This window comes from Bos indicus x Bos taurus, chromosome 5, assembly GCF_003369695.1.
Source record: "Bos indicus x Bos taurus breed Angus x Brahman F1 hybrid chromosome 5, Bos_hybrid_MaternalHap_v2.0, whole genome shotgun sequence".
In the NCBI taxonomy this organism is placed as follows: domain Eukaryota; kingdom Metazoa; phylum Chordata; class Mammalia; order Artiodactyla; family Bovidae; genus Bos; species Bos indicus x Bos taurus.
Window position 1 is genome coordinate 26139161 of NC_040080.1, and position 288358 is coordinate 26427518.

Below are 288358 nucleotides of genomic sequence, written 5' to 3' on the forward strand. Positions count from 1 at the left end.
TCCACCAGGCTCTTCCAGCAGGGGGCACGAGAGGAACACCATGACTCTGGAGAAAAGGGATTTACTCCTCCCTGTTTGCCCTCTGGTGGCTTCCGGATCGGCAGGGGTGCCACGGAATATCACAGTAGGCCAGACCTTTTCACCCCTGTAGCCAGCGAGGCTTTTTGTAGCAGCCACTGAATCCAATTCGCAATTTTTTCAACACACAGAGAAAGAGCCTCATCCCCCTGCTCGGTTCCCACCCCAGACATCAGCGACCAGCTGTCTGATGTCCCCTCTTCAGAGGCCTGGATTTCAACATCCCAGGGCCCCTTCTCTACGTTTGTACGATTTTCTCTGTTCCCTTTGCTCTTTCAGGCCTAGGGATGGTATCTGCTTCCTGGAAGTTGCGATTTCCGTGATTCTTTGGGTTCTCTTTTTAATTATTTAGTGATTAATATCTTTATATCTAATGGTAAAGAATCCGCCTGCTAATCTAGGAGACACGAGTTCAATCCCCGGTTGGAGAAGATCCCCTAGAGAAGGACATGGCAACCCACTCCAGTATTCTTGCCTGGAGAATTCCATGAACAGAGGAGCCTAGCAGGCTGTGGTCCACCGGGTTGCAAAAATCAGACACAACTGAAGCAACTTAGCACATCTTTGTATCTATATGTCTACTCCTTATATTATGTTTTTTCCACTCAAATAATGTGTGGTTTCTGTCTCCTGACTTGACCCTACAGGGCCAGTTGGGATGAAAAAGTGCACCCTCAGCCCTCATTTGCCTGATCCTCTTTCCACATTTCCAGATAAAATAAATATTGAGCAGTTTCAGTGGCTCTTTTTATAGAAGAGTTATATAAGCATTTAACTTACAAAGTACATGGTATGAAAACCTAGAAGTTATAACTTTATCTAATTCTTTCTCTTGTACCCGTGAAATGAAAAGTGTGTGTGTGTGTGTGTGTGTGTGTGTTAGTTGTTCACTTGTATCTGACTCTTCGCAACCCCATGGACTGCAGCCCGCCGGGCTTCTCTGTTCATGGAATTCTCTAGGCAAGAATACTAGAGTGGGTTGCCACTCCCTTCTCCAAGCGATCTTCCCCACTCAGGGATTGAACCCAGGCCTCCTGCATTACAGGCAGATTCTTTACTGTCTGAGCCAGCAGGGAAGCTCTGGCTTCCATGAAATGATAGTATCTCCTGCCATATCAATAAACAAGAAATGTCACAACTGTCAGCGATTTCTGGCCTCCAAATGTGAATGAATGCTCCCTAAACTGTGAGCCAACAGATGCTGCCACCCCGTCCCCCCACCCCACCCCACCGTCCAAGGTGATTGCTGAGGATCTGAGGTGAGTGGAAACGCAACAAGCAGCCATCTATCACTCCTTAAGGTGAACAAGGAAACAGGATTTGGCCCCAGACAGCTGAGATGCATATGAAAGGAATGAATTCAGTGAGCCCAGAGGCTTGTATCTTCCCATACATAAAATGCTAAATTCTTTAACTTGATATCTGATCTTTAATGTTCAGATTGCCTGATCTGTTGTTGCAAACTTGTAGACAGCCTGACTCTCCTTCCCGCCTCCTTGGAGCAGTTTTCTCAGAGCTACTGAGATGCTTGCTGTCCATTCCCTGGGCTCAGGGGAGTCCTAAACATTCCCACCAAATAAAATGACTTTCAGGTTGTGACTGTATTTTTCAGTTGACATACCTCACAAGCGAGAGGAAGACAGAGAACCCTCAGCATTTAGGCCTTCAGGTGGTTGTCCTTCATTTCTGGATTCTGTCTCGCCAAACTCTAACCCTCTTCCTGCAGACCTTTCTCTAGCTTGCACCGCTGAGGGTTTCCATCTATTTTCTCAGGGAAATTTAACTTCTCCCTAGTTGAGAAAAGTGAAGTTGCTCAGTTGTGTCTGACTCTTTGCGACCCCATAAACTGTAGCCCCCCAGGCTCCTCCGTCCATGGAATTTTACAGGAAAGAATACCTTCTCCAGGGGACCTTTCTGACCCAGGGATCAAACTCAGTTCTCCCACAATGCAGGCAGACTCTTTACTGTCTGAGCCACCAGGGAATCCCCTAGTTGAGAAAGGGGCCACAGTACTGTGTGTGGTTAAACTACACAGGTTTTGTTCACAAGGTGATGAGGTTTTCCTTGGTCTGATGTTTCCCAAAGGAACAGAAGAGTTTGCCAGGGGCCCTGCGGACTCTGGTTCTAGGGGATAAAGACGGTGAGTGCTCTAATTCCAGACTGGTCTCTTCATCTATGGGTGTGGCTGCCATTTTCCATCCGATTTACAAAAGAACAAAGGCAGCTCACTTCCATGAGTTTTCTTCCCAAGAAATCACAATCTAGCATCCTGATGTGACTTTAGAGTTTACTCTCTTGTGAAAAAATAAACTTTGATTTTCTGGATATGGATCTTCTGCTTTTTTCCTGGATATATCCTATTATTAGAACCATCACTCTAGTTTGGAATTGCTTTGTCTGAATAGTTTAGGAAAAATGGTGCCAGCTTTGAAACTGTTTACCACAGATTGGGACTTGAACCCAGGTGGCTGGGACTCAAACCCAGCCAAAACCCACCGTACCTGGTTTCAGGGCCTAATGAAGTTCAGGTTCTTGATGTCTCATCGCAGAAAGAATTCACTGAGAGACAAACTGATAGGTAAGAAGTGGATTTATTCAGATTCAGAGAGAAGCACACTCCACAGACAGAGCACAGGCCATTGCAAAGGGCAAGGATGGCCACGAAATGTGGCATGGTTAGTTTTTATAGGCTGGGTAATTTGTATGCTAATGGGTGGGAGGACTATTCCAACTATTTTGGGGAAGGGTCAGAGATTTCCAGGATTTGGGCACTCACTCACTCCTTGGTCTTTTAAGAGTGCCTTGGAACTGTCCTGGCACCTCTGGGTGTGTCATTTCACTTGCTGATTGAGGATCAAGGTCTAGTCTTGTCTGCCATCTTGGTCCCATTTGATTCTAATTGGTCTATGTCATGTCCTTGGGTTATGTCATTCTTTCAAAAGTTGTGCCCTGCTCCTTTCCCTCCTGTCACAGTTCCAAATGGATTCTTCCAAACAATGTAATATCTCCTCTCAGGAAAGTGTAAGTGATGGTGGGGGGAGGGGATCTCTTTTATATCATCAAACTCTCTCTATCTCTATATGTATCTCTATTCCTTGGGGTACGGCCATGTCTATGTTTATGTCTATATCTATGTCTATTTATGTCTATATCTCTATTTCTGTCTCTACCTACAAAACCATAATAGCTGATCTTTCTGTCCTAAATACTAAGATAGATGCAATATCAAAAGTATCCATATTTTCTCCCTTCTCTTCACTTGGAATATAATTTGAGATTTCTCACCCCACAAGCAGCGAATCTCTTTACAAAACCATAAAAAGCAAAATGAATAAGAGAAAATATTTATAAATCATTTATCTTTTGCTTAGTTGTTAAGTCATGTCTGACTCTTTGCAACCCCATGGGCTGTAGCCCACCAGGTTCCATAGGATTTTCCAGGCAAGAACACTGGAGAGGGTTGCCGTTTCCTTCTCCAGAAACTTTATATCTGATAAGGGGTTAATACAAAAATATATGAAGAACTTATACACCTCAATAGCAAACACTCAAGCGATCTAATTTGAAGATGTTGCAGAGGAACTGAATAGACATTTTTCCAATGAACACATGCAATGACTCACAGGTACATGAAAAGGTGCTCAACATCACTAATCATCGGGAAAACGCAATTTAAAACCACAATGGGATATCATTTCACATCTGTTAGAATGGCTATTATAAAAAAGAAGAGATAACAGATTTGGTAAGGGTGTGGAGAAAGGGGAACCCATGTGCACTGTTAGTGAGAATGTAAATTGGTACAGCCACTATGGAAAACAGTATGGAAGTGCCTCAAAAAATTAAAAATGAAACTACCATATGATCCAGCAACCCCACGTCTGAGCATACAACCAAAGGAAATTAGCATCTCAAAGAGCTATCTGTCCTCCCGTGTTTATGTCAGCATTATTTACAATTAGCCAAGATACAGAAACAACTTAAGTGTCCATTGACAGATGCATAAATAAAGAAAATGTGACATACATGTATATATACACACACACAAAATATGGGAAGTTGTTCAGCCATTAAAAAAAATGAAGTCCTACTATCAGCAACAACGTAAGTGGACCATGAGGGTGTTATGCTAAGTGAAACAAATGTGGAATATAAACTTTTTTTAAAAAGCTCATAGATGTTGAGAACAGATTGAAAGTTGACAGAGGCAGGGGTGGCAGAGGTGGGGGGAATGAAGTGCATTAGGAGCTCAAAAGATACAAAATTTCACTTAAAAACTAAATAAGTGGATGGAATGTACAGCAAGGCAACTAGAGTTCATAATACTGTATTGCATATTTTAAAGTTGCTAAGCTGAAAACTTCTCATCACAAGAAAAAAAAAATTGTAACTATGTATGATAAGTGATGTTCACTAGACTTATTATTGTGACTGTTTTACAATATATACAAATAGCAAGTCATTATGTTGTACACCTGGAACTAATTTAACGTTATATGTCAAGCATACCTTCATTTAAAAAAATTAACAGCCTAAAATGCCACAAGTTTGTTATCTCGCAGTTTCTGTACTGCAATCTAGCATGGTTTAACTGGGACTTTTGTTTAGTATAAGACCCAAGTAAAGGTGATGGTCAGCTGTGTCATCTGGAAGCTCAATTAGGGAGATATTCACCTTCAAACTTTACTGAAATTATTATTTTCTGGCTGATCTGCAGTGCAGCTTTGCATTGATTAGATTTCTATCTACATGGACTATTTTGTTCCTTATTTGTATTCTAAGCACTGTGCTATTGACACAACGTTTATTATGACATCAAAATATCTGTGATAGCTAGGGCTTCCCTGGTGGTCCAGTGGCCAAGAATTCACCTTGCAATGCAGGGGATCCCACTGGTTCAATTCCTGGTCTAGGAAGATCCACATGCCCCGGGGAAACTAAGCCCCTGAACTCCAGCTACTGAGCCTGTGCTCTGGAGCCTTCAAGCTGCAACTACCAAAGCCTGCATGCCAGAGAGTCTGTACAAGAGAAGCCACTACAGTAAGAAGCCCAGGCATGCCAAGTCACTTTAGTTGTGTCTGACTCCTTGTGACCGTATGGACTGTAGCCCGCCAGGCTTCTCTGACTGTGGGATTCTCCAGGTAAGGATACTGGAGTGGGTTGCCATTTCCTCCTTTAGAGGATCTTCCCAACTCAGGGATCGAACCTGCGTCTCTTTTGTCTCCTGCATTGGCAGGAGGATTCTTTACCACTAGCACCACCTGGGAAGCCGAATAAGAAGCCCAGTGCACCACAACGAGAGCAAGTCCAAGTGCAGCAACAAAGACCCAGTACAGCCCAAAAGAAACACATAAATATTAAAAAAATAATCTGTGATATCTAGTTAGAGAAGTCTTTTTTCCTTGTTTTTTCTTCTTCTGGGGTGTATCAGGGAGTTTTGGTCTTTTGCCATCCTATATAACCATTAACATAAGCACTTTAAGCTTTAATTTGAACAACCGAGGCTTTGGTTTGAAATTGCACTGAATCTGTGTATCAGTTTGGTGATGTATTCATTTGCTAGAGCTTCTATAACAGAATACCACAGACTGGTGGCTTAAACAACAGGAATTTATTTTTCACTGTTCTGAAAGCTGCTGCTGCTAAGTCGCTTCAGTCGTGTCCAACTCCGTGCGACCCCATAGATGGCAGCCCACCAGGCTCCCTCGTCCCTGGGATTCTCCAGACAAGAACACTGGAGTGGGTTGCCATTTCCTTCTCCAGTTCTGGAAGCTAGAAGTGTACAATCAAGGTGTTGCTGTTTGGCAATTCCCTGGTGCAGTCCAGGGATTAGGACTCAGCTTCCACTACAGGGGGCACGGGTTCCAGGAACACTGATCTTGCAAGCTGTGTGCGCTCCCCGCACCTCCCCACCCCCCCCCCACCCCCACCCCCACCCCCCCACCCCGCGCCAAAAAAGGTGTTGCAGGTTTGGTTTCCTCTGTGGCCGCTCTCCTCTGCTTGCAGATGGCCGCTTTCTCACTGTGTCCTCCTGTGGTCACCCCATGGTCTGTGTTGTTGTGTCCTCTTCTAGTAAGTCACCAGTTATATTGGACTAGGTCCTGCCCCTATGATCTCATTTTGCCTTTACTATCTCTTCAAAGGTCCTGTCTCCAAATACATTCATATTCTGAGCTACTGGTGGCTAGTGATCGAACATATGATTTTGGGGGCAGTACATTCAGCCCCCAACAGGGGAGCACTGATGTTTTCCCAATATTGAATCTTCCCATCCATGAACAATACAGCCATCTATTTTAGTATTTTTAATGTCTTTTTACAAAATTTATCATGCCCTGAAAAGTAATTGAATATTCTCACTTTACTTCACCAGATCTCTCTTTTTTCCTTCTGTGCTTTGGTTTGTGTCTTAGAAGGTTGACATTTTTGGAGTTTATCAGAGGGCTCCCTTGCCTTCTGGCCTCTGTAAAGTTTTTGCCAATGGGAAGTATGGGTAGGAGATCTGAGTGCATACACATCCCTGCCTTCTTGCCCACTTCACTGCTGATGGTTGGCCGCAAGCTGTATTCCTCTCCAGAGGCTTGCAGCTCTTTTTTAAAATATTTATTTATTTGGCTGTGCCCGTTTTAGTTGCAGCACACAGGATCTATTAGTTACAGCATTTCAACTCCTAGCTGTGGCATGTGGGACCTAGTTACTCACCAGGAAGCAAACCCGGGCCCTTGGACTGGGAGCTTGGAGTCTTAGCCTCTGGGCCACCAGGGAAGTCCAGCCTTGCAGTCTGGACTGTCACCTTGTCCTGTAGCCAGAGTGCTATGAAATTAGGTTCAGGTAACTGCTCCTTTTCAGTTGCCCATTCAGACCTATAATCAGTAACCCATTTTTCTCTCTTGAGTTTCTCCACCACTCCATTGCTTGCTTTTGATCCTGACCACTTAATAAATGATCTATTCATTAAACTCTCTTCTGGGACTTAAATTTTCCTGCTGGGAAAAATACTTTGTCAGATTTATTCTCAAGTACTTTTTATCTTTTGATGCTATTTTATTATTTTATAGCATAATTTAAAATTACATTTCCTGTTGTATAGAAATACTAATGCAATTGCTTTTGCTGTATTTTTTTTTAACCTGGCAAACTTGCTAAACTCTAATTCAAATGATTTATACTAGGTCTTTAAAAATACCTAAATATAAAAAAGTATAGATTTTTCTTTATATATAATCTCCAAAATAATCTTTAAATAAGCCCAGATTTGTAATTGTCTTTGCAGCATTTATGCCTTTTAGGCTTATATAAACATCTAGTTCGATGCTGTTTTGGAGTGATCGTCGTACTCACTCGTATCTCATACCTAACCTAACAGGAAACTCTCTAAGTTTTTCATTATGTGTGATATTTCTTTCAGATATTCTATCAGGTTTAGAATGTCTGAAAGAAATATCACACATGGTTCCCTAATTGTTCTGGTATATAACAGCTTTTATCATGAATGAATGCACATTAAATTTTATCTAAAGTTTTCTGCACTATATAATGAAATATTGATATCATTTTTTTCTGTCTTTTAATGTGGTTTGTTGTTGTTGTTTAGTCACTCAGTTGTGTCACCCTTTGCAACCCCATGGACTGCAGCATGCCAGGCTTCCCTGTCCTTCACCATCTCCCGGAGTTTGCTCAAATTCATGTTCATTGAGTCAGTGATGACATCCAACCATCTCATCCTCTGTCATTCCCTATCCTCCTGCCTTTGATCTCCCCCAGCATCAGAGTGTTTTCCAATGTGTCAGTTCTTTGCATCAGGTGGCCAAAGTATTGGAGCTTCAGCTTCAGCATCGGTCCTTCCAGTGAATATTCAGGGTTGATTTCCTTGGAAGGCATCAATTCTTCAGCACTCATCCAATTCTCACATCCATACATGACTACTGGAAAAACCGTAGCTTCGACCATACAGACCTTTGTTGGCGGAGAAATGTCTCTGCTTTTTATATGCTATGTTTGTCATTGTTTTTCTTCCAGTGAGCAAGCATCTTTCAATTTCATGGCTGCAGTCACTGTCTACGGTGATTTTGGAGCCCAGGAAAATAAAATTTGTCACTATTTCCATTGTTTCCCCATTTATTTGCCATGAAGTGACAGGACCAGATGCCACGATCTTCATTTTCTGAATGTTGAGTTTTAAGCCAGGATTTTTCTCTTGTTCAGGGGATCTTCCTGACCCAGGGATAGAACCCGGGTCTCCTGCATTGCAGGCAGATTCTTTACCATCTGAACCATCAGGGAAGTCTTTAATGTGATTCAGTTCAGTTCAGTCACTCAGTCGTGTCCAACTCTTTGCGACCCCATGCGACCCCATGAACTGCAGCACTCCAGGCCTCCCTGTCCATCACCAACTCCTGGAGTCCACCCAAACCCATGTCCATTGAGTTGGTGATACCATCTAACCATCTCATCCTCTGTTGTCCCCTTCTCCTTCTGCCCTCAATCTTTCCCAGCATCAGGGTCTTTTCGAATGAGTCAGCTCCTCGCATCAAGTGGCCAAAGTATTGGAGTTTCAGCTTCAACATCAGTCCTTACAATGAACACTCAGGACCGATCTCCTTTAGGATGGACTGGTTAGCTCTCCTTGTAGTCCAAGGGACTCTCAAGTGTCTTCTCCAACACCACACTTCAAAAGCATCAATTCTTTGGTGCTCAGCCTTCTTCACAGTCCAACTCTCACATCCATACATGACCCTAGGAAAAACCATAGCCTTGACTAGGTGGACCTTTGTTGGCAAAGTAATGTCTCTGCTTTTTAGTATGCTGTCTAGGCTGGTCATAACTTTCCTTCCAAGGAGTAAGTGTCTTTTAATTTCATGGCTGCAATCACCATCTGCAGTGATTTTGGAGCCCCTCAAAATAAAATCTGCCACTGTTTCCACTGTTTCCCCATCTACTTGCCATGAAGTGATGGGACTGGCTGCCAGGATCTTAGTTTTCTGAATGTTGAGCTTTAAGCTAACTTTTCACTCTCCTCTTTCACTTTCATCAAGAGGCTCTTTAGTTCTTCACTTTCTGCCATAAGGGTGGTGTCATCTGCATATCTGAGATTATTGATATTTCTCCCGGCAATCTTGATTCCAGCTTGTGCTTCTTCCAGCCCAGCGTTTCTCATGATGTACTCTGCATAGAAGTTAAAGAAGCAGGGTGACAATATACAGCCTTGACGTACTCCTTTTCCTATTTGGAACCAGTCTGTTGTTCCATGTCCAGTTCTAACTGTTGCTTCCTGACCTGCATACAAATTTCTCAAGAGGCAGGTCAGGTGGTCTGGTATTCCCATTTCTTTAAGAATTTTCTAGTTTACTGTGATCCACACAGTCAAAGGCTTTGGCATAGTCAATAAAGCAGAAATAGATATTTTTCTGGAACTCTCTTGCATTTTCGATGATGCAGCAGATGTGGTTAATTATAATAATTGCAGTAGTCTGTCTTCTAATATTAAACTGACTTTGAAGTCCATGGAACTTACCACAATACATTATACTCTTAGAACTCAGAATACAAATGAGGAGGAATTATACCTTTTGTTTTAGATACAAGGCAGTTTTCAGTTGTAGGCTTCCCTACACACAATGAGCTACAGATGGACATATATTAATATTTTACAGACTAGTTTTTCTAACCGGAATTGTGTTTTATATTTATCTCCATCAGTAATGCAGAAATTTAATAAATAATCATTTATCCAACATTCACTAAATGCCATTGACTCTAATTGAAAGGAAATCTGAAAAAGAGGTGATATATGTACTTGTTGTTGCTGTTTAGTGGCTAAGCTGGGTCTGACTCTTTGTGACCCCCATAGACTGTAACCTGCCAGCCTCCTCTGTCCATAGGATTGCCCAGGCAAGAATACTGGAGTGAGTTGCCATTTCCTTCTCTAGGGGATCTTCCCAACCCAGAGACTGAACCCTAGTCTCCTGCCTGGCAGGTGGGTTCTTTACCACTGAGCCACCCGGGATGCCCCCAATATGTGTATAAGTATAGCTGACTTGGGGCTTCCTAGATGCTTCAAGTGGTAAAAAATCTGCATGCCAATGCAGAAGATGCAAGAGATACAGGTTTGATCCCTGGGGCAGGAAGATTCCGTGGAGTAGGAAGTAGCAAGCACTCCAGTATTCTAGGCAAGAAGTTGCAGTATTCTTGCCTGGACAATTCCATGGACAAGGAACCTGGTGGGCTACAGTCCCTGGCATGGCAAAGAGTCAGACAAGACTGAGGATAGCTGATTCACTTTGCTGTACAGCAAAAACTAACACAACATTGTAAAGCAAGTATACAGCAAAGACAATTTTAAACATAAAATAAATTCTATTCCTTTTCTGGTACTACAGTACAAAGATGACAAAGCCATACGGAGCTCATAATTTAAACGTGAAAGGAGTGTGTGTACCTGTGTGTTTGACCACAGGGTGAGTTGGCACAGAGAGAAGGAAAGATAACTGAAAACATACACAGTAAGTGCTGTCATATTGAGGAATGAACAAAAGGCTGAAGAAATAGAAAAGGGAAGCATTTCAAGTCTCCATTCAAGTTATCAGCGTGACTCCTGAATGAAGATACATATTTACCACAAAAAGATGATGCAGAAGGAATCTTTCACAGACATTTGGGCTGATTAAATATGTGTTGATATGTGCCAAGACATCATGGCCTTAAGGATAAATCAGTGAAGTGGCCACAAAAATCTCTGCTGTTTTGGTTGACTTTCTAACCAATTTCAAAGGAAAGAAACAACTTGCACAGGGAAAGGACCTTTCCTGCTCATAACAGATTTTGTATGAGCAATCCTTCAAGTTACCCTTGTCACACCATGCAGGGATAAAAGTGCGCAGCCTGCAGAAGAAAATACCAGTGTTTCTATTATACTTAGTTTATAGATTCTAGTATTTCTAGTTTTGCCTATGAACTAACATGTATGTAACTTTGATGGGAATACCAGACCACCTGACCTGCCTCTTGAGAAATCTATATGCAGGTCAGGAAGCAACAGTTAGAACTGGACATGGAACAACAGACTGGTTCCAAATAGGAAAAGGAGTACGTCAAGGCTGTGTATTGTCACCCTGCTTATTCAACTTATATGTAGAGTATATCATGAGAAACGCTGGGCTGGATGAAACACAAGTTGGAATCAAGATTGCCGGGAGAAATATCAATAATCTCAGATATGCAGATGACACCACCCTTATGGCAGAAAGTGAAGAACTAAAGAGCCTCTTGATGAAAGTGAAAGAGGACAGTGAAAAAGTTGGCTTAAAGCTCAATTCAGAAAACTAAGATCCTGGCAGCCAGTCCCATCACTTCATGGCAAGTAGATGGGGAAACAGTGGAAACAGTGGCAGATTTTATTTTGAGGGGCTCCAAAATCACTGCAGATGGTGATTGCAGCCATGAAATTAAAAGACACTTACTCCTTGGAAGGAAAGTTATGACCAACCTAGACAGCATACTAAAAAGCAGAGACATTACTTTGCCAACAAAGGTCCACCTAGTCAAGGCTATGGTTTTTCCTAGGGTCATGTATGGATGTGAGCTCTGAAGAATTGATGCTTTTGAACTGTGGTGTTGGAGAAGACTCTTGGAGTCCCTTGCACTGTAAGGAGATCCAACCAGTCCATCCTAAAGGAGATGCGTCCTGAGTGTCATTGGAAGGACTGATGTTGAAGCTGAAACTCCAATACTTTGGCCACCTGATGTGAAGGACTGACTCATTTAAAAAACTTTGATCCTGGGAAAGACTGAAGGCAGGAGGAAAGGGGGACGACAGAGGATGAGATGGTTGGATGGCATCACCGAGTCAATGGACATGAGTTTGGGTAAACTCTGGGAGTTGGTGACGGACAGGGAGGCCTGGTGTGCTGCAGTCCATGGGGTTGGAAAGAGTCGGACACAACTGAGCAACTGAACTGAACTTACAAATTATTATCCGTATAATGGGAATGGGAACTCAAGCTTTACTGATGTATTTCATCAAAGAATTTGAGTACCACTGTTTTAGAGTCCTTCGAAGGCCTCAAAATAAAAAGTAATTTGAAATTAACTGTATTTAAAGTCACAGAGCCGGTCTAAAATACTAGCAATGGAGAAATGTTACGTGGCTGGGGAATGTACTTAAGGGCCCTGGAGAGAATTCCGGAGGAGCTGCCTTATACAACTGCTAGGAGAAGACAATGACACCCCACTCCAGTACTCTCGCCTAGAAAACCCCAGGGGCGGAGGAGCCTGGTGGGGCTGCAGTCCATGCGGTCGCTAAGAGTCGGACACAACTGAGCGACTTCATTTTCACTTTTCACTTTCCTGCATCGGAGAAGGCAATGGCAACCCAGTGTTCTTGCCTGGAGAATCCCAGGGACGGGGGAGCCTGATAAACTGCCGTCTGTTGGGTCGCACACAGCCGGACACGACTGAGCGACTCAGCAGCAGCAGGAATGAAAAAAAAAACCCTACTGTTTGCAGGTTTGGATCATCGCTGGGAACAACTAGAGGTAGATGTTCACACACCCAGCACAGTCCTGCCGTCTGAACTGCTTGGTGCACAACCCAGATAGGTTGCCAGGTTCAGGTGAGCAGTACCTGCTTTCGCATTTGGCAACTCTGCCCAGAAACTTCATGGCCACTGCCGTTCTAGAGTGAGAGCTCAGAGCTCCGCGCGCCGACTTTGAACCAGAGCCAAAAGCTCCGCCAGGAGCCGTGCGTACAGGCGTGGGGGCCAGCGTCAAGCGTTCACCATACGTGCTCTCGGGCCTGCGCGCTGCCGTCTTCGAGCCTCTATGCAGCTTCTGCCGGGCGAATCCGCCTTCCCGCCGCTTCGTCACTTCCGGCGGACGCTTAGCGTCATTGGTGTCGTCACTTCCTGCCGGTACCGGTGTGGACGGTACGGGTCGTGGCCGCCCGTTCTCCGCTTCTCCCCTTCCCCTACTCTCCTCCCTCCTTCCCTTTCCCTCCCTCGGCGGCGGTCGGTCGCCCGTCGCGGACTCCCTGACCTGTCCCTAACCCCTTCCTGACCTTGGGGCCGCCGGATTGGCCTTTTCCTGTGCCCTGGCCCAGCGTCAGTGTCGGGGCGGGGGCCTTGAAGAGCCGGAGGCGCTGCCACAGAGGAGAGAAAAGACTAGACGACCCCTCGGCTCTGCAGCGGGATCGCTCTGCTAGCAGCCGCCATGGCGATGAGGCAGACACCGCTCACCTGCTCCGGCCACACGCGGCCTGTGGTAGATCTGGCCTTCAGTGGCATCACGCCTTATGGCTATTTTCTAATCAGCGCTTGCAAAGGTGAGCGGGGCCGCTAGTCGGGCCCCTGATGGCCGAGGTCGGGCGGAAAGCGAACGAGGTTGGCATCCCCATTGCGGAATGAACTGCGGCTCTCGCAGCGTTTGAGGTTAGGGCCCCACGGCGGGCTGATGGGGAGAGGAGTAGTTGTTAGGGCTTCCGCAGCTGACGCCGAGAGGCTTTCCTAAGTAATGCCCCTAACGAAGGCTTCTCGTTTTACCTTTATTGCTATTTTTGGAAAAGCTGAACTGTGCGCTTGCCTAGACGTCCCGGCCAACAAACAGTGTAAATATCTCTCAAGGATTTAGCAGAATGCAGCAACTAGGCCAGGCCTTATTTTACGAAGACTTAGCATTCCTGTTATCTCATTGAATAGTCTTTTCTCGTGTGGAATTTTTCATTTCCGTTTTCCATCTTTCAAGTGGAAGCTATGTTTGATGGAAGCTGAGATTTATATTAAAAAGTTTGTCCAAAATAAGACACAAATCTAGATTGTTTTGACGCAGGTCAATCTTTTCAACTAGTTACAGATGCTTCCCAGAGAGAATGTGCAGCTGGGTTCCTCATTGAATTTATTTCTGAACGATCCTTAGTGACCCCAGTGAGTGAGAATAGTTCAGGCAACAAAAACTGTTTCCACTTTGTTTTTCAATATGATCGTTTTATGTTTGAGTCTTAGATTTTAAGTCCTCCGAACTTCTAAGTCACATGTCGTCTTCAATATTTTTTAGATGGTAAGCCTATGCTTCGCCAGGGAGATACAGGAGACTGGATTGGAACATTTTTGGGTCATAAGGGTGCCGTTTGGGGCGCAACATTGAATAAAGATGCCACCAAGGCAGCGACAGCCGCTGCAGATTTCACAGCGTAAGTGCAGCCAGAAATGGCCACCTTCGGAGTTCTCTGTGGATTGTGCTCTGAAATGATCAAAACGTCGTTAAAGGTTACTCGTGAAATTCTTACTACCATATGGAACACCCCGTGTTTGATCTCACCAGAATTCCGGCCTGATCCTTCTTGCTTCTTTCTCTTAAATGGTTCTCAAACTGTTCACAGAGACTCAAATGACTTCATTCTGTGTAAGGGTGAAATCTAAATTGTTGATTGTCCCCTTGCATCTAGATTATCATCATCTTTGTTGATTCCACCAGCAGAATGTCTGCTGATGCCATTATTTCTTACGCCACTGCCATCTTAGTTCAGGTCCCTACCACTAGTCGTTTCCCATCTGTTCATTCTCCCTGGTGCTGTCAGTTGTCTTCCTGAACACAAATATCAGGTCACTTCTCTAGCTAATGCTTTTCCTGTCTTACCTGTGCTTTGTCAGTGATCCATGACCTTGGGTGTACATTATTAGAAGCTTTTAAAATACTCATATACATATTGGTCCGGGGGTGGAGGGGGGAGGTGGGCGGTAAAGTCCCCAACAACAGTTTATTTCCCTGCCAGAAGTTCTTCTAGGTGATTCTGATGTGCAGCCTTTAATCATCGGCCTAAAGGTTAAATTTCAGTTGTTGCCTCTTTAACACTTTGGCCCATCCTAATTCACCATCATCATCTGCACTGCACACCCCATGCCCCCCAGTCTGGTTACACTCATTGTTGCCAGAATGGACCTTACTTACTCTGATTTTTGCCTTTTGAATATATTATTAAGCTGACTTGCCAATGACCCACTTTCCCATCTGCTCATGTGTATCATATCTTATATAACCTTGGTACCTCTACTTCCTAATGTTTGTGACTTAGCAGACACCTAAATGTTTTAAGGAAGACGGTGTCAAGGATTATTGTACATGCAGTAAACTGTTAGAGTTGAGAGTCTTGAGAGTGAAAGTGGTTTTTAAAAATTGTTTTTTTAAACAGAATTTTACACTAAGGAGCAATTGTAAATGTGTTTGTTGTGCCTTTGTATTAAGCAAATTAAACATACTAGGCTTATTATGAAAAAAATAAAGGCAGATTGATTGAGGTGGTGAATACATGACTGTGTATTTGTTGAAACTTGTAGAGCTCTATGGCGTGGAGTGAGTTTTACAATACATACTTTTTTTTTTGTTAAATAGAATTTTTAAATAAACAGGGAGATACAATCCCATGCTGATGTGGGATTAAATTTGAGATGATGAGAGATCAGTAAGAAAAGTTACAATGTCAATTTGAACTTTTTTCTTTGCCTTCAAAGAATAGATGTTGTTAGGTTTATGCATAACCATTGTAAGGGTTTGTGCTCTGCCCTGTTGTGAGTCTATGCAATTCTGATAAAATAAGGAACTGCTTGGTTTTATGTAAATCCTTTAATGTCAAATGTTGCTTTAGAGGTTGGCATGCATGCTTATAATGTGACAGACTCCTTTGTTAATTATGGGATGTGAAAAATAGGAAGTAAAAGTGATTCTCATACAAGGAAGATTTGTGGAGGACTGGAAGGTGAGGGTGTCCATTCCCTCTTTTTGCTCACACTGTTGGCTGTGTTAAAATTCTGACTCTTAGAGTACTTATTGACTTATGTGTTGTTGCTTCTTGAGGCCATGGGCCATGCCTTATATTTTTTTGTATACCTTGCTTGTTCAGCACTTTGTCAAACAAATAACTTAAGGAAGTTTCTGAAGCAGAAGGACTAAGAACGGATGAATTACAGATCTTGGTTTTGTTTCTGAGACATTTATGTCTCCTGTGGGTTCAACCTATTTTTTTTTCCTTCAGTTTCTCCTAAGTTTATTTTTTGCTGAGTCCATTAGGAACATTGTCACTGGGAGAGAATGTCATTGGTTTCATAACAGAGATAGAAAATTGGAATTAACAACTCTGCGACCCTAGGGACCGTAGCCTGCCAGGTTCTCCTGTCCGTGGAATTCTCCAAACAAGAATACTGGAGTGGGCTGCCATTTCCTTCTCCAGGAGATTTCAGATATTTGTTAGGTGGATTTTTAAAATATCATTATTGAAACTAGGTCCTCAGGTTGTTAAGTTAATAGTTAATAAAGTGATATTTTAAATTTGATTAGGTAAAATGTAACAAGATCTTAGACACTACAGACATTAGCGTTAAAATAGACGATCTTTTAAATTGCTTTTCTGGAGAGATTCATTTCTGTTCATCTCAGTTCTGTGTTATCTGGCTCAAACATGAGTGCTAATAATATGAGCAAAATGCTCTGTCTTCTCTTGCCTGATGGACAGTCTTGCTCTGATCTGAGACTTGAACAGAAGCTTGTTAGTAATGATACCCATCTCTGTAAAATCTGTGAAGACCTGATGTACATTTGACAAATTTTAATGCCAGGGAAAAAAAAACGAAATGCATTAGACAGAAATTACTGCTCATGTGATAATTACTCTGAAATGGAGAGAGAAAAAGGTGTGAAAAATACGGCACTTTAAATATTTAACAGAGTTCTGGAAAGAGTAGTCAGGATTTTATCTTGCTGCTAGAGGCACAGTTATCTTTGTTTTTAGGTCACTAACAGCATTAATAACCCAAGTCATAGTTTTGAGGACGTTTCTCTGTATAGGTATTCAGTGTTGTTTTGGGGCTTTCTTAACATTTCAGGTCTTAGTGTCTGTGTTTACACGGGGTTATTAAAATCATGAATGCTGGGGCCAGATTGTGTTTGAACCCTGGCTCTATCCTTTAATAGCTCTGTGATCTTGCGAACTTTATTTAACCTCTCTTTTTCACAGTTTCATCATCTATAAAAGTGAGAATAGCAATAGTGCCTACCTCTTGTCGTGAATGGCTTCCCTTGTGGCTCAGCTGGTAAAGAATCTGCCCGCAATGTGGGAGACCTGGGTTCAGTCCCTGCATTGGGAAGATCCCCTGGAGAAGGGAAAGACTACTCACTCAAGTATTCTGGCCTGGAGAATTTCATGGAATGTGTAGTCCATGGGGTCGCAAAGAGTCGGACACAACTGATCAACTTTCATTCGTTGTGAATATTAAATGAGTTGATATGTTTATATTTAGAATATTACCTGAAATCTAGTACACATGTAAATGGTAACGTGTAAGGTAACACTGATAGCTACCACCCCAATAGACCAAAATCATGTGTTCTTTTGGAACATCTGTGGCTAAAGCCAAGAAATCTTTGGGTTTCATGCAAGGAAGTTCTAGTAGATCTAAGTAGCAGGAGGGAATACTTTTGGGTTTTTTCCCTCTCAGTTCAGGCTTTCAGATGCCATGATGTGGTGGGAAAGATGTAAGCATTTGCATTAAGCAGGCCTGAGTTCAGGCTTCCCTGGTGACTTAGTGGAACCTGCCTGCCAATGCAGGAGACGTAGGTTCCATCCCAGAGTCAGGAAGATCCCCTGGAGAAGGAGATGGCTACCCACTCCAGTATTCTTGCCTGGGAAATCCCATGGACAGAGGATCCTGGTGGGTTATAGTCCATGGGGTTGCAAAAGAGTCAGATACAGCTTAGCAACTAAATAACAACAAGGCCTCAGTTCATGTGCTAGCCATACTTGGTATTTTCAGTTTGATCATGAGATGTTCCTTAAACCTCTTGTTTCATATTTGTCAAATGAATGTAAGCCAAGCGTGGTTTGGGGGCAAATCAGCGATTTTTTTCCACTTACATGCCTGAATATAGCCTTGTGTCTGTTGCATAGCAGATGCTTGGTTAGTGGGAACTGAGACTTGACCCTCGTTTGCTGTGTGTCTGTCTGTGAAGTGTGGGGATGTGTGCATCCTTTCTTTGTATTCTCATTTAATGACCTATGTGGGCTCTGCTATTATGGAACTTGACCCAATAAAGAAGAGCTCCTTAGTGTAATTTTAGGTGTCATGATTATCTAAAGGAGAATTTTGTCCATTTTTCTTATAGACAAAGTATATTCAGCAGGGCTGGTCCGTGAGTCGGTTTGGAATGTTATCTTGAGGTAATTTGGGCAGGCAAGTCAGCTGAAACTATCCCTGAAACGCCATTCTCTTTATATCTTTTAATTCGTCTTTTAATTCATAGAGCTAATGTTACCACCACATCTCCTTATCCTCTTTTTTTTTTTCCCTCTTGTAAAAAGCCAATAGGAAGAGCTAATTTTTCTCTGAATAAGGTTCTCAATAAATCGAAGGTGCTCGTGTCTCCTTTTTGATGGCTTGGCTGTCCTGTTACGACAGGCAGTCATTTTCCCGAAATAGCTTAATTTTTTGTTAAGGCCTTAAAGAAGTATGTTAAGCAGCCCCTTTTTTGAGACTGCTAAGTCCTTTCTCAGAATATGAAAAGTATTGAACAGACAGCATTGATCATATGCAAAAAACTGGGGACATAAGAGGTATCACTAGTTTAGGGAGATGGCAGGTACATCTTGAGTTGTACAGAAATGAATGCTACAGGATTAGCTGTTGAGAGGGTATTGTTAATGATGTTTCATTAACCATCTTCCTTTATGGACCCTTCCTGCCATTTCTCTCAGGGGAGCTCTATGGAGGATGTCCTTTCCCTTGCTTTGATTTGATCCCTGTAGCCAGCTAGTTAATAACCAGTTTCTTGCCCGGAGTTTAGGTTATTCCAGATTTCTTTTAGAATTCTAAGCTGTTTTTAGGACTATTATTGGGAATAATGGAAATGTGCCAAAGTTAGTACAAGTGACTAGAACATGCTCTATTGGAGAGGGTGGCACTCGATTTTACTTGTGTATCTAGGTGGGAGGAACGCGAGTGTAGATATATTGGCCCTCTGGATGGTACTAGTGCAGTCGCTCCAGTTCTTGCTTCTGGTACAATGAATGGACATGATCTAAGCAGAATAATTAGATTTTGGGGAGTTTGGTGAAGATGATTGAATATCCTTGAAATTAATATCTCTAAGGACAACGCCCAGTTTCTTTGAGACTCGAGAGTATGTGAATAGGATAGAGATTTCAAATACATTTGATATTTTCTTCACTTTTGATGTGCTTATTCGTTCAGTCGTGTCCAACTCTTTGCAACCCCATGGACTATAGCCTGCCAGATTCCTCTGTCCATGGAGATTCTCCAGGCAAGAATACTGGAGTGGTTTACCAGACCCTTCTCCAGGAGATCTTCCCGACCCAGGGATCGAACCTAGGTCTCCTGCATTGCAGGTGGATTCTGTACCATCTGAGCCACCTCGGAAGCTCTTTGATGCCTTCTGTTATTATAGCAGTCTAATCTATGTGAACTCTTATCACTGATTTCCCTGTGATTAAGAGTAAACATGTGGACAAAACTAAAAGTAAAGTAAAATTAAACAGTATAAGCTGAGTTCTGTGGAAGAACAGAAAGGAATGGTTGATGGAAGTGAGAAAAACAGAAGGTTTAGTGAAAAAATAGCATTAGTGATGAACCCTGAGGATGAGTAGAACTATGATAGCTGAGAATGTAAAGTTTGTTGTTGCTTAGTTGCTAAGTTGTGTCCAATTCTTGTTACAATCCCTTTGTCCATGGGATTTCCCAGGCAAGAATACTGGAGTGGTTGCTATTTCCTTCTCCAAGGAGGGCCTTTCTGACCCAGGGATTGAACCCTTGTCTCCTGCATTGGCAAGTGGCTTCATTACCACTGAACCACCAGGGAACCCTAAGATTATAAAAATACAGACTAAGTAGAACACTATGAGCAAAGACAGAGGAGCCATGGCTTGTTTGAGGGATTGTTTATAATCTGATGTGACTAGACTCAGAGAAATAATGCAAAATGAGGTTGGGAAAGTAGGGTTTGACCAGAGAGTTGAATTGGAAATGGGAAAGGGTGGAATAGGTTTCCTTTGCAAAGAGAAATTAGTATTTGAGAGTTTAGTAACAATACCACTCACAGTTGACATTGTTTCTCTGAGCATACTGTTACACTTCTCTACAATGTTTCCATTTTTTCCCAGGGTGTATTTCTCAGTTCAGTTCAGTGCTTTAGTAGCTCAGTCCTGTCGGACTCTTTGCGACCCCATGAATTGCAGCACGCCAGGCCTCCCTGTCCATCACCAACTCCCGGAGTTCACTCAGACTCACGTCCATCGAGTCAGTGATGCCATCCAGCCATCTCATCCTCTGTTGTCCCCTTCTCCTTCTGCCCCCAATCCCTCCCAGCATCAGAGTCTTTTCCAATGAGTCAACTCTTCGCATGAGGTGGCCAAAGTACTGGAGTTTCAGCTTTAGCATGCTCTTTAAGGCTACTGGTTTTGATGCTTAGATTTTCTGGACTTTCTGACATAAATTGTGTGGTTTTTGTTTGTGTCTCTATAGCCATGTGTGTTTGTATTTTATTTCTTTTCTTTTTTTTTTTTTAATTTATTTATTTGACTGCATGGGGCTGGGTCCTAGTTGAGGCCCTCCGGACCTTCATTATGTTGTGCAGTATCTTTCATTGTGGCTCACTGACTTAGTTGCTCCCCGCCTTTTGGGATCTTAATTCCCTGCCCAGGGATGGAGTCCATGTCCCCTGCATTGCCAGGCAGATTCTTAACCATTGGGCCACCAGGGAAGTCCCTTAATTGTATTTCTTAAACATAATATTGTTTGTGTGTGTGTATATATATATATATTTTCTTTTTTCCCCCCCCCCTCAGCTAAAGCTAACACTACTGAGGCAAGAACTTTGGGATCATTTTTTTTTCCTCCCTTTTGTGCCTCCCTTTTGTCTCCCTTTTCTCCCTTTTGAGTCTTGAGTGACATACTTGATATGTTTATTCTATGTTTAATGAGTGAAGAAAAAATACTCCTTGCTTTCTCTGTTTTTCTCTTGTTTTCTCTGTTGCATTGTTCACTTTATTCCTAAAAATAAATGTCAATTACATTAGAATGGAATTTTTAGAATAATTATTATGAAGCATAGCTTGTTCCTCATAACAGTTTCTTTTTGCCATGTGGAAGGTTTTCTTGTTTATTTTTCAATCACCTCTTCGGATCTAAAATGAATTTTTTCTTCTGCTTTATTGTTCAAGCTTTTTTATTTGGGGGAACTTCTTAACAGTATTTCTGTGAACTATTATTTAATCATTATCCCCCAGCATACATATACATACGTATGTGTGTATAGACACACAATCACACGTATACTTTGGGTTGGGATGGGTTTGTTGGAAAACCTACAATTGAGAGATTTGAAAACCTATAATTAAAATCTTCAACATTAGCATTATGTAATCAAAGGCTGATACTTTGTGTGGAGGTTAATTGGACTAGGATTTGAAAATATAAGTCAACTCTGAGGGAGAAATGGGAGAGTATTTTTTTCTCTACTGTTTTGATTTAAAATTTTATGTAATCTCTTTCTCCTAAGTATTTATTGTTTTTCATCTCGTTTCTCGTGTATATGAGAGTATAGACGAAAAAATTGGAAAGGAGAAACTGAATTGGTTAAAATACTTGCGGTGGTGTTATAAGAATATTATGGCTACAGGCTAAAAGGAAAGTAAGGATTTATGGTTCATGGATCTTATTTACTTAAATTTGATCTTTTTCATTGTCAAAATTATATTGCTGTATCATTTTTAGTTATAATACGTTTATATAACATCTCAAATAACTCATTTGGTAACTAATTATCAAAATTACCATGTTTGTCTTCTACTTTTTTATGTTTTACTTTTAGCAAAGTATGGGATGCTGTCTCAGGAGATGAATTGATGACCCTGGCTCATAAACACATTGTCAAGACGGTGGATTTTACGCAGGTATTAGAAAGTGGAATTTGTTTTAGGGAGTTATATTGCTGTTATTATAGGATATGTCTGTGGTTTTATATTTGATTGGTTTGTATTTAGTTCATGTTTGGTTTTGTGGGGGTGTATTTTGTGTATGCTGGTTACATTTGATTTGACTTTAGATTAAACTATACACCTTTACAGTTAACTCTTGAATGACAGTTTGAACTGTACGGGTCCACTTAACATGAATCTTCTTCAGTGGTAAATTCTGCAGTATTTCACAGGCGGTAGTTGGTTGAATCTTTGGACATGGGGGAACTGAGTGGGGGGCGGACCACATATATAGAGGACTGACTGTAACTGATAATGGGGATCTTCCACTGTGTGGAGGGTGGTGCCTTAATCCCTGAGTTGTTTAAGTCAACTGTATTTTTTCTTGGTTGATCCTATGAGATTTTTAAGAACCCGGGAACTCTTATATCAACAATAGTAACAAACATCTGAAAAACCCAAGTAATGTTTCCCAGTGACTTAGAAGGGAGAGAATAAATTTGAGATCATCACAGTCATGCTACTCAGTAGGCAGCAGGATCAGAGCCAGCTGAGAGAAGCCATGTGGTTGGTGGTGTGACATTTGAACTGGGAAGCTTACAGGATTTGGCAATTATGAGAAAGATAAATGCTCTATAGTATTTTCTCAGGAATAATTGATCTGTGTGCATCTCTTTGTGATCTCTGTGAGCTTTATTTGCATTTTATGTAGTGTTGAAGAAGCTGCAAAGAGATATAACTATTAAAGTAGTTAATCTAATACCATTTTACTTGTATGTGTTTTCAGGATAGTAATTACTTGTTAACTGGGGGACAGGATAAACTGTTACGCATATATGACTTGAACAAACCTGAAGCAGGTAATTTTAATTCATATGTATTTGTGGTTTTGTTTTCTTTTAATTTAAATAACTTTTCCTGATTAAAGGAATTCATGTTCAATACTCAAATTAGGAAAATGTAGTCACAAAGAAAAAATTAAATTTTAATCTACCATCCAGTCCGTTCCCCACCTCTGTCATGTGGGGTCTTTTATTCCCCTGACCAGGGATCAAACTCACACCCCCTGTATTGGAAGCTTGACCACTGGACCACCAGGAAAGTCTTATCATCCAGTATTATTAATTAATGTCTTTCGTTTTTGGTTCATGTTTTTCCAGTCTTTTTTCTTTTTTTTAATGCAGTTTTTTTTTAATGGATTTTTTTTTTTTACACTATTTAAAGAAAAAAATATATCCTGATAAACTTTTATTATGACACTAAGTCTTAAAAGGCACATAACAGTGTTAACTGCTTTTTGGTTAGAAGGAGTGGTTATTATCTGTAGAAGGTGAGAAGGGTAAGAATTCTCAATGTATATACATACTTAGATTTTTGAACCACATGGGTATATAAGCTATTCAGAAGAATGCTGAAAATCTGTAGTAATTTTTTCATGTCTTTGAATACTCTATATTCATTCTTTCTAATGACTATATGACTTTCCATTCTATGGATAAGTGAACTAACCAATCTCCTATTATGGCCTACTTGGGCTATTTACAAATTTTCAAGATTATAAGCAGTGTTAGGCTAAACATCCTTATAGTTGCAAATATTCCACAATTGTTTCTGTAGCATATCTACATAGAAATAGAATTGTTGGGACAAAAAGGAGATATACTTGGAAGCCATAAATAGATATTACCAAAGAGGCCACCAGTGAAGTATAAAAATGTACCTATAGCCAACCTATTCTAGCAAACACTAACTAGCTTTATCTCTGCCGGTTTAATAGAAAAATTCTTATTAATGGGAACTTGAAAAATAATTCATGAGGTTAAAATTCTGTCGAATACCATTTTAATTTACTTTTGTGGACTAATAAAGCACCTGTTCATTCTATTACTGGTTTTAAAATTTATTCTAATTTGTCATTTGCTTTTCCATTTTGTTAGTAAGGTTTGTGGTATACACATTTTTAATAATTGGATGGTGAAATCTGACATTTCCTCTATAAATTCTCTCAGTGCACAGAAGTTGTAAGAGATACATTTTTTTCCCTAGTCCATATCATCATCTCCATTTTACAGTATTTCAGTGCTTTCCTAATCACATGCTGCATATTTTAAAAGCAACTAAAATATGAGAAAAAGTTTTATTTATTATATATTAATTGGGTTCTTAAATTTTGTGTTGTGGGCATAGTTTATTCATAAGTCAGTAAGCTTTAGAAGTTTATAACAAAGTCAAAGTTATGTTGGAAGTTAAGCAGTTATCCTCGAGATACCTTTTCTAAAGGTATTTCTAAGGTGAGGAAACAAACTGCATTTATCTTTATTCTCCTTTGGTACCTGGGAATTAATAACTTTATGCAGAAACAGCAGACTACTCTGACCTCACCAAATCAGTGTACCTTCTGACTCAGCAAGATAGTTCAAAGCTCAGGCAGTTAGCTTTTGTCTTCTTTTCCCTTTCTCAAAGCTGCCTTTGAAAGTGACTCTTCCACTGTCTCGCATTAGAAAGAAGAGCTTTTACCCATCAGACACCAGATGAGAAACTGCAGGGGATGGCTGCTATAACGTGTGCACGGTGTTCATCTGTGTCTGGTAGCATGTCTGTCTGCGTTTTGCATTCAGTTCTTGCTATTCACACAAACATCATGCAGCCGAAGAGTGAGTTGGGATCATAGTACTGGTCTAGTGTTGTCTCTTTGGACCTGTCCACCACTGGCCAGCCTCCAAATTCCCACACACAAAACTTTGGGAATAGAGATTGTCCCTTCGGGGAATTTAATGTACGATACCTGTAGTAACTTTTTCTTTTAAGTGATGGTGCAGGGCGGGGGGAGCAACTTTAAATGTTTCGATTGTTAAACTCTGAGGTGTAATAACTATTGTTAATCCCAGTTTACCAGTGAAGAAATGTAGCCTTCAAAAGGTTAAGTGGTTTGCCCAAAGTTAAAGTTGTGTTGAATGGTATTGCCTGCAACATCTGCTTTTGCCCAGACGTAGCAAGTGTATTAACAATTGTATTTTAAATTGTTTTATCTGAAGAACCTAAGGAAATCAGTGGTCACACCTCTGGTATTAAAAAGGCTTTGTGGTGCAGTGAGGATAAACAGATCCTTTCAGCGGATGATAAAACTGTTCGGTGAGTAATTTTTCTTTAATAATTTAAAGTTGAAAACATGTTTGACCTTGGAGCTTATAGTTAAGTTTCCTATAACTGTCATGTAGGAAGAATTGTGTCTGAACATTACAACTGTGGCTGCATCTGGGTCACATTTTTTTGGAGCTGTCATAAACATAGAGTGGGATTCACAAGACTTAATTAAAACTGTTGACATCTTTATAAGCAGGTGCTCTTAACCTGGGTGAGTGGACTGGCTGGCCATAGGGTGTTAGAGTGTAAGAACCATTATTTAAAGCAGTGTTGAAATTGATTAGATTAGGAGATGTATCTTAATAGCATAAGCATTTGGGAGGTATATTTAAAGTATTAGTTTTGACTTTACCAACAAGATACCAAATAATTTGATGTTTTATGCCAAAGCCACATTTCTCAGTATCATCTGTAATTTGTGAGTTGGAATGGAGGTTGTTTTACTACAGTTGTGGTTATTTTTTCATTGGTTAATCTGCAGTTGTAATTTAAGCTGTAAGTATTTTTCTTAAGTGAGTAAATACCACCTTCTTTTCTTTTTTATGCAGCCTTTGGGATCATGCTACTATGACGGAAGTGAAATCTCTAAATTTTAATATGTCCGTTAGCAGTATGGAATACATTCCTGAGGGAGAGATTTTGGTAATAACTTATGGACGATCTATTGCTTTTCATAGTGCAGTAAGGTATGTCTGAGGAGTATCTTCATTTTCTTTTCTGGTAACAAAGGGGCAGTTTAGTGTACTTAACATTTGCAAGGCGTGTACTAAGGTATTTAATGCTTTTAAAGGCAAATCTTGGCCTATGTGACATAATATGGAGGAAGATTGTTTCCATACCTAATAATAGTGAGTTTTTTGAAAATTTGGTAGACTTTAATCAGAAGAATTAATCAAATTAATTTCCAGGTGTTTGGGACATTTATTGGTAAAATTTAACAATTTTTAATGTATATTTTTCTTTAAAGATCCCTAGATTGATGCTATAATTTATATTATTCATTACTCTAAAACCTCTGTAATCTTGATTCTGCCATTTCACTTTAAAATTACAGAAAAATTAGTGATTTTTCTTTTTGTTTCCAAATAGGGCATAGATTTAATGAATTCTTTAAAAGTAGACTTAATTTTTATGATTATAAATATATTAAATGCTTACGTTGGAAATTTAGAAAATAAAATTTTAAAAAACTTGGGTATAATCCTATAGCCATAGAACCAGAAAGTTACTGGTAGCTGTGTTTTTTGCTAGTCTTTTTTTCTTTGGGGGGAGTATGTGTTTGTATGTGTTTTTTTCTTTAGTTACTAGGATCCTAATAAGTATAATTTTCATTTTTTTATTCTAAGATCCTCTTAGCCATTAAAATTCTTTGGAAACATTTTTACTAGGTGTATTATTATAGAGTCTGAGTGAGTGAGTGAAAGTCACTCAGTCGTGTCAGACTCTTTGCAACCCTGTGGACTATACAGTCCTTGGAATTCTCTAAGCCAGAATACTGGAGTGGGTAGCTGTTCCATTCTCCAGGGGATCTTCCCAGCCCAGGAATCGAACGTAGGTCTCCTGCATTGCAGTCAGATTCTTTACCATCTGAACCACCAGGGAGGCATTATAGAGTCTACCATGTCACACATTAGTTCCCCTGTTTTAACTGTGCAGTGAGATTTATGATCACATCTCTTGCATGTTTCTTCACAAGAGAATCCTGTCAGTAGAGTTACCAGTTCAGAGGTCAGGAGTGTCCCGGCTGGCGCAGTCTGCAGCCTGTGTGCAGCTTTGTCACCTTCCCCTGCCTGCCCATCCTGGCCCTGGACAAGTGCTTCCCACATACTGCACCTCTCTCGGGTGGGTAAAATCACAGAGGAACATGAGGAGATAACAACAGAAGATGGTGTTGGAATAGTTGGGATCAACAATTTTTCACAGGAATCTTTGGGAGATGTTTAGTCTGCCTGAAGTTGGAACAAGGTTGAACAGACAAGATGAGCAGGTGCTTTGGAAAGTGTGAAAACTACTAGTGAGCTCTGTTCTCCTCTCTCAGGAGAAGTAAGTGAAATTAGTGAAGCTCTTGCAGAAAAGCCAGGACTTGTCAACAGATCTTGTTATGAAGATGATGGCCACACTGAGTAACTCTTCAGAATTAAATGAACTGATGGGTGAAGAAGCATGTGAGAAATACAGAAAATCTATTGAGGAGTAAAAACGGAACCCCTGAAAAAACTAGTTTAAATAAACAAAACAGAGGGTAGGCATGTGTTTAAAGTTCTTAGTGTACATAACACATATTTGATTTCCATAAAGAATGTACCACATTATATTCTGACCAGCAGTCCTGACCTTTTCTCTGTAAAGGGCCACTTGCAGAGCTGAGCTTCACTGAACAGCTGAAGAAATGAGAAGGCAATCAAGATGGAGATGAGCAATTAAGAATGCTAGAGAGTTCACACACACACACACACACACACACACACACACACACACAGTGAATTGATAATGGAATGTTATTGCCCAAAACCATTAAATTGTGCAGCTGAGTTCATTGGTTGCTTCTGGACTTGGGCAGCGTGCAGCCCTGCTGTAGAACCTTGCCTGAAGTGGTGGTGGTGGAGGTTTGCTAGCCTATTAAATATTCTGCCATTTAAGCCAGAAAGTTGTTATTCAGTGATCTGTGTAAGTCATGACTTTGATTTTCATGCTTTGTAGTGTGTGATGATGGGAGTAGGATGGCAGCATTTCCGAGTTGAAATGCTCTAATGTTTTGTGTTGGAAGCCTTTCAGGGTTTTTAGGGTTAGACTGGAAAAGAGCTGATGCCCAAACTCATTGATGTTCAGGGGAAGTTGCTGTTAACGCATTGATTTTTATTACGTAGCTATAGTCTCAGATTTAGTTATTATCTTATAGCCTGATAATTAAAAACTGAGTCATTTTGAGCAGTTTTATATTTCACAGCATTAAAGCTTTTTCCTTTGCAGAAAGTTAAAAATTCTCAGCAGCTGAAAATAGTATACAAATAATCCTTTATATTAGTTAATTACTTGCTGTAAAAACTTCTTCTATTTACCAAGTATGTTTGTCCTGGAAAAATTAAATAATGCAGAGTTAAATTTTTTTTTTTTTTCAAAGTAAAAATCCTAGTACATTAGCCATACTGTTTTCATTAACCAACCTAATCATTTCCAGGAAGGCATTCACTGCACAAAATGGATATCCCTCTATGGAAGGGGCTGTGTATTTTGGGTGTGAATTTCGCTTGGGCATAGTAGGCTTCTGTTTTGTTTTTTTTTCCCCCTAATATTATTTAGATGTGTTTTTGTTTGTTGTTTTTCCTCTTTTAAAAATTATAGTTGACTTATAAGACTTAATTTCTACTTTACAGCAAAGTGATTCAGTCATACATATACATTCTTTTTTATATTCTTTTCCATTAAAGATTTATCACAGGATATTGAGTATATTTCTCTCTGCTGTACAGTAGGGCCTAGTTCACCCATTCTCTGTATAATGATTTGCATCTGCTGACTCCAGACTCCCACTCTACCCCTACCCCATCCCTTGGCAACCATGAGTCCATTCTGCCTGTGGGTCTGTTCTGTAGATAAGTTCGTTTGTGTCATATTTTAAGTTCCACATTTGTGACGTCTTATGACATTTGTCTTTTTCTGACTTACTTCACTTAGTATAAGTTCCACCTGTGTTGCTGCAAGTGACATTATTCATTTTTGTGGTTGAGTAGTAGTTTGTATGTATGTACCACATCTTCATTATCCGTCCATCGGTGACCATTTAGTTTCCAAGTCTTGGCTGTTGTAAACAGTGATGCTATGAACATAGGGATGCCTGTATCTTTTTGAATTATAGTTTTGTGTGGATACATGCCCAGGAGTGGGATTGCTGGATCATAATGGCAACTGTATTTTTAGCTTTTTGAGGAACCTCCATACTATTTTTCATAATGGCTTTACCAACTTACATTCCCACCAACAGTGTATAAGCGTTCCCTTATTTCCACACCTAGAGGGGTTTGTTTTTTTAGCAGCACTTTGTTGTTCAGTCACTGCGTCGTGTCTGACTCTTTTCAACCCTGTGGACTGTAGCCTGCCACGCTCCTCTGTCCCCCTCACATATGTCAGTACGTTTGAATAACTGGATATTGTATTATTCCTTAAGTTTTAGAATTTAGGAACATTTTAAATGTAACATTTCCTTATATTATTTATGAAATATTCAACACTTATAAATGTTGTTTAATTTTTTTTCTAGTTTGGACCCAATTAAATCCTTTGAAGCTCCTGCAACCATCAATTCTGCATCTCTTCATCCTGAGAAAGAATTTGTTGTTGCAGGTGGTGAAGATTTTAAACTTTATAAGTATGATTATAATAGTGGAGAAGAATTAGGTAAGTTGTCTTTTTTTTTTTTCTTAAGATTATATAGGTACCTTGATCAAAGGTTAGGTTTCAGTGATTAACACCTTAGTTAGCCAATGTTTTTTAGCTCCTACTTGGTTTCTAGGACTTCCCTTGTGGCTCAGTTGGTAAAGCGTCTGCGTATAATGCAGGAGAGTTGGGTTCTATCCCTGGGTTGGGAAGATCCTCTGGAGAAGGAAATGGCAACCCACTCCAGTACTCTTGCCTGGAAAATCCCACGGATGGAGGAGCGTGGTAAAGAGGGGTCGAAAAGAGTCGGACACGACTCACTGCACTGCACTGCACTTCACTCACTTGGTTTCTAGCTATCCTGCTTTATAATGAACTTAAGCTTGTTAGAATTGTACACAGAGAATAAAACACAATTTTGTTTTGTTTCTTTGGGAAAACTGATGGATTGTGTTGGGTAAATATAACCTCAGTGAATACACTAAATAGAATCTATTTTAATTGTTCAGTGTTCATAATTTACTGGTTGAATATTAAGTGACTTAAATAGAGATTCTTTCCCATTGTTTTTATTTAATGTCACTTTTCAAGTTTTAGATGTTTGGCCACATGTTTTATTTTCTGAAGAAGAGAAAGTAAATTATTTGCTGGTATCTGAGGTTGCAATTCGTGAATGTAGAACCTTGGACGCAGACATTCTTATTTCAAAATCTAAAATTCTTTCTACTCTTATGATAATTTTTTATATTCATGGTAACACAGTTATGGTATTCCCTGAGAGAAGCTAGTGCATGAATGTCTTTGAATTGAGAGGACATGGAGACAGAATAAGAACTGCTGCCACTGCTGCTAAGTGACTTCAGTCGTGTCCGACTCTGTGCGACCCCATAGATGGCAGCCTACCAGGCTGCCCCGTCCCTGGGATTCTCCAGGCAAAAACACTGGAGTGGGTTGCCATTTCCTTCTCCAATGCATGAAAGTGAAAAGTGAAAATGAAGTAGTTCAGTCGTGTCCGACTTTTAGTGACCCCACAGACTGCAGCCCACCAGGCTCCTCTGTCCATGGGATTTTCCAGGCAAGAGTACTGGATTGGGGTGCCATTGCCTTCTCCGGAATAAGAACATTGGTCTAATAAACAGTTTCGAAAACTGGTAAGGTGATGAGGCATTAGAAAGTAAGTGAAAAAAGTTCGGAAATAAGGATATGCCTTAAACAGAATAACACCACTACTAATGTGTACATTTTCTCATTAAACTCTATATAGGATAGGTATTGATCCTTTATCTTCATAGTCTGTGATAGGAGAGTATGAGAGGCAGAGTGTGTAAAAGAGCTCCATCTGGTGGTTCTCTGTAGTCATAGTAAGAATTGCTTCCCTGGTAAATAGTTTAGGATTTGAAAATGGGGATTGAATTGATAAACTTTAGACTTGCTTTCCGTAGACTTGAAGGTGGGGTGTCATTTACCTCCCTTTCTTTATCTTTTTTTTTTTGGTTTATTTGAAAAGAGATTTCTAGATGTCTGTTTAAAATGTATTGTTTTTGGCTGTGCTGTGTGCAGCCTTTTCATCTAGTTGTGACAAGCAGGGGCTCTTCTCTGGTTGCGGTGCTTGGGCTTCTCATACTGATCTCTCTCCTTACAGGATACAATCTCAGTAGTTGTGGCTTGTGGGCCCTAGGGCTTTGGCTCAGTAATTGAGACACACAGCTTAGGTGCCCTGCTGCATGTGGAATCTTCCCAGACCAGGCATCAAACTCACATCCTCTGCTTTTCGCAGGCAGGATTCTTAAGCACTGGACCATCATGGAAGTCTCCTTTATCTTTATTGGAACATGAAGTCTTGTTTTTTTGTTTTGTTTATGATGAGAATCACTTTAGTTTTAATTCGGTATAGTTCTTTGACTTTGCCCTCAGGAATTTCACATCTTCTCTAGTGTATCAATACTTAATGTCCTGTTTAAGTATTAAATTATCTAATACCCCTTCTCTTTCTCAGAATCCTACAAAGGACACTTTGGTCCTATTCACTGTGTGAGGTTTAGTCCTGATGGAGAACTCTATGCCAGTGGTTCTGAAGATGGAACATTGAGACTGTGGCAAACTGTGGTTGGAAAAACATATGGCCTTTGGAAATGTGTGCTTCCTGGTAAGAATTTTTATTCATAATTTTGTATCATTTTTCATTATTGATTCTGTCTCTGTTTCTGTCTTCTTTAGAATAAGGTTTAAGCAAAGAGTAGCCTGATGAATAAATCATCCATTAATCTCTGAATAATACTACTTATTGATCCTTACTAGTACATTTAGACATGTTTTTAATAAAAATATTGTTATTGATCCCAAGTAGTTATAGTTTGGGTCTAAAAGTCTGAATCTGAAAGATATACTATTTTAGAATTACAGTTATTAAAAAAGGTGTTTTGTAGTTTATTGCTTGCCATAGTCTTGGTGTACTCTTCTTAGTTGTTAAAATACTAGAACTTGCTCATGACATTGTAATTCATGTACTCATCATTGCTTTTCTTTTCATAGAAGAAGATAGTGGTGAGCTGGCAAAGCCCAAGATCAATTTTCCAGAGACAGCGGAAGAGGAGCTAGGTAAATACTAACATTTAACTTCTATAGGGTCCTGGAGGATGGAAAATTGAGGTATTAGTTAACTCATTGACAAAATGTATTTAATGTAAGCGTATACTTATAGGAAGTTTAAATATATGTATATTTATATATACATATAAATACATAAAAGATAAATCATTTTAAATACTTACTGCATGGTACTAGCCACGGAGATGTGTCATGGAGATGACTGATATGGTTACTCTTAAAGATCTTAGAGTTTGACTTAGGAGGCAGATGCTAAAATAGACTGTTGTAGTTGTAATTTTTACTTAACACTTGTTAAGCACCAAGTGCTCTTTCCCAAATATAGAATTATAAATTATAATGTGCTCTGATCAAATATAATATTGATTGAAATTCAAATCAATAAAAGGGAGCCAGATCTTCAAAAATCTGACTTTAATTCAGTGTCTACTAGACAGTTGAAGTCACTGAAAATGTAGCCCAAACGAGAGCCCCCCTGGAGTAGAAGAGCTTGCTGGGAAATGGTCAAGTCTTTCCTCACTGCTTCTTAGTGGCCTGGGTTCATCGTTCGTGGCTTGTGCACTGTTCTCTTTTGCTTCCCCTCACCAGCACACTTGAAAAACTTTTTCATTTATTCCTTAACTCACAGAAATATAGAGTGGCTTCTTCCCTTCCTTAAGTCGACTAATGTGACTTCCTGTTTTTGAATTGTAGAAGAAATTGCTTCAGAGAATTCAGATTCCATCTATAGTTCAACTCCTGAAGTTAAGGCCTGAGCATCAGGCAAATGCCACAGACAGTACACAACTTAATGGACTAAAACAAGCGGAGAAAAGCGTCAGCCTTCAGAGTTACTCTCTGCTTACAGCAACATGAGCAGTAAATAATGAGGAATATGAATTAGCTCCAGTGCTGGAACTAACCTACTTGGTGATACCTATGAATGAGAACACAAGAGTATCCGCTAAAAGCAGGTGGAGTTATGCTCTTATAATGTGATGATCTGTTGTCTTTTTAATGAATATGTGTAAGCCAACATCCAATTTCTCTTATTACAATTAGATTTCTTGTAGCTGTTTATGTTATTATGAAGAGGGAAAATATATTGGCCTATTTTTCTGACTTTTCCCTTAAAAGCAGAAAGCTGGTTTTTTTTTTTTTTTTTGCTTTAGTTATAAAGAAGAGGGAATACATGATAAAGTAACAGTTTGATTTCTCTTTTATTGTACACTGCTTCTGAACATCTAATTGTTTTTAGTTGTCTCAATAAAATGGCTCTAAAACAATGCTGTGTGTGTTTCTTGGGGAAGTTGATAAATTTGAGTAGTTGGGATGTTTTGGCTGTGCCAGGTCTTGGCTGTGGCACTTGGGATCATTTTTTCAGTTGCAAATGCAGGCTCCTAGTTGTAGCACGTGGGATCTAGTTTCCTGACCGGGGATTGAACCCGGGCCCCCTGCATTGGGAGTGTGGAGTCTTAGCCACTGGACCCCTGGGGAAGTCCCCATAGATTGTAGTTTTATAAATGGAAATGGCCAGAAAGTTTTTCTGTATCATATCAAGAGACCACCCAGGTAAAGAATCTGTAGTGAACAGAAATTGTTTCCTGATTTTGAAATTCAGTTACTTGCACTGAATTTTTGAAGTCTTCATGTGCTTTGGTAGAGTTTTATATACCTTTCTCCCTGCTAGATTGGACAGAAATGCTTGAACTGCCTTTTAAGAAAACTTTCAGAAAAATAAAAATGACTTATTTAAATGATAGGTACTTATTATAAGAAAAAAAAAGTTAAGAATTAGCAGAAAGATAGAAAAAGCACGCAAAATCCCAGTAACCCCTAAAATCTGTTAAAATTGATCACTGCACGTTAGTATACCTTTGCGTGTATATATACAGGTAGAAGAGATTTTATAAAAATGGGGGAGAATTGTAGTCCTGCATTGTTTGTTTCACTACCATTTTAAGTTCAGGTGACAGTCCAGAAGCCCTTTTACCAACCTTCTAATAAAATGGATCAACTGAGTTTAGATTTGTGATACATTTATTTTTTAATAATATGGGAGGACTACTGAACTTGTTTGGAAATACTTCTGACAAATGAATAATATCTGCCTAATTGCTTTTTCTCTCTTTGTTTATCTTGTGACTGATCCTTGGTAACTTTCCTTAAAAGAATAACCAACCCCAAAATAAGTCTTTGAGGATTTCTGGTAACTGGAAGAAAGCACAGTAGGCTGTGACTGCCTTAGAGGTTCGAGAGAGGTGTGTTGCGGAAAGTCAACTGATGGTCCACACAGGGTCGCCTGGGTGGGGGAGGTTGGAGGAGGGTGTATTTTCTCATCAGCTTGCCACATGCCTGATCCTTTGCAGCAGCAGTATTCTCAGTGTACCACAGATTCTAATCATACTCTGACTTACTGTAAATAAAGCTGAGCTTTATATGCACCAGACTGGAATTTTGAAATTGACTGGTAATTTGTGAAGTTCATGACCAAAGAGAATTTCTTCTGGAAATGGCAACCCACTCCAGCGTTCTTACCTGGAGAATCCCAGGGATGGGAGAGCCTGGTGGGCTGCCGTCTCTGGGGTCGCACAGTCGGACACGACTGAAGCGACTTAGCAGCAGCAGGTTTCCTAAAGGTCTAAAGGCCCTTTATTACCATCCCTGGGTGGCAGATAGCTTGAAATCTCTAAAAGTTTAAGCATGGAAGCAGCCTAGGTGTCCATCAACAGATGAATAGATCAAGAAAAAGCTGTACATACATTCAATGGAATATTACTCAGCCATAAGAAGGAATGAATTTGAGTCAGTGCTAGTGAAGTGGATGACTCTAGAGCCTGTTATATTCAAAGTGAAGTAAGAAAAACATCGTATATTAATGCATATATATGGAATCTGGAAAAATGGTACTGATGAACCTTTGTAGGGCAAGAATAGAGACCAGACAGAACAAATTTGCGGATGCTTTAGGGGAATGAGAGGGTGGGATGAACTGACAGAGTAGCATGGAAATGTGCATTACCATATGTAAAGTAGATAGCTAGCAGGAAGTTACTGTATAGTTCTGGGAACTCAGCTCTCATGTCGGTGTTCTGATGACCTAGAGGGGTGGAATGGGAAGGTGGGAGGGAGGGGATATATGTATACTTGTGACTGATTAATGTTGTACGGCAGAAACCAACACAACATTGTAAAGCCAATATCCTCCAGTTAAAAAAAGTTTTAAGTTGAATTTCAGGCCTTGGAACTCTCATACCATAGCTTATACTTCTGTAATTACAGTGTTCATGTTGGTCAGATCTCTGGTTGATTGTATTGTATAAACTGTCAAGTTCTTAGGTTATTAGATTCTGATCATCCAGTTGAGTCATTGTAGGTTTTAGCTTTTGCCAGATTAATAGAGTTGATCATTAGCTACTTTTGTTTTAACAACAGAGGATATGTTTTTAGGGACTTGACTAGCTCTGAGGGGTACCCTTGTTTTTCTTGGTGGCCTTGGACATGCTAAGTATACAAGCCACCTGGCAGGCTAGGGGAACAGCCAGTGTTTGGTATCCTTTGTGTCTTGGTTTTCTATTGCTGCAGTAACAAACATCACAGGTTTGTGGCTTGAAACAGCACAAACTATTCTTCTGCAATCCCATGGACTGTAGCCCTCCAGGCTCCTCTGTTCATGGGATTTCCCAGGCAAGAATACTGGAATGGGTTGCCATTTCCTTCTCCAGGGGATCCTCCCGATCCAGGGATCGATCCCGCATCTCCTGCATTGGCAGGCAGATTCTTTACCACAGCCACCTGGGAAGCCCCCATAACTAAACCTTTAGCAACATTCAGTTGTCTTACTTGTTTTTTACTTTGTGAAACTTCTATCACACTTGTGATTTTCCTTACATCTTTTTGACTGCTTCTGTATCTGCCAGCTCCTCCTTTTATGCTTGACCTCAGGTCTGGTCTGTACTTTCTAGCTCTGGTCTCCAAAGAGAAAATGTAGGATTCAGTATCTTCTGAAATCTTTCAAATTCCTATATCCCGCCTGCGGCCCTGAGTGCCAGTACTTAATGTCACAGTTGCTGCTCCACGTTAGTAAGTATCTCAGGTTTACCTGTGGAAAACAAATCTTAATTTCTCAACCAAACCTATTTCCCCTCAACCTGTTACCCATTCCACTCATGGGCACTGCCTAATACTTTTTCAAGCTGAAAGACATATAGTCCTTGAGTCTGTTAGTCTCTGTGTAAGTCCTGTGGGTTCTTGTGAGTCTACTTGCCTCATCTCCACTATTACCACCCTAGGCCAGGCTATTCCCATGTGGACTGTTCTAGTGCCTGACTGTTCCCCTTTTATCCCTACTCCCTCACCTCACCCTCATCCTGCCCGTCCTCTACACAGGAAAGCTAATTACTTGAGAATTTGAAGAGGCTGAGTGACTGTCTTGTTTAAATCCATAGTATCTTCCTATTATACCATATTTTTACTATTTTCTGACTGCTGCCATCTGTGACTTCATTTTTTCCCTTGTTTGTACTTGCTTTAGCCATAGTGGCTTCATTTCTCACCCCCCCCCCCCTTTTTTTTCCAAGATTTTTGTTTTTGATGTTGGATCATTTTTAAAGTCTTTATCGGATATGTTACAATATTGCTTCTGCTTTATGTTTTGATTTTTTGACCACAAGGCGTGTGGAATTCTCGCTTCCCAATCACGAATTGAACCTGCACCCCCTCCCTGCATTGGAAGGTGAAGTCTTAACTACTGGACCACCAGGAAAGTCCCTCACAAGGCCTTTGACTTGGCTTGCTTGCTATTTCTGCTACTTGGGCCACTCTTATTTAAATATTTGCATGGCTGGCCCATTCTTGTGATTCAGGTGTCAAGTCCTCGTCACTTGCTATTTTGTCCTATTTAATCTTCCTGCTACCTGAAATAATCTTGTCTATGTTTTTATCTTCACCAATGCTGCTTTGCTTAGAAAGGTGGCTGGTATGTTGGAAGTGCTCTCGTAGATGTTGAAATAAGTCCCTAAACAAGCATCAAATCACACCAGACCAGGGAGATGATTTTTCACCTGCCCTCCATGGAGCAGACCTTTCTATCCACTGATAGATAGGATATGACAGTCACCTATCCAAAGCACATGCCTCTCTCCAGTGAGTTCATGTATAGCTTCAGCTGACCTGAGATTCAATCACCTACAAGGATTTCAGCTTGTTTGATAAGAGTCTCCCCATCTCCACTCTGCTTCCCATTCCATTCTTCCTCTGCAGCTTCCTCTCCACATCCTAATTGCATTATAGCTCAAATCCTGCGTAATTTTTAATAATTTACCCTATACATCATTGCTTCTCAGTTTTAGTGTCATTTAGAAGATTTTTTCTAAGAAACCAGGATTGAGTACAGTCAATTCTCAAGAATATTTCATGTCAGTCAATAAAGTTAAACACATTTTTTTTTTTTTTTGGCCACACAATATGTGTTATCTTAGTTCTCTGACCAGGGCTGGAACCTGAGCCCGTTGCACTGGAAACTCAGAGTCTTACCCACTGGACTGCCAGGGTAGTCGCAACACATTCATTTTAATGGCTACAAAATAATTTACAGATTACGTTTTTTAATAGTTCAAATTCAGTGGAATTATTAACTTAGCTGCCTGTTCCTCTTTGAGACCCAGGTGGAGGCAAATGTATGTAACTTTTCAGGACAGAGCAACAATAAAATGGTGAATTGAAAATGCAGACCAAGGGAAAATATTTCTTTATTAGGACCCTTATGTTCCACACCTGAATATTTTCAGACAGTGATTCTGTTGGATTACTATGTGTTACTGAACCCTAGGGGAGATTCCTGAAGGAAAAGAATTGCTGGAACACAAACATTCTCAGATAGGCCTAGCTTTGCTGAGCTATAAGAGTGCACAATTGCCAGTGTGACATAGTATCACCTAGACAAGTGTGAGTTTAAAATCAATAGAGTTCCTGAAGAAACAAATGAGACATCTAACCAATCTACTTGAGTAAACAAGGCCAAAGTATGCATCTAAATGACAGCTAATGGACAGTAACAGTACTTTATAGGCTGAACCACTTCATGTAATTAATGAGAGAATGGAACTTGGTCAAGTGGAAACAACTGGTTTAAGTTCACAGATGTGTGTGGAAATAGTATTTATTTAAAGTGCCTTATGTTAGATTTTCCGCTTAAGTTTTAAAATATTGTTACTGTTTAATTTCTCCAATAAACCCATGAGATAGGTAATATCTCCATTATGCATATGGGAAACTTCATTTCAGAGGTTAAATGACTTGTCTAATGAGTTTGGCTTCAGAGAAATAGTAGGAACAGTAAGTATGTTTCTGTGAGTTATACTGCCTGGGTTTGAATCATCTTCTATCAATTATAGACTAATCTCTTTGAGCCTCAGTTTCTTTATCTATAAAAGGAGATGACAGTTTTCACACATAGATTTACCTAGGGGGGAAGAGATCAAATAATTGATGGAGAGGGCTTAACTCGTAGGAAGCACTTAATATAACCTAGTGGGTACATGCTCAGTTTCTCAGTGGTGTCTGACTCTTTGTGACCCCGTGGACTAGCCCTGGACAGGCTACAGAGGACAGGCTCCTCTGTCCATGGGATTTCCCAGCCAAGAATACTGGAATGAGTTGCCATTTCCTCCTCCAGGGGATTTTCCTGACCCAAGGATCAAACCTGTGTCTCCTGCATTGGTAGCAGGATTCTTTACCGCTGTGCCACCTGGGAAGCCCCAGTATTATGTATTTATTCTATCAGTGATCCCTCCTAACTTTGGGATTTGTTGGAAAAACAGATGAAAAAGATGGGGAGTGGATGTCAGTGACAAGATAAAATGGTCTGCTGCTAATTTTGCCAAGTGAGTATTAAAACATCACCTACCACCATAATCTTCATGAAAGAAAAGACATTTTGAAATCCTAGTTGGTAGTGAAGGGCAGAGTCTCAGAATAAAGGGCTATTCCTTAAACTGAATAAATTTAGCTTCATAAAAAAGACAATATAATTTTTTTATTTTAGGCCATGCCACACTGCTTGTGGGATCTTAGTTTTCTGACCAAGGATTGAACCTTGGCCCTCAGCAGTGATAGTACATAGTCCTAACCAGTGGACCACCTGGGAATTTCTTCTTATTTCACCATGAAGTAGGAATTAGAAGCTCTAGAAGTCACTCTACAGTTCTGAAATATATCAATTCTAATATTCATACTCTTTCCCAACCCTCCCTGTTTCTAGTTTCCCCCATCTGATTTAGAAACACTATTGACAATCCACAGTCTAAGTGAATTTTTACCTTAGGAATGAGTGAATGACTGCTCTAAGAAGTCATGGAGACTGCAGTTGAATATTGGACTTGTTAAAACAGTGGGCACTATAAGAAAGTAGCACAAACCGTAATAAATAATCATTCATCTAACAAATATTCTACTAGGCTTACGTGTGTGACTAAGCAAACACAACTAGTTCATGCCCTTTGACCCTTAACATTTGGATTACTCCTATCTCCCAGGTCAGGTAGGTTCTAAAGGTTTCAAGGTAAACGGAACATATTCTTAGAGCTTTAATTTTAATTGAAGGAATCAGAGGTGGGAGGGCTGGGAGAAAAGTAATTTATCTGACAACTCGAAATTTTTATTAAAAAACATAACATGGATTTCCCTGGTGGTCCAATAATTGGAGTTTGCCTACCAGTGCAAGGGACATGGGTTTGATTCTTGGTCCTGGAAGACCCCACGCACCTCGGGGCAACTAAACCCATGCACCACAACCACTGAGCCTGTACTCTAGAGCCCATGCTCTGGAGTGAAAGAAGCCACTGCGATAAGAAGCCCACACACTGCAACTAGAGAGGAGCCCCACCCACTTGCTGCAGTTAGAGAAAGTTTGCACTCAGCAACAGAGACCCGGGGCAGCAAAAAAAAAAAAAAAAAAATTCCCATAGCCACAAAAAGGAATGGCATGCAAAATTTGCATGGGTAAAAATACAATAAAGACAGTTTTACCCTTGTAAAAGACAGTTTGGGCCAGAGCTCCAGATTAGCATGCATGGTTTACTCTCTGCCTCTAGGCCAGTGATTCTTTGCACTTAGCTTGCGTAAACATCATCTGAGGGACTTTTTAAAAAAAATACAGATTTCACGGTCCTAGAGATTATGATTCAGTAAGGCTGTGGTGAAGCCTAGAATCTGCTTTAGGAAAAATCTTTTGGGAGAGTCCAACATAGCAGTGGTGGCCCACGGATCTGAGAGGCCTTACCATAAGGATGGATACTTTATTAGTTTCAGAAGGCAAAAAATGTAGAACTGAAATCCACAGAGTGAAATTTAGCAACATTTCCTCATTAGAGAAAACAAACAAACCCTGCAGTTCCCTGCTGGCCCAGTGGTAAAGAATCCACCTGCCAATGCAGAAGACATGGGTTCGATCCCTGATCTGGGAAGATCCCATATGCCTCAGCAACTAAATGTGAGAGCTGAAACTACTGAGCCCACTTGCCGCATCAGCTCAAGCCTGTGCGTCCTAGAGCCCGTGCTCCACAACAAGAGGAGTTACTGCAATGAGAAACCCATGCACGGCAGCTAGAGAGTAGCCCCCACTCTTTGTAACTAGAGAAAAGCCCATGCAGCCATGAAAACCCAAAATAGCCAAAAATAAATAAATACACAATTTAAAAAAATCTCACTTTTTGCATTGTATCCCCACTGTCTCTGAATGCTGCCAATTTAAGATACAGTCAAACTGTATAGATTAATTCCAGGTTCAGTTCAGTTCAGTTCAGTTGCTCAGTCATGTCCGACTCTTTGCGACCCCATGGACTGCAGCACCCTAGGTTTCCCTGCCCTTATTTAACTTATTTAACGTATATGCAGAGTACATCATGCAAAATGCCAGGCTGCATGAAGCACAAACTGGAATCAAGATTGCTGGGAGAAATATCAATAACTCAGATACCAGATGACACCAACCTTATGGCAGAAAACGAAGAACTAAAGAGCCTCTTGATGAAAGTGAAAGAGGAGAGTCAAAAAGTTGGCTTAAAATGCTACATTCAGAAAACTAAAATCATGGCATCCGGTCCCATCACTTCATGGCAAATAGATGGGGAAACAATGGAAACAGTGACAGACTATTTTTGGGGGTTCCAAAATCACTGCATGAAATTAAAAGACGCTTGCTCCTTGAAAGAAAAGCTATGACCAACCTAGACAGCATATTAAAAAGCAGAGACATTACTTCACTGACAAAGGTCTGTCTAGTCAAAGTTATGGTTTTACCAGTAGTCATGTGTGGATGTGACAGTTGGACTATAAAGAAAGCTGTGTGCCGAAGAATTGATGCTTTTGAACTGTGGTGTTGGAGAAGACCTTGAAAGTCCCTTGGACTGCAAGGAGGTTGTACCAGTCCATTCTAAAGGAAATCAGTCCTGAATATTCATTGGCAGGACAGAAGCTGAAGCTGAAACTCCAATACTTTGGCCATCTGATGTGAAGAACCGACTCATTTGAAAAGACCCTGATGCTGGGAAAGATTGAAGGCAGGAGAAGAAGGGGACGACAGAGGATGAGATGGTTGGATGGCACCAATGACTCAATGGACATAAGTTTGAGTAAACTCCGGGAGTTGATGATGGACAGGGAAGCCTAGCGTGCTGCAGTCTATGGGGTCCCAAAGAGTAGGACACAACTGTGCGACCGCACTGAACTGATGATTACAAGTGATCTTGTTTTTGTTAATTTATCATGGGTCCAGTGGCCTTGGCTGATGTTGGTGTTCTGTAAAACTGTATTATATTCTACTGGGGAACGCAGTGGTCTAGCTTTGAGTGCTAGGCCAGCTCCGGGCTTTCAGGGCAAAGATAAAAATAGGTAAAATACTATTATACAGGACTTACCTGGTGGTCTAGTGGTTAAGAATCTGCCTGCCAGTGTAGGAGACATGGGTTTGATCCCTGGTCAGGGAAGATCCCATAGGCCATGGAACAGCTAAGCCCATGCACCAGAAATACTGAAGGCTGTGTGCTGCAGCTACTGAAGCCTGCGTGCCTCGTGCCTGTGCTCTGCAACAAGAGAAGCCAGTGCAATGAGAAGTGTGCATATCAGAAAGAAGAGTAGCTCCTGCTTGCTACAACTAGAGAAAGTCCATGCATAGCAACGAAAACCTCAGTTCAGTTCAATTCAGTCGCTCAGTTGTGTCCGACTCCTTGTGACCCCATGGACTGCAGCATGCCTGGCCTTCCTGTCCATCACCAACTCCTGGAGTTTACCCAAACCCATGTCCATTGAGTCGGTGATGCCATCCAACCATCTCATCCTCTGTCGTCCCCTTCTCCTCCCGCCTTCAGTCTTTCCCAGCATCAGTGTCTTTTCAAATGAGTCAACTTTTTACATCAGGTGGCCAAAGTATTGGATTTCAGCTTCAACATCAGTCCTTCCAATGAACACTAAGAACTGATCTCCCTTAGGATAGACTGGTTGGATCTCCTTGCAGTCCAAGGGACTCTCAAGAGTCTTCTCCGACACCATACTTCAAAACCATCAATTCTTCGGCGCTTAGCTTTCTTCGCAGTCCAACTCACATCCATACATGACTACTGGAAAAACCATAGCCTTGACTAGATGGACCTTTGTTGGCAAAGTAATATCTCTGCTTTTTAACAAGCTGTCTAGGTTGGTCATAACTTTCCTTCCAAGGAGTAAGCATCTTTTAATTTCATGGCTGCAATCACCATCTGCAGTGATTTTGGAGCCCCCCACAAGAAAGTCTTCCATTGTTTCCCCATTTATTTGCCATGAAGTGATGGGACTGGCTGCCGTGATCTTAGTTTTTTGAATTTTGAGCTTTAAGCCAACTTCTTGACTCTCCTCTTTCACTTTCATCAAGAGGCTGTTTAGTTCTTCTTCACTTTCTGCCATAAGGGTGGTGTCATCTGCGTATCTGAGGTTACTGATATTTGTCCTGGCAATCTTGATTCCAGCTTGTGCTTCATCCAGCCCAGCGTTTCTCATGATGTACTCTGCATATAAGTTAAATAAGCAGGGTGACAATAATACAGATCTACGGCAACCAAAAAATGAAATAAATAGAAAATTTTAAAAATGTTCTTTTATGTCTGAATGGGATGTAGACACATCCAAAATGTTCAGCAATGGCTTTGGGCTGACAAGGATGAGAGGCAGTTCCATGTAGAGGGAAAAGATTGGAATTACTTTTCCTATGAAACCTATAGTTACTGCGTGAAGCTGACAATAACATTAACAGCTTCCACTTGTTGAGCCCCTACTATATGCCATAATGTGTATTGTATTACTGCTTTACACACATACAACTTTGCAAGTCAAATGTTTTGATCATCTGTATTTAAAACTCAGCAGTGGCCACAGGACTGGAAAAGGTCAGTTTTCATTCCAATCCCAAAGAAAGGCAATGCCAAAGAATGCTCAAACTACCGCACAATTGCACTCATCTCACACGCTAGTAAAGTAATGCTCAAAATTCTCCAAGCGAGGCTTCAGCAATATGTGAACCGTGAACTTCCTGATGTTCAAGCTGGTTATAGAAAAGGCAGAGGAACCAGAGATCAAATTGCCAACATCTGCTGGATCATGGAAAAAGCAAGAGAGTTCCAGAAAAACATCTATTTCTGCTTTATTGACTATGCCAAAGCCTTTGACTGTGTGGATCACAATAAACTGTGGAAAATTCTTCAAGAGATGGGAATACCAGACCACCTGATCTGCCTCTTGAGAAATTTGTATGCAGGTTAGGAAGCAACAGTTAGAACTGGACATGGAACAACAGACTGGTTCCAAATAGGAAAAGGAGTTTGTCAAGGCTATATATTGTCACCCTGTTTATTTAACTTATATGCAGAGTACATCATGAGAAGTGCTGGACTGGAAGAAACACAAGCTGGAATCAAGATTGCCGGGAGAAATATCAATCACCTCAGATATGCAGATGACACCACCCTTATGGCAGAAAGTGAAGAGGAACTCAAAAGCCTCTTGAAAGTGAAAGAGGAGAGTGAAAAAGTTGGCTTAAAGCTCAACATTCAGAAAACTAAGATCATGGCATCCTGTCCTATCACTTCATGGCAAATAGATGGGAAAACAATGGAAACAGTGTCAGACTTTGTTTTTCTGGGCTCCAAAATCACTGCAGATGGTGACTGCAGCCATGAAATTAAAAGACGCTTACTCCTTGGAAGGAAAGTTATGACCAACCTAGATAGCATTACTTTGCCAACAAAGGTTCGTCTAGTCAAGGCTATGGTTTTTCCAGTGGTCATGTATGGATGTGAGAGTTGGACTGTGAAGAAGGCTGAGCGCCAAAGAACTGATGCTTTTGAACTGTGGTGTTGGAGAAGACTCTTGAGAGTCCCTTGGACTGCAAGGAGATCCAACCAGTCCATTCTGAAGGAGATCAGCCCTGGGATTTCTTTGGAAGGAATGATGCTAAAGCTGAAACTCCAGTACTTTGGCCACCTCATGTGAAGAGTTGACTCATTGGAAAAGACTGTGATGCTGGGAGGGATTGGGGGCAAGAGGAGAAGGGGACGACAGAGGATGAGATGGCTGGATGGCATCACTGACTCGATGGACGTGAGTCAGGGTGAACTCTGGGAGTTGGTGATGAACAGGGAGGCCTGGCGTGCTGCGATTCCTGGGGTCGCAAAGAGTCGGACACGACTGAGCGACTGATCTGATCTGATCTGAACATTCTTAGAATCAGCTAGTCATTAGATGGAATTACTGGTGTATTAGGGAATTGGACCCATTTGAAATATGCTCGCTTTCCACTGGTCTTGCCGGGTGGCTCAGCTGGTAAAGAATCTGCCTGCCAATGCAGGCAACGCAAGAGAAGTGGGTGGGGAAGATTCCCTGGAAAAGGAAATGGCAACCCACTCCAATATTATTGCCTGGAAAATTCCATGGACAGAGGAGCTTGGCTGGCTACAATACATGAGGTTGGAAAGAGTCGGACAGGACAGCACACATGCAGTTTCCACTACGACAGGATCTCTCTGTTCATAACTTTTATGTCTCTATGCACAACAATGGAGAATATAGTACATGCTTGGCAGGGTTGTTCTGAGACTCCATTGCTATCATTTCTCTGAAAGTACCTAGCCTAGTAACTGGCTCATGGTAAACAAACTGTAACTAAGTTTTCCCTTTTTCATCAGAGTGAAGCTATCTCTGATGGTGAGTACGGAGTTCATCAATAGTCTGTGCTGAGTTACTCCAGTTAACGTAAACCTCCAGGTCAAAAAAAGTTAGGCTAAAAAAATTCACAGAATTAGAGTTTTAGAGCTCCAAGATGTTGTCAAGGTGCTTTCTTACAGATGAGGAAAACGAAGCTTAAAAAGGCAGTTATGGCCAGTGTCACACTTAATCGCTTTCAGAGCAAAGTTGAGACCCATTCCTAAGCCCCCTGTTTCTCAGGCCACAGAGCTGCTTCTCTTCAGGAAGCCTAGGTTAGAAGTCACAGGACTTGGGGGACTCTGGCGTGCAGTTTGGTGGCCTTTTAAAAGTTCGGGGACCACCAATGCCCTTTCAGGTGTGCGGCCGCAGAGCTCTGCTAACGGTAACTGGGAAGAGCTTCTCCTGTCTTGTTTTGTAATCAGGGAAAAGTTTCAAAATGCTTTTTGTTCAGTGCAGTCGGTAACTGAAGTATTTGACGACGAGTTCTCGCAGCCTGATTTGTAGGAGTTTCGCGCCTGGCTGAGAGGACCGAGGAGGCTAGGCGGTGCGATTTTCTCTTTAGTCAAGGGAGTCACGTTCCAGGCATCCGGGGCTGTTCAGTAGTTCCGCCCCCAGATGGGCGTGGCCTGGCGGAAGAGGGGCGTGGCGTGGCGAAGCAGGGGTGGAGCGAAGCAGGAGCTGGAGGAAGAAGGAAGGGCCGTACAGAGGCCGGTTCCCGGAGCCAGCTGAGTTGCGGCCTCTACGACATGTCGGCGCACCAGCAGGGCACGGAGCTCGGTAAGGGCCCGCAATCGCTCCCTCTCCTCTCCATTGCTCTCGATCCCTTGCTTCCTCCAGCCTTGCGGCGCCTGGTACCCTGGCCAGGGGTTCCGGAGGCGAGTGCTAGACCGGTCGGGTGGCGCAGGCGTGGGGGCAGCAACCCAGGAGATTCAACCCTTGGGCACGTGGACCCTGCAAGTCTTGACTCACGAGCCTTATATTTATAATCGGAGGAAGTAATCGGAAGGGATTCGACTTTGATCTTTCAACTCATTCGTTCACCTGGTTGCAAAGAACAACAGCAGTAACCAAAAAAACCCAAAGACCCGCAAACAAACCAGATGAAAACCTCCGTTGCGTATTAACAGAATTACCTTGCGCTATTTAATGCTGGCTTTCCATGGGTTGTTGTTGGCACAGCTCTGTGTCCAGAGCGGTCGTACTGTTGAAAAAGTTGTGAGGTCTCTGGACTATGTGCTGTATGCTAAGTCACTTCCGTCGTGTCCGACTCTGTGACACTGCTGATTGTAGGCTCCTGTATCCATGGGATTCTCCAGACAAGAGTACTGGAGTGGGTTGCTATTTCCTCCTCCGGGGGATCTTCCCGACCCAGGGATCGAACCTGCATCTCTTAAATTTTCTTGCATTGTGAGGCGGATTCTTTACCGCTAGCGCCACCTGGCACTATATAGTCTGTCCTTGGATTATATAATTTAATGGAAATTGTATGATTTTATAGGTACAATGATTTCTAAAAATGCTTGTATTATTTTGCCATTTATTTCATTTCATTGATATTATCAAATATTTCTGGCAAGAAAACCTAGTTTTGATTTTCCTGAATGTGAAAAATTTGTAATTCAGACATAGCAAAACCATGACGGAGCCAAAGGTTAGGGATCTTAGTTTAAGTATGATAGCTTGCTTATCTGTATTCTGAATCTTCACTTTAGCTGTGTGACTTTGGGCAAATAACTTACTCTGCTTAAATTTCTTAATCTGTTAAATGGTTATAATAGTAGCACTTGTCTCATAAGGTGGTTTGGAGATTAAATGAGAGGGTGTTAACTGATACATTGTGAGCACCTAGTAAACTATTATATACCATATACTTACTATTATATACTATTTGTGTGGAGAAGAAAATGGTGACCCACTCCAGTATTCTTGCCTGGAGAATTCCTTGGACAGAGGAACCTGGTGGGCTACAGTTCATGGGGTTGCAAAGAGTCGGAAACGACTAAGTGACTAACACACGCACACATACTATTTGTGAGTACCTAGTAAACGATTATACACCACATATATAGTAAGTATAAGGTATATAATAGTTTACTAGGTACTCACAAATAGTATATAATAGTACTCACAATATGCCAAGTAAGTATACAATAATATAAGGAGAATTCTATTTTTAGGGGCCAATTTTGTGAAAATTAGCTATGAATTTACATAATACATATGGGTACTTTTTTTTTTCTCTTTAAGTGGTTGTTCTCATTAAACAGCTTGGATTTCATGAGATGGTCCAGAACCATCTGGATTTCATGAGATGGTCGAATGAAAGCTTGTCTTTATGAAGGCAGGTGATTTCCTCACCACATTGAGTCACCTTTACTCACTGCCCTTTAGTAGGTTATATTTTAAACTCAAGTTGTATCTTTGAAATGTGGACTTTAGTAAAAAAAGAAGTTTCCTAGATTGGAAGATCCAGAAAGATGATGGATGGAGGATAAGAATGGGCATAGGCCTTAGTCACCTTGGTATCTTCAGGGTATGGCTGTGACTCTGTTTACCATTTGATACACTACTGTTTCACCAAAACATAGAACTTTTTCTTTCAAGAAGCACAAGTAAACCATTGTTTGCTTTTTTTTTTGAGTTATAATTGACATAGAAAATTTTATTTCCAAGAATTAGAATCATATCCATTTCTTTGTTGAAAAATAACAGTATAGACAAGAGAAAAACAATTGCTGTGTATAAACTTTAGAAAAATTGGTTTTTGTAAACAAAAACCAATTGCTGTGTAGAATAATAGTACATGTAATTTTTATGCAGCTATTTAAATGCTCATAGTTTTGTTTTACTCTCTTTGTTTAAATAACATCAGATATATTTCTTGGATGTTTTTCCTTCACTGGTATTAATCATTAATCCAGGCAGAGATTTAGCCTAAAATGCTAAAATAAGTTATTTGAAATATTTATGTAGTGGGAAAAAATCATTCAGTATTAATTTATGCAGTATATTACTTAGTGTCTTAGTCTTTTGAAATAAACACTAACTTTTTTTTAAAGAAATGAACTTTTAATCCTTTATTGGGTTGGGAAGATCCCCTGGAGAAGGGATAGGCTGCTTACTCCAGTATTCTTAGGCTTCCTTTGTGGCTCAGCTGGTAAAGAATCCGCCTGCAAAGTGGGAGACCTGGGTTTGATCTCTGGATTGGGAAGATCCCCTGGAGAAGGGAAAGGCTATGCACTCCAGTATTCTGGCCTGGAGAATTCCATGGACTGTACAGTCCAGGAGGTTGAAAAGAGTTGGACACAACTGTGTGACTTTCACTTCACACCTTGATTATAATTAGATTATAGATTGACCTATGGTTCTCAAACCTGAGTGCATTTCAGGACCACTGGAAAGGTTGGGCCCCATGTCCAGAGCTTCTGATTCATTGAGATCTCAATTTGTATTTCTAATGAGCTGTCACCTAATGTTAATGCTGTAGGTCCAGGAGCCACACTCAAGAAAGCAAGCACCTAGGCCAAAGCCACAGGCTGCTCAAAAGCTAGACCAGCTCTAGGGTTCTTTTTCCTTCTGATTAGGAAGCCTTCTTCATAGGAAGACACAGATGTCACCTACCCACTTACAGCCAACACTGCTCAAAGAAAAAGATATAATCTATTTAACTATAATCTTTATAGTTCTGTGGTGCACCTTTGGCCCTTTGTTGTTGTTACTCTTTAGTTGCTAAGTCATCTCCAACTCTGTGACTCCATGAACTGTAGCCCACCAGGCTCCTCTGTCTGTGGGATTCTCCAGGCAAGAGTACTGGAGTGGGTTGCCATTCCCTTCTCCAGGGGATCTTCCCAACCCAGGGATCGAACCTGCATCTCCTGCATTGCAGGAAGACTTTACCTGCTGACCTATTGGAAGCCAAGCTCTTGTGTACAGAAAGGAAATTTTCAAAGATTTCTGAAAAACAGAAAAGAAAAAGAAAAAAAACTCCTTGAAAACTGATTTTTAGCTGAGACAGGATGGGGACAATTCTATGAATTTCCTGTTTTGCAGTGAAAAGAAATTGTTTTAGGCATATATTTAAATTGAAATGAACAGGAGCCATGATTACTGAGAAAACTGTTTTGCTCTGTAGAAACGTTTTTTGTAATTCAAGTCAGAACAGACAAGGCAATTTATTTGCTTAAAATACAGATAAAGGAGATCAGCTTTGGATTAGTTGCTAAACCAAGAAGCAAGATGAAATTTTTTTTACGAAATACATTTATTCATCCAAAAGTTGTTATTGAGTAACAGTTGTGAACTGGTTGATATTACCTGGGCTCTAGGGATACAACATGGACAAGGGGAGTCCCTGCCTTCACAGAACTAGGTCCGATGGCTAGCTGCATTGAGCCAAGCTGCAGTTATAATAAGTGCAAATGTGATATGCTGTTACTTTCCATTTATTTTTGTCTTTTAAAGAAATTAGATAGTTATGCCTGCTGCTGCTGCTGCTGCTAAGTCGCTTCAGTCGTGTCCGACTCTGTGCGACCCCATAGACGGCAGCCCACCAGGCTCCCCCGTCCCTGGGATTCTCCAGGCAAGAATATTGGAGTGGGTTGCCATTTCCTTCTCCAATGCATGAAAGAGAAAAGTGAAAGTGAAGTCGCTCAGTTGTGTCCGACTCTTATCGACCCCATGGACTGCAGCCTACCAGGCTCCTCCATCCATGGATTTTCCAGGCAAGAGTACTGGAGTGGGGTGCCATTGCCTTCTCTGAGTTATGCCTAAACTGTACCTTAAATGAGTTACCATAACAGAGAAGACTCTTGAGAGCCCCTTGAACTTCAAGGAGATCAAACTAGTCAATCCTAAAGAAAATCAACCTTGAATATTCATTGGAAGGACTGATGCTAAAACTGATGTTCTATTACTTTGGCCACCTGATATGAAGAGCTAACTGATTGGAAAAGACCCTGGTGCTGGGAAAGATTGAGGACTGAGGAGAAGGGGATGACAGAGGATGAGATATGGCGTCATTAACTCAATGGAGATGAGTTTGAGCAAACTCTGGGAGACAGTGAAGGACAGGAAAGCGTGGAGTGCTGCGGTTTATGGGATCGCAAAGATTTGGACACCCTTATGGCAGAAAGTGAAGAGGAACTAAAAAGCCTCTTGATGAAAGTGAAAGAGGAGAGTAAAAAAGTTGGCTTAAAGCTCAACATTCAGAAAATGAAGATCATGGCATCCGGTCCCATCACTTCATGGCAAATAGATGGGGAAACAGTGGAAACAATGTCAGACTTTGTTTTTTTTGGGCTCCAAAATCACTGCAGATGGTGACTGGAGCCCTGAAATTAAAAGACGCTTACTCCTTGGAAGGAAAGTTATGACCAACCTAGATAGCATATTCAAAAGCAGAGACATTACTTTGCCAACAAAGGTCCGTCTAGTCAAGGCTTTGGTTTTTCCAGTAGTCATGTATGGATGTGAGAGTTGGACTATGAAGAAAGCTGAGCGAGGAAGAATTGATGCCTTTGAACTGTGGTGTTGGAGAAGACTCTTGAGAGTCCCTTGGACTGCAAGGAGATCCAACCAGTCCATTCTAAAGGAGATCTGTCCTGGGTGTTCTTTGGAAGGAATGATGCTAAAACTGAAACTCCAGTACTTTGGCCACCTCGTGTGAAGAGTTGACTCATTGGAAAAGACTCTGATGCTGGGAGGGATTGGGGGCAGGAGGAGAAGGGGCCGACAGAGGATGAGATGGCTGGATGGCATCACCGACTCGATGGATGTGAATTTGAGTGAACTCCAGGAGTTGGTGATGGACAGGGAGGCCTGGAGTGCTGCGATTCATGGGGTCGCAGAGTCCGACACGACTGAGCGACTGAACTGAACTGAACTGAGTGACTGAACAACAGTAACAACAACAAGGGCAATTTCCTCAAAGACTGCAACAACACCTCAAATTGAAAGTCCTCAAATTGAAAACTTTAACATGAATTTATTATTATCATCCAGCCCACAAACTTCAAGTTTAGCCAGTTGTCCAAATAATGTTTGTTTAGTTCAAAAAAATTCACTTTAGTATCGTGTGTTGCCTTGAATCGTCATGTCTCTTTAGTTGTCTTCAGGCTGAAATGATTGCTTTGTGTTTTGTTGACTTCTGCAGCACAGAGGCCAGTTGTTTTAAAGACTGTTCCTCTGTTTCTGTTTGCCATGTTTGTTTTGTGGTTAGATTTAGATTATGTATCCTTGGCAGGAATTTCACAGGAATGATGCTACATACTTCTCATTGCATCCTATTAAGTAGCCCATGATATTGATTTGTCTCATTATTGATGTTCATTTTGATCATTCAATTAAGGTGTTGTCTCCTAGGCTTCACCACTGTAAAGTTACTTTTTAACCTTTGTAATTCATGTGTCTTTTGTGTTGTGGTACTTTGAAACTAAGTACCCTGTTTCTCTGCAAATTTTCCATTTATTTATGTTTGTTTATATTAGTATACATTTGAGGTTTCCTATTTTTTTTTCAAATGGGTTGTAGTTTTTACTATTATTATTTAATATTGAAATTGTTGAGGTTTTGCTGATGGGATTCTCTTTATCCTAGCTCCTCTCTGTTTTTAACATGTCTCATTATTTTTGAAGTACTTCATTCTTTCTTGGCTTAACAAGGTGTTCTAGACTTCTCTTATATTGGATTGGCTAAAAAGTTTGTTCTGATTTTTCCATAACATCTTACGGGAAAGCCCAAATGAACTTTTTGGCCAACCTAATACTTCCCCTGGTGACTCAGATGGTAAAGAATCTGCCTGAAATGTGGGATGCCCAGGTTCAATCCCTGGGTCAGGAAGATTGCCTGGAGAAGGGCATGGCAACCCACTCCAGAATTCTTGCCTGGAGATTCCGTGGACAGAAGAGCCTGGTGGGCTACATACAGTTCATGGGGTTGCAAACAGTCAGACACTACTGAGTGACTACACTTTCACTTTCAATACTTTCCCTGTCCCAGCACTAGAGTCAGCCCTTTCTCCAAGGAATGTTTTTTTCAGTGGATAATGGTGTTTAGAAGCCATGATCTGGGCAGTAGGTGTGGAGACTGGTGTGTCCCTGCTCCTAAGCCCCTCACTTGGTAGAGTTAGACTGTGTACACACACACACACACACACACACACATTTACTTCTATAACTACCTACTTATCATCTATCTATATCTCTCTGTATAGTGAAAACCATGAATTCACACCGATTCTTCCAATTCCAGACCAGCATCACAGATTTATTCAGTTTTTCTTCCTTTGCATGTTTGAAACCCTTCACATGCTGGGTTGTACATACTCCATGCCCAGTAGACGTTCTTCTCAACTTTCTCAAGTTCTGACCCCCTGTGCTGGGCACCTGCATCCAGGCTGTACTCCAACTGCTGCATCAGGCTGCTGCCCACATTGATACCCCCTGGCAGGTGGTTCCCTGGCTCAATGACTCTCCTTGCTTCCCAGGGTGAGGGTAGGGTTTAGGATAATTGTTAGGAGAGGACAGGGACCAGAATACATTTAAAAAATTTATTCTTATTTATTATAAACTTACACATATTAAAAAAAAAAGAGCGAAGTAGAGTTCCTGCTGTTCCTGGCACTTGTTCCTTGTTGCTCATGATAATGGTTAGGCTGCCAAAATGAGCATAGCCTGGTCTCTGCTTTCCTGAAGCTCACAGTCAACTAAAGGAGACTGTCATGTATAAAAAATGATCACAGGAGGATACAGTGGCCATATTGTTGTTGTTATTGTTTAGTTGCTCAGTTGTGTCTGACTCTTTGCGACCCTGTGGTCTGCAGCACACCAGGCTTTCCTGTCTTTCACCATCTCCTGGAGTTTGTTCAAACTCATGCCATATAGAAGTAATCAAATTGGAAAGTTACAGAGGAATTTACAGGTAGTCCAGAGCAGGTTTTTGGAAAGGATGTTTTGGACAGGGAGTAGTTTCTGCAAAGGAACTGACCCAAAACAGCCTGGCATGTTCCATTAACTATAGGAACCCAATTTTCAGATTTCTAGTGCAATCTTCTCATTCTATAATGACTAACCATACTATTTTAGTGACGAAAGGAGAAAAAAGTCCTTCATATTCTATGTATGAAATTCATACACAGAGTCAATATATAATTATGTACACTTGTAGGTTTTTGAAAAAATATTTTATTTATTTGTTTAGGCTGTGCTGGGTCTTAGTTTCGGCATGTGGACTCATGGCTGTGGGAGTGGAATCTAGTTCCCTGACCAGGGACTGAACTCAGGTCCCCTGCATTGGGAGCTCAGAGTGTTACCCACTGCACCACCAGAGAATTTCCATACTTTTAGATTTTAAATGGGACCTCCTTTTCTGAACTTGAACTTTGATTTTACCTTAAAAGTCTTTTATCCTTTGCTTATAAGCACGAGTGATAAGGCTATCTTTTATTATTCTGATACTATTTTGATAAACGGCTTCCCACGTGGCTCAGTGGTAAAGAATCTGCCTGCCAATGTAAGTGACGCAGAACACGTGGGTTTGATACCCAGATTGGAAAGATCCCCTGGAGGAGGAAATGGCAACCCACTCCAGGATTCTGGCCTGAAAAATCTCATGGACAGAGGAACCTGGTGGGCTACAGTCCATGGGGTCACAAAGAGTCAGACACGACTGAGGAAGCACATGTGATTCATGATTTTAGTAACTAGAAAGCACTATAAGGGAATCATTTGTGTCTGTGGTATAATTAAATAGTTAACAGTCCTGCATGGTGCCTGCTAAGTTAAAAAAAATAAAGCATCTGAGCTCTGTGAGTTTTAATTGTTAGAAGGGAAGACAGACTTCAAGCGCTCATGTGAAACGGGATGCCTCTGCCAGGAAAGAAAGACTAGTCAGAGAGACAGCGCAGAGAGCCCCGGAGGATGCGGTTTAGACGTGTCACTAGAAATTGTTTAAGTGGAGAGCGTCGGCCCTTTTAAAACACTGCCTGTCACTGGAGGATTGGGTCACCTTGAAATGTGTTCATCTTTGAGTTAAAGGCATGAAAAGGCACTTTGAAATGTTTCAGTTAACTTTGGTGTGTGTCATGTGCGTGTTTGCAGTTGTATCTCTTCTCCGCCCGCCTCAGCCGTTCACAGGCAGCTCCCTGGAAACCAGCGTGGTTGCACGAGAAGGATAAATGTTTCATCTCCATTCCAGCAAACTATACAGACTTTTTTAAAGTGTGGAGACACTCCAGGCTGCGAGTTCTGACTCTCTTTGTAGAGTCAGGCCTTCCTCCCCTAAAGCAGAGTCTGAGATAAAAGCAGCCTCCAGTAGTTCCTTCCTAAAAAGGTGCCACTTAGCTGGTGCTTTGGTTCTCTTGGACTGTGGTTAATAATGTCGGGATTGTGGCCTTTAATGTTGGGTGGAAATAATCCAAATTAACTGCTCTTGTAATCTCGGTTCAGATACGCTTTTCAACTGAGCACCTAGTGGACCCAACTCCTGCCCCATGGCCACAAGGTAGGGGGTGGTGTGTGTGTGTGTGTATGTGTATGTGTGTGAGTGTGTGGTTTCATTCAGTGTCTGGCATGTTTCGGGTAGAGAGACTGTTTATCTCTGATGTAGAAAAGAAAGTCGCTCAGTCGTGTCTGACTCTTTATGACCCCATGGACTGTAGCCTACCAGGCTCTTCCAACCATGGGATTTTCCAGGCAAGAATACTGGAGTGGGTTGCCATTTCCTTCTCCAGGGGATCTTCCTGGCCCAGGGATTGAACCCAGGTCTCCTGCATTGTAGGCAGACGCTTTACCATCTGAGCCACCAGGGAAGTCCCTCTGATGTAGAGATCTATGTATAAACATTACCTAGGAATAGTCAAACACTGTTTTCTAGGAAAATAAACAGTGTCCATGTTTATAAGGCTACTTTTTTTTTTTTAACATGTCACAGTTTCCTAGCAGGAAGGCCTCTTAGGTATCAGTTTAACATCCCTGTGTTACAGACGAGTAAATGGAGAACTAAGGAAGTTAAACCTGTGGGCACATGACTGTTGCAGGTGGTACTGGACATGAAGCTCTCTCTTTGTTGATTTATTCCAATATGCAGCATTACCTCCCTCCTTGTTAGACAGAGAAGGGAAAATATTGTATGAGCTCCCTTATATGCAGAATCTAAAAGGAAATGATACAAAGGAACTTATAAAACAGACTCACAGACTTAGAGAATGAACCTACGGTTGCTGGGGGGAAGGGATAGTTAGGGAGTTGGGGATGGATATGTACACACTATTATATTTAAAATGGTTAAGCAATCAGGACCTTACTGTATAGTACAGGGAACTCTGCTCAGTGTTATGTGGCAGCCCGGAGGGGAGTTCAGGGGGAGAATGGATATATGTATATGTATGGATGAATTGCTTTGCTGTTCACCTAAAACTATCACAATATTGTTAATTGGCTTTACTCCAATACGGGCTTCCATAGTGGCTCAGTAGTAAAGAATCTGCCTGCCAATGCAGGAGATGCAGGTTTGATCCCTGGGTTGGAAAGATCCCCTGGAGAAGGAAATGGCAACCCATTCCAGTATTCTTGGCTGGGAAATCCCTTGAACAGAGGAACCTGGTGAGCTACAGTCCATGGGGTCACAAAGAGTCAGACTGGGTGGCTAAACAACAACCCTCCAATATAAAATAAAAAGTTTAAAAGAGGCAGATTCCTGACCTCTACAGTAGCTTTAACTATACATATGAGAGGAGAAGCCCAGGAACTTGCATTTTCACAAGCTCCCCAGAAGGTTCTTAGGAACACTGCAGATTCAGAACCCTGCAGTAAGCCAGAGTGACCCAGATTAATTGGAGTTTCAGAGAACCTTCAATGACTGTTCAGTTGGCGTGTATCCACAGGTTTTGCATCTGTGAAGGGCTGGTGGTACTGTGCCATTTTCTGTAAGATGTTTGAGCATCCACAGATCTTGATATCTACAAGGCTCCCAGAACCAATCCTGTGGATACCAAGGGATGACTAGATTATTTTTTGATAAATCCTTTTTATGTCACTTTTGCCTTAATATTAATATCTTTATATGTCATAGTTTTTTTTTTTTTTTTTTAATCTTTGGTTAGCTAAGTTTCTGTAAGCAAATTTGGGGAGAATTTATCCTTTTATTTTCTAGTTGAAATATGTTGCATCATGTCTAAAGCATATTGTGAAGGCAGTGTTGGAAGCATCAGGAGTGTAGGACAGTTAAGTGGGTGTATTTATCTGAAAAGTGCATTACATCTGAAATGGAGCACATTTTATTCAAATAATGCCTCTGGCTAATAGAAAAATGTGATTAGTGGTCTTTGTGATGATTTTGGAAACTGACCTGAGAGCATCTTCTCCATGATCTCAGAGACTGGAGGGGACAGACCCTGAAGATATAATACCCAAAGACATGGTGTTGTCTACCACAAAGAGTAATTTAGTTAATTTTCTGGTGGGAAAACGAACATATTCGTATTTCGTTGGAGATTACACATTAAGTTTGTATTGTGGACTCAGGGAGGAAGAGTACAATCCTCTTTACACTTGTATTTGGTAAAGTAGCTCCAGCTCTGTGCATTTTGGCATTTTTGAGGGGAAATTGTTTTATTTTCTTCAGTATTTAAGGAGGAACTTAAATGCTTCTGATAATTTTTTAGAAAGAAAGCAACATATTTCAGTCTTCCATGTCTCTCTAAGCAGAGTTTATTTTTCTTTTGCAAAAAGTGTTGATTCTTTCAGGAAGTAATCATTATTATACTCTCAAATCCTTCTATCCAGCACAAATATGTAGAGTAACTAGTGTATATTCAGCATTGTTGTGTCTTTGTGAAAGAGACCAGGGCCGTACAAGTTGGGATGTCCCACCCTTGAGAAACCTCTTCATCAAACTTTAAAACTGGGAAAGCATAAAGCTTCACTCTGGCCAAGGAAAGCAGACTTGGCTCATCCTTGGGATGTGCAATTGCCCTGTTTCAAATCATGAACCCATCAACATGGTATTTATTACTGACCTTTGGGTAATCATTTAAAAGTACTGTGGGAAATCTCTTGGGTGAGACAAATGAAGATCTCGCATGGGTTTTTATCAGTGGCAACACCTCATGGATCTGACTCCAGGAAGCAAAAGTCACCATTTCAGTCTGCAGAGGAATATTGATTGACTAGTTATAGTATTACACTGCTGCTACTGCTGCTGCTAAGTCGCTTCAGTCATGTCTGACTCTGTGCGACCCCAAAGACGGCAGCCCACTAGGTTCCTCTGTCCCTGGGATTCTCCAGGCAAGAATCCTGGAGTGGGTTGCCATTTCCTTCTCCAATGCATGAAAGTGAAAAGTGAAAGTGAAGTCGCTCAGTCGTGCCCGACTCTTAGTGACCCCATGGACTGCAGTCTACCAGGCTTCTCCGTCCATGGGATTTTCCAGGCAAGAGTACTGGAGTGGGGTGCCACTAGTCATTACATAAAATAGAGAAGTTGTAGAAGTTAGTGTTTAATATGCAGAGTCCAGGCAATAAGCATTGGTGCTAATGTGGAAGATGTCTTAGAAACAAAGCAGAGTTCTCTCTGCTTCTGAAAAAGAGTGCAATTGTTTTGATGCTGACAGTAGTACTTTTACAAGCCAGGTAAACTCAGGCAGCCTACACAGTGAATGTCCAGGGATCTGTGCTTGGCTGTGTATGCTTCACAAGCTTTATGCATTGTGGTTTTTCTGGAAAGCACACAGAATTAGGACCCAAGCATTTTGGTCCTTACCCTGGCAGCATCTGGCTATGTGACCTTGGTAGGGGACTCCAGTGCACTGGCTTGTACTTTACAAGTTGGTGAAAAGGATGCATGACAGCATACATTTATCTATTGTAGTAATTGTGCCACTGTAGGGGGGACATTGATAATGGGGAGAGTATGCATTATGGTGGTTTTTGTTTCTGACTGTTTGCAACCCTATGGACTGTAACCTGCCAGGCTTCTCTGTCCATGAGATTTCCCAGGCAATAATACTGGAGTGGGTTGCCATTTCCTTCTCCAGGGGATTCTCCCAACCCAGGGATTGAACTCAAATCTCCTGCATTGATAGGTGGATACTTCACCACCAGGGAAACCCAGTGGGGCAATCAGGAGGTGAAAAATAGGTTTACCAACCAAAGTACATCATGAGAAATGCTGGGCTGGAAGAAGCACAAGCTGGAATCAACATTGCCGGGAGAAATATCAATAACCTCAGATATGCAGATGACACCACCCTTATGGCAGAAAGTGAAGAGGAACTAAAGACCCTCTTGATGAAAGTGAAAGAGGAGAATGAAAAAGTTGGCCTAAAGCTCATGGCATCTGGTCCCATCACTTCATGGGAAATAGATAGGGAAACAGTGGAAACAGTGTCAGACTTTATTTTTTTGGGCTCCAAAATCACTGCAGATGGTGATTGTAGCCATGAAATTAAAAGATGCTTACTCCTTGGAAGGAAAGTTATGACCAATCTAGATAGCATATTGAAAAGCAGAGATGTTACTTTGCCAACAAAGGTCCATCTAATCAAGGCTATGGTTTTTCCTGTGGTCATGTATGGATGTGAGAGTTGGACTGTGAAGAAAGCTGGGCGCCGAAGAATTGATGCTTTTGAACTGTGGAGTAGGAGAAGACTCGAGAGTCCCTTGGACTGCAACGAGATCCAACCAGTCCATTCTAAGGAAGATCAGTCCCAGGTGTTCATTGGAAGGACTGATGCTAAAGCTGAAACTCCAATTCTTTGGCCGCCTCATGGGAAGAGTTGACTCATTGGAAAAGACCCTGATGCTGGGAGGGATTGGGGGCAGGAGGAGAAGGAGACAACAGAGGATGAGATGGCTGGACGGCATCACCGACTTAATGGACATGAGTTTGAGTAAACTCCGGGAGTTGGTGATGGACAGGGAGGCCTGGCGTGTTGCGATACATGGGGTCGCAAAGAGTCGGACATGACTGAGCGACTGAACTGAACTGAACTGAATTCTTTCAAAACTGGAAATAGGAATGTCTATTAACATCTGTTAAAATGAAAGTGAAGTCTCTCAGTCGTGTCTGACTCTTTGCGAACTCATGGACTGTAGCCTACCAGGTTCCTCCGTCCATGGAATTTTCCAGGCAAAAGTACTGGAGTGGGTTGCCATTTCCTTCTCCAGGGGATCTTCCCGACCCAGGAATTGAACCTGGGTCTCCCGAATTGCAGGCAGATGCTTTACCACCTGAACCACCAGGGAAGCCCTATATCTGTTAAAATTTCATACCAAATAATTGAATAAAGTAAATATACTTTATGCTCTAACGATTCTATGTACAGCATCCTAGAAATAACTTTGAGTTTGGAATCACAGAGACCTGTTTAAATCTTAGTCCTGACATGTGCTGTATGACCTTGGACAAGTAATTTAATCTCTGAGCTTCAGCTTCCTTGGTGGGTCAGATGGTAAAGAATCTGCCTGTGATGCAGGAGACTGAGGTTTGATCCTGGTTGGGGAAGATCCCCTGGTTTTCCAGGGGAATGGCTACCCACTCCAGTATTCTTGCCTACAGAATTCTGCAGACAGAGGAGCCTGGTGAGCTACAGTCCATGGGGTTGCAAAGAGTTGGTCATGAATGAGCGACTGACACTTTCACTTTACACTTTTTCAGTTTCTTCATCTATAGAATGGACTAAATGCCTTCGTGGCAGAATTAGTATGAATATTCAAAGAGAAATATAGTTAAATCACCCTTAACTTGATTAGTGGTAGCCATTATTCCAGTGATCTTCTGAAAATATGGCTTTCATTATTACTTCACCTCCTCCTCTAAAGGCTTGCTTAATTTCCTTTGCTGTTTACCACTCGTCTCCAAAAGTCCTTTGCCTTCTCTTATGGCACCGACTGATTTCTGTCTTGTGTTTGCGTTTTGTAGTGATGCTTTATAATTATTATTTTTGGCCATGCCTCATGGCTTGTGGTATCCTAGTTCCTTGACCAGGGACTGAATCCCCACCCACTACAGTGGAAGCTCAGAGTCCTAATCACTGAATTACCAGAGAATTCCCTGTTGTGATGCTTTATTAATATCTATGTTTGTTAGGTCTCTACATCCCTCATATTACTTGTTGTTGTTCAGTTACTCAGTTGTGTCCAACTCTTTGCAACCCCGTGAACTGCAGCACGCCAGGCTTCTCTGTCCTTCACTATCTCCTGGAGTTTGTTCAAACTCATATCCATTGAGTTGGCAACGCCATCCAACCATCTCATCCTCTGTCATCCATTTCTACCTTCTTGTTCTGCGCTCAATCTTTCCCAGCATCAGGGTCTTTTCTAATGAGTTGGCTTCTGGCATCAGAGTACTGGCCAGAGTAAACACCCTGGGAAAGATTGAAGGCAGGACGAGAAGGGAACGACAGAGGACGAGATGGTTGGATGGCATCACTGACTTGATGAATGTGAGTTTGAGCACGGTCTGGGAGATGGTGAAGGACGGTGAAGCCTGGTGTGCTGTAGTCTGTGGGATCCCAAACAGTCATACACAACTGAGTGACTGAACAACAAAAAACTGGATCTTCCACTTCAGCATCGGTCCCTCCAATTCAGGGTCGGATCCTGGATCTTTAACCTCTGGGTAATCGAGAGTCAGCTCACGTTAGGGATTTTCCTTATGAGGCAGGGGAAATTTTTACTCTGGGGCACCTGCCTCTTGCTGCAAGTTCTCCTTACTCCTGCAGTATATGGAGGGTGCCTCTCCCTTTGTTTAAAAGCTGTCTGGGAAATCTCCTTGGTGGTCCAGAGATTAAAAACCCACCTTGCAATTCAGGGAACTGGTTGATCCCTGGTTAGGGAACTAAGATCCCACATGCCATGGGCCAGCTAAGTCTGCACACTGCAACTAAGACCCTATGCAGCCAAAAATAAGAGTTCCTTTTTTTAAAAAAAAACGTTGTCTGGAATAAGAACAGAAAATTCCCTCCTCACCAATGAGTGAGTGATTGATGATGTAGAGAGTTCCTTTTCCCCAGGAAAGGTAACTTTAATAAGTACCAAGGAGTGACCCTTTAGTTGTGTGGTTTGTAACATTTAACCAGGGGGAATATTGGGTGGCTGGCGAGGAACCTTCTCGCTATTGCCTGCCATTTTGACTTCTGTCCACTCTGTGTTTGATATAGTTGACCTTGCAGAAGATCTCTCAGGCTTCCAGTCTTCCGTAGCTGTTAGATCCTCCCCTGCAGAAGGGAGCAGCCTTGTTTGTAAAACTTGGACCCAGCTCCTGTGGAGAGCTGACTCAGTCACGTGACTGCCTCAGGAACTTCCGGTTCTGGTGCGGCAGCGGGGGTGGCAGTGGGGGGCCTGTGTTCCTGCGGGTACACCCTGAGGGGGACCGCTTCCCCAATGTTTCCCAATGACGAGCATGGCCTTGGAGATGCTCTTCTAGAGCTGATTCAGCTGAACTTCCGAGTTGGCGCATCAGATCCCTTCTTGTTTAAAGTAGGGGTGATTTCAAGTTGTTGGTGATGTGTCCCAGAGTGTCTGGTAAAAGCAGCACCCTTGTTAAAATCCTGTGCCATCAGAGAAGTTCTTCCTGGGGAGAAACTGTGGAAGGCGATCAGCTGCTGCTGCAGGAGGCAGAGTTTTGATTATGCAGCAGGAGGTGGGAATTGTCTAACTTCCGTTTTGAGCAGAGCTTCCTAGGCAGTGTTGACAGTCACTGTGTTTCATCACGTGATGGGGACGGTTGGTGTGTTTGTTTGGGAGGCTGCATCAGCTCCAGCCCTGCCTGCTTACCGGCAGGGTGTTTTAGCACGTGTTAGACGCCTGCTGTTTAAGGGGTACAGCTATATCCCAGGCTTCTTCTGCATGTGTGTAGATATGTGTATTTACACACAGATAAAGGCATTCCTGGAGAGCAGGAGACTGGTATGTAGGGCTGTGGAAAGCATTTGATATTTTCTGTAAATCAGAGGATATTGAGAAGGTGATATAAGGCATGTATGGTACATAGAGTAGCTACGCAATAAATGTTTCTTTTTTCAATTTTTCTTTCAAAACTTCATTCACTTCACTTCAAAGGATGATGTCCCAGTTTGAGAATTTGGGTATGTAGTTGTAACCCACTTAGGTTAAATTTTTCTGCAAATAAATATGTATGTTGGGATGGTTACCCACTTAAGTATATAGCCTCTTTTTTGGAAGGAGATTGGCCTTTGAAGTCAGACTGCCTGGGATTCGAGTCCTGATTCTTCTACCTATGATTTTTGAGTTTTCACAGCTAAAAATATGTGGTGGATAAAAGCTGGGTCACAGACTGAAGATTAAATGAGGCATTATGTGTAGGGCAGCTGGCATGGTGCCTGGAATGTGGTGAGCTATGGTAAGGGTTACTTAGCCTTCTCTTTACAAGAGATGTAACAGAAATGTTGAAAGGTTTTGACCTTAATGCTCAAGAATAACTGGTTGTGAACAAGAGCATTGCCGATTGGAGTATAACATGGGGTTGTGAGGGAGAAGTTCAAAGGATCTAGGGCACTTGGAGGCCTAGTGTATGCTGGAGTCTAATGTTGAAAGAAGGTATGTAGTCAATAATGCCAACTCTTTGTGGCTCCATGGACTACAGCCAGGCTCCTCTGTTCACGGGATTCTCCAGGCAAGAATACTGGAGTAGGGTGCCATTTCCTATCTCAGGGTATCTTCCCAACCTCCTGTCTCTTGCATCTCCTGCTTTGGCAGGTGGGTTCTTTACCACTAGCACCACCTGGGAAGTCCTTTCTAGTGACTTGCTTCTCTTCCTTTGGAAATGTCTTAAAGGTAGCTATCATTTGGAGGTCCCCCCCCCGCCAAACCGCCCCAGAAGGGAATTTATCCATCCCAAGTTCTTTTATTTTTCTAATTTTTGGAGGGTGATCAGCATCTTTGAAAATTGTTAAATAACCAGACTACAGAGTAAGTGTTTATTGGCTAAGTACCATTGATGTCATCCAGTAACTGTTTTAGGCAAATAATCCCAGACAAGTCAGTTCAGTCCAGTTTACTTCAATTGCTCAGTCATGTCTGACTCTTTGTGACCCCATGGACTACAGCACCCCAGGCTTCCCTGTCCGTCACCAACTCCCAGAGCTTGCTCAAACTCATGTCCATAGAGTCGGTGATCCTACCATCTCATCCTCTGTCTTTCCCTCCTCCTCCTGCCTTCAATCTTTCCCAGCATCAGGATCTTTTCCAGTGAGTCATTTCTTCGCATCAGGTGGCCAAAGTATTGGAGCTTCAGCTTCAGCATCAGTCGTTCCAGTGAATATTCAGGAATGATTCTTTTAGCATTAACTGGTTTGATCTCCTTGCAGACCAAGGGACTCTCAAGAGTCTTCTCCAACACCACAGTTCAAAAGCATCAGTTCTTTGGTGCTCAGCTTTCTTTATGGTCTGACTCTTACATCCATACATGACTACTGGAAAAACCATAGCTTTGAGTAGACCAACATTTGTCAGCAAAGTAATGTCTCTGCTTTTAGGTTTGTCATAGCTTTTCTTCCAAGGAGCAAGTGCCTTTTAATTTCATGGCTGCAGTCACCATCTGCAGTGAGTTTGAAGCCCAAGAAAATAAAATCTGTCACTGTTTCCATTGTTTCCCCATCTATTTGCCATGAAGTGATGGGACCAGATACCATGATCTTAGTTTTTTGAATGTAGAGTTTTAAGCCAGCTTTTTCACTGTCCTCTTTCACTTTCATCAAAAGGCTCTTTAGTTCCTCTTTGATTTCTGCTGCAAGTGCTCATCTACTATTTTTGTTTTGGTAAAAGTGGATATTGGTTTCAAAATCAAAATACACAAAGTTTAATAGCAAAATTGTGGTGATTCTCCTTAGGACATTTAAAAAGTATTTGCCTGAAAGGTGAAGTGTCAGGAATAATATGAACTCACAAACTTTAGGAAATTAGTTTACGCCCCTGTTAAAATATGTTCTTCATAACTTACTACATCTTACCTTAAAGACAAAACATAAAAGTAAATGTTCCTATACACAACTATGTATACAGTAGATAACAAATGAGGACCTATTGAGTATCACAGGTAACAACTCTACTCATTGCTCTGGTGTGACCAAAGTGAAAGTGAAAGGTGCTCAATCTTGTCCGACTCTTTGAAACCCTATGGACTATACACTCCATGGAATTCTCCAGGCCAGAATACTGGAGTGCATAGCCTTTCACTTCTCCAGGGGATCTTCCCAACTTGGGTTTGGATCTGTCCCAACCCAGGGATTGAACCCAGGTCTCCCGCATTGCAGGCAGATTCTTTACCTGCTGAGCCACAGGGAAGCCCAAGGATACCAGAGTGGGTAGCCTCTCCCATCTCCAGCAGATCTTCCCAACCCAGGAATCGAACCAGTGTCTCCTGCATTGCAGGTGGATTCTTTACCAACTGAGCTATCAGAGAAGCCCTATAGTGACCTAAATGGGAAGGAAATCCAAAAAAGAGGGGATATATGTATATGTATAGCTGATTCACTTTGCTGTACAGCAGAAACTAGCACAATATTGTAAAGCAACTACGTTGTTTAGTCATTAAGTTGTGTCCGACTCTTCTTCGACCCCATGGAGTGTAGCCCTCCAGGCTCCTCAGTTCACGGGATTCTCCAGGCAAGAATATTGGAGTGGGTTGCTATTTCCTACTCCAGGGGATCTTTCCGACCCAAGGATCGAACCCATGTCTCCTGAATTGGCAGGCGAATGCTTTACTACTGAGCCACCTGGGAAGTCCCAAAGCAACTCCAATAAAAATTCAAAAAGAAAAAGTAAATCTTCCTGGGCAAGCTCATGTATTGCCTTACATTCACAAGTGGGACGTGTGTTATGAGAACAGAAGGACAGGGCAGGAGTAATGGGGGAATTGGTTTCAGGAAAAATAAGTATAGGTTTTAAGTAACTGTTGAGTTCCATTAACGTATTTATTCTTTATTTTTGGAAGGGAGCTTAACATACTTGTTTAAACTGAAATGAAGTAGCTTTTATTCCTGTTTTAAGTTCTGTTCTGCAGCCTTTAAATTATGCTTATACTTTGATGGGATTAGTTGTGTGTAAGTCTGTTCTAACATTTAAGTATCCTTGCAGATACTAAGTTGTGTGACTGGCATGACATCCAGCAGAGGTGCAGCTTTGTGAATAATGTTTTCTATTAAAAAAAATGCCAAAGGCCTTTTGAGACACTTTTAGATTTTAATTTAGGAAAGCCTGTCATCCAGTCTCTCATTGAGAGGAAAGAGTTAAATAGGTTTTCTGTGAGGCTCTTAGCTCCTAGAACAATCGATCAAATCTTCTCAAAGGACTGAGAGATGGATCTTTACCCAACAGGGGGCCAAAGTTTTCCAGCTTCTTGATGAATTTCTATGAGGTCTAATGATTCCTTTTGAACACTGGGCACACTTTGGGGCTTGGAGAAACTCTGATAAGTTTTCCCAAAGTTCATTAAATTGAAAGGCTAACTAAGTATTTGGACATACTTAAAACCAAATGTGGTTTAGTAAGCCTTATAGGGTGTCTTTATGAAAGGATATAGTGGTAAAATCAAGATCTTGGCAAGGAAATGTCTTGTAATATGGGAAATTTTGTCGATTAGCGAATTTATTTAAGATGCTAATTTGTCTAAAAAACATGTGCTTTCCAAATTCAAAAAGCCCATGTACCTTCCCAACTTGCTTTGCCCGGAAAGGGTGTAGATAGAGGCTGAAAACCAGTGCTTGATTTAGGCTGATAGAATAAGTCTGTTTCATAAAGGTGAAAAATAAGGTAGAATGTCAAAGAAACTGTAAAGGACCTTTTGTCTTCTTGCTTCTTAGATTTTTTTTCTCCTATCCTTACAAAGCAAAGCGTCGGTGATATGATGAGATGTCAATTATCATGTAAATCCATATGTTAAGTCCAAGTCCAGAATGTGAGCCCTGGTGGTCTATAAGCGTGGAGAAGCTTCATCTTTTAGGAGTATAATGGTATACTTCCTCATGACATTTCTGAAATCGAAGGAAAATGAAATATAGGAATGCCTTGTTTTATTGTACTTTATTGTACTTGGCAGAAGTTGTACTTTTTACAGAGTGAAGGTTTTTGGCAATTTTGCATTGAGCAGGTCTACCTTCACCATTTTCCCCACAGCATTTGCTCATTTCTTACCTCTCTGTCATGGTTTGGTAACTTTTGCAGTGCTTCAAACTTTTTCATTGTTATTGTATTTGTTATGGTAATCTGGGATCAGAGATCTTTCATGTTACTTTCTAATTGTTTTGGGGCCCTATGAACCATGTTCATAGCAAACTTCATCAATAATTGTTGACTGTGTTCTGACTGTTCCACCGACCTGCCATTCCCCCATCTCTCTCCGTCTCCTCAGGCCTCCCTATTCCCTGAGAGTAAATAGTATTGAAATCAGCCCAATTAATTACTCTATGAGTGTGCGTGCTAAATCACCGTAGTTGTGTCCTACTCTTTGTGACTCTGCCAAGAGGGGTGTCCTTCCTGGGATCACAAAGAGTCGGATATGACTTAGCGGCTAAAATTACAATCATAGTAACAAAGAAAGGTGAGGGAGCTGCAGAAGAAAAGTTTGAAGCTAAAGAAACTATCTCCTAAACATCAAAGTGCAAGGTGAAGCAGCAAGTGCTGATGCAGAAGCTGCAGCCTGAAGGTGGCTTCACTGAACAATAGATTTTCAACTTATAAATGATATGAGAAATGATGTCTGTCCTGGGAAAATTCCTCCCAGTGTTTGTATCAGTAAAAAGCTCATTAGATGCTTTTGGGGGCATGGACGGGGCTTATCCACCATAGGATGGTTCTTCTGGGCTATTTCATTGAAAGACTCTCAATTGTTCAATAATTCTTGGTCTTCTCTTGGCTTGGTCCATTTCTGTTCAGGTGAATCCTCCAATCTCTTTCCTGGGGGGAACATAAGCTAGATGGCTACTGTTCTTAAAGTGGAGGGGAAGCAAGCTGGTGGTGGCTCTGGATATCAACCTTCACTGTTCCCTTCTATCTGCTCTACTATAATCTTGACGACAGAAATAGTACAAGGTGTTGGGGGAGCACGTTAGCAGGGTCACCTAATCTATGTGGGGTGACATGGAAGGCCTCCTCGAGAAGGATTAAGCTGGTATCTGCAGGATGAGAAAGGAGCCAGCTAGGTGAGAATGAGGGGAGAGTATTCTAGGCAGCATGTATGTATGCTCAGTCGCTGAGTCATGTCCGACTTTGTGTGGCCCCATGCATTGTAGCCCACCAGGCTCTTCTGTCCATGGGATTTCTCAGGCAAGAATACTGGAGTAGGTTGTCATTCCACTCTCCAGAGGCTCTTCCTGACCCAAGGATCAAACCCATGTCTCCTGCATTGCAGGCAGATTCTTTACCACTGAGCCGCCTGGGAAGCCCCGTTCTAGGCAGAAGGTTTATACATTTATTTGAGTAGATGTGTCTTGTAAGGGGGACCAAGTAAGTTGTCAGTTTGTTATAGTAGTTCATATAATCAGAAGAACAGCACCAGGGATGTAATACCAAAGGCACTCTTTCTTTTGGTGGTTAGTTATATTAACTAATTAATGTACTTAGTCGCTCTGTTGTGTCTGACTCTTTGCGACCCCGTGAACTGCAGCCTGCCAGGTTCCTCTGTCCATGGAATTCTCCAGGAAAGAATACTGGAGTGGGTTCCCATGCCCTCCTCTAGGGGATCTTCCCAACCCAGGGATGGAACCCAGGTCTCCCTCCTTGCAGGTGGATTCTTTATCATCTGAACTACCAGGGAAGCCCAACTAATTAATACCATGTCCTTTTCAGATATGTAAATAACAGCAATGAGGTTCTAAATGAAATGTTTGCTTAAGAATCCAGATTTAAACTTACTGCATTGGGTATGAGAAGTTGGACTTTGTGAGGAGTTGAATGATTACATTAGTTGCAAGTTTTTCTTGTTAGTTTGTCTGTTGCTTATTGACTTTGTCTTCTGGATGTCACCTGAGATTTGTTGGTGCGTTTTTGTAGTGGTAATATGACTGATTAGACTAGTTTTAAGCAGATACTGAAATTTATATTAGCTGTTACGTATACTCTTTGCGACCCGGTGGACTGTAGCCTACCAGGCTCCTCTGTCCAAGGGATTCTCCAGGCAAGAATACTGGAGTGGGTTGCCATTTCCTTCTCCAGGGGGTCTTCCTGACCCAGGGATCGAACCCAGGTCTCCCGCATTGGAGGCAGACACTTTAACCTCTGAGCCACCAGGGAAGCCCATACTATCAATCTTGGCCTTTCGGGAAATGTTCCCAGCCTGTCTTTCAGGCTTTGTTTCTGTTTCTCTCCGATATGTTTTCTTGATTCTTCAGAAAAGAAAAGAAGTTTAATTTTCCCTAAAAGATCATGGCATCTGGTCCCATCACTTCATGGGAAATACATGGGGAAACAGTGGAAACAGTGTCAGACTTTACTTTTTGGGCTCTGAAATCACTGCAGATTGTGATTGCAGCCATGAAATTAAAAGACGCTTACTCCTTGGAAGGAAAGTTATGACTAACCTAGATAGCATATTTAAAAGCAGAGACATTACTTTGCCAACAAAGGTCCATCTAGTCAAGGCTATGGTTTTTCCAGTGGTCATGTATGGATGTGAGAGTTGGACTATAAAGAAAGCTGAGCGCCGAAGAATTGATGCTTTTAAACTGTGGAGTTGGAGAAGACTCTTGAGAGTCCCTTGGACTGTAAGGAAATCCAACCAGTCCATTCTGAAAGAGATCAGCCCTGGGATTTCTTTGGAAGGAACGATGCTAAAGCTGAAACTTCAGTACTTTGGCTACCTCATGGGAAGAGTTGACTCATTGGAAAAGACTCTGATGCTGGGAGGGATTGGGGGGAGGAGGAGAAGGGGATGACAGAGGATGAGATGGCAGGATGGCATCACCGACTCGATGGACATGGGTTTGGGTAGACTCCGGGAGTTGGTGATGGACAATGGGGCCTGGCGTGCTGCGATTCATGGGGTCGCAAGGAGTCGGACATGACTGAGTGACTGAACTGAACTGAAACTATATTTGAATTGAATTCTTCCACCCCAGGGTCTCACTTAGAATGCAGCTCTTTGGCTTCTCAGCTGCCCCACCCTCCCCTTATCTCTACCCCTTCACAGCTGTTGGGGTGATTCTTTCAGCATGGCATTTTTTTAGTTCCTGTACCAGCAGACTCTCACTTTCTCTCTTTTTAAAGAGGGACTTTTTTTTTTTTTTTGATTTGGCTGCACCTTGTGGCATGTGGAACCTCAGTTCCCTGACTAGGATGCAAAAACCTGTGCCCCCTGCATCGGAACTTGAAGTCTTAACCACTAGATGGCCCGGGAAGTGCAGATCGTCACTTTCTCTTAAACTTTCATAGCACTGTGTCCCTTGTTTACTCATTAAAAACGTAGAGTAAGACCTAAGGTCCTATTTCTACTCTTATTTTCACATCTTTTGGTTGCAACATATCTATAATTTTGGCCAACTCAGGAATTTTGGCATCTAGTGTGCTGTGCTGTGCTGTGCTAAGTCTCTTCAGTCATGTCCGACTCTTTGTGACCCTATGGACTGCAGCCCACCAGGCTCCTCTGTCCATGGGATTCTCCAGGCAAGAATACTGGAGTGGGTTGCCATGCTGTCCTCCAGTGGATCTTCTTGACCCAGGGATCGAACCCTCGTCTCATATATCTCCTGCATTGGCAGACGAGTTCTTTACCATTAGCGCCAATTGGGAAGTCCACCTAGTGTGATAGGGCTTACTAAATCTGTTTCTAGCTGATTTGAATGGAGATTCCTTTTTATTTCCCCTGTGATCTATCTTCAAGTTTTCACAGTCATATATTAGAGAATATATGTAAACGTTCCAAGTTATCCTCATTCTAAACATCTTCAGAATGTCCCCATTTTATTTGTATCTTCGTTTGGCATTATATTTGATATCAAAGGCAAAAGAGCCTACCCATTTGGCCCTATTGCTTTTTCCCATTTAACCATTTTTTTAAACTATTTTAAACTAACTTTTATTTTTTTCTCCCAGATTTTGAGAAAGTAAGTGTTCATTATGAGGCTTCCCAGCTGGTGTTAGTGGTAAAGAACCTGCCTGCCAACAACCCACTCTGATATTTTTGCTGGGAAATCCAATGGACAGAGGAGCCTGGTGGGCTATAGGCCTTAGGGTCACAAAGAGTTGGACACAACTAAAGTGACTTGGGATTGGCCCTGGTGGTTCAGATGGTAAAGAATCTGCCTGCAATGTGGGAGACCTGGGTTCGATCCCTGTGTCAGGAAGGTTCCGCTGGATAAGGAAATGGCAACCCACTCCAGTATTCTTGCCTGGAGAATCCCTGTGGATAGAGGAACCTGGTGGGCTTATAGTCCGTGGGGTTGCAAAGAGTCAGACATGACTGAGCAACTAACACACAAGTGACTTAGCGTGCACACATGTATTCATTATAATGACTGTTGGCAGAAACTGGGCTATAGTTCCCTCTCCCCACACCCTCCCACCCCGGACTTCCTATTATGTCTAACATACCAACTGATCAAATAAATTCATAGTAGTTCTCCAGTACTTCACAGGTGAAGTCCTCTGGCTAAATTTCAAGATTCCCTGTGACTTTATAGCACCTTACTTTACTCCCAAACAGAACTTTTGGTCATTCTTAATTGTTCTGTGAACAAGCCATCACCATTCCCATATTTGGTCTTTATTCATATTATACCCAGTATGTGCAATGTCTTCCCTCTCCTCGACTTGTAGTTCATTTCTCCTAATCTATCAGTGCAGGTGGACTTGTTGGAATCTTCCTGACTGTCCTAGTCTTCTCATAGTGATGGATTTGGAGCCAGAACCCAAGCTCCTGCCTTGTTCTGCACTGCCATGCCCTCTGTTTAGCATTCCTGCTCAGATCCACTGAATGATGGCTGTCACACCAAGCTGGCCGTTTCTTTCCTCCTTGTCAGCAATGTCCATAAACAGCCATCCATGGTTTTCCAGCTCCAGACCCAGTGATGCTCATATCATAGAACCAGAAGCTAGAATTCCTTTCTTCCAGGGCACTGCTGTGTCTCCAGAGCTGATACGCCTTACACTTTGGTTAATCTCTATCCTTGGCAATCTAGTACAAGGCCTCAGTAGATGGCCTGCGGGTTTGGTCGCGTTACCACTGTGCTGTTTAAGTTTTACAGTGAACTCACTCAGAACTCTAAGTAAATTAAAAACGAAAAGGGCGGGGAACTATTGGATATTTTAACTGCCTCTTTCTTTGACTTCTTGGTTCAAGCCAACAGTATATTTCTCAAACAACTTTGATATGTAGACTGCTGAGGAAAGCTATATGGTCCCAACCTGGCAGGTTAAGAGTTCTTTGAACTAGTTAATGAAATGCTTCATACTGGGAACCTGGAGAAATATCAGCTTAGTTTCTGAAAAGCCTTTTGATAATGCTTCCCTTAAGGGTTTAAGAAAAATGCCAACAGAGTAAAAAGTATTGCTTTTTTCATAGATTTCAACATATTTAAACAATAGCAAAAAAGAGTACAAAGGAAAAACTGCTGTTCTTTGCCCAGGGAGGTCAGTCATTGGTTGATACCAGTTTTATTATGGCAAATTATACTGTTAGTGCTAACAGAACTCTTTGGGGGAGAGCTTAGAAAGACAATTGATGGACATCAAGTTAAAGATATTTTGAAAAGTGAAAAATGTGTTAGCTTTGTAAATACACTGAGGTGAATTTAAAAACATGGGCACCCACTGCTATGATATTTTAACCTGTAGAGTTTCACTGTAATTTTTAGAAACAAATGTTGTTGATGTATGTTTAGGATGCTGTAGCAGAAATACCGTGGAATGTGCAGCCTATAAGAAACAGAAATTTATTTCTCATAGTTCGGGAAGCTGGGAAGTCCAAGATCAAGGTGCTGGCAAATTTGATGTTGGATGAGAACCAGTCTCCTCACTGGTGGCTGTTTTCACTATAAACTCACGTGGCAAAGGGTCAGGGGATCGCTTTGGGGCCTCTTTTATAAGGCAGTGATCCTATTTGTGATGGCTCCATCTCATGACCTGGTCACCTCCTGAGGCCTAACTTCTGAATACAATTACTTTGATGATTAGGTTTCAACATATGAATTAGGATTGGGGGAGGGTAAAGCATGCAGAGCGGGTGCTACTGCTAAGTCGCTCCAGCCATGTCCAGCTCTTTGCAACACCATGGACTGTAGTCCGCCAGGCTCCTCTGTCCATGGGATTCTCCAGGCAGAATGTTCTAATCCTAAATGTATAGTTTAGTTTTTACATACCTATATAAGTGAGTTTCAGTGTAATTTGATTTACACATTTGTATTAGTAGAAGGTTAAATATTTACATTTTAAAAAATGTAGTGTATGCTATACACTACTCTTATTTATTATATTTTAAATATTTACTTATTTATTTGTTTGGTTGTGCTGCATAGCACAGCATATAGGATCTTAGTTCCCCCACCAGGGATGGATGGAGCTTCGTGCACTGGAAGCTCGGAGTCTTAACCACTGGACTGCCAGGGAAGTCCCAGATACTTAGATTTTAAAGTTTGGGAAGGAAAAAACAGCTCTTAGTCTGCTATTTTATAGTTGTGAATCAGTTTCTTATTACAAGCTTTTCATATTGGTTTCTGTATGTTCTGTATGTTAATTATTGCTATAAAATAAATTGCTGTTTGATGATGTTAGGTTATGAGACCTGTGGATTGACCCAGCTTCTAAATTTATCTGATTATTTCCTCATGATGTCGTTTAACTTACTTCTGTATCTTCTATATTTTAAGTTGGAAGTTACATCTTATATTAGTCTACTACTAGAACCAGTAGTAGATAGATGGATAGACAGATAGATACATACCCAGCCACACACACATATGTGTGTGTGTATGTGTGCATGGAGCCTTTTATTCTATTCAGGTCTTTCTTCATTAGATTGGATGAAGCCCACCCACCTTGGGGAGGGCAATATGATTTACTCCATCCACCAGTTTAGGCCTTGACCCCATCCATTAAACACCCTCACAAGACACATGCAAAAATAATGTTTAATCACATATCTGGGCACCTTGAGGCCCAGTGAGGCTCCATTTCCCTGATAGCTCAGTTGGTAAAGAATCTGCCAGCAGTACAGGTTCCTGGGTGGGGAAAACCCCGTGGAGAAGGGAAAGGCTACCCACTCTAATATTCTGGCCTGGAGAATTCCATGGACTGGATAGTCCGTGGGGTCAGAAAGAGTTGGACACGACTGAGTGACTTTCACTTTTCATAAGACAAATCTTGTCAAAAAAGAGGTCTTGATTTTCTTTGAATGTTTTACTAAATTCATATACTATAAAATCACAGGCTGTCTCAATTTCATTTATGTGGTATTGTGATTTATAATAAGAAATATATATTTGATGTTCATCTATTCTCCTTGGCACAGAGCTCCTAAACTCTTTGGATTTCCTGTGATGAGGGGATATTCTGGACTTACATGGAGGTGTCTTGGCAGAGCCCAGGCTCCTGCCACTCCCTCTGAGGCACAGGACTTAGGAGTCGCAGCCCCATCACCATCTGGCTGTGGTCACAAGTTGCTGATCTCAAGTGAGAGCAGCAACAGAACCGCCCTGCTAAGCCCAGTCAACCAATAGTGTGAGGAGAAATCATAAAAGAATTGCTGTTTTTAGGCATGACACTTCGAGGTAGTTTGTTACACAGCGATAGGTATGCATGCTAAGGCACTTCCGTCGTGTTTGGCTATTTGCTACTCACGGACTGTAGCCTGTCAGGCTCCTCTATCCATGGGATTCTCCAGGCAAGAATACATTCCCTTTTCCAGTGGATCTTCCCAACCCAGGGATTGAACCTTAGTCTCTTACGTCTCTTGCTTTGGCAGGCGAGTTCTTTGCCACTAGTGCCACCTGGGAAGCCCTTACACAATGATTGATAATAATCAAATCAGATAGGTTGAGATATTCCCAAGTGCAATTTTAGAATTTTAAAATTAAGCCTTGTACACGGGTTGAAATCTCGTTTGATTTGGTCAAGCCCTCTCGTTTGCAGAGGGATAAATTTCAGGGTTGTCTTCTTTGCAATATTTGCAAACAATTGTCAACAAATAATTGTAGTTCACTATGTTTCAAAAACTGGAGACTTTGGATGTTTTATTTACAGAATAGGTTTTTTTTTTTTTAAATTTTAGTTTTGGCTGCACTGGGTCTCCATTGCTGTGCAAGGGCTTTCCCTAGTTGCAGTGAGTGGGGCCTCCTCTCTAGCTGTGGTGTGCGGTCTTCTTGCTGTGGTGGCTTCTCATGATGCAGCGCGAGGGCTTTAGGGCAGGTAGGCTCAGTAGTTGTGGCACACGGGCTTAATTGCCCCATGGCACATGGCGTCTTCCTATATCAGGGATTGAACCCCTGACCCCTATACTGGCAGGCAGATTCTTAACCACTGGACCACCAGGGAAGTGCATTCTTAGTTGTTGTTCAGTTTCTAAGCAATGTCTGACCCTTTGTGACCCCATGAATTGCAGCATGCCAGGCTTCCCTGCCCTTCACTATCTCCCAGAGTTTGCTCAGACTCATCTATTGAGTCAGTGATGCCATCCAAACATCTCATCCGCTGTCGCACCCCCCGCCTTTTGCTTGCTCTCAATCTTTCCCAGCATCAGAGTCTTTTCCAGTGAGTCAGTTCTTTGCATCAGATGGCCAAAGTACTAGCTCTTCAGCTTTAGCATCAGTCCTTTCAATGAATATTCAGGGTTGATTTCCTTTAGGACTGACTGATTTGATCTCCTTGCAGTCCATGGGACTCTCAAGAGTCTTCTTCAGCGGTTTTTTTTAAAAAGATTTTTTCAACTGATTTTCAAAAAAAAAAGCCAAGATTTAAAAGTCTTATTTATAAAATAGTTCATGACTGACATATGTCAGCTTAGATTGACTGACAAAATTGTTCTTCCTCTTCAAAGAGTCATATGTTCCTAACATTCAACTGATAATAACCAGTAAAGAGAGAGTGCACACTGCCAAGAAGAAGTATTTATTTTTAACTAAACATCAGTTTTCTCACAAACATCAGGTAGTTCATTTATTCTGTGTATATATAAAATATTTAAAATTTGACAGCGATAGCTTGCACTTTGATTGTTAGACTGTGGGAACTTATTTGGATGAAATTATAAATTAAGTGTCTATCACAACCAAATCCAAGTGTTTTTCTGCTTCCTCAGTTTCTTAATAAAAACATTATTTCTATTCTGATGCTATATTCCAACAAAATTTGCATCTGTGGCATCTCTGCAAAATCAAATAATTGATCTGTTCAGTGCTAACCTGTTTAAATTTATAGTGGTGGTCACATGATCTCAGGTGTCTTACCTTCAACAAAATAGACTTTAAAATTTTTTCTTGAATTTAATGTTAGATTTTTTTTAAAAATGAGCAAATATTTGAGTTAATTTAGCTGATTTTTCTCTTTAAAACACCCATGACCGGAGTTCACTCTAACTCAAATCCATCAAGTTGGTGATGCCATCCAGCCATCTCATCCTCTGTCGGCCCCTTCTCCTCCTGCCCCTAATCCCTCCCAGCATCAGAGTCTTTTCTAATGAGTCAACTCTTCACATGAGGTGGCCAAAGTACTGGAGTTTCAGCTTTAGCATCATTCCTTCCAAAGAACACCCAGGGCTGATCTCCTTCAGAATGGACTGGTTGGATCTCCTTGCAGTCCAAGGGACTCTCAAGAGTCTTCTCCAACACCACACTTCAAAAGCATCATTCTTCGGTGCTCAGCTTTCTTCACAGTCCAACTCTCATATCCATACATGACCAATGGAAAAACCATAGCCTTGACTAGATGAACCTTTGTTGGCAAAGTAATGTCTCTGCTTTTCAATATGCTATCTAGATTGGTCATAACTTTCCTTCCAAGGAGTAAGCGTCTTTTAATTTCAGGGCTGTAGTCACCATCTGCAGTGATTTTGGGGCCCAGAAAAATAAAGTCTGACACCGTTTCCACTGTTTCCCCATCTATTTCCCATGAAGTGATGGGACCAGATGGCATGATCTTAGTTTTCTGAAAGTTGAGCTGTAAGCCAACTTTTTCACTCTGCTCTTTCACTTTCATCAAGAGGCTTTTTAGTTCCTCTTCACTTTCTGCCATAAGGGTGGTGTCATCTGCATATCTGAGGCTATTGATATTTCTCCTGGCAATCTTGATTCCAGCTTGTGCTTCTTCCAGCCCAGCGCTTCTCATGATGTACTCTGCATAGAAGTTAAATAAGCAGGGTGACAATATATAGCCTTGACGTACTCCTTTTCCTATTTGGAACCAGTCTGTTGTTCCATGTCCAGTTTTAACTGTTGCTTCCTGACCTGCATACAGGTTTCTCAAGAGGCAGGTCAGGTGGTCTGGTATTCCCATGTCTTTCAGAATTTTCCACAGTTTATTGTGATGCACATAGTCAAAGGCTTTGGCATAGTCAATAAAGCAGAAATAGATGCTTTTCTGGAACTCTCTTGCTTTTTCCATGATCCAGCGGATGTTGGCAATTTGATCTCTGGTTCCTCTGCCTTTTCTAAAACCAGCTTGAACATCTGAAAGTTCATGGTTCACGTACGCCTGGCTTGGAGAATTTTGAGCATTACTTTACTAGCGTGTGAGATGAGTGCAATTGTGTGGTAGTTTGAACATTCTTTGGCATTGCCTCTCCTTAAACATACACTAGAAATTTGGGATGTAAAAACAAGCACTATATAGAATACTCATTTTATCTAAATGAGAAGTCATGCTTCATAGTTTTATATAACTGTATCTGCTGAGGCTGTATTAAATTGCCATCATTAAGCACAGGCTTCCTAACATAACTGCTAATATATATATTTTTTTTATCATATCTTGAATAGTTTTCCAGGCTTTGTAAATATCTATGTAATATTCCATGGTATGGATGGATATGTATTTTATTCAACCACTTTCTATTGATGGGTACCAAGGTCATTTTCAGTGGTTTGCTGTGACAAATTCTGCTGTGATAAATATTCTTATATCATTATGTTTTTATTCCAGTAGACTCAACTTCTAGAAGTGCAAGCTTCTAGAATTGCAAAATGTTGTTTTGAGTTTTTCTGATGAGGATCACAGTGCTTTACCCACTCATATTTTATATTTTAAGTAGATATGAATCCTTTTAAGCAGATTTTGGTCTTGGAATCAGTGATATTTTTTTGTAGAGATATTTTGGCATGTGATAAACATTGAAACCTGTATGCAGGTCAGGAAGTAACAGTTAGAACCGGACATGAACAACAAACTGGTTCCAAATAGGAAAAGGAGTACGTCAAGGCTATATATTGTCACCCTGCTTATTTAACTTCTATGCAGAGTACATCATGAGAAGCGCTGGGCTGGAAGAAGCACAAGCTGGAATCAAGATTGCCAGGAGAAATATCAGTAACCTCAGATATGCAGATGACACCACCCTTATGGCAGAAAGTAAAGAAGAACTAAAGAGCCTCTTGATGAAAGTGAAAGAGGAGAGTGAAAAAGTTGGCTTACAGCTCAACATTCAGAAAACTAAGATCATGCCATCTGGTCCCATCACTTCATGGGAAATAGATGGGGAAACAGTGGAAACAGTGTCCAACTTTATTTTTCTGGGCTCCAAAATCACTGCGTATGGTGACTGCAGCCATGAAATTAAAAGACGCTTATTCCTTGGAAGGAAAGTTATGACCAACCTAGACAGCATATTAAAAAGTAGAGATATTTTGTTGACCTTTGTCAACAAAGGTCCGTCTTGTCAAGGCTATGGTTTTCCCAGTAGTCATGTATGGATGTGACAGTTGGACTATAAAGAAAGCTGAGTGCTGAAGAATTGATGCTTTTGAAGAATGGTGTTGGAGAAAACTCTTGAGAGTCCCTTGGACTGCAAGGAGATCCAACCAGTCCATCCTAAAGGAGATCAGTGCTGGGTGTTCATTGGAAGGACTGATGTTGAAGCAGAAACTCCAATACTTTGGCCACCTGATGTGAAGAGCTGACTGATTTGAAAAGACCCTGATGCTGGGAAAGATTGGGGGTAGAAGGAGAAGGGGACAACAGAGGATGAGATGGTTGGATGGCATCACCAACTCAATGGACATGGGTTTGGGTGAACTTCAGGAGTTGGTGATGGACAGGGAGGCCTGGCGTACTGTGGTTCATGGGGTCACAAAGAGTGGGACACGACTGAGCGACTGAACTGAACTGAAATGTTGAGAAGCATTTTTTGCAAACTGCAGAGCATGAACTTTTCTGAGAAATGGAAATTCAGAATTTAATTTTTCAAAAGAATATTTATTTGGACATTCTGGGTCTTAGATTCAGCACATAGAATCTTTGATCTTTAGTTGTGGCATATGAAATCTAATTCCCTGATCAGGAATCAAACCCTGGCCCCCTGCATTGAGAGTGTGGAGTCTTAGCCACTGGACCACCACAGAAGTTCCTAATTTTTCATTAAACATACTATTTTGAGCTCATTGTTGCTGGTAGATTTATTTTTTTTTTTTAAACAAAAAAGCCTAATCCCAAATACATAGTGTATGGGAGTTTGATCCTTGGGTCAGGAAGATCCCCTGGAGAAGGAAATGGCAACCCACTCCAGTATTCTTGCCTGGGGAATTCCGTGAACAGAGCCACCAGGGAAGCCCCATTGGTATCATATACGGTTCATATAATAATAAGGTTCTGTCTGGTGACCTTTGGTGCTAAGGTTTTTGGTGACCATTCTATGGAAGCAGTAAAAGTGGTATCTGACCTTATCATATCTGCCTGGCGCCTAGTAGTCATGTCAGGTTGGCTTTGTGGAAGAGCTCTGTGGCCGTGGATTGGTCATGAAAGTATTGGTGTGGTGAAATGCCCCAGAGACACATTATATGTGCTAATGCCCGGGCTACAGCAGCAGTCATCTTACTGGTCTACTTACTCTAGTCTCCCTCCCTTTCTTCCTAACCTGCGCACTGCTGTCAGTGCCTCTTAATTCCAAAGAGTTAAGTATATTTTGCTTTTACTGTTTAGTAAGGTAATGCATGCTCTTTGTAAAAGTTTTAAGTTAAAAAAAAGTTTTAAGTATTATGTAACTATAAAGCATGGGAAAGTAAAAATCTTATGTGATTCTGCCTCTGAAGACAAACATTGTTATCAATTTGGTCTATATTCTATTATTTTTTTGCGCATATACCAACAGAAATATATTTTATATTTTTGGATATTAGATTAGACCTTCAAATGAAGATTCATTCTAGACCCCACCTGTTGGAAACGATGAAGCTCCTAGCACAGTCTCTGTCTTATATCTTTACGGTGTAGAAACTGGGCAAGGCTGAGTCTTCTCACTAATATAAACTGAATATTTTCTGAGCTTGACTGGATCAGATATATATTGACATCCAAGGCTTTAAAAAAAAAAAAAAAAGCTAACCTTTTCCAAGATTAAGGTTGAAAGACTAGGCACGATGAAGTTGATACTTCAGTTGTTCAGTGTCTAAGGTAAAAAACAAATTTATTGTGATGTGGTGGGCTTAGTGAGCACCTATTTGTGTGCTTGGCATTTGTGAGTGATTCCTAGCAAGTTGCAAATTAGAACTGAAGCTAAACAACACAGGAAAAATAGATATCTGGGTGCCTACAGTAGGAAGAGGTACTCTGTAATAGATGCTGGGATTAAAAATATACTGTGAAAGTGCGTCTCAAGAACCGACTGTTTGGGGACAACCATTAAGGCACAGATTTAGTGGTACAATTTTAGGTATAAAAACCCAGAAAGAATGAGAAGTGAAAATGTAGGAAATTTTTAATCTTTCTTACTTTTCCATATTTGAGAAAGTCTAATGAAGTACCACCATGTATTTTTCTCCATTAGGAGCAAAGATAAAATCAAAATACAATATAAACCTCCTTTCATGGAGTTATCATTTGGTATTACACTTTTTAGGAATATTGAGAAGAAGTACAGGAACAGCCATGAACATAAGAGGAAGTGATGGAAAGGTGAAGTGTCAATTTTCAGGGAAAATGATGTCTGTCTCCACGGAGACTTAAGAAAGAAAGACAATAATGATTAAAAAAAAAGTGAAAAGAGTTTTTAAGAACAAATTTATAATTGAAAGAAGGGCCTGAAAGCCCCTGAAATGGCATACTAAGAGGAGCACTGGGATTTTCTCCATGGAAGAGTTTTCTGAAAGGAGTTATCGCCTTCCAATTATGGCTTTACGACTACTCTCCCCAAAGACACATGTGCTTGAAACCCCTCCTGGCCCCCTAAGAGAAACTTCTATGGTCCTGATGAGATTGTGTGCCTTAGAATCACTTCTCCGAGAAAGGAGATGCTAAAGGGTACTCGAATAAAATATTAAAAATTATGAAGGACATAACAAAGGCCAATCAGTCCTTTCTTTTCCCCAGACCCCATAATAGGAGAACAAGGGTTATCTGATGAAATTAAAGAGTAGCAAATTAAATGCTAATAAAATGGGATAATCACTTATATAATTCAATATCATGGGAGGTCACAGAGGCAAATTCTGTGGCTGGATTAACTGTGGGGCTGGCTGATTTTATGACCACTAAAGATATTTTTAGCAGTGGAGGCTGATATTGTGAGAGAAGTGATCCTATTACATTCTCCCAAAGATGGTTTGCAAGGACCTCTGGCGAGTGGTGTCTGAGACGTGTGAGAGCCAGCCTCGTGGGTTCTGATCTTTGGTGGGAAATTGTAGTAAAAATTAGTTTTTAGGGGAATGTCCTCAGGTATTGTATTCACGTTGCAGTCCCAGCTTCTCTCGTAGAGATCCAAAAGTCCTTTATTGAGAAGCAACTGGGGTACAAAGTTTTGTTACACAAGATGGGGAATTCCTGAAGATCTTTTATCTTTTGTCCAGCAGAGTCACTATAGATAGTTAACAGTGCTGTGTTGTATACTTGAAATGTGCTATGAGAGTAGATCTTAAATGTTCTCAGCACACATGAAAAGGAAAAAGAATATGGTAAATGTGTGAAGTAATAGGTAATATTCATTAGCTTGACTGTGGTGATTCTTTCACAGTGTATATGTTTATCAAAACATACACCTTAAATATATTCAGATTTTATTTGTCAAGCTGTGTGTGTGCTCAGTTGCTCAGTCGAGTCTGTTTGTAACCCCATGGACTGTAGCCCTTCAGGCTCCTCCGTCCATGGGATTTCTCAGGCCTGGATACTAGAGTGGGTTGCCATTTCCTCCTGTAGGAGATTTTTCCGACCCAGAGATCAAGTGCTCGTTTCCTGTCTCCTGCGTTGGCAGGCAGATTTTTTACCTCCAGGGAAGCCCTACAGATAGGAGAGAGCATTTCAAAACAAGCAACAGAGATGTCTCCCGGAATTTTGTTGTTTTTGTTTTTGACTGTGCCGGGTCTTAGTTGCGGCTTCAGGATCTAGTTCCCTGACCAGGGATCGAACTCCTAGCCCTCTGCACGGGGAGCATGGACCATCAGGAAGTCCCTCTCCCAGAATTTTGAGCAGCTTGTTTTTTCTTTTCCCTCTTTTGACTTTTTTTAATTTTAATGCTCTAATTTCTAATACACTTTAAGAAATTCTCCTTTGAGGAAAGAATGGGGGTATCCTATCAGCATCTAATAGATATTAATCTTATCAGTGAGGGGATGTTGATCAAGGATTCCTTTAAGCCCCAGTGTTAATTCATTTATGTGTTTATTAATTATTCATTCTCCTGGACTGGGCACTCCCAAATAACTCCCTGCTGGCAGAAATGAAGCCTGTGACATGAATCACACAATGTTTTCCTCCACCATTAGGCGTATCTGTGTAATGAATCAGTACAGGTTCTCCTAGTTCCAAATGTATTTGATTTTGCACAGAGTAGGACTTTTCATGGCTGGGCTTCCTTCAAGAAAGTTATTTATAGTTGAGTGGAAAAGAAATATATCTTTTTAAAAAAAGTTTTGGGCTTCCCTGGTGGTCCAGTGATTAGGACTACGCTTCCAATGCAGGGGATGTGGGTTCGATCCCTGGTCAGGGATCCAAGATCCCACGTGCTATGAGATGAGCCAAAATAAAAAAAAAATAATAATAAATAAAAATAAAATTAAAAAAATAAAAAAGTAAATAAAAGTTTTGATACTGGTAAGTCTTTCTTTTTGAGGACTGTGTAAAAAACAAGTGAATGTGTTTAATAAAATCTTCAAGTTTTAAATTGTTGTTCTTTTTGCTTCTAGACCTTAGCTGGATCTCCAAAATACAAGTGAATAAACCAGCAGTGCTAAGACGTGCAGAACAAATCCAGGCTCGTAGACCCGTGAAAAAGGAGTGGCAGGTAAGGGCTTTTCTTAAAAACTCTTTCCCTTGCTTTACAGGCCTGATCTCTTCCCTCGAGGCCACAAGACTGAATTTCACTCAAGCTGCATCTCAAAAGATTGCAGCTGTCCATGACTTATTTTAATAATTCATATATGATGAAGATGGGTTGGAGAAAGATAACATGTTTATCCAAACAGGTTAAAATCTTATCATTCTTGAGTGGCAAAGCTGCAAATGAATTTGAGGCATTTTTATTCATGAGTGAATTAAATGGCATATTTTCTCAACATACTTATTCAGTTTCTTAGACACACCTTTGATTGTCTTCTATTTTAATTTTAAAACCTTAACACCTAAACCTGATGGGTCCATTGTTGGAGGCCCTGCGGTTATGAGCCTTGATCTTCTTTGATCATCATGTTTGCTGCTGCTGCTGCTGCTAAGTCGCGTCAGTGTGACTGACTCTGTGCGACCCCATAGACGGCAGCCCACCAGGCTCTGCCATCCCTGGGATTCTCCAGGCAAGAACACTGGAGTGGGTTGCCATTTCCTTCTCCAATGCATGAAAGTGAAAAGTGAAAGTGAAGTCGCTGTCATGTCTGACTCAGTGACCCCATGGACTGCAGCCCACCAGGCTCCTCTGTCCATGGGATTTTCCAGACAAGAGTACTGGAATGGGGTGCCATTGCCTTCTCCACATGTTTAATGTACAATTAATTTTCCCAAATTATCTTTCAAAATTTGCAAAATGGTGTTTTGTAGAGTACTAGTGGTCAGCATATTCTTCAGTATGTACTAACCAAAGACATGCTATACATCTCAGGACTGAAAGGAATTCAGAGTTCATTCCACAAGTGAGGCAAAATATTGTGATTGAATCCTTTAGGGTAACAGGTTGCATTTTGCTCATTCTTAGAAATAATCTGATTGAAAAGATAAAAGGAATTTATTTGAATGAGTTGTGAAATGTGAATATTGTTTTAAAATTGAAATTGGATTAAACTGGAAAAAAAAAAAAAGAAAGTAGAGACTCTTTATCGTGTCTCATTCCAGGTCCCAGGGCTGGAGGTCTAATACAAGATGGAAACTTTTGTTCCCGAGTTCTCCCTTATCAGGGTAGAACCTTCCCAGGTCGCTCAATGGTAAAGAACCTACCTACCAATGCAGGACATGCAAGAGACGTGGGTTCCATCCCTGAGTCAGGAAGATCCTCTGGAGAAGGAAATGGCAACCCACCTCTGAGTCTCCTTGTGTTGAGATGCAAAAGTCACATGTGGGGAGACTTGTTCTATTAGGAATTTCCATTTGGGGTATCTGTGGAAGAAAAAAAGTTTATAAGCTATTTTTTCCCCTTTTATTTTACTCTGTGTAACATTCGTCTTTTTGGTTAAGCTTGAACACATCAGAATGTATGCCTAGGAACAGCATAGATGGGAGATTTTATTTTATTTAAAGCAGTTTGTTTAAAAAATTTTTTTGATGTGGACCTTTTTTTTTCCTTTTGGTCTTTTTTGACCTTGTTACAGTGTTGCTTTTTTTTTTTTTAATGTTTTGGTTTTTTGACCCCAAGGCATATGGGATCTTAGCTCTCCAACCAGGGGTTGAACTAGAACCCCTTCTTCCCTTAGAAGGTGAAGTTTTAACCACCAGACTACCAGGGAAGTCCCTAGACATGAGATTTTAGCACCCTTATGTACCTAATGGTTTTCTACTAACTAACTGTATTGGAGATTAATTATTTTTTTTTAAGCCTTGTTTTTACTTTTCTTCAAACCAGGCTGCATGGCTCCTGAAGGCTGTTACCTGTATAGATCTTACTACACTTGCAGGTGATGACACAGCTTCCAACATTCAAAGGCTGTGTTATAAAGCCAAGTATCCAATCCGGGAAGACCTCTTAAAAGCTTTAAATATGCATGATAAAGGTAATGTGTATAGTCTGTCTGGTGTTTACCTTTTTTACAGTAGCAATCACTGAATCTAAGAAGACTTAAGATTTGGATGCTGAAAATGATAGTAACAATAAAATCTGTGATAGAATTGTGTATGCAGAGTAATAATTGAGATTCTTCTCTGAAAAACAGCAGAGAGAGAATCTGAGTCTCATTTTTAGGTCAGTTCTTTCCCATCATGGATTAAAGTTGCAAGTATTGAGTTTCTGTATTTTTTGTTCCAGTTCTTCAGTTTTGGAAATTTTCTGTCTAGTGACTCAAATACTATGATTCTGATTCCCTAGCCACGTGTAAAAAAGCCAGTCTCATTACTTAATAATCACATCTCATACATAAAGTATTTTCTGTGAGTAAATGAAATGCTTTTGAGAATAAAATACAAATGGGAAATATTGCCGGCTTGTATACTGGGTTAGATCTTTTGAAAAAAATGTTATATTCACTCTCTTCATGTACATGAAAGAAAGGACTTTCTTAAGTTGCCATAAGTTTAGAACCTCAACATTTTAGAAATGCAGGAGACTTTGAGAGTGAATGCCCTTGTTTCTAAATGTGAAAACTGAGACCTGGAGGGTTAGAGGACAGTGTGCCTCATTCCTCAATGGGCTAGTTTTAGGAGCCAGATCTAAACCATGCAGGGATCTTTCCTGGTTCTTAGGTGCCTGTCTGTAATGAATGCAACTAATGCTGCATTGACCCAATGCAGGTATTTTTTTCACAAATAGTTTGTGTTAATAGATGACTTATAGATATAAACAGCTGCATAGCATTTAGAAAGTATTTAGTATGTTTCTTTTACACTGACGATAAAACACCTACCATTTATAACACGTCAAAGCAGCAGCTTTATATGAGTCTTATGCTACCGTTTAATAGTGTCTCTTTGATTTTTTAATTTAAGAGCTTATTCCTCAAACTGAGGGCTCCAGATCCAGATTTTATTATTTTCTGCAGAAGAGAGACTAGGATTAGTGACATGTCATTTTGCAGTGCACGCATACCTTGTGTTATTGCACTTGGCAAAGACTCTGTGTTTTACATATTGAAGGTTTGTGGCAACCCTGCATTGAGTAAGTCTGTGGGCACTGCTTTTCCAACAGCATTTGCTGACTTCTTATCTCTGTCACATTTTGATAATTGTCTCAGTAGTGCACACTTTTTTGTTATTGTAATACTCTTTTTGGCCATCTGTGATCAGTGATCTTTGACGTTACCATTGTAATTATCTGGCATTATGTTTTTAAAAAGTACGTACCTTAATTTTAAATTAAGGTACGTACTTTTAAAGATAATGGTATTGCACACTTAATATTGACTGCAATACAGGGTAACCGTAACTTTTATATGCACCAGGAAACCAAAAACTTCCTGTCACTCATTTTATCGCGATACTTGCTTTATTTCGGTGCTCTAAAACTGCACCTGCACTATCTCCAAGGTCTGCCTGTACTATCTTGCAAGGTTCACTTCTATTTTTATTCATCTACTGTCGTGTGTGACCCCTGTAAAAACTTAGATTTTGTTACCTACATGAAATAAAGCATTTTCATTGAGTCAAAGCCACTAAGTTTACCATTTAGGATATTTTTTCAACAAATGGTACTATATTAACCTCCAGGAACAATGTATTAAAAATATTTTATTCTCTAAGGATGAGGAAATGATCCATGTTGTCAAGAACTAGAAGGGAATGTGGAAAGTAAAAGCCTTTTAATTTGTTGCAATGTCGTAGGAGGATTATTTTTTCTCTGATTTTGATTTCTGCCAATGTTGAAGTATAAATAATAATTAAAAGCATATTGTGTGACTTGAACTTCACGTGAAGTAGGCCGTTATGCCTCCTTTCTCCACAGGCATCACTACAGCTGCCGTTTGTGTTTATCCTGCCCGCGTGTGTGATGCAGTGAGAGCTCTAAAGGCTGCAGGCTGTGACATCCCAGTGGCCTCAGGTAAAGCCTGTGGTTTCTGTTGTCATTTTTTCAGTGTTTCCCATCAACTCAGACACCTTGAGGTAATACCTATATAGTTATTTTATTTATTTTTGACCGAACTTTAACTTTCTCTAGTTGGCCGTGAGCGGGAGCTACTCTCAGTTGCGGTGTGCAGGCTTCTCAGTGCAGGGGCTTCTCTTGTTGCAGAGCACAGGCTCTGGGTGTGCGCGTTTCAGCAGTTGTGGTGTGTGGGCTCAGTAGTTGCGGTGCGTGGGTTCAGTTGCCTGAGGCCTGTGGGATCTTAGTTCCTACACCAGGGACAAACTCATGTCCTCTGCATTGCAAGGCAGATTCTTAACCACTGGACCACCAGGGAAGTCCCTATCTATATGATTTTATGCTGCCGTACTACTCTCAGTCATTTCCAACTCTTGCGACCTCATGGACTGTAACCACCAGGCACTCTGTCCATGGGATTTTCCAGGCAAAAATACTGGAGTGGGTTGCCTTTTCCTTCTCCAGGGGATCTAATCTGCCTCTTCTGCGTCTTCTCCATTGGCAGGCAGATTCTTTTTTTTTTTTTTTTTTTGATTTTTTTATTAGAGGAGCCACATAAATGTGGCTGCTTCAACTTTTTAAAAAAATTTATTTTAATTGGAGGCTAATTATTTTACAATATTGTATTGGTTTTGCCATACATCAACATGAATGTGCCACGGGTGTACACGTGTTCCCCATCCTGAATCCCCCTCCCACAGTGAGCCACTTGGGAAATCCCATATAGTTTTTTATTATGATTTTAACCAGTCTTGTCTATTTAATTGATTGTATTTATTCATTCTTTTCATATTTGTCAATTGCCTGTTGAGTAGCAGACATGATATTAATTCCTAAGACTACAGAGCTGTTGGCTTTCCCAGTAACTCAGCGGTAACAGCATCAGCCTGCCAGTGTAGGAGATGCAGGTTCAACCTTAAAGGAAATTCAGTTGTTAAGGAGGAATTGTCAAGTTAAAAAAAAAAAATCATAATGTAGGACATATTATTTTTTTGTAAAATATAATAATAAAACTATGCAGAAGATACAGTTGTAACTCTGAGTGCAGAGTGATTTATTCTGCAGAGTATGGTAACACTCAGAGGGTAAGGGGCTGCTGCAAAGAGATGTAACTGCATTGGGTCTTAAGGATAAGGAGGAGTTTAGAGAGTGGATAAGCTAGGAAGTGGGTTTCCCAGGGGCCAACACACCTGGGAACCTGCCTGCCAATGCAGGTGCCAATGCACCTGGGAACCCGCCGGCCAATGCAGGAGATATAAGAGAAGCTGGTTCGATCCCTGGGTCAGGAAGATCCCGTGGAGGAGGGCATGGCAACTCACTCCAGTATTCTTGCCAGGAGAATCCAATGAACAGAGAAGCCTGGCGGGCTATGGTCCATAGGGTCACAAAGAGTCGGACACAACTGAAGCGACTTAGCAGCCATGAAAGCTAAGGAGTGGCATTTCCAGCAGAGGAGCTGGCATGTGTAAAGGTGCAGAAGTGCATTCAGGGAACTGAAATGGTTTGCAGGTGTTGCTTCCTAAGGTAGGACAAAGGGAGAGCTGGGGAGTTGAAGCTGGAGAGGTAGGTGGGGGCCAGACCCCATGGGGAAACCTTACCAGGCTGTGGTATTTGGGTTTTATTTTGTTGATGGGGAAGATGCCAAGAGATGTTAAGTAGAGAATGCCATGATCTACTTCATAATGTAATAAGTTAGGTGATGGTAGTGGATAAATTAAAGGGGATTGAAATGGAGTCAGACTGATCATAGTCCCTGTGGGAGATGACAAGAGCCACCCCCAAACCTGAACAATAAAAGAGGGTATGTTCAAGGATTACTGACTTAAAGAAAGATGCAGTAGGAGAACAAGGCATGAGGGAGGGAAAAGTCCTCCTGAACGCTTCCCTGTGTGTGTACGTTTACAAATGGGTAGATAGATATTAAATTAGATTCTCCTTTTAAAAGATGTTAGAGGAATATCCTAGTGGTTTAAAGAAGGAAGCTGAGAAGATCATTAATTAATTTTGTTAGGGATACATCAAGAGAAACAAAGTATACAGTATTTATATATTAATATAGCTTATTCGTGAAGATTCCTGAAGTATTTGGCAGCTTCACCTTAATCAGCCTTCATTTTTCATTCAGTTCAGTTCAGTTGCTCAGTTGTGTCCGACTCTTTGCATGGACTGTAACCCCATGGACTGCAGCACACCAGGCTTCCCTGTCATCACCAACTCATGGTGCTTGCTCAAACTCACGTCCATCGAGTCAGTGATGCCATCCAACAATCTCATCTTTTGTCGTTCCCTTTTCCTCCTACCTTCAATCTTTCCCAGCATCAGGGTCTTTTCCAATGAGTTAGCTCTTCACATCAGGTGGCTAGAGTATTGGAGTTTCAGCTTCAGCATCAGTCCTTCCACTGAATATTCAGGACTGATTTCCTTTAGGATGGACTGGTTGGATCTCCTTGCAGTCCAAGGGACTCTTAAAAGTCTTCTCCAACACCACAGTTCAAAAGCATCAATTCTTCAATGCTTAGCTTTCTTTATAGTTCAACTCTCACATCCATACATGACTACTGGAAAAACCATAGCTTTGACTAGACGGACCTTTGTCAGCAAGGTAACACCACTGCTTTTTAATATTTTTCATTAGGCTCAATCAGTTCAGCTTTTCCTTTACACAACAGGGAAACATACTTTCCTCTAAGGTAGCAGACCGAAGGAATTTAATAACATTAAGGAAACATGAAAGGTTACCTTTAGACACAAGAATGAAATCAGTGATAAGCATGTTAAAAATGTTAATACTTTTTCCAGAAGTGTCATTGTGTTTTTATTTTCCTTCTGTTCAATATGGGAGACCTGGGTTCGATCTCTGGGTTGGGAAGATCCCCTGGGAAAGGGAAAGGCTACCCACTCCAGTATTCTGGCCTGGAGAATTCCATGGACTCTATAGTCCATGGTGTCGCAAAGAGTTGGACACAATGGAGTGACTTTCACTTTCACTTTCATACTTGGGGCTAGTTCTTCCTGACTCACAGCTGCTTCAGTTTTGTGGACTAATTAGGTGCTTTTCCATCATGCAGTATCTCCCCTTTATTCTTATCTGCTTGACTGTTCATTTGAAGATGGGCAGTGGATGGAACATGTATTTCCATTTGGTTACAACAGCTATAAATATGAATGAGTAAGTCATAATGGCGATAGCCAACTTGGTCAAGAGTAGGATCCAGGATTAACTAGTGTCCATCCACAAGGCTACTACTACTACTTTATGAGTATCACTGTGATGATGACATATCTTCTTAATCACTATTTTCCTAAAGCTCCCCCGTTAGCATCTCTGCCAGCAGCTTAATTTCAGATCTTCCAAAAGATATACTACTAGTATTTATCCTAGTGTCAGTGCTATATAAGATCGCATTCAGTTTCTTCACAGTTCACTTTGCAAGGTATGCATGAAGTTCTAAAGTGTCATTTATACTTTGGTCTGAACACTGATTTTTTTTAGCCTGAAATTCTTTGTTGAGATACTGACCAACTGAAATTTGTCTCCCTCCCTCTCTTCCTTCCTTCTTTCTCTGCTAGTGGCCACTGGCTTTCCAGCTGCACAGACTCATTTGAAAACACGATTAGAAGAGATAAGATTGGCCGTGGAAGATGGAGCTACGGAAATCGATGTGGTGATTAACAGGACCTTGGTGCTGACAGGCCAGTGGAAAGGTAAGGGCACGTGCTTACCCAAGGGACTCAGTCATTCCGTGGTCAGCCAGATGGCAAGGACCTGAAAAGAGGCAGCATGGTTTGGAAGTCACTGTTCTAGATTACAAGTCGCTAGGTCAAAGGGTGAATGGAGGAGAAAACACGACCAAGACTGCTCATCCTTGTTGCTTATAACTCTGGGCAGATGCCCACCTGCATGAATTTTTTATATCTCTTTTAAGGAATCAGTTATTCCTAAGCAGTGAATTATTAACTTTTGCTCTATTCTCTGCTGTTTTGTTACTCAGTACAATACAAAAATCACCCCAGGCAAGTATTTTATGCAGAGTTTATTTTAATATGCTGGAGGAAGCTTCCCTTTTTTATGTTAATCTTTGTGGATTTTGAGGATGTGGGATTATTGATTAGTTTATGAAGTCTATTTTTACTCCTGTTCTTGGACATAGCTCCTTTGGATTTTGTTCTGTATTCACCTTCAAGATTTGTGGTTTACTATCAAGTCAATTACAATAAGACATTGCCCAGTCCAGTAACAATTTGTTTCTTTTTTTAAGAGACTGATTTTACTTCTATGTTAAATATATTTTATATACTTAGAGATTTTTTTTTAAGTTAATAGACTATTTTTTAGGGCGGTTTTAAGTTACAGGAAAATTGAGCAGAAAGTATGCAGTTCCCATATACCTCCTGTGTGCGCCCCACTGCATACAGTTTCCCGTATCATTAACATCTTATATTATTGCAGTGTATATGTTAGAATAGCTGAAGCTGAACTAATAACATTGATAATTACTTAATCAAAGGAGGTAGGATGTGCTCAATCATGTCAACTTTTCTGACCCCATGGACTGTAGCCTGCCAGGTTTTTGCAGACAAGAATACTGGAGTCGGGGTTGCCATTTCCTACTCCACAGGGATTGTTGATAGCTAAAATAAGTACAATTCTGTATTTAAAAAAAAAATCATTGTAATATGTAGCTTAATTGAAAATTTTTAATGAAATCATAGGATAAAATCAGAATAATGTATTGTCTCTTTAGCTATGTAGCTATCAAATAAATGGCATATTTTATTCTAATTACAAAGGGTAATTTGTAATTAATTAAAATTAATTCCCACTGTTAATTAACTAGTAATAAAGGAAGTTGGTGTTCTACTTAATCTCCTCCCGTACAAATAACCCTTGATAACACTGCAATGCACAACTTTCCAAGCCATTTCCCCTTCATAGACACACATGCAACGCCTACTATTTAGTAAAGTTTAAAATAAATATTTTTTAAAAAAGTGAAAAAGTTAGAATTAAAAATAGGATCATGCTTAATGTATTTTCCCTTAACCTAACAGTTGGACTTGCCAATATCTCATAGGTATCTCTAGACTCTATCCATCAATCCATCTAGCTCATCTTCTGTAAATTCTAATTCCATTGTTTATTCACAAAAAATTGCTTTTGGTTAGGCAGCAACAAAGATTCAGTCAGTGGTTTAAATGCTCAGGGAGTTACTCTGTCATTTAATGTCTATGTTCATGCATAGTCACTTAGTCCTGTCTGCCTCTTTTGTGACCTCATGGACTGTAGCCCACCAGGCTCCTCTGTCCATGGGATTCTCCAGGCAAAAATACTGGAGTGGGTTGCCATGCCCTCTCCAGGGAATCTTCCTGACCCCATGATCGAACCCGTGTCTCCTGCATTTTCTGCATTGCCAGGCAGATTCTTTACCACTGAGCCACTTGGGAAGCCCCCTCATGTAAAGTCTAGGCCTAGGTATTTCAGGAGTATTGTGGCAGTCCTTCAGAGTTCTCAGAGACCTGAGCTTCTTTTACCTTCGGCTTCCAAAGATCATAGCATCTGATCTCAGCTTCAAGACCACTCCATTGTTTACAACGGCTTTTGAAGCTCCAGCCCTTACACTTGTCTCCCAGATGACAGGAAATAGGGACTTGTCCTGTCTCTCACACACCATCTTTGCTTACACCTCATGGCCCCGAATCAAATTCTGTGGTCAGGCTTGACTGCAAGTGAAGCTGGAAAATGTTGGCTTGGAACATTCACTATGTTTCCATTCATTCTTTATACGTTGGATGGTGCACATTTCTGTGCCTCAGTGGAAAGGAGTGAGGGAAATTCTGGTTCAGAAAGAGACTCTGCCACATGAGCTAAATAGGACGTGATCTTAAAAACTGGACAGCAAAAGTTGAGGCAAGGGGACTTCCCTGGTGGTCCAGTGGCTAAGACTCTGCGTTCCCAATGCAGGTGGCCCGAGTTTGATCCCTGGTCAGGGAACTAGATCCCACAGGCCGTAACTAAGCAATTGCACCACAGCTACTAAGGCCATATACTCTAGAGTCCTCATGCCACAACTACAGAATCCAGTGCATTGCAACCAGAGAAGTTCTTGTGTTGCAATGAAGGCCCAGCCAAAATAAATAGATTAATTTTTAAAAAGTTGGGGCAAAGCAACAATAGCAACATTTAAATTAAAATATTTATGAAGTCAAAAGGCACAGCAGTCTGGACCATGAGCTATGGGGCAAGTTGTCTCAGAGATTTCTGCAGCCTCTGGGGAGCGTCACTGTATTCCAGGAGAATCCAGTCACTAGTATAGCAGTTCTGAGTGAAAGTGAAGGTCACTCAGTTGTGTTTGACTCTGTGACCCCATGGACTATACAGTCATGGAATTCTCTAGGCCAGAATACTGGAGTGGGTAGCCTTTCTCTTCTCCAGGGGATCTTTCCAACCCAGGGATCAAACCCAGTTCTCCCGCATTCCAGGCGGAAGCCCACAGCACTTCTGAAGGGTCTAGGAAAAAAGGTCAGGTTGTTCGCATTATCTGATACTCCTATCTGTACCCACCACCATTTTTAAACCCTTACCAGGTTTCAATATTTTTTTTTTTCAGATTTTTGTTATTTATATGTTTGTCTTTTTTTGGCTCTGCTGGGTAATTGTTGCTTTTTTGTGGGCTTTTCCCTAGTGCAGCGAGCAGGGGCTACTCTTCATTGCAGTCATGGGCTTCTCACTGCAGTGGCTTCTCTTGTGGATCATGGGCTTAATTGCCCTGAGGCATGTAGGATCTTCCTGGACCAGGGATTGAACCCATGTCCTCTGCATTGTCAGGCAAATTCTTAACCACTGGACCACCAGGGAAGTCCAGGTTTCAATTCTTGACAGTGCACAAATATCTTTTTGTGCTTTCGATTTTTGTTCCTTGTCTTATGGGTCACGTGTGCCTTGGGCATTTACAACCATCCTTAAATGGCTTATTTTAAGTAGATGTCCCTCGTCCCTATATATTAATTCTGCTTGTCTACTTCTTGTAATAGATTTCAGTTCAGATTTAAAGCTAGAGTAGGAAAAAAATGAGTAAGCTTTATGTGCTAAGTTGCTTCAGTCCTCTGACTCTTTGCAGCCCTGTAGACTGTAACCCCCCAGGCTTCTCTCTCCATGGGATTCCTAGAGTGGGTTGCCATTTCCTCCTCTAGGGAATCTTGCTGACCCAAGGACTGAACCCTCGTCTCTTACATCTCCTGCAAAACTACTAGCGCAAATTTAGAAATACACTCTGTGTCATTTAGTTGGATAAAAAAATGTATGCTCTTTATCTTTTATTAAGTAATTATAGACATAGAAGTATAGATTGTATTATAACTTGTGCTCCTGTCTTTAGAATACTACTAATTGGAAAATCAAATACAATAGGAGATGAGATTTGATGTAATTGGCTTTCCCTTAATGAAGCAGGAATGGTTGTTTTTAAGAACTGATAATTTCCCAATAACAGACATTCATGTAAAATATAATAACATATCTTTGTCCCAGACCATACTTTTCTATTAACTCTTTCTGTGGTGTTAATAACCTCTTGACCCCAAACAAATTGAAAAGAACCATTGAATACTAGAAATTTAATTCTAACTAGAAGCCTGCGAACATCTTGGCCCTTTTTCACTGCAATATTTTGTCTTAATTTCAGTTCCAAATTTGATTACATATTGTGTTTTTCAGTGTCATGTTTTAATATTAGCTGTTTTCTAAAATATGAGCCTATCATCGATTTCTTGGAATTTGCTGATGGAGGCGTCTGTGAGGCTGTTAGACATTCCAGTCTAGGTCCCTCTTCTCTTTGCACTAAGGTGTGGAGGACACTGGTTAAAAACCAAGAGAAAGAATCCTGTTTTTAAAACCTGGCCATTCAGAGTGTCTCTTCACCATTTTTCATGGTCACAGGGGTTCACAGTTTAGGATATGAACTCAGAGGGGAGATGTGAGAAGGACTTGTTATTCCTCTGCTTGGATTCACCTTGGTGGTCGTTGAAAATCTACTTCCTCAGGACTTCCCCAGTGGTGCAGTAGTTAAGACTTCGCCTTTCAATGCAGGGGGTGTGGGTTCAATCCCTGGCCAGGGAGTTAAGATCCCACATGCATCATGGCCAAAAAACCAAAACATACAACAGAAGAAATACTGCAACTAATTCAATAAAGACTTTAAAAAATGGCCCATGTCAGAAAATTAAATAAAATCTACTTCTTCAAACTTTTAACTTTTCCACCCACCTTGCATGCATGCTAAGTCACTTTAGTCATGTTCAGCTCTGTTCGATTCTATGGACTGTAGTCCACCAGGCTTCATCAGTCCATGGGATTCTAACTGGAGTGGGTTGCCATTTCCTTCTCCAGGGGATCTTCCCAACTCAGCAATCGAACCCATGTCTCCTACATCTTCTGCCTTGGCCAGTGGGTGCCACCTGAGAAGCCCTCTACCACCTTGGGGCTCCTTAAGTCTTGTCCTTCTTACTACTTCTCAGAGAAAATACATCTGTTAGGCAGGAACTTCCTCAAGGTCCTTGCATCCAATCTGCTTCCCTTTTCTTTCTCTTCTTCCTCCTGTGTCCACTTCCCCAGCTGCTTCTCAGAGCTCACTCCTCCCATCAGCATACTAGCAGACATCCAAAAGTTCTTATGATTAAAAAAAAGAAGCCCACAGGCTCCATTCCTGCTCATCCCCAGCTGAGTCTCCCTTTCTGTTCTCCCTTTCATGGCTGAAATTCTTACAAGAGTTATGTTTACTTGTTCCCTTGAATCTGTTTTTCCCATGACACCAGTGGCCTCTTATTTTGCTGTCCCTGGGGATACTCTTTGGTCATTTAGTTTTGTGGCCCAGAAACAGTTGACACAAGGGACAGTTTCCTCCTGGAAATACTCTCTTGTCACGGCTTTGGTGATCCCACTGTCTTCAGGTTTTCCTTCGTGTTTCTGATGCCTCCTGTGTCTTGTTGCAAGCTCCTCCACCTCCCCTGTCTTCACCGAAGTGTTTGTGGTCCTTGGGCTCTGTCCCAGAAAACTCAATTTCTCAGGCTCTGCACTGTTTTTTTTGGAACCTCCTGTCCACACTGATTTCGGCCGTTACCTATGCTGAGGACTAAACCTCCAGGGTGGGGGACCTGAGTCTGTCTGACTCGGGAACATGCATTCCATTTCCCCACTAAAATGATTCCCCATGAAATGATGCTTTTCATTGATTAGTTTCCCTTGGACTGCAAGGAGATCCAACCAGTCCATCCTAAAGGAGATCAGTCCTGGGTGTTCATTGGAAGGACTGAAGTTGAAGCTGAAACTCCAGTACTTTGGCCATCTGATGCAAAGAGCTGACTCTTTTGAAAAGACCCTGATGCTGGGAAAGATTGAGGGCAGGAGGAGAAGGGGACGACAGAGGATGAGATGGTTGGATGGCATCACTGATGCAATGGACATGGGTTTGGGTGGAGTCTGGGAGTTGGTGATGGACAGGGAGGCCTGGCGTGCTGTGGTTCATGGGGTCACAAAGAGTTGGACACGACTGAGCAACTGAACTGAACTGATTGATTAGTTTCACTTAAGCAAACATTCAAAGTCAGTGAATCTGGGCTTCCCTGGTGGCTCAGTGGTAAAGAATCCACCTGCCAATGCAGGCAACAGGGGTTTGATCCCTGATCTGGGAAGATTCCATGCCATGGAGCAACTAAGCCCATGGGCTACAACTACTGAGCCTGTGCCCTAGAGCTTGGGAGCCGTAACTACTGAGCCCGTGTGCCCTAGAACCCAAGCTTCGCAACAGGAGAAGCCACCACAGTGAGAAGCCCTCCCACTGCAACTAGAGAGTAGCCCCTGCTTGCCATGACTAGATAAAAGCCAGTGTAGCGACTAAGACCCAGCACAGCCTAAAAAAATCAGTGAATCTTCACCATAGCAGAGAATCCAGCCATTTTAGAAATCCATTAAAATATTTTCATTTCCCTGACTTTATTTACTTGTTCTATTAAATACAGCTTATTTATGTCTAGGTCATTCATAACGGTTGTATCAGTGATTACAGGCACCTCATTTGATTTGGCTTTGCTCTATTGCACTTCACAGATTTTTACAAACTGAAGGTTTGGGGCAACCTTGAGTTGAACAAGTCTATAGGCACTGTTTTCCCAACAGCATTAGTTCACTTCATGTCTCTGGGTCACATTTTGGAAATTCTTACATTATTTCAAACTTTTTCATTATTATTATTATATGATGGTGATCTATGACCAGTAGTCTTTGATGTTACTGTTACACAAGGATTGTGACTTACTGAAGGCTCAGATGATGGTTAGCATTTTTTAGCAGTACAGTATTTCTTCCTTTAAGGTACGTACACTGTTTCATTCAGACATAATGCTACTGTACACCTAATACACTACAGTGTAGCATAAGCATAACTTTGCATGCACTGGGAAACCAAAAATGTCACGTGACTCATTTTATTCCATTACTTGGTTTATTGTGATGGTTTGAAACTGAACCAAAGTATCACTGAGGTCAGCCTGTGTATTATTCTGGAACACAGTGATGCTCTCAGGGGCTGAAGTCTGGGAGATGACTTGCCCCATAGCTAATGGCCCCATAGCTGATGGTCCCGTAGCTGATGGCTCCATAGCTAATGGTCCAGGCTGCTGTGCCTTTTTTTTAGACTTCATGTATCTTTTTACTGAAACATCTTTGCTATTTGTTGTTGTGCCTGGTCCTTTGCTATTAGGCTTTTTACTGTCAGCTCGTTTCACTGTCCTTCCCTCACTCCTTTCCATCTGGGCAGAGAAATGGACACCATCTAACTTATTGCTCGTGACAGTTGTTCTGACTGGGTAAGATGTGGAATGTCTTGCTGGTTCTCAGACCTTCTCATGTTATTTGCCTCAGCTCCCTGCCTCACAGAATCCAGGACATCCCCCAATTATGTGTACTGTCAGAATTGGGGGCTGGATTTAGGGAGGAGTAGGGTCTACACTGAAAGTCACTCCAGATCATTTGGATTCCACATTCCACACCCCCCCCCCCCGCCCCCACCCTGCCGCCCAGCCATCCCATATATTCCTAAGGAGAAGCATTAACTTGGAGCAACTTTTTTTTTTTTTTTTAAACATGCTTCTAGTTCTTGATTCTGTATAGTTTAGGCATGCGTGCTCAGTTGTGTCTGACTCTGCGACCCTGTGGACTGTAGCCACCAGGATCCTCTGTCCATGGGATTCTCCAGGCAAGAATACTGGAGTGGGTTGCCATTTCCTCCTCCAGGGGATCTTCCTGCATCTCTTGCATCTCTTGCATTGGCAGGCGGGTTCTTTACCACTGGTACCACTTGGGAATTAGGTGCTGCATAATTGAAGCATTATTGAATTTGCATATTCATTAATTAATACAAATCATATTTCCCATGTGTTTGTTGTTTATTGAGCCTGGTTCTGCAGTTGGCTGTAAACAGGAGGCTTAAGGAACAGTGTTACTCTGTTGAGTTTAGCCAGAAAGACATCTACTTCTGTGCTCTTGGGAGGCTAGTTCTCCTCTCCCTGAGAAGACTGTGCCTTAGGTGAAGAGAGTAGTTATCCTGTGCTGGACCCAGAGAGAGGTGGAGTCAGCCAGCCAGATGAGCCAACCATCATTGGAGTCACAGTCAGGCCCAGAAAGTACCCAGGACAAATATACTGTGGAGTAAGAAGGGTGGGGTGCTTCCCAGGTGGCGCTAGAGGTAAAGAACCCACCTGCCATTGCAGGAGATATGAGACAGGAGGTTTGATCCCTGATTTGGGCAGATCCCCTGGAGGGGGGCATGGCAACCCACTCAGTATGCTTGCCTGGAGATTCCCATGGACAGAGAAGTAATTCATAGCATCGTAAAGAGTAGGACACAACTGAAGCGACTTAGCATGCACGCAAGCAAGAAGGTGGGGGATTGCTCCAGGAGACTGGAAATCTTAGGGTCTTTGCAAGGTCTTTGCATTAGACAAACCCTGGTTGGAATCCTGGTGCTATTGTTAGTAGCTGTTTGCTCTCAGATAAATCACTTAGCCTCTCTGTACCTTCTGTTCCTTTTCTGTAAAACAGGCATAGTGGCATCTGCTTCATGGGGTTATATTAGTGATAGAGATTAAATTAGATGATGTCCATAAATTGGTCATCCTCTTGCTTGGCCCAGATGAATCTCTCCATGCCCACTGTGGTTTCCTCTCTCTCCCCCTCCTCCTGAGGAAGGTAGTATGTTGCCAAGGGAAGTAACGACATAGCAGAAGCATCGAGTTGATGAAGAAGAATTCTAAAGACGTAGGTTTTAGTATTTATCATTTAGCTAATTTACACCTGGTCAGTGAGCACTTCTCTTCTGTCTGCCTCCCTCCATTTAAATAAGCGACCAGGGACTTCCCTGGCGGTCCGGTGGTTAAGACTGTGCTTCCAAGCTTCCAGTACAGGGGACGCTAGTTCAGTCCCTAGTTGGGGAGCTAAGATACCACATGCTGTGCAGTGGGGCCAAAAAATCAACTAATAAATTAAGTTACTAGTGAGGGGATAAGACATAAGGGTTTTCTATGGGTGTTCCCAGCTATAATGGCCTGTGATTTTGTATTTGGTGGTGTTCCTTGTCTGTGTGTAATATTCCCATGATAAGTCCTTGTAATACGGCATTTTTTAATGATGATATTGAGGTTGACACCTCAGTTGCATTCCTTAAACAGTTCTTTGAAGAAAGAATTCACCAGAAGAGGTTCATCACATCATAAATCTTATTGAGCAGGTTTTGAAAATTAAATGCATTCCATGCTCTGTAAATATACAGAGGTTTTCAATTTTTTAAAACTTTTTTATGACCTCTCTCTGCTGCATATATTTACCTAATATATTACCAGTGACATGGAGAGACTATTAGATTCAAGCATCTTCTAGGACCTAGAGCTGGTGTTAACTAGTTTTTGAAAACCCATTCCACACTGAAGCATGAGCAGGTAGTGGGGGTTTAGCCACTAAGTCGTATCCGACTCTTGAGACCCTGTGGACTATAGCCCGCCAGGCTCCTCTGTCCATGGGATTCCCCAGGCATGAATATTGCAGGGGATTGCCATTTCCTTCTCCAGGGGATCTTCCTGGCCCAGGGATAGAACCAGCATCTCCTGTATTGCAGGCAGTCTCCTGCATTGCAGGTGGATTCTTTACCTACTGACTCACCAGGGGCTCCCTGGTGACTCCAAAGGTGGCTGCGTCTGGGATATTTTTCCAGCATTATGTGTTCAGAATCACATCTGGGATTATCGTTTGTCTTCTGTATCCACAGCCTCACATGCCTTATACACTGCTCAGTTCCATTGTTTTGCAGTTGTTTATTATTTTTTTCTTTTACTTGTTTGTTTATTCAGCTGCGTTGTCTTAGTGGCAGTGTGGGATCTTTGTTGAGGTGCACAGAGTGTGTCTAGTTATGACCTGTGCACTTAGTTGCTCCAAGCCATGTGGGATCTTAATCTTAGTTCCCCAACCAGGAATCATACCCTCATTCCTTACATTGCAAGGCAGATTCTTAACCACTGGACCACCAGGGAAGTCCCTACCCTGTTCAGTTCTTCAGCTCTCTTAAACTTGGTTTGTGGAGTATATGCTTCAGGATTCTCAGGAGCTTTAGGATGGTACAATTTATTTTTCTTATTTGCTTAGTTTTACAAAAGAAGGGTGGTAGAAAGACTATCTCCTAAAAGAAGTTAGGGTTTTTCTTTGTTTTGTAGAGCTGTTAATCATAATATCTTATGAGAAAAGCAATCTCTAAATCTATAGACACTTTTTTGGGGAGGAATCACATAATCTATAACCTGGGCTTTCTGTTTTGAGGGTTGTTTATAACAGAAACCCTCTGGAGATACTTACGACTGCTGTATGCTTTTATGGTTTTTGTTTTTATGCTATGATTCTTCAAAACTTCAAATACTATTGACAAAAATGTGTGTGTTTTATCTCTTGTAGGTTGTTATTTTACTACCTAGTGTTTTAGCTCATCTCTGTTTTAGTCTTTCAAGATTAATTAGTTGCCTTAGTGGATGAAAACTGTTCTTGAACATTCTGTGACTTTCTTAGATTAGAAGGTTGCTGTGTAATTTTATATTAAGTGTTTTACTGTACATATAATTATCTTAAGAGTGATTTTCAGGCCACTCTTGCACAGTGTTGAACATCTTTCTGGTACTCAAAAAATAATTGCTTAGATATGTTCGTTAACAATTATTTTTAAGTGCCTTTGAATAGCAGGAAATATAAAGGGAAATCTACTTTATGGCTTTTAGATGGGCGATACAGTCTTTAAACACTTGGGTTCTTAACTTCAATCATAATTTCTATACACGAAAGCTTTACTAACAGTTTTCTGTGTCTATGTGCTTTTGTGCTCAGTCTCTCAGTCGTGTCCAATTCTTGGCAACCCCACGGGCTGTAGCCTGCCAGGCTTCTCTGTCCATGGGATTTCCCAGGAAAGAATACTGCAGTATTGGCAGAAATGGCAGTTTCCTCTTCCAGGGGATTTTCCAGACCCAGGGTTCGAACCTGTGTCTCCTGCATTGACAGGCAGATTCTTTACCACTGAGCCATTTGGCTAGCCCTTTTCTAAGTCTACAGTAGTACTTTTTCCAGAAAGCTTAACAGGTTGCCAGCAGCCTCAAGATGAAGAATCTGTTTTCCTTTTAGGTAGGAGCTGGAGAGGAAGAAGAGACTTTTAGACGGACAAAAGTTGAATTCTTGAGATGCAAGTTCCTGCTGGCACAGGGAGCCAGCGGCCACCTTGTTTTGGATGCTCTTTAAAACCAATGCAGCTCTTTAAAACCTCCGTCCCCTTGGGTCAGCATCCGAGCCTTTCCCAGAGTGGCTGAATTATCTAAATCCTACCATGGACCACTCCACTGGCTCAGCCCCACTTGTTTCTCCCGCTGGCAGGGACAAGCAGAAGGTCAGGTTATGACCTCCATGTCTTCTCCTCAGTGCGGCAGCAGTAGGAGGGACAAGGGGGGACAGACAGGAGACCACGCCTCTGCTGGTTGTGCCGTTGTATTGATTAAGCATCTGCAATGTAATCCATCTTGGGTTTCTAGTACACCCACTTTTGCTACTCCTGAAAACCTCATTATAAGTCAAAACATTTATTATCAGGTTTCTTAATGTGACATCACTCTGCCAGCCACCGCTCTGGTGTGTGCATTTTGTTAAATTTTGCATTATTCTGAGTAATTTGAGTAAAAGTCGTGGTATTTGAATTCCATTTTCATTTGTCAGTCATCTTTTATAATAGCTTTCCAAATTATTATTTTTCTGATACATGCAAGAATTGTTCTTTTTTTTTTAAATGGGGAATTTTCAGTTTCTGTAATGTTTGAATTTTTAACAGTGAATGTGTATTATGAGAATGTGAGCAGAAAAATTAATAAATGCTTTAGGGAACAAGGTCATGATATATTCAGAGATTTAACCATAAAGGGGTATACTGAAGTATTGTTTTTAAGAGCAAATAATGTGAAACTTTGACTATCCAGTAATAGATGGTTGAATACATTGTTTATGACCATGCAGTGGAAGATTATGCAGCCATTAAAAATTGTTCTACAGACATGAATTTGGAAAGATGTCTATGATATACCAAAGGGAAGAAAAGCAGGTTACAAAATAATATGTACCGTATATAATCACACATTAAAAAAAAAAAAAAAACAGTAGAATAGTTGGTAGGTTCAAAAGCCCTCCCGTGAGAAAACTACCTGGATGCTAAATAAACTATCAACAGTATAGCAAATGTATCTTTTTTAACTTTTATTTTTTAATAATTTACAACTTACAGAAAGTTTACAAAAATAGCACACAAAACTCCCATTTATTCTTCACTCAGATTCCCCAGTTATAAAATTCTACCCCATTAAAATTTTTGCCTTCCCTCTTTCTCTCTCTGTCTATACATGTATGCAGAGAGAGATAAATAGATATAGATATATTTTTTCTGAATTATTTGAGATTAAGTTGCTGACCTATTGATATATTACTATTAAGTACTTCAGTGTGAATTTCCTAAAAACAAGGACACTCATATGAAGCCACAGTAAACCATCAAAATCAGGAAATTAACATTATTGTCATTAATGTTACCATTAAATCTCCTGCATCTTCTGCACTGGCAGGCAGATTCTTTACCACTGAGCCACCTGGGAAGCTCACATGTCTCTTTAGGCTTCTTCAATCGGGAATAGTCCTCAATCTTTTCTCGTGTTTGAAGAATTGAGGTCTATTTTGTCAAGTGTACCTTAGTCTGGGTGTGTTAAATGTTTTTTCATGGTTAGATTCACATTAGGTTTTTTTTTTTTTTCCCATAACATTAGGTATTTTTGATAGGACCACCCTAAAGTTTTGCTCTGTTCTTCTCAATGTCCTCTGCTTTCAGGAGTCCCGAAATGTTGATCTGTTCCATGATTGATGGTGTTACACTTTTACTTGGCTAAGATGGTTTCTGTCAAGTTTCTCCATTGTAAAATTAATAAATATTTTGTATTTTAGTAAGTATTTAACATCCACTATGAATGGAGATATGGTTAATATTCTGTTCTTCATCTAACTTTTACTCAGTAGTTTTAAGTGTTCATTGGTAATTCTTCAGTTATACTCTGATAGTTGGCAAATGGTGATTTTTTCTGATTCCATCATTTCTTTTATACTCATTAGTTAGCATTACCTTCTTCTCCCTCCCTTTCTTCTTCTCTTCAAGAACTCATAGATGCCTGTTTTTTTCCAATTGGTTATAATCCATTACTATCATTATTTATTATGGTACTCAAATTGTCCCAGATTTGGCAGATGGGAGCTGCTTCAAATTAGCTCCTCTGCCCTTTTGACATGTTTTTGTTATTCTTTAAGACCTTCTTTACATTTATTTGGGCTTCCCTGGTGGCTCAGACGGTAAAGCGTCTGCCTGCAATGCGGGAGACCCGGGTTCGATTCCTGGGTTGAGAAGATCCCCTGGGGAAGGAAATGGCAACCCGAGTGGGGTTTCCAGCACTCTTGTCTGGAAAATCCCATGGACAGAGGAACCTGATAGGCTACAGTCCATGGGGTCGCAGAGTCGGACACGACCGAGCAACTTCACTTTCACTTTCACTTCACTTCAGTTCAGTTCAGTTCAGTCGCTCAGTCGTGTCCGACTCTTTGCGACCCCATGAATCGCAGCACTCCAGGCCTCCCTGTCCATCACCAACTCCCGGAGTTCACCCAGACTCACGTCCATCGAGTCAGTGATGCCATCCAGCCATCTCATCCTCTGTCGTCCCCTTCTCCTCCTGCCCCCAATCCCTCCCAGCATCAGAGTCTTTTCCAATGAGTCAACTCTTCGCATGAGGTGGCCAAAGTACTGGAGTTTCAGCTTTAGCATCATTCCTTCCAAAGAAATCCCAGGGCTGATCTCCTTCAGAATGGACTGGTTGGATACATTTATTTAAAAGATATTTCGGGCATATTTTTAGCTTTCTCTGCCCCAGGGTTGGAATCAGCCACTTTCCCAAGGAGCTTTGCTTGTTTTCCTTGAAGGTTGGTGTTTAGAAACCAAGATCTGGGTGCTACAGGGTGCTCATTGCTACAAGGTTGCTGCTGTTTCCATGCCTTCTCAGGGGACAGATCTACGAAATACATAAATGTATACAATGCACACCTATAAAGATACATACAGCTCTATCTATCCGTGATGTTAGGAAAGATTGAAGGCAAGAGGTGAAGGGAGAGACAGAGGATGAGATGGTTGGATGGCATCACCATCTCAATGGACATGAGTTTGAGCAAGCTCCGGGAGATAGTGAGAACAGGGAAGTCTGGTGTGCTGCAGTCTATGGGGTCGCGAAGAGCCGGACACAACTGGGCGACTGAACAACAACAGTAATAAGTTAGACATCTCTTCTGGTGCCCCAAAGAGGTTGTATCTTACGTTCTTTAGGAAATGTGGATCATATTGTCCTCTGCTTTTTGTTTATCTGTTTATTTATAACTGCACTGGGTCTTCGTTGTTGCACATAGGCTTTCTCTAGTTGTGACGAGTCGGGGGCTATCCTTTGGTGCTGCCCGCAGTCTTCTCATATAAATCCAGGCTGTCAGAGCACCCACACTATTGTCCATTATACCATACTTCCCAGTGTAGATGTGTTATACTGGAGTCATAGATTGAAGACTAATAAACCAATTCTGATGATCCCATGGACTGCACCCTGCCAGGCTCTTCTGTCCATGGAATTCTCCAGGCAAAAATACTGGAGTGGGTTGCCATGCCCATCTTCAGGGGATCTTCCCGACCCAGGGATCGAACCTGGGTCTTCCACATTGCAGGCAGATTCCTTCCTGTCTGAGCCACCAGGGAAGCCCCATGGTTAAGCTGAAAAGGGGTTTATTATTTATTATTAGGAGGATCTGGGGTAGCTTACTGAATCAGTGGGAAGCTGAGAAGCAGGCTTGGAACACAAGCAGGACCATGAAGACTGGGGAGCAGAGAATAAGCCAGATGTGTCACAGAAAGAGTTTGGTTACAAGACCAGTGCTGTTGCTGCTGCCACTGGCCAGCGTGGGTACCATGCTGGCTGGTGACCACCCTGGACTCTTGGATCTGCTGCCATTGCTGGTGTTGCATTACTGATGAAAATCTCTAACTGTCCTTCATCTTTGTATCACTCAGTAAAATTCAAAGGATTATGTAGAAGCATTCCTTTGATGGAGCCCAGACCTCACTTTGGGCTTCCCAGCTGGTGCTTGTGGTGAAGAATCTGCCGGTCAGTGCAGGAGACAGAAGAGGCTCGGGTTTAGTCCCTGACTTAGGAAGATCTCTAGAGGAGGGCATGGCAACCCACTCCAGTATTCTTGCCTGGAGAATCTCATGGACAGAGGAGCCTGGTGGGCTACAGTACATAGGGTTGCAAAGAGTTGGACACAACTGAAGCAACTTAGCACAGAACACACAGACTGCATTTTAAAAAGAGCAGATTTGGTATGCTTTCTGATTTAACTGTCCTGGTAGACTCTGGGCAGAATGGTAACAGAAACAAATAACAGCTTTCCCAGTGTTGATCTTTAAAGATGTAAGATACTTTTTCAGTTAACCTTGATCCTGTTATGTGATGAAACAGGTCAGTAACATAATTTAAGGAATTGGCAATTAAAGAATTAGAAGGCACTTGTTGCATATTGGTTAAATCCAGTGAAACTCAGAGTGACCATTTTTGGTTCATTCTGTTTGGGTCATGGATTAAAAAGCAAGAATTCCAGGTGGCTGATAACTGAGTCATAAAATACATCTGGGTTTTCTGGTTAATTTTAACTGTAGGTAAAGAACTTCAGTGGATATTAAAGGATAATATATTTTAGAAAAAGGCTGGTGATTTTGCTTGTAAATATGCTCAGGATCAGTGTTTTAAGAATTTTGTTATACAGGCCAAAGTTCCCTTTCACAAATGCTGTAACAAAATATTTTCATGCCTTATCTGATGGCTCACTGAATGTAAGCGGTAATGCATATAACAAAATTTCAGTGTAGTACAAAAAGTTGGGTCAGGCCATGAACCAAGCTTTGGCTTTTATCAACACTTAGTGGAAATTCATTTTACTAGAATTCTGAACTTAATGATTAAACTTTTTGAATGCTTACAATAAGCCAGGTGATGCACAAAGTTTTATGTGTGTGTATACCTATCTATTTGTATATATCTTATCTTTTAATCCTCAAATAACCTACAAAATAAATATTATTATTGATAGTTTAAGGCTAGAACTGAGGCTGGGAGAAATAACTTGCCTAAGGTCACACAGAAAGTGTTGGAGTTGAGTTTTAAATCCACATTTGTTTGACCCTTGAGATTGCTCATTGTACTAGGAAGAAAAATCCTTAATTAGATCACAACTCATCTCCAGATTATCATTCTTGAATATTTAGCTCAAGAGGTTTCCTTGTCACTAGTTCTTAGAGGACAGCTTTCTATTTTCAAGAACTGTCATTCCATCCAAGATTCAGTCTCTGAGTTAAAAGAATATAAATTGTTACTCCACATCGTCTTTCGCTGTTTGTCCTAGTCTTGCACATTGTTGGATGTGTGGGTGATATGATTTTCTCATGGTTTAGGTGCGACACGCAGGGTAAGGTGGGCAGTGTGGCATCTCAGGTCATTTCTGATACTCACAACTACTGACTGTTAGGAATTTGTAAAAATATTCCGCCCTTTCTAGAAAAAACCGTGGGTACCTCTTGGGAGCAACAAACATTGTTCTTTCCCATGCATCTTGTGATAGAATCCTTGGTGCTGCAAGTGAAGTTTGGGTTTTCTAAAATTGAGAAGACAAGTTTTGTTCCATCTTTATCTTTCATGGTTTGGGGACTTGCCTGGTTGTCCAGTGGTTAGGACTCCATGCTTCCCCTTCAGGGGGCGTGGGTTCCATCCCTGGTTGGGGAACTAAGATCTTGCATGCTGTCTGGCATGGCGCGTATCACCCCTCAAAAATAAAAACACCAAAAACTTGAGTGGTTTGACTTAGTTTTCTGACTCAAGACTGGTTTTTAGTCTTTTATAAGTACTTTAGAAAACCTGTGGATTATACAACTCTCATTTTAGCATTGAAAATGCTTCTCCTAACCCTAATGTTTATTATTACCCTAATCCTGGTAGTGTAGCAATAACTGAAGTTCAGGAAATGAGATGTAGCCACCCTGATGCAGGGTAAGGGCTTGGTGTTATTGGTAATAGACAGTCTTAAATAATTTTTCAGAATTTTAATACTCATTATACTATACTGATTTTGCTTGCTAATATTCTGTTACTTTGAATATGAAATGTTTCCCCCTCAATTTAATTTTATTGGGTATAATGGGCTTTGAGGGTATATATGTGTGTATGTGTATAAAATATATATATATTTTCAATTCAGGTGCTTTATGAGTGCTATATGGAGCTCTAGAAGGCAAATGTGGTACTGGGGTCAGAGGTTAATAGATTCAAAGCTGCATCTCTGAATTCCTCCACAGCTGAATTTGTGTACATACACCCATCACTCCCTGTCTAGGCTCAACGCTTTTTAGTCTGATATATCAGTGGCGCTAGTGGTAAAGAACCTGCCTGCCAATGCAGGAGATGTAAGAGACACAGATTTGATCCCTGGGTTGGGATGATCCCCTGGAGGAGGGCACAACAACCCACTCCAGTATTCTTGCCTGGAGAATCCCACAGACAGAGGAGCCTGGCAGGCTATGGTCCATAGGGTTGCAGAGTCAGACATGACTGAAGTGACTTAGCACACATGCATGCATAGACAAATACCCTGGCAGAGAGTGGGGCAAAATGTTATGTCTTTATTTTCATTAGCAGAGCTCTCAGGAAAGGCCTGCTTTATATTCCAACAGGAGAACTTATTATATGTGAATGGGAGAATTCAAAAGGACTGGAGGATTTTTTTTTCTTTAGTTTGCAAAGTGATACACCCCTGTATATGTCCTAGATGAATTTCTTTTTTTCTCCTAAGTAACCATCCTATGGAAGCAGTAGAAATTATTTGTAATTTGCATGTCTTTATAATGATACTTTAAAAGCTCTGTGGCTTGGAACCTGGGGCCAGGGCATAGAAACTGTTTCATGGTTGCAAATGAAGGAGTTCCTTAGAACAGGAGGGGAACTGCAACAGAATGCTTGAGGCAATATTAAATTGGGGTGATTTTTTAGAAAGTGACAAATGGTTTATGTTTCCTAAGTCTGAGATGGGTTCTACCAGTTCTAAATGGCTGCCAAGTTATGTTATCACTTGCCGGCTTTGTAACGGCCTCAATTATTTCCTTCCTCAGCCCTGTATGATGAGATTCGTCAGTTTCGCAAGGCCTGTGGGGAGGCTCATCTCAAAACCATCTTAGCCACAGGAGAACTTGGATCTCTCACCAACGTCTATAAAGCCAGTATGATAGCCATGATGGCAGGTAAGCGTTTTATGTTGAAATGATGGTATATATTGAATGGATGCTTTTAAGAGAAATTGGTAAGACAAAGCATTTGGCTATTAACTGAAAGTGCTAACCACTTGCGGAAAAGGCAATGGCAACCCACTCCAGTACTCTTGCCTGGCAAATCCCATGGATGGAAGAGCCAGGTGGGCTGCAGTCCATGGGGTCGCTAAGAGTCGGACATGACTGAGCGACTTCACTTTCACTTTTCACTTTCATGCATTGGAGAAGGAAATGGCAACCCACTCCAGTGTTCTTGCCTGGAGAGTCCCAGGGACAGGGGAGCCTGCTGGGCTGCTGTCTGTGGGGTCACACAGAGTTGGACACGACTGAAGTGACTTAGCAGCAGCAGCAGCTAACCACTTGGAGGTTTTTTTTTTTTTTTTTTTTTTTGTGGGAGGGGTCAGCTATTTTATGAATACACGTGCAGTGGGAAATGGTCACAAACTTGGCTTTCTTCCACGTTTTTGCGTGGCGTTTCATCACTGCATTATCCTTGTAAGGCAGTAGATGGCTCTCTTGTTAGTGAATTGCCTTCTGCGTTAGTCTTTGATTATTCATTCATCAACATATGTTAGACAGGAATTTCTTTGACTCTGACTTATTCCTCTCTGTGAATTTAAGTGTTTGATTTTTTTCAGACATCCATATCCGTCCTGTCTAAGGCAGCCTGAGCTTTTGTCTGTGTTTTATTTTTTTTCTTCTTAAATTTAGGGCAGTGTCATTGTTTTGTTTTTTGGTTGTTTTTGAAATGTAGCTTGACTCAGTCTTTGTTTTCACAAACAGCAGGTCTAGCTATTCATACACCCAAGCTTGACACTGATTGCTTTTTCTCACCTTCATAGGAATCAGGGAATCAGTCTTGAGAGTTTTGTTTTTCGCTGTATTTCATACATTCTTTCCATCCTGTGTGCTGCTATCTTAGGCCACTGTCATTCCCCACATGGATCACTTCAACGGTCTTCTAACTAGTTTCCCAGTCTCTGCTTCTGTCCCCTTTCAATCTGTTCTCCACACTGTTGCCAGAATGATCTCTCAGGAATGCTAATTGGGTTGTGGTACTGCTTGTTTAAAATCCTTCGGTGGCGGCCCTTCGTTTTCAAGATACAATATAAATTCCTTCAGCTTGGCTTTGATAAAGGTCCTTCCCAAGACCCTGCCTGAGCCTCCGCGGCCGCCTCCTTTTCATATGTGGGGCTCCATGGAGTTACCTGCTGTGCCCTGCAGGTGGCGCAGGATCTTCTGTTGTGCACAGACTGTAGCTCTGGCTCAGGGGCTCAGTAGTTGCGGCATCATGCTGGCTTTCTTAGAGAAGGCAATGGCAACCCACTCCAGTACTCTTGCCTGGAAAATCCCATGGATAGAGGAGCCTGGTAGGCTGCAGTTCATGGGGTCGCTAGGAGTTGGACACGACTGAGCGACTTCACTTTCACTTTTTACTTTCATGCATTGGAGAAGGAAATGGCAACCCACTCCAGTGTTCTTGCCTGGAGAGTCGCAGGGACGGGGGAGCCTGGTGGGCTGTGGTCTATGGGGTCGCACAGAGTCAGACATGACTGAAGCGACTTAGCAGCAGCTGGCTTTCTGGTTGTGGCACATGGGCTCCAGAGTGCACAGCTCAGTAGTTGCTCCCCCTGGGCTTAGTTGCTCTGCAGCATGTGAGATCTTAGTTCCCCAACCAGGGATCAGACCCTCATCCCCTGCATTGCAACGTGGATTATTAACCACTGGACCACCAGGGAAATCCTCCCCATAGAGGTTTATTGAAACCTCTGTCAGATAACTTACTATACCATGATGGAGTGTTGCATCTTTAGCTGCCCTACTAGTGGCTCCATGTTTGGATGAATATACGTGACTTCTCGTTTCTTAAATTTGGGCCTCTATTGCAGTCACCCTCTAGATTTTTCTACTCATGTACTTTTCATTAAAGACTCTCTCAGACCTAGCGTGGTTCCCTGGAATTGTACTGAAAATTAGCTGACCAGGCATTAATGAAGCTGTTGCTCTGGTTTGCTGCTGTATCCAAAAGATCTCTGCTCTGCTTATTTTATTTAGAGTGAAATCTCTGAAAACCTAAGGATAGGGAAGAATGGAACATTGTGACGAATGGGTCATCAGTTATATTGGTATTCCAAAGGTCCTCAATGATAGAAGATGCTGGAACCCTCAGGAGCCTGGGGAAAGCCCATTGGAGTCTTAGGTAGACAGGTAGCCTCCCTTTTCATGCTCCTAGAAACAGGACCAGGGACTTAGCCCAGAATGGCGTGATCCAGGTCACAGTGAAAGTGTATTCATTCTGGGTGAGCAAGCCAACCCTGTACCTATTGCTTAAAAAAAGGAACATTATTAGGTCCTCATGCTCGGACACGTCTGTTCCACCCTCCACTCCACCCTTTGCATCCACAGACAGAAATGTGACTGGAAACATGCCGTCACCTGTCTCTTCCTTTTGGCTCGTATCCCTGTCCATCTTGTTTATCTCCTTCAGTTTTTCATCTGATCAGTGTCTGATACTGTGAGTGATGGAACTAGTATTTGTGATGTGCTTTACTAGATACTTCAAAATTATGTTCCTTCACCTTCACACCAGCCCTGTAGCTGATGAAGAAACTTAAGATGGAGGGACTTGCCTAGGGTCCCAAAGCTAACTGAACATGTAAGTCATTATTTGAATCCAAGTGTTCTGGCTTCACGTGTATTGCTTTTTCAGTTTTAACTCACCTGTCTCCCAAGGCACTGTGCCAGACCTTATCATGAATTAAAGACAGTCTTTGTGAGATGTATATGAAAGCATCTAGCACTTCCTGACCCACAGGTTTTACTTCTCATTCTGTTACAGAGCTATATAATAGAAATGAAGTAGTTTTTGAAAATTTTTTTAAATGAAACATGTGGACTGCCTTCACATTTCATCCTGTTTTTGTATTATCTAAAAACTCTTTCTGTTTTCTTCAAAATCAGCTTTATTGAAGTAAATTTATATCCAATAAAGTTCAAGTGTTAACATGTACCATATGAGTTTTGACAATTTGTATATTCCATCTTCCCAGAAACAGCCTTTGTTCCCCTTTGATGTCAGTTCCACTCTTTTTAACCTTCTGCTCCAGGTGCAATAACTGGTCTGATTTTATCACCATGGATTAGCTTTGCCAGTTTTAGAACATTATACTTATACAGTATGTACTCCTCCGTGTTTTTTCACCTACATGCCCTGAGGTGTAATACCTGTGAGATCCATTCATGTCATTCTGTGTATAAGAAGTTTGCTTGCTTGTTTTTCATTGTACAAATATAGGAGTTGCTGAATTTATTGATATAAGGTGCTTAGAATAGTCTCTTCCTAGTCTGATGTCTGTAGGGTCCGTAGTTACATCTCTTTTTTTATTCCCAGTATCAACCATTTTTGTTTTCTTTCCTGTTGTTGTTGTTCTTTGTTTTGTTTTGGTAGAAAATATAGTCTTGCTAGGGATCTGCCAGTTTTATTACTCTTTTCGAAGAACCAATATTTTGCTTTTTTTGCCTTATCATTCAGTTAAAAATGTTTTTTAATGTTTCTAGTTGTTTAGAATGTTATTGGAGTGTTATTTAGTATGAAATGTTTAATTTCTAAATATTTTATGTTTCTATGGATATCATTATTACTGACTTAAAATTTAAAATTCTTTTATGCTCAGAGAATACCCATTTTAAGAATCTTTTGCCTTTTGTAATTAATGAGATTTATTTTATACCCCATTTTATGGTGTATTTAAGTATCTGCTTCAAGTGCACTGAAAAATGTGTCATTTCTTTGCCAATGTCAGTCGTAATGTTCTGTAAATGTCAATTAACTCAAGTTGGTTGGTCACATTTTTTAGATCTGATTTTGTTTCGTTTTATTTTGGTCTACTTGTTCTATCAATTTATTAATATCAAAGATTTCTGATCACTGATCACCATAACAAATATAATAGTAATGAACACTTTTGAAACATTTTAAGAATTACCAAAACATGGCACAGAGACTTGAAATGGTACTGATAGACTTACTTGATGAAGGGTTGCCGCAAACCTTCAATTTATAGAAAATGCAGTATCTGTAAAGTGTAATAATGCAAAGCACAATAAAATGAGGCATACCTATATTCCTCTTTACACTTCATTTGTCACAAATATAAAAACCTTAGAGCAGTTCCATTTACACCCTCATTAGTCCCCAGAATTATTTTACTGTTCTTCTTCTACCTGTTTATAAACCCCTCCTCAAAGTGATGTGATTTTTAATAGTCATTTGTCTTTTAAGAAAATTAAAAGAAGAAACCTAGGTAAAACCAGTCTTTTGCATGTCATTTCTTTATCTCTTATTCTTCTTGTAGTCTGCTGGTAATTAGTTCTCTCAGATTTTGTTCATTGGAAAATATCTTTCTTCACCTCCATGTTTCAAGGGTGGTTTGCTGAATATAGAGTTTTACGTTACAGTTTTATTTCTATTTCAGTATTAACCTTATCATTCCATTTCTTGGAATTCTGTTTCTTCCTGTTTTCCTGTAAGTAATGTTTCATTTTACTCTGGCTGTGACCACAAATATTTCTCTTTATTTTTCACTAATTTGACTATGATGTGCCTAAGTGTGGTTTTCTTCATATTCATCCTTCCTTGGAGTTTATTGAGCTTCTTGGATTTGTAGGTTGTTGTTTTAGACATTTAAAAAAATATTTTTTCAAATATATTTTCTTCCCCGGTCTTTTTTTCCTTCTGGGACCCAAGTTCCTGAGTGTTAGATATTGTCCACAGCTTCCTGGGGCCTGTTAACTTCAATTTTAATCTCCCCTCAAACCTCCAGCCCCCTTTTTCTGAATGGCTAATATACGTGGATCTTTCTTCAAGTTCATTGACCTTTATTTTCTGCCTTAAATTTACTTTTATTCCCATCCACTGAAATTTGTGCTGATGAAAATTTTTAGTTTTAGAATCCATTTGTTATTTTTTAGAATTTTAATTTTTCTAGTCTTTTCCAATTTTTTTCATTCATTGAGATCATATTTTCTTTAAAATTCTTGAACATATTTGTAATAGCTGATTAAAAGTCCTTATCTGCTCGTTTGTATATCTGAATTACCTTAAGGTCTTTATCTTGAGCTGCCAGTTTCCCGATGCCTAAAAATAGTTGCCTTATATATTTTGTTCAGTTGTACAGTTATTTATATAACTATTTCTAGCAGGAGGGCAAGTCTCATAACATGTATTCTATCATGGCTAGAATTCTTCATGGCTCTTGTTTTCCCATCAATTTAGCATCAAAAATCTTGAAAGAAGTTTGTCATTTACATTCATAATAATTTTTATCTTATAATTTTGATAACCATTTCTATTATTATAAACCCAATTCTCTAAAGAGAGAGAGGTAAAAATATATATAACTATGTTAGTCTGGTGTTATACATCACTGTAAGCAAACAATTGGTTATAAAGAGTGTGTTTACATTTTTGGTGAACTAAGTGATTAGTAGCGTAGTTTTTGGTTTAATCTAGGGCTTCCCTGGTAGCTCAGTTGGTAAAGAATCTGCCTGCAGTGTAGGAGACCCAGGTTTGATCCCTGGGTCGGGAGGATCCCTGGAGAAGGAAATGGTAAACCACTCCAGTATCCTTGCTTGGAAAATTCCATGGACAGAGGAGCCTGGGTTGCAGTCCATGGGTTGCAAAGAGTCGGGCATGACTGAGGAACTAACACTGAGGAATCTTTCAAAATGTTTTAGGGGAAGGAGCCATGGTCATGGGAGTTAGAAGACTTGGACTCTTATTCTGTCTTACAGAATTTGTGACCCTTGAACAAATAAATTCATTTAATTATCAGTTCAAATGAAGTAACACATGTGATTTTGGTGTAGCTGTGTGTGCTAAGTCACTTCAGTCATGTCCAACTCTTTGCGACCCCATAGACGTTAGCCCGCCAACCTCCTCTGTCCCTGTGATTCTCCAGGCAAGAATCCTTCTTTGGAGGATCTTCCCAACCCAGGGATCAAACTCGTGTCCGTTGAGGCTCCTACATTGCAGATGGATTCTTGGCCACTGAGCCACCAGGGAAGCCCTGGTATAGCTGTAGGAGATAAAAGAAACAGCCGGACTCTATTCTGTACTGATCCTAAAGCTTATTGTATTAGTAGAATTGTTTAATGAATCTTACATATGAGCTTGTTTTGCCAGCTTTTGACTCTGTCTTAAAAAAGAAAGTTATAAAAAAAAAATCTGATTCATTGAGAATCATAATTAGATGTGTCATTTTTTTTATGGTATACTTTTTAGATATCGTTGTCATTATTTCTAATTCTTTCATAATGAAAGCTGTAGCAGCCACCTCAGCTCTTCAGCCATGTGTGAGATCACTTATTCAGCAGCCACAGTGATCCACAAAGATCCAAGAACCAAAAAAAAAATAAATAAATAAAATATTTTGAATAGATGAAATATATGTGATATAATCTGTAATATAACAATAATGATAGGTAGCATTTCTTGAGCATTTACTGTGTGACAGGTGCTCTTTAAGGGTTTTATTTGTATTTAATCTTTACAATAACTCTGAGAGGTAGGTATTCTTCTATGGTAAAATAAGAATTAAATTAAATCAGTTAAAAGGGTATCTTTATTGTAGGGACTTCCCTGGTGCTCCAGTGGCTCAGATGCTGCACTCCCAATGCAGGGGGCCCAGATTCAATCCCTAGTCAGGGAACTAGATCCCACGTGCCCCAACTAAAGATCCTGCATGCTGCAACTAAGAAATTGGTAAAAGCAAACAAATAAATAAATAAGACCCCTCTATTTAAAAGGAAAAAAAAAAAAAAAGGTTATCTTTACTGCTGTTTTGTGTGGTCATTATTGCTATTTGTAAATATCCCAGGTATTTCTGTCTTCTTTACATCATTTCCTCTGTCTGTAGTAGCCTTCTCCCCTCCTGATAGCCGTTTTTAAAGATTTAAGTGAAATTTTCATACTCTGTCAGATTTCTCTATGATCTTTTAAAGGCAAAACTAATTGTTCATACTATCCTCCTCCTTGGATAATTATAAATACCAGTAGCATTTATCATATAGTATCATCATCAGTTGTTTTACCTGTTAGGGGTATGTGTGTATGTGTGTGTATATATATATAGTTATATATACATTGTGTGTGTGTGTCTGTGTGTATGTATAAAACTATGAACCTCCTTGAGGCCAACGAGGTTCTTATCTTACTTATCTGTATTCTTCTGTGATTGCTACCATGTCTGACATCTAGGACAGCCTAAGGAAATATTGTGGAATATACAAATGAATCAATGAGAAAGACAGAGATAAAGAAAAGTGAAAACAGGCAAAATGAAATGAGATTAGATTAGATCTAGTTCCTCTTTCCAGATGTGTCACAACTTTGAGGAGTTTGGACATGTGGTTTTGAGAGCAAATTTCTATTTTAATTGAACAAAAAGTTAGAAAAAATATACCTTTGGCAAGGAGATTATGTATACAAAGCATGGCTTGAGCAATCCAAGCATGTGGTATGATGTCTAAAGGGTTTCTTAGGATTCTCAGATAGTTCCAGAGGCAAGGAAAGGACCAAGGAAAAAACGTTTTGCCTTGACTTTTTCATCAGTGAAATGGATCTTGGGACTTCCCTGGTGGTCCAGTGGTTAATAATTCACCTTGCAGTGCAGGGGACTCGGGTTCAATCCCTGGTTAGGGAACTACAATCCCGAATGCCATGGGGCAACTAAGCGCTTTCACAACTACTGAGCCCTTGTGCTACCAGCTAGAGAGTCCGTTTGCTGTGATGAAAGGTCTCACGTGATGCAACAAAGATCCTGTGTGTTGCAGCTAAGACCTGAGGCTGCCAAATAAATAAATAAAGTAATTAATTAAAATAAAATATTTCAAAAAAAAGAGAAAATGGATCTTACTTTTACATTAGTGGAAATGTGGTGAGAGAAATACAAAAAAAGAAGACGATGAAGTAGGAGTAAACAGTTTGAAGGGAATATAATCAGGGAAGAGAAACGAGCACCATATTTTTTTCATCAAACAATCCAAGAACAAGGTGATAGGAAGTAAGATAGAAAGGGAAACATGCTTATAGAAAAGAGAAGTCGAAAGCAGGTCATCTACTGCTCAGGGATTTCCGCCCAGCAAATGCACACATTAAGAATAACGCCAGATTGTAGGCATGTGGCTTTATCTTTCAGTAGCCTGGACTGTTCACACACACGCAACAGCTAACAAGCTCTGCTCTGAAGTTATGCTAGACCTTATCTTTGGAAATAATGCAGGCATGATAAATAAGGCTGGAGTAGAAAAGCACTAAAGATGCAATCATAATGTCATCAGGTTTGAATTGCTGATGAAGATCTGTGGGAAGAGTACAAACATAAAAATATGGGGCTTGAGAAAAGCAGACCTTGAAGGGAATGCGAAATGAGTTTTGAACTTGGCTGGGATTTTGTAACATATAGGAAATCAAAAATGAAAAAAGTAGGAACCAGGGGAGGGAATACTCAAAATGCAACCCAATAAGATCAAAGTAATACAGAAACAATGAGATGAAGCTGAGAAAAAGAGAAGAAAATAGAAGGGAAGCCATTAAATAAATAAAAAAGGGAGGAAACAGTGGGAAATTTGCTGTGACTGAAGGAAACCAAAACCCTAAAAAAAAAAAAAAAATGCTGTGATTAATAGCAAATTAACATCTAAGACTTTTTTAAAAGTTAAAAAAAATTTAAATATGAGTCAATCCTAGTATAAATGACAGTATAGATTTATTTTTCCAAAGACTGTCATAAGTCACACTGAGTCCTTCATCTTAGGCTGCAAATCTTTGTATCCTGAAGGAGTATTGATCCAGATGGCACGTCCAGACCCCTGTGGTGTTCCAGCCTGTTTTTTTTTTTTTTTAAAATAAGATCTTGCCTTTCATAGGAAAAGCATTTAATTTATGAAAAAGTTTGCTTCAGTTGAAAGTTTATCACTGTGGAAAGTATAAGAATACACATGGGTATTAGGTTAAAAAGTAAAGATTTTAAAGTGTAGATTTATTTACAGTTCCTTAAACCAGCCCTGAAAATTAAACCATTTATAGAGTAAAAACTAATTAACTTGCCATCTTATTCAAGGCCCCAAGCAAAAATTTCAGAACGTTTACCTTAGCCCACCCATACCCTCCCCATCCTTTGTGAGTGTAAAATAAAAAACTCCGCAGAAGAGAGGACTTTCCATGTTTGCTGGCCTCCCAGCAGGGCAGGAACTCCTGATGGTGCATTTTGGTCCATGCATGTCATTTTTTAAAACAGGTTAAGTCTATTTAAGCATAAAGCATTTTCTGTGCCTCCTCATGGCTAGACTTCTAGGGGGGAGGGGCAGGGAAGGAATAGCTTCCAAGCTTAGTTTTTTATGTGGTGTATACTAGTCTGTGTAAAATTTTACTATGTGAAATTAAAAAAAAAAGTAACCCACCTTATTCCAAAAGCGTATAACTGCCTTTTACAGACCTGGCTTGCTAAGAGAAATCCCCCCGGCAGAAAGACTTGCACATAGTCAGTGCCTAGAAAATGCTACTTTATGGGATAGGTCATCAGGTACAAGGACATCAAAATATACAATTGTAAACAACACATATAAAACTCATTTTTAAAAAGAGATCTATATTTTTCTCAGCAGAAGAAGTAGGGATTTTTTTTTTTCTTAGTGGAATTCTGGTTTATGACTTGGAGGTGAGACCCATAGGTGGTTGCTTGTGTCTCTGAGATTGTTATTCATTTGTCTTTATTTCCTAACATGTTGATTTTTGTTATTTGTCATATGGTATCTGTGCCAGTTACTCATCTATTAGCAAACTCATAAATGCTGTGGAATTGAAATCCTCGAATGGGCCCCTTAGTCCTTTGCATTGGGGAGATACTTGATATACATATTTGGGGTTTCCCTGGTGGCTCAGTGGTAAATAATCTGTCTACAGTGCAAGAGATGTGGGTTTGATCCCTGGGTCAGTTGGGAAGATCCCCTGGAGGAGGAAATGGCAGCCCACTCCAGTATTCTTGCCTGGGAAATCCCATGGACAGAGGAGCCTGGCAGGCTTTAGTCCATGGGGTCATAAGAGGCAGACATGACTTAGCAACTAAACCACCACCGTACATATTTGTTGAATCATTTCATGAGCAAAGGTTAATAAATCTTGTGGAGTAGTTCACCAAATTCTTTTTGCAGTTGTCCTAAAGCAAAGTAGGGGAGGTACCTTCTCAGCATTGAGTGGCTTGGAGACCTGAGGCTTGGAGGTTAGGTAACTAGACTGAGGCCACACATGGAGGACAGAGCAGAATTCTGAAGGACTCAACCCCAGATTCCATACTTTAGTCACTGCGTCATCCTGCTCTCTGTCCCGCCATCAATCTAGATTATGAAAGATAAGTTTAAGCTACGTTTGACCTTTGGAGGCCCAGAGGTATTTCTCGAGTCCCTGAATGAGATTTATATGTTGAACGGTACTTTTCTATGGAGGACAAGAAAAATAAGACAATAGAGAGAGAATGTTTGGAGAAAAACTCTAGGGGGTAAGTGAGTGAGTTAGTTGCTCAGTTGTGTTTGACTCTTTTTGACCTCATGGACTGTAACCCACCAGACTCTTCTGTCCATGGGATTATTCAGGCAAGAATACTTGAGTGGGTTGCCATTTTCTTCTCCAAGGGATCTTTCCAACCCAGGGATCAAACCAGGGTTTCCTGCATTGCAGGCAGATCCTTACCATCTGAGCCACCAAGGAATCCCCTAGAGGATGGTAGACATGAAGGAGTCATGTGAGGGCAAACCCAGAGCCCCACCCATGATAGACCCACAGCAAATCCTTGTTGAAATGAAAGGGAAGATTGCAAGAGAACCCTGAGCTCAAGTAGCTTCCACTGTATCTGCCTGCTCTGCTGATGGTCCTGTGATGATGCATGTGCAGGTCATGAATATCAACGGCCACTTTCGTTCTGTACAAGGTTCTAGCTTCGTTTTAGATTCTCTTCCTTGGGGGTGCCCAGGGAGCAGCTCACAGGCAGAAGTTGAAGTAGACCTTTTTCTTGTCTACCTGAGGAAGGATGAGGAGAGAGGTCAAGGCTGAGGGCCGTATGAGAATGAAGGAGCAGAGAGATACGATGAAAGGGTGTGAGGATGGAAATGGTACTGGAGCATGTGTAGAAGGATGGCCGAGCATGGGATGAGGGAAGTTGAAACATCCTCATGCAGAGTGATTGAAAGGAAAGGGGACATCTTATTTGGGAAGAATGTGAGCATTGGGGTTGTGATATTGTGTTCACATGCTTTTATGCACGCATATACACAACAAGTGGAGAAGGCAATGGCAACCCACTCCAGTACTCTTGCCTGGAAAATCCCATGGACAGAGGAGCCTGGTAGGCTGCAGTCCATAGGGTCATGAAGAGTCAGACAAGACTGAGCAACTTCACTTTCACTTTTCACTGTAATGCATTGAAGAAGGAAATGGCAACCCATTCCAGTGTTCTTGCCTGGAAAATCCCAGGGACAGGGGAGCCTGGTGGGCTGCCATCTGTGGGGTCACACAGAGTCAGACATGACTGAAGTGACTTAGCAGCAGCAGCAGCATACACAACAAGGCACGAAAAGACATGATTGTTGTCTATTACCCAAGGACAGAGGACTGGCACCTTACTTTTAGAAGATATAGAAAGATGGATTTCAGCCCAGTATAAAGCAGAGTTTTGATAAAGTCCAAGTTTTCTGGAATTTGCATGGCCACGTCAGGAAGTAGGAGGTATTCAAAGAACCAGCTGGGATGACAGCCCATTGGAGCCAGTATTAGATACGTGATACTCAGCGACCATTGGGGTACTTTCTGCTTTGGAGGTAAATATGATCCTGAAAGAAGAAACATTGTATATGATCCTTTGAATCTAAATGTTAAATATGATCCTTTGGCTCTAAGTGTTAAATGTGATTCTTCAGTGTTGAGCCTGATACTAAAGGAGAAAAATATTTTACATGCCTGCACACATACACACAGGTTGTGTATGTATGAAATTTCTGGGTAGACTTAAATCCAGGATAGACAGGGCCTGCAAATACGGGATTAATGGGAAAAGAGGGAGGGTATTGGTTTTCTAAACTGTACCCTAAGAAAGTACCAAGAACTGGGTACTTTAAAACAACGGATGTTTCTTCTCACAGTTCTGGAGGGCAGAAGTCTGAAATTAAGGCTGTGTCCACAGGGCCCTCTCCTTCTGAAATCTGTAGCAGAGAATCCTTTCTTGCTAGAAAGCTTCTGTTGTTTGCTGGCAATACTTGGGATGCTTTGTGTGTGTGTATTAGTCATTCAGTCGTGTCCAGCTCTTTGTGACCCCATGGACTATATATAGCTGGCCAAGCTCTTCTGTCCAAGGATTCCTCTAGGCAAGAATACTGGAGTGGGTAGCCATTCCCTTCTCCGGGGATCTTCCTGACCCAAGGATCGAACCTGAGTCTCCTGTATTGCAGATAAATTCTTTACTGTCTGAGCCACCAGAGAAGCCTTGGCTTATATTAATAGATGAGTTACTCTCATCTCTGCCTCCTTTGTCACATGGTCATCTTCCTGTGCATTTCTGTCTCTTCTAAGGACATCCATCATGTAATAGCCCAGTTTACATAGTAAGACTTTATTTTTACCTAACTGGTTGCAATTGAAATGACAGTATTTTCAAATAGGTCACTTTCTGAGGTTCTGGGGATTGGAACTTCAACATGCCTTTTTAGGGAGCACAATTGAACCCATAACAAAGAGAAGCAGCGTTCTTGCCCTATGGTTCTCTTGTTTCCTGTAAAGACCTGAAGAAGTTTTGAGAAAAATACATTGAGTCAAACCAGCAAACTTAAATTCAGGTACAAAAGATTGATTTTTCCCCTCTAAGCAGTGTTGGATGGCTTTGTGGATAGGGGAAATCTAGTAGATATTAAATATTTTTATCTGCAAAAAGCATTTGGTAAGGTTCTCAATAGGAGATTAATGGCTAAAATAAAGAATGAAGCATTAGGAGATAAATTTGCTTATGAGCGAGAGACAGAGACTAACAGTAGAAGGAAATACTTTTTAGATTGGAAAGGAGTGACATACAGCACTAGCCAGGAATCAGTTTTGGGACCTATGGGTTTTTCACTTTATTTTTATTGGACTTTGTAATAAAAATACAGATCTTCAAACAGTCCAAGACAGAGTGAGTAATACTACAAGCATCAGTAATCAAAAGTTATTCTCTATCATAAACTAAATGACTGATAATAAATACTGACATGAGACTACACAGTGTACCATAATATTATAAAATGGAGCAAGCGATTCTCCTGTGTTCTCTTTTCTTCTGCAAGGGTGAATATTTCTTTATTTGTTTTTCACAAAATATTTGCAGGTTTCTCGGTTTACTTTATAATCCAAATCAATGAAAAAAATATTTTTTTAAACTTGGAAAGATGTGTTAACTAAGAGAAAAATTGGTCAAAGCAAGACAAAGGTTATATTGCTGTCCTTAGAATAAAGAAATTAGGGACCCTGTGTGTTAAATTTCTCAGTAAGCTACTGAATAAAAAAGACTTCGGGAGTGAGGGGGCATCATTGAAATCATCAGCTTACTCTGCAGTCATGGCTTTAATGGAAGCTTATGCAAAAAAAGGCATTGTTAGAATGATAAAGCTATATATCTGAGGGAGTGAAATATAGTGTGGGGATTTTTTTCTTTTCCTTTTTAAAAGTTTTAATTTAATGGCTCTAAAAAACCTGTAAAATTAAGTAATTGTACATGTAACTTTTGTCTTCCCAGGAACTAGTTAAGTATGTGGGAAGAATACTTTTCAAATTGGAATGTTGCCTGCAACTCCTTCTGTCTCAGTTACTAAAAGGTCTTTGCAGATTTCTGTCTGTTTTTTCTTGATTTGTACATCGTCAGATAAGCCAAGAGGAATAGAGCAACTAAACACTCAAAAATTAACTCATAAAAATTCCAAATGTTTTGAAAACTGGAAAGAATAAGAGAAACTTATAGAATATAGAGAAACTTTTGTTCATCTCAAAGCTTTCATTTTATTAGGTACGAAAACCAAGATTCAGACAAGTCAGATTCATGAGGAAATTACCCCAGAACAAATGAGTCAAAACACAGTCTAGGTTCTCCACCCAGTTTGCAAATTAGAATTTCCTGAAGAGCTTCTTCCATAAACTGTTGAAAAGATCCTACCACCCAGAGATTCTGATGTTAACCATCTTGAATGGGGGCATTTGAATGAGTACTTTAAAAAACTCCCTTCGTGTGTCTACTGTGTAGGCAGGAATGAGGCCTTTGATCTGGAATATAGGTTTCTTGATGATAAGACAAAAGTCCTTTCCACTCATCTTAGTAGTTTAGAAATTATTCAGGGAGAGAATTACAAATTCAAGTGGAAAAGCCTTTAGCAAAGACAGTCCACAGTGAACAAGCTGACTGTTCCAGTAGTTAGTTACCTTACAGAAGGCTCGTTGGGAACTCTGAACCAGTATTCCCGTAGAACAAGATCATGAATTGTTACTTGATCTCCGTGCCAGCCCTGAATGTAGCCGACAGAGTAACTGAAATTTCCCACTGCAACAGCAGTTCTGTAGGTCCTAACCAACACATAACAGTGTTTTATGGAAGGCCCTGAATTTGTATTTCTAATTAGGTCTCTATGAACATTTTCATCCTTTTTTGCTGCCTTGATAATATTGAGGTCCCTCTTCCCTTGATCTGCAAGGTATGAGATTTAGGACTTGAATGGGGACTCCCCGCCCAGGTCCGAGCTGTGCTGGGGAGTGGAAGGAAATGAGAGAGTGAGGGGTGGTAAAAGGGATGGGGTGAAGACAGAGGGGCTGGAGGAGAGACTGGTGGGGAAGAGAAAGGTGAGACTTTCTGTCCTCCTAATACCTAGGGTATTTGTTTCCCTTGAACAGGCTCATCCAGCAGGTATTTTATGAGCATCTAATGTTTATCAGCTGCTGTTCTGGGCATGGAGGGCCACAGTCCATGGGGTCACAGGAGTCACACACAACTCTATTGTTAATAAAACAGGAACAACATTCTGGGCATTGGAAAAGGAGACGACAAGAGAGAGGGGAGAGAAAAATAAGAAGTAGCGCCTTCCCTTTAAATGCTGAGTGTCTCTCAGTCTGGTGAGGAGGTGAAAAAATGGGGTTTATGATTTTCCCTATTGGGAATGGTAGGACCTGTGGGTACACTTACTCTGGGGCTTCAGGAACATGCTACCCTCTGAGGTCTCACAGAAGGATTCACAAAGCAAGTGACCTGCGTGGAGGAGTCATTAGGTGCAGAGGAGGAGGGACATCTCAGGCAAAGAAGCTCATGCCCTTTTATACCTGGAGCTGTGAAGAGCATACCATGGTGAGAATACTGATATGATTAGGGTGGAGACGTGGCAAGTGAGTGGATTAAGCGAGTAAGCAGCCTGAGGCTTATGGCTCTGCTATAGAATTTGCATTCCTGTCTGCGGGTGTGGAAAGTTTTTAGCCTTGGCAGTTTATAGCCAGGAAGTGAGTGATCGACAAATTCGTTCATCCATTTCTTTCTCCACTATGTGCTAGGCACTGGGGATGAAGATCAATAAGATGCCCTTTCTCCAGACTCCCCGTCCTCCCTTCTTGCTCTCTGCAGTAGTGGAGTAGTGATCAGAATTTCACTTTCAGGGGAGTGAATTTAGGGGGAGACCAGGAACCTGTTAGGAGGCTGTTGTCCCAACCTGGTGACCAGGATGAGGAGCTGAACCTGGGCAGAGCAGTGGGGCTGGAGAGAAGTGGACAGCTGAGGGGGATGCTAAAGGGGTGGAATGAATAGTATTTGATGAACGGTTGTCTGCTAAACAGGGGAGAAAGAGGACAGAACAGCTCATGATGGTGCAGTTTGTAAGGACAGGGAGTTCAGAGGAAACAAGGCCCCCAAAAGGTGGGGCCTCAAATGGCACTGGTGGTAAAGAACCCACTTGCCAATGCAGGAGACATAAAACTCTGGTTTGATCTCTGTGTCGGGAAGGGCCCCTGGAGGAGGGCATGGTAACCCACTCCAGTATTTCTTGCCTGGGAGAATCCCATGGACAGAGGAGCCTGGTGGGCCACAGTCCATAGGGCTTCAAGAGTTGGACTTGTCTGAAGCAACTCAACACACAGTGCAAGGCTTTTTCCGGCCCAGGAAGCTGAACCTCTGCCTCCTGTTACAAGGTCCTCCACCTGTTATCCATCAGGGTCCTTGGCTTTCCTCAATCAATAGAAATTGACTAGAGGCCAGACAGGAAATTCAGGCAAGGCTTTACTGGGGTCACTGCTGAAGTAGGGGGAAGGGAGGAGTGAAATCAAGTAACAGGTTCCCTGTTCCCTCTCTGAGATGGGATAAGGTGGTTCCTATTTATATGGGGTGAGGGTAGGGATGTGTCCAGAGGTCAGGCTGGAGGGGTGACTTAGGTGTTTTGCTCACCCCTTAGATGCTGTTGTGTACAAGGGTACATGTGCAGTACCCTGCTTTTGCTCCCAGATCTTCAGAAGTGGCATTAGGGGGTTTTGGGTCTCTGTTACCTTTCATCCAGAATTCATCCCAACTGTACATGCACACAGTTATTTTTATTCCCATTCGGTTTCTTTGTATTTTGTGGCTCAAGGTGAGGTGTGTCCAGGTGTGGTTGTTGTCATTGTTTAGTCACTCAGTTGTGTCCAGCTCTTTTGTGACTCCACAGACTGTAGCCTGCCAGGCTCCTCTGTCCATGGGATTTCCTAGGCAAGAATTCTGGAGAGGGTTGCCATTTCCTTCTCCAGAGGATCTTCCTAACCCAAAGATTGAACCCATGTCTCCTACATAGGCAAGAGGATTGTTTACCACTGAGCCATCTGGAAAGTCCGTCCAGGTACAGGCATTCCAGCAAAGGATCCCAGATCCTAGACCTGTCTCATAACCTGTCCATTTGTCTCCCCAGCTTGTTGCAGAACCAATCCCCCGGAGTCTCACCACTTCTCCTCTATTCTTCTGTTCTTGTAACAAGGAGAAGAATTTGAAATGAAGTCTGAGTAAGGCTATGAAGATAAAAGAAAGAGAAGTTATTTTTATGTTTAGAAAACATTAGCAAGACAAGGCACATAAAGCAAAACAGAGAACGAATACAGTTATTTCAGTGATTCGGGAGCAGAAAGGAAATTCATGCTTTTACTTGAATTATCTTGATGCTTTGTTTTCCTAGTGACCTAAGAATTCGTGTTATAGTATGCTTTTTGTAAAAAATTTATCATCAGCTGGGACATCGAAAGTTAAGTTTCCTGTGTTACAAAGCTGCTAAATTGGGCAGGGGACAACGGGGGAGGCACTGAATAGTCAATGAAATGGGGAAGAATTTAGATCATCCGTGTCACATGAAGCCAGCAAAAGGCTGTTTGTAGAATGTTAGCTGCTATCACACTGGTTTTATATTAACATTCTAGTGAATAATTAAAATTTGCCTGTTTATTTTTTAATAAAAAGGAAAAGCGTATAAATTACCTCAGAGTTTATAATGTTATCTCTAGTCGTGTTCATGGATGTGGCAGTTTCTGAATAGGACTGCGGATGAGATAACTTAGTTAAAAAGCAGATTTTCTTCTGCTTTTTCCCGTGTCCTCATCTCACAGCGTTCATTATTCTAATGCCATTCAAAAATATAAAATGAAAATCCTTAAAACTATCACTTGGAGACATTTTCATTAGAGATGGTATTTTCTAAATTGAGTGGTTATTAAATACATTTTTCTGCTGAAATTATTTTTGAAGTACATTTCTCACTTTCATCCTCTGTCCTTATATAAGCCCACCCCCAGGCATGGCTGATAATCCTGTCTTCCCTCTTTGCTTTTTTTCCCCCTCTTTGTTTTTTAACCATACAGACTCCCATGAGGTGATCAGTGTGCTTAGCTGCTCAGTCATGTCTGACTCTTTGTGACCCTTTGGACTGTAGCCCTCCAGGCTCCTCCGTCCATGGGATTTCCCAGGCAAGAATACTGGAGTGGGTTGCCATTTCCTCCAGTGGATCTTTCTGACCCAGGGATCGAACCTGCATCTCCTGTGTCTCCTGCATTGCAGGCAGATTCTTTACCTGCTGAGCCATTGGGGAAGCCCCACGAGGTGATCAGGGACTCCTTTACAATTGAATATAGTTTTCCATTGAACCCACCCTTCTCCACTTTTGCTTTTTCTGGTTGTTCCTTCAACCGGAAGGAACTAGACTGGAAAGATTCCGGATTTTTATTCAAGTAATTGACCCAGGGAAAAAAGCACCTCCCACAGAGATGGGGGAGAAGGCAATGGCACCCCACTCCAGTACTCTTGCCTGGAAAATCCCATGGACCGAGGAGCCTGGTAGGCTGCAGTCCATGGGGTCGCTAAGAGTCAGACACGACTGAGTGACTTCACTTTCACTTTTCACTTTCATGCATTGGAGGAGGAAATGGCAACCCACTCCAGTGTTTTTGCCTGGGGAATCCCAGGGACAGCGGGGCCTGGTGGGCTGCCGTCTCTGGGGTCGCACAGAGTCGGACACGACTGAAGCGACTTAGCAGCAGCAGCACAGAGATGGGAAAGAGATTCAGGCTCAGAAACAAAGAAAAGGACATAGGCATTGCGAAGCCACCATCTGTGGTCTTGGGTGATGTCGCATTTGATTCTCTTAAGGATGTACATTGTTCAAGTAATTCTACACCCAAAAGGGATTACTGAACTCCACCAATTTCCAGAGGTGGGGTGGTGGTCTGAATTTGTGTGTATTAGTAGGAAGAGTGTTGGTAGGTAGTAAGGGGGAAAATACAGCTGAGGAAAGACAGGAAGAAACTCAATGGTATTAGAAGAAGAATCTTCAGAGGATGATGAAGTGATGAATAGGAGAATTTTTTAAAATATTTACTTATTTCTTTGTTTTTGTGTGCACTTGGCCTTCATTGCTGTGCGGGCTTTCTCCAGTTCTGGTGAGTGGCGGCCACCCTCTAGTCGTGGCGTGTGTGCTTCTCACTGAGGCGGCTTCTCTTGTTGCAGGCTACAGGCTCTAGGCGGGCAGGCTTCACTAGTCGCAGAGTGAGGCTCAATAGTTGGAGCTTATGGTTTCCCTGCTGCATATGGGATCTTCCCAGACCAGGGATCAAACCTATGTCCCCTGCGTTGGCTGGTGGGTTCTTAACCACTGGACCACCAGGAAAGTCTGACTAGGAGAATATTAACACGGAATGATGTGTCTCCTGTTCCCAGGGTCAGAAATGGGGGAGAGGAAGCATTTGGCTGGAGAGTCATTCAGAGTTCAGATGCTTTGGGAGCTTAGAAAGGAATTCCCAGTGTGGACTTTTCAGACAAAGTGTCCCTTTCCTTAGTGCCCCAGATAGGTCCAATCAAATAAAAGTAGAATAATGGGCTTCCCTGGTGGCTCAGACAGTAAAGAGTCTGCCTGCAATGCAGGAGACCTGGGTTCAGTTCCTGGGACGGGAAGATCCCCCGAAGAAGGGAATTGCTACCCACTCTAGTATTCTTGCCTGGAAAATCCCATGGACAGAAGAGCCTGGTAGGCCACAGTCCGTGAGAAATGACTTAGCAACTAATGCTAATCAGTATTCTTGACTGAAGAATTCCATGGACAGAAGCAGTCCAACACTTACTTTCACTTCCAACAGTTACTAGGTACTTTATAACCAGAAGGTTATAAGCTCTGAACTGTTTGCTAGAGAGATTCCAGATAGGTAAAGAAATACCACGTAGGAGCCATTGGATGTAACCTTGACTTCATGCATGACCAGGAACCAGCAAGGTCATTGGCAGAGGACATGGGGATACCCCTGCACTTCAGAGCCTGCTGCCCTCTGGGATATCCCTTTTCTCTCCTAGTCCTTCTTCCTTAGCCGGTCCCTGCCTGTAACTATGTCCTTGTCCTCTCCTGAAATTTCTCCCTGTCTTGGGCAAGGGGACAGTCCATTCCTCTCTTCTATTCCTCTGCATCTGATGCTCTGCTTGGCCCGGGCTGCTTTCCTGGCCGTGCCCTCCTTTCTCATCTCTTTGTTCGTCCCCTGCTTCATCCTGGGGAAGCAGCCTGGAGAGTTGACTTTGGATTTGTCTGAAACATAAGTGACCTAACTTCATTTTTTGAACTGTTCAAGACCCACTCCTGGGACTTCCCTGGCAATCCAGTGGTCTGCCTTCCAATGCAAGGGATGTGGGTTTGATCCCTGGAGGAGGAACTAAGATCCCATACACTACAGAGCAACTAATCCTGTGTGCCCCAACCAAAACCTAACATAGCCAAAAGTAATAATAATAATAGATGCATTCCTTATCACCTGTTCATGTGATGCTTTTTTAAAAAATTTTTTTATTGAAGGATAATTTCTATACAGAATTTTGTTGTTTTCTGTCAAACCTCAACATGAATCAGCCATAGGTATACTTATATCTCCTCCCTTTTGAACCTTCCTCCCATCTCCCTCCCCATCCCACCCCTCTAGGTTGATACAGAACCCCTGTTTGAGTTTCCTGAGCCATACAGCAAATCCCCGTTGGCTGTCTATTTTGTGTACGGTAACGTGAGTTTCCATGTTACTCTTTCCATACATCTCACCCTCTCCTCCCCTCTCCCCATGTCCATAAGTTTATTCTCTACATCTGTTTCTCCATTGCTGCCCTCTAAGTAAATGCTTCAGAACCATTTTTCTTGATTCCATATTTGTGCATTAGAATACGATATTTATCTTTCTCTTTCTGACTCACCTCACTCAGTATAATAGGTTCTAGGTTCATCCACCTCATCAGAACTGACTCAAATGCATTCCTGAATCCCATGGACGGAGGAGCCTGGTAGGCTGCAGTCCATGGGGTCACTAAGAGTCGGACACGACTGAGCAACTTCACTTTCACTTTTCACTTTCATGCATTGGAGAAGGAAATGGCAACCACTCCAGTGTTCTTGCCTGGAGAATCCCAGGGACAGCGGAGCCTGGTGGGCTGCCATCTGTAGGGTTGCACAGAGTTGGACACGACTGAAGTGACTTAGCATATAGCATAGCATCAATATTCCATTGTGTATATGTACCATAACTTCTTTATCCATTCATCTGTTGATGGACATCTGGGTTGCTTCCATGTTCTAACTATTGTAAATAGTGCTGTGTGTGATTTTTTTAAAAAATATAGGTTCTTATATTGGTTTTGTAGGACTGCTGTGATAGTACCACACACTGAGTGACTTAAACAATAGGAATCTAGGCAGCCTGGATGGCAGGGCCGTTTGAAGGAGAATGGATACATATATGTGTATGGCTGAGTCACTCTGCTGTGCACCTGAAATTCTCACAGCATTGTTAATGGGCTATACTCCAATATAAAATAAAAAGTAGGGGAAAAAAAAGAACTCTTTTTGCAGTAGTTGTGTACAGATGTGAGAATCTTCTTCATGAAGAAGGCTGAGCAATGAAGAATTGATGCTTTTGAATTGTGGTGTTGGAGAAGGCTCATTGAGAGTCTCTTGGACTGCAAGGACATCCAACCAGTCACTCTTGAGAGAAATAGACCCTGAATATTCATTGGAAGGACTGATGCTGAAGCTCCAATATTTTGGCCACCTGATGTGACGTGTAAACTCATTGGAAAAGACCCTAATGCTAGGAAAGATTGAAGGCAAAAGGTGGAACATGGGCTCTATGCATGCAGACTTCAACAGCTGTGGCTTGTAGGCTAAGCAGATGTGGCTCCTGAGCTCTCCAGCATAGGCTGAATAGTTGTGGCACAGGAGTCTAGTTGCTTGGCGGCATGTGGAATCTTTCTGGATCAGGGATCAAAGTCAGGATGCCTGCATTGGCGGGTGGATTCTTCACCACTGAGCCACCAGGGAAGCCCTCCAATTTTAGCTTGTAAAGACTTCAACTTTAGTTTCTTCCTCCATATTTTACTCTCTTGAGCTCTTAGTATTTTCTGTCTGTTGATAAAAATGGTTCCTTTTTCTCTGCTTCTTTGGTAACTTCTTTAGACAGATTGGTTTATAGAGGTGTCATTTGCTAGTCCTCAGAAGGTCCTTTTCTACCAGAAATCTCTGATGTTCAGTGACTTTGCACTTTGAGCTTTTCCTAATAATTCCTACCAACTTTCTCAAATCACTGCTCACCTCCTACTCTTCCTTCCACGTTTTATTTAGCTGGACTTTGACTCCTGTCATCCAGTGTGGATGGAGAGTTAGGGGTCCAGATAGACATAGCTGGTAGTTCCTTGAGATCTCAGCCAGGCAGAGCAGAGCATGTGTAGGGGGTGATAGTTTGTGTCTTTGGCTGCAGAGAGTGACTGCAGAGAGAGAGAGACATTAACAGATGTAGTGTACCATTGAATTTCTAAGTCAGAAGAGTGAAAGCAAATAGTTACAGATAGCACGAAAGTGAACAGTGATGGCTCAACTAAATAAGGAGTTATTTTTCTCATAAAACAAGAAGTCTGGAGGTGTAGCCAGCTACTGCTGTTGGCTCATCATCATTGTCTAGATTGGTACCTCAGTTATTGGCTTGATGTTTCCCTCATGGTTGAAAGATGGCTGCCAGAGCTCCGGTCATCACATTTACATTAAAAATTGGAAGAAAGCAATGTCAGTGCCACTTCATATGGAAGGAAGTAGTTAAATTGGGCTAGGTAGGATTTTGGCAGGCAGAAAAGAAGGAGGGTATGAGGTTGATAAGGCAGAGGATGTTTTTGCAAAACAATAATGAGTCTGGTTTAGAAGGCAGAAGTGTGCAGTGGTGAAAAGCCTGGACTTTGACTTAGAAAAAGCTGTGTTAAATTCCATTCATGAGACTTAAAAACTGTTATCCTAGGTTCCTCAATATCTATAATCCCTTGTTTCATCATTTGTAAATGGAAATAGTAAGAATAACCTGCCTTCCTAGCTGTTGTGGAGATCAGATGAGAACAGATACATAAAGCCAAGCACCTAGTGAGTTCTTAGCAAAATAAAAGACCCCTCTCCTCCTGTTGTTATATTATCATCATCAGAGTTAGCTAGAGTCCAAGATAGTCTAGCGTGGGCAGAAGAAGGGAACAATGGAATATTTGGCTAAATTCAGACCCTGGAGAGTGGAAATTTTAAGATTTTACTCTTTAAGCAGTTGAAGGTTATGAAATGAAAAATGCCACCATCAAACCTGTCTTATCTGTTCATTCCATATTTCAACAATTTGTAGGGCTTCATACTTAAAAAATTTTGTGTTCTTTTGTATCCATGTATTAAATATAAAAACCTGGACCAAGTCAACCCAGAGAACCTTCTTCTTTCTCAAGAATAAATTGATGGTATTTGTGACAGAAGCACAAGTAAATGGATCATAGCATAGGTTGACACTGTTTGCTGTCTCTAACCTAGTTTTCTAAATGCCTTTTTCCCTTATAGGTTATCATTGTGAATCCCATTTCCCATTTTTGGTAATCAACTTAACAGCTGAAATTTTTTCTTCACTGAGGTTTTACATTTTAAAGTTACCTATATATTCACTTTGAATTTTGACATTTAATAACTCCCCTGAAATACCTGGGAGAAATTACATCTATGATAAAACATGTACTTCAGAGGGAGGGAATAAATGCCACACTCAAGGCAATTATATAGGCAGTATTAAAAACATTAAATATGTATTGAAATTTTAAAATATAGGTTTAAAAGGAATGTAAATGAAGACCTAACTTATACACATTGAGAAACTATTTCTAGTCTGTTTGTGGGGGGAGGGGAATCTCCTAAAAAACCAGTAGCCTTAAATCAGACCTATTAGTTTTATAATAGGGAGTTCTGTGAGAGACAGATAAAGCCTGTGTGTTAAGTGTGTAGTGTAAGCTATTTGTCTGAAACATGCTTTCTTACCGTACGGGTATATACAATTTCTACTTGAGAATTTTGGAAAAGGAACGTATAGCCCTTCTGCTATAAGGTGAATACAGGATATGAGCATATGTATTTATTCACTGGCAAGTCAGTGCCTTGAAAAAAAGTGACTTTCAAGGAGATCTTAGATGTTATTGTTGTTCAGTTGATAAGTTGTGTCTGACTCTTTGCAACCCCATGAACTGTACCACGCCAGGCTTCCCTGTCCTTTGCTATCTCCCAGGGTTTGCTCAAACTCATGTCCATTGAGTCGGTGATGCCATCCAAGCATGTCATCCTTCTGTTACCCCCTTCTTCTCTTGCCCTCAGTCGTTCCCAGTATCAGGGTCTTCTGAGTCAGCTCTTGGTATCAGGTATCCAAAGTATTGGAGCTACAGCTTCAGCATCAAGTCCTTCCAATGAATATTCAGGGTTGATTTCCTTTAGGATGGATTGGTTTGATCTCCTTGCTGTCCAAGGGACTCTCAAGAGTCTTCTCCAGCACCGCAGTTTGAAAGCATCAGTTTTTCAGCCTTCTTTATGGTCCAACTCACATCCACACGTACTACTGGATAAACCATAGTTTTGACTATATGGACCTTTATTGGAGAAGTGATGTCTTTGCTTTTTAATACACTGTCTAGAGAATCCCAGGAATGGGGGATCCTGGTGGGCTGCCGTCTATGGGGTCGCAGAGTCAGACACGACTGAGTGACTTCACTTTCACTTTTCACTTTCATGCATTGGAGAAGGAAATGGCAACCCACTCCAGTGTTCTTGCCTGGAGAATCCCAGGGACGGGGGAGCCTGGTGGGCTGCCGTCTATGGGGTCGCACAGAGTCAGACACGACTGAAGTGACTTAGCAGCAGCAGCAGGTTTGTCATAGCTATTCTTCTGAGGAGCAAGCATCTTTTAATTTCTTAGATGAGTTCTGATTAATACGCAGAATGGGTCCAGCGGGCAGGTATGTTGTATTTACTTAGGACTTTTGCACAGTCTGGGTCAGAACCTTTCTTCCTGCCCAGTTCACAGACTTCTTCTTCCTCCTCCTTCCTTGCCTTGTGTGTTTTTGGAAATTTGTGAATGACCCTAACACCCTGATGGTGCATATTACTTGGCAAAAGTTTGTGGTGACCCATCCCAGTGGTGCCCTTACCCACGGATGAGATCTGCTAGGCTCTGTTACTTCTTCCTTTGCCAGCTTGTTTCTCTTTTGTTGAGGACTCAAGGTCTCTAGTGGTGGCTGAGGGAAAAGAAATAAAGATAAAAATGAAGGCGTGACTAGTTGAAAAATAGTGAGAATTTTAACTTGAAAATGATTTGTGAATGATCAGAAGGCAGCATTGTCTTTGTAAGTAGTCAGTAAGTGGTCACTGCATAACCCAGACGGTTGGCCAGAGAGCTCCACACGTAAATACTTCCCATTCAGAGCTTTTCAAGGTTCACGCATCTCTGGATCTGCTATTGGGAAGCGTGTGAATCTCCAGGTACAGCGAAACAATCATCTAGAGATAAAAACACCCCTCAGGAAAATTAACACAACTTCTTTTATGAAAGACAGGTCACTATAAAAAGTCACTCTACTTACTTATCATCAATTGTTGGTGGAAAAAAAGATTTATGATGACATTGAGGTATGATAATCTCAAATATGTTCTGCATTGTTTTTTAGAAGCTTTGTGTTTAAAATTCATAGCACTTTCTAATCCTGATAAAGTAGCCTAATTTTCTCACTTGCTTTTGTTCAGTAAAATGTATTTCTAAATCCATTTTAAGCAGCGATTTCTTCAATTTGAGTAATTTTCTCTCAAGTTAATAGATTCCACACAAGCATACCTGACTTTTAATGTTAATATACACTATATATTCCAAACTTGATAGTGACAATAGAAAGCACAATCAGAAGGAAATTCAGTTGTTTAAAGCATATCTAGCTTGTTATTTTGTTAAAACTCTTCTTCATTTTACTCTTTTTTGCCAAAGTATAGTGATACCGAATCACATTTTACCCTTTATTGAGGTTTCGTCTGCCTCTTCCCTCCTAGCAAATGGGAAAGGAAAAAAAATATATTAGATATGTCATTTTAAGATAAGATGACTTTAAAACTACTATGTCAATAGAGAACGTTTACTTACCATAGTAAATCCCTACATCAGTAGGTTCAGCTCTAGGCAGTGGCCCAAAAGGAAAGCATTTTGATTTTGAGACATCTGGCAATGGTACCTTGATTTATAGATTGATGTTTTCATTTTATTTTGAGACTAAAATGCTTTACTGTTTTATCCAGACTGTTATACCTCCACAATGACAATGCCTATGCGTATTTCTGGCATCTTCTTTTGATCATAGGGTACCAGCCTAATGTCATGAATCTCATTTTTCTTTTTTTTTCCTTCTCAATGGTGCCACCAGTTTTCTGAAAAGGAGCTTACTGTGATAGAGACAGATAAAGAAAAATTTTCAGAAATCAGACCAAGAGAAAGAGAAAACAGATGTAACTTACACAGCTAAGTCATTGTTTCCTCTACTGGTGCAGAGCCCCATAAAGGGAGGTCTTGTTTTGTGCACTTCTATGTCCCACTCCCCTCCCCGCCACCCCCCGCCTTTTAAAAAATAATTTTATTTATTTTATTTTTGGCTGCCCTCGGTCTTTGTTGCTAGGCTTTTTCTAGTTGCAGCAAGCAGAGGCTACTTGCTAGTTCTGGTGCTTAAGCTCCTCACGGTGGTGGCTTCTCTTGGTGTCAAGCACAGGCTCTGGGGTGTGCGGGCTTCAGTAATGGCATCTTCCAGGCTCTGAGCACAGGCTCAATGGTTGTGGCACATGGGGACTTGGTTGCTCTGGGGCACGTGGGATCTTTTCGGACCAGAGACTGACATGTACCCTGCCTTACACGGCAGATTCTTAACTGCTGGACCACCAGGGAAGCCCCGTGTCCCCCTTTTTACAAGAGTACTAACACACAGTATTTTTTTTCTTCTTCTTAGTTGCCAAGTCGTGTTTGACTCTTTGTGACCCCATAAACTGTAGACTGCCAGGCTCCTCTATCCATGGGATTTCCCAGGCAAAAATACTGGGGTGGGTTGCCATTTCCTTCTCCAGAGGATTTTCCTGACCCAGGGATCGAACCTGCATCTCCTGCATTGCAGGCGGTCTCCTGTGTTACAAGTGGACTCTTTACCGACTGAGCATAGTAAGTGCTCAGTAAATACTAGTTGGATGGGATTGGGATAAGGTTGGGATAGAGTGGTTGGACTAAGCATAGATCTAGGAGCATGTTATACATTGTCATCAGTTTGCAAGTATAATTTTAGAGTTCCTCTTATATGTTTGAAAACCAAAAGCAAGACCAGTTCTAAATAGGATTAAGGGACTAGTCAGCTGGCCAGTTTCCTAGGGTGCCAATCCATAAATAGCACTGAATAACTGAGAACATTCAAGAAAGAAAAAAATGTATTTACTAGAATTTCTCTGTAATACATGATTTGGATTGGGCCTATGACATTTTAGGGACATGCTCTTTTGTTCTCCAGACAGATCTTCTCTGCTTTCTAAGGAGGGTGGGTCCAGTTCATTACAGTGGTTTTGTTTGACTGAGTGCAGTATTCAAATCCGGAGTTGCAGAGTCAAATTTTTTGGACAAGAGAGTATATAGTTGTGCTGTTGCCAAGGATCTTCTTATTCTACTTTAGGCAGGATTAAGCCTTTTTAGCTAGATGAATTTAAAGCAACATTTAAAGGTTGTTAGTTTAAAAGGATATCAAATAGGAGCCTATATAAGGTGATTACAGATTTTGATGTCTCATTGAAGCCCTAGGCGGAGTGCTCTCTAATTGAGATAAATAATTAAAAAGAAATTAATAGCCATAGTAATAAAGTAAAATGAAACAGGTGAAAGTAATTATAAAAATATATATTATTTAACCCAATAAATCTATAATATTTCATTTCAGCATATAATCAGTATGGAAATTTCTATTGAGATATTTTACAGTCTGTGTTTTGTATTGCCTTCAAAACACCATGTGTATTTTATATTTGTGGCACATCCCAGTTTGGACTTAACCACTTTTCCAGTGCTTAGTAGCCACACAGTTGAGTGACCACCATCTTTGACAGAGCAGTACTAGTCTATGCACTGCGTAGTCAGTGACCCCAGGGCACATCATTGAGCTGGTCCTAAAAGGTCTTTTTATAAAAATTCCCTCTTTGGCCTGCATGAAATTCTCAGTTTGGATACCATTCTTAAAAAAATTTTTTTAAAGGAACAATAATGATAAGTGTATTGAAGTATTTTCCTTCAAACATAATGCTGTGGGTCGTTTAATGCTTGAATATGAATGTTGTTCATCTGGTTGTGTTGTGTGTTAGTTGCTCAGTCATATCCGACTCCTTGAGACCCCATGAACTGTCGCCCACCAGGCTCCTCTGTCCATGGAATTCTCCAGGCAAGAATACTAGAGTGGATAGCCATTCCCTCCTCCAGGGGATCTTCCCGGCCCAGGGATCGAACCTGGGTCTCCTGCATTGCAGACAGATTCTTTACCATCTTAACCACTAAGCTCATCTACAGAGTGAAGCATTATCAGTAAACAACCACAGTTGAGACCAATGATCACTAAACGTTATAATTATTAAGAAAAATGAGAGAGGAAACCTGGCTTATGGATGTCATACTTGGGAGCTGATGGAAAACCCCTTGCAGAGATTACTGGGAGTAGCCTTAAGACATGAGTTCAGGAAAGGGTTGAGGGTACAGGTAATTGTATGCACTTAGTTTGTCAACTGATTAATAATTTTACCTAGTGCCGGGGTCCAGCCCTGGCTGATCCAGGGTATTCGAAGGGGAGACGGCTTCGGCGAGGATCAGGATACAATAGCTTCAATTAGACATTAATTAGAGATGTAAAGAGTAATAGAATGAGGATAGCTCAGTAGGAAAATTCAGTGGAGAAAAGAGGCTGAGTAGCTTGGTTTACGCGGGAGACCAATAAAACTTCAAGACAAGAAGCTTGTACCACTTACGTAGGCCCCAGGCGTCCTTCCGTTCTCCCGAAGGAGAGGAGACACTGAGGCCTCCCCGGTTAGATCTTAGAAGCCCAGGCATAATTAGTAAGCATGGCGGGTTCCACGCTCTAGATGGAGACTCAGCCAGAGTGAGAGAGAGAGTGACATGGGGAGACCAGTCTTTCGAGGAACTGATCCCAATTCTTTATTTTCCATGGTCTACTTTTATACACTGAGATGTTATGCAAAAGTCACGCGGGGACAGCAGTCCTGACTTTTATTAAAGTCAGGTGCTTCACACAAATGTATACAGAGGTCTTAGGGGTGTTACATCATCTTCTGGCCAGCGGGGGGGGCCTGCTGACAATTTACAACCCTCTCCTTGTGACAGCGGTCAGTCAACACTTATTTCTCCAGGGGTGATTATTCTTAAAACAGACGCCACCCAAATAAAGTTACATTCCTATAGGGTGAGGGTGTAGTGGGTTTTAATTAAGGAAAGAATTTACTTAGCCTAAGGTCTAACGTGATTAATATCAAAGGTTAATACTTATTTCTTCTATATATTCATTAATGTGTGTAAGGGCAGGGGATGTGGAGACTTAGCAACAAACATTGGCTCAACAAATGAAAAACCCTTCACCAATACAATTTCTAATCAGCCCATTGTACTTATACTAATAGCTTTCTAACTTCTTTAAAGAACCTGTTTTTAGAAGGTTTAAAGCATCTCATGCCTCTCACGGTTGGGAGGCTGTGAGCAATCACATGTGGCCGGACAAGCCTGTCAGGCAGGCTAGAGAACCTTCAGAGGAGTTTGTAGGTTGGAACACTCCTATCACGCCCAGGAATTATTATTAACTGGAGCTCTAAGTTAACTCCTTCTTCAAAAGAGGTGGTGGGGGACAGCCCCCCGTAAAGTCAGAGGTGTAGGTGAGAGCACAAAGTAGTAAAGTAGGCAGGCTCTGGTTATGGGGGTAGATGCTTGAGAATTTCCAGGGGGACTCCTGAGGCTCGATCCCACCTTTGTGTGTGTCGAGCCTCCTTCCTCATGACCTTTGCCACGGGCGGAGTGCCTCACGCCGGCCCCCAACAACCTAGAGTTAGTTTTACTAGTTTTCCTTTCTCTCCTGCTTTCTCCCTCATGCATGAACTTCATTTTTTCCTTTTTCTTTTAAATTGAAATGTAATTCCTATAAGGTGAAATTCACTTTGAGAGGGTGCAGTTCAGGGGATGTATAGTATATTCATGAAGTTGTGCAACCACTCCCAGTGATCTAATTTCAGAACCTTTTGTTTTAGTGACAAATCTAGGGCTCACTTACCCCTCACTCTCCTTCCTTGGCAACTTTACTCAGAAGACAGAGAAGGAAGCGAAGAGGTGGGAACTATGAGAGCATGATTTGAGGGAGCCCATTTCTGAACTGTTGACTGTACATGGCTACATCCTCAGGAGCATTAATAATTAATAATAATAAATAAATAATTAAATAAATAATAAAATAATAATAAAACCTCAGAGGAGGTTTAGAGCTCAGTTTAGAAGGCATTCTGCTGTATCCCATTGCCTATCGTAGCCCCAAATACTGATGATATGACCTTGTAAACATTTGAGTTAAACAATCCTTTTATCAAATTGGAAAAGCAAAACTAAATTATTTAAAGTCGTTTGAAAAATTACACAGTTTAGATCCACTATAAAATAGATATTATTTGCATCGATTGGTAACTCATCTCTAATGTTATTCCAGTTCTAAAACTCATTCCAAAGAATCTTAAGTTTTAGAAATGAAAGGAAACTTCGGGCATATTAGACATAACTTGAGGACTCTTGTTTGTGTCATGCCGTTCTAACACATATCTTTGTATGGTTGGCATAACTGCGTAGAATATTTTCCCAGGGACATTACTGTCAATTATCAAGGATTATGGAGTTGGAGTTTCTACCTTGCATTTCATTTGAATCACACTGTTTGGCATTGTTTTAAATGGCCACATTTTAATTTTTATTGAGGGGAAGGCAACTGCAAGGAATATGGTTATCATGAACTAATCTTCCCCTTGGGGTATTTGAGATATTTTCTAACTCTGAGACTGTGATTGCTTTCTGATTGCCATTCTGCTCGAACATGCCTTACTGCTTAACTGTGTTGCTCTGTTGCTTTTTTCACATGATGGGCTGGACCAAATGAAAAAGATTGACTTGACCAAAAAGTTCATTTGGATTTTTCCATAACATCTTATAGCTACTCTTTGAGATCCCATAGATGTTATGGAAAAACCTGAATATTGGCCAATCCAGTATTTCCAGAGCTCATTCTTCAAATTGAAGGAAAGAACTGAGAGAGCTAGTGTTTCTTTTTTTGTTTAATCTGGCTCTTTTCTCTTCCTTTGGCAAACATTTCCCCCACTTTTCCTAAGATTAGCCAATATCCCTGGATCCTGTAAAGATGCCTTTGTGGTGTACTTGTCTCCAGACTGAGTATGAGCGCCATGTTGATACACCTCCATAAGGGCCATCTGCTTCCAACCATCCTCTGGCCAGTTCTTCAACCATATGCTGAATCTTTTATGTCTCAGGCTTCTCTGGTGGCTTGGCTGGTAAAGAATCCGCCTGCAATGTGGGAGACCTGGGTTTGATCCCTGGGTTGGGAAGATTCCCTGGAGAAGGAAATGGCTGCCCATTCCAGTATTCTGGCCTGGAGAATTCCATTGACTGTACAGTATACGGGATCACAAAGAGTCAGATGTGACTGACTGGCTTTCACTTTATGTCTCACCCCAAATTATTTTCAAGCCTACATTGAGTGGAAGAATACAATATCTAAGAATATGGTTTTAATTGGGGGCTTCATATTTTTGTACAGTATTTTTTTTTTTTAGTGTCCCATTGCAGATTTCTAGTATAAATTAGTGTCATAATTACCATACAAAACTCTCTTGCTAACTTTAATCGGTGATTTCTTACAGAGCAGTAGAAAACATGGTGCTAATGAATAATGTGCCCAGAAGCTCTTATTATAGGGTTGGCATGAATTCCACTTAATGACAAGCTTTCTCAAGCAGCAGTTGATTTTAAATCCTATTTTTCATTAGTGAAGTATAAAATGTTAATCATACCTTCCATTGTGCTGTTCTTTTGTAGCCTAGTAGCGTATATCTTCCATGTTCACCAAGACTCCCTTTAAGATACTACCAGTAACTTCCTATCTCATAAAAAAAGATTTGTTCAGGAAATAAAAATGTATGTTTCCCCATTGTTAGCTATATGTTTTTCTAATAATCACATCTGAAGCTTATTATGCAGTAATAGCCTTAAGATATTATTTTTTTAAATGTACTGCTTTGGTCTTAATACTAGTTTTTAATCTCTTCTTGTTTCTATGAAGTCTGAATGAGATTTTCAAAATTGAATAATAATTTGATCCGTTAATCTTTTGAAGCTAGTAATTTTATTTTCCTCTCTTTGCAGTCTCTGAGGTTCGCAAATGAATAGAGCTTCATTACTGCAGTCTGCATTTAATAACCATTATCCATTATCTTGTAATTAAGACTCCCTGTAACGAATCATGAGGACAATGCAAAAATACATAGTACATTTCTTTAATGAACTGGAAAATGTTCATCTTGTTCTATTTAGTAATGAGTTGCTGAATAGTCATTAAATCCACTGGAGAATAGAGCTAGATGGATTTTGAAGACTGTCTTGAGTTTGTGGTTAATCTATTAGAATTAAAATTTCATCTTCTATTTTTATCAACAGCTGATTAGAAGTCATTCTGTTTGACCAAATTGATTAGAAGACCATATACAAGGGCAGCTGTTGTTTAATGAAAGTTTTTAATGAAAATGTACCATGGAGACTTGTAATTATAGGCCTTAGAAAAGCTTTGAGTTGCTTTAGACCATGAAAAAACTCTTGTGCTAGAGATTTCAAATTAGGAAAATAAAAAAAAAAATTTAATATCATACTATAAATTTATTATTAATTTTAATTTCAACCAAGCACATTTGAATACTTGTCTTATTTAATGTGTTCCTTTTGACCCTTCAGGGCTTTCATCTCCTAGTTTAGTTATTTCACTGAAATTATGGGCACTGATGAAAGAATATTTATATGGATATCTATTTTAATTGTGAGATATTTTCTTATAAGGTTTTTTCCCCCAAGCTGAGCAAAGGTGAGCTTGGTTAATGTTAGATTTACTGAGCTCTGAGGAGAACCTCTGGTGCTCTGTGGTGTCAGTAACTCCAAATCTAGCATTTATTTCTCTAAGGTAATTTTGGTTTAGCAGAGGGGCAAAGGAAGCAATATTAACATAAGTAAAACAAAGTGTGTGCCTACTCACTCCCACTGGAAAAATCCATTGTTCTTTTGACAGTTGTAAAATACAAAGGTACTTTCTAAAGGTGTTTTGTGTAATTAAAGCTAGGTCATATTCCTGGACTTAAAGAAATAGCCAGTGGTGCCTGCAACCTACCTGCTCTACGAATCTCTTATGTAGTCTCTGATTTTCAATTGTCCTTCTCAGCCTATCCAAGCACCGTATTCAGCATCTTAAACATTGATTTCAGATGATCAGACCTTGTATTTCCTATGGGATTGTTACAGTCAGATTTTAGAACCCACATTGACACACATATCCCAAATATCACCATTCTGTACTTCTATGCTTCCTGTCCCTCACAGACATTCCTTAGATGGGTCCATTTATTACTGTTGGGATATGTCTTGAACTTTCTATGTTTTTGGTGTTTCTTCTAATGGTATTTTTCTTCCATCTGCTCTCTCATCTTCACATTTTATCTCTCCTTCAAGGTCTCTCCCAAATTTCACCCATTCCATGAAGCCTTCTCTTATTTTTGCTAAAGTGAATCTGGACCTTTCCAATTCTTGTTGACTGTAATCTTATATCTAAAACACACAAATACTGTATATGAGTTGTATCTTCTTCCATATGTGACTTCCCAGACAATAAAGGCTTGCCTTAAAATTTAAGAACTTCTGGTGTCAACTTTGACATGTGATGATCTTGGATGCTTTCATAACTGTACTTGGAGTAAGAAAAATCCAAATAAACTGAAAATCAATGACTTTTCTCAGAAAATCAATGACTTTTCTCAAACATTAAAGAATTTAAGTCACAGGGCAAACTGCCACCTTGAAATCTGTAGAGACAGGCAGATTCTGAGCGTCAGAGCAGAGATCTGCTCACCTGTGAGAGTCAAACTGGTAGGAACATGTAAGTGGTAATTTTGGCAAAGTGTTGGAGGCTGCATGTGGCCCCTACATTTTTGTGGGTTTTCTCTCCAGGAACCCCAGATTCTCACAGTGAAGAGCCAAGAAAGATCTTCTCTTGGCCCTTAGAGGGAAAGAGAAAAATAATCATTGTGAAATATGCCCAGATCATTCTTCTTAACAAAGGTCCACTTTCCAAGGCAAAAGGCTTTATTAGAGCCTCATCCTACCGGGGAGGGCATTTCACTCTAGTTTTCCTAAATCATCAAAGTCAGGGAGAAAAGCCAAGACACACTTATGAAGGTTACAGCCCAAGGACAAAGACCCACTTAAAGACTGAAATTTAATAATAAGATTATAAAATACTTCCTTTCTCCCATGCATTATCATTACAGTAATAGGACTCCAGTAATCTAGTGGATTACAGCTGACAGAGCTAAAAGACATATACTCTCCCTAAAGAGAAAGATTTAGGAAGACTGAAGTAAACATGAGAGAGAAAAACAAGGACATTATAGGTTTCAAAACTCTGATACCTTTGGCTACAGCAGACGGTACACACAGCCTGACTCTTAGCCAGATTAACATAAAATCTCACACTGAAGTCCTCCTTATTCTCTGTTCTTATTGCCTGATGTCACATCTGGCATTTAACAGAAAATTAGAGAGATGCTAAAAGGCAAGAAAAAACACAATCTGTAGAGACAAACAAACATTAAACCAGAGTTAGATATGGCAGATATGTTAGAATTATCAGAAAGAGAAATTTAAAGTAACCGTGACTGATATGTTAATGATCTTAATGGGCAAAGTAGACAACGTGAGGAATGATAGGTAATGTAAACAGAGAGATAGAAACCCTAAGAAATACTCAAAAGAAAAAGCAAGAAATCAAAAACACTGAAACAGAAATGAAGAATACCTTGTCAGGAGGCTGGATAGAACTGTGGAAAGAGTCAGTGACTATGAAGATGCATCAAAAGAAACCTCTTAAACTGAAATGCAAGGGAAAGAACAGGTGAAAAAAAAAAAAAAAAAAGAACATCCAAAAACTGTGCAATTTCAAAAGATGTGGCACATGTAACTGGAATAGTTGAAGAAGAAAGAGAAAATTGAGCAGACAACATATTTGAAGTAATGGTGGCCAAGAATTTTCCAAAATTAATGATAGATACCAAACTATAGATCCAGGAAGCTCACTCAGCGGAATAAATATCAGAAACAAGCAAACAAAAAACAGTATACTTAGATATGCATGTTCAGTTGCTCAGTTGTGTCTCACTGTTTGCAACCCCATGAGCTGTATCCCACCAGGTTCCTCTGTCCATGGGATTTTCCAGGCAAGAATACTGGAGTGGGTTGCCATTTCCTTTTACATAGGTATGTGAAAGTGAAAGTGAAGTTGCTCAGTAGTGTCCGACTCTTTGCGACCCCATGGACTGTAACCTACAAGGCTCCTCTGTCCATGAGATTTTCCAGGCAAGAAGACTGGAGTGGGTTGCCATTTCCTTCTCTAGGAGATCTTCCTGACTCAGGGATTGAACCCAGGTCTCCCACATTGTATGCAGACGCTTTACCATCTGCGCCACCAGGGAAGTTCCTTTACATAGGTATATGTTTATATAGTATTCACACTGAAGAAACCAAAGACATATAGAAAATTTCATAAAAAGCCAGAGAAAACAAAAAAGAAACAATTTCAATGGACTTCCATTGAAAACCATGTCAAAATAAAATGAAGTAAAGTATTGAAGGCAAAAAACTCCACCAATCTAAAACTCTATATTCAAAAAAATTATCCTTAAAAATCAAAGGGCTTAGACATATTAAAAACTGGGGGAAATCATTCCCAACAGATCTTCCCTATAGGATCAGATCAGATCAGTCGCTCAGTTGTGTCCGACTCTTTGCAACCCCATGAATCGCAGCATGCCAGGGCTCCCTGTCCATCACCAACTCCTGGAGTTCACTCAGACTCACGTCCATCGAGTCAGTGATGCCATCCAACCATCTCATCCTCTGTCGTCCCCTTCTCTTCTTGCCCCCAATCCCTCCCAGCATCAGAGTCTTTTCCAATGAGTCAACTCTTCGCATGAGGTGGCCAAAGTACTGGAGTTTCAGCTTTAGCATCATTCCCTCCAAAGAAATCCCGGGGCTGATCTCCTTCAGAATGGACTGGTTGGATCTCCTTGTAGTCCAAGGGACTCTCAAGAGTCTTCTCCAATACCACAGTTTAAAAGCATCAATTCTTCGGCGCTCAGCCTTCTTCACAGTCCAACTCTCACATCCATACATGACCACAGGAAAAACCATAGCCTTGACTAGATGGACCTTTGTTGGCAAAGTAATGTCTCTGCTTTTGAATATGCTATCTAGGTTGGTCATAACTTTCCTTCCAAAGAGTAAGAGTCTTTTAATTTCATGGCTGAAGTCACCATCTGTAGTGATTTTGGAGCCCCCCAAAATAAAGTCTGACACTGTTTCCACTGTTTCCCCATCTATTTCCCATGAAGTGATGGGACCGGATGCCATGATCTTCATTTTCTGAATGTTGAGCTTTAAGCCAACTTTTTCACTCTCCTCTTTCACTTTCATTAAGAGGCTCTTTAGTTCCTCTTCACTTTCTGCCATAAGGGTGGTGTCATCTGCATATCTGAGGTGATTGATATTTCTCCCGGCAATCTTGATTCCAGCTTGTGTTTCTTCCAGTCCAGCATTTCTCATGATGTACTCTGCATATAAGTTAAATAAACAGGGTGACAATATACAGCCTTGACATACTCCTTTTCCTATTTGGAACCAGTCTATTGTTCCATGTCCAGTTCTAACTGCTGCTTCCTGACCTGCATACAAATTTCTCAAGAGGCAGATCAGGTGGTCTGGTATTCCCATCTCTTTCAGAATTTTCCACAGTTTATTGTGATCCACACAGTCAAAGGCTTTGGCATAGTCAATAAAGCAGAAATAGATGTTTTTCTGGAACTCTCTTGCTTTTTCCATGATCCAGCAGATGTTGGCAATTTGATCTCTGGTTCCTCTGCCTTTTCTAAAACCAGCTTGAACATCAGGAAGTTCACGATTCATGTATTGCTGAAGCCTGGCTTGGAGAATTTTGAGCATTACTTTACTAGCATGTGAGATGAGTGCAATTGTGCGGTAGTTTGAGCATTCTTTGGCATTGCCTTTCTTTGGGATTGAAATGAAAACTGACCTTTTCCAGTCCTGTGGCCACTGCTGAGTTTTCCCAATTTGCTGGCATATTGAGTGCAGCACTTTCACAGCATCATCTTTCAGGATTTGAAATAGCTCAACTGGAATTCTATCACCTCCACTAGCTTTGTTCGTAGTGATGCTTTCTAAGGCCCACTTGACTTCACATTCCAGGATGTCTGGCTGTAGGTCAGTAATCACACCATCGTGATTATCTTGGTCGTGAAGATCTTTTTTGTACAGTTCTTCTGTGTATTCTTGCCATCTCTTCTTAATATCTTCTGCTTCTGTTAGGTCCATACCATTTCTGTCCTTTATCGAGCCCATCTTTGCATGAAACGTTCCTTTGGTATCTCTGATTTTCTTGAAGAGATCCGTAGTCTTTCCCATTCTGTTTTCCTCTATTTCTTTGCATGGATCGCTGAAGAAGTCTTTCTTATCTCTTCTTGCTATTCTTTGGAACTCTGCATTCAGATGTTTATATCTTTCCTTTTCTCCTTTGCTTTTCGCTTCTCTTCTTTTCACAGCTATTTGTAAGGCCTCCCCAGACAGCCATTTTGCTTTTTTGCATTTCTTTTCCATGGGGATGGTCTTGATCCCTGTCTCCTATACAATGTCACGAACCTCATTCCATAGTTCATCAGGCACTCTATCTATCAGATCTAGGCCCTTAAATCTATTTCTCACTTCCACTGTATAATCATAAGGGATTTGATTTAGGTCATACCTGAATGGTCTAGTGGTTTTCCCTACTTTCTTCAATTTAAGTCTGAATTTGGCAATCAGGAGTTCATGGTCTGAGCCACAGTCAGCTCCTGGTCTTGTTTTTGCTGACTGTATAGAGCTTCTCCATCTTTGGCTGCAAAGAATATACTCAATCTGATTTTGGTGTTGACCATCTGATGATGTCCATGTATAGAGTCTTCTCTTGTGCTGTTGGAAGAGGGTGTTTGTTATGACCAGTGCATTTTCTTGGCAAAACTCTATTAGTCTTTGCCCTGCTTCATTCCATATTCCAAGGCCAAATTTGCCTGTTACTCCAGGTGTTTCTTGACTTCCTACTTTTGCATTCCAGTCCCCTATAATGAAAAGGACATCTTTTTTGGGTGTTAGTTCTAAAAGGTCTTGGAGGTCTTCATAGAACCATTCAACTTCAGCTTCTTCAGCATTACTGGTTGGGGCATAGACTTGGATTACTGTGATATTGAATGGTTTGCCTTGGAAACGAACAGAGATCATTCTGTCGTTTTTGAGATTGCATCCAGGTACTGCATTTCAGACTCTTTGTTGACCATGATGGCCACTGCATTTCTCCTGAGGGATTCCTGCCTGCAGTAGTAGATATAACAGTCATCTGAGTTAAATTCACCCATTCCAGTCCATTTCAGTTCGCTGATTCCTAGAATGTCGACATTCACTCTTGCCATCTCTTGTTTGACCATTTCCAATTTGCCTTGATTCATGGACCTGACATTCCAGGTTCCTATGCAATATTGCTCTTTACAACATCGGACCTTGCTTCTATCACCAGTCACATCCACAGCTGGCTATTCTTTTTGCTTTGGCTCCATCCCTTCATTCTTTCTGGAGTTATTTCTGCACTGATCTCCAGTAGCATATTGGGCATCTACTGACCTGGGGGGTTTCTCTTTCAGTATCCTATCATTTTGCCTTTTCATACTGTTCATGGGGTTCTCAAGGCAAGAATACTGAAGTGGCTTGCCATTCCCTTCTCCAGTGGACCACATTCTGTCAGATCTCTCCACCATGACCTGCCCATCTTGGGTTGCACCATGGGCATGGCTTAGTTTCATTGAGTTAGACAAGGCTGTGGTCCTAGGGTGATTAGATTGACTAGTTTTCTGTGAGTATGGTTTCAGTGTGTTTGCCCTCTGATGCCCTCTGGCAACACCTACCATCTTACTCGGGTTTCTCTTACCTTGGGCGTGGGGTATCTCTTCACGGCTGCTCCAGCAAAGCGCAGCCATTGCTCCTTACCTTGGACGAGGGGTGTCTCCTCACCACCGCCCTTGCTGACCTTCAACGTGGGATAGCTCCTCTTCCCTATAAGAAATGTTAAAAATATTATTCTGGGAGTAGGAAATTATGTAAGTCAGAAACTCTGATTTACATTGAAAAAGAAAGAACATCAGAGAAAAAATAAGTGAAGGACAAAAATAAATTATTTTCTTTCTCAATTGATCTAAAAAATAACTGTTTAAAGTCGTGACAGTGATAGTATATTGGGTGATTATACCATTCAGTTCAGTTCAGTTGCTCAGTTGTGTCCAGCTCTTTGCGACCCCTTGGACTGCAGCACACCAGGCCTCCCTGTCCATCACCAACTCCTGGAGCTTACTCAAACTCATATCCATTGAGTCAGTGATGCCATCTAACCATCTCATCCTCCGTTGTCCCCTTCTCCTCTCAACTTCAATCTTTGCTAGCATCAGGGTCTTTTCAAATGAGTCAGCTCTTCGCATCAGGTAGCCAAAGTATTGGAGTTTCAGCTTCAACATCAGTCCTTCCAATGAACACTCAGGACTGATCTCCTTTGGGATGGACTAGTTGGATCTCCTTGCAGTCCAAGGGACTCTCAAGATGGGACTTCTCCAATACCACAGTTCAGAAGCATCGATTCTTTGGCACTCAGCTTTCTTTATAGTCCAACTCTCATATCCATACATGACTACTGGAAAAACCATAGCCTGACTAGACAGACCTTTGATGGCAAAGTAATGTCTCTGCTTTTGAATATGCTGTCTAGGTTGTACCATATGTATAAATGAAAATGAACTACAGCAGTGTTATAGGGGATAGGAGGGAAAAATTAGGAATACTTGGTTGAAAAATAACTGCAGTACTTATAGCAATATATAATGTTATTTGGAGGTAGATTTAGATTACTTAAAAATGTATATTGAAAGCTACAGGGCAACCACTAAAAAACATACAAAAGAAGTATAATTGATATGCTGAGAGGCGATAAAATGGAATCATATAAAATGTTCAGTTAAAGCCAGAGAAGGTAGGAAGAGTGTAACAATAAAAATACAACACATAGAAAAGTTATAATTAATTATAAAAATAAGACCCTACTGTATGTTGTTTGTAAGGAATCCACTTTAAATATAAAGACTTTGAAGGTTCAAACTAAAAGCTTGGAGGAACATATACCATGCTAACCTCAGAATAAGGGGTATTAATTTCAGACAAAAACTTCAGAAAAAGGAACGTTTTTAGGGATAAGTAAGGACATTGCATAAAAATAAAGGGGTTATTTCTCAAAGAAGACCTCCTGAACAATCCTAAACACATATACATCTAAAAACAGAGTATCAAAATCTGAGGCAAAATCTGGTAGAACTGAAAAGAGAAATAGACAAATCTATTATTATAACTGTACTTCATGACCTGTCTTTTAGTAGTGGATAGCTCAAGCAAGCAGAAGTATCAGCTAGGATGTAATTGACCTGAATAGCCGTATTAATCAAGTTGACATTTATAGAAAACTATCCAATAGCAGCAGAATACATATTTTCAAGTTCACATGGAACGCTCACCAAGAAAGGACACATCCTGGTTCTTAAAGCACACTTAAATGAATTTAAAAGAATAAACAATAGAAAGTATGTTCTTGGACTACAGTGAAACTAAATTAGACATCAATAGAAGAAAGACAGCTGAGAATTTCCCAAATAGTTGAAAATTAAGGTACTTCTAAATAACATTTGGTTCAAGACATTCTCAAAGGAAGTTTTTGAAATTTCTTTTTAATTAAATGGAAGTTAAAGTACAACTCATCAAAATTTGTAAAGTGTTGCAAAAGCAGAGCTTAGAAGGAAATTTTTAACTGCATGTGTTAGAGAGAAGAATGATCAAAAATCAATAATCTCAGCTTCTACCTTAGGACATACAAAGAGAAAGAACAACAATTTAAGCCTAAGGCAAGCAGAACAACAGAAATAAAATTTAGAACAGAAATGAAATTGAAAACAAAAACAATATAGAAAATTTGAAAATCCCAAAAGCTGGTACTTTGAAAATATCAATCAAATTGATAAAACTCTAGTTAGAATAACCAAGAATCAAAGAGAGAATGCTAATATCAGAAACAAGAGATCATTACTATTCCTATCATCATTAAAAAAAATAATAAAAGAATAGTATGAAGAACTCTTTGCCACAGTTTGATAATACAGATGGCTTAGATCAATTTCTTGAAAGATATAAATAACCAAAACTCACACTGAGAGAAATAGTCTGAATAGACCTATGGCTATTAATGATGTCATTTTAATTTTATTTTATAAAATATTTTAATGATAGTATATAGTAACAAATTTGCTTCTTTAATAATATAATATTTGATAATTTAATAATAATATATTTGATACTTTAATAAATTATTGAATAAATATTAAGCAAATTATTAAAGAAAATGTTTAAAACCTTCCAAAAAGGAAAGCACTAGCTTTTGATGGTTTAACTGATGAGTTGTACAAAACATTTAAGGAAGAAAATAATACTAGTTCTCCACAATCTCTTCTAGAAAGTAAAAGAGAGAGCACTCACTCTATAAGACTATCATTACCCAAATATCAGTTATGAGAAAGGAAAGCAATAGATGAATATTAACATTACTCATGAACATAGATGTGAAAGTTGTCCACAACGTAGTAGCAAAAATGAGTCCAATATATAAAAAGAATAATATACCACAGCCAACTGGGATTTACTCCAGGTGTGCAAGACTGATTCAATGTAATATAATCTACCATATCAATAAGCTAAAAAAGAAAAAAAATGTGTGCTAATATCAATTGGTACAATTAAAACATTTGATATATTCCAACACCTAATCCTAAGAAAATCTCTCAGCAAATTAGGAATAGAGAGGAACCCCCTCAGCTTGATAAAACATATCTACAAACAAACTTCAGCTAATATGCTGAGAAACTGGATGCTTTTTCCTTAAGACCCTTCTAAGAACAGGGATGGGTGTTCTTTCTCAGCATTCCTACTCAACATCTTACTGTAAGTCCTAGTTGGTGCAATAAGGCAAGAAAAGGAAAATCAATGTATAAAGATTGGAAAGTGTGGTAGGCTGATAAAGGCTCCCCAAAATAGATTTACATCCTCATCCCCAGAACCTGTGAACATTACCTTTTTTTTGGTGGGGAGAGCCTTTGCAGATGTGTTTAAATTAAGGATTTTGAAATAACATTACTATTCCGGCTTATCCAAGTGGGCTCAAAATGTCATCCTATATACTCTGGGTTGGGAAGATCCCCTGTAGTAGAAAATGGCAACCCACTCCAGTATTCTTGCCTGGAAAATTCCACAGACAGAAGAGCCTGCTGGGCTATGGACCACAGGGTTGCAGAGAGCCAGACACAACTGAGCACTCATGCACACGCATGCCCTTATAAGCGAAAGGCAAAGTAGTATTAAGCTTACCTACAGAAGGGAAGGTAATATGCAGATGGACACAGAGCTTGGAGTAATGCAGGCAAGGAATGCTGGAAGCTATAAGAAGTCAAAGAGGCAAGGAAGATGTTCTCTTGAGAGCCTCCACAGGGAAGACAGCCCTGCTGACTCCTTGATTTTGGACTTCTGGCCTCCATAACATTGAGAATAAATTTTGGTTGCTTTGAGCCACCTAGTTTGTTATAATTTGTTATAACAATCACAAGAAATTAATACAAGAAGAAAGGTATAAAAACTGTCTCTCTGTGTAGATGACATGACTGTTTATGGAGAAAATCCCTCCAAAACAACAGAAGCTACTAAGTGAGTTTACCAAGGTTGCATGATATAAGTTTAATATACAAAGGTCTGTTTCTTTCCTATTTACTGTAATGGACAATTAGAATTTGAAATTTAAGAAAAACTGATTACAATAGTAACCCATAATTGAAATAGGTGTAATCTAATCTAACAACATATGCCCATGATTATATGCATACTTGTTAGATTGCCAAAAATTGACACCAATCACTCATGAAGATACAGAGCAACAGGAACTCTTATTCATTATTGTTGGGAATGAAAAATGGTATAACTACTTTGCAGGAAAATTTGGCAGTTTTTTCCAAGGCTAAATATGGTCTTACTGTAAAATCTAGCAATTACTCTCGTTATTTACTCAACTGATTTGAAAATTGCTTATGTGCACACAAAGACCTGTATATGAATGTTTATAGCAACTTTACTCATAATTGCCAAAAGTGAAAACAACTAAGATATCCTTGGATAGATGAATGGATAAACAAATGGTGGAACAACCATGCAATAGAATACTATTCATCAATAAAAAGAAGTGAACTATGAAGCCAGAATCTACAACAATAGGAAGTGATTATTAATATGTACCCTTGATAGCCTCTCTTCTGCGATGAAGAATTTAGATGATATCCAATACTGGTTTTTTAAAAATAATTTTATTTATTTATTTTTGGCTCTGCTGGGTCTTCATTGCTATGCATGCTTTTCTCTAGTTGCAGAGAGTGTGGGGCTGCTCTTTATTGTAGTTTTTGGGCGTCTCATTGCAGTGGCTTCATAGGCTCTAGGGCGTGCAGAGGAGAAGGCACTCCACTCCAGTGTTCTTGCCTGGAGAATCCCAGGGACGGTGGAGCCTGGTGGGCTGCTGTCTATGGGGTCGCACAGAGTCGGACACGACTGAAGCGACTTAGCAGCAGCAGCAGCAGCAGGGCGTGCAGGCTTCAGTAGTTGCAGTTCCTGGGCTTGAGAGCACAGTCTCAATAATTGTGATGCCTGGGCTTAGTTGCTCCTCAGCATGTGAGATCTTCCTGGAACAGGTATTGAACCTGTGTCTCCTGCACTGGCAGGTGGATTCTTAACCACTGAGCCACCAGGGAAGCCTTGTATCCAATATGGTACCCAAAGCCTTCTAGTGAATCAGAAGACACTGACACCTATTAGGAAAACACATCTTGGTATCAGTGTGAATCTTTGCTGATGTTCTTTTACATGTATTTTCTGGCTTTCATTTCTTTTCTCTGCTTGTTATTTCTGATATTGTAGGGGCCAGGTATTGGTTCTCTAGTCCCATTCATTCATTCATCCATCAACTTAGTACATGCCTACTTCAGGGCCTTTGCACTTGCCGTTTCCTTCCTTGTGATGCTCTTTTCAAAGATTCCTTTCATCTGTCTCTGGATTTCACTCATCAGAAATACTTTTATGATGACTGTTTAATTACAGCTGTCTCTCCCCACCTCCATCACTTTCTTGTTCATTACATTGCATTACTTTTCTTCATCGCACTTACCTCCACCTGGCCTTCATTCATTCATTCAGTCAGTTCAGTCACTCAGTCATGTCCGACTCTTTGCAACCCCATGGACTGCAGCACGCCAGGCCTCCCTGTCCATCACCAACTCCCGGAGTTTACTCAGACTCTTGTCCATTGAGTCAGTGATGCCATCCAACTGTCTCATGCTCTGTCGTCCCCTTCTCCTGCCTTCAATCTTTCCCAGGATCAGGGTCTTTTCAAATGAGTCAGTTCTTCGCATCAGGTGGCCTTCATTATGTGTTTATTTATTTATTGTCTTTTTCTTCTCGAGAATCTAGTCACAAGGGCAGGAACTTTGTGTACCGGTCTGTTCCCAGCAGGTAGGACAGAATGCAGCCCATAATAAGCTCCCAGTAAATACTTCTTGATTAATGCGGGCATGAAAGGCGCATCTCCATTTCTTCCAGTGGGCCTTCAGGTCCAAAGGAAAGAAAGTTTCTGATGACCTGATTGGGTAGATCAGAATTCTCATAGTTCTTACACAGATTGCAGCCCTACCTAGGTCCCTGCTCCATTTTGGTTTGTATAACATTGATAATTTTCAGAATCCTTTCATAGAGACTGTCTCTTTTGATTACTTTTATAACACTATGAGGCAAGTAAGGATTTCCAGACATATTTTATAAATGAGAAAGGTGAGGTGATGGAATTTGCAAGGTAAATGTCAGCCAGAGCTAGAAACCAGATTTCCTGACTTCTGGCTTATCAAGTGATTACACGGGATTTATGCTGCATCTCCACCTGCTCCTTGAATGTACGCTTTTGAGGGAAAGAGCTTGAATGATTTGTGTTTATATTTTCTGCTGTGCCTTTCATATTGTACTTACTCAAGGTGTGTCGATTTGAACTTCTCTATCCACAGAGTCTTCCTGGAAGTGTCTTGTTCCCTTGAAACTAGAGGGGGAAGTTTTGACCACTTCTTTCTTCTACTTCTTTTGACCACTTGATGGACCTTGGGAGAATCTCAGAGATTAGTAGATTACAAATGATTTCACAGATTCCGTGGGTGTGGGCCATAAATTGCCCAGGAATCATCTGGGAATCTAATTTCTATTCAGATTATAATTTAATTGGTTCAGTGTAGGATCCGAAGGTCTGTGTTTTTAACAAGCTCTCTGGTAGTGACTGTGATGCTGAGCTGTGGTCCACAGAACAGTTTGAGGGTAGATTACCACATGGAGGATGGACCCTGTGTCTGACTGTGTGACCCTCATTAAGTTTTTTGGAGGCACTGTAGCAAATGGGTTAAATTCTATTGCTTTCATTAGAATTCTTCCTCCCTCACTTACTGTTTGACCTCAAGCAAGTTACTTTCCTTTCAGTTCAGTTCAGTCGCTCAGTTGTGTCCAACTCTGTGACCCCATGGACTGCAGCATGCCAGACCTCCCTGTCCGTCACCAATTCCCAAAGATTACTCAAACTCATGTCCACTGAATCAGTGATGCCATCCAACCATCTCATCCTCTGTCGTCCCCTTCTCCTCCCGCCTTCAATCTTTCCCAGCATCAGTTCTTTGCATCAGGTGGCTAGAGTATTGGAATTTCAGCTTCAGCTTCAGTCCTTCCAATGAATATTCAGAACTGATTTCCTTTAGGATGGACTGATTGGATCTCCTTGCAGTCCAAGGGACTCTCAAGAGTCTTCTGCAACACCACAGATCAAAAGCATCAGTTCTTTGGCGCTCAGCTTTCTTTATAGTCCAACTCTCACATCCATACATAACTACTGGAAAAACCATAGCCTTGACTAGATGGACCTTTGTTGGCAAAGTCATGTCTCTGCTTTTTAATATGCTGTCTAGGTTGGTCGTAACTTTTCTTCCAAGGAGTAAGCGTCTTTTAATTTCATGGCTGTAGTCACCATTTCCTCCTTAAAAATAGGGATCATATTAGTACTTAATGCATACAGTTATTGTGCGGATTGAGTCAATACTTGTAAATCACTAGAATAGTGCATAGTACCCAGTGACTCTTAACTATTACTCTCCTTTCTTTGTCTCCTTGTGCTATTTTGTTAAATTACATCATTAGGTTGAAGATATGTTTGAAAGACAGGAAGTTGTTTAAAATATTTGCAAGTTGAAAATATGTGGTGTCTTTCGTGAAAGTCACAGTCTAGTTGGAAGACAGCTTTTGTTAAGAAACAATGCAGCAGACATCAGCTAGTGATGATTCTCCTTGTATTGTCACATCTGTACTGTGCACTTTCTACCGCACATAAGAAGATGAGGGGAAAATGAGTAAGCCCTCCAGTTTTGTAGTAGTGTGATGCTAAGCATAGGGCAAAAAATTGTTTCTATTTCTCTCAGTTTTCCATTAAATAAACCAACTTGGTTTTAGTTGATGATATGGAAATGTAGACACAAGAGCCCCAGGGGTCTGGAAGAATCCATTTGATGCCTAATTTAATTAATTTTATAGTAAGAGGAACTTGGGAGACTCAGGAGACATGGGTTAGATCCCTGGGTCAGGAAGATCTCCTGGAGCAGGAAATGGCAACCCACTCCAGTATTCTTGCCTGGAGAAACGCATGGACAGAGAAGCCTGGTGGGCTATGGTCCATGGGGTCACAAAGAGTCAGACGTGACTTAGCGACTGAGCATACACACAAAGTAGGAGGAAAAAAATATATGGACAGAATGACTTTAAAGAGAGATTTGATTTTAGTTTTTCAAATAATTGATGAAAAATAAATTCCTCAGGGGAAAAAAAGGTACATGACTTGCTCCTTCCACTGACTCAAAAGTGAAAAAAAAATTAAGTGTTTTAATTAATAAATTTAAAAAATTGATATGGAGTTTTTCTTCCTCTTTTTTTTTTAGGATCAGATTTTATTAAGACCTCTACGGGAAAAGAAACAGTAAATGCTACCTTTCCAGTAGCTATAGTTATGCTTCGGGCCATTAGAGATTTCTTCTGGAAAACTGGAAACAAGGTATTTTATTGCCTGCAAATCTTTCTTCCTTCTGAGTAAAGATGATGTTATTTATAATACTAGTCACAGCCACTATAGTGTCTTTATATGCAGATGCTGTGAATGCATTCCCTTTATTAAGATAAATGTTTAATTTACCTTTCATGACAAAAGAATACATTCACGGGGAAAGAATGTGTGATTCATAGAAAAGTGAGGGTGAGTGAGGGAGTTGGTAGGTGTGATCAAGATGTAAACTCACTTTACATCCTTTTATTAACCGAAGACAATGTTATCACTGACAGGAGATTCCTAAATGGGTTCTTTAACGAACTAATTCTGCCACAACACAGAGGCTTTCTGCTAAGGCGTTGGCCGGCGAAAACAGGTTAATGCAGAAATTAAACTTCCTTGAGGAATGGAAAGAATTGCAGAGTAACATTTATTGAATGATAAGCTGTGGTGGCGATATGAAAAGTATGCAATATAATGGGAAATAATCTTTTCCTGTCATTATTGAAGGACACACATAAATTGGTTTTTCTGTTGGGAAACCCCCGGTCCAGAAAAACTTATTACTTTTAATAATATGAGGTGAAGAGAAAATTCTCGAGGAGATGAACTTATTAAACAAAATAATGAAATGCTGTGAAACAGCAGGGAAAAGGTAGCTAGACGTTATATAGCTCTTGAATTAAATATCCATTTTTGCGTTTTATGGCAGTCAGATGTGCTCTTTGGAAGACTGTTAAGCTGAGGAGGGTATATGCTCGCTTTTGTCAGCTTTTCGAAAAATAATACATATTTTTTGAAACATATGAATTTAAAAGGAAAAAATGCGTATGAGGTGTTTTTTTTTTAAAAATGAGTTTGGATTTTCCTTTTCACTTCAAGTTGCTTGTTTAGCTGCAAATTATCTCAAAGGATTACTTTTTTTTTTTTACATCATGGGAGAGAAAGGTAATTTTTTTTTAAAATGAGACTTTGCCTTCACGAAAGGCATCTTTTAAAACCAATCTCTTGATGTCTGCTGAATAGAAACCAAAAAAAGAACTTTAATCCTTTGCCAGCTGGGATGTGATGACTTTATATGTGACTGTATTTCAGTTTATTTTGGAATCGGAGACCTTTCTTAGAAAGTACCTAGGTTTAAGGGGAGATGAACTCCTTCCAGAATTTTTCCTTCAGAATACCTTTATATCTTAAAAGTGTACAAATAGGATAAATATCTACTGTGACCGACATAGGAAAGTTGACTTAACTTGAGTAACCTCTACTTGGTAGCCTTTTTGCAATGATCCGAATTTAAAAACAATTTTTTTTTTTTAAAGAAAGGCTGTAAATATGAGAACTCTAGCTTCGGGACCCTCAAATGAGATCACCACCATTCACTAGACCTGGGGTAACTCTCAGCCAAAAAACATTCCAACAGATGCAAAGTTGTTTTTTTTTTTTAAGAATTTTTTGATGTGGGCCATTTTTAAAAAGTCTGTATTGAATTTGTTGCAATATTGCTTCTGTTTTGTTTTGATTTTTTTTGGCTGTGAGGCATATGGAATCTTAGCTCCCTCACCAGGGATTGAACCCTCAGCTCCTACATCAAAAGGCAAAATCTTAACCACTGGACTGCCAGGGATGTACTGATGTGAAGTTTTTTATACTTCAAATGCCTGGGCCCTCACCCCTGGCAGCCCTGGGTCAGGGACAGTCCTCAGGCATCTCTACGTTCATAAACTCTGTGATGGTGTTTAGTTACTCAGGTGATCTGACTCTTTGCAACCCCATGGACTGTATCCCACCAGGCTCCTCTGTCTGTGGGATTTCCCAGGCAAGAATACTGAAGTGGGGTGCCATTTCCTTTTCCAGGTGATCTTCCTGGTCCAGAGATTGAACCCGTGTCTCCTGCACTGGCAGGTGGATTTTTTACCATCGAGCTACACAGAGAAGCCCTCGTATGCTCCACAGTTGGGGCTAAAATTCTCCACTGGGCACCCAGTCCTGTATTGTTTTTAACAAGCATTCATTGACTCACTCATTGAGCCATTATCTTAAAAGTGAACACGTCCCTTCCTGAAAGAACACTTACACAAGAATTTTTCAATAAAAATTTTACCTGTTCAATGATCTAGATCAGGGTAGAAAGGGAGGAACAGTTTGCTGTCTCTCATGATTTTCTTTTTAACTCTATTGCCCCTTTCCTTAGCTGATAAAAGTTCATCCTGGTTTTACTGAGAAGCAGGTAGAAGTCAGTTCATATTCATCTGGATCACATTTGACTTCACAAAGAAAGGACCCATGTGTGTAGCTGCAAATCAGGGGCATTTTCTCCTAGTGTTGAAAAGTGTTGCCAAGCTGTCCAGGCAGCCCTTAGACGTGAAGCTTCCACATCATTGATTTAAGGGCTGTTTTAAAATGTAATAGGTTGCCTTCCAGACCATGATTAGTGTCACTCTTGAGAAGCAGAGATTTGATATTTTATAACCGATTTCATTGCAGATTTATGTTTTCCATATTCTCTCCCTTAAAAAAAGACAGGATAAACTTACGCTAGAAACTCTGTTTCAAAGCATTGCCAAATAGACTTGCTGATACAACAGAATTATATAGAAAAATCTGTGTGCAGTACTGCCTAATTGACAGAAAATGCTCCTATGATTAACATGTATGCTAATATCAGCTCACTGATTTTTTTTTTCTTTTTTGCCTTATCTCAATAAATAGCTTCCCTCCACTTACCTCTCCCACCCTCACCTCCCCTTACTCTTACAAGGTCACCTGGGCTCCAGAGTGATAGGCAGATGTAGTTAGAATCTCTGTGTGGCTGTTGCTTAGCTGTGTGACATGTGACCGAGGCAGGGAAACTTAGGGGACTTCTGCCAATGTTCCCGTGAGGACTGACGAGGTCTGAACTAAACCAGTGGAACCGGTTTAGAACAGTTGAGAGGAAAGTGGGTGTGTGTATGGAGAGTTGAGAGGAAAGCGTTTGTGTGTATGGAGAGTTGAGAGGAAAGCGTGTGTGTGTATGGAGAGGGATTCAGAGGGTGGGCTTGGTGAGACTTGACTGTTGGTCGTTGGATGTGGTGTGGTGAGGAAAATGGGGGAGGCCGGTTTAGCTAGAAGTTTCTAGCTTGGGTTTATTGACCTGAAGCAAGTAGACTGCCAGCTATTTCTCCAGCAAAGATGGATTTACTGGGGATCAGTGAACATGGCGAGCCACATGCAACTCCCTGCAGGGCAAGGGAAGAAGAATGCTTGAGAGGAAAAGGATGATGGGAGGTATAGTAAAGAAGGAGTCTGGGACTATTCACAGACTGAGTCCTTACCAGGAAAGAAGAGTCTCTCTTCTTCCTGTTATCCGGGAGTAAGCGCCTGCAACTCTATTAAATTGAGGTTTCCTTTTCTTTCTTTTTAAAAAAAATTTATTTGGCTGCATTAGGTCTTAGTCTCAGCATAGGGCAACTTTCCTTGTGGCGAATGGGCTCAGTAGTTGCAGAAACGCAGGATGTGGGGTCTTAGGATGAGGGATCAAAACCATGTCCCCTGATTTAGAGGGCAGACTTTTAATGACAGGACCACCAGGGAAGTCCCTAATTGAGGTTTCTGTTTATTCATTTTTTTATAGGCTGATAATGGACCATATACTTATTGTGTCCCTTCTCTGGCATTCTGTTAGCAACAACCACCCCTCTGACATTCCCCCTCACTGGTGCTCCCCAGCAGAGCAGCCAAACTCTTGAGTGGTCAAATGTGTGAGCTTCAGTCCTTGGGCTTTGGGTATTTACTCTATCGGATAGTCAACTTCTTAGAAGAGTATTTCTAGAAAAGCAGGTTTTACTGTATATAGGACACATCTATCCTGTTCTAATGGACTCAGGGACATCATTTGTAAACATCAGATACTGGCTGAATTGCACTATTGGTGGTCACCTGCAGAGACTGCTGAAGTATGAAGGGCCCCTACACTGTCTTTCTCTCCTGTGCTTATTTAGCTGTTTGGCTGTTTTATGCAGCTCGGTCTACTGACAACTTAAAAGTCCCTGTAGTTAAGTTGATTAAAATAACTGTCACCTGTCCTTGGTGGTTCCGTGGTTTGGTTAGTACAGCCTCACTGATTCTTCTCATTTTAAACCCATGAATGTATCTTTTGCAGCTCAGATTGAAGGGCCAAAAGGTGTACATTCCCCTGGCCTCCTGATAGAAATGGAGAATGAACGGGCTCTTGTGTTATGTTTTCCTGTTTATTGACACCTCTCTTGTTTATCCCAGGTTCACAGCTACAGTCTAGATGGTTAAGGCTTATGACTTTCCAGCAAGTGAAATGTTAATGAGGGTTATTAACTCTCATTAGTGTCTCCTTGGAAGCAGTGACATTCTTCCCATTAATCTTGGAAAAGTCATTTTGTCCTGTGAATGGGCTTGAGTCAGTGCTCTGAGTGCTGGGGGAAGTGAAATAGGCTTTAGAAAAGAGAGAGAGGATGGAGACCCAGTATTAATGCAAGACCAGTTTTTAAAGCAACACAGTAACAATACTAAGCATTGTTCTCTTTCCCTTGTCCTCTTTCAGGTAGGCTTTAAACCGGCCGGAGGCATCCGCAGTGCGAAGGACTCCCTTGTGTGGCTCTCTCTCATAAAGGAGGAGCTGGGAGACGAGTGGATGAAGCCTGAACTCTTTCGAATAGGTGCCAGCACTCTACTTGCCGACATTGAGAGGCAGGTGAGGAGCAGCAGCCCGCTGTCCTTGGAACACCTGACAAATATTTTTAAGAAAGAAATAAAAAGTCACTTGTTTAAAGAGGACTTACAGATGGACAATGCACAAATGGAAAGGTGCTCAACATCACTAATCATTAGAGAAATGAGATCAAAGCTACAGCGAGGTATCTTGTCACACTGGTCAGAATCAGTTCAGTTCAGTTCAGTCGTTCAGTTGTGTCCGACTTCTTGCGATCCCATGGACTGCAGCCCGCCAGGCCTCTCTGTCTGTCACCAACTCCCAGAGTTTACTCAAACTCCTGTCCATAGAGTTGGTGGTGCCATCCAACCATCTCATCCTCTATCGTCCCCTTCTCCTCCCGCCTTCAGTCTTTCCCAGCATCAGGATCTTTTCAAATGAGTCAGTTCTTTGCATCAGGTGGCCAAAGTATTGGAGTTTCAGCTTCAACATCAGTCCTTCCAATGAATATTCAATACTGATTTCCTTTAGGATGGACTGGTTGGATCTCCTTGCAGTCCAAGGGACTCTCAAGAGTCTTTTCCAACACCACAGATCAAAAGCATCAGTTCATTGGCTCTCATCTTTCTTTATAGTCCAACTCTCATATCTATACATGACTACTGGAAAAACCATAACTTTGACTAGATGGACCTTTGTTGGCAAAGTAATGTCTCTAATATGCTATCTAGATTGGTCATAACTTTCCTTCCAAGGAGTAAGCGTCTTTTAATTTCATGGCTGCAGTCACTATTTGCAGTGATTTTGGAGCCCAGAAAAATAAAGTCTGCCACTGTTTCCCCATATATTTGCCATGAAGTGATGGGACCAGATGTTATTATCTTAGTTTTCTGAATGTTGAGCTTTTAAGCCAACTTTTTCACTCTCCTCTTTCACTTTCATCAAGAGGCTTTTTAGTTCTTCTTCACTTTCTGCTATAAGGGTGGTGTCATTTGCGTATATGAGGTTATTGATATTTCTCCCAGCAATCTTGATTCTAGCTTGTGTTTCTTCCAGTCCAGCGTTTCTCATGATGTACTCTGCATTTAAGTTAAATAAGCAGGATGACAGTATACAGCCTTGACATACTCCTTTTCCTATTTGGAACCAGTCTGTTGTTCCATGTCCAGTTCTAACTGTTGCTTCCTGACCTGCATACAGATTTCTCAAGAGGCAGATCAGGTGGTCTGGTATTCCCATCTCTTTCAGAATTTTTCACAATTTATAGTGATCCACACAGTCAAAGGCTTTGGCATAGTCAATAAAGCAGAAATAGATGTTTTTCTGGAACTCTCTTGCTTTTTTAGTGATCCAGCAGATGTTGGCAATTTGATCTCTGGTTCCTCTGCCTTTTCTAAAACCAATTTGAACATCTGGAAGTTCACGATTCATGTATTGCTGAAGCCTGGCTTCGAGAATTTTGAGCATTACTTTACTGGCGTGTGGGAAGAGTGCAATTGTGCGGTAGTTTGAGCATTCTTTGGCATTGCCTTTCTTTGGGACTGGAATGAAAAGTGACCTTTTCCAGTCCTGTGGCCACTGCTGCGTTTTCCAAATGTGCTGGCATATTGAATGCAGCGCTTTGACAGCATCATCTTTTAGGATTTGAAATAGTTTAACTGGAATTCCATCACCTCCACTAGCTTTGTTCAATGTGATGCTTCTTAAGGCCCACTTGACTTCACATTCCAGGATATCTGGCTCTAGGTGAGTGATCACACCATTGTGATTATCTGGGTCATGAAGATCTTTTTTGTATAGTTCTTCTGTGTATTCTTGCCATTATCAAAAGTGGCCATCATCAAAAAATCTACAAATAAATGCTGGAGAGGGTGTGGAGTAAAGGGAACCCTGCTACACTGTTGGAGGGAATGTAAATTTGTATAGCCGCTGTGGAAAACACTGTGGAGGTTCCTTAAAAAAAGTGAAAATAGAGCTACCATATTGTCTAACAATCCCAGTCCTGGGCATTATATCCAGAGAAAACACTAATTTAAAAACATACATGCACACTGATGTTCATAGCAGCCCTATTTACAGTAGCCAGGTCATGGAAGTAACCTAAATGTCCATTGACAGAGGAATGGACAAAGAAGACATGTGTGTGTGTGTGTGTGTGTGTGTGTGTATTTAATATGCAATAGAATCTTACTCAGCCATTAAAAAAGCATGAAATAATGCTATTTGAAGCAATGTGGATCTACTGGGAAATTATTATACTTGGTGAAGTAGGTCAGATAGAGAAGGACAAATATTTTATGAAATCACTTATATGTGGAATCTAAGAAAATAGTATAAATGAACCTATTTACAAAACAGAAATAGTCTTACAACTTAGAAAACAAACTTTTTAGTTTCTAAAGGGGAAAGGGGAGGGGGAGGAGGGGGTAATGTACAAGTTTGAGATTAACAGATACAAACTACTATCCATGAAATGGATTAGAAACTAGGATTTACTGTATAGCACAGGGAACTGTATTCAATATCTTGTAATAACCTATAATGGAAAATAATCTGAAGAAGAATATATTTGTGTGTGTGTGTATATATATATATATGTCACTTTGCTGTATGCCTGAAGCTAACACACCATTGTAGGTCAACTTCAATTTTTCTCTTTTAAAAAGGCATTTATTGGACTGTGAGAACAAAGAGATGAAAACTCAGTTCATTGACCTCATCATACCCCACCTGCCTTCTTCCAAGCAAACTTCCACCTAAAGTAAAGTTGGAAGGAGATTCTGCTGAAGTACATAACAGTGGGGCTTCATAATGAAATATTAACTAAAATCATTATGTAATAGTGTCATTATTAATTGATATGAATAGGAATATAATAACTGATGACTAAACTCTGCTTTCCCTACAGATTTACCATCACGTGACTGGAAGATACGCAGCCTACCATGACCTCCCCATGTCTTAGATCATCAACAAATTCCAAAAACGTCCTTTGCAACAATGTGTAAAAATTATCTATGTGATTGCTAAAATTATTTAATGAAAAAATGGGGGGATAGATAACTTCCCCCCTGCCCTTAAAATTTCCATTGAATTTTGCTTAAAGAATGAATGGAAAAAAACCAACTAATCTACACATGGTCCCCATTTCAGGCATATCTGAAATGATCTGAATTACTATATCTCCAGGGTTAATTTTGCAAAGGTTTTCTCTTAAAGAACTCTGAGTAAAATGTTAATGATAGCTTTGATAATGTTAAATTCTAAGGGAGCAAATATTGACTTGCCCAAGAACCACTATGTGGCAAAAGAAAATGAAGCACCCCGAACTTCCCTTGCTCTTCCAAACTACTTCAGGACTAATTTCCTAATCACTCAGCACGAATTTCCTGCCATGGTAATTTGTCTTTAATTTTCACAACAGAAATGCTCTTTTACTAATTGTTTTGCTAATGAAATATCTGTCATTTTATATGAAACTATGGATATCATTGAATATTTTTAATGAAAACATTCCTATCGTTTATTAAAAAAACTTTAAATTGTAGTAATACGTAGGGAAAAGTTAATCTATTAAACTTAAAAAGAGATTTTATCCATGACTTTCTAAGTCTCTCTAGTACAGTCCTTGTGTCTTTGTCTAGATAGAGCACCTGTGTACATTATTAACAAGTACCACTTACGTCTTATACTCTGAAACTTTTTCCTGGGAGAGTGAACAGGAAAGAAACAGCAGACCCTAACATAGTACTTAGTATGTGTGAAGCTCTTTATGTATATCAATTTACTTTAGCCTTTATTTAATCTCTTGGTATAGTAAGGTTAATATAGTAAGGTTTTGAATCCTCACAACAGTCAGTATTGATGCTATCATCCTTTTGTGCAGATTAGGGACTGAGGAACAGAGAGCTTAAGCAACTTGCCAAAGGTCACAGAGCTCAGAATTAGCAGAGGCAGGAATCAATCCCAGGGAGACAGTATGGCTCCTGAGTCTGTGCTGTCACCGCAGGTACGTAAAACTGTCCCCCGGCACTCAGAGACGCATAGCCAGAGCCCCCAGTCAGCTGTGGGAAACAGTAATCTGTTTTGGGGGCTACTGGTTCATTTACTCATTGTCTCTCTCAGCGCCCCTCCTCCCACCTTTGTAGAAATTAAGTTTTCTTAAATGGTGATTTTCATGGAGAGCATCTTTTTTTCCTCCCTAAACAAGTCTCCAGCTACTCATAAGTGGAGAACACTGGACTGGGAATCGGTTTTGGTTTTGTCTTTTCATTTGCTGAATTCTAAGCCCACCTCTTCCTCTTTCTAGCTTTGTGACCTTAGTCCTGTCTGTTCACATGCCTGAGCCTCAGTTTCTTCATCTGTAAGGTTAAAGGAGTTGGTGCAGGTGATACCAAGATTTGTTCAGACCTCAAATTATATTACCCTAAAGATAATGATAACAGGTCTAAAATAATGGTTTATGGCTATAAAGAGAAAACACTTCTGTAGCAACTTAAATTAGAATTTGCCTCTCAGAAGTCAATTAGGCACGTCACTCAAAGCACTTCTCCAACTGTGAATGACCTGATGAAAAATTAGAGTGGAGAAGAAATTCTGCTTTCCCCCACAGCTTAGCAGAGAGCAAACTTTTGACTTATGCCTCTGGATGTGGTCAGTGGCTCTGAATACCATTTCTACCATCATAACATGCTGGTCCACATGCCCACCAGCACAATGGCCAGTCGCCTTTGGAGAAGAAACTTTGCAGAAAAATAATTACATTCCCTCACCTTTGAAGCTATTCCAATTTCACAGGGGTTTTTGTTTTCCTCCCATTAAACCCAGCTGGTCATTTCAGTTGATCAAGTGAACAGGCATCATTATCTTCAATTCTAATTTATATGAGGCATCCACTGAAATTGACCTCTGCGGACAATTATAGATTCACATAGGAAATTAAGACTGGTGAGTCTCTCAAACTTATTAGAGGCTGATGAGCATGCCCTGATCTAAAGGTAAGTAATCATATATTTGGGAGGACAATTTATTCTAGGGACTGTCAGCCCCTTCTTCAGGAATGTCTGCCCCTTACCTGGCTCTTGAAATCAAATGTACCACAGATGACTTCAATAGGAAAACACTAGTAAATGTGGACTGCCATGAAAACATAAGAGGAAGAGATCATTTCTGAGGCGACCGTGATTTACTGCACGCAGATTTGTGTACTTCGGGACACAGGGAGCAGATGCTTTATACAATCAGAAGATGAGTCACTGTGTTCTGTATTTAAAGCTTGTAAGTTAATGAAAGCAACTCCTACCCCACCCTTACCCCTTCCTCTGTAAAAATTGTTGCAATGGTTCAAGAAAGCAGAATTTAAGCCTGAAAGATATTTTTAAACAAACAACCCATCATATCACTTAGGGGCTTAAGAAGACTTTAGAGAATATCTAGTTCTATGTTTTCAAAAACTCCAAGTGGGAAAGTCAGTATTACAAGATGATGTAGAAAATCAGAACTGAGCCCAGAACCTATTAATAGATCTACCTCACGCCACGAGATACTTTACAAGATGTAGCCAGGGCTTTGGAATGAAATGTGTCTTACTTGTTCATACACTCTGCCATACCAAATGATTATGTTTGTCCTCATGTGAGTGTCAGACTTTTGAAAGATTCACATTTGTCTCTAGTCATCTAAATGGTGTTGTAGAGAAGACCAACTCTCTAAATCTAAACCAAGTGATAGTGTGGTTATTTTTCTCTTTAAAAATATTTTGACATGGACCATTTTAAAGTCTTCATTGAATTTGCTACCGTGTTGCTTCTGTTTTGTGTTTTAGTTTTTTGTCTGTGAAGCACGTGGAGTCTTAGCCTCCCAACCAGGTATCGAACCCACATCCCCTGCATTGGAAAGTGAAGTCTTTAACCACTGGACCACCAGGGAAGTCCCTAGTGTGGCTTGTTTAATCTGTTAGACTTTCAGAATTTTGAGTGATCTCAAGAATTGGTGTTTTTTTTAAAAAAAAGAATGTTGAACATCACTTTATTTTTGTTTGTTTTGCTTTTAAGAAAAAAAGAGGGGGCACTTGTTTAGCTTCTAGCTTGTCTGCAGATGAAGAGAAAATGACAGTGTAATCACAAAACAGATTTGTAATTATAGTATCTTTGCCTCATTCTGGAGTATTTTAGCACTAATGGGAAATTTAGGTAAATTAGTTTGCATGAACTGTAGCTTCTAAGGAGACTCGTGCAAAAGCAGAAACCGTTACAAATCTATCTGGGAGGCCATCATGACAGTGACACAATGGGTGTCCCTGTCCTGACTGAGCAGAACAGTTGCCGTGTCATACCTATATATGTCTTAAACCAGATCTAGAGAAACCAAATCAGTTTTTTGGAAAAGTCAAGTTACACTTCTGGTACAGACGGAAACCAGCATTAATTTTTCTTCCTAAATCAATTGATCCTTTTTGGATACAACATAAGTAGGGCCAGACTGCAGAGTTAGAAGACAGAATTTTAATAGATCCTACTTTCAAAGAAAGTGAAAAGTTATCCTGTTTGGGCACTAGGAAAAAGGTATGAGGTGAAATCCATTTCTCCATTAGTTTTCTTGATTGGGCTCAAGAGTCTCCCTTCCCAAAGGAAAATGTCTATTTTATAACCACCACCAAATGATCCTTTCCAGAAATGACCACAGGTAACATCTGGCTGATATATAAAATACGTAGTAAAAATAATCATTTTTAATTAACTAAACCCTGCTCAGGAGAGAGAGTCAGAGGAATATCCATCTGGTCAGTTCTTATTTAATAGGGCAAATGAGGATCAGAATGTTTAATCCAATATATACAGAATACTTAGTGACCTTACCATGAACTGAACTTTTTTTAGGAAGAGGAATGGGGTGAAGAGGAGGGATAAGAATATCTAGAAAGGACAAACCTAAGTTTGACTTTTTATTTTAAGAAGTACATCTCGTACTATAAAACATACGTAGAGTATGAGAAACTTAGGTTTTGTGACATTAATTTCTATAGTTCAGTGACAAGAAATGCGTTTCAATTTAATTGAACAGTCAAATGAGGTCATATTTCACTCCATAGCTTGAAAGGAATGATGAGTTTTTAAAAAGTATTAAATAAAGGTAAGGAACTGGGATTATTTAGCCTAAGGAGAAGACTGAAAAGTAATTGAGGTCTAACAGTCCCAGGAAAAGATTCCATATGGGATCTTAGTAACCAAGAGTCCTGGAAAGGATCATTTGGTGGTGGTTGTAAAAATATCTATTTTCCTTTGAGAAGCAAGACTCTTGAGCATGATGAGGAAAGCAAATGCAGAAATGGATTTCACCTCCTACATTTTTTTCTAGTGCTCCAAAGGGCATAACGTTTCATTTCTCCTCAGTGAAGAAGTGAGTTTGTGCTGCATGTGAAGTTAAGTTAGTTCTAGAAAAGAACTCCTTTAACGCCCTGAAATGTGTAATTGAGAAGGTACAACTTGCTATTCCATCCTCAGAATTTAATTCTCCTCTGATTGGAGTGGTTTCGTTGTGCTGCCAAAGAAGGTGGTTCTCAAACACATAGAACAAGAACACCAGGAGAGTTTATAACACAGAATTCTGGACCCCACCCTGAGAATTTCCAATTCAGTATAATTTTCATTTCCAAGAAATTTTCAAGTCATGTTGATGCTCTGATCCTGGAACCCATTTTGAGAACCACTGTACTCAGCACCTAGATTCCAACGTAAATGTATCCATTCAGCAGCAGACCATCTTTATCACAAGATGCCAGGATAAATGTGTATTTTTTACTGCTTTTCATAGCGGAGAACAAAAGGGAGAATGGAATAACATCTGTTAATCCTTTCACAGTAGGCAGTGAACTGGATCAAACTTTGGGCTTATAAGTAAGCTTTGGAGCCTAGCATAAACATTTTAGATAAGTGTAGAATCATCCACAAAATCTTGCAAAGGATTTCAGCAAGCCAAGATAGTAAGACTTGGTATTTGAATTTACCTCTTTAGAATGCTTTAACTTCTGGTGATTCTTGGATAATTGCACTTAAAAGCAAGATGTATTTTAACAGAATCCATTCTTTAATATTTGAAACAGATACCATGTTCTAGGAGAGGGACATTTCACAGATACTTAGCATCTTGGTGTGAAGTTACTGTGTGTAAGTGACTGGGAGCCAGTGAAAACATTAGGTTCTTGGTTTTTTTCAAGGCTAATAGGTGTTTAAAATTTGTTTTTGTTTTTCTTTTCAAATATGTGTTCTGCTGGTACTATACATAGTCAAGCATTGTTCTTAGTTGCAAATAACAGAAATCCCTCCTACCTAGCTTAAGCAGAAAATAAATTTATTTAAAAATCATACTGAGTACCTTACAGCAGTGATCCCCAACCTTTTTGGCACCAGGGAGTGATTTCGTGGAAGACAGTTTTTCCATTGGCCAGAGGTGGAGGGGATGGTTTCGGGATGATTCAAGCACATTGCACTTATTGTGCACTTTTATTTTTAATCTAATGCCGCCGCTGATGTGACTGAAGGTACTGCTCCACTGCCCAGAGGTTGGGGACCCCTGCCTTACAGAATATCTAGGAAGGCCGGATAGGCACAGAGACAGCAAGCTCTGAGTAGCACCCAGAATCTTAAGATCTGCTCCATGGGTGACTTACTCTTAGCATCTCTGGGCCCTTGAACCTAGAACCTCTGTCTTTGCCACCCCTGAAAGCTGAAATGTTCATTTATCCCAGTGGCCAAAGATGCTTTCTTGGGTGTCAAACCCCTGTGGAGTTGTGTCTGGTTGTTGGAGCCTCAGTCACATTCCTTTCCGAACTGTAAGGAAGCTGGGCCAACAGCTTTGGTCTTTTGTGAGGAGGTGGCAAGATAGTATTCAAAAGGTGTTGGATGGTCACCAGTCATAATAGTTGTCCACAATAATGTAACAAGTTGATGCTGGAGAGATGGTATGTGGTCTTTCCTCTCAACTGTATTTTCACTTCTTTGTTTTTGTTTAGTCTCTAAATCATGTTCGACTCTTTAGCAGTCCTATGGATTACCTGCCAGGCTCCTCTATCCATGGGATTTCCCAGGCAAGAATACTGCCATTTCCCTCTCCAGGGGATCTTCCCAACCCAGGGATTGAACCCAAGTCTCCTGCATTGGCAGGTGGATTCTTTACCACTGAACCACCAGGGGAGCTCCATTCATGTCTAGTCAGTCCCCAAAGCTAAACTCTGCAAAGTTGCCCCTTGTCTCTTGGGCCCATAAAACAGTCTAGAGATAGCCTATGGTATCCTTTTTATACTTTCTCACCAGCGATACATGACAGTGTTTCTTCCCCAAAATACTTAAACTTACGTTTCTTTAGGCAGCTATCTCGGAGAAGGCAAAGGCACCCCACTCCAGTACTCTTGCCTGGAGGATCCTAGGGACAGGGGAGCCTGGTGAGCTGCCGTCTATGGGGTCGCACAGAGTCAGACATGACTGAAGCGACTTAGCAGCAGCAGCAGCAGGCAGCTGTCTATTGACTTCCTGCCATGAGTAATGGTAAAATTAGTGTTTTCCACTTTCTCCCAGAGTCACCTGACTCTTGATTACATAATTTTTCATTCATATTTAGATTTTGAAATGTACTTGTAGTTCTATTATATGATTTATCAGCTTCAATCATCTTTCAATCCTCTGCTCTACCAGAGGAGAAAATCATCAGGTTGACATTACTACCCACCATCTGTCCTCTTTCCCTCCAGACCTTGGCTGTATTGTTTCTACATCATTAGGTTTATAACATTTAAATTCTATTCTGTGACCGTGATCTCCAGAAATTGTCTTCATTTTAGTCCTACAGTTTAATGAGGTCAATACTTAGGACCAGTATTCCATTTATCTGTTTGCTCTTCAAAGTTTGGCTTGTAGTAGTTTCTTGGGGAAGGGCTTAGGGAGTGTTTCCTGAGGTTTGCAAGTTCAAAAATATTCATTTTCATTATGCTTTGATGACTATGTGACTGTGTACAGTTCTTAAACCATGCAGTTTATATCCCCTAGGGCTTTGTACCACTGCTGCAATGTCTTCTGCCATTTAAACATTACTGTAGAAAGTAACATTCTGACTCAAACTTTTCGCCTTAATGCACAAGTTTGTTTGTTTTTTTCTTTCAGTTCCAATAACTTTACTAAAACAGTGTTGAATGTTTTGTGTCAAATTTTCCTGTAGTTCAGCATGCCCTCTCAGTCTGTAGGTTTATGATGTATTTCTAGAAAGTTACTTTGAAGTATATCTTTAGCTTTTTTCCTATATTGTTATGTTTTACATCTTCATCAGGATACTAAGTTACTACATGTGTTAAGACCTCTTTAATCTGTCCTGTCTTGCTACTATTTTTTTCTAATTAAATTTCTTTTTTTCTACTTTGAAGTTTCCATTTCTTCTTTTTGTTTATTTCTGACACTCTTGTTTCTTTCCATGTTTTTTGCAAAATCTGGTTGCTGCCAGTGAATTGTTTGTTTCCTGGGTTCTTTCAAATCATATTTCACTTCCCATTATCTTACTGCAGCTTCCCTGAGCTCTTGTATATTTGATATGAGCTCTTTCTTTATAGATATGGTAGCTTTAGTTTGGTCTTTTTGTTTGTTTTCAAGTTTATGGCAGTATACTTGGCCCAATTTTTGTCTACTATATGGAAACATTTTTCTTGTTCTACAATGAAAGATGTATTTATCTTCCATTGTATCTATTTTTCTTTTATTTTCTTGTAGTAGCTTTGCATAGATGCTCATATTTTAATAAGATGAAGTTTTTTTCTGGACAAGCTACTGACAAGAGATTTGTGTGGGAGAGATACCATATCCAGTCTCTAGACCAGTCAGGAATTCTTGCTATTCACAGGCACATAAGTTCCTCATGATATAAGATTGTATTTTTGAGTGAATTCTTTTGGCCTTAACTCTCCCTAGCTACCAGAGATCATTGGCTTTGAGGCGTCTCTCATTGCATTCTTGCTCTCTGACCCTGCCTTGACGACAGGCTGCTTCCTGCAAATAATGGGGGGTGCTATATGATTTTTTTTAGCTCTACCTTCCCTGCTTTTTTATGCCAAACTGGGTCCAGTAAAAACACCTGTTGCCAGTCTGTGTACTTATTCCAGTTGATCCATAGAAGTTATGGGTCTGTCTTCTTAGGGTTTGCAACTTTCTTTGATCTGCTGCCTTTGAGGTCAAGGATTTGGAATTTGTATGAATATTACATTTGAATAGAACGAGTTGTTCATTGTGTTTGGATGAATATAAATTCTGATGGACCTTGCAATCACTAGTAGAAACAGCAACTCTAAAACTGAAAGTGCTGAGAAATATGGATTGAAACTGTAGCACGGGCATCTGGCATTATTCAATATCTCACCCTTGATAAAACATCTTCCCCATCAGGATGTGCAGGAAAATAATAAATAAAACTGAACTTGGAAAGTGTCAGGCATGTAGAAGCCCTTTGTAAAGTTCTAGTTCTCTGGTACCATGATGGCACTACAAAAAAAAGTGAAAAATCACACATGTAAAAATATACTACTTTGATAATACAGATCTAATCATTGTTTGAGTATAAACATGCTTTGTACCCTTGAAACTCATCACTAAACATCATCAGAAGATTCAAAATCAGAAGCCTTGTCTCACTCCTATGACCTCCTGTAATGGCTGTTTTCTCTCATTCTTATAATAAAGTTATTACCTTGTATCTTTTAAAATTTCTCCTTTTATGGCAGGCAGATTGTGGTGGGAGGGAGAAAGAAGAGGTGGGTAGGGGTCTAGGCCAGACCCTGGATTCAACCAACTGTGGAGCAAAAATACTAAAAGAAAAAAATACCATACAGTTCCCAAAAACAAACTTAAATTTGCCCTGCCCTGGCAACTACAGGCATACCTCATTTTATTGTACTTCACTTTATTATGGTTCATAGATAGTGGATGTTTTATTTTATTTTTTTTAAATTTTTTTGCTGTACCAGGGCATTTCTTAGTTCCCTGACCAGGGACCAAATCCACGCCCCTGCAGTAGAAGCAGACAGTCTTAACCACTGGACCACCAGGGAAGTCCTGATGGTGTGTGTATTATAAATTGAAGGTTGTGCCAATCCTGTTTCAAACAAGTCTATCTGCACCATTTTTTTTTTTAATCGGAGAACAATTCACTCTTCCAAGATGTACAACATCAGTACTTCAATTTTCTTTTTTTTAATGTTACTTTTTTTGACATGTACATGCTGTTTTATTTTTTTACTTTTGGCTGTGCTGGGTCTCTGTTGCTGCATGTGGGCTTTCTCTGGTTGTGGAGAGTAGGGGCTACTCTCAAGTTGTGGTGTGCGGGCTTATTGCAGTGGCTTCTCTTGCTGCAGAGCACAGGCTGTAAGGCACGCAGGCTCCAGTAGTTTCAGCGTGCAGGTTCAGTAGTTGTGGCTTATGGACTCTAGAGCCCAGGCTCAGTAGCTGTGGCACATGGGCTTAGTTGCTCCAAAGTATCAGATCTTCTGGGACCAGGGATTGAACCTGTGTCCCCTGCATTGTCAAGGATATTCTTAGCCGTTGTGCCGCCCAGGAAGTCCCTGCACCATTTTTCTAACAACATTTGCTCACTTTGTGTCTCTGTGTCACAGTTTGGTAATTATTGCCGTATTTCAAAGCCTCCACTAGAAAACTATTATGACTCACTGAAGGCTTAGTTGATGGTTAGCACTGTTTAGCAATAAAGTATTTTTTAATTAAGGCAGATATGTTTTATTTTTACACATAATGCTGTTGCACACCTAACAGATTACAGTGTAGTGTAAACATAACTCAAATGCATTGAGAAACCAAAAAGTGTGTGACCAATGTTACTGCAGTATTTGCTTGATGGTGGTGGTCTGAAGTGAACCCATACTATCTGAGGTATGCCTGTATTTACAGAGCACCCTGGAGAAGGGAATGGCCACCCACTGCAGTATTCTTGCCTAGAGAATTCCATGGACAGAGGAGCCTGGCAGGCTACAGTCCGTAGAGTCACGTAAGAGTCAGACAGGACTCAGCAACTTTCACTTCCTTCTTTTTTACATTGTGTTAGGTATTATAACTAATTGAGAGATGATTTAAAGTGTATGGGAGTGAACGTCCTGGTGGTACAGTGGATAAGAATCCACCTGCCAGTGCAGGGGACACAGGTTCCATCCTTGATCCAGCAAGATCCCACATGCTGCAGAGCAACTAAGCCCACTGGGCTCTAGAGCCCGTGCTTGTAACAAGAGAAGTCACCACAAGGTGAGACCCGTGCACCACAACGAAGCCCCAGTGCAGTCAATATATGTAAATAAAAGTAAAAGTACATGGGAGTGTGTATATGTTATATGCAACCACTATATCGTCTTATATAAGGGACTTGAACATCCTCGGATTTTGGTATCTGCAGTGATCTGGAAATGAGTCCCCCAGAGATGATAAGGGATAGAGCAGAACGGGCAGATCTCTTAACTGGGAGTTTTGCAAGTCTGAGACTCAAGAGTGGAGAGAAATCTGAGTCAATGAAGAGGCTCTAAATATGTCTGGTGGATAGAGGGAGCCAGATTTTAAACTAGGAGATCACAGAATAAGAAATTGGGGTATGGTGGCTACTAGGTCAAGCAGGGATGGTCTAGGAGCAAAGTCTGGTTGGCCTGTGTATCCTCCCTTCAGCACAGTGGCACATGGCCTGGAGCTTGTAAAGTGATGTGGACGGAGCAGACTGTCTTACATTCAGTCTATCTGTCAGCATTGCCATTCTGCTCATCCCGAGTGGAAACTCTGAGCAGTAGGACTATTGCAACCAGCTTTAAATCCCTTACAATATACAACAGAGTTCCTTACAGAGAGTAGGTGCTCAGGATTTATTTGTTAAGTTAATGTAAAAAACAACGATCTCTCTGGATAAATACAGGGAAGGTATGATTATAAGGCTGATCCACAGGATAAACAACAACAAAAAAATCAGCACCATTAGACAGAACTACAGCTTTGCTAGTGACTGGAATTCCAAAGTACATGCATGATACATATTTTTAGGGGAGTTTTTCATAGAGTAACCACATCTTGAGTTTAATGCATTTAAATTTTTTGGAACAATGATCCATTTTTACCAATGGCTTCTGTAATTTCAGACTTAAAAACTGGCTGGATGAGTTGCAAATGTATGAAAAATGGTTTGTGAAAGCAATTTTTAATCATTAAGTTGTTTGTTTTGATGGGTAAAAAAGCACATATCTTTTTAGAGCAATGTTTATTTCATGTTTTGAGTGGCAGGAAAAATAATTGCATGTTTGAAATCTTTGAAATATGTTTTAATGCCTTTAAAATGACTTAAGAGCAAATGTGCCAAATTTACCTACTGCTTAAGCCTTTCCATGGTTGAAAGTTAGCTTTACTTTCCAAGCTTTATGGAAGTATTTAATATGTTCTTCGATTGTGTCTTTTAAACAGCAGTCAGTGTCTGTACCTGGTGGATTGGTTAGAACATTTGACACACCCGCAGCAAGATTTTGCAAAGAAGAGATAGTATAGTTTTGTAGATGCTTGATTCTACTCTAAAAAGAATGGATATGAGTATTTTTAACATAAAAGAATTATGTAAACATGTTCTCATAGTAGGATTTCATTGATAGATTTAACAGGTATCTGCCTGATATATATGCTGAGCATTAGTTTTCAAAAAAGAGTAACTGCCATTCTTATTTAAAACACTTTCATTTTAATGAGACAAGGTATTTAGAAGGATTTGGAAAAATCTATAAAATTCAGAGATCACTCTCCAGCATTTTCTGAGTGCCTAATGTATATTTTAAGTTACTGGAAATTCACGGAATTGCAGAATTCTTTGAACACATATTTGCTAATATAGACTAGTAATTGGTAGTTGATTATACACTTAATATGTTGTAGGTACCATTCTAAAGTGCTTTATATGTATTAACTCTTTAATCCTCACAACAGTCCTACAAGATAGGTACGATTATATTTATCAATTTGTAGATGAGTTAGTTGATGGAGATATAAAGAAATTAAGTGATTTGTTTTAAGGTCACACATAGAATTGGAATTTGAGACCTGTTACTCTTTGGCTCTGGGTTTCCTAGGTGGCTCAGCGGTAAAGAATCTACCTGCAATGCAGGAGATGTATGTTCGATCCCTGGGTTGGGAAGATCCCCTGGGAAAGGAAATGGCAACCCACTTCAATATTCTTGCCTGGGAAATCCTATGACAGAAGAACCTGGCAGGCTATAGTCCGTGGGATTGCAAAAGAGTCAGACACGACTTAGTGACTAAATAACAGCAAATCTTTGGCTCCAACATCTGTGTTTTTACCTATGATGATAGACAATGTCTCAGGCACTTTGGTAAAATGTAGCCATTGTGTGATACTTCCAAGAAAAGGTAACTCACCAGAATTATAGAATTTCAGGGGATAAAAACAGACACCAAAGGTCATTTAATGTAACCATTCAGCCAATGGTAGTGCTCTCAAGCAGTGTACAGGCTGCCATGGGGATGGGGAGGAATAGCAACGCAGTGGAATCTCTGTAATGAGCTGTTCAGGGACAGAAACAGTGTCCTCCTTACAGGTTAAACATGTTATATCAGGCTTTTATTATATTTACTGCTGGGTCTTAGATCTGGGATTTGGCCCATGTTATTTCCAAATCCTTATATAATGAGCTGTGTTGCTGCAGATTTCTACCATTATAGCTACAAATTCGAAACACACAGAGGCATCCATCCAAGTATAAAATTACTAGGGAAATGGGAAGGACAAAACAATGAATTGGTAGGTTTGGGGGGTGATAATTACTGGTGGCACTGATGTGGCTAGATCTTGCTAGGAAATGATAGTAGTCTGGAATGATTTCAGGGGCATTGTGAAAGTCAAGAACAGATTCACGAGGGTCAAATGATGTAGACGGATTTCAGATGGTGTGATGACGCTTGTAAATTACTCCACAGAAAAAGGGTGCCTGTGTGTTTTATGTTTCCAAATTTGTCAACAAAATGAATGTAGGGGATAAAGGGTGTTACAGATATTGCTTCCCCAAGTTTAAAAAATTTTTTAATTGCATTTATTTTTGCTTATTTATTTATTGGCCATACTGTGTGGCATATGAGACCTTAGTTCCCCGACCAGGGATCGAACCTGCACCCCCTGCATTGGCAGTGTGGAGTCCTAACCACTGACCAGGGAAGTCTCCACTCCCCACCAAGTTTTTGAAGGAAGAAATAGTACCTTATTTGTATTTGTATCTTTTGTGCCTTGCCTGCTTTAATCTTCAAAACTTGTTGAATTTATATGTACCATATGTCATTTAAGGAGAAGGGAGACTATGTCAGAAAGTTAAATAAAACTTCATACAGTAGTTAATGTTTGAGTATGACTAGGTATTTTATTGGAGAAGGCAATGGCACCCCACTCCAGTACTCTTGCCTGGAAAATCCCACAGACAGAGGAGCCTGGTAGGCTGCAGTTGATGGGGTTGCTGGGAGTCGGACACGACTGAGCAACTTCACTTTCACTTTTCACTTTCATGCATTGGAGAAGGAAATGGCAACCCACTCCAGTGTTCTTGCCTGGAGAATCCCAGGAACTGGGGAGCCTGGTGGGCTGCAGTCTATGGGGTCGCACAGAGTCGGACACGACTGAAGCGACTTAGCAGCAGCAGGTATTTTATGGGCTTCTCAGGTGGCTCAGTGGTAAAGAATAAGCCTGCCAGTGCAGGAGATCCAAGAGACTCGGGTTTGATCCCTGGATTGGAAAGATCCCTTGGAAATGGCAACCGCTCCAGTATTCTTGTCTGGGAAATCCCATGGACAGAGGAACCTGGCAGGCTACTTTACACAGTCAGACAGAACTGAACACACACACATTACATTCAAATAAGAATCTGGGGATTTGAATGTAGCTCCAGTCATTCCTGCTCCCTTCTTGGGAGTGAACCCTTTCTCCATTCTCAAAATAATAATGAAGCAGGGGCTCTATATGGGAAAACTGCCATTGTCCAGCCCTGTGTGTCTCTGGGTGATGGATCTGTTAAGTTTTGGGGTGGAATCTCAGGGAGCTCACAGTCACCACCTAGTAAACTACATGCTTCAAAACCAGCCCCATTGATAATAAAAGTGATCCTTAGTTCTCTCTCTGTTTGCTTTTCTGTTTTGTCTCTCAGTTTATTCAGAATTTGGATAAGGTTATAATTTATTGGGCTCGCTGAAATCCCAATATAGCCAGCAGTGACAGGCATTCTTGGATGGGAATAGTATATGTGAAAGCATATGGAACTGAAAATGCATGATGTCAGAATTATGTCTGGCTGCAAGACTGAGCACAACAGGGGATAATCAAGGAAAGTTTAGGGTTGAATGAAGAAAGTACTCATATGGCATGATAATGAGTAAGCCTTTATCCTTTGGACGTTTGGTTCTAAAAGTATGCTCTGGAGACCCCTAAGGTCTCTAAGAACATTTCAGGGGGAGTCCAAAATCACATTCATACTAGTACTAAGACATCGTTTACTTTTTCCACGCTCATTTTCTCATGAGTGTACAGGGGAGTTTTCCAGAAAGTACGTGTGCACAGTATTACGACAGATTGAGTGCCAAAGTAGATCTGAGACTTCAGCTTCTAGGCTAATAGGACACCTTTTTTTCAGCCAGTCATTAAAGAGATTTGCAAAAATGTATAGCAATATCACATGTCTTTCTTACTAGTGTTTTTTTTTTCTCTAATAGTTATCTCTGCCCCAATTAAGCTTTGCCAAGACTCTTGACACAGAAAAACTGGAAATAATAAATAGGCATTTTTTAAGTCCAAAAAGATAGTCAATCTTTTAGAAAAATGTTATTTACGTTAGCATGTGATGGATTTATTATTTTTAGTGAATAGAATAAAAAATTAAAAATTTTATTTATATTGATGTATGATAATGTGTTAATTTATAATACAGCAAATATTAGTAAGTATAATTCACATAAAAGCTGTATAGGGCTCTTAGTAATTTTAAAGATCAAGTGTGAGAATGTATCCTCTGCATGCTGCTGCCTGCCAAGTCGCTTCAGTCTTGTCCGACTCTGTGCGACCCCATGGACTGCAGCCTACCAGGCTTCTCCGTCCATGGGATTCTCCAGGCAAGAACACTGGAGTGGGTTGCCATTTCCTTCTCCAATGCATGAAAGTGGAAAGTGAAAGTGAAGTCACTCAGTCATGTCTGACTCTTAGCGACCCCATGGACTGCAGCCTACCAGGCTCCTCCATCCATGGGATTTTCTGGGCAACAGTACTGGAGTGGGGTGCCATTGCCTTCTCCCATCCTCTGCATAGTGGAGAACATTTACAGGTTTTAAAGTAGGGGATCAAGATGATCTAGTTCATATTAGATATTTAATTCTTCAGAAGTTATAAAGAATGGCCTTGCCCAGCTTTGGTAAAGATGTGGGAAAGGAGCATTCCATGGGTCAGAAGATGAATTGGTATAGCCCTTAAATAGACTGTTTTGGCAATATCTACCAAAAGACTGTAAATAAAGCATAGTTTTTGGCTCAGGAATTCCACTTTTAGGAATGTATTCTAAGGAAATAACTGAATAAATGTTAAAGATATAAATACTGTGTATTAATACTTATTGTAGTATTATTTATAATGCTTAAAAGAAATAGAAAATGACCTAAATGTTCATATTTTAGGCTCTGCCAGCTTTGGAAATCACTGCCTGGGCCAGACTGAGCCTTGATTCCCTCTTTTAATTATTTTTTAATCTATGTATTTATTATTATTATTTGTTTATTTTTAGCTGTGCTGGGTCTTCATTGCTGCATGGGCTTTTCTCTAGTTGCGGCTTGCAAGGGCTACTCTCTAGGTGCGGTGCTTGGGTTTCTCATTGCGGTGGCTTCTCACTGTGGTGGCTTCTCCCGTTGCAAAGCCTGGACTATAGGGTGCACAGGCTTCAGTAGCTGCCGCCTGTGGGCTCAGTAATTGTGGCTACTGGTCTCTAGAGCACAGGCTCGATAGCCATGGCACATGGACTTAGCCACTCTATGGCATGTGGGATCTTCCTGGACCAGGGATTGAACCCCAGTTTCTTTCATTGACAGGCAGATTCTTCACCACTGAGCCTCCAGGGAAGTCCGTTTCTTTTAATTATAATGAGATTGAAAGTTTAGCATTCCAGGAGTCAGAGGCTGATTGAAGTATTGTATGTGCCCTTGGTTCTTCATCAAATTCAGCACCCAAATAATATTCCAAATTTACCTGCCCTGCAATCAACCATCGCCCTCAAGGTGAGAGGCTTATAAATCCCAAGGGTCCAGACATCCAAAGCAGGCTGACCAGGCATCCAGAGTATGTAGCTGTGGTGGACAATCACCAGTGTCACATAGCTCTACATATGCAGATTTGACTGGGATACCTTGCCTGAGATAAAATTCTAAGTCTGCAATAAAATTATTTTACATCTTCCTGTAGCCAAATTAAGGATGTAAAAATGTAAGTTTCTCATAAAACTTCAGTTCAATTGCTCAGTCTTGTCCGACTCTTTGCGACCCCATGAATCGCAGCACGCCAGGCCTCCCTGTCCATCACCAACTCCCGGAGTTCACCCAGACTCACATCCATCGAGTCAGTGATGCCATCCAGCCATCACATCCTCTGTCGTCCCCTTCTCCTCCTGCCCCCAATCCCTCCCAGCATCAGTCTTTTCCAATGAGTCAACTCTTCGCATAAGGCGGCCAAAGTACTGGAGTTCCAGCTTCAGCATCGTTCCTTCCAAAGAAATCCCAGGGCTGATCTCCTTCAGAATGGACTGGTTAGATCTCCTTGCAGTCCAAGGGACTCCCAAGAGTCTTCTCCAACACCACAGTTCAAAAGCATCAATTCTTTGGCGCTCAGCCTTCTAAACTTATGAATATATAAATATATACTTTTAAAAAGTTCATAAAGTTCATGAAGTGCACAGGTTCTAATCAAAGGATTTATAGAAGTGACTCATTTTCCATCAGTGCAAACATGCAGATTTCTTAGTTGTCAGAGCATAGTGATCCTTGGCAATATTAGATTTTTTCCCAGAAGAACAAAGCTTACATGATTGGCACTAGAACTTTCAAACCCATTTAGTATTTCTCCAAGAATCTCCAACAATAATCCAACAATAGGGGAGTCATAAGATTACAGTACATAAATATAATGGGCTACTAGTAACCTCAAGGATGAAGAAAGAAATAATTTTTATCTTTTATCTATGAGTAAGGTTTTTTTCCCTTTGTTTTCTTTCAGGATTTTTTCTTTATCTTTGACTTTCTGCAGTTTGGAAATCATATGCTTAGGTGTAGTCTTTCTGGAATTTATCCTGCTTTGTGTTCTTGAAGCTTCCTGGATCTACAGTTTGGTGTCTGATAAGAATTTGAGGAAATCCTCATTGTTTGAAATATTTCTTCTGTTTGTCTTTTCCTGCAGCATTTCCATTATGAATTTGGTATACTTTTTTAGTTGTCCTACAGTCCTTGAGTATTCTGTTCTTATTCAGACTTAATTCTTTTTGCATTTTAATTTTCGAGGATAATACTGATATGTCATTTAACTCACAGGTTCTTTATTCAGTCATGTCCCATCTACTAGTAAGTCCATTAAAGGAATTCTTTATTTCTGTTACACTGTTGTGTTTTTTTTTTTTTTTTTTTTTTTAGTATACCTCTAAGCATTTCAAGGCTATGGTTTTTCCAGTGGTCATGTATAGATTGTGAGAGTTGGACTGTGAAGAAAGCTGAGCGCCGAAGAACTGATGCTTTTGAACTGTGGTGTTGGAGAAGACTCTTGAGAGTCCCTTGGACTTCAAGGAGATCCAACCAGTCCATTCTGAAGGAGATCAGCCCTGGGATTTCTTTGGAAGGAATGATGCTAAAGCTGAAACTCCAGTACTTTGGCCACCTCATGCGAAGAGTTGACTCATTGGAAAAGACTCTGATGCTGGGAGGGATTGGGGGCAGGAGCAGAAGGGGATGACAGAGGATGAGATGGCTGGATGGCATCACCGACTCAATGGACGTGAGTCTGAGTGAACTCTGGGAGTTGGTGATGGACAGGGAGGCCTGGCGTGCTGCGATTCATGGGGTTGCAAAAAGTCAGACACAACTGAGTGACTGAACTGAACTGAAGCATTTCTTTTCTTTTTAAAAATATTTATATATTTGCTTTTGTCTGTGCTAGGTCTTCATTGGAGAAGGCAATGGCAACCCACTCCAGTATTCTTGCCTGGGAAATCCCATAGAAAGAGGAGCCTGGTGGCTACAATCCATGGGATCACAAAGAGTTGGACACAACTTAGTGACCAAACAACAACAATATATTAGCCTTGAGAAAATCATTATAATCCTACTACCAGTGGTGAAGAATCTGCCTGCCAGTGCAGGAGACATAAGAGATATGGGTTCAATACCTGGTTGGGAAAGATCCCCTGAAGGAGGGCATGGCCACCCACTCCAGTATTCTTGCCTGGAGAATCCCATGGACAGAGGAGCCTGGTGGGCTACAGTGCATAGTATTGCATAGAGTCAAACATGACTGAAGCGACTGAGCAGGTCTTCACTGCTGCACCTGCTTTAGTTCCTCTAGTTTTGGTGAGTGAGGACTACTCCACCTTGTGTTGTGCAGGTTTCTCACTGTGACAGCCTCTCTTGTTGCAGAGCATGGGATCTAGGCATGTGGGCTTCAGTAGTTGCGGCATGTGGGTTCAGTAGTTATGGCGCACGGGCTCAGTTGCTTTGCTGCATGTGAGATCCTCCTGGACCGGGGATTGAACCCTTGTCCCCCTCATTCAGAGGCAAACTCTCAGCTACTAGACTGCCAGAGAAGGCCTACCTCTAGCATTTCATTTTTGTTCTTTCTTAGGATTTCCATCATGCTGCTTGTGTTTCCATCATCTATCTGTTGTTGCAGGTTCTCTATCTATAGTACCCTAGCATATTAATCACAACTGTTTTAAATTCTTCATTTGAAAAAAATGATAACTGGCTTTGGCAATGAGGGGTGCTATGGTGTTGTGTATGAATGTCCACTGGCTGGTTGCATTTGTTGGAAAAATTCCCTGGACTGTGGCCTCCAAGTGAGCTATTTGCACAGTTTGGCCAGGTACCAGCGTGCACTGTTCCTTTTGACAAAAAGACTGGTTTTCACAGAGGTATGGGTTGGATTCAATTTTCTTCAGAAAAAGAACTTAATACATGATAACAGGAAAACCATGTTATTCATGGAATGAAGTTCCATGTTCAAGCTCAAAAACCTAAAGCTTTGCAAAGGGATCAAACATCTGATGAAGATAAAGATTTTTGAGACCATCACTGTTAAATAAAGTAAACAAACTGAAAAAAAAATTCCCCATCTGATAATTCTAACATTCCTGCCTTTTCTGGTTCTGATGTTTGAGCTGTGTCTTCAGGGTGTATTTTTTTGCATTTTGGTATGCCTTGTAACTTTTTCTTGATAGCTAGATGTGCTGTACCAGGTAATGGGAACTGTAGTAAATGGACCTTTAGTTAATGTGGTGAAGTGTGGGATCAGGAGAAGCGTTCTATAGTCCTGTAGATGGATCTCAGTCTTTCAGTAAGCCTCTACCTCTGGACTGTGAACTTCACAAGTGTTTCTCAGGCTTTATTTCTCCCCTTTTAGAGGGCATAGGATGGCTAGGGAGGGCTGGAGTAGGATATTTCCCTTCCCCAGTTCAGTTAGGCTCTGATGCTACCTGAGTGGATTAAGCTCTTGACAAGCAGTTTCCCCTGAGGGCAAGTCTTGTTACAAACAGGGTGCTCTAGGTTTCCCTGGTGGCTCAGTGGCAAAGAATTCACTTGCCAATGCAGGAGACATGGGTTTGATCCTTGGTCTGGGAAGATCCCACGTGCGGCGGAGCAACTAAGCCTGTGTACCACAACTATTGAGCCCGCGCTCCAGAGCCCAGGAGCCACAACTACTGAGCCTATAAGCCACAATTACTGGAGCCTGTGCTCTGCAACAAGAGAAGCCACCGCAATGAGGAGTCCATGCAACACAACTGAAGAGTCACACCTGCTTGCTGCAACTAGAGACAAGCCCACACAGCAATGAAGACCCAGAACAGCCAACAATAAATAAAATTGTATATGTTAAAAAAAGAGAACTATCATTAAAAAAAAAACGGGGTGCTCTGAGGTATTTCAAAATGGTTCCTCCCCCCCCACCCCATTGTCTCCAAAGTTTACTTTGGAAGTCTATTTGAATACCTGGGTGTTAATATCATGATATTGTTGGGGCCTCCCTATGATGAGTTCCTTTGGAGTTTTAATTCTTGGACTTATCTGCACTGGGACTCCAGCAATTCATTGATTACAATTCATAGTTTCCTATCCTAGCACTGGTTCCTACGGTGGTTTCTTCTTGTGAGTCTTGACTCTCTGAAGCCACAACTTTGTATCCACCTATCTCTCCAGTCTTGAGGGCAGCGATTTTCCCTGTGAACTTGTCTTATGGATCCAAGAAGAGTTGTTGACTTTCAGTATTTTCAGTTTTCCACCTCTTGTTAAGAGGGAGTAGCAACTTCCAAGCTTCTATCATGTCAAACTGGACATGGGAATATAAAGGATAAAAAAAAAATAAGAATGGCTGCATTAAATTTTATGATTCAAATTGCTGTTAGTAGATTTAAGGAAAACTGAAGACATCTGTATTGTTTATAGTGTATCTAACTGTTTTGCACCGATGTTAGTTTCTTGGTTTAGATAATGTACTACAGTTAATATAAGATGTTATCAGTGCACGAAGCTTGATGGAGGGTTCCCGCACTCTGTACTATCTTTTACAACTTCTTGAGAATCTCTAACCATTTAAAAATAGAGGCTTTTCTTAAGTAAATGAAACTAGAAAAAACATTTGCAACATAAGAAGGAAAAAAAAAAAGCCTCAATGTATAGAAAGCTAACCAATCAATAAAAAATACATCCTAGCAGAGAAGTAGGTAAAAGACATAAATAGGTACTTTGCAAATCATGGGTACCTAATTTATGAAAATTTGTTTAGACTCACTCACAGCCGAGACACAGCAGATAGAAGACATATCACTTTCTATTTATTATCCTGGTAATAATTAACAATGAACACAATAATACCAACCACTGCCAAAGCTGTCGGTAATTGGGTGCTCCATCTACTGCTCATAGAAGGGTTAATTGGCACAATTTCATAGGAAACCAGTTTGATAACACATAAAGTAGCGAATAGTTGCAGTTTCATATACAGGAGTTTATTCTTAGGAAAGCAGGATGTACACAGATGCATCTATAGACATATTCATCAAGCATTATTTATTGTAAAAATCTTAAGGAACAATAATAGGAAAATGATTAAATAACTACAGCAGAATATCATTGTTGTAGAAGAATATTAAATGGCATGGGAAAATGATTCCAAGTATCAAAAATCTAATTAAAAAACAATATGAAAGATATGTACAATATGATGCCAGTTCTGTTTCCAAAGGTTATATGTGAAGGAAAAAACATGGAAATAACAAAATAGCAATAATCAGATATCCCGGGGTAGTGGGGTCCTGTATGATTTATTTTCTTCTTTGTGATTGTCTTAGTTTTTCATCTTTTAATGTTGATCATGTATTGCTTTTATAAACAAAGCAATAAATAAAATAGATCTTAATAAAATCTGTCAGCCAAATTTATTAAACTCCCATTATTCCAGGTTATACAGGAAAAATACTCTTTAAAAAATTTTGTTTTAATTTAATTTTATTTTGGCTGCACAGCATAGCATGTGGGATCTTAGTTCCCTGACCAGGGATTGAAACCACATGCCCTGCAGTGGAAACACAGTCTTAACCATGAACCACTAGGGAAATCCCAGTAATAATACTCTTTCATACTTGTAAAGCTAACAATCTAAAGGATAAGCTAAGTAATGCTCAAAAGTCTCCAAGCCAGCCTTCAGCAATATGTGAACCGTGAACTTCCTGATGTTCAAGCTGGTTTTAGAAAAGGCAGAGGAACCAGAGATCAAATTGCCAACATCCACTGGATCATGGAAAAAGCAAGAGAGTTCCAGAAAAGCATTTATTTCTGCTTTATTGACTATGCCAAAGCCTTTGACTGTGTGGATCACAATAAACTGTGGAAAATTCTGAAAGAGATGGGAATACCAGACCATCTGATCTGCCTCTTGAGAAATTTGTATGCAGGTCAGGAGGCAACAGTTAGAACTGGACATGGAACAATAGACTGGTTCCAAATAGGAAAAGGAGTATGTCAAGGCTGTATATTGTCACCCTGTTTATTTAACTTCTATGCAGAGTACATCATGAGAAACGCTGGACTGGAAGAAACACAAGCTGGAATCAAGATTGCTGGGAGACATATCAATCACCTCAGATATGCAGATGACACCACCCTTATGGCAGAAAGTGAAGAGGAACTCAAAAGCCTCTTGATGAAAGTGAAAGTGGAGAGTGAAAAAGTTGGCTTAAAGCTCAACATTCAGAAAACGAAGATCATGGCATCCGGTCCCATCACTTCATGGGAAATAGATGGGGAAACAGTGGAAACAGTGTCCAACTTTATTTTTCTGGGCTCCAAAATCACTGCTGATGGTGACTGCAGCCATGAAATTAAAAGACGCTTACTCCTTGGAAGGAAAGTTGTGACCAACCTAGATAGCATATTCAAAAGCAGAGACATTACTTTGCCAACAAAGGTCCGTCTAGTCAAGGCTATGGTTTTTCCTGTGGTCATGTATGGATGTGAGAGTTGGACTGTGAAGAAGGCTGAGCGCCAAAGAATTGATGCTTTTGAACTGTGGTGTTGGAGAAGACTCTTGGGAGTCCCTTGGACTGCAAGGAGATCCAACCAGTCCATTCTGAAGGAGATCAGCCCTGGGATTTCTTTGGAAGGAATGATGCTAAAGCTGAAACTCCAGTACTTTGGCCACCTCATGCGAAGAGTTGACTCATTGGAAAAGACTGTGATGCTGGGAGGGATTGGGGGCAAGAGGAGAAGGGGACGACAGAGGATGAGATGGCTGGATGGCATCACTGCCTCGATGGACGTGAGTCTGAGTGAACTCTGGGAGTTGGTGATGGACAGGGAGGCCTGGCGTGCTGCGATTCATGGGGTCACAAAGAGTCGGACACGACTGAGCGACTGATCTGATCTAAACATAAGATGGTGTGCGTGCCTGCTCAGTTATGTTCAACTCTTTGAGACCCCATAGACTGTAGCCTGCCAGGCTCCTCTGTTCAAACAAGAATTTTCCAAACAAGGATACTGGAGTAGGTTGCCATTTCCTACTCCAGTAGATCTTCCTGACCCAGGGATTGAACCTGTGTTTCCTGCATTGCAGGCAGATTGTTTACCACTGAGCCACCTGGAAAGCCCCCAACATAAGATGACAGGAGCACCTTAACACGTATATGATCCAACAGAGCTATTACAGGAGAGCTAAGAGGAAGTTTGTGTAAGAACAGAATGTGAACTTGGCAGTCAGATCTAGCCTCAAGTCCTACCTGGTTTGACAGAAAACAACAAAATTCTGTAAAGCAATTATCCTTTAATAAAAAAATAAAAAGAGAAGATTGCTTTAAAAAGTTTTGTTTTCTCTTCTAAGAATGGGGGTAGTAATACTTAAATCATCTAAGGGATAATGACAAATTAAATAAGGTATGTAAACGCCTAGTACATAGAATATGTTGAATAATTTTTAGTTTCCTTTCCTAAAAAGACCTTTGGTAATAAACATGTGCTTTTCGTCTTTGTAATATTCATTGTATACACGGACAACAACTTCTTCATCCATTTATCTGTGGATGGACATCTAGGTTGCTTCCATGTCCTAGCTACTGTAAATAGTACTGTGATGAACATTGGGGTGCATGTGTCTTTTTCAATTTTCTCAGGGCATATGCCCCATAGTGGGATTGCTGGGTCATATGGTAGTTAATTCCTAGTTGTTTAAAAGGACTCTCCATGCTGTTCTCCATAGTGGCTATATCAATTTACATTCGCACCAACTATACAGGAGGGCTCCGTTTTCTCCACACCCTCTCCAGCATTTAGTGTTTGTAGATTTTTTGGTGATTGCTGTTTGGACCAATGTGAGTTAATCCACTATGTGAGGTGGATGAACCTAGAACTTGTTATACAGAGTGAATTAAGTCAGAAAGAGGAAAATAAATATCATATATTAATGCATATATATAGAATCTAGAAAAATGGGACTGATGAACCTATTTGCAAGACAGGAATAGAGACACAGACATAGGAAATAGACTTGTGGACATAGAAGGGGCAAGAGAGAGTGGGACGAGTTGAGAGAGTAGCCTTGAAACGTATCCATTACCATATGTAAGTGTGTTAAGCTGCTCAGTTGTGTCCAATTCTTTTCACCCCATGGACCATAGCATACCAGGTTCCTCTGTCCACTGAATTCTCCAGGCAAGCATACTGGAATGGAAAGCCATTACCTACTCCAGGACCTGGGTCTCCCGCACTGAGGGCAGATTCTTTACCATCTGAGCCACCGAGGAAGTTGTAAATGTATGTACATTTTACCATATGTAAAACAGCTAATGGGAAGTTGATGTATCACATGTGGAGCTCAATGCGGTCCTCTATGACAAGCTATGGAGTGGGGGAGAGAGTCAAAAGGGAGGCAACATAGTTATACTTAATGGCTGATGCATGTCGTTGTATGGCAGAAGCCAACACAATATTTTAAAGCAATTTCCCTCTAATTAAAAAATAAATTGAAAAAAAGAAACCTGTCTTGGAAAGTTTGGAAAGAGAAAAATTAAAACACAATGAAGAGATAAGAGGTCATAGGTTATCCAGACTGGAGTCAGATAGGGTGGGGTGCACATTGTGGGGGGTGGGGAAGGAAACTAATAAAGGCTGAAATGGAAAAGAGCTACCCCCTCCGCTCAGTGAAGCTTCTCTGGTTAGGAGGGGAGGGATGAGAGCATTACAGTAGAAAAGAAAATGGGAAACTTGATGAAATGCTTATTATGTTCCACTGGAGCACCTATCTGGCTCACTTTTTTTCCTTTCACTTTTATTGAAATATAGTTAACATACAGCACAGGGTGTAAGATAAACAGCATAATGATTTGACTTACATACATTATGAAATGATTTCCTGAGTAAGTTCAGTGAATATCCATCATCTCATACGGGTACAAAATTAAAGAAATAGGAAAATTCTTTTTTCTTGTAATGGGACAACTTTCCCATATAAATACAGCAATGTTAGTCATAGATATTACACCCCTAGTAGTTATGTTATAGTTGGAAGTTTTACCTTTTACCATCTTCATCCAATTCCTCCTCATCTCAGCACCCACCTTTGGTAAGCACAAATCTGGTCTCTTTTTCTATGGGTTTGTTTTTGAAGAATAGTTGACCTATGTAGCACTGTGTTAGTTCCTGTTACAAAGCATAGTGATGTGATACTTTTGTATGTTTCCAAATGATTACTACAATGTCTAGTTACCTTGAGTCACTGTACAAAGATACTACATTCAGTTCAGTCTCTTTGCCACCCCATGGACTGCAGCACGCCAGACCTCCCTGCCTATCACCAAGTCCCAGAGTTTACTCAAACTCATGTCCGTTGATAACTGTGATTATATTCCCCAAAATGTATGTATGTATTTATGTATGTGATTATTTGTTACTGATTTCTTAAGTTCAAAAGATTTTAGTAACCCTGCATTTTCACTCCTTGCCCACAAGCTTTACTGTATTTGATGTCATATTTTAAGACTTTTGTTCTGTGTATCTCTCAACTACTTACTGTGGATAAAGATGATTTTACTCCTTTTGTCTTTTAACCCTCCTACTAGCTTTATATGGGCTTCCCTGGTGGCTCAGATGGTAAAGAATCTGCCTGCGATTTGGGAGACCTGGGTTCGATCCCCGGGTTGGGAAGATGCCCTGGAGAAGGAAACAGCAACCTGCTCCAGTATTCTGGCCTGGAGAATTCCGTGGACTGTATATTCCATGGGGTCCCAAAGAGTCAGACATGACTGAGTGACTTTCACTTTCACTAGCTTTATATGTGGCTGATTTACTATCTTTAGGATATAACTGGGTGTGTAGTTATCTAATGGTGGTTTCGTTTGCATTTCTCTGGTGACTAATGATGTTAAGATTTTGTCAGATTTTTGCCTTCTGCACCCATTTGATGTCCTCCATCAAATATGAATGACAGTAATGTAAATCAAACATGCCAACAGGGTAAAATGCCTCCTACAAACAGTTTGCTTATTGATTCACTTTTATTCCTACCCCCTTTAAAGTGTTCTTATATATACATCTTCAGGACATATGTAAGTTTCTATCTCTTTGAAGCATTTTCATTTTCATTATTTCGCTGGATTTAGTACAAAGTACAGAGAAGGCAATGGCACCCCACTCCAGTACTCTTGCCTGGAAAATCCCATGGACGGAGGAGCCTGGTAGGCTGCAGTCCATGGGGTCGCGAAGAGTTGGACATGACTGAGCGACTTCACTTTCACTTTTCACTTTCATGCATTGGAGAAGGAAATGGCAACCCACTCCAGTGTTCTTGCCTGGAGAATCCCAGGGATGGCGGAGCCTTGTGGGCTGCTGTCTATGGGGTGGCACAGAGTTGGACACTACTGAAGCGACTTAGCAGCAGCAGCAGCAGTACAAAGTAACTTTTCTCTTGGTAAAATCCCCCAGATTATTTATATGATCAGCATGAAATGATGCTTTTCAGAGCACTTATTGCCCCATATTTTGAGGCATTCCTTTCTTTAGGAGAGTTCAAAGCCTTTTGATGTTAATATTCATAGAATCTTGGTGAAACGGATGGGAAGCACTGAGAGAAGAAAATGAAATTCCAGAAGGCAAAGTGACTTAGCCCAAATCTCAAAGTGAACTTCTGTAATGCAAACTGTAAGTTGAGTCACAGTCATCAGATATGTTACCAGACCAACTGCAACCTGGCTAACCAGGGCACCTCTCCCTCATGGAGTCAGACCGATAAAGGTTTCAAATGAAGTCAAATCACTTCATCTTCTGATATAAAGTTAGTATCATTTCCCCCCAAATCTTTCAGAACTAGAAAGTTATCATGAGCCATGCCATGTAGAGTCCCCACGGATTTGCCAACTGAAGGCTATAAAGAAAAACATAGTCATTCTGCCCCACAGAGAAAGATGTGTGAGAATGCAGTAATGTAGGGGAAAAAAGTTTCATAGAACAGTTCACAGAAATCTCCTGTCCTCTCGTACACACATAAATACTTTCAAGGAAGAAGACTCTGTGTTTTAAGGAAAAACAACAAAGAAAAAGATAGGACCTCTAGCAATAAAGAAATAAAACACACCAGTGTTCCAGGTTGGTTTTTCTAAACATACTGCATATTTAAAGAGTCACTCTGAAGAAATATGTCTGATGTTTAGCAAATATGCCAGAATTCACACACTCAAGGATGGTGCTTTTTTTCCTCCTCAAAGTAGGCATCTTGGGATGTTTATACGCTTATTTCAGTGTCACTGCGTCACTGATAAAAACATTTTTGGAATTGCTATTTTGGAATTGACTTCAGAGCCTTAGGAACATTCTTTTGATTAGCTTCAGGATTCTGTGGCTCCGTAAGAAAGTAAGTTTCAAATATTCGCTCGCCATTTGACTACTTTAAGTCTCAGACTCCTTATTCTGCTCTTTTGTATATTTGTTTACTTTTGGCTGTGCTGGGTCTTCCTTGCCTCATGTGGGCTTTCTCAAGTTGCGATGTGCTGGCTTCTCATTGCGGTGGCTTCTCTTACTGCAGAATACAGGCTCTAGGTGCTCTGGCTTCAGCAGGTGCAGCTCGTGATCTCTAGAGCACAGGCTCAATAGTTGTGGGCATCTGCTTAGTTGCTCTGAGGCATGTGGACTCTTCCTGGACCAGGGATAGAACCCACGTCCCCTGCATTGGCAGGCAGATTCTTATCCACGGTAGCACCAGGGAAGTCCTCTCCTCTTTTCTTACTCCTTATTCTCATCCAATTCTGATTGTCTTGTTTTTTAATTTATTACTTAATCTCTCATTTGCCTCTTCTTCTGTAAATCAGACATGACAGTGAGCTCACAGTCTTAGGGGAAATCTTTACTTCTATTCTGGACCATGCTCTTGTCTTATCTTCTGCCTAAGGTGCTATGGGCAGCTCTCAGTGGAAACCTTGGTCCGGCCTGACTCCAGAAACAATTCTCCTGCCCACTCCAAGGACAGATGACTACATACACACCCAGTACAGCAGTGGGATGATGACCCACCAATGACTCAGTGACAGTGATCCTCATCATCTAAGAGCAAAAGTAATTTGTTAAAATGGCCCACAGTGATTTGGTACCAATGGCTGATATGTAGGGAATGACATGTCAGCTCAAGCTGCAGAAGGAAAATAAAGGCTAAGAAGTGGCTGCAAAGTAGAGAGACTGGACTTGTCCTGAGGCTCTGAGTGCTGCACTGCGTCCCTCCCCTTAGACTAGGGGATGCTGCCTGCATGGCAGCGTGGACTCATCTCTTGCTCTCATTACAGTTGGGTGAGCTTGGGTTCTGCTCCGTATTTTCTTCTCTTTGGGACCCATGCTTCTGGGCCTTGTCTCTTGATGGAGGAAAATGCAACTTAGTGGACCATACACACAAATATTTGGGGGCACTGACTGTAGAGTTGGAATGAACACACTGCATGCCATAGTTGGTTGAAGGGAAAACTAATTTATTATAATTTTTTTATTTTGGAATTTTTATAGTATGTGCTTTATTTTTATTCATTAAAATTTTTTAATTGGAGGATAACTGCTTTACAATGTTGTGTTAGTTTCTGCTGTACAACAATGTGAATCAACTATACATATATGTATACATATGCATGCATGCATGCTAAGTCACTTCAGTTGTGTCTGATTTTTGGGGACCCCATGGACTGTAGCCCACCAGACTTCTCTGTCCATGGGATTCTCCAGGCAAGACTACTGCAGTGGGTTGGGCTTCCCTGGTGGCTCAGAGGTTAAAGTGTCTGCCTGGAATGCAGGAGACCTGGGTTCGATCCCTGGGTTGGGAAGATCCCCTGGAGAAGGAAATGGCAACCCATTCCAGTACTCTTGCCTGGAGAATCCCATGGAGGGAGGAGCCTGGTAGGCTACAGTCCATGGGGTCCCAAAGAGTCGGACACAACTGAGCAACATTTAAAAAAAATTTTTATTATTTATTTTATACATTGGGCTTCCTCAATGGTTCAATGAGTAAAGAATCTACCTGCAATGCAGAAGACACAGAAGACAGAGGTTCGATCTCTGGGTTGGGACGATCCTCTGGAGGAGGAAATGGCATCCCTACATAAAACAAGTTCCACTCCAGTATTCTTGTCTGAAAAATTCCATGGACAGAGGAGCCCGGTGGACTACAGTCCAAGGGTCACAAAGAATCAGACACGACTGAGCCACTAACCACAATTTTTTCTCTCCATACATATATCCCCTCCCTCTTGAGTCTCTCTTCCACCCCCACAACCCATCCCTATGGGTAGATTCATTTTTAAAAGCTAGACTTTTGTTGGTTTTGTTTTAAATATCTTTGTTGGGAGGGAGGGCACTTATGTTCCTATCTCCAGCAGCTCTGAAATATTTACCCTGTAGAAGGAAAAGTCATGTAACAGTAAATAAAGACTCTGACAATAAAAATGCATTAGTATTTTCTTTGGGATAGTACATTTTTATAGTGGCATTTATCAATTTATATTCCTCATGGCATTTTACTTGAATTGATAGAAAGACAAATTGTGTTTTCCAAGCACAGGAAAGCAGATTATCCCGAGTAGAGAAATGGGGAAACTGACTACATCTGTATGTTGGTTCATAATCTCAGGAACTCCCAGGGGGCAGATCTGAAACTGAACAAGGAGAGCCAGGAGTGAAAAAAGAAAGAGGCAGACCACTCCAGGCAGGTAGGTGGCAGTTCTCAGGAGCAAGAAAACTTATATACCAGGTTTGTCTCAGACGGCTGCATGATGCATAGATCTCCGCCCCCACCCACCAAAATCTTAGGAATTTACATAGAGGCCTTAATGGGGTTCAGTCACATATACTATCCTGATGGTCTCACCACCACTTCACTCTCTCAAGGTTGCATGCTTGAAACGGCTTCAGCTATAAGACTGGGTGCAGAATGGACATTCCCAGGACAGGGAGGGGTGAGGAGCCTCTGATTGCCTGAGTCCATCTAGCTTCTGGGTCAACAGCCAGTCACGTTCTGTCCATGGCTTTAGTCAACACTGTGATTACTGCTCATGCTCAAAGATGACCTCTTTGTGGGATTCTGGATACTTTTCCTTGCCGAGGTAAGTTAGACTCCAGTGCTTTATTTGCAGTATTTCCCATGACAGCTTCACCTGAAGAAGCTGTGCATATGCATGTGTTTTAAGTCACTTCAGTCATGTCCAACTCTGTGCAACCCCATGGATGGTAGCTCACCAGGCTCCTCTGTCTGCGGAATTCTCCAGGCAAGAATACTGGAGTGGGTTGTCATGCCCTCCTTCAGGGGATCTTCCTGACGCAGGGAACAAACCCACATCTCTTTATGTCTCCTGCATTGGCAGGCGAGTTCTTTACCACTAGCGTCACCTGGGAAGCCCAGAAGAAACTGACATAAGACCAAAAGAAAACCATCTAATTGCAGTAAGTCCCCTACATACAAATGAGTTCCATTCTGAGAGCAAGTTCGTAAGTCCAGTTTGTTCGTTAAGTCCAGCAAAGTTAGCCTAGGTGCCCAACTAGCACAATTGGCTATGTAGTGCCATACTGTAATAGGTTTAGAATACTTTTCATACAAATAATACATTAAAAATACAAACACAAAAATTAAAAAAAAAACATTTTAATCTTACAGTATAGTACATCAAAAAGTACAATCACTGGCATACAGAGGCTGGCATCAAGTGAACAGGCAAGAAATAAAGATACTGTACTACTGTACTCTGGGCTTTCCTGGTGGCTCCGTGGTAAAGAATTTTTCTGCCAATGCAGGAGATGTGGGTTCGATCCCTGGGTCAGGAGGATCCCCTGGAGAAGGAAATGGCAACCCACTCCAGTATTCTTACGTGGAGAATCTCATGGACAGAGGAGCCTGGTGGGCTGCAGTCCATAGGGACACAAAAGAGTCATACATGACTTAGCGACTAAACGCCAACAACTGTTAGTGTGCTCTACACAGTGCTGTAAAGTACACAAATGCATAGCCACTAGTAGAGAACGCACGCATGTAACAATGTATGCCAGACACGTGGACTAACTTACGTGACTGGACGTGCGAACGCACGTTCACATCTTTGAAAGCTTGAAACTTGAAGGTTCGTATGTAGGGGACTTATTGTAATAAAAATGCTAGGATCCTACTGCTAGGATTTTGGCTGATGCCTCAGAGAATCAGGTAGTTCTCCAGGCCCGTGTGGGCAAGAGGCAATCCTGAGAATGTATGGGGAGGGTAAGGCAGGCAGGAGAGAGTCGGGGAGCCCAGGCAGCAGGCCCCTTGTCCCCATCTGCCCAGACCCACATGGAGGGAGAGAATGGTGAAGGCAGGGAGTTGTACTGGATTCTGTTCTCTCTACACATTGAGTACTGAGCTCGGGGTTCCTGACATGCAGGGGGAAGGGAAGGAAAGGGCAGGATGTCAGGGCTCCATCATCGCAATCCTACAAAAGAAACAGATTGTAAAAGCCGCGAGAAGGATTTATGACTTCAGGGACCTTTGTGAGTCCTTTTACTAGCCTAGTATATCACTCCCCTCCCATCCTTGTGCTGACAACACTCCTTAGCCCTTCCCTGGATTTCTTGTCAAACTGGGCAACTATATAAAATGAACAGACGGGAGCTGCAGGAAGGGCCTGATTGATTCCTGTGTGTGCCTGCACACGAAGAAGCAATTTTATTCTAAGAGGTTCTCTTATGTGGGCTTCCGGTGAGGAATCTCAGATGGTTTCTGACAACTCTGTGTTTTTAAAGACTTTTATTTTTTCTTACAAGGATCTTCCTAAGAGCATAAATCAAATTATAAAGAGAAGGGTATGCTCTCCTAAACAGTTTTGAAAAGTAAAGTGTGAGTCACTCAGTCACGTCCGACTCTTTGTGACCCCATGGACTGTAGCCCACCAGGCTCCTCTGTCCACAGAATTCTCCAGGCAAGAATATTGGAGTGGGTTGACATTTCCTTCTCCACGGGATCTTCCTTCTCAAGCCAGGGATCAAACATGGTTCTCCCGCACTGCAGGCAGACTTTACCCACTGAGCCACCAGGGAAGCCCCAGTTATTTGAAAGTTTGGAGAGGGCTATGGTGGATGTGCCGGGCCCAATATAGTCAGTGAATGGTTCAGGCCCTTTCAAGCCATCTATGCAGCTCGCTTTGCATTTCTGGGGCATCTCTTGTGGCTCAGATGGTAAAGAATCTGCCTGCGGTGCGAGAGACCTGTGTTCAATTCCTGGGTCAGGAAGATCCCCTGGAGAAGGGAATGACTACCCGCTCCAGTATTCTTGCCTGGAGAATTCCATGAAAAGAGGCTACCGTCCATAGGATCCCAAAGAGTTGGATATGACTGAGCGACTAATATTTTCACTATGACTGAGAAGTTCACAAGGGACAGATCAAATATTTTCTCCTCTGTAAAGCCTTTCTTTTTTTAAACTGAAGTACAGTTGATTTAGAGTATTGTGTTAGTTTCAGGTATACAGGAAAGTAACTGGGTTATACATATATATATATATATATTTTTATTTTGATTCTTTTCAAGCTAAAATCTGTATTATAGATTATTACAAGATATTCAATATAGTCTCCTGCGCTAGACATTAAATCCTTCTTGCTTATCTATTTTGTATATAGTACCATCCATCTGTTAATCCCATATTTCCAGTTTATCACTCTCCCCACCCTTTCCCCTTTAATAACCATTAATTTGTTTCCCATGTCTGTGAGTCTGTTTCTGTTTTGTAAACAAGTTCATTTGTACTGTTTCTTAGATTCATATGTAAGTGATACATTTGTCTTTCTCTGACTTACTTCACTTAGTATGGTAATCTATAGGTCCATCCATGTTGGTGCAAAAGGCATCATTTCATTCTTTTTTATGGCTGAGTAATATTCCATCACACATATATTACATACTACATATCTTTTTTATCCATTCATCTGTTGATGGACTTTTAGGTTGCTTTCATGTCTTGGCTGTCATAAATAGTGCTACAATGAAGACTGAGGTGCATGTATCTTTTTCAATTAAAGCTTGTAAAGCCTTTCTTGATTTCTCTAAGTTTGACTAAATTTCTCCGTATTCCAACAACAAAACAAAATTAATAGTTGCGAAAAATTGTAATGAGTGTTTACATGTTCTATAGTCATTATTCTACATGTTAAGTCACTGATTTTTACAACAACCAAGTGAGGTCTGTGGATTTTTTTCTGAGACTCTGAACAGTTAAACGACCTGCCCAAGATCACACAGCTACAAAGAGGAAGAATATGGATTTTAACCTAGCTGTAGGCAGTCTAACTCCAGAGTATGTATTCTTTATTTCAAACAAGTTCTGTTTCAAAGGGAAAGAATAGCCTCTCAGGCTGTCAGTACTGCAACTTAGTCTTAGACCTAATATTGCTGAAGCTGAAGCTCCAATACCTTGGCCACCTGATTCAAAGAGCTGGCTCATCAGAAAAGACCCTGATACTGGGAAAGATTAATGGCAAACAGAGAATGGGGTGGCAGAGGATGAGATGGTTAGATAGCATCACCAACTCAATAGGCATGAACTTGACCAAACTTTGGGAGATAGTGGAGGATGGGGAAGCCTGGCATGGTGGAGAACAGGGAAGCCTGGCATGCTGCAGTCCATGAGGTCGCAAAGAGTCGGGCGTGACTTAGCAACTACACAGCAACAACAGACCCAAAATGCCTATTTTGTATCTGCTTTGAATCTCACTGAACTCCCATGCCTGGTGGGTCCACTAGAATTCTGTGCTCACGGAATCCTGACTGTTACATGCTAATGGACTAGGAAGGCATTCACTTTACGTGTGTCTCTTCTGTCCACGTGCATGCTCCATTGTCAGTTCGGACTTCACTTACAAAACCCAAGCTCAAAGAGAAAATTACTAGGAATTTCAAGTTAGTGACCACAAGGCATTAAACCAAGTGTGAGACCCTGTTGAGAACACGGTCCGGTTTAACTATGCAAGGTTGTGTCTCCAAGAAGTCATCCCTGCTTGTGAGATAGTACTTCACTTTTTTTTGATTTTCAGGCGAGATAGTGATGGTGAGACAGATGAAGTATATTTCAGCTCAAACCATCAGAAGTTGGAGGAGCCTGGATTTGAACTCCGATCTGTCTGTCTGATTCTAAAATTCACATTCCCAAGTGTTCAGTACTGTAATAAATCAGCTATGCAAATGGTCCCCAACCTTTTTGGCGCCAGGGACTGGTTTTGTAGAAAACAATTTTTCCTTGGACAGTGAGGTGGGGGGAAGGTTTCAGGATGATTCAGGCACATTCCATTTATTATGCTGCTCAGGCAGTAATGTGAGCAATGAGCAGCTGATATGAAATACAGAAGAAGCCTCATCCACTCGCCCACCTCTCAGTTCCTGCTTTGCAACTAGGTACACACAGTCACAGACCATTACCAGTCCATGATTTGGGGGTTGGGGACCCCTGGTTATGCCGTTGCCCCCCCATAACCATTAACAGATTACAAAGAGGGGATTATCAGTTGTGGCTTATAAAGAGTCCAAATTGCTTTCCATCTCTGTTCATTCTCCTGTGTAGCAGTTGACCAAGTGCCTTACCTTTGCTGCACTTTATATTTTTTTTAAACACCTTTCTCAACACCTTTGATCATCACCGCAATCTTAGGAGAGAGTTAGTCACTCTTTTTGTAGATGAGGAAATTGAGGCTCAAATGCAGAAAGTGATGCTCCAAGATCACTTTGTCAACAGCAGAGCCGAATCTGGAGTTCTTTTTTTAATAAGTCTCCTTTTGAGCCAAAACTCAAACAGTAGGACTTGTGGTCAAGTGATAACAGAAGGAAGAATATTGGCTCATAAATCAAAATGAGGTTTTCGGATATCCTTTACATAACAGGGAGCGTGACCTAGTAGAAAGAACCTGTGAATTGAGGTCAGAGACTGGACTTGAACACTGCCACCTATTGTGAAAACTTGGCGACTTCCACTTTTGAGCACCAAAACTCTCATATACAAAAAGAGATATTTATGTTGTTGGTCAATCACCAAGTCATGTCCAACTCTTCGAGACCCCATGGACTGCAGCACACCAGGCCTCCCTGCCCTCAACATCTGGAGTTTGCCCAAGTTCATGTCCATTGTATCGGTGAAGCCATCCAGCCTTCTCATCCTCTGTTGCCCTCTTCTCCTTCTGTCTTTAATCTTTCCCAGCACCAGAGTCTTTTCCAGTGAATCAGGTCTTTGCATCAGGTGGCCAAACTAAGGAACTTCAGCTTCAGCATCAGTCTTTCCAATGGGTATTCAGGGTTGATTTCCTTTGAGATTGACTAGTTTGATCTCCTTTCTGTCCAAGGGACTCTCAAGCGTCTTCTCCAGCAGCAAAGTTGGAAAGCATCAATTCTTTGGCACTTGCCCTGAGGGACAGTTGTATCAAAGTGAGAACACTTGTGAGGCTCAGTAAATGTGAGTTTCCCTGTTCTTACTGGTCATGACCTACTGTTTATATAGATAGTAGAGAACTCAATCTAACATTCTCTATTCCAGAGAGGCCAGGCTGGCTAAAGGCAAATTCAGAGTGAAGGAAACACCCAGAATCTTACCGTGTTCTATTCTTCACCTTCACACAATCTCTGCTGCTGCTTCATGTCATTGATATTAGGCATGAAAAAGATACACCACCAGGTACTATGATTGACACATAAAAGATGTGCTAAATGTGTGAGGCCATGGATGTTCTGGTCTTTATATGATATCAGTTCAGAAATTTCATTGTGAAGTCATTTGACGGTATGAACTAATGGGTAATTTGGCCACACTTTACCAGACTTAAAATCATTATTAATTTCTTTAGTACTGTAATAACATTGATTTAGGTGAACGTTTATAACATAGAAAGTACATAATATTTAGCAGTAATTAACATCTTTTAATTAGGAAGAATTGCCAAGCAGTTTTCTCTGTTGGCTCTGTTGTTGGCTAAAAGTGCTGCTGGATGCAAATTCAGCTTAATCACAAAGGGGACAGCTTGAATTTTATGTTAAATTTGCCTTTAATGGATTAAAAATATTCTTTGGTATTATACTTTGTCATAAGAAGGCACATGTGAATCACCAGTGTTATAGAATGTGAGTAGTCCAAATGTCATAAATGTTATGAATAAAACCATTCACCTAGTGATGCACACATAGGATAGATCAAAGTGAGTGTAGAAATTTGATATGTCTGTCCATATGCTCATCGAGTTGTGTAGGTCTTAATACTGGCTTTGCTATTATTATTCCTCTAGAAGCACAACATAAAATTTCATCTTTTCACATGCATTTATAGCAAATGTTACTCCTTGCTAACCAGAGAGGCATTTAGGAAATTGCTGGGTATGAAAATTGCTGACATTTTCTGAATTTCAAATGACAAATGAGATGTTCCTGTCAGTTTACTGTGTAACTCCATAGCATATGGTGCTTCTGCTGGTGGGTGTTATTTCAAAGTTTGCAGATCACACCACAAGAAAGTCCCTCTGGTGGGCTCCTGGAACACTTAGCAACTGTGAATCTGAAGTGACAGTACAGAGGGAAAAGACTTTTAAAAAAGAGCGTTTTTTTTTCCTTTTTTTTTGACAGTGAGAAAGCAGTACAAAGTGAATGATAAGTTAATACAGGGAGGTGGAGAGTAGAGTCACTAATCCAGCAAAAGAAAAAAAAAAAAACAAGAAAAAGCAGTTTTCTCCTTTATAGGACAAATGGAGAAGTTATCTAAATTCTTAAAAACAGTGTATAATGTCAGATTTCAGGGAAGAATAAGAATTAAGAGAGTGACTAGAATTAAAATAATTGTCAACTAGAGAAGACTCTTCAGACTGCCTTGGAATGCAAGATCAAACCAGTCAATCCTAAATCCAAAAATCCTAAATCAGCCCTGAATATTCATTAGCAGGACTGATGCTGAAGCTGAAGTTCCAATACTTTGGCTACCTGATGTGAGGAACTGATTCATTAAAAAACACAGAGATGCTGGAAAAGATTGAGGGCAGGAGAGGTGGCGACAGAGGATGAGACGATTGGATGGCATCATCGATTCAACTGACCTGAGCTTGAGCAAACTCCAGGAGATAGTGAAGGACAGGGAAGCCTGGCGTGCTGCAGTCCATGGGGTTGCAGAGTTGGACACGACTTTAACCACTGGACAGCAGCGACAACTATGTTACGCAGAAGCTTAGAAATGGAGAGGAGATTGTTCCGAGCAACAGAGAAGAGTGCCAGGATTACATTTACACTAGAAATTGCGAAATAGCTTCGAATAATGAAGATTTGAAAAGAAGGCCTCCGTTACTCAAAATGGGGCAGCTTATTTAAAACCAGCTCTCAGCAAAGCCCTGTTCCTTTCATTGCAATCTACTTTAAGAGGTCACTTTGTTTTGCTTTGTTCAATAATGCCTGCATTCCAGAGCATTTCTATACAGTGGTCAAGCTACCAGTCAATTAAATGGAAAAGCCAGTGAAATTAGTTGCTGGAAATAATTGACTGGTCAGTTCCATTACAGTAGCTCCAACTGCCTTAAGGACCACTGCCCAAGGCTCATTTTTCTATTTGTTCCTTCTTGGAATCCAAAAACTTTCCATTGTTTATCAACCACCAAAAGTTTCATTTATGCCTTAAGAGTATGGAGAAATGTTAGTGACTTAAAATGATGTGTTTTTAAAAGAATTGACCCTCACATTCCTCTTATCCTGTAATCCTTCAACATATTTGCCCCCAAATCTATGGAACACTAGATTTTTCATGTAGGATAAAAGGAAATTATTCAGTAAAAAAAGGAGTGGCTGAATTGTATTGACTCTCATGATCACTGATATAACAGGTGTTAGGAGTTGACCCATACAATAACAAGAGACAATAATAATAATAATAATAGGTAAAATGTACTCTTGGAGAAGGTGATGGCACCCTACTCCAGTACTCTTGCCTGGAGAATCCCAGGGATGGGGGAGCCTGGTGGGCTGCCGTCTATGGGGTCACACAGAGTCGGACACAACTGAAGCGACTTAGCATAGCATAGCATAGCAAAATGTATTCTACTCTAAGCATGTCAAGTGAATTGAATCTCATCAACCTTCCAGGTGATGCTAGTGGTAAAGAATCTGCCTGTCAATGCAGGAGATGCAAGAGACGTGGATTTGATCCCTGGGTCAGGAAGATCCCCTGAAGGAGGAAAGTGGCAGCCCATTACAAAATTCTTGCTTGGAAAATTCCATGGACGGAGGAGTATGGTGGGCTACAGCCCATGGGGACACAAAAAGTCGGACATAATTGAAGTGACTGAGCACTCATGCACACATTCAGCAAGTTCAGTTCAGTTGCTCAGTTGTGTCCGAATCTTTGCTACCCTAAGGACTGCAGCACGCCAGGCTTCCCTGCCCATCACCACCTCCCGGAGCTTGCTCAAACTCATTTCCATCAGGTCGGTGATGCCATCCAACCATCTCATCCTCTGTCATCCCCTTTTTCTCCTGCCTTCAATCTTCCCCAGCATCAGGGTCTTTTCAAATGTGTCAGTTCTTCGCATTAGGTGGCCAAAATATTGAAGTTTCAGCTTCAGCATCAGTCCTTCCAATGAATACTCAGGACTGATTTACTTTACAATTGACTGGTTTGATCTCCATGCAGTCCAAGGGACTCCCAAGTCTTCTCCAAACCTCAGTTCAAAAGCATCATTCTTTGGTGCCTCAGCTCTGTTTATAGGTCAACTCACATCCATATATAATACTGGAAAAACCATAGCTTTGACTAGGTGGATCTTTGTTGGCAAAGTAATGTCTCTGCTTTTTAATATGCAACAGTTAGAACTGGACATGGAACAACAGACTGGTTCCAAATAGGAAAAGGAGTATGTCAAGGCTGTATATTGTCACTCTGCTTATTTAACTTATATGCAGAGTACATCATGAGAAATGCTGGGCTGGATGAAGCACAAGCTGGAATCAAGATTGCCGGGAGAAATATCAATAACCTCAGATATGCAGATGACACCACCCTTTTGGTAGAAAGTGAAGAAGAACTAAAGAGCCTCTTGATGAAAGTGAAAGAAGAGAGTGAAAAAGTTGGCTTAAATCTCAACATTCAGAAAATGAAGATCACGGCATCTGGTCCCGTCACTTCATGGGAAATAGATGGGGAAACAGTGGAAACAGTGGATTACTTTATTTTTATGGGCTGCAAAATCACTGCAGATGGTGATTGAAGCCATGAAATTAAAAGACGCTTACTGCTTGAAAGGAAAGTTATGACCAACCTAGACAGCATATGAAAAAGCAGAGACATTACTTTGTCAACAAAGGTCAGTCTAGTCGAGGCTATGGTTTTTTCAGTGGTCATGTATGGATGTGAGAGTTGGACTATAAAGAAAGCTGAGTGCAGAATTGACACTTTTGAACTGTGGTGTTGGAGAAGACTCTTGAGAGTCCCTTGGACTGCAAGGAGATCCAACCAGTCCATCTTAAAGGAGATCAGTCTTGGCTGTTCATTGAAAGGACTGATGTTGAAGCTGAAACTCCAATACTTTGGCCACCTGATGCGAAGAGCTGACTCATTTGAAAAGACCCTGATGCTGGGAAAGATTGAGGGCAGGCAGGAGGAGAAGGGGATGACAGAGGACGAGATGGTTGGATGGCATCACCAACTCAATGGACATGGGTTTAGGTGGACTCCGGGAGTCAGTGATGGACAGGGAGGCCTGGTGGGCTGTGGTACATGGGGCTAAAAAGAGTCAGACACGACTAAGCAACTGGAGTGAAACGAACTAAACTGACGGGGTGAGTTCATCTTTCAGTGTTGTTTTGCCTTTTCATACTGTTCATGGGGTTCTCAAGGCAAGAATACTGAAGTAAACATTATAGCAACTGTGGGTTCTGTATTTTGCAGGGTAAAAGCAATGGAAATTTCGTGTTCTTCCATAAATACATGAATGCATGTCAACATGTGTGTCTCTCTTTTCATTTGTGGGAATACCCAGTGGTGCTGTGTGGTTAAAACAGGAATCACATTGACTGGTACTGACAGTACCCACCTGTGATGGCTAATTTGATGTCAGCTTGGCTGGGCAAAGGGGTGCTCATCATTTCTAGATGTGTTTGTAGAGTGTTTCCAGGCAATACTAGCATTTGAATTGGTAGACTGAAGTAAAGAGGAACTTCCTCGTCAGTGTGAGGGGGCAACATTCCATCCCTTGAGGGCCTGAGTTAAACAAAAAAGTGGAGGAAGGACACATTCACTCTGCTTGAGCCGAGACATTCATCTTCTCCTGTCCTTGGATATCAACATTCCTGATTCTGAAGCCTCTGGCTTTAAACAGAATTATACCCTAAATGTCCTGGGTTTCCAGCTTTCAAACAAGACAGGCTAGGCCTCTGTATCACCTGAGCCAATTACTATAATCATTCACTCTCTCAGTCCATATGGAGAGAGATTTATATTAAATAATATGCTGTGCTTAGTCGCTCAGTCATGTCCGACTCTTTGTGATCCCATGGACTATAGCCTGCCAGGTTCCTCTGTCCATGGGGATTCTCCAGGCAAGAATACTGGAGTGGGTTGCCATGTCCTCCTCATTAAATAATGTATATATTATGATTCTGTCTATATATGTATTTGTGTGTGTGTGTGCTCAGTCGTGTCTGACTCTTTGTGACCCCATGGACTGTAGCCCACCAGGCTTCACTGTCCATGGGATTCTCCAGGCAACAATACTTGAGTGAGTTGCCATTTACTCCTCCAGTGGAGCTTCCCAACTCAGGGATGGAACCCGCGTCTCTTGTGCCTCCTGCATTGACAGAGATTCTTTACCCCTGCGCCACCCAGGAAGCCTCTGTCTCTATATATGTATGTCCATATATCTATAGCTATCTGTTTCAGGGTTCTCTAGAGAAACAGCTTGGTTCTATTTTCTCTGGAGATGCCTAATTAGTAGACCCATCTAGAGGCTTATAACAGTACCTGGCTCAGGGAAAGAATTCAGGAAATGTTAACATTAATTATCATTTTTACTATCATCATTGTACTTCTGACTCCTTTCCTTTCTCATTGACATCATTTCTATCTCTTTGAATTAGTACTAACCAAGCTTATTGTCTAGATTCTCTGGAAAAATGTTATTGATATGTAAGTTTGATTTACAGTAGCTGCCTGTGTTTTTTTTCTTAAAAGTAATGGTTATTAGGCTCACACATCTTGTTTGCTTGCAAGACTTGTTTCCCCCCCCCCCCCTGTTTCTCCAGGAAATATAGCAAAACACTTAAAGCTTGTGTATAAATTTGTTTTGTGTGACAATTTTCTATCATAAAAAACTTCTTATCAAAGACATTTTAGTAAGTTTATAGAACTAGATTTATGTTTACTTTCCAACTGTTTACATTTTTAAAGGTCCTTAAATAAGTGAGGATATATATATATATATATATATATATATATATATATATAAAAATAGAGGAGATGGTGATTTGTAGCATGCTTAGTTGCTCAGTCGTGTCTGACTCTTTGTGACCACATAAACTGTAACCCACCAGGCTCCTCTGTCCATGGGGATTCTCCAGGCAAGAATACTGGAGTGGGTTGTTATGCCTTTCTTTAGGGGATCTTCCCAACCCAGGGATCAAACCCAGGTCTCTGGCATTGTCGGTGGATTCTTTAATCATCTGAGCCATGACAGGAAATAGTAGATTGTACGTTACTTCTGGGCAAGGATATAATTTCTTCTTTCATTGTAACTTCTTCAGACTCCATAAATGTTGTCTGGACTAACTGACATTGATTCTACCCTAAATACATTAGAAATTGAACTTTTCCTTGAACATATAATTAGTGTGTTTCTTGAGACCGGCAGGATAAACAGACTGCTAGGCGTTTATAGCAATGCTATCATTTCGTTTTTAGAGAAGTTGTACAAATAGGAAGAGATGACAAGCCACAGTTTCACGCTGCGTGAATCTACGCAGGTATCAATTACTATGATGCCCCTATTAGTGGAGATACAATTGTGATTTGATGTCACAAAACATTACCCTTTCCTGACAGATGTTATGAGCCAAACTGCTTTTAAGAACCAGTCAGCCTGAAAATGACAGAAGTCCTGTATCCTCATCAGATTCCACATTGGGAAGCATTTCATCTTTCATCTGTCACACTCAGTCGATGTACATGACATCAGTTGCAAGGCCTACATTTGTAACAACAAGGTATCCAGGTGTTCTGTTGACATCAAAGCTCAGAGAGCGCAGGCTGTTGTGTTCTGGGAAAGGAAGCCACAGGGAGAGGGGAACCAGTCACTGTGTAGGTCATTTCAGTCTGATGTGAGACATACAATAGTGCCAAGAGGCTGCTAAGTTCAGTTTGAAAGTACGGTCAATAGAAAGATGAACATGCGGGTGTGCATGCTATGTTGCTTCAGTCATGTCCGACTCTATGTGACCCTATGGACTATAGCCTACCAGGCTCCTCTGTCCATGGTATTTTCCAGGCAAGAATACTGGAAAGTGAAAGTGAGAGTGAAAGTTGCTCAGTCATGTCTGACGCTATGCAACCCCATGGACTTTCCATGGAATTCTGCAGGCTAGAATACTGGAGTGGGTAGCCTTTCCCTTCTCCAGGGAATCTTCCCAACCCAGGGATTGAACCCGCGTCTTTAACATCTTCTGTGTTGGCAGGCGAGTTCTTTACCACTGGTGCCATCTGGAAAGCCCAACTAAGAGATGACACTTGCATAAACTGTCTCTGAAAATCAGCCATCAGCAGAATGGTTGCTGAGACTAAGAACAATCTTTGAGGGACTTCCCTGGTGGTCCAGTGGCTAAGCCTCTTTGCTCCGAATGCAGGGTGCCTGCGTTTGATCCTTGGTTAGCAAACCAGATCCCGCATGCCACAGCTAGGACCTGGTGCAGTCATATAAACAAATAATTTTTTTTAAAAAAGAACAACCTTTGAACACAAAGTAACCTAAACCACCCATGACTGTTTCAAAAACCAGTGTAGAGTGCGTTCATGAGAGTCTGAAAAAGGCATCTCTTTTTGGTAGACAAATCAGAAAAAGGCCGCTTTCTGGTTGGATGTGCCAATTATCAGTCCACAGCCTTTCAGCCACAAATACACTCTTCTTTGCCTTGCCAATAATTCTGCCATATTTCTCTCGTGCACTAAATTAAGCCTGTCAATGGAGGGTGATGGAGGGACGTGGGAAAAGACGTCCCTCTTCCCGTTCCACTGTGTGCTCTCTTTCAGCAGTAAGGCACCTCGCAGTTGGTGTCTTCCTTCAGTTTTCCATAGCATGGCTTTCCAGAAAGTCTGCTTTGGCTGCACCTCAACAAACTTCTCTGCCATCTCTGGGACCTGTGATTTCTCCAGTAAAACCCGTATCTTGGCCCCAGTGGACAAGGGTCTCTCTCTTTTAGATTCATTCCTTACTTGGGTGCTTTGCCTCAGTCGTAGAGGTAATGGCTGATGCCTGTGTCAGTGATTCCTGTGTTGTTTTGACTTCTCTTTACCCTTGGAACCTTCCCTCTGTTACTCACATCCCCTGTTGTATTTAATTATTCTTTGTATTAAAACCTTCCTTAGTCACAGTATGCATTGTTTCTATCTCCTGAATAGACCCTTCCTAACACAATAAGAACTACACAAAAATGATCTTCACGACCAAGATAATCACGGCAGTATGATCACTCACCTAGAGCCAAACATCCTGGAATGTGAAGTCAAGTGGGCCTTAGAAAGCATCACTACGAACAAAGCTAGTGGAGGTGATAGAATTCCAGTTGAGCTATTTCAAATCCTGAAAGATGATGCTGTGAAAGTGCTGCACTCAATATGCCAGCAAATTGGGAAAACTCAGCAGTGGCCACAGGACTGGAAAAGGTCAGTTTTCATTCCAATCCCAAAGAAAGGCAATGCCAAAGAATGCTCAAACTACCACACAATTGCACTCATCTCACACGCTAGTAAAGTAATGCTCAAAATTCTCCAAGCCAGGCTTCAGCAATATGTGAACTGTGAACTTCCTGATGTTTAAGCTGGTTTTAGAAAAGGCAGAGGAACCAGAGATCAAATTGCCAACATCCGCTGGATCATGGAAAAAGCAAGAGAGTTCCAGGAAAACATCTATTTCTGCTTTATTGACTATGCCAAAGCCTTTGACTGTGTGGATCACAATCAACTGTGGAAAATTCTGAAAGAGATGGGAATACCAGACTACCTGACCTGCCTCTTGAGAAATTTGTATGCAGGTCAGGAAGCAACAGTTAGAACTGGACATGGAACAACAGACTGGTTCCAAATAGGAAAAGGAGTATGTCAAGGCTGTATATTGTCACCCTGCTTATTTAACTTATATGCAGACTACATCATGAGAAACTCTGGGCTGGAGGAAGCACAAGCTGGAATCAAGATTGCCGGGAGAAATATCAATAACCTCAGATATGCAGATGACACTACCCTTATGGCAGAAAGTGAAGAGGAACTAAAAAGCCTCTTGATGAAGGTTAAAGAGGAGAGTGAAAAAGTTGGCTTAAAGCTCAACATTCAGAAAATGAAGATCATGGCATCTGGTCCCATCACTTCATGGGAAATAGATGGGGAAACAGTGGAAACAGTGTCAGACTTTATTTTGGGGGGCTCCAAAATCACTGCAGATGGTGACTGCAGCCATGAAATTAAAAGACGCTTACTCCTTGGAAAGAAAGTTATGACCAACTAGCATATTCAAAAGCAGCAAAAAGATAGCATATTCAAAAGCAGAGACATTACTTTGCCAACAAAGGACTGTCTAGTCAAGGCTATGGTTTTTCCAGTGGTCATGTATGGATGTGAGGGTTGGACTGCGAAGAAAGCTGAGTGCCAAAGAATCGATGCTTTTGAACTGTGGCATTGGAGAGAACTCTTGAGAGTCCCTCGGACTGCAAGGAGATCCAACCAGTCCATTCTGAAGGAATTCAGCCCTGGGATTTCTTTGGAGGAAATGATGCTAAAGCTGAAACTCCAGTCCTTTGGCCACCTCATGTGAAGAGTTGACTCATTGGAAAAGACTCTGATGCTGGGAGGGATTGGGGGCAAGAGGAGAAGGGGACGACAGAGGATGAGATGGCTGGATGGCAACACTGACTCGATGGAAGTGAGTCTGAGTGAACTCCGGGGGTTGGTGATGGACAGGGAGGCCTGGTGTGCTTCGATTCATGGAGTCACAAAGAGTTGGACACGACTGAGCGACTGACCTGAATTGAACACAATGGATGAATTAGCATGGTGACCCTTTGACAGGATTTAGTGAGTACCAAGGAAAGAGTGTGTCTCTCTCCCATGGTAGCAGCAGGACCTTTCACTTCCTGGGTAAGCAAGGGCTGGACTTCAGTCCCCATTTGCGTCAGCACATTGGCAGGCCCCCTTGAGCTCTTGAACAGCCTGTACAACTGTTAGGAGTCGTCCTTCGCTGGACCATTGAAACTCTATAAATTAAAACAGGCATTGCTCTCTGCTCTCAAGATACCCTCAGGCTAGTGGATGCAATGGACAAGTAAACAGACAATGGGACGCAGAGAACAAACTTGTGGTTACCAAGGAGGGATGTGCGGGAGGGATGGACTGGGTAGTGGGGTTAGCAGATGTAAATTATTATATACAGAAGTGGTGGCGTTAGGGGTGAAAAATCTTCCTGCCAATGCAGGAGACACAGAGATGTGGGTTTGATCCATGGGTCAGGAAGATCCTTTGGAGTAGGGAATGGCAACCAATTCCAGTATTCTTGCCTAGAAAATGCTATGGACAGAGGAGTCTGGCAGGCTACAGTCCATGGAGCCACAAAGAGACAGATATGACTGAGCAACTAAATATACATATATAGAATGGATAAACAATAAGGCCCTACAGCATAGCACAGGGAACTATATTCAGTATCCGTGATAAACTATAATGAAAAAGAATGTTTTAAAAAATGTATATATATGTAACACAAACTGAATCACTTGGCTGTACAGCAGATATTGACATAGCATTGTAAATCAACTATATTTCAGTTAAAAAAATCACATATCTGACAATTTCCATTAGGTTACACAAGTCAAATGCTTTTTTGATGCTTTTGAACTGTGGTGTTGGAGAAGACCATTGAGAGTCCCTTGGAATGCAAGGAGATCAAACCAGTCAATCCTAAAGGAAGTCAGTCCTGAATAGTCATTGGAAGGACTGATGCTGAAGCTGAAGCTCCAATACTTTGGCCACCTGATGCGAAGAACTGACTCATTTGAAAAGCCCCTGATGCTGGGAAAGATTGAAGGCAGGAGGAGAAGGGGATGACAGAGGATGAGATGGTTGGATGGCATCACCGACTTGATGCACATGAGTTTGAGCAAGCTCCAGCAGTTGGTGATGGACAGGGAAGCCTGGCATGCTGCAGTCCACAGGGTCGCAAAGAGTCAGACATGACTGAGAGACTAAACTGGTACACAGGTCAAGTTTACTTAATTTAAGAGAAGATGGCAAAATTGTGAATATCAAGAGATAATATAATCACAGGCCATTGTAAAGACTGGCTACTACAGACATCCTACAATAAACCAGAAGGAGGGAAGGTTCCTGCCAGAGAGAACACTAGAGGTGAGAATGGCACTTTGCATTAGCAAGTGATGTAGAATAAAATAGTGTCCCAAGCACCGTTATTATTAGCATGTGCAGCGGAATGGGAAGGTGAAAGGTAATGGCAGGTGTTGAACCGTTGCTCTGTTATACGATTCAGGGTTTTGAGGTAGGAAGGTGGCATTGGGCAAATGCAGTGAGAAATGACTGGATAAATTGTCAGAGGTAAAATCGCAAAGGATCTGGCTCAGCATTTTGATTGGAGGCTATGGGGAGCCGTGGACAGATTTTAATCAGGGTAATGATTTTTAATCCTTGTATCTGGAAAGCAAGCCACTCAGATTCAGTGTACCTCTTGCAGGGTTAATTTCCAGCTCTTCTCGGAAACACAGGCACTTTCTATGTGGACCGCCTGCCCTTTTCCCCCGTTCTTGCTCTGGTTTTCTTGTCCTTAAGCACAGCTGCAGCATAAGGGGAATAGCCAGGGTGAATTGAAAGGTTAAGTTCCTAGTTTCTACAACCTTCCTGGGAAGCCTCCTTTACAGGCCTGCCGGCTTGCTGGGTGCTAAAAGGACCATGGTAGAAAGCAGACTGATGCTAGCTTCAGCCAGTGAGGATGCTGGAGTCAAGGGACATCAGTGCTCTGGAAGGCCACTTTATTCAATTGTCAGTGTGGCAGGCCAACTAGGGATTCTTCAGGCTTTTCAGCTGTAATCATAAGCAAGGAAAAGAAAACTGTCGACCTTAGCATTTTCAAAGATAAAGAACTGCAGTGTGTTTATGTATATTTATATTACACAAATATTATACGTATTGTAGATATATAGTATGTTTTAGGTATATCTATAATATCTAAGGGCTTCCCGGTGGCTTAGTTGGTAAAGACTCTGTCCCCAATAAAGAAGACCTAGGTTCAGTTTCTGGGTTGGGAAGATCCCCTGGAGAAGGAAATGGCAACCCACACCAGTGTTTTTGCCTGGATAATCCCATGGATAGAGGAGCCATGGGGGCGCAGGGGTCGGACACAATTTCGTGACTAACCCACCACCACCACGGTAACATCTAAAATATCTAGTGTAATTATAGATACACGATATAGCTTTATATTGTTTATATTTATTTTATATTATACTATATATAAATATGTTAGGTCTGAGACCCTGGATTAGGAAACATTACATATCTTTTCCAGGAATAGAGGTAATTTACTGCAGTTAATTTCCAATTTTCCATAGAAGAAGAAATAAGAGTAAGACAAAAAATTTAAATCCTTTTGTCATCCTTACCTTCATTTCTGTTGTCATGGTCTTCACTTGAAGTACCCTAGAGGTATAAGCAAATTAGTTTACAAGAGACACATTGCCTAATTTTAATCCCTTCTAACTCATTCATAAGCTTTGGCAATTTACTTTCCCTTCTTAAGACAATTGGCTCACCACATCATTAGGGAGTAGGCTTCCCTGGTGGCTCAGTGGTAAAGAATCTGCCTGCCAATGCTGGAGACTGAGGTTCAATCCCTGGTTCAGAAAGATCCCCTGGAGAAGGAAATTCTTGTCTGGAGAATCCCATGGAGAGAGGAGCCTGGTGGGCTGCAGTCCTTGGGATCACAAATGACTTAGGGACTAAAACAGCAACAACAACAATTGTTAGGGAGTAGCCAATTGTTTGGTCGTTCAGTTGTGTCCGACTTTTTGCGACTCTGTGGACAGCAGCATGCCAGGCTTCCCTGTCCTTCACCATCTCCTGGAGTTTGCTCAGACTCATGTCCATTGAGTCAGTGATGCCATCCAACTATCTCATCCTCTGTTGCCCACTTCTCCTCCTGCCTTCAGCCTTTCCCAGAATCACAGTCTTTTCCAATGAGTTGGCTTTTCACATCAGGTGGCCAAAGTATTGGAGTTTCAGCTTTAGCATCAGTCCTTCCAATGAATAATCAGGTTGATTTCCATTAGGATTGACTGGTTTGATCTCCTTGCAGTCCAAGGGACACTCAAGAGTCTTCTCCAGCACCACAGTTCAAAAGCATCAGTTCTTTGGCACTTAGTCTTCTTTATGGTCCAAATCTCACACCTGTACATGACTACTGGAAAAACAATAGCTCTGATAATATAGACCTTTGTTGGCAAAGTAACATCTCTGCTTTTTAGTAGGCTGTCTAGATTTGTCACAGCTTTTCTTCCAAGGAGCAAGAGTCTTTTAATTTCATGGCTGCAGTCACCATCTGCAGTGATTTTGGAGCTCATGAAAGTAAAGCCTGTCACTGTTTCCATTGTTTCCCATCTATTTGCCATGAAGTGATGGGATCAAATACCATGATCTTAGTTTTCTGAATGCTGAGTTTTAAGCCAGCTTTTCACTCCTCTTTCACTTTCAACAAGAGGCTCTTTAGTTCTTCTTCATTTTCTGTCATAAGGGTGATGACATCTGCATATCTGAGGTTACTGATATTACTCTTGGCAATCTTGATCCCAGCTTGAGCTTCATCCAGCCTGGCATTTTGCACAATGTACTCTGTACATAAGTTAGATAAGCAGGGTGACAATATACAGGCTTGACATACTCCTTTCCCAATTTGGAACCAGTCTGTTGTTCCATGTCTGGTCCCAGCTGTTGCTTCTTGACCTGCATACAGATTTCTCAGGAGGCAGGTAAGGTGGTCTGGTATTCCCATCTCTTCCATAATTTTCCATAGTTTGTTGTGATACACACAGTCAAAGGCTTTAGCATAGTCAATGAAGCAGAAATAGATATTTTTCTAGAATTCCCTTGTTTTTTCTATGATCCAATAGATATTGGCAGTTTGATCTCTGGTTCCTCTGCCTTTTCTAGATACAGCTTGTACACCTGTATGTTCTTGGAGTAGGCATGGTTTGTGCCTTTAAATATCTCTTTCAGATTGAAAAGATCCCATTTTATGAATTTCACTCTTATAAAGACACACTCTTATTGTTGATATTAATGCTAATGGAAGTGTGAAATATGAATAGAGATACAGTAATTCCCAAACCATGTAATCAGTCTCTGAATAATTTAAAATTTGTGGACTGCTAGACTCTGTGTTTTACTTGCTGTTGACATAATTCACATAACAAAAGGAAGCATCATCAAAAACTCCTAATAAAAAGGAAGCCCATCTTGCTGATTCCTGGTCTAATTTGTTCCCAGAAGCACCCTATCTGGACTGGTATAGCCCTTAGGAAAATATCATACACCTTTAAAATTCACTGTCCATTTAAAACAAAATATAGATAATTTTAAAGATAATCTAGGGTGTTTTATACCTTCTTATTTAGCCCATTCTTCCCAAGATCTTTCTTGGTTCTTTGTACGGTTTCTCAGTGCTCTGCTACTGATTTGCACTCATGGTTTGCAGAAGCCTAAGGACTAAAGAGTCTTTCTAGCAGCCAAGAAAGATGCAAACAGTTCTGGCCAACAGGGCAAAAATTCCAAACAATAAAGACACATGATGTTCACACAACAAGGGCAGGATAGAAGGAAAAATCTCCAGTGAACACTGAATTACCCTGTACTGTGCTGTGCTTAGTCACTCAGTTGTGTCTGACTCTTTGCAATCCTATGGACCGTAGCCCACTAGGTTCTTCTGTCCATGGGATTCTCCAGGCAAGAATACTGGAGTGAGTTGCCATGCCCTCCTCCAGGGGATCCTCTCAACCCAGGGATTGAACCCAGATCTCCTGTGTTGCAGGCGGATTCTTTACTGACTGAGCCACCAGGGAATTACCCTGAAGTTCCTCAATTACAGTTATTTGACTTGACTATGGAAATTTAACCGGTCCCTTATTTTGTTAGCAAATGAGACAGTTAACTTTATGTGTCAACTTGACTGAGTCAAGGGGTGCCCAGGTATTTGGTGAAACATTATTCCAGCTATTTCTGTGAGGATATTTTTAGATGAAGTTAACAGATGATTGTTAATATTGCCTCAATGGACACGAGTTTGAGCAAACTCTGGGAGATAGTGAAGAACAGGGAAGCCTGGCATGCTTCAGTCCATGGGGTCGCAAAGAGTTGGACATGAATGACCGACTGAACAACAAAACATTTAAATTTGTAGACTGAATAAAGCAGATTGCCCACTCTAATATGGATGTATCTCATTTAATTGTTTGAAGGCTTATATGGAACAAAAGGTCTGATTCTCCTCTAGTAAGAGAATTTCTCCTGCCTATGGGAAGAATTAACTGCCTTGGTAGAATATGCTTATTTGGATGGAGGGAAAACTTCTCTTTTTCTATCCCCATGAAAGTCTATACTACCTACTGATAGACCCTTATGGCAGAAAGTGAAGTAGAACTAAAGACCCTCTTGATGAAAGTGAAAGAGGAGGGTGAAAAAGTCAGCTTAAAGCTCATCATTCAGGAAACTAAGATCATGGCATCCAGTCCCATCACTTCATGGGAAATAGATGGAGAAACAGTGGAAACAGTGTCAGACTTTATTTTGGGGGCTCCAAAATCACTGCAGATGGTGATTGCAGCCATGAAATTAAAAGACGCTTACTGCTTGCAAGGAAAGTTATGACCAAACTAGATAGCATATTGAAAGGCAGAGACATTACTTTGCCAACAAAGGTCTGTTTAGTCAAGGCTATGGCTTTCCCAGTAGTCATGTATGGATGTGAGAATTGGACTATAAAGAAAGCTGAGCACAAAAGAATGGATGCTTTTGAACTGTGGTGTTAAAGACTCTTTAGTGTCCCTTGCACTGCAAGGAGATCCAACCAGTCCATCCTAAAGGAAATCAGTCCTAAATATTCATTGGAAGGACTGATGCTGAAGCTGAGGCTCCAATACTTTGGCCACCTGATGTGAAGAACTGACTCATGGAAAAGACCCCGCTGTTGGGAAAGATTGAAGGCAGGAGAAGGGGGCAACAGAGGATGAGATAGTTGGATGGCATCACCAACTCAATGGATGTGAGTTTGAGTAAACTCTGGGAGTTGATGATGGACAAGGAGGCCTGGTGTGCTGCAGTCCATGGGGTCACAAAGAGTCAGACACAACTGAGTGGCTGAACTGAACTTATAGAGGCTTCAAGTTTTCCTTCACTCTTCTTGATATATTTCCAAAACTTCCAAGAATATAACATTTCAAACAGTTATTTATAAATTTTGGGATCAATTAGGGTCCAGACAGGAAATCAGAAACCACATTAGGTATTTCAATAGAGAGAGTTTAAGATAAAGAGTTGCTTAAGCAAATGATGGAAGAATAAAAAAGCAGAGGCTGAATATTTAAGTTACATGGAGATAGTAACTGTAGGAAACAAACGTGAGAAACAAAGGGAAGAAGTTGGAGTCATCTAAATCTACAAGCTTAAGGAGGGGACCCTGCAGAGTTGGGATTCATATTGCTCAGTATGCGGAGCTGTGTAGCAGCATCTGGTACCTAGAAGTTTGAGGACTGGCCCCATGGATGCAGGACTCAGAAACTTAATGGAACAGTTTCCCAGCTTTGCCTCTCAGGTATCATCTGGGAGTGATGAAGACAGCTAGGGACTGGAATCACTAGGCTGTTGCTGGCAAGACATGAGCAATTCGCATATAAAAATCAAGTCCATATTCCACCTCTCTCTCTCTCTCTCCTTCTCTCTACTAGTTATGCCTAATAGACAAAGGATAAACAGTTTTGCCAAGTCTTCATCCTATCATCTCATAATATAGAGGGATAGATTTACATTGCCCTGGGAGATAGTAGCTCAATAACCACCAGGGACTTCCCTGGTGGTTCAGTGGTTAAAGAATTCACCTGCCAATGCAGGTAACAGAAGTTTGACCCCTTATCAGGGAAGATGCACGTGCCTTGGGACAACTAAGTCCGTGTGCCACAACAACTAAAGCCCGCATGCTCTGAGCCCATGCTCTGCAACAAGAGAAGCAACTGCAATGAAAAGTCTCTGTGCTACCATGAGAGAGTAACCGTCCTTTGCTGCAGTTAGAGAAAGCCTCATAGGCAGTGAAGACCTGTAGCAGCCAAAAAAAAAAAAACAACCAAAAAACAAACAAACAAAAAACAAAAAACCATTATGAATGGAAGAAATATCTGAAAACAGGTTTTAACGGAGAAGAAAACCTAAATAGATAGATTCTGGTGGAATTAGAGGGGAACATGAATGAAATTATAGGAGAGTATACAGCAGAATAGAAAGGCAACCTTGTAGCAATTTTGCGTAGTATCAGCTTTGATGACTCTAGATAATAATAGTAACAAAGAAAGGTTAAGGCTAGTTCTAAATATTAATAAATCTGTAAGAGCAACATATATATATATATATTTATTTATATTTAAAATCGGTATTGCTTATCCAGCTATGCTAAGCATGGTGTAAAGAAAAAAATGCTTTATATCCATGTTGATATTTTGTAATTTTCAGTGACTCTGGTAAAAATGGTTAAACTTATTGCAGATATAAGAAACAACTAAATAGTAACATAATTTGAAACACTGAAGCATCATTACATTTGGAAATTATATAATATTCCAAATATTTAAAGAGTTCAGTTCAGTCACTCAGTCGTGTCCGACTCTTTGTGACCCCATGAATTGCGGCATGCCAGGCTTCCCTGTCCATCACCAACTCCCGGAGTTCACCCAAACTCATGTCCGTCGAGTCGGTGATGCCATCCAGCCATCTGTTGTCCCCTTCTCCTCCTGCCCCCAATCCCTCCCAGCATCAGAGTCTTTTCCAATGAGTCAACTCTTCACATCAGGTGGCCAAAGTATTGGAGTTTCAGCTTTAGCATCAGTCCTTCCAAAGAACACCCAGGACTGATCTCCTTCAGAATGGACTGGTTGGATCTCCTTGCAGTCCAAGGAGCTCTCAAGAGTCTTCTCCAACACCACAGTTTAAAAGCATCAGTTCTTAGGTTCTCAACTTTCTTTGCAGTCCAACTCTCACATCCATACATGACCACTGGAAAAACCATAGCCTTGACTAGATGGACCTTTGTTGGCAAAGTAATGTCTCTGTTTTTCAATGTGCTATCTAGGTTGGTCATAACTTTCTTTCCAAGGAGTAAGCGTCTTTTAATTTCATGGCTGCAATCACCATCTGCAGTGATTTTGGAGCCCCCCAAAATAAAGTCTGACACTGTTTCCACTGTTTCCCCATCTATTTCCCATGAAGTGATGGGACCAGATCCCGTGATCTTAGTTTTCTGAACGTTGAGCTTTAAGCCAACTTTTTCACTGTCCTCTTTCACTTTCATCAACAGGCTTTTTAGTTCCTCTTCACTTTCTGCCTAACATTAGATAATTATAATGTGCCTGGCAGTGTTTTAAGTACTTTACATGTATTAATGCACTTAGTTCTCATCATAACCCTATTTCTCTTACCTTCCCCATTTTATAGATTAAAAAAGACTGACAGAAAGAGAGGTTAAGTAACTTGGCAATAATCACACAGCCCCAAGTGACAAAGCTAAGAGTTTACTCCAGTATTCTGACTTTTAAGCATTCCAGTCTACACTGTTAGTAAAATAATTTTTGGATTAAAAAAAAAAAAACTTTTCCAGTGATATTGTAAGCTTTAGTTTCCTTATCTATAAACAGGGATAATAATGTCTGTGTGGAAAAGGGGGCCACAGAGGATAAAATGGTTAGATGGATAAGGTGGCTGACTCAGTGGACATGAGTTTAAGCAAACTCTGGGAGATAGTGGAGGACAGAGGAGTCTGTTGTGCTACAGTCCATGGTGGTGCAAAGAGTCAGACATGACTTAGTGACTAAATAACAACAACAATGTCTGCAAGATGGAATTTTTGTAATGATTAGATAATACAACATTTGTTAAAAGCTCTAGTGTAGGGTAAAAGCTCTTTTCATGTATAAAGTCCTTAATAAACGGTATTTATCATTTGTACGTCTGAATATCTTTATTGAGGTAGGTGAAATGTAATTCATCTGGGGGCTCACTTGAAATTTTGGAGATAAACAAAAATATCTCTTGTAACCAAGATTCAGAAGCAAAAGAAGAGCTCACTCTGGCCACTAATACAGCCTAATAAACAATAAGGAGTTCTAGGAAGGACAGCATGGATTTTTAAATGTACTTTTTTAATAGATCATTATCTGAATAATAACCCTAACTTTTAAAATCTCAATTTCTTAAATAACCAGGAAGCAACAAAACAAAACAATTGCTAGCAGAGACCTTTTGGCCTACCCTTCTAGCCCTACTCAATCTGCACTCAAGAGAGAAAATACCGTTTGGGAATGTGAACAGTGATGGGCTCTAAGGCGACTTATTTTTCTGTTTGCTTTTTAAAAAGAGAGATGAGAGGATGATGTAGTTGTAATGGCTGAATTGTGTAATTATGGATAGAGGAAATATAATAATATGCTTCTCTAGCACGAAACAATAACTCTGATTCCTTCTCATTATTTTAAAAGTGAATGAACACGTATGCACAAACGTTCTAGAGGAGACCTTGTACATATGTCCTTGTAAGACTAGGCTTCCATATTGGTGAAAAATAACTTGGACGGGATGCAAAGAAACAAAAGAAAAGCAGGTAATTCTTTGCTCTTGGGAGGTTTTAGGAAATTTTGAAACATGGCTAGAACCGCCAATACCAGAGAATCTCAAGTTTGTAACCAAGGCAACTCTTCCTGCTCTGCATTCAAGCTTTCCTGCTGATTATCTATTATAATGCCAATAATTGCAGCTGAGAGGAGTCTCTGTTTGTTGTGAGAGACAATTAGCACTTGAAATAAAATAACAGATCTAAATAAATTGGGGGACTCAACAGTAGGACCTGATCTCTTAGGAACAAGCAACAGCTTTGGAGTAAGACTGACTCTTGTGTTTCCAGCAGCCTCCAGAGTAAGAGAGTCATCATCAAAAGTTATTTGAGGTCTCATTGGTGATTACTTCTGTTGTTATGGTTGAAAACCATTTGTTTCTTCTTAGATTCTTTTGGAAAATAGTTTAACAAATCCAAACCTGCAAGGAGGTGATACTGAATTTTCAATGATAGGCCTCTTCCAATGACTTGTCTCTATATGTCACGCTTTGTTTAAAGTATTTCCTTCAATTACTGTCACAATTACTCTTCACCGTTATATAGACTGTATTTTAAATTGCTGTTTATTTTCATTCAGATGTGCATGGAAAGCTTTGCAACTCCTGATCTACATCTTTGCCTCACCTGCAATTTTTGCTTTCACGGTGAAAGTCATCATTAGTATTAAGACCATTTGCAGAAACCATTCCATGGCAGACTCTCAAAATCAGTGTTTTAAAGAACTCATGGACCCATGACTCTTAGAGACTTTCCAAAGTCTCAATAAATCTTTAGTGTTTCGAGGACAAATTATTTTCCCTGATTCAACCTTAGTTGCTTTCAGAGTCTCATTTATTATTTGTTTAAACAAACACACTGGTCTATTGCTTCCATGTGATGAGATTTCTGCTAGAATGACACTCCTAGCCTCTCCCTTCAACTATCTGATTTGTGGGTTCAACAGAAGAAACTGAAGAAGCTGGACTCAACCCCTTCTGAACTCAATCCCTTTTGGACTTTGCTTTTTCTGAGTAAATGTGTCCACAGGCTTCATGGATTCCCACCAGCCCTCTCCCAAGTGGAAAGGGCTCTGTTTCCAGGGGAAAGTGGCTTGCAGCTGTCAAACTATCCCAGCAAATAAGAAAAGAAGTTTTTTAAATTCAACAATAAAGGCAGATCTAAAGCCACATTCTCCAATCAGCTTTAGCAGTAATAAAGCTGTTGGTTTGATAGCCATCTGTTTATCTCTTTTCTCTCTAAATTGGTTCTGAATTCAGCTGGGAAAGAGGGATGTTATTTATTGGCTGCTCCAAACACCTAACATGTGTCTTCCATATCAAGTGTAGTTGATAAATATTAACTAATGACAAAGTCGTAGAATGTAAACGCTACGAGAGCAGAACCTTTGTGTGTCATTCAGTGCCGTTTCTCTAGTACATAGAAGTTATTAAAAAATCTGTAGAGTGGCTGAAGTTATAGCTTCTTGAGTTCAGATAACAAAGATTCTTACATTTCAGAATAAAGAGTTTGGGACTTCATTTTTTTTGTCACTGACACCCAAAAGATGGATGAAAGATGATCTCAATGTAAACAAAGGAACTAGAACCATGGCAGAATCATTGAATTATTTACAGGAGAGACTGGCAGTGTGGTCTGCTATGGATTGGAATTGGGGCTTATCTATAGCTTTTTCTCTGGCCCAGGACCCCAGGACTGGGAAATCTCAAAGGATGGAAAAGGAACAACGAGCACAGATATGGACCAGTGGTAAAGGCTGGTCCTAAGGAACACCAGGAAAGGATGTGAGGATGCAGAGAATGAATCCTAAAGTAGGAGAGGGAGCCTACACAGCATTGGGTATGAAGCCATGCAAGACAGTGTCTCTGAGCCACTGCTCCCAGGGATAGAAAATAGAGTGGCAAAGATAGGATACTGGCAAAGATGTTTCTGAAACAAGAAGCTGTTCTTCTTAAAATTATGTTTATTTATTTATTAAAAGACCCTGGAGCTGGGAAAGATTGAGGGCACGAAGAGAAGAGGGTGACAGAAGATGAGATGGTTGGCTGGCATTACCCAGTCAATGGACATGAGTTTGAGAAAAGGAGATGGTGAAGGACAGGGAAGCCTGGCACGCTGCAGTCCATGGGGTCCTAATGAGTTGGACACGACTGAGCTACTGAACAGCAGCAACAGCTTATTGATTTAGCTGTGCTGGGTCTTAGTTGGAGCACTCTTAGATCTTCACTGAGGGATGCGGGATCTTTAATTGCAGCATGTGAACTCTTAGCTGGAGAAGACAATGGCAACCCACTCCAGTACTCTTACCTGGAGAATCCCAGGGACCGCGGAGCCTGGTGGGCTGCTGTCTATGGGGTTGCACAGAGTTGGACACGACTGAAGCGACTTAGCAGCAGCAGCAGCAGCACTCTTAACTGCGGCATGTGGGATCTAGTTCCCTGATTAGGAATTTCTCCCTCCCTGAGTCTCAGCCACTGCAACACCAGAGAAGTCCCAGGAAGCCATTCTTGATGGCAAAGACCTTGGACTTTAAAATCCATACTTTGATCCTATTTGACAAAGAGATAGGAACTGGCCATGAGAGCTGAAGCAGGACAGACTACTCTGAACCGGACACAAGTGAGGAAGGCGAGCACCTGAAACTCTACCTGTTCGAAGGGACGAGAGCCCGCCAGAAACTCAGAAAGAGGGCACGTAAGAGGACTACGTGCGGGGTGCTAAGTCGCTTCAGTCGTGTCCGACTCCCTGAGACCCCATGGACTGTAGCCCCCCAGGCTCCTCTGTCCATGGGATTCTCCAGGCAACAATACTGGCGTGAGTAGCCATTCCCTTCTTCAGGGGATCTTCCCAGGGATGGAAACTGCCGTTTCCCGCATTTTCAAGTGCGTTCTTTACCACTAGCGCCACCTGGGAAACCCAAGAGAACTACAGGCAGGTGCAAATGAAAAGACTTAAGAACTGATCCTGCTGCTGCTGCTGCTGCTAAGTCGCTTCAGTCATGTCTGACTCTGTGCGACCTCAGAGACGGCAGCCCACCAGGCTCCCCCGTCCCTGGGATTCTCCAGGCAAGAACACTGGAGTGGGTTGCCATCTCCTTCTCCAATGCATGAAAGTGAAAAGTGAAAGTGAAGTCTCTCAGTCGTGTTCAACTCTTAGCGACCCCATGCACTGCAGCCTACCAGGCTCCTCCGTCCATGGGATTTTCCAGGCAAGATTACTGGAGTGGGTTGCCATTGAGAACTAATTCTAGAGACCTCAAATCAAAAAAAAAAAAAAAAAAAAAGACCATTTCACACCACAAGAGTGTAGAAGAACTGGGGCAACGCACAGAGAAGATTCGAGGTCAGAAGCTGTTCTTGTGCTTACACGAACTTCAGGTTCCTAAGAGGAATTGGTATGTCACCTCCACGGTACAGTGTTTATAATTTGTTGTCCATAATTAGGCCCAAGAATAGCAAAATGTATATAGCTCTCATTCCTGTGTATGGATTCAGGCATTCCCCAGAAATCTCTTAATGAAGTCCCCGAGGCTACCTTTTGGGTATGTTATATATAGGACTCACCTATTGGTTAATATTATGGTGCCTGGCATGGGCAAGAACGTATAAACAGAATTGTATAATTCTGTCTTGTAAAGCACATTAGTTGATCAAGAGTCCCAGGAGTACTGGGGTACTGTCTGAATGCAGGTGTGGAGTTAGAACACCTGGGTTTGAACTCTATCGAGCCGCTTCCTAGCTAGCTGTGAAAGCTTAGGTCAGTCACTCCTCATTTGTAGCTTCAGTTTCCTCATCTGCATAAACGTACACATAGAGATTAGAAGAGTGTTTGCAGTATACAGCTGAATATAACAAGGTAAGTCAGGTACATTAAATAAGTGTTTATATAAAATGAATTGATCATCAGCTTAGATAAATTTCATAAGTTTTTTCAACGTAGATAATTCACATAAAAACCTTTGCCCAGTGACTGGCATATGATTGTGTTCATAGAAATGGTGAGATTTACTATTAATGGGTCCTAAACATGTGCTGAGTGCTTGCTGGGTACAGAGTGACTGCCGCATATGAGCTGAAAGTCCAGCCATTGCTATCTAACCATCCTTTATATGGGTTGATCAAAAATTTCATTCTAGGTTTTTCCATAACATTGTACAAAAACCCGAAACAAGCATTTTGGCCAACCTGATATTTCATATATAGTCTCACCTCTTTCAAAGCTGATAGTTTTCCTTTTCTTTACAGTAGCACTGATTTTTATTTTTATTTTTTGCTTTTGTGTAATAAAGTTTTATTAAAGTATAAAGGAGATAGAGAAAGCTTCTAACTTAGGCATCAGAAGGGGGCAGAAAGAGTACCCGCTTGCTAGTGTTAGCAATGAAGTTATATACTCTCCAATGAATCCAAAGAATGTCTGGAGGTTGTAAAGACCTCACCAGACCTACTCCCATAATTTACATTTTAAGATAACAGAATTAGCCAGAAGATTTAATCCAGAGACTGTCCTCAGGCAGGATACATTCTTGTAAAGCCCAGGTCTACTCCCATAATTTACATTTTAAGATAACAGAAGGTTTAATCCAGAGAGTGTCCTCAGGCAGGATACATTATTGTTATATAATCCTAAGGAATGTAGAGAAGGAAAAAAAAGTTTGTCCTTTCTTCCTCCTTGAGAATTCCAGACCCCTCTCTCCTTGGGGACCCCGAGACTCCTTATCAACCTGCCTAGGAAATGACTCTCTCATTCCCCCCTTTTCTTTTAGGAGAATTATGTTGCCTAGGGAAAAGGGGTGTCGTTCTCATTCCATAACTGCTTCTGAGCTGACAAGGGGCGTTGTCCCTAAATTGATGAGGCAACATATTCTCCTAATCCTCATATTGAGGATATCTGATCCAGGGGCCCCAAATAGTAGTTGGAGGAAGCTACAGCAGTAGCAGGAATTTGAGCAACCATTTGTAACTTAAAAGCTTTCAAGCGTACAGTAGCACTGATTTTTAAATAGTATTTATTTATTTGCTTATTTATTTATTTTTGGCTGCGCTGGGTCTCTGTTGCTGCACACAGGCTTTCTCCAGTTGCAGTGTGTGGACTTCTCCCTGTGGCGGCTTCTCTGGTTGTGGAGTACAGGCTCTAGGGCACACAGGCTTTCGTAGCTGCAGCACATGGGCTCAGTAGTTGCAGATCCCAAGCTCCAGAGTGCAAGCTCAGTAGGTTGTGGCGCACGGGCTTAGTTGCCTTAGTTGCAGGATCTTCCCAGATCAGGGATCAAACCTGTGTCCCCTGCCTTGGCAGGCAGATCCTTTACCATGGGACCATCAGGGAAGTCCAGTACTGATTATTTTTCTTCCAAAAATATAAGCAGTATGTGAGTGTTTACCTCGTCCAGCCTACCTCTCCTCTTCCCTATAAAATTTTAGTAACAGGTGACTTGGTAAGCTTTGGACCTTCTGCTCTTCTCATCCTGGGCTCATTCAAGGGTTCTTATTCCCACTGCCTCTTTCCTTCACCTTTCTCTCCCTTCCTTGTTTCTTCATATATTTCTAAGTCTCTATTATGTACACTATATATTGCTAGAAGCATGTTCTCAAGCATTTAGCATGTATATGAGGAGATAATACATAAAAAGTTAAATATAAGACTTGAATGGTCATGCAAGACACAGCTGCAAGAGATCTACCAAGGCTGTTTATGCTACGTGGTCAGTGATATTCATCATAGACCTAGTATATCACACTGTTGATCAGTGTTGTTTGTCCCTTCTTGCACACACACATGAAGATGGCTTTATTCTATAAATCATGAAGATGTAGACATCATCTAATTCCAATGATGCTAGATGAATTTAAAATCTTAAGCAGGAAGAAGTTAAAGATCCAAATGACCACATAAAGAAAATTCAGTATCAGTCACATTTTTGGAATTTGATGCAGTTATTTAGAGTTTGATGCCATTATATAAAGGGGCTCCCGAAATCACCACCAAATTCGTACTAGGGCATGGGTGTGCATAAAATGTGAACAGAAAATTTGCTGACTAACTATATACAGAGAATTATTCCAAGTAATGATGTTTTGATAAATGGAGCTGTTGTATTTGGAAAATGTGAAATGAACAGACACTCATGTAGGAGGAAAAACTTGGAAAGCAGTAATGCTAAATGGACTGGGGTGATAGTTGGTGGCAAGTTCATATGAACAGGAAATGTAAGGGGGCGCAGAAAAGAAGGACAATATGATTTTATGTGGACCGAGCCAAGAAATCACAGCATAGATCAAGGGAGACATAGGCCAGTGTGTTTTCATCTCCTTGGTAAAACATTTTTGGAATAATATACACAGTCTCAGGATTTCAGTGCAAGGAAGATGTTAAAAAACAGGAGATTCCAATGTGAAAAGTACAAGTGATTATAAGGACCTGTCAGATTGATTTATGAGGTGTGACTGGCACAACACCACCTAAATCTGTGCATACATGTGAGTATCTTACAGAAAACAAATGATTATCAAAATAATTATAGTTTTTTTTTTTGCAGTTCTATTGTCAGGGATGAGCATTTGTTGGCTTAAGATCCCTGGCCTTGAAAAGGATATTATTTTAAAATTTGTCATCAGACAGACCCTATCCAGGAAATAAAAATCTGTGTAATTCACATACAGTTGTCAAATTCAAGCTTAGTTGTAATAAGCTGAAGAAACTGTGGTTCTAAAATGGTTCTAGTGGCAATAGAAATGAAAAATAACCTTAGCTGATGGATAACTAGTAGCTGTTGATAGATTTATTCTTTTCCAATAACCCAAGTGTTGGGTTTGAAATTTTATAAATATAGCATCTTAATGGGAGAAGTGATTATATAGTATCTTAAAGAGAAGGGGGTGGCAGAGGATGAGATGGTTAGATGGCATCACTGACTCAATGAACATGAATTTGAGCAAATTCCAGAAGATAGTGGAGGACAGAGGAGCCTGGTGTGCTGCAGTCTACGAGGTGACAAAGAGTCGGACAAGATTCAGTGACTGAACAACAATGACAAAGGGAGATGTATTAATACTTTAGGAGAGGAGAGGTAACTAGAATGGCAGAAAGAAATGAAAAGCAAGCAAAAAAGACTAAAGGATGAGAAGTTTCTTAGGATAGATGAGAGAGCTTGGGCTAATTTAATGGTCATCAGGAAGGTGCTTAAAAATTACCTTGTTCATTAAAAAAAGATATATTATAAGCCATAAATTACTAAAATTATATGAGTATATAGGGAAAACATGAATGTTTTAAATATAGGATAAAAATAGTTCTTGTTGGAGCTACTATTTACTCAAAAGGCTGACTCTGCATATATCAGTGTTATGAAAGAAATCACTTTAAATTCCTTATGTAATCAACTGGCATTTTATAGTGAACTGCAAAAACCCAGCAAATGTGAAGAATTTTAGAATACCTGTTTCTCAGAAATGATTGCCTTTTACATATAAATGTACTTTAGAGTATATTCAGCTTGAGTTATTTTCTGTTTGGAAATAATTGCCTCTAAGTGGTATTAAAAAAGGAAAGTTATAGGCAAACACACAACTTGTAGAACTAAGTAATTTAATGATTGTGGTTCCTCATATATTTATGCTTGAGTTTATGGAAATGTGTTTTGAAATTCATGTAGAGCACTGAAAAAAAGGTTATAGGACAAATGATTCAAATTGAGGTCAACCAAATCAAAACATCAATGCACCTCACAGTACATTTATTTTCAACATAGTTGCAAAATAACCTGCATGCTCACTAAAACAAGGCATATACATTTAAAATTTTATTTTAGTCAGAATTAACATCTTTTGAAAAGGCCAGAGTTAGTTTCATGAGTTCAAGAACCTGCCATTGCCCGTCACTGTTTTTTGAATCAAATGAACAATTTTCAGCTTATAAGCAGTTCAATTATCTTTTTCAGCCTTCTCCACAGTATTGATGACTCAGCCTGCTTTTCCTATTTCATTAACTCATGGCTTATAATTTAATAGTTGCTTACTTTGTGAAGTAAGTAGGATAATTTTACACCCCTTCCTCATCATAATGAAATGCTTTCAAATTCTTAGAAGATACCACATGTGTTCCTTCTGAACTAGTTGTTACAGTTCAAATGCCCACAAAGGCCACGTAGGTAATACAAGTAGATACAGTGAATTTGGAGGGGACCAGACACATGGAAGAGGACCTGTTTGAAGGTCAGCCTCTGCAGGACTTTGAATGTTGATAGACTATAATGATCAGCATGGTTGCTGGCTTTTCCACTTCTTTAAGAGGAGCCTGAAATCGAACTAATGTGAAATTTCCAACTTTTAAATGTGGGAATTGATTCAAAGAGAGAAAATGTACTATCTAAACTCTAAAAGAAAATAGAAGGTTTCCAGACTGAATAAGGTCCTTGAACTTTTATCTTTTTTTAAAAAATTTTTTTCAGCATCTGAAATCTTTTTCATAACAAGGCAGATCTGGGATTAGTTTTTGTAGCCATGGCTGGCCCATCAAACTCTGAGCCCTTCATGTCCCTGTGCAAAGGTTCCTGGGGCCTTGGCAAAATACCTGGACACCTCTTGGCCCTTTCAAGGACTGGAGAGGTCATGGCCACAGCCCTTGGGAGAGAGGCCCCAGGGCCAGCTGGTTAAAGGAGAGGAGCTTGCCCCCAGCATTGAGAATGTGGCCCTGGGTATGGCTGCCCACCTGCACCCCCGAAGAGCACACACCTGCGGTTTGGGTACCACCTGGACACACACATCATCTGTTATAATCCCTGCAACCACAGCTGTTTTGCTTTCCTGGCCAGGACGCTTCATTTTCCAGGTCATCCAGGAAAGGAATGGAGGTGGCCGGTGGGTGGGACTCACCAGCGACCTCTTCAGTAGAACCTGGTTGAAGGTGGAGTTAGCTCCTCCAGCCAGAAGCCTGTGCAGCTTGACAAACAACCTTATGGAGATGTCCTGGCTTTTGGGCTTATCTACAAAAATAATCTATAAACAATAAGAAGAATAGAGTGTTAGCTGTTTTTTGTTTTGTGTTTTTTGGCTGTGCTGGGTCTTCATTGCACTGTGTGGGTTTCTCTAGTGGTGGACATGTAGGATCTTCCCAGACCAGGGATCGAACCCATGTCCCCTGCATTAGAAGGTGGATTCTCAACCACTGGACTACCAGGGATGCCCCCAAGCATGGAGTTTTATTTGAGCCAAATTGCAGGCTAACCCAGCCCCCGCTTTCCATATAACTCTGAGAAAATGACTTTCCAACAAAGTTTTATGTCTTGTCAGAACAAAGAACATTAAACTAGTCAGGGTTACATTTCTTCAAGGTTTTTTTCTTTTTTCTTTTTAAAGAACAGCATGTACACAGCGAGTGACCGTGGCCTTGCCCCTGGGAAGGGAGTTTTGTCATGGAGAAGGCCCAGCGTTGGCACCCTATGAAAAGGGGAATTTAATCTTTATTTTTATCATGGACATTCTTTACTTCTGGTCAACATGCCCTTTTTCTTTCGTAATTAAAGCAGATGTACAATGTATGTTTGATCAGCCACCAACAGGCTCTTTTAGTTAGCCTAAAATTCAAGTTAACTCATGTATGGGCCAGAATGACTTCCTTGTATTTCAGCATGTGAACATGTCTTTTTATCACACCACTCACGTCAAACTTTTCTGTCCTTTTTGTGGGGACATCGATTCCCATGATGGTGCCCCATCCTTGGCAAGATGCCAAAAAAGAGAAAAGAACTGGGGTGGCGGGGGGAAAGCCTTCAGCCAGTGGCACCCTGGTCCTTGAATTTTTAGTTTTAACCACTATGGCAAACTCTAAACCAACTAAACGCCCAACCCCCAATTCAATTTTCTGCTCTCGTATCTTTGTTCACACCAGTTCATGGGCCAGGACAGGTGGTGTTCTTTTTTTTTTCTGTCAGTTCACTCTGAAACTTATCCTGATCCTCTTCTTTAAGAAATACCCTTTCTTTTCCTCCAGATCTCTTTTTTCCTCTAGATCCATGTAATATTAAACCCTTTCCTACCTGAAGTCTTCCTTGTCTTATTCATTTAAATATGTATTTTATTCTTATTGCTCACTGTATAAAGTCCTTTAAGGCAGAGATTATTTTACTATGCCTGACACTTAGGAGACATTCAGTAAATGCTTGTAGAATTGAAATGAGGGCTATAACTGACAAATGTCCTGTCGGCAACGTTTTTCATGGAAACTCTTACTTGAGCTGAACCACGTAGAGTTAATATTTACAAGGCTAAAGTCTAGGGGAAAAAAATCAGTTAAATCATGTTTCCTTAACAGATGGTGCATCTGTGTTTCCTAATGTAATATCCTGACTGTGTATAATTGTCATAATTAAGTAATAGTTGCCTGTACAATCTTTGGTAAAAAAAATCACTTCTATATGTGGACTTTAATATCCCAATCCTCATCAGCAAATGCTCCTGCATTTATCTCAGGGCTGTTTCTCGTAGATTTCCTTCTTTGACCCCCAAACAGTTGATGAAGCCCTTCTTGGTTTCAGGTTGTGAAGGTAGGCAGTTTAGAGAAAACCAGGCCTACGTAGTTAATTCCTGAACCGAATTTTTTGGCTTTCTGGTCACTCTCAGCTAGGTCTAACGCTTGAGTTAGCATCATTTGAAACTCAGCAGACCTTGAGGAGTGTTGATGGATCTTTTTTCACTCATTTGAGCACTGACTACACTTACCCATAGAAGAAGAAGAGTTAGAAATTGTTATCATTCATACTTCTTTCTGTTTGATCTGTATAAAGTGCACTCTCTTCAAGACAATTGGGTAGGTGGTGGAGAGATCTTTAAAACTGGCGTCAAGAGACCAGCTGTTTGATCTTGAAAAGCAAGGAGATTACCTGAGAACCCCAGGTCTAGTTTTCTCAAGTGTAAGATACAAATTGATATGCCTGCCACTTAGAGTAATCCTCATTTCAGGGTTAAATGAAATAATATATGTGCAGACAACTTTGTGGACATGCTTTCCAAGTGTTCACTGTAGTTTATTTGAAGAACTTATGCACTTGTTGCTTTGCTGGTAGATATCTAATTTCTTGGGAATCCTTTTGGGTCTGCAAACAATGGTAGGACCAGATGGAGCCAAACCCACTGGTTTACACATTGTCTAAAACAGCTTCACTCAAGCGTGGCGATGCTGAAGAGTGACAACAGAAACCTTAGGTCCCCGATAAGTAAGAAATATTTAACATCTTGTTCTTTACAGAAAAAGTTTGCCTACTTCTGCATAGTTTTTTTTTTTTTTTTTGCAGGAGGTATTCAAACATTTGGCCTCAAGTCTTAACTTGAAGAGCACCTCAACTAGACCTTCTCAGGCTTACTGTTTATTTTTCCTGTGGTCACAGGGCAGGAATGAAAACACCTGTGGGATTTGGGACCAGAACAATAATTACTTCTCGGTCTTATCTCCCGCAGCCAGAAGAAAACATCTGCTTTTTTAATTCTGCAGAGAAGGGCAGAATTAAAACTCTCCGGGGACTTCCGCTATATCTCTGGCACGGAGAAGGAAGGGGCGAAGGCAGGAGAGAATGTTTCCGGTGTAACTGAATGCAAACTTAACACAAATCAGATTAGCTGAGGGTGAAGCCTGGGCTTTAAAGTTTAAACCTAAATAGGTCTCATTGCTGTTCTTGAACCAATGGATATAAGCTGGCAGAAGTCCAGCTTATTCTTTGATTTGTTTAATAAAAGTCATTAAAAAAAATCAAATGGATCACTGGGCAGGAATTTGACCAGAGACACCTTCCAAGTAATAATTAGCTAGGCAATTTTTTCTTGAGTTTTATGTTGCCATAAATATTCATGACACATTCCCCATCAAATTGTAAGTTCTTCAGGAAACACTGTTATCAGTTTAAGAACATGAATCAGACTGATAAAGCTAATTGGTTAGGGTTCTTTTTTCTCCTTCATTTTAAATAAAGCTGTCGAAGGTTCCCAGGGTAATGAAGAGCTTTGTTGTTATGACAACTGCTTATTCCTTTCCCTTTGAAGAAGCTTGTGATGTGATAGGCAACACATCAGGAATAATTAAAATAAATGATAAGCAAGGCACATCTGCTTAGAGGAATAAACCAGCACAAACTGAAACCATTTTACTGGTTTTCAATGACTATTTTCATGGCAGGAAATTCACTTCATTTGAGCTGGTCATTTGTGCCAATTTCCATCATTTCTCGTTCCAAAAACCTTGTCACTCAGGGAGGATTTAGTTATATACCCGAGACCTTTATGGCTCAGAGCTTCTCACTGTCTGACTTAACACTTCTCCAAATAGTCTGAAACACTGAAAGTGATGGTTTATCAGGGGCACACTCTAAAGTGATTCTGAATGTTCTCATGACTTACATACTGTGATTTCAAGAAAAGGGCAGTTGTAGTCCTATGGCCTTAGTGCTCACTTGCTGGAACCAAACACAGTCTTCACTTGTTGCTTTGTGCCAAGCCCTTTCACGTTTCTTTCTCCTTAAACCTTTATTCAGGGAACTTGTTAATCATGTTAATTTCACAACAGAGGAATCCAATCCCCCCTAAACACACTCAAGGTAGCCTTGTTTGTTGTTCAGTCACTTATTAGGTGAGAATTCAAACTTAAGTCTTCCCCCGTTGATCTTTTTGTTGTTGTTGTTTAGTCCCTAAGTAGTGTCTGACTCTTTTGTGACCCTGTGGACGGCAGCCCGCCAGGCCCCTCTGTCCATGGGATTTCCCAGGCAAGAAAACTGGAGTGGGTTGCCACTTCCTTCTCCAGGGGATCTTCCCCACCCAGGGATCGAACCCACATCTCCTGTGTTGGCAGGCAGATTCTTTTCCACTGAGCACTTGGGAAGATGCTAAAGCTGAAGGAAAACATTGATTTGAATAATTAAAATGTAATGTATTTTTCTACTGAGTTGGGCTATTATTCCAATTCATCCTCATTTCTTCGTAAAACACTTAGTCTAGCTATCCTAATGCATTCCTCCACCAACTCCAGATTATGAACCATTAGGGGTTATACATATTTTAGGGATAAAACACAGATTATTTTCTTTTAAAAATTAATGAGAGACTAGGATATAAAATATCACGGTTTCTTCACACATAATGAAGTGTTCCAGAAAAACATCTATTTCTGCTTTATTGACTATGCCAAAGCCTTTAACTGTGTGGATCACAATAAACTGTGGAAAATTCTGAAAGAGATGGGAATACCAGACCACCTCACCTGCCTCTTGAGAAATCTGTATGCAATAGTTCGAACTGGACATGGAACAACAGACTGGATCCAAATAGGAAAAGGAGTACGTCAAGGCTGTATATTGTCACCCTGCTTATTTAACTTATATGCAGAGTACATCATGAGAAATGCTGGACTGAAAGAAACACAAACTGGAATCAAGATTGCCGGGAGAAATATCAATAACCTCAGATATGCAGATGACACCACCCTTATGGCAGAAAGTGAAGAGGAACTAAAAACCTCTTGAAAGTGAAAGTGGAGAGTGAAAAAGTTGGCTTAAAGCTCAACATTCAGAAAACGAAGATCATGGCATCTGGTCCCATCACTTCATGGGAAATAGATAGGGAAACAGTGGGAACAGTGTCAGACTTTATTTTGGGGGGCTCCAAAATCACTGCAGATGGTGATTGCAGCCATGAAATTAAAAGACGCTTACTCCTTGGAAGGAAAGTTATGTCCAACCTAGATAGCATATTGAAAAGCAGAGACATTACTTTGCCAACAAAGGTTCGTCTAGTCAAGGCTATGGCTTTTCCTGTGGTCATGTATGGATGTGAGAGTTGGACTGTGAAGAAGGCTGAGCACTGAATAATTGATGCTTTTGAACTGTGGTGTTGGAGAAGACTCTTGAGAGTCCCTTGGACTGCAAGGAGATCCAACCAGTCCATTCTGAAGGAGATCAGCCCTGGGATTTCTTTGGAGGGAATGATGCTAAAGCTGAAACTCTAGTACCTTGGCCACCTCATGTGAAGAGTTGACTCATTGGAAAAGACTCTGATGCTGGGAGGGATTGGGGGCAAGAGGAGAAGGGGATGACAGAGGATGTGATGGCTGGATGGCATCACTGACTTGATGGATGTGAGTCTGAGTGAACTCCGGGAGTTGGTGATGGATAGGGAGGCCTGGCGTGCTGCGATTCACGGGGTTGCAAAGAGTCGGACATGACTGAGTGACTGAACTGAACTGAATGAAGTTTGATTTTATGAGAATTTTTTTTTTTTGTCAACTTATATCTTCTTGTGTATACTTGGTTTTAAGTCATGGTCTAAAAAGCTTAAAAGCCACCCCTCTAATACTGTCATTATTTGCCTCCTAATTGTCTAATTTCATTTCATTCCTCTTTTTCTGCCTTTTTTTATGGCAGTAGACATAAAAAGCACTGTTAAATGTTTGTCTTTAATAAATGGTAACTGAAAAATCAGATTTGGCTATCTCTCTCTGAAATAGTCGGAGAAGGCAATGGCACCCCACTCCAGTACTTTTGCCTAGAAAATCCCATGGACAGAGGAGCCTGGTAGGCTGCAGTCCATGGGGTCGCTAGGAGTCGGACACGACTGAGCACTTCACTTTCACTTTTCACTTTCATGCAATGGAGAAGGAAATGGCAACCCACTCCAGTGTTCTTGCTTGGAGAATCCCAGGGACAGAGGAGCCTAGTGGGCTGCCACCTATGAGGTCGCACAGAGTCGGACACAACTAAAGTGACGCAGCAGCTCTGAAATAGTTAAAAAACGAATGCTGTCCTTTTTATATGAAACTTAAGATTCTGTTTTGCCATCTTGAGAGACGGGGAACTAAGACCTCAATGAAAGAAAAAATGATGCTGCAGGCCTCTAAGTTAAACTGCCATGCATATATTGCAAGATTTTCTTCCATACATTTTGTGAACCTCTTCAGTTTTATTGTTGCTGCTATTCTTGGAAACACCATAAAGAATTGGGAAGGAAGTTATATGAGAAGAGTGATTATGAAAGTGGTGTAAACATAGGGTATACTTCTATACACTATTCTTGCCAAAAATATTTAATCTGAATTCATGAAGCCTCCAGACCTAATCTTTAGAGTAGAGGAAATACAGGGGATAGAAGCACAAGTTAAATGACACAATAGAGAAGCAAATTCAGAGTGTGGGGTACTTTAAAGACAACTTTTCTTAAAAGAAAATGTTGTGGAAGAAAAAGAGTGGGGTTAGGTACTAGATTAAAAAAGACTAAAGAGATAGTTAGGGCTTCCCTAATAGATCAGTTGGTAAAGAAACCACTTGCAATGCAGGAGACCCTGGTTCAATTCCTGGGTCGGGAAAATCCCCTGGAGAAGGGATAGGCTACCCACTCCAGTATTCTTGGGCTTCCCTTGTGGCTCAGCTGTAAAGGATCTGCCTGCAGTGCTGGAGAGTTGGGTTCAATCCCTAGGTTGGAAAGATTCCCTGCAAAAGGGAAAGGCTACCCATTCCAGTATTCTGGCCTGGAGAATTCCACAGACTGTATAGTCCATGGGGTTGCAAAGAGTCAGACATGACTGAGCAACTTTCACTTTCACTTTCAAAGAGATAGTTAACAACCAAATATATTAAGTGAGAACTGATTAGATACTGTATAGAAAATAAGTTTAGAAAAATCATTTTTGGTATAATTGAGGGAAATTAAATATAGACTGGATATTAGATAGAATTATTATTAATGTCCTTAAGTGTGATTATATTATGGTTATGTAACAGAATGACATTATTCTTAGGACTTGCACGATGAAGTTTTTAAAAATGTGATTCATGTCCATATTCTTTAATTTACTTCTTAGTAATTCATCTATCTATATGCCTTATCTATCCACCAATCCTCTATTTATCAAAAGAGAGATAGATTGAGCAAATGTGGTCAAATATTTACAAGTGGTAAATCTAGGTTAATGATACATGACATTTTAAATACAATCATAACTTTTCTCTAGGAGTAAAAGGTTTTCAAAATAAGAAGTTGGGAGAACAAAAATTACATATTGTATGAGTCCATTTCCATAAATTTCAAAAATAGGCAAAACTAATTTATGGTATTAGGCATCAGGATGTAGGTTGCCTCCAGGAAGGACTGAAGGGATTATGATTAGGAGGGGACAAGTGGACTGAGGTCTGAGATTATTCTAATTCTTAACTTGGGGAGTGATATGTGAGTATGTTCCCACTGAGACAAGATTACTGAGCTACATATTTATAATTCATGCACATTTTCTTTTTTTTTAAATGGAAGAGGATTACTTTTAAATGTTGTGTTGGTTTCTGCTGTACAATAGTGCAAATCAGTCATAATTATACGTATACTCTCTCTTGAGCCTCCCTCCCCTCCTCTATTCCATCCCTTTGTGCATATTTTATATATAGTTGTACTTTAAAAAGACAGAGTAGATAATTAATATTTTAAAGTGGTTTGTTTTTGTTGGGGTTGAAGGGACTGATTTTTCAAAGTGAGAAAAGGAAAAGTAAAAGCCTGAACTTATCCAAAGCCATGTCTGAGCTTGGTGTAGACCTTCAGCAATCTCTTGAGTTTAGGGAAATGGGGGCTTAAGATAATTTGTATAGTTTCTGCATGTGTGGTCCATTGGAGAAGGGAATGGCAAACCACTTCAGTATTCTTGCCTTGAGAACCCCATGAACAGTATGAAAAGGCAAAATGATAGGATACTGAAAGAGAAACTCCCCAGGACAGTAGGTGCCTAATATGCTACTGGAGATCAGTGGAGAAATAACTCCAGAAAGAATGAAGGGATGGAGCCAAAGCAAAAAGAATACCCAGCTGTGGATGTGACAGGTGATAGAAGCAAGGTCCGATGCTGTAAAGAGCAATATTGCATAGGAACCTGGAATGTCAGGTCCATGAATCAAGGCAAATTGGAAGTGGTCAAACAAGAGATGGCAAGAGTGAATGTCGACATTCTAGGAATCAGCGAACTGAAATGGACTAGAATGGGTGAATTTAACTCAGATGACCGTTATATCTACTACTGCGGGCAGGAATCCCTCAGAAGAAATGCAGTGGCCATCATGGTCAACAAAAGAGTCCGAAATGCAGTACTTGGATGCAATCTCAAAAACGACAGAATGATCTCTCTTCGTTTCCAAGGCAAACCATTCAATATCACAGTAATCCAAGTCTATGCCCCAACCAGTAATGCTGAAGAAGCTGAAGTTGAATGGTTCTATGAAGACCTAAAAGACCTTTTAGAACTAACACCTAAAAAAGATGTCCTTTTCATTATAGGGGACTGGAATGCAAAAGTAGGAAGTCAAGAAACACCTAGAGTAACAGGCAAATTTGGCCTTGGAATATGGAATGAAGCAGGGCAAAGACTAATAGAGTTTTGCCAAGAAAATGCACTGGTCATAACAAACACCCTCTTCCAACAACATAAGAGAAGACTCTATACGTGGACATCACCAGATGGTCAACACCGAAATCAGATTGATTATGTTCTTTGCAGCCAAAGATGGAGAAGCTCTATACAGTCAGCAAAAACAAGACCAGGAGCTGACTGTGGCTCAGACCATGAATTCCTTATTGCCAAATTCAGACTTAAATTGAAGAAAGTAGGAAAAACCACTAGACCATTCAGGTATGACCTAAATCAAATCCCTTATGATTATAAGTGGAAGTGAGAAATAGATTTAAGGGCCTAGATCCGATAGATAGAGTGCCTGATGAACTATGGAATGAGGTTCATGACATTGTACAGGAGACAGGGATCAAGACCATCCCCATGGAAAAGAAATGCAAAAAAGCAAAATGGCTGTCTGGGGAGGCCTTACAAATAGCTGTGAAAACAAGAGAAGCGAAAAGCAAAGGAGAAAAGGAAAGATATAAGCATCTGAATGCAGAGTTCCAAAGAATAGCAAGAAGAGATAAGAAAGCCTTCTTCAGCGATCAATGCAAAGAAATAGAGGGAAACAGCAGAATGGGAAAGACTAGGGATCTTTTCAAGAAAATCAGAGATACCAAAGGAACATTTCATGCAAAGATGAGCTTGATAAAGGACAGAAATAGTATGGACCTAACAGAAGCAGAAGATATTAAGAAGAGATGGCAAGAATACACAGAAGAACTGTACAAAAAAGATCTTCACGACCCAAATAATCACGATGGTGTGATCACTGACCTAGAGCCAGACATCCTGGAATGTGAAGTCAAGTGGGCCTTAGAAAGCATCACTATGAACCAAACTAGTGGAGGTGATGGAATTCCAGTTGAGCTATTCCAAATCCTGAAAGATGATGCTGTGAAAGTGCTGCACTCAATATGCCAGCAAATTGGGAAAACTGAGCAGTGGCCACAGGACTGGAAAAGGTCAGTTTTCATTCCAATCCCAAAGAAAGGCAATGCCAAAGAATGCTCAAACTAACACACAATTGCACTCATCTCACACGCTAGTAAAGTAATGCTCAAAATTCTCCAAGCCAGGCTTAAGCAATATGTGAACTGTGAACTTCCTGATGTTCAAGCTGGTTTTAGAAAAGGCAGAGGAACCAGAGATCAAATTGCCAGCATCCGCTGGATCATGGAAAAAGCAAGAGAGTTCCAGAAAAGCATCTATTTTTGCTTTCTTGACTATGCCAAAGCCTTTGACTGTGTGCATCACAATCAACTGTGGAAAATTCTTCAAGAGATGGGAATACCAGACCACCTGATCTGCCTCTTGAGAAATCTGTATGCAGGTCAGGAAGCAACAGTTAGAACTGGACATGGAACAATAGACTGGTTCCAAATAGGAAAAGGACTACGTCAAGGCTGTATATTGTCATCCTGTTTATTTAACTTATATGCAGAGTACATAATGAGAAACGCTGGACTGGAAGAAACACAAGCTGGAATCAAGATTGCCGGGAGAAATATCAATAACCTCAGATATGCAGATGACACCACCCTTATGGCAGAAAGTGAAGAGGAACTCAAAAGCCTCTTGATGAAGGTGAAAGTGGAGAGTGAAAAAGTTGGCTTAAAGCTCAACTCAGAAAACGAAGATCATGGCATCTGGTCCCATCACTTCATGGGAAATAGATGGGGAAACAGTGGGAACAGTGTCAGACTTTATTTTTCTGGACTCCAAAACCACTGCAGATGGTGACTGCAGCCCTGAAATTAAAAGACGCTTACTCCTTGGTAGGAAAGTTATGTCCAACCTAGATAGCATATTGAAAAGCAGAGACATTACTTTGCCAACAAAGGTTCATCTAGTCAAGGCTATGGTTTTCCCTGTGGTCATGTATGGATGTGAGAGTTGGACTGTGAAGAAGGCTGAGCACCAAAGAATTGATGCTTTTGAACTGTGGTGTTGGAGAAGACTCTTGAGAGTCCCTTGGACTGCAAGGAGATCCAACCAGTCCATTCTGAAGGAGATCAGCCCTGGGATTTCTTTGGAAGGAATGATGCTAAAGCTGAAACTCCAGTACTTTGGCCACCTCATGTGAAGAGTTGACTCATTGGAAAAGACTCTGATGCTGGGAGGGATTGGGGGCAAGAAGAGAAGGGGACGACAGAGGATGAGATGGCTGGATGGCATCACTGACTCAATGGATGTGAGTCTGAGTGAACTCCGGGAGTTGGTGATGGATAGGGAGGCCTGGCGTGCTGCGATTCATGGGGTTGCAAAGAGTTGGACACGACTGAGTGACCGATCTGATCTACATACATACAAAATACATTATAATAATTAAAAATGATTATTGCTTTAGCTATTGAAAGCCTGACTATACTGTATATGGTTATCATATCATTTTAAGTTCATTACTATAGAGTTGTGTTGTAGCTCTTTCTGTATGATTTTTACAGTAAGTTCCAAAATACTATATTTTTTATGATAAGAGAATGTGTACTCATCTTCTAAAGGTAATGGTACTACGAGACAGAATGAAATCTGCTTTACAGGCAAAAATGGGTACTTCTCAATTGGTATCTCTCTAAGCCCTTAACTTTGGATTAGGAAGAGAATGAATGGTTCTCCCCACTCTCTACTACTTCTCTTCTGTTATGGTTTCCTAGATGATGGTTTCAAACTCATTCATTTACTAGGGCATTTTCTGCTCAAAGGGGATTAAGTCCTACAGTGGTATAAGATGGTCTTAACAGATAATATAGAGGATAAGGAAGGTTGTGATTAGTTCTTGGAGTGGTAGATATCACTTCAAGTCAAGATGGTGAAGAAGCACATGTGTCTTCTTTATCCTCTCTCTTCTGCAGCTATAGAGCTTCCCTAGTGAATCAGATGGTAAACAATCTGCCTGCAATGTGGAAGGCTGGAGTTCAATTCCTGGGCTGGGAAGATCCCCTGGAGAAGGGAATGGCTACCCACTCCAGTGTTCTTGCCTGGAGAATCCCATGGACAGAAGAGCCTGGTAGGCTACAGTCCATGGGGTCGCAAAGAGTTGGACAAGACTGAGCGACTTTCACATACACACATAACAGATAATATGGTAATTCTTATGTATCAGAACACTTTTTGGAGGAAAAAACCATTCACTGTGACCCGGGTTCTGCTTATTTTTCTTCTGATATATTCATCTCTTCTTTCGTTTTATTTGTTCAACAGAGTCCTTCATTTAAACGTACGTTACATGAGGGTAGCAACTTCATCTGTCTTGTGCACTGCTGAGTCCCTAGTACCCAAAACCAGGCACACGGGAGATGCTTAGAAACTATTTGTTGAAATAATGAGTGGATAAATGTGCTTTAAGCACCTACATATATATTCAAAGTAGACATAGAACAGAGAGGAGAATCGGATGTTGAGACTTTATAAGAGCACAACAGTGAACTCCTCAGTCTGTCTTAATGGCTTTCAACTCACAGTTTTATCTCCTCAAGTCTTATATTAGTTCATGTATTGCATCTGCCATAACAGGAAATCCCCAAGTACTAGGGTCTTATGATATTAAACATTTAGTTTTTACTTAGCAACCAAAATTTGCGCTTGGTAGCAGCTGAAGTAGAGAGTAGGGGGGTTATGATCTATCAGTCAGTTCAGTTCAGTTCCTCAGTCATGTCCAACTCTTTCTGACCCCATGGACTGCAGCACACCAGGCCTCCCTATCCATCACCAACTCCCGGAGTTCACTGAAGCTCATGTCCTTTGAGTTGGCGATGCCATCCAACCATCTCATCCTCTGTCATCCCCTTCTCCTCCTGCCCTCAATCTTTCCCAGCATCAGGGTCTTTTCGAACGAGTCAGTTCTTTGCATCAGGTGGTCAAAGTACTGGAGTTTCCGCTTCAACATCAGTCCTTTCAATGAACAGCCAGGACTGATCTCCTTTAGGATGGACTGGTTGGACCTCCTTGCAGTCCAAGGGACTCTCAAGAGTCTTCTCCAACACCACAGTTCAAAAGCATTAATTCTTCGGCACTCAGCTTTCTTTCTTTTTTTTTTTTTTTTAATTTTATTTTATTTTTAAACTTTACAAATTGTATTAGTTTTGCCAAATATCAAAATGAATCCGCCAGCTTTCTTTACAGTCCAACTCTCACATTCATACATGAATACTGGAAAAACCATAGCCTTGACTAGACGGACCTTTGTTGGCAAAGTAATGTCTCTGCTTTTGAATATGCTGTCTAGGTCAGTAATAACGTTCCTTCCAAGGAGTAGGCGTCTTTTAATTTCATGGCTGCAATCACCATCTGCAATGATTTTGGAGCCCAAAATATCCACTGTTTCCCATCTATTTGCCATGAAGTGATGGGACCAGATGCCATGATCTTACTTTTATTAATGTTGAGCTTTAAGCCAGCTTTTCCACTCTCCTCTTTCACTTTTATTTAATTCTTTATTTAATTCTTTAATTCTTCTTCGCTTTTTGCATAAGGGTGGTGTCATCTGCATATCTGAGGTTATTGATATTTCTCCCAGCAATCTTGATTCCAGCCTGTGCTTCCTCCAGCCCAGCGTTTCTCATGATGTACTTGGCATAGAAGTTAAAGAAGCAGGGTGACAATATACAGCCTTGACAAACTCCTTTTCCTATTTGGAACCAGTCTGTTGTTCCATGTCCAGTTCTAACTGTTGCTTCCTAACCTGCATACAGATTTCTCAAGAGGCAGGTCAGGTGGTCTGGTATTTCCATCTCTTTCAGAATTTTCTATAGTTTATTGTGATCCACACAGTCAAAGGCTTTGGCATAGTCAATAAAGCAGAAATAGATGTTTTTCTGGAACTCTCTTGCTTTTTCGATGATCCAGCAGATGTTGGCAATTTGATCTCTGGTTCCTCTGCCTTTTCTAAAACCAGCTTGAACATCTGGAAGTTCACGGTTCATGTATTGCTGAAGCCTGGCTTGGGGAATTTCGAGCATTACTTTGCTAGCATGTGAGATGAGTGCAATTGTGCAGTAGTTTGAGCATTCTTTGGCATTGCCTTTCTTTGGGATTGGAATGGAAACTGACCTTTTCCAGTCCTGTGGCCACTGCTGAGTTTTCCAAATTTGCTGGCATATTGAGTGCAGCACTTTCACAGCGTCATCTTTCAGGATTTGGAATAGCTCAACTGGAATTCCATCACCTCCACTAGCTTTGTTCATAGTGATGCTTTCTAAGGCCCACTTGACTTCACATTCCAGGATGTCTGGCTCTAGGTCAGTGATCACACCATCATGATTATCTGGGGTGTGAAAATCATTTTTGTATAGTTCTTCTGTGTATTCTTGCCACCTTTTCTGAATATCTTCTGCTTCTGTTAGGTCCATACCATTTCTGCCCTTAGTTGAGCCCATCTTTGCATGAATTGTTCCTTTCGTATCTCTAATTTTCTTGAAGAGATCTCTAGTCTTTCCCATTCTATTGTTTTTCCTCTATTTCTTTGCACTAATCACTGAGGAAGGCTTTCTTATCTCTCCTTGCTATTCATTGAAACTCTGCATTCAAATGGGTTTATCTTTCCTTTTCTCTTCTCTTCTTTTCACAGCTGTTGGTAGGGCCTCCTCAGACAGCTATTTTGCTTTTTTTGCATTTCTTTTCCATGGGCATGGTCTTGATCCCTGTCTCCTGTACAACAAGGTGAGGAGCAATGTCTGCACTTTGCTAGAGCAGCTGTAAAGAGATACCCCACGTCCAAGGTAAGAGAAGTCCCAGTAAGACAGTAGGCACTGAGAGAGGTCATCAGAAGGCAGACAGACTGAAACCACAATCACAGAAAGCTAGCCAACCTGATCACACCGACCACAGCCTTGTCTAACTCAATGAAACTAAGCCGTGCCCTGTGGGGCCACCCAAGATGGATGGGTCATGGTGGAGAGGTCTGAGAGAATGTGGTCTACTGGAGAAGGGAATCGCAAACCACTTCAGTATTCTTGCCTTGAGAACCCCATGAACAGTATTAAAAGGCAAAATCATAGGATACTGAAAGAGAAACTCCCCAGGTCGGTAAGTGCCCAATATGCTACTGGACATCAGTGGAGAAATAACTCCATAAAGAAAGAAGGGATGGTGCAAAAGCAAAAACAACACCTAGTTGTGGATGTGACTGGTGATAGAAGCAAGGTCCGATGCTGTAAAGAGCAATATTGCATACGAACCTGAAATGTTAGGTCCATGAATCAAGACAAATTGGAAGTGGTCAAACAGGAGATGGCAAGAGTGAAGGTCGACGTTCTAGGAATCAGCGAACTAAAATGGACTGGAATGGGTGAATTTAACTCCGATGACCATTATATCTACTACTAGGGGCAGGAATCCCTTAGAAGAAATGGAGTAGCCATCATGGTCAACAAAAGAGTCCAAAATGCAGTACTTGCATGCAATCTCAGAAACAACAGAATGATCTCTGTTCACTTCCAAGCAAATTTTCAATATCACAGTAATCCAAGTCTATGCCCTGACTAGTAATGCTGAAGAAGCTAAAGTTGAATGGTTCTATAAGGATCTACAAGACTTTTTAGAAATAACACCCCCAAAAGATGTCCTTTTCATTATAGGGGACTGGAATGCAAAAGTAGGAAGTCAAGAAACACCTGGAGTAACAGGCAAATTTGGTCTTGGAGTATGGAATGAAGCAGGGCAAAGGCTAATAGAGTTTTGCCAAGAGAACGCACTGGTCATAGCAAACACCCTCTTCCAACAACACAAGAGAGGACTCTACACATGGACATCACCACAGATGGTCAACACCGAAGTCAGATTGATTATATTCTTTGCAGCCAAAGATGGAGAAGCTCTCTACAGTCAGCAAAAATAAGACCGGGAGCTGAGTGTGGCTCAGATCGTGAACTCCTTATTGCCAAATTTGACTGAAATTGAAGAAAGTGGGGAAAACCACTAGACCATTCAGGTATGACCTAAGTCAAATACCTTATGACTATACAGTTGAAGTGAGAAATAAATTTAAGGGAGTAGATCTGATAGAGCACCTGATGAACTATGGATGGAGGTTCTTGACATTGTACAGGGGACAGGGATCAAGACCATCCCCAAGAAAAAGAAATGCAAAAAAGCAAAATGGCTGTCTGAGGGGGCCTTACAAATAGCTGTGAAAAGAAGAGAAGTGAAAAGCAAAGGAGTAAAGGAAAGATATAAGCATCTGAATGCAGAGTTCCAAAGAATAGCAAGGAGAGGTAAGAAAGCCTTCCTCAGTGATCTGTGCAAAGATATAGAAGAAAACAATAGAATGGGAAAGACCAGAGATCTTTTCAAGAAAATTAGAGATAGCAAGGGAACATTTCATGCAAAAATGGGCTCGATAAAGAATAGAAATGGTGTGGACCTAACAGAAGCAGAAGATATTAAGAAGAGGTGGCAAGAATACACAGAAGAACTACACAAAAGAGATCTTCACAACCCAGATAATCACGATGGTGTGATCACTCACCTAGAGCCAGACATCCTGGAATGTGACGTCAAGTGGGTCTTAGGAAGCATCACTACGAACAAAGCTAGTGGAGGTGATGGAATTCCAGTTGAGCTATTTCAAATCCTGAGAGATGATGCTGTGAAAGTGCTGCACTCAATATGCCAGCACATTTGGAAAAGTCAGCTGTGGCCACAGGACTGGAAAAGGTCAGTTTTCATTCCAATCCCAAAGAAAGGCAATGTGAAAGAATGCTCAAAGTATCATACAATTGCACTTATGTCACACACTAGTAAAGTAATGCTCAAAATTCACAATCCAGGTGAACTGGGAACTTCCTGATGTTCAAGCTGGTTTTAGAAAAAACAGAGGAACCAGAGATCAAATTGCCAACAACTGCTGGATCATGGAAAAAGCAAGAGAGTTCCAGAAAAACATCTATTTCTGCTTTATTGACTATGCCAAAACCTTTGACTGTGTGGATCATAACAAACTGGAAAATTCTGAAAGATATGGGAATACCAGAGCACCTTATCTGCCCCCTGAGAAATCTGTCTGCAGGTCAAGAAGCAAGAATTAGAATTGGATATGGAACAATGGACCAGTTCCAAATAGGGAAAGGAGTATGTCAAGGCTGTATTTTGTCACCCTGCTTATTTAACTTCTATGCAGAGTACATTATGAAATATGCTGGGCTGAAGGAAGCACAAGCTGGAATCAAGATTGCTGGGAGAAATATCAATAACCTCAGATATGCAGATGACACCACCCTTATGGCAGAAAGCGAAGAATTAAAGAGCCTCTTTATGAAAGTGAAAGAGGAGAGTGAAAAAATTGGCTTAAAAGTCAGCATTCAGAAAATGAATATCATGGCATCTGGTCCCATATCTTCACGGCAAATAGTTGGGGAAACAATGGAAAGAGTTACAGACTTTATTTTGGGGGGCTCCAAAATCACTGCAGATGGTGAGTACAGCCATGAAATTAAAAGACGCTTGCTCCTTGGAAGAGAATCTATAACCAACCTTGACAGCATATTAAAAAGCAGAGACATTACTTTGCCAAAAAAGGTCTGTCTAGTCAAAGCTGTGGTTTTTACAGTGGTCATGTATGGATGTGAGAGTTGGACTACAAAGAAAGCTGAGCGCTGAAGAATTGATGCTTTTGAACTATGGTGCTGGGAACTCTTGAGAGTCCCTTGGACAGCAAGGAGATCAAATCAGTCAATCCTAAAGGAAATTAGTCCTGAATATTCATAGGAAGAACTGATGCTGAAGGTGAAATTCCAATACTTTGGCCACCTAATGCGAACTGACTCATTGGAAAAGACGTTGATACTGGGAAAGATTGAAGGTAGGAGGAGAAGGGGATGACAGAGGATGAGATGGTTGGATGACATCACTGACTCTATGGACATGAATTTGAGCAACCTCTGGGAGCTGGAGATGGATAAGGAAACCTGGCATCCTGCAGTCCCTGGGGTCACAAAGTGGTGGACACGACTGAGCGACTGAACTGAATTGAAGTAGAGTTGATTTACAAATTCTGTCAGTTTCAGGTATACAGCAAAGTGATTTCATTATACATATATATATTTTCAGATGACTTTCCATTATAGACTATAGATATCCATTAAGATACTGAATGTTGTTCCCTGTGCTATACAGTAAATCCTTCTTCTATTTTATGTATAATAATTTGTATCTGTTATTCTCATACTCCTATTTTATTCCTCCACTCTGCCCTTTACACTTAGATTCCGCATATAAGTGATATTATATGATATTTGTCTTTTTCTGTCTGACTTACTTCACTTAGTACGATTTTCTCTAGGTCCATCCATGTTGTTGCAAATGGCAATATTTCATGTTTTTGATGGCCAAGTAGTATTTCATTATATATATGTGTGTGTGTACATGTATACATATGTATACCACATCTTAAACCAGTCATCTGTTGATGAGCACTTGGGTTGTTTCCATGTCTTAAATGCCATCCTTTTATATTTTAAAAACAACTTTAGAGAAGTATTAGCACAATAAACTTCACACATATATAAAGTATATAATTTAACTTTAAAATAATATAATTTAGCATATGTACAGACCTGGGAAATCCCCTTATCACTCCGTTCAGTCTCCAAACAATCACTGATCTGCTTTCTACCAGTATGGATTTAGTTTATATTTTCTAGAAGTTATATACGTACTATTTTTTGTCTGACTTCTTTTTATGAATATAATTAGTTATATATCTAATCTAATCTACATAATTAGATTTTAATAGGTGCATAATGAAGGAAATGGCAACCTACTCCAGTGTTCTAATATCCATGTTGTTGCATGTTTTGAGTAGTTCATTTCTTTTATTGCTGAATACAATTCCATTGTATGGATATGCCACCTTGTTTATCCATTCATTTCTTGTTGGACATTTGAATTATTGACAGTTACAAATAAAGCTGCAGCCACAATTTGTGTACAAGTAGTTCTGTGGACTTAGGCTTTCATATATCTTAAGTAAATGCCTAGAAAAGAAATGGCCAGCAGGTGTATGTATAACTTCTAAAGAAATTGTTTAACTATTTTTAAAAGTGGTTATACCATTTTACATTTCTGCCAGCAGTGCATGAGTGTTCCATTTGCTCCACACCATCAGTTTTTTAAAAATGTATTTTTATTTATTTATTTGGCAATGCTGGCTCTTAGTTATGGCATACATCATTTTCCATCTTTGCTGAGGCATGTGGGATCCAGGGATCAAACCTGGACCCCTGAATTGGGAGCATGAAATCTTATCTACTGGACTTCCAGGGAAGTTCCCATTAGTATTTTTAATTTTAGAGATTTTAATAGGTGCATAATGAAGGAAATGGCAACCCACTCCAGTGTTCTTGCCTGGAAAATCCCAGGGACTGGGGGGCCTCATGGGCTGCCATCTATGGGGTCGCACAGAGTCGGACATAACTGAAGTGACTTAGCAGCAGCAGCAGTGGTATTTCATTGTGGTTTTAATTTGTATTTCCTTAATTTTTGCCACCTGATGTGAAGAGCTGACTCATTTAAAAAGACCCTGATGTTTGGAAAGATTGAAGGCAGGAGGAGAAGGGGACGATAGAGGATGAGATAGTTAAATGGCATCACGGACTCAATGGACGTGAGTTTAGGTAAACTCTAGGAGTTGGTGATGGACAGGGAGTCCTGGCGTGCTGCGGTTCATGGGGTCACAAAGAGTCAGACACGACTGGGTGACTGAACTGAACTGAATTACTAGTGATGTTTAAGATCTGTTCAATTCATTTTTATTATTTTTGTTTTACATGTTATTATCTTTTAGGGAACTTTACATAGTAAGAAAAAAGTTTTGTATCATCCAAATAGTTTCTAATGCATTACTTCAACTTTTGCATTTAAAAAATATTTTGCTTTCATTTTGAAGTATATTTTATAGGACATAAAATTCTTGGTCAACTGTCTCATTCTTCCAGTGCCTTAAAGATGGCTGCTCCATTGTCTTCTCATCTGTCTTGTTTCCAAGGAGAAATCTGTTATCCTCTTTATGTTTGTTCTTCTGTACATACTGTGCCTTTTTTCCTCTGACTGCTTTAAAAATTTTTTTCTTTTTATGATTGAGTTTAAGCATCCCAGTTATGATGTTCCTTGATGTAGTTTTCTTCATGGGTGTTGTGTTTGGGGTTTGTTGAGATTCTAGGACTTGTGGGTTTATCATGCATCATGATCATGCTTGCCTGCTCAGTCGTGTCCGACTCTTTGCAATTCATGGACTATAGACCACCAGGCTCCTCTGTCCATGGGATTCTCTAGGCAAGAATGCTGGAGTCAGTTGCCATTTCCTCCTCCCAGATATCTAATACATTAGTTCAGCTTTTGCATTTAAAAAAATATTTTGCTTTCTGACCCAGGGTTCAAACCTACATCTCCTGCATTGCAGATGGATTCTTTACCTGCTGAGCCACCATAGTTTTCATCCAATATGGAAACAAAGTTGATCACTATACACTTATCTGCCCCATGTCTTTCATGGATACAAATTACATGTGTATTAAGCCATCTGAAGATCTTTCAAAACTCATGGAAAATCTGTTCATTTTCTTCCAATCTTTTTTTCTTTGTTTCTTTTTGGATAGTTTCTAGCTCTAGGTCTGAAAATTCACTAATATGTTCATCTATAGCATCTGATCTATTGTTATCCCCATACGGTGTAATTTTCATCTCAGGCATTGTAGTTTTCATGTCTAGAAATTTGATTTGCATTTTTAAAATTTATTTTCATGTTTTTACTTAGACACGTTCAGTCTTTCATCTAACTTAGTGACCGTATGAAATACAATTGTCATAACTGTTTTAATATTCTTATTTACTGCTCATCTTATCACCTGTGTCATTTCTGGGCAGAATTCCGTTATGGAGTATAATTCCTTTATACTCAAGGGACACCCACTGTAGATCTTCAGAGTTCTGTCTGCAGCTCTCATTTCTCTGGTTACCCTTCTCTGTGAATTCTAGCTGCCTTGGCCTACCTAGACTTCCAGCTGTGTTTGCTTAGTGCACCTCAGGGTTCTTTGTGGGTTCTTGTCTCCTCTTCTACCTCCTTGGAACTCTCCCTCACTGGGAACCTGAGGCAGTGTTAAAGCTCATCTTATTTCCTTCTTGTCTCTTAGTGATGGTTGCCTTTAATTTTTTGATATCCAATTTCTTGAAAACCTGTTTTGAAACATATTTTGTCTTTTTTTCCCATTTGTTTCAGGCAGAGTGCTAAGTCTGGTCGCTGTTATTCATCTTGGCTGGAAGTGGATACCTCTACGATATTCTTTAAAAAAAACTTTTTATTTTATATTCAAGTATAGTTGATTAACAATGTTGTGTAAATTTCAGGTGTACAGAAAAGTGAATCAGTTATACGTGTATGTGTATCTGTTTTTCAAATGCATTTAGGCTATTACAGAATATTGAGCAGAGTTCTCTGTGCTATACAGTAATACCTGTTGGTAATTGTTTTTAATATAGTCATGTGTACATGTCAATCCCAGACTCCCAAGAATTTGGTAGACATCTTTGACTACCCATTTTTTTCATGATTTTTTGATGTGGACCAGTTTTAAAGTCCTTATTGTATTTGTTACTATATTTCTTCTGTTTTGTGTTTTGGTTTTTTGGCCACAAGGCATGTGGGACCTTAGTTTCCCAACTAAGGATCAAACCTGCACCCCCTGCATGGGCAGGCAAAGTCTTAACCACTGGATCACAGGGGAAGTCCACTGATTACCTCTTAGAATCTCACAGCCACTACCACCACCACCACACACAAAAAAAGGCCCTGTCAGAGAACTGAATCATGGTGAAGAACATAAATTTCTTGGATACAGTTGATACTCAATAGGTATTGCACAGGTGAATGATTGAAGTACTGGAAGGGATACTTCAGAGAAGAAATACAGAAGAGGAGGAGAAACAGAATTAGATTTGCCATCTTCATACCACACGTTGCCGGTGGGGATAACAGAAACAAAGCCTTCAGTTATGTCATCTGTCAGGAATTGTTGGTTCAGAAAGCAGCGGCGGCAGATGTAGATGCCAGCAAAGCGAATCACTTCTACTTAGCACAATGGGAACACTTCAGTTCTTAATGCGAATGTTATAGGAATAAAAGGAAATGCACCTTAGCAGATAACTTAAAAAAAAAAGTGGGGTGAAATTTAGCATCTATAGTGTGAAATATCTTTGGATGGAGATGTGCAGTTGGTGAAATAATGTCATAGCACTTCAAAGACCAATCTCTTGCTGTCCTGATCCCACCCTGAAATTTCTCTTTCCTCACCAATAAAAGGATGTATTGCATAAATGCCATGACGTTTGTGGAGCTCTCAGTGTATCCGTGTAGAACATTATCTTAGCCGTGTGTAACGAGGAATCCTACAGTCTGAAAAAATGGGAGACTGCTGTGCCTGCCAGCATTACTATTATTTTCCAAGTGGAACTGGGGGCCATTTCAAGTTTGGAAAAAAAACAAAACAAAACAAAACATGGACTAAGCCAACCAAGTATAATGTAATTCTTGAAATTCAAACTGTCCTGCATTTTCCTTTTAAATCCGCTTAAGTACCTGGAAAGCTTTAAGGAGGGATTTTAATGACTTTAATGTAAGAAATGCACACAGAATCAGCATGTCTGAAAATTTTTTTTCTCCTTTAAACTATTGAAGAAAGGACTATAGAGAGTTTTTGAGATTGAGATATGAGGCTTATTGACATCAAAATCATGTACCACAAGACTGGTGTAGGCAAAGTAAATCTGGTTCTGTTTTTACCCCTTAGGAAAAAGCTTCCTGTCCACCCACTTTCAGAGCACAGCCCCTGTCCCTCAACAAAGAGGATGAGCTAAGACCATGGTTTCTGTCTAGGGGACCATAAGCACTGACATCTCCCAAATGTATTTTTCAAATCAAAATAATTACTTCTTTATAGTAACCTCTACATCATGAGAGAACTGTCTCTGCTATACACAGGCAGCATGAGCTACTTGCAAGCATCCTCTGTTAAATTCCAAGTATCTTCCCCTTGTCAATGATTTGTTTTTGTGAAACTGTGCAATTGCATTGACCTCTCAACAGGCAAATATTCCTAGGAAAGGTGCCAGAGTGAAAATTTTTATCAAATAATCAGTATGAAAAGCCTGAGGACATTGAGAGAGGAAGAACTAATAGAAGGCATACGGAAAAAGAAGACAGGACCCAAGGATGTACTTCCTGTTTTAGAATTTTGCTAAGGAGAGGTGATGTCATTGTTTGTTCATCCATTCATGTATTCAATAAACTTTTATTAAATGTAAATGCATGATTTATTATTTTATATCCTTCTTCATACAAAGAATTTTTGTGTTTATGATACAAAGAATTTTTGTGTTTATGATACAAACTCAGTCCCCAGTGAGGGTGTGATATAGACCCAAAGGCCACAGAAAAACAGGTTATAGTAAACAAAAAGGCCAAACTTAGTTCAAAGTATAAAGTGCTGTATAAATGAAGGTATCATAGATTATGACAGGCATCATTCAGAGGAAAGAAGAACTCTAAAAAGAAAAGAGATGGGGTTTGGTAAATAATTAGAAATGGACATGGCCCCAAGATTTCTGGTTTGAGAAGCTAAGGGTTATCATAACTGAGATGTAAAATGCAGGCAAAGGAACAAATTTGGGGGAAAAATAATGAGTTCAGTTTTGGAAATATTGAGTTTGTCTGTTCTGTAGGCAATGCCCTACGGATATATTGGTTGAATATACTGGTCTAGAGGTAAGGAGAAGTGTATTTAAATTGGAGGTAGAGATTTTGGAGTTATCTGTTTCTATGTGGTGGTTCACTATGTGAGTTGATAGAATTGACTGAAAAGAGGAACACTTTTAATGGGAAGCACAGGAAATGTGGAAAGACTGAATTGGAGGTGAAAGTGAAGTCGCTCAGTCATGTCCGACTCTTTGCTACCCCAAGGATGGTAACCTACCAGGCTGTGCGGTCCATGGAATTTTCCAGGCAAGAATACTGGAGTGGGCTGCCATTTCCTTCTCCAGGGGATCTTCCCAACCCAGGGATCGAACCCGGGTCTCCTGCATTGCAGACAGATGCTTTATCGTCTGAGCCACTAGGGAATTGGAGGTAGGGGCACAGAAAAGCAAGAAAGAAATCAAGAGACAGTGATGTGACAGAAACCAGGGGAGGAGAAAGCTTCATGGGAGTGGGGAGTGGTTGTCAACAGTGACAAAGGCTTTAGAGTGGTTATGAAGACCAATGTAGGACTTGTACAGGACAACTCAAAAAAATCCAATAATGTGATGGAAGTAGAAGCTAGACATTAGTGCATTAAAGAGTGAATACCATGGAAGCAACCTAAATGTCCATTAACAGATGAATGGATAAAAAAGATGGGGTACATGTATACAATGGATATTACTCAGCCATAAGAAAGAATGAAATAATGCCATCTGCAGCAGCACGGATGAACCTGGATCTTATCATACTAGTGAAGTAAGTCAGAAAGAGAAAGACAAATGCCATATGATAACATTCATGTGTGGAATCTAAAATATGATGCAAGTGAGCTTATTTACAACACAGAAACAGACTCACAGACATAGAAAACAAACTTATGGCTTCCAAAGGGGAAAAGGGTGGGGGAGGGATAAATTAGGAATTTCAGATTAGCAGATGCAGAATACTATATATATAAAATAGATAAACAACAAGGTCCTACTGTATAGCACAGGGAACTATAATTGATATTCTATAAAAAACATAATAGAGATAGTATAAAAAGAATATATATATAACTGAATCACTTTGATGTACACCAGAAACTAATACAACAAATCAACTATACTTCAATAAAAACAAATAAATTAATTCATGGTTCATTAAAAAAAGGAGTGAATATCAGGCTTTCCCTGACACTACTTTAAGTGTAGTTGGTAAGTGTACACTTTCTTTTTTTTTAATATAAATTTATTTATTTTAATTGGAGGCTAATTAATTTGCAATATTGTAGTGGTTTTGCCATACATTGACATGAATCTGCCATGGGTGTACATGTGTTCCCCATCCTGAACCCCCCTCCCACCTCCCTCCCCATCCCATCCCTCTAGGTCATCCCAGTAAGTGTACCTTTCAAGGTAGGTTAGCTGTGAATACAGATTAAGCCCCTTCAAAATGTGGTCTCTGTCTACATAGAAAACCCTAAAGACTCCACCAGAAAATTACTAGAGCTAATCAATGAATATAGTAAAGTGGCAGGATATAAAATCAACACACAGAAATCCCTTGCATTCCTATACACGAGTAATGAGAAAATAGAGAAATTAAGGAAACAATTCCACTCACCATTGCAACAAAAAGAATAAAATACTTAGGAATATATCTACCTAAAGAAACAAAAGACCTATATATAGAAAACTATAAAGCACTGGTGAAAGAAATCAAAGAGGACACTAATAGATGGAGAAATATACCATATTCATGCATTGGAAGAATCAATATAGTGAAAATGAGTATACTACCCATAAAAGCAATCTATAGATTCAATGCAATTCCTATCAAGCTACCAACGGTATTTTTCACAGAGCTAGAACAAATAATTTCACAATTTGTGTGGAAATACAAAAAACCTCGAATAGCCAATGCAATCTTGAGAAAGAAGAATGGAACTGGAGGAATCAACCTGCCTGACTTCAGGCTCTACTACAAAGCCACAGTCATCAAGACAGTGTGATACTGGCACAAAGACAGAAATATAGATCAATGGAACAAAATAGAAAGCCCAGAGATAAATCCACACACCTATGGACACCTTATCTTTGACAAAGGAGGCAAGAATATACAATGGAAAAAAGATAATCTCTTTAACAAGTGGTGCTGGGAAATCTGGTCAACCACTTGTAAAAGAATGAAACTAGAACACTTTCTAACACCATATACAAAAATAAACTCAAAATGGATTAAAGATCTAAACATAAGACCAGAAACTATAAAACTCCTAGAGGAGAACATAGACAAAACACTCTCCGACATACATCACAGCAGGTTCCTCTATGATCCACCTCCCAGAATATTGGAAATAAAAGCAAAAATAAACAAATGGGACCTAATTAAACTTAAAAGCTTCTGCACAACAAAGGAAACTATAAGCAATGTGAAAAGACAGTCTTCAGAATGGGAGAAAATAATAGCAAATGAAGCAACTGACAAAGAATTATTCTCAAAAATATACAAGCAACTCCTGCAGCTCAATTCCAGAAAAATAAATGACCCAATCAAAAAATGGGCCAAAGAACTAAACAGAAATTTCTCCAAGGAAGACATACAGATGGATAACAAACACATGAAAAGATGCTCAACATCACTCATTATCAGAGAAATGCAAATCAAAACCACAATGAGGTACCATTTCACTCCAGTCAGAGTGGCTGCTATCCAAAAGTCTACAAGCAATAAATCCTGGAGAGGGTGTGGAGAAAAGATAACTCTCTTACACTGTTGGTGGGAATGCAAACTAGTACAGCCACTATGGAGAACAGTGTGGAGACTCCTTAAAAAACTGGAAATAGAACTGCCATACGACCCAGCAATCCCGCTGCTGGGTATACACACTGAGGAAACTAGAATTGAAAGAGACACGTGTACCCCAATGTTCATCGCAGCACTGTTTATAATAGCCAGGACATGGGAGTAACCTAGATGTCCATCAGCAGATGAATGGATAAGAAAGCTGTGTTACATATACCCAATGGAGTATTACTCAGCCATTAAAAAGAAAACATTTGAATCAGTTCTAATGAGGTGGATGAAACTGGAGCCTATTATACAGAGTGAAGTAAGCCAGAAAGAAAAACACCAATACAGTACCAGTTTAGTTCAGTTGCTCAGTCGTGTCCAAATCTTTGTGACCCCATGAATTGCAGCACGCCAGGCCTCCCTGTCCATCATCAACTCCCGGAGTTCACTCAAACTCATGTCCATCGAGTCGATGATGCCATCCAGCCATCTCATCCTCTGTCGTCCCCTTCTTCTCCTACCCCCAATCCCTCCCAGCATCAGGGTCTTTCCAATGAGTCAACTCTTCACATGAGGTGGCCAAAGTATTGGAGCTTCAGCTTTAGCATCATTCCTTCCAATGAACAGCCAGGGCTGATCTCCTTTAGAATGGACTGGTTGGATCTTCTTGCAGTCCAAAGGACTCTGAAGAGTCTTCTCCAACACCACAGTTCAAAAGCATCAATTCTTTGGCGCTCAGCCTTCTTCACAGTCCAACTCTCACATCCATACATGACCACAGGAAAAACCATAGCCTTGACTAGATGGACCTTTGTTGGCAAAGTAATGTCTCTGCTTTTGAATATGCTGTCTAAGTTGGTCATAACTTTCCTTCCAAGGAGTAGGCGTCTTTTAATTTCATGGCTGCAATCACCATCTGCAGTGATTTTGGAGCCCAAAAAAGTAAAGTCAGCCACTGTTTCCACTGTTTCCCCATCTATTTCCCATGAAGTGATGGGACCAGATGCCATGATCTTTGTCTTCTGAATGTTGAGCTTTAAGCCAATTTTTTCACTCTCCTCTTTCATTTTCAAGAGGCTTTTTAGTTCCTCTTCACTTTCTGCCAAAAGGGTGGTGTCATCTGCATATCTGAGGTTATTGATATTTCTCCCAGCAATCTTGATTCCAACTAGTGCTTCTTCCAGCCCAGCATTTTTCATGATGTACTCTGCATAGAAGTTAAATAAGCAGGTGACAATATACAGCCTTGATGTCCTCCTTTCCCTATTTGGAACCAGTCTGTTGTTCCATGTCCTGTTCTAACTGTTGCTTCCTGACCTGCATACAGGTTTCTCAAGAGGCAGGTCAGGTGATCTGGTATTCCCATCTCTTTCAGAATTTTCCACAGTTTGTTGTGATCCACACAGTCAAAGGCTTTGGCATAGTCAATAAAGCAGAAGTAGATGTTTTTCTGGAACTCTCTTCCTTTTTCAATGATCCAGCGTATGTTTGCAGTTTGATCTCTGGTTCCTCTGCCTTTTCTAAAACCAGCTTGTATACTAACGCATATAATATGGAATTTAGAAAGATGGTAATGATAACCCTGTATGTGAGACAGCAAAAGAGACACAGATGTATAGAACAGTCTTTTGGACTCTGTGGGAGAGGGCAAGGGTGGGATGATTTGGGAAAATGGCATTGAAACAGGTATAATATCATATGTGAAACAAATCACTAGTCCAGGTTCGATACAGGATGCTCCGGGCTGGTGCACTGGGATGACCTAGAGGGATGGTATGGGGAGGGAAGTGGGGGGGGTGTTCAGGATGGGCCAACACATGTACACCCGTGGCAGATTCATGTTGTTGTATGGCTAAAACCAAGACAATACTGTAAAGTAATTAGCCTCCAATTAAAATAAATAAATTTATATTAAAAAAATATGGTCTCTGGCCCAGAAATTGTATTTTGTTCCTAAGGAAATTATCTAAGATATGCACAAAAATGTACATATATCAATACTGATCACAACATTATTTATAATGATACAAAATTGGGAATAACCTTAATGTTCAATTATAAGGCATTGGTTAAGTAATTTATGGTTCAGTCATAAGATGAAAAAAATACTACCATTAAATTTATGTTGAAAGGAATATAGAGACATAAGAAATGTTTGCAACATATATTTTCTAAGACTTCTTCATTGAGAATGTATTCAATTTTTAGTTTTGGGAAAAGTCATTAAACATACTATCTCTACCCAAACCATACCTGGCTATGAATACAGTGCAGAGATAAGGCAGTCAGTGGAGGGAATCAGTCAAGGAATGGTTTTTCTTTTCTTCATCTTTCTCTCCCTCCTCTATTCTCTCTGTTCTTCTTTAGTTAATTAGAGACCCCTGGAACATGCTTATTTGCTCAGAGGGAGGAGTCAGCACGGAAAGACCTAAAATACTGGGGATTAGGGGTCCTAATCCGCACGGGTTCTCATGGTCCAGTGGTTAAGAATTCGCCTTGCAATGCAGGGGTCATGGGTTTGATCCCTGATGAGGGAACTAAAATCCCACATGATGTGGGGCAACTAACAAACTCTGGAGCCCATGTACCACAGCTAGAAAGTCCTCGCACCTCAACAGTAGATCCCACATGACACAAGGAAGATCTCATGTCTCTAAGACCCAAGGCAGCCAAATATACAATTAAGTAAATAAACATTTGGAAAAAATACTGCAGATTAGTTGTGGGACAGGGAAGAATATGAGAGGAAGCAAGATTTACCTGAAATAGGAAGAAAATTGGAGAATGAAGAGAAGATGGAGGAGGAGACAAATAAATGGGGATATATATGCCCAGATTGAAGAGGGACAGGGAGAGAATATCTGAGATACATCCATTCAACATGCTTTACTTTTTCTGTGAAAAAGAAAACTAGGTCACCCATCTGCAGAATATAAAGAGATTGCGGGTGGCATCGAAGACTTGAGAAGGGTTAAAATTTAGGAAGAGGATTGTTTGTAGGGAATGAGAAAGAACACGTCAGTCTTATGAATGAAAACTGATAATGCTAATGTGTGCCTTGTTTCCTTTCATATCAATTCCATGATGAGATGAAAGGAGGAACAGAGTGTGCTGAGTGTGAGTGCATTAATGATAGGAAGTTACCTTTGAGTGTGTGAATGAAAGGAACATTTCATGCAAAGATGGGTTCGATAAAGGACAGAAATGGTATGGACCTAACAGAAGCAGAAGATATTAAGAAGAGATGGCAAGAATACACAGAACTGTACAAAAAAGATCTTCACGACCCAGATAATCACGATGGTGTGATCACTGACCTAGAGCCAGACATCCTGGAATGTGAAGTCAAGTGGGCTTTAGAAAGCATCTCTATGAACAAAGCTAGTGGAGGTGATAGAATTCCAGTTGAGCTATTCCAAATCCTGAAAGATGATGCTGTGAAAGTGCTGCACTCAATATGCCAGCAAATTTGGAAAACTCAGCAGTGGCCACAGGACTGGAAAAGGCCAGTTTTCGTTCCAATCCCAAAGAAAAGCAGTGCCAAAGAATGCTCAAACTACCTCACAATTGCACTCATCTCACACGCTAGTAAAGTAATGCTCAAAATTCTCCAAGCCAGGCTTCAGCAATATGTGAACCGTGAACTTCTGATGTTCAAGCTGGTTTTAGAAAAGGCAGAGAAACCAGAGATCAAATTGCCAACATCCGCTGGATCATGAAAAAAGCAAGAGAGTTCCAGAAAAGCATCTATTTCTGCTTTATTGACTATGCCAAAACCTTTGACTGTGTGGATCACAATAAACTGTGGGAAATTCTGAAAGAGATGGGAATACCAGACCACTTGATCTGCCTCTTGAGAAATTTGTATGCAGGTCAGGAAGCAACAGTTAGAACTGGACATGGAACAATAGACTGGTTCCAAATAGGAAAAGGAGTACGTCAAGGCTGTATATTGTCATCCTGTTTATTTAACTTATATGCAGAGTACATCATGAGAAACGCTGGACTGGAAGAAACACAAGCTGGAATCAAGATTGCTGGGAGAAATATCAATAACCTCAGATATGCAGATGACACCACCCTTATGGCAGAAAGTGAAGAGGAACTCAAAAGCCTCTTGATGAAAGTGAAAGTGGAGAGTGAAAAAGTTGGCTTAAAGCTCAACATTCAGAAGACAAAGATCATGGCATCCAGTCCCACCACTTCATGGGAAATAGATGGGGAAACAGTGGGAACAGTGTCAGACTTTATTTTTCTGGGCTCCAAAATCACTGAAGATGGTGACTGCAGCCATAAAATTAAAAGATGCTTACTCCTTGGAAGGAAAGTTATGACCAACCTAGATAGCATATTCAAAAGCAGAGACATTACTTTGCCAACAAAGTTTAGTCTAGTCAAGGCTATGGTTTTCCCTGTGGTCATGTATGGATGTGAAAGTTGGACTGTGAAGAAGGCTAAGCGCTGAAGAATTGATGCTTTTGAACTGTGGTGTTGGAGAAGACTCTTGAGAGTCCCTTGGACTGCAAGGAGATCCAACCAGTCCATTCTAAAGGAGATCAGCCCTGGGATTTCTTTGGAAGGAATGATGCTGAAGCTGAAACTCCAGTACTTTGGCCACCTCATGCGAAGAGTTGACTCATTGGAAAAGACTCTGATGCTGGGAGGGATTGGGGGCAAGAGGAGAAGGGGACGACAGAGGTTGAGATGGCTGGATGACGTCACTGACTCGATGGATTTGAGTCTGAGTGAACTCCAGGAGTTGATGATGGACAGGGAGGCCTGGAGTTCTGCAATTCATGGGGTCGCAAAGAGTCGGACACAACTGAGCGACTGATTTGATCTGAAGTTTCTGCCTCTTCATCTCACCACAAGCATTAACATGTACTTATTGAAGTCTCACAATCAAGGCATGGAAGAGGCTGCACAATGAAGAGATATGGTGCCTATCCTTATGGAACTTACATCTGGTTGGGGAGATGAATCGCAGCCACTTCAAAAGTTAACTGCATTACAAGGTAATTTTGCCGTAAGTGAGGAAAGTGGCATAAAGAAGCAGAGAAATGATTGATCACTTACAACTGGAGTAGTCAAGGATGGGTTCCTATTATTTTTACATTCCCTTTGTGTATTTATTTATTTCTCCTTTTTGATAGAGTAGACACTGCTATATTCATCTTTAACTCCGGCCACACTTTTTGGTACATGCCAAGTCCTTAATAACCACTGCTGAATGAACAGATTAATGAATAAACAAACAAGTCAAGTAATATTTGATGTACTTGAGGGGAGGTGGGGTGGAAATTTATTTCAGTAGGTTTATAGTAACATAAAAATGTAGAAGAAAGGAGAAAAGAAGAAACGGAAAGTAAAACAGCATTTGCTGAGTATAGGCCAACACTGTTATATGCTTTTACCTACATTATAGACGCATTTCACAGTAACCCTGTGAAAGAGCTATAAATATCTTCATTTGAAAGGATGAAGAGTTTCAAGGAGATAAGGTGACTTGCTCAGGTAGTGAATAAATGTGTCAGTGCTGGGCCTAGAACCCCAGAACACGAGGCTGGTCCTAGGACAGTGAAGAGATGGATTTCATGTACTCCCTTGCAAGAACATGTCTTTCTCCAGCTTTACTACATCACATTGTGTTCCTGTAGCCTTAAACTCCTGTAACTACTAGCTACATCTCAGTTCCTAGAGGTGGTAATGGCCTGAATTCCCATTGTCTGAGTCTTCACTCTCGCAAAAGGGCTCCGGGTGGTCAGGCCCCTGCCCTCTCTAGTCTCATTTCAGATGGTTGTCTATTCGCCAACATCCACACTCCAGCTTTCCTGAACTACACTTGCTCATTCACCCTTTTCGACCTTCCCTCATGCTAGTCTCTGTGTCCAAGGCCCTTCTTGCTTTGGTACCTGTTCATCTTTCAAAATCTAATTCCATGGCCACTTCTTTTTCTGACTCAAAAATAATGTTGGTTGCATGAGCTGATACTTTGGTCTTTCTGAGCTTCCATCATATTCTTTTTTCTTTTCCTGAAAATGGCCATGTTCATGAATTCTTCTCTTTTCCTTTTCTCCCCTAAAGAGCCCACCTGGCCAAAGTGCTGTTTAGTACTTCTAGAGTCAAAGGTGGCCTCTTAGACTTCAATATTGTGAAAGACAAGGGAAATTTAGGCACTTATCCCTAAGGCCAAGGCTCTGAAATTTTGGATTTTCCCTAATTCCATCAGATAAGGGAAAAAGAGAATTTAAGTTATGTATATGTATATATTGAGCGCTTCCCAGATGGCGCTGGTGGTAAAGAACCTGCCTGCCAGTGCAGGAGACATAAGGGACGTGGATTTGATCCCTGGGTCCAGAAGATCCCCTGGAGGAGGGCATGGCAACTGACTCCAGTATTCTTGCCTGGAGAATCTCATGGACAGAGGAGCTTGGTGGACTACAGTCCATAGGGCCACAAAAGTGTCAGAAATCGATTCCTTCAATATACATAAAATTGAGCCCATAAAAGTGTTCCTTTTTATCAAGTTCTGGAAATCCTAGTGTATTTCCATCCTGTCCTGCCCCTACTTATTAATATAATTCTACCCATATTGGGCTTCCTTCATGGCTCAGATAATAAAGAATCTGCCTGCAGTGGGAGACCTGGGTTCAATTCCTGGGTCGGGAAGATCCCCTGGAAGAGGGTATGGCAACCCACTCCAGTATTCTTGCCTGGGAAATCCCCTACACAGACGAGTCTAGGGGGCTGCAGTCTTTGGGGTCGCAAAGAGTCAGACATGATCTGCTGAGCTGCTGGAGAAAAGATGAGAGGCCCTCTTCAGGCTCTGCCCCGAGGATGCGGCCAGTGTGGAGCTCTACGGGCCTCCTCCAGGGCATTTGAACCTTGGAGCTGGGAGGAGAGTGTTGATGCCTCTTTCTCAGGAACAGCAGGAAACAACCCATGTGTTTAGTTCCAGGGATTAATTAACATTGCTCTGAAATAAATCCCTTAGAAGGATTTTCCTTCTTTTTGACAGAAATCCTTTTTCAAATGTAGACTAATTTGCTATTAAATGAGCCTAAGGCTGTTCTCCTCACATAGTCTTCTTCTGGAAGTCACTCATGATGCCAGAGCTAAAAACTACCCTTACTACTGCTATGACCAGGGCATGCAGAGGGTGTGGGCAGTGTGGTCTCTGCCACAGGATAGGCCTGGAGTTAAGTGTTCCTGGTGGTGGTGGTGGTGGTAGGAGAGATTGGGATTGATACACAGTTTAATCTGATTCCAGGGGCTTCCCTGGTGGTCTAGTGGTTGGGAGTCTGCCTGCCAATGCAGGGGACATGGGTTCGATCCCTGGTCCAGGAAGATCCTACAGGCCCCAGAGCAACTAAACCTGAAGGCCACAACTACTGAAGCCCATGTGCCAAGAGCCTGGTGCTCCACAACAAGAGAAGCCACCACAGTGAGAAACCCGTGCACCGCAACAAAGACTAGCCCCGGCTCACCACAACTAGTGAAAGTCCATGAGCGGCAGTGAAGGCCCAGCACAGCCAAAAATAAACAGATGAAGAAGTCTGTAAAAATAAATCTGACTCCAGTTCAGCAATGTTTGGAGACAGCCCAGTGGCATTCATCTGGACAGAAAACCAGAGGGGAAAGAGGGTTGTTCTAGGAGCTCTTAGGAGAGACTCTGCTGACCCCATTTTCTGTAGTTAGATGGCAGCTGGAAGAGGGGAAGCAGCCACCTATGCACCCACAGTCGTGAGAAGTTAGTCCCCCAGGATTCCCAGCTCTTCCACTCCTCTCCGCCTTCCATCTCTCCCTCATGAGTGTGGAGAAGCACCCTAAGAAGCCCCAGCCAACAGGTATCCTGCCATCTTGCTATAGGGAAGAGGTATCCCAGAATAATTGTAGGTCACCTCTTGCACCTCATTTATACAAAATCATAGAAATGTTGACTTCTTATCAAAGAGAACAAGTATTGTCCTCCAACAAGTATGCTGGCCAGATCAAGATGGGAAACTAAAGATACTGTGAATGGAGAAGTGGGAAGGTAGGGGAGGAAGCCATTCTCAGAAAGGATCAATGTTTTTTTTTAATTTATTTATTTTGAATTGGAGGATAATTGCTTTATAATGTTGTGTTAGTTTCTGCCATACATTAACATGAATCAGCCATAGGCATACATATGTCCCCTCCTTCTTGAACCTCCCTCCCAACTCCCATCCTATCCCACCCTTCTAGGTTGTCACAGAGCACCGGGTTGAGCTCCCTGCATCGTACAGCAAATTCCTACTGGCTATACATATCGTAATGTATATGTTTCCATGCTTCTCTCTCAATTTGTCCCACCCTCTCCTTCCTCCATTGTGCCCACACGTCTATTCTATCTGTGTCTCCATTGCAAGGATCACCATTATATCTTTTTTGGTTTGTTTCTAGAAACATAATTTTTTCAATAAATATTTTTCAGACTGTTTACTATTTTTCTTAAAAAAAATTTTTTTTTAATTGGAGGATAGTTGATTTACAATGTTGTATTAATTCCTGCTGTACCGCAAAGTGAATCATGGTGCTCAGTTGCTCAGTTGTGTCTGACTCTTTGTGACCCCCATGGACTGTAGCCAGCCAGGCTTTTCTGCCCATGGGATTTTCTGCCCATGGAGTGGGTTGCCATTCCCTTCTCCAGGGGATATTCCTGACACAGGGATTGAAACCCAAGTCTCCTGTATCTCCTGCACTGACAGGCAGATTCTTTACCACTGTGCCACCTGGGAAGCCCACATACGGAAAGGTGAAAGAGCAATGGAAAATTATATCCTAACATATGTGTATATCCTATGCATATACATTTATGCAAGAAAGTGAGTAATATCAGATGACTACAGACACAGGTGATGTGATTTTTTGTCAGTTGTCCCAAAGACTGAAATTTCATCATTATAAAGGTGTCAAGAATACTATCCTGAATTACTATCTAAATTCCCTGCCTAATTCATCTGGCTATCATCTCTAATAGACATCAAGTCAAAGAAGCCACTTAGCTCAGGGAAGCCATGTCTCAGAAGAATCTTATGGATTTCTCAAGAATGACAGAATTATCTTCTGTAGCATTCAACCCCAGAAGGGAAGTCAAATGAAGGATTATCCTGAACAGATGCAGAGCATCATTGTTATGCAGCATTGAACAATACCCAAAAGGTGACTCTGTTCTATGAACCACTGTGGCTCTCCTGCTTAGCTTCTAGGACTTAGCACCCAGAAAGCATTCAATAAATACTTGAATGAGTGGATGAGAATGCTGTGATCCTAGGAATGTATTGCTAGTCCTCACTTAACCTGAAGGTCAGTATGCCAAGAACATTCTTTAAAGGTCAAGTTCCTAGGTACCTTTAGAATGTTAAGGCAAAACCATTCTTCTGAGTATGAGGCTAACAGGCATTGAGGGGGCCAGATGAAATGCAAAGTTTGTAGACACAAAGTATGTATGATCCATGGGTTGACCGAAGAGAAGTGAGATGGTTGATGACTCTCTGAGGTGGATGCCATGGCTCACTGCCCAGGGCTTCTTTAAAACAGAGACACTCCTGTCCTAGCATCTGGAGATATTGCTGATGACAGCTCTTACCTGAAAAATTCATTGGGAAAGATCCTGATGCTGGGAAAGATTGAGGGCAGGGGGAGAACATGGTGAGAGAGGATGAGATGGTTGGATAGCATCACCTACTCAATGGACATGAGTTTGAGCAAACTCCTGGAGACAGTTGAAGGACAGGGAAGCCTGGTGTGCTGTAGTCCATGGGGTAACAAAGAATCCGACATGACTGACCAACTCAACAACAACAACAGGGAATTACCCTTTAAGGATACTTAGTATAGCCATGATGCTTCACCAGGAGCAGCCCACATCCAATGACTGGTTATTGGGGAAGGGAATGGTAAGTGGTAGAAGTGGCAGGGTGGCTAGTGAAGTCCTATGCCCATTGCCTCAAGGTAACACAAGTCTGAATAGCTATTCCAGCTCCAGAGGCTTCTGGAAGATTGTCTATGGTCTGTGTTTTGCCTGCATCACAACTCCAGTCTTTCCTCTGCCCAGTTTTTCTTCCTTCACTCTCTCAAGATGGTGGTTCCTGTGGGCACTCTCTATAAACCTCATATATGCAGCTCTCGGTTTCAGGGTCATCCCACTGTGGAGATCGACCTGGGACATTCTGTGTCACTATTTCTAGAGAGACAAGAGGTCATCCTTTTAAGAGCTAAAACATTCCAAGGAGCACTAGACCCAAGGCACCTGTGTATTCCAAAATATTAAAGGTGGTAATCAGAGAATTGGGGCTTCCAAGGTGGCATTAGTCATAAAAAACTGGCCTGCAATGCAGGAGACACAAGAGAGGTAGGTTTGATCCCTGAAGGAGGAAGACCCCTGGGGTAGGAAATGGCAACCCCCTCCAGTATTCTTGCCTGAGAAATCCCATGGGCAGAGGAGGCTGGCAGGCTACAGTTCATGGGGCTGCAAAGAGTCAGACATGACTGAGTGATTGAGCAGCAGCAGCAGCAACCATAGAATCAAGGAGGCCTATGTTAGCTTGAGTGGGTCAGAGCAGGTGTCTTTGTCCTCTCACACGGGGGAGGTCACTTCCTCACACCTATAGGACGCACCTGTTGACTGCTCCATATCCGTGCCACTCAGCCCCAAAACATACCTTGAGTTTTGATTTTCTATTTCAGTTCTTCCGAATGTTATTCCCTTTTTGTTCCTGTTGTTCCTAGCACTGCGAGTTAATTTGTTCATCCTTCTGAGAACTCTAATCCCAAAGGATAAGCAAATTCCCTTTGCAACCCAGAAAGAAAACAGAGGTCTTTGATTTCATGTTGTCACTAAGTCAGTTCCCAAGATTAAAGCCAAATTTAGGTATCTGCTGAGACTTTCTTAGAATGTCTTCATTTTGTGTACATTTTCCAGCACTTGGATGTTTATGATGATGTTAAGACATTTAAAGATGTTTTCAGCTTAATTTGAAGTTTAGCTAATATTTATTTAGCACGTATTATTTGCTTGACATTTCTATTGTAAAATAAAACATGGATATAGAAAATCAAACGGAAAAGCAAAGAGTAATGAATTCTATGTTTGTTGTAATCCCTCCTCGGGTTTAGAAATAGAAGTTTTCTGGGATGCTACCCCAGCAGCCCCTCTGTCTACCCTACGCCAATCTCAACTCTCCTCCTTTTCTCCAAAGTAACCACTGCTCAGATTTTCTTTTAAAAAAATATTTATTTATTTATTTGACTGTGCCAGATCTTAGCTGTGGCAAACTGTTATTTTTTCATTGCACCATGTGGGATCTAAATTCTCCAGCCAGGGATTGAACTTGAGCCCCCTGCAGTAGAAGCAGTCTTAACCACTGGACCAGCAGGGAAGTCCTCGTAGATTCTATAATAATCACTTCTTTGCATTTCTTTAGAGTTTTATCAAAAAATATGCATCCCCAGACTCTGTAATTTTGACTTGCCTGCTTTTAAAAATGTAAATCTTTTACATTTCTTTGAATCTACAGCTTCCTCCTCCATCCCTTTCTTTCCCCACATAAGTTAAAAAACTTGAGGCATGTGATCTTCACTTTCTCATAGTCTGGATTTTTCACTTTAACATTTTCTTCTCTCTTCTGTATACCCTACGAATTGGCAGCTGGATCCACACTTTGCCAGACCCCTGTTTGACCCCTTCTGCAAGTGAAGAGATTTGAATCCCCATTCTGTCCATTCAGATATCTTTATTGAACCTCAGATTGTCCTGTATTTGGCTACTGGGGGCCTCTTCAATCAGCTCCTGAGTCTTTCATGAATTCTTTGCTATTGGGTGTGTCAAGGTTTTCCAGGCTCATCTTGTGCATTTCTGGCCCCAGATATGGAAATAGCTACTTCTCTAAGAAGCCTTGGGCATTTTTTCAGGGAAAATGGTATCTCAAAACCACAGACTGTTTGTTGGGGATGATCATTGTTTCATGGCTTCTACAGTGAACATGTTACTTCATGATTTCAAACTAATATTTGGCATTTAAATTTAGTAAGAGGGGGATTTTTACTTGATTTCTGTGTTGCATCTCTATTTCCTTTCTTTCATACCAAAATTCTAGTTGTCAAGGACACAGGAAGTGATAGAATCAGAATGTTGCATCATTACTCAATTCCAATATTTTATACATGTGCTCAGTCACTTCAGTCATGTCCGACTCTGTGTGACCCTATGAACTGAAGCCCTCCAGGCTCCTCTGTCCATGGGATTCTCCAGGCAAGAATACTGGAGTGGATTGCCATTCCCTTCTCCGATTATATACACACATGATACTAATACTACTACCGGTAGTATGATCGTCTTAAAGAGATGGGAATACCAGACCACCTTACCTGCCTCCTGAGAAATCTGTATGCAGGGCAAGAAGCAACAGTTAGAACAGGACATGGAACAAAGGACTGGTTCAAAATTAGGAAAGGAGTATGGCAAGGCTGTATATTGTCACCCTGCTTATTTAACTTTTATGCAGAGTACATCATATGAAATGCCAGGCTGGATAAAGCACAAGTTGGAATCAAGATTGGGAGAAATGTCAATAACTTCAGATATGCAGATGACACCACCCTTGTGACAGAAAGTGAAGAGGAACTAAAGAAACTCTTGATGAAGGTGAAAGAGAGTGAAAAAGCTGACTTAAAACTCAGCATTCAAAAAACAAAGATCATGGCAACTGGTCCTATCACTTCATGGCAAATAGATAGGAAGACAATGAAAACAGTGACAGACTTTATTTCCTTGGGCTCCAAAATCACTGCAGATGGTGACTGCCTCTGTGAAATTAAAAGATGCTTGCTCCTTGGAAAAAAAAGCTGTTGACAAACCTAGACAATGTATTAAAAAACAGAGACATTACTTTGTTGACAAAGGTCCGTCTAGTCAAAAGTATGATTTTTCCAGTAGTTGTGTATGGATGTGAGAGCTGGATAATACAGAAAGTTGAGTGACAAAGAATTGATGCTTTTGAACTGTGGTGTTGGAGAAGACTCTTGAGAGTTCCTTGGGTGCAAGGAAATCAAACCAGTAAATCCTAAAAGAAATCATCCCTGAATATTCATTGGAAGGATTGATGCTGAAGCAGAAGCTCCAATACTTTGGATACCTGATATAAAGAGCTAACTCCTTGGAAAAGACCCTGATGCTGGGAAAGACTGAAGGCAGGAGGAGAAGGGGATGACAGAGGACTATATGGTTGGATGGCATCACTGACTCAATGGATATGGGTTTGAGTAAGCTCCGAAAGTTGGTGATGGACAGGCAAGCCTGGTGTGCTTCAGTCCGTGGGGTCGCAAAGAGTCGGACATGACTGAGCAACTGAAAAACAAAAATATGATCATTGAAAATAATTACCAATTCTTTTGTATACACTTCCCCCATCTCCATTAATTTTTACAGCCTGCCAATGCAGGAGACTCAAGAGATACGAGTTTGATCCCTGGGTTGGGAAGATGCCCTGGAGTAGGAAATGGCAAACCACTCTGGTATTCTTGCCTGGGGAATCCCTTGGATGAAGGAGCCTGACAGGCTGCTGTCCATGTGGTCGCAAAGTCAGATAAGACCGAGCATGAGCATGTAATGACTATATCTATATTGTCTAAGCATATAGCCATTAACACTATACTTTTCCTTTTTAATGCTCATTTGCTCTTGGTTTTATAATATGTGCATTCATGCTAAGTTGCTTCAGTCGTGTCCAACTCTTTGTGACCCTATGAACAGTATCGTGCCATGCTCTGCTGTTCATGGAACTCTCCAGGTGAGAATGCTGGAGTGGGTTTCCATGCCCTCCTCCAGGGGATCTTCCCAACCCAGGGACTGAACCTGCCTCTTATATCTCCTGCATTGGCAGTTGAGTACTACTCTTGCCACGTGGGAAGCCCTAATTCTATAAGAACTATATGTTTTATATGTTTAGTTCTATCAGCCCTTGTGTCTATGTCTCTCTAGTGGTTTTGATTCTCTGAAACTCGTTTATAGTGTATTCCTCAGGCAAGGCTTACAGGAATAATATTCCTTGAGTTTTTACATGTTGATAACAGTTTGTGTATGCTCTTGATGTCTGAAAGTCAGTTTTGCTGAATAAAAAATCCTTTTCTTTATATTTCCTTTAGACACTTCTTTTCTTGAGTATGTTAATTAAGTCACTCTACTTTTTTCCCTGTCATAAAGAATTTCTGTTTTAAGTTTGATGGTAACTTAACTTTCCCCCTTATAAATAGCTTGCTTTTCCCCCCTAGATGCTCAGATAATTAATTTTCTTTAAAATCCAATGACTTTATTGGACTACGTCTTGCTGTTGGCCACTCTGAGTTGATATGCTCAGATGTGTGATGTGCTCTTTCAACATATAGTTTCAATTTTCATTTTTCATTTCAGGAAATTTTTCTTAAATTATTGTTTTTAGTATTTGTCCTCTTTCTTGCTTCAGTTTTCTTCCTCAGGGATCCTTATAATATGTAATTTGAATCTTCTTTGCCTATCTTCCTTTTCTACTTTCTATTTAATCCTTCTTCTTTATTTCCTTTTGATTTTTAAAATCTTCTTTTTCACCGATTTTCTTAAGGTCTATTTTGTGTTTATTTGCTTTTGTGTTCCAGTTTAGTCTTTGTTTCCAAAATGTCTTTTCATTTATTTATAATTCTTCTGCTCTGTCACTTCATTTCTGAGTTTTTTTAATTCTGACTAGATTGTTCCTTTACATCTTATATCATTTTCTTAATGTCTTTTAGTTCATTTTAAAATAGGTTACAGTTTTGATCTGTCCCTGTCTTTCTGATATACTTTTATTGTCTATGGTGATGTTATTCTGCTTTCTCTTCTCTTTTATCATATAATAACTTTGCATAGGACTTGACTTCGACGCTTTTCTGCTGCTCAATTTTATGGGAAATCAGTTTTCTGGAATTTCAGAGGCCTGATTCAGGCTAACATTTCTAATTTCAGAGAATCCTCTCTTCTATTGTTTTCCAAGACTTCCTGGTTCTGTTTTCCACCTCCAATTGTATCTGCATCTTCTCTTTCCTTGACTGGACCTATTCCATTCAATGTTGATTAAATTCCAGAAGTTTCTCCTCAGAGCTGGGACCTTTCCTGAAAGAGACCTCAGTCCTGCAAGAAAAAGTGCTAGATTCTTCCAGTTCCAGTTTCCACCTTAAGCCTTACCTTGCTTATTGAGTGTGTGTGTCAGTTGCTTAGTCATATCTGACTCTTTGTGACCCCATTGACTGCAGCCTGCTAGGCTTCTCTGTCCATGGAATTCTCCAGGCAAGAAAAATGGAATGGGCTGCCATTCCTTTCTCCAGGGGATCTTCCCCACTCAGAAACTGAATGTGGGTCTCTTGCATTGCAGGCAGATTCTTTACCATCTGAGCCACCAGGGGAGCCCTGCACTTGCCCATCACTGGATTGCATAAAGCCCTCCTGGGGTCAATGGCTGATCCCAAGTGGGTTCACAGTGTTTATCATGGCTTCGCTCTGCTTTCTTCTGCACAGATGCTGGTACCACTATGAGCCTGTGACTGTGCTGATTTATCCCCGCTGGCTGATATTTTGAGGTTTCTAAAGAGTCCAAAATGCAGTACTTGGATGCAACCTCAAAAACAACAGAATGATGTCTGTTCATTTCTAAAACAAACCATTCAATATCACGGTAATCCAAACCTATGCCCCAACCAGTAATGCTGAAGAAGCTGAAGTTGAATGGTTTTATGAAGACCTACAAGACTTTTTAGAACAAGCACCCCAGAAGATATCCTTTTCATTATAGGGGACTGGAATGCAAAAGTCGGAAGTCAAGAAACACCTGGAGTAACAGGGAATTTGGCCTTGAGTATGAAATGAAGCAGGGCAAAGGCTAGTAGAGTTTTACCAAGAGAACACACTGGTCATAGCAAACACCCACTTTCAACAACACAAGAGAAGACTCTACACATGGACATCACCAGATGGTCAACACCGAAATCAGATTGATTATATTCTTTGCAGCCAAAGATGGAGAAGCTCTATACAGTCAGCAAAAACAAGACCGGGGGCTGACTGACTCAGATCATGAACGCCTTATTGCCAAATTCAGACTGAAATTGAAGAAAGTGGGGAAAACCACTAGACCATTCAGGTATGACCTAAATAAAATCCCTTATGATTATACAGTGGAAGCGAGAAATAGATTTAAGGGACTAGATCTGATAGACAGAGTGCCTGATGAACTATGGAATGAGGTTCGTGACATTGTACAGGAGACAGGGATCAAGACCATCCCCACGGAAAAGAAATGCAAAAAAGCAAAATGACTGTCTGAGGAGGCCTTACAAATAGCTGTGAAAAGAAGGGAAGTGAAAAGTAAAGGGGAAAAGGAAAGATATAAACATCTGAATGCAGAGTTCCAAAGAATAGCAAGGAGAGATAAGAAAGCCTTCCTCAGTGATCAATGCAAAGAAATAGAGGACAGCAACAGAATGGGGAAGACTAGAGATCTCTTCAAGAAAATTAGAGCTACCAAGGGAACATTTCATGCAAAGATGGGCTCGATAAAGGACAGAAATGGTATGGACCTAACAGAAGCAGAAGATATTAAGAAGAGATGGCAAGAATACACAGAAGAACTGTACAAAAAAGATCTTCATGACCCAGATAATCACAATGGTGTGATCACTCACCTAGAGCCAGACATCCTGGAATGTGAAGTCAAGTGGGCCTTAAAAAGCATCACTATAAACAAAGCTAGTGGAGGTGATGGAATTCCAGTTGAGCTATTTCAAGTCCTGATAGATGATGCTGTGAAAGTGCTGCACTCAATATGCCAGCAAATTTGGAAAACTGAGCAGTGGCCACAGGACTGGAAAAGGTCAGTTTTCATTCCAATCCCAAAGAAAGGCAATGCCAAGAGTGCTCAAACTACCTCACAATTGCACTCATCTCACACGCTAGTAAAGTAATGCTCAAAATTCTCCAAGCCCGACTTTAGCAATAACCGTGAATTTCAAGATGTTCAAGCTGGTTTTAGAAAAGGCAGAGGAACCAGAGATCAAATTGCCAACATCCACTAGATCATGGAAAAAGCAAGAGAGTTCCAGAAAAGCATCTAGTTCTGCTTTATTGACTATGCCAAAGCCTTTGATTGTGTGGATCACAGTAAACTGTGGGAAATTCTGAAAGAGATGGGAATACCAGACCACCTGACCTGCCTCTTGAGAAACCTGTATGCAGGTCAGGAAGCAACAGTTAGAACTGTTAGGATATGGAACAACAGACTGGTTCCAAATAGGAAAAGGAGTACATCAAGGCTGTATATTGTCACCCTGATTATTTAACTTATATGCAGAGTACATCATGAGAAATGCTGGACTGGAAGAAGCACAAGCTGGAATCAAGATTGCCAGGAGAAATGTCAATAACCTCAGATATGCAGATGACACCACCCTTTTGGCGAAAGTGAAGAAGAACTAAAGAGCCTCTTGATGAAAGTCAAAGAGGAGAGTGAAAAAGTTGGCTTAAAGCTCAACAATCAGAAAACTAAGATCATGGCATCCGGTCCCATCACTTCATGGGAAATAGATGGGGAAACAGTGGAAACAGTGTCAGACTTTATTTTTCTGGGCTCCAGAATCACTACAGATGGTGACTGCAGCCATGAAATTAAAAGACGCTTACTCCTTGGAAGGAAAGTTATGACCAACCTAGATAGCATATTCAAAAGCAGAGACATTACTTTGCCAACAAAGGTCTGTTAGTCAAGGCTGTGGTTTTTCCAGTGGTCATGTATGGATGTGACAGTTGGACTGTGAAGAAGGTTGAGCGCTGAAGAATTGATTCTTTTGAACTGTGGTGTTGGAGAAGACTCTTGAGAGTCCCTTGGACTGCAAGGAGATCCAACCAGTCCATCCTAAAGTAGATCAGTCCTGGGTGTTCGTTGGAAGGACAGATGCTGAAGCTGAAACTCCAATACTTTGGCTACCTCATGTGAAGAGTTGACTCATTGCATAAGACCCTGATGGTGGGAGGGATTGGGGGCAAGAGGAGAAGGGGAGGACAGAGGATGAGATGGCTGGATGGCATCATAGACTTGATGGACATGAGTTTGGGTGAACTTTGGGAGTTGCTGATGGACAGGGCGGCCTGGCGTGCTGCAATTCATGGGGTCACAAAGAGTCAGACATGACTGAGCAACTGAATTGAACTGAACTGAAAGAAATGTAATTTCTAGTGTCATAGTCAATATTGACCACAAATTTGATTTACTTCCTTATTGCTTTGTCAGTTTTAATGCACCAATTCAGAAGAAAAAGAAAATTATGCCACCTTCTTCTCTGGAGCACTATTTGCCAAACTCTCTACGAATACTGTCCCATTCAACTTTCAGGACATCCCTGTGGGATAGGAATATTTTTTAAGAAATATTCTTATTATTTAAGAAATATTCTTATTTTCCATACAAGGAAACTCAGACTCAAGAGGTCAAACAGCTTCCTAAGGTTACTCAGCCAGTAAGTGGTAGCTCTGGGACCTGAACTTATATCTGTTTGACTCCTAAGTTGGCTAAATCTTATTTAAGAAATATTAAAAGATTGGGCCTTTCAAGTTTAAAATATATATTCCCATAGAATATTTTCCTACGAAAGTGCTGCAATTTGTGGTTAAGAAAATATTAGGGAGTGTTCATCTTTAAACATGAGAGTTTGGATGTTTTTTTCCTTTTATGCACATGTCCACATTTGTCTAATGAAGAGATACTAAATTTAAGTTAAAAAAACTCAGTGCACTTTATTTGAAAAATTAAAATGAACATGATTGAAAGATTCTCTGGCTAGTCCCAAAAGTCTTTTTAATCTAATCATGTACCTGAAATACAGTATGCATGTGTGTACACACACACACACACACACACACACATATAAATACATACACATATACATATTTGATTACATTAGCAAATCATGCATCTGCAATATTAAGTTACAGCACAACTGTTAGGGGCATAGTGGTTAAAAATGTAGGGTCTGTGTTCGATAAACCTGTGTTTGAATTCTAGAGCTTTATTTTATTTGGATTAACTGGGACAGATTTTTCAGTTCATTCTGGCTCTGGTCTCCTCATCTGTAAAGTGGAGATAATTTCATAGGGTTGTCCTGAGCATAAAATGGCATAATGCACGTGCATTAAAGCACCTAAGACAGTGCCCACCAAGGATAAGTACTCACTAAATGCAACCAGGACAGTACAGAAACTAGGCTTGCTAGGCTTAGTTAGGGCAAGTAGATGGAGAATTGCAGCCATTCTGAAAAGAATTTCTGTATAATATCAAGCTTTCAATAACGGGAGGGTTTTTAGTTTGTTTGCTTTAAAGGAGAGAACTGCTTGAGGGGTGGAATGAACTGGGAAATTGGGATTGACATATATACACTGTTGATACTCTGAGGCTTCCCAGATGGCATAGTAGTAAAGAATCCACCTGCAATGTGGGACACCCTGGTTTGATTCCTGGGTTAGGAAGATCCTCTGAAGAAGGGATAGGCTACCCATTCCAATATTCTTGGGCTTCACTGGTGGCTCAGCTGGTAAAGAATCTGCCTGCAATATGGGAGACCTGGGTTCAGTCCCTGTGTTTGGAAGATCCCCTGGAGAAGGGAAAGGCGACCCACTCCAGTATTCTGGCCTGGAGAGTTCCATGGACTGTATAGTCCATGAGGTCGCAAAGAGTTGGACACAACTGAGCGACTTTATTTTTATTTATTTTTAATTTTTTAAATTATTATTATTATTACTATTATTTTTATTGTATTGGTTTTGCCATACATCAACATGCATTCGCCATGCAGTGCTTTGTGGTGACCTAAATGGGAAGGAAATCCAGAAAAGAGGGGGTATATGTGTATGTGTCACTTCATGGGAAATAGATGGGGAAACAGTGGAAACAGTGTTGGACTTTATTTTTTGGGGTTCCAAAATCACTGCAGATGGTGACTTCAGCCATGAAATTAAAAGACGCTTACTCCTTGCAAGGAAAGTTATGACCAACCTAGATAGCATATTCAAAAGCAGAGACATTACTTTGCCAACAAAGGTCCATCTAGTCAAGGCTATGGTTTTTCCAGTGGTCATGTATGGATGTGAGAGTTGGACTGTGAAGAAGGCTGAGCACTGAAGAATTGATGCTTTTGAACTGTGGTGTTGGAGAAGACTCTTGAGAGTCCCTTGGACTGCAAGGAGATCCAACCAGTCCATTCTAAAGGAGATCAGCCCTGGGATTTCTTTGGAAGGAATGATGCTAAAGCTGAAACTCCAGTACTTTGGCCACCTCATGCGAAGAGTTGACTCATTGGAAAAGACTCTGATGCTGGGAGGAATTGGGGGCAGGAGGAGAAGGGGACGACAGAGGATGAGATCGCTGGATGGCATCACTGACTCAATGGACGTGAGTCTGAGTGAACTCCGGGAGTTGGTGATGGACAGGGAGGCCTGGTGTGCTGCGATTCATGGGGTTGCAGAGTCAGACATGACTGAGCGACTGAACTGAACTGAACTGATGTATATGTATATATATATATATGTATGTGTGTGTGTGTGTGTGTGTGTGGATATGTATGGCTGATTCACTTTGCTGTACGTCAGGAACTAATAAACATTGTAAAACAACTATACTCCAATAATAATTAATTAATAATAAACATGTCATGCAATGAAAAAAAATAAAAGAAAAGCTTTTAAAATTTGTCAGTGAGTGCTTTTAAATTTTTTTCACTGCTGGAGGAAACAAGAGCTACAGTAGATAACCTTAGAGTAGGTGGCTCAGTGTGTAAATGACAGCTCACACACCACATCAAAGGTATGTATAGGTCAGATACTTGTGGTAACTGGAAATTGACTTCCTGTAGTGCTCTGGGGACAGATTGGAAATTGCCCTGGTGGGCCAGTAAACACTTGGCAGAAAACTTTGTCAGGCCTCCCCAGGATGTGATTTGGAAGGCCATTTGTAACCCTGATCATTGTAAACAAATTTTTTGAAGTGGTAACTTGAACTGTTTTGGTGACAATTGTTAGACTATTCCGCAGTGAGTTTAATTATTACAAAAGGGTGGTTCTCCTTGGACAGTGTAATACGCACCATTCTTTCTGCACTGAGTTGGTTATTTTGAGATATTTTGCTGTAGAGATCATGTTGTTGTTATTCAGTTGCTCAGTTGTGTCTGACTCTTTGTGACCCCATGGACTGCAGCATTCCAGGCTTTCCTGTCCTTCACCATCTCTCAAGTTTGCTCAGATACATGTCTATTGAGTCAGTGATGCCATCCAACTGTCTCATCCTCTGTTACCCTCTTCTCCTCCTGCTTTCAGTCTTTCTCAGCATCAGGGTCTTTTTTGATGAGTCGGCTTTTCGCATCAGGTGGCCAAAGTATTGGAGCTTTAGCTTTAGCATCTGAATATTCCGACGAATATTCAGATCCTTTAGGATTGACTGGTTTGATCTCCTTGCTTTCAAGGGACTCTTAAGACTCTTCTCCAGCACTACAGTTTGAAAGCATCAATTCTTTGACACTCAGCCTTCTTTATGGTCCAACTTTCACATCTGTACATGACTAGACCTAGACAGTGTATTAAAAAGCAGAGACATTACTTTGCCAACATAGGTCCGTTAGTCAAGGCTATGGTTTTTCCAGTGGTCATGTATGGATGTGAGAGTTGGACTATAAAGAAAGCTGAGCACTGAAGAATTGATGTTTTTGAACTGTGGTGTTGGAGAAGACTCTTGAGAGTCCCTTGGACTGCAAGGAGATCCAACCAGTCCATCTTAAAGGAGATCAGTCCTGGGTGTTGATTGGAAGGTCTGATGTTGAAGCTGAAACTCCAATACTTTGGCCACCTGATGCAAAGAGCTGACTCATTTGAAAAGACCCTGATGCTGGGAAAGATTGAGGGCAGGAGGAGAAGAGGATGACAGAGGATGAGATGATTGGATGGCATCACCGACTTGATGGACATGGGTTTGGGTGGACTCCGGGAGTTGGCGATGGACAGGGAGTTCTGGCATGCTGCAATTCATGGGGTCGCAAAGAGTCAGACATGATTGAGTGACTGAACTGACTGACTGACATGACTAGAATTCATAGAAGCATTTAATTTTATTGAGCAAAAATATATGAGTTGAAATGTGTAAACCACGATGCCTCTCTCTGTATTTTCTGACTGTAACATCCTTTGCTCAGTGATCAGAATGCCTGTTAACATCCAGAGGCTGACCTAGAGGTCATTTTCTGTGCTCCAAACCTGGGGGAGATGGACAGGGGGCATGAATTGTGCTTGTACTGCAGTTGCAGTCACTTGAAGCCTTAGGCAATGGGTAGGCATGCATCCTTGCCAATTAATGATTGTATTAGTGCACCTGCCTCCCCAAATCCAGCTGCTCCTCACCATCCCCTCTCCCTGAAATCACCTGGGCAAGTCCAGTGGTGCTGACAGCAAGCAGACACGAGAACAACCTCACCATTGACCCTAGTATGCCCTACAAAAGGAAACCAGGATGTAAAAGAACTCCTAAGCTAATGTTTTGGAGAAGGCAATGGCAACCCACTCCAGTACCCTTGCCTGGAAAATCCCATGGGTGGAGGAGCCTGGTGGGCTCCAGTTTATGGGGTCGCTAGGAGTCAGACACGACTGAGCGACTTCACTTTAATTTTTCACTTTCATGCATTGGAGAAGGAGATGGCAACCCACTCCAGTGTTCTTGCCTGGAGAATCCCAGGGACAAGGGAGCCTAGTGGGCTGCCGTCTATGGGGTCGAACAGAGTCGGACATGACTGAAGCAACTTAGCAGCAGCAGCAAGCTAATGTTTAGTGTATAGAAAGCCTCCTGCTACAAATGTTCATTGCAGTCTATGCACAACAGATGATTTTCAGCACCAAGAATTGAGACTGGATTCTTCTCAGTTTCTTGAAAAGGTACATTTCTTCTGAAAAACTGGTTGTCTTTTTTTCTGATGAATATTTTGTGAATTTTGAAACAAATAATGTTTTTTTCTTTGTTTAGGTCACTGGGCAGTCACATTTGTGGCATCTCTACAAACCCTATAAGATCTAAGCCCTAAAGACACAAGCTTTGATGTGGTCAGTTATCTGGAGAACAGGGCTACATCTGTGGATGTTTCTCTCTTTGTTTTCCCTTCACCTAGCATTTCTTCTCCAGTGTGTATATGTGTCTGCCAATGCAGGAGACACAAGAGATGCAGGTTCAGTTACTGGGTCGGGAAGATCCTCTGGAGGAGGAAATGGCAAGCCATTCCAGTATTCCTACCTGGAAAATCCCATGGACAGAGGAGCCTGGTGGGCTATAGTCCATGGGGCTTCAAAGAGTTGGACACAGCTGTGTGACTGAGAATGCATTCATCAGATTTCTGTAGGTCATTTCAAATCCTTTGTGAATCATGTTCAGTTAGATCTACACCTAACATTTTTCATGCCAGGACAAGAATATAGGATGCCTACATTCCTTCTCATTGTTGGATCAGTAATGAAATCTTCACTTAGTAAAGAAGATGGATGGTCTGTTGCATTTATTGTTTTTTGGAAAAAGAAAAAAAAAAAAAAGAACTTTCTTGAGACTTCTGTGGCATCCCAGAAGTTAAGACTCTGTGCTTTCACAGATGGCACGGATTCCCTCCCTGGTTGGGTAACTAAAATTCCACAAGTCTTGCAGCCAAAACAAAATAAAACAAGCAAAAAGCAACTTTCTTACTCATTTAATTGTGATCGGTAGCTGCATCTTTGTCAAATGAAGACTTTGCAAGGTACTGTTCCTGAAATCCATGTGTAGGTATAGAAAAAAAAAAAAAATAAAACAACTATGTGTAGTTAAAAAAAAAAGTCTGTCTTGACCTAGCTTTGAGGCCTTGGCTAGAGACTGGTCAGTTCCTCTTTTCGAGAAGTTAAGTCCTCACCCCAATCATTTGCTTTATCTGGGCCACGATTGTTGTTTTGTCGCTGTTGTGTCATACTCTTTGTGACCCCATGGACTGTAGCCTGCCAGGCTCCCTCTGTCCATGGGATTTCCCAGGCAAGAATACTGGAGTGGGTTGCTGTTTCCTTCTCCAGGGCATCTTCTCAAACCAGGGATCGAACCCAAGTCTCCTGCATTGGCAGGCAGATTCTTTACTAATGAGCCACCAAGGAAGCCCCATAGACTCCTGGGTAAAAGATAGCACATGCTGCATACTAATTTGCTTCAGTTGTGTCTGACTCTTCGTGACCCTACCCCTTTAGGCTCCTCTGTTCATGGGATTCTCCAGGCAAGAATGCCATGGTGGGTTGCCATTTCCCTCTTCAGGGGATCTTCTCAGTCCAGAGATCGAACCCGTATCTCTTATGTCTCCTGCATCGGCAGGCAAGTTCTTTACCACTAGGACCACCTGAGCAGCTCAGGGTAGCATAGGTGTAGCTGTTTGTGCCTAGAGCCAGATGAGAGGTGAAATAGCTGACTGTGGGTGACACCCGGGGCCACAAAGACTCTGATCCTGAAGCTGCCTTTGCTGGACTCTACCCAGGGGATCGAAAGGGAAAGAAAACTTAAGTTTAAATACTTTCACTTTCCAGGATCTTATTTCCCTTCCCCACTCCAATCTCCCTGGTTCATTTTCTCTTAATTGGTCTTGATTGGAAGTCATCATAAATCAGAATAATTTCTCTTTCATGCTCTTCAAATTTTAACTCACCAAAAAAGTCTTTAGCTGGAAATGTCCATAAAAAATGAATGTCAGTGGTTTCATCTCTAACAGGGAGAAAATGAAACTCAAGACATTTTGGAGTCACAGTCAAACTATCTGAGGATGATTGTGAATTGATTTATACAGGGCCTTTAAGAAACTTCATGTCCTTTTTGGAATATACTAAGCAGGAATCACTCTTTCACAAATCCAGAAATTATAGCCACCCGTGAAGTTAAATGCTATATCTGTCTTAGCTTGGGTCTGTACCAGGCTGATAATTTACTTCGAGACTCAAAAAGGCGATTTGACTCTGCTATCAAGTCCTCAAAATGACTTATTCAATACTGAGTATTTAGATAAAAGCTAGATTTCATTCTCTTCCCCTTTCCTTCCTTCCTTCTTTCTTCTCTCCCTTCTCTCCTTTCCTCCTTTCTCTTCCTTCTATCTTCCCTCCTTCCATCTCTTCCCTCCTCCCCCTCCTTTCTATCTTTCCTTCCATTCTTCAAGCCCACATGCTGTGGGTGACAGTCTGGTGACAGCACGCTATCACGTAGTAGCTGTGTGGGAAATATTAATGTATATATGGATAGAGATTACACATGTTCCCTTAGCTCTGAGGTTGTAAATGGGAAAAACCTGCTTTCTAGTACTTTCTAGACTTTGATTAATTTAAAATCTGCCATGTTGAAGACATTTATACACCAGTGTCTATGAATTTGTTCAACACCAACTACCAAATCTAGATTGTTGAGATGGAGGAGCGGTAGGGTATGGATATTTTCCTTGGTGTCATTGGAATAGCCACTGGATTAATTTCATTTATCTTAACTTCTTCAGGTAGGAGAGCCTAGACATGAGAATCAGAAGAAACTTGAGAATATTTTTTAGTGAAATAAACCCAAGTACCCAACTTAAATATGCTAGTTTGTTTTTTGGAGAAGGAAATGGCAACCCACTCCAGTATTCTTGCCTGGAGAATCACATGGACAGAGGAGCCTGGAGGAGCTACACTTCATAGCGTCGCAAACAGCTGGACACAACTGAGTGACTCAATAACAAATTTTTTGGAGCAATTTTTAAATTAAAAAAAATTCACTATATTAATGCTGTTGAGACAAACTTTGAAGGTTGACCAGAAATACCTAGAAGAGATGAAACTCAAGAGAGGAAAACTTTCATGTTGGAATCATGTTTCACACTCTGGGCTTCAGTAAAGATCCTTTTAAATAGAGCTGCTTTCGTGTTGTCAACTCATTGAAGATTGACAGGAAGGATACCTTACATTATTTTTTTACTTTATGGCCAAATGACCTTGAAGAAGCCCTGAGCGCCACTTTATCTATTTGTAAAATAAGGGCAACTGCTTTCCTTGCTTTGAAAAGCTATGAAACCCAAGAGTGGTAATTATCAGCTATGTATGTGTGTTTATTTGCTAAGTTGCCTATCATGTTCAGCTCTTTGTCACCCTATGGACTTTAGCCTGCCAGATTCCTCTGTTTTGGGGATTCCCTAGGTAAGAATATTGGAGTGGGTTGCCATGTACTTGTCCAGGGGATCTTCCTGACCCAAGGATTGAACATGAGTCTCTTATGTCTCAAGCGTTAGAAATATTTTCTCCTATAGGATGCAGAAAATGCTGTCTGACCAAGAAACTGTCCCCTTAGCCTTTCAACACTTCTTTAAAAGGACTCAAAATCTTCTAAGTATTCATGTCTTGGATAGGACTTCTCATCTTATTTGTGAGCTAAAGGAAAGTAATTTGGCTCCTATGATACACTTTTGCCTATTTTTTGCCTGTTAGTAACATACAGTCCAGGTGGCACTAGTGGTAAAGAATCCATTTGCCAATGCATGAGACACAAGAGATGTGGGTTTGACCTCTGGGTTGGGAAAATCCCCTGGAGGAGGAAATGGCAACCCCTTCCTGTATTCTTGCCTGAAAAATCCCATGGACAGAGGAGCCTGGCGGGCAACAGTCCATGGGGCTTCAAAAAGTTGGATACAACAGAGCAAAAACACAAGGAACAAGTTATTTATAGCAAGGTGGTAATAGAAAGAGATGGAAAGGGAAGGAAAAGGAGGGGACAGGGAAGGTAGGAAAGGAAGTGGGGAGGGAAAGGATCAGAACATTTACGGAGCACCCGCTATGCATCAAACACTACAGTGGACCTTTTATAGTTTAGAAAGTTAAATCATGTAGTCTGGTACTTTTTTATTTACTCCAGTGACTTTTGGTCTTTTGAGAGTAATTTATTGTTTTCAGATTAAGTGGTCAGTGACTCAGTAGTGTCTGATTCTTTCGGAACCCTGTGGACGGTAGCCCACCAGGCTCCTCTGTCCATGGGATTTTCCAGGGAAGAATACTGGAGTGGGTTGCCATTTCCTCCTCCAGGGAATCTTCCTGACCCAGGGATTGAGCCTGCATCTTCTGCATTGCAGGAAAATTCTTTACAGCTGAGCCCTCAGGGAATTCCCTGGGGTCTCCTTTAAAAGGGCACTAATCCTATTCATGTGGGCTCCACCCCCATGGCCTAATCACCTCCCATTTCCTAATACCATCACATTGAGGGTTAGGATTTCAACATATAGATTTGGAGGGGGAGTCACAAACATTCACTTCATAACTGATGGGAAAGAAGAAATACTCCTTGGCTTGCTAAACAGACAAAGCATAATCCTACTCCCTTCCCCTAGAGTTTGGTCCTCTTGAGTGTAACTCAGGAGCTGACTACCACAGGCACTGACAGAATACTAAGAGTCCTGATAAAGCTACTTACTAGCTCTTGAGAATTTTTCTGTGTCTCCACTTTAGGAGCAGCAAGTTTAGTGATAAGAGATAGATGAATAAAGCCTAGAGGCCAATTAACAGGCTAGACATGTCTTATCTAATCAGCCTGTGACATTCAAACCAAAGCTTTCCTTGTGTGCCTGCTTAGAAGGTGTTTGGTGGAGAACACAGATGCTTACAAATGAGCACCTGCTTTTTAGATGAACACAGTGGGATAAGAGATGGGATTTTTCCTGGGTTGATAAAATACTCACTTTTTTTTAAAAAAATAAAAGAGTCCTATCTTTGGGCTAAAGGGGTTTGAAGTCTTCAGTGAAACTTTTTTTTTTCTTCACATTTTAGATAGACTCTCACTTGACTTTACTGGCCTGCTGGAATTCATAGACCAAGCAGAAAAATAAGAGACAGAAAGATGTGCATCAAGCTGAATTTGGCAGTCCAAAAGATTTTTTTTTCGGTCAGCATGGTGGGGTGCTTTTGCATGGTGATCTACCCAGTCTGCTATTGAAAATGTCTAATAAGACCAACTCTCTGCTTAAAAAGTCCCAAATCTCCCCTTCTTGTATGAGGTTGCAGAGCTCCTGTTAAAGCAATAGAATTCTAAGACCATGGTTATTTTGACTTTCCATCTGTCCTTTACTTTAAAAGACCTCTCTCCAATGAATGAAGATCAAGAATTCAAGAGATGGCATGGGTTTATGAAAGGGTAGTGGGGGAGAAGGGATGAAAATTCTGTTTGGATACATCAAAACTGTAGTGCTCCACATGGAGATACCTAATAGATGGATTTAGAAATAGTTCTGGAACTCAGGAAAGAGGTATAGAGTTTCATTAGGCCTAGATTGTAGTTGATGCCATAAAAGTAAATGACATTTTCTAGGGCTACTGATGCATAAAGAAATAGAATCTAGGGTAAGACTACAGAAGGAACACTAACTTCTTGTGGTATTGATGACAAAAGAAAACCAGTATGAGAAAACCACAGGTGAACACATGATACCCAACTGAAAGGAAGTGGAGAGCTCCTTGTCTAAGCCATGATGACATTTTAACCATCTTCATGACTTATACTCCAAGATGGATGGTGGAGTTAGTGGTGATTGGTGCCAAAACGGAATCTTTCAAAGTACAAGGTTCCAGAGAGATTGGTATGGGAGAGGATGAGAGAGGGAGAGAAAAACAGGCTTAAAAGGAGGAGAAAAGAGAGGTATAGGTGTGTGTAAGTGCCTGTGTGTGTAGAGTTTGAGCTGCAGAAATATTCAGTGAGTAACCCTTTATGTATATCAGTCTCTTATAAAACTAACTAATAATGTGAACAGAAGTATACGCTAGAGATAATTGAGTATATACTTGATTCTCTGGCCCTGTGCATCGTCTATTTAGTTAAAGCATTGCTAGGAAGTTTAAAATTCTACCCCAACATTCATATCTGTCAACACCATGCATTTGAAATTTTAGAAATTCAAAATCTGAGGGTGCCTCCTTCCTTGGGTTCACCGATTAATTTTCAATTTGTTCATCAAACATTTAATGACTTTGCTCTTTGTCCAACATTTGCTTAAACACACACAGGATTAGGGAAACTGATTTCTTCTGTGTGCAGGGCAATGGAGCACAGAGGTGGTGCTAGAGGTAAAGAATCTACCTGCCAATGCAGGAGACACAGGAAACACGGCTTCAATCCCTGGGTTGGGAAGACCCCCTGGAGGAGGAAATGGCAACTCTCCCCAGTATTCTGGCCTGGAAAATTGCATGGACAGAGGAGCCTGGTGGACTTCAGTCCACGGGGTCACAAAGACTCAGACAAGTGAAATGACTGTGCACTCGTGTACACAGAGGTATTCAAGTTAAAATGAGGTCATACTGGATTAAGGTGAGCCCTAAGTCCAAGGCTAGTGTCCTTATAATTTGAAAACACAGAGGAGACACAGGGAAGAAGGCAGGATGAAGATAGAGGTAAGGCCGGATGAAGATAGAGGCAGAGACTGCAGTTTTGTGTCTACAGGTCGCTGGATATTAAAGGGTGGCAGCCCCTGGAGGGCCAGAAGAGAATGGAATAGACCATTGCCTAGAGGCTTCACAGGAAGCCCAGCCCTGCTGACCTCTTGACTTTGGACTTCTGGTCTCCAGAACTGTGAGAGAATATTTTTCTATTTCAAGTCACCTATGTGTTCAGTCTGTCGGTCACGTCCAACTCTTTGCAACCCCATGGACTGTAGTCCGTCAGGCTCCTCTATAGGATTCTCCAGGCAAGAATACTGGAGTGGATTGCCATGCCCTCTCCAGGGGTTCTTCCCAACCCAGGGATCAAACCCACATCTCCTGTGTCTCTTTCATTGCAGGAGGATTCTCTACCTGCTGAACCATTGGGGAAGCCCTTAAGTCACCTAATTTGAGGTGTTTTTTTTTTTTTTTTCCAGGAAATCTTTAGAGAAAGAATGCACTTTCTCATTCATGTGGCCCCTTCAGGCCCACTGCTGCTCTCATGCCTTGCTAGGTGGGAAATCATTCTGATTTCCTGTGGCTCTGTTTAGATTTACCATCTGGGGTCTCACTGTCTCTCTTCCCCCTTCCTGAATTTTAATTCCATTTCAGAAAGTTATTTAAAAAAATAATATCCTGCCACATAATTAATGTACTTCCCTATAGTCCATGACATACTTGACTATTTCTTGAGGAGAGAGATTATATTCTTCTAGCTTGATAACTGTAGAGCCCAACCTGCAGTGTGTGTTTAGTAAGCGACTCTGGTTGACAGTGTCTGAGAGAGAGGATAATGAGCAGAGGTTCTTAAATATCTGTGTGTCAACACCCTTTGTAATACTGGAATTTCTGGCAACACACTTAAGGGGATTAAAACAGAAAAAGTTGTTAAATAAGCAAATTGGGAAAACTGAGAAAAAAACGTGCATTGTGATCACGTATCCACTTGCTGCCATTCAGCCTCGCAGGACTGTTTACTGCTCTATGTTTTCTTATTTATTTAGGAAGCACTGTTCTGACAGTTTTAGTCATCACATGATTCGAGATCACAGATATAGTCATGCTATAGTCAGATGTGCAAAGAAAATGAAAATTCTTCATGTTTCAATAGTATGCTCATCTTCTTTACAAACTCCCACCCACTGGATAGTAGGGAAAGAAAACCCAGCTATATTGTAGTTTAGTGTTTAAACTCTAAGTCAAAGAGAAAATGTTGGCCTCTTAAATACTGAAACAGACATAACATACATTTATGTTTACATTTACTTACATTTTTTTTTTTTGTTTTATTTTGGAGTGATGCTTTTCTTTGTATTCTGAATATATAGAAAATATGACATTGGAGGACAATTTCCATCTTTCTTTGTGATGTATCAATTTAAAATATAGAACACTTTATGAAGCAAATGTGGTCCTTCCTGATGGAAAGAAGATACTTTGATGTCTGATTTCTAATTCACATTTTTATATGGAAACCCTCCAATGATTTATTGATCTTGAGAATAAAGCTCGACTGACAGAGGAAATTCTATAAGGAAAGGAAGCTGCCATAGTCACATTTATATTTAACTTACTACTTTTAACAAAGGACTTCCACTTTATGAGTACTATTACATGGGACTCTACTGTACAAATATTCTTGTAGCATATTTTGAAGAGTCACAGAACTTTGTGAGGGAGTTCTTTATCTACCTTTGTGCTATTAAATGCTTATTGAAATATAGACAAGACTATTAGTTTTCCTATTGGAAATTATAGGGTTTGGAAATTATTAAAGTGAGAATTAGTGAGGTTCTGTTTTTTTTAACCCAAGTTTTCCCTCAGTTCAGTTCAGTTCAGTCGCTCAGTTGTGTCCGACTCTTTGCGACCCCATGAATTGCAGCACGCCAGGCCTCCCTGTCCATCACCAACTCCCAGAGTTCACTCAGACTCATGTCCATCGAGTCAGTGATGCCATCCAGCCATCTCATCCTCTGTCGTCCCCTTCTCCTCCCACCCCCAATCCCTCCCAGGATCAGGGTCTTTTCCAATGAATCAACTCTTTGCGTGAGGTAGCCAAAGTAATGGAGTTTCAGCTTTAGCATCATTCCTTCCAAAGAAATCCCAGGGCTGATCTCCTTTAGAATGGACTGGTTGGATCTCCTTGCAGTCCAAGGGACTCTCATGAGTCTTCTCCAACACCACAGTTCAAAAGCATCAATTCTTCCGCGCTCAGCTTTCTTCATAGTCCACCTCTCATATTCATACATGACCACTGGAAAAACCATAGCCTTGACTAGACAGACCTTTGTTAGCAAGGTAATGTCTCTGCTTTTGAATATGCTATCTAGGTTGGTCATAACTTTCCTTCCAAGGAGTAAGCGTCTTTTAATTTCATGGCTGCAGTCACCATCTGCAGTGATTTTGGAGCCCCAAAAAATAAAGTCTGACACTGTTTCCACTGTTTCCCCATCTATTTCCTATGAAGTGATGGGACCAGATGCCATGATCTTCATTTTCTGAATGTTGAGCTTTAAGCCAACTTCTTCACTCTCCTCTTTCACTTTCATCAAGAGGCTTTTTAGTTCCTCTTCACTTTCTGCCATAAGGGTGGTGTCATCTGCATATCTGAGGTTATTGATATTTCTCCCGGCAATCTTGATTCCAGCTTGTGCTTCCTCCAGCCCAGCGTTTCTCATGATGTACTCTGCATATAGGTTAAATAAGTAGAGTGACAATATACAGCCTTGACGTAGTCCTTTTCCTATTTGGAACCTGTCTGTTGTTCCATGTCCAGTTCTAACTGTTGCTTCCTGAACTGCATATAGGTTTCTCAAGAGGCAGGTCAGGTGGTCTGGTATTCCCATCTCTTTCAGAATTTCCCACAGTTTATTGTGATCCACACAGTCAAAGGCTTTGGCATAGTCAATAAAGCAGAAATAGATGTTTTTCTGGAACTCTCTTGCTTTTTCCATGATCCAGTGGATGTTGGCAATTTGATCTCTGGTTCCTCTGCCTTTTCTAAAACCAGCTTGAACATCTGGAAGTTCATGGTTCACGTATTGCTGAAGCCTGGCTTGGAGAATTTTGAGCATTACTTTACTAGCTTGTGAGATAAGTGCAATTGTGCAAAAGTTTTCCCTACTACAGCTTAAAAGTCACTAGTTCTTCTTTTGTCTTTTTGACTAATGAGAATAATTGATTCCTGTCTTCATTTTACATTATTCTCTTATGTATTTTTGTCCATTAAGTTTTCCCTTTTAAAGAAGTGTTTTCAAGAAATGCCACGTAGATGACCTGTGAGTAGAGGTTCCTGATTATATTAACATGGAAATGTTAATAACCTTATTTCTGGGTCATTAAACCCATTGGTGGGATTGAAATTAGACAAAGAGATCTTTTTCATCTCTAACTATAGCATGTCTATAAGCTTGGAGTAAAATGCTTTGCTTAGTGCTTTTCATTTCCCTACATACCCGCTAATTATTTGAGTCTGTTCTTGATAGAATGTTAGAGCAAGAAGTATCAGTTGAAACCAAGAAGCTCAATTTCATCATTTCACATATGGTCCAGGATGGTTATTTCCAGCCCTAGGTTTTCTCACATGGCTGTGACACCATTTTACCCAACAGGTCTTAGCTGAAAGCTTAAATGTTAAATGTCACCACTTTAAAGAGACCTTCTTTGACTCTCCTATCTGGGAAGAATTTTTATCCTTTTCCTGTCACTGTATCTCCTTGATTTGCTTCCCAGTACTTACTATATGAGTCATGATAATGTGTGTGTGAAGTTACTTCAGTCGTGTCTGACTCTTTGTGACCCCACAGACTGTAGCCCACCAGGCTCCTCTGTCCATGGGATTCTCCAGGCAAGAATACTGGAGTGGGTTGCCATTTCCTTCTCCAGGGGATCTTCCCAACCCAGGGATTGAACATGTGTCTCTTAAGTCTCCTGTATTGGCAGGTAGGTTCTTTGCAATTAATACCACCTGGGAAGCCCAATATGTTGAATGGGCTTATTTATTGAATATGTTGAATACTTATTTATTAATTTTCTGCCTTTTCTGCTATACCCTAAGAAGGCAAGGTTGGTGATACCACCAGGAATTGCTAGGAACCCAGTACCCAGCGAGGTGCCTGATACTGTGTAGGCATTTGACATGAGAGCTGAACCAGAAAATATCTTCTCTTTTTTGTTTCTTCAGCTTCCTCTGGGTCTTCATAACAGTGCAAAGGCTTGGTTGCCCTCTGGCATGTGGGATCTTAGTTTTCTGATCATGGATCGAGCCTGTGTCTTCTGCACTGGAAGGTGGATTCTTAACCACTCAACCACCAGGGGCGTTCCCGTCTTCTCCCTTTTCTTCTTTAGTTACACACACACCCCTGATTTAAACCAGCAACATCGTTTACCTAAGATTCTTGGTCATGTGATGGCCACTTGTTGTTGTTCAGTCTCTCAGTCATGTCCAACTTTTTGCAACCCCATGGACTGCAGCACGCCAGGCCTCCATGTCCCTTACCATCTCCAAGAGTTTGCTCAAACTCATATCCATTGAGTTGGTGATGCCATCCAACCATCTCATCCTCTGTTGTCCCCTCCTC

At 40.8% G+C, this 288358-nt stretch overlaps 2 protein-coding genes and 1 non-coding gene across 5 annotated transcripts; all 3 read left to right on the top strand.

Annotated features, from left to right (window-relative positions):
• Positions 1–12958: 12958 nt before the first annotated feature.
• Positions 12959–33437, top strand: STRAP (serine/threonine kinase receptor associated protein). 2 transcript variants are annotated; one of them, XM_027541435.1, is made up of 10 exons: positions 12959–13395; positions 14124–14259; positions 21942–22023; positions 22835–22907; positions 25083–25179; positions 25740–25877; positions 29450–29586; positions 31562–31711; positions 32101–32163; positions 32866–33437. In XM_027541435.1, the coding sequence occupies exons 1-10, from the start codon at positions 13284–13286 to the stop codon at positions 32925–32927; spliced, it is 1050 nt and encodes a 349-aa protein (XP_027397236.1). In that variant the 5' UTR covers positions 12959–13283; the 3' UTR covers positions 32928–33437. The 2 variants fall into 2 exon arrangements, with proteins under 2 accessions (XP_027397236.1, XP_027397235.1); XM_027541434.1 differs by having other exon boundaries at positions 12961–13395; positions 32098–32163.
• LOC113893842 lies at positions 24602–24784 on the top strand. Its single transcript, XR_003511365.1, has one exon. It is a non-coding gene; the product is annotated as a small nucleolar RNA SNORA23 (small nucleolar RNA).
• A 12613-nt stretch (positions 33438–46050) lies between the features above and the next one.
• DERA (deoxyribose-phosphate aldolase) lies at positions 46051–164524 on the top strand. Of its 2 annotated transcripts, none has more exons than XM_027541436.1 (9): positions 46051–46158; positions 82643–82740; positions 84502–84649; positions 86530–86625; positions 90235–90369; positions 108513–108641; positions 156159–156271; positions 160815–160964; positions 163831–164524. In XM_027541436.1, the coding sequence occupies exons 1-9, from the start codon at positions 46128–46130 to the stop codon at positions 163885–163887; spliced, it is 957 nt and encodes a 318-aa protein (XP_027397237.1). In that variant the 5' UTR covers positions 46051–46127; the 3' UTR covers positions 163888–164524. The 2 variants fall into 2 exon arrangements, with proteins under 2 accessions (XP_027397237.1, XP_027397238.1); XM_027541437.1 differs by lacking the exon at positions 46051–46158 and adding an exon at positions 83778–83866 and having other exon boundaries at positions 82654–82740.
• The last annotated feature ends 123834 nt before the right edge of the window (positions 164525–288358 follow it).

Excerpts from the sequence above, each read along its gene's own strand:
- DERA (XM_027541436.1), top strand. The coding sequence starts at position 46,128 with ATGTCGGCGCACCAGCAGGGCACGGAGCTCG. Across the intron at positions 84,650-86,529 it reads TTTAAATATGCATGATAAAG|GCATCACTACAGCTGCCGTT; the intron begins GTAATGTGTATA and ends CTTTCTCCACAG. Across the intron at positions 90,370-108,512 it reads GCTGACAGGCCAGTGGAAAG|CCCTGTATGATGAGATTCGT; the intron begins GTAAGGGCACGT and ends TTCCTTCCTCAG.
- STRAP (XM_027541434.1), top strand. The coding sequence starts at position 13,284 with ATGGCGATGAGGCAGACACCGCTCACCTGCTCCGGCCACACGCGGCCT. Across the intron at positions 14,260-21,941 it reads GCCGCTGCAGATTTCACAGC|CAAAGTATGGGATGCTGTCT; the intron begins GTAAGTGCAGCC and ends TTTTACTTTTAG. Across the intron at positions 22,024-22,834 it reads AGACGGTGGATTTTACGCAG|GATAGTAATTACTTGTTAAC; the intron begins GTATTAGAAAGT and ends ATGTGTTTTCAG.